Below are 281,636 nucleotides of genomic sequence, written 5' to 3'. Positions count from 1 at the left end.
ATATAACATAGCTGGTCTCACAACCATCTTGTAAACCTTCCCTTTAACTCTTGCTGGTACCCTTCTGTCGCAAATCACTCCTGACACTCTTCTCCACCCTGCCTGCACTCTCTTCTTCACCTCTCTCCTGCACTCCCCGTTACTTTGGACAGTTGACCCCAAGTATTTAAACTCATATGCCTTTGTCACCTCTACTCCTTTCATCCTCTTCTTTCCAGTGCATACCTCCACCTCTCCAGGCTCTCCTCAACCTGCACCCTACTCTCACTACAGATCACAATGTCATCCGCAAACATCATAGTCCATGGAGACTCCTGCCTGATCTCGTCTGTCAACCTGTCCATCACCATTGCAAACAAGAAAGGGCTCAGAGCCGATCCTTGATGTAATCCCACCTCCACCTTGAACCCATCTGTTATTCCATCTGCACACCTCACCATTGTCACACTTCCCTCATACATATCCTGCACCACTCCTACATACTTCTCTGCAACTCCTGACTTCCTCATACAATACCACACCTCCTCTCTCGGCACCCTGTCGTATGCTTTCTCTAAATGTACAACTCCTGTAACTCCTTCGGACCTTCTCTATACTTCTCCATCAACATTCTCAACGCAAATATCGCATCTGTGGTGCTCTTTCCTGGCTTGAAACCATACTGCTGCTCGCTAATCATCACCTCTCCTCTTAACCTAGCTTCTATTACTCTTTCCCAAATCTTCATGCTGTGGCTGATCAACTTTATACCTCTGTAGTTGCTACAGTTCTGCACATCGCCCTTGTTCTTGAAAATAGGTACCAGTATGCTGCTTCTCCACTCCTCAGGTATCCTCTCACTCTCCAAGATTGGATTAAACAATCTAGTTAAAAAACCCTCTGCCATCTCTCCTAAACAAATTGATGCCTCCACAGGTATATCATCAGGACCAACTGCCTTTCCACTCTTCATCCTCTTCATAGCTGCCCTCACTTCCTCCTTGCTAATCAACTGCATTTTCCGATTCACCATCCCCACATCATCCAACCTTCTCTCACTCTCAATTTCTTCATTCATCAGCCCCTCAAAGTACTCCCTCCACCTTCTCAGCACACTCTCCTCGCTTGTCAGCACATTTCCATCTCTATCCTTGATCACCCTAACTTGCTGGACATCCTTCCCATCTCAGCCCCTCTGTTTAGCCAATCGGTACAAGTCCTTTTCTCCTTCCTTAGTGTCTAACTTGTCATACAACTCACCATATGCCTTTTCCTTTGCCTTTGCCACCTCTCTCTTCGCTTTATGCTGTGTCTCCTTGTACTCCTGTCTACTTTCTTCATCTCTCTTACTATCCCACTTTTCTTTGCCAACCTCTTCCTCTGTATAATTTGCTGTACTTCCTCATTTCACCACCAAGTCTCCTTGTCTTCCTTCCTCTGTCCTGATGACACACCAAGCACCTTCCTAGTCCTCTGTCCTGATGACACAACAAGCACATTCCTATTTCTGCAGTGTTGCCCAGCCATCCAGCAACTCTTCACTTCCACCTAGTGCCTGTCTTAACTCCTCCCTGAACTCCACACAACAGTCTTCCTTCTTCAACTTCCACCATTTGATCTTCAACTCTGCCTTCACTTGCTTCCTCTTCTTTTTCTCCAAAGTCATCCTACAGACCACCATCCAATGCTGCCTAGCTACGTTCTCCCCTGTCACCACCTTGCAGTCTCCAATCCCTTTTAGATCACGCCTTCTACATAAGATATAGTCCACCTGTGTGTGCTTTCCTCCACTCTTGTACGTCACCCTGTGTTCCTCCCTCTTCTTGAAATATGTATTCACCACGGCCATTTCCATCCTTTTCGCAAAATCCACCACCATCTGTCCTTCCACGTTTCTCTCCTTGACACCAACCTTACTCATCCCCTCATCACCTCTGTTCCCTTCACCAACATGTCCATTGAAGTCCGCTCCAATCACCCCTCTCTTCTTCTTGGGTACACTCTCCACCACATCATCAAACTCACTCCAGAATTCTTCTTTCTCTTCCATCTCACACCCAAATCAAATCAAATCAAATCAAATCAATTTTATTTGTATAGCCCAATATCACAAATTACAAATTTGCCTCAGTGGGCTTAACAGCAACACAACATCCTGTCCTTAGACCCTCTCATCAGATAAGGAACAACTCCCTAAAAAAAACCTTTTACAGGGAGAAAAAATAGGAAGAAACCTCAAGGAGAGCAACAGAGGAAGGATCTCTCTCCCAAGACGAACAGCGTGCAATGGATGTTGTGTTCACGCAATTTACATAATACAACATTGAAAGAGGATAACAGAATTATAATGGACATACGATTTATGAAGAACATGATGCACAGGATGCCAAGCAGTGTCCACATGCCAACGGAGCAGTCCAGGACCCAAGCCATGCGACCAGCATCATCATGTAAAAAAAGAACAACTTATGTGAGGAGTGGAAGGGCAGGCAGCATCCAAATGGCGACCACCATCACCACGGAGACCTGGGAGAAGAACCGACTGCACATGCACGCAGGAGAGACTCACATAACACCGTTCAAACACAGAAAAAGAGAAAGGAGAAGACACCATTCAGAGAGAGAGAAAAGACATGTTAGAGAAGAGAACAGTTTGCAATAGTCATTAGCCATAATCAATTAAGTCATCAATTAGTCATAATCTATGCTCTGTAATCTATACTCGATAATCTCATTGGCAGAACAGTGGTTGGTAAATTCATTGAGACAGAAAACCAACCCGCCATCCAGTACAGGTTGTGAAGCACTCAACTTAAAGGCAACTAATTGTAAACTAAGGCAAAACGATGAGTTTTAAGATTGGATTTAAAGGACTCAACAGACTCTGATTGTCTGATGGCAGCAGGCAGGTTATTCCACAACAATGGAGCCCGATAGGAAAAGGCCCTGCCACCAGCTGACTTCTTTTTAACTTTGGGTACACACAGGAGCCCTGTATTTTGAGAACGAAGTGCTCGAGATGGCATGTTAGGTTTAAGGAGATCAGACAGGTAGGATGGGGCAAGCCCATTAAGAATTTTATAAGTCAGCAGAAGCACCTTGTATTCTGATCTAACGTGGATAGGAAGCTAATGAAGGGAGGCCAGAATTGGTGTAGTATGGTAAAATTTCCTAGTTTTAGTTAGGATTCTAGCAGCAGCATTCTGAACCATATGAAGACTTTTAGTACTAGAATGTGGCAGATCTGAAACAAAACATTACAGTAATCAAGTCTGGATGAAACAAATGCATGTATTAAAATCTCTGCGTCAGCCATGGAGAGAAAAGACTGAATTTCAGCTATGTTACGTAAGTGAAAAAAGGCAGTCTTGGTGATTTCTTTAATGTGCTTATCAAAGGAAATGCTGGGATCAAATGTAACACCAAGATTTTTGGCTGCCACACTTTGTGAAACCACAGAGTTGTCTATTGTTATCGTTACTTGATGAAATTGGTGTCTGTGTCTAGCAGGGCCAATGACTAGCATCTCATTTTTATCTGAATTTAAAAGCAGAAAGTTAAGTGACATCCAGTTTTTCACAGTAGCCAAGCAGGCCTCTAAGTTAGTGATTTGAATATGATCATCAGCCCTTATAGGCACATACAACTGAGTATCATCAGCATAGCAATGGAAATGTATTCCATAACTGTGTATAATTTGGCCAAGAGATGTAATGTAAAGAGAGAAAAGAAGAGGGCTAAGTACTGAGCCCTGAGGCAAACCATATTTAATGTCAGAAAATTTTGATATAATATTATTATAGCAGACACAATGTGTTCTTCCAGATAAGTAGGACTTAAGCCAAGAGAGAGCTAAGCCAGAGACACCAAAATTACAATTCAATCTATCTAAAAGTATACAGTGATCAATGCTGTCAAAGCCTGCACTGAGGTCCAGTAGTAGAAGCACAGAAGTGGAATCAGAGTCCATAGCCAGTAGAATATCATTTACCACTCTGGTCAGAGCAGTTTCAGTGGAGTGACAGGGCCTGAAAGCTGACTGAAAAGGTTCATATAGATCGTTTTCTTTTATATGGGTCAAAAGTTGTTGATACACAACTCTCTCTAGTACGTTAGAGAAGAATGGAAGATTAGAGACTGGCCGATAGTTATTAAGAGACCCTGGATCAAAGTTTTTTCAGTAGAGGTTTAACCACAGCTGTCTTAAAACTGCTGGGAACAATGCCAGTAGTAAGAGATAAATTAACGATGTCTAGCATTGTAGGTCCAAGAAAAGGCCAGAGGTCTTTAAAAAGTTTTGCTGGTAAGGGATGTTTATTAATATTGTAACGTGCATGGATAAGTAGACACGCTGGCCGCTGGCTTGCGGGTCTGACCCTTTAGTCGAGCGGTTAGCGATGCCTCCTGCGGTGCGGGCGATACGGGTTCGCTTCCCGGCCGCGGCAGTTCCTGTGGTTGCGTTGCCCCCCGAATTCGCTACATTGGTGTCAAAAGTGGGATGGAGCGACCGTAAGGCCATCGGAAGCGTATGCGCCCTGTGGCGTGAAGGAGCTGATATGTTTAAGCGCGGGGACGCGCTTCCCGGAGGAGGGGGGTAGTGTAACGTGGATGGATAAGTAGACACGCTGGCCGCTGGCTCGCGGGTCTGACCCTTTAGTCGTGCGGTTAGTGATGTCGCCTTGTGGTGCAGTACACGCCGTATCGAATCCCGCACCGGGCAAGAAAATAACCGGCTACATTGGTGGCAGCGGTGGGATCCGGAAGTGTGCAGATCCTCAGAAGTCTCTTCGGAGCGCGGGAATAACGCGCGAGGGCACGCTTCCGGGGAGGCTGACGACTGTAAACTACTAATAAGACACGTTAGTCCCTAGCTAACGGGTCTGACCCTTTAGTCGAGCGGTTAGCGATGCCTCCTGCGGTGCGGGCGATACGGGTTCTCCAAATTCTTCAAGAAATAACGAGTAACAGCCAGGAGACCGGTAGAGTATCACAATTTGGACTGATCCGAGTCTGTTCATGGCTGAGGGAGATGGACCAAGAATAAGAGACTCAAAAGACTGAATTTAGATTCTAGTCTAGAAGTCAGATTGAAAATAGATTTATATATTAAGGCAACATCCCCACCTTGTTTATTTGCCCAAGCTACATGGGCATAAGTATAGTCAGGTGGAGAAGCTTCGTTTAAGGGAAGAAAACCATTTGGTTTCAACCATGTTTCACATAACCCAATCATATCGAAACTATGTTCAGGAATCACATCATTTATTAGTAAGGCTTTGGTAGACAGTGATCTGATATTTATGGAACCAAATGTAAGCATCTTGTGGAAGTGATCAGTAGTAGGCAGAGCTTTAGAGCTACCAATAGGTGAAAGATTAATTGGAATTAGACACCTTGTTGAGAGTTTTGGCCACCAACGCTTTGGACGATATGTGGTCACATTCTTGATAACATTAGCTGTTTGGTTTTGTAGATTATTAGGTACTTTGTCGCACATCTCACCACTACCAGTGGTAGGAATAATTACTAGATTATTGTGATTCACACATTTAGGAGAGGAGCGCTTGGGAGCAATACAGCAGGGTAGGGAGACAGTCTCAATGTTATAGACCAAGCTATCAGGCTGATAATCTACATTATGAGAAATTCTCTGAATAACATTAATTAAACTACTTGACTCCACATCCGCACTAGATTTAAACCTAGCAGGCTCTCTAATCACCTGCAACCTGCTGAATGATAAGTCCCTAGTGTCAAACTAAACGTAAACAGCTATCTATATTGCTAGACAAAAGAGCGGCGCCGTCCCCAGTAGGGTGAATGCCGTCTGCTTTCAGCAGGTAAGGGCGGCCCCAGAAAGAAGGCCAGTTATCAACGAAGCCAAATCCCTGCTCATTACAGTAACGCACCAGCCAGTGGTTCATTGAGGTGAGTCTACTGTACATCTCATCATTACCCCTCACAGGTAAGGGACCAGAGACACCCAACTTCCGGGGCATATGTGCTGATAACATTGATCAACACACCTTCAATTTCCAGCTTCATACTCATCACTCTGTCTGACACTCTCTTCACCTCCAGGACACTCGACATACTCTTCCTTCAGAATTACCCCAACCCCAATTCTCCTCCCATTCTCACCATGGTAGAAGAGTTTGAACCCACCTCCGATACTCCTGGCCTTACTCCCCTTCCACCTGGTCTCTTGCACACACAGTATGCCTACCTTTCTTCTTTCCATCATGTCAGCCAGCTCTTTCCCTTTACCAGTCATAGTGCCAACATTCAAAGTTACGACTCTCACCTCCACATTCCTACCCTTCCTCCTCTCTCACTGCCTCTGGACATGCCTTCGCCTAACAGTAGCAGTTTCCACCGGCACCCTGCTGGTTAACATTACCGGTGGCAGTCGTTGGTAACCCGGGCCTCGACCGATCCATTATGGAAATCTGATTTATGATCTGCATATTTAATTTGGCAAAGATTTTACCCCGGATGCCCTTCCTGACGCAACCCTCCCCATTTATCCGGGCTTGGGACCGGCACCAAGAATGCACTGGCTTGTGCATCCTCAGTGGCTGTGTTTATAGATATCACGGACACTGATGCCTGTAAATTAAACTTTCATTTTCTATTATCAATTATTATCTACTATTAATGCATTATCAATCTCTTATCAATGCATCATGCATAGTATTCATCATCATGAATAGTATAAGGAGGTAGAACTAGAAAAGTTCTCAAATTCTTACCCCTTTTGAACATGATCGGTACCATTTGAATTGCTTGTTTGTCACTTATATATTGCCAATGATTTTGATTGTCTGTTTATTTGTTTTTATTGCTTATATGTTTTCTTTAACATGAACAATAAGAAAAAAATGATTTATTGAGAATGCTCCCACTGACCTGCAACTTGAGCTTATTGATTTTCAGTCTGATGCAGCGATTGGAGAACTATTTACAACAATGTCAGTGACGAGGTTCTATGCATCTCTTGATGAACAAAACTTTCCAATGATTAGGTGTCATACTCAGAAGATGTTTGTACTGTTTGGATCTGCCTATGTATGTGAACAGACATTTTCAGTGATGCAATATAACAAGGCCCTGTGATGGACTGACAGCCTGTCCAGGGTGTCTTCATGACTGCCGCCCAATGACTGCAGGGATAGGCTCCAGCATTCCCGCGACCCTGTTCAGGATAAGCGGTTTGGATAATGGATGGATGGAAATATAAAAAGTCAAGGCACAGATCATCTCTTACTGACTCACCTCTCAGCAATCCTGCACATAGTGACGTCAGTAACAATACCTGACTTCACTGCTTTAGTCAATGCCCGTAATAGACCTCACTCCTCACTCCGAATAGTTTAAATGTAATGTTGAGTTCTCACTTGTGTTTTTGTGCATACCAGTAAACAGGAGTTCTGCCCGTAGTGTTCAATGCACAGTGTACTTTTCCCTCCGTGTAGTTCATTGCATGTTAAATAATTAAAATAAAGGAGAAAATTGATGTTTTGTTTCTGTGCAGGTTAAAAAAGTAAAATAAGTAGCATATCTGGACGTGATTTACAGTAGATATATCTGTCAACACAGTCATACAGATGATGTATAATCCTGTAATATGATTCAGACCCACAATACCCCCCCAAAAAAAAAATATATATATATATATATATCCAGGCCAATTACCCCACTCTTCCGCGCTGTCCCGGTCGCTGCTCCACCCCCCCACACCCATCTGCCGATCCGAGGAGGGCTGCAGACCTGCTTCCTCCGATATAAGTGGAGTCACCAGCCACTTCTTTTCACCTGACAGTGAGGCGTTTCACCAGGGTCACGTAGCGCGTGGGAGGATCAAGCTATTGCCCCCCTCACCCCCGAACAGCCGCCCCGACCAACCAGAGGGGGCGCTAGTGCAGCGACCAGGACACATACCCACATCCGGCTTCCCACCTACAGACACAGCCAATTGTGTCTTTAGAGATACCCGACCAAGCTGGAGCAAACACGGGGATTGGAACCAGCGATCCCCATGTTGGAGGGCAACGGAATAGACCGCTATGCTACCTGGATGCTCTGCAAAAATATATTCTAATGTGGCCCTCCATAGAAAATAATTGTCCAGGCCTGCCTTAGGTGGCTGTATGAATGGATGGACTTTAAACCTACAGTCCTCAAGTGGAAGCACTCAAAAACATGCTGATACTCGAGCTGAAACACTAACGGTAAATTCATTTAAGATGGAAGGTTCCAGCAATGGAAATATGAGCATAAGGAACATGCATTTTTACTTACACTTTTTTTGATAAGAAAAAAAAACATGTTTTTTCACCTTGAATGAAGCATTTCTTCTCAGAGCAATTTCTTTTATTTGGATAAAATTCTTTCTCCTCTTACTATATCGCATACTGCTGCTGGTTTAACAATCATCTATTGTATCTTCGGTGAACAGTTTAAAACATCTCGGGCTGAGGTTGTGGTATCTGTTATTCTTTACACTGCTGCAGAGTTGGGCTGTGTAATCAAACACGTGTGGAGGTGCAGAGGAGGTTGCACGGATACCAAGTAACTGAGTCAGAAGTCTTGAGAGGAGCGTCCTTGATACACTTTGACCATTTGATTTTGACTTGTTAGTTTGACTGAATAAAGACCGATGTGCTCGTTTTATTTTGGAGATGGACGTGTATGCGTTTCTTTTTCCCCCCATGCTTTTCCTTGCGTAGTCTTTCAAACGTTCCCTCTCATGAGAGCCAATACATAACTGACATCGCTAAGAGGGTGTTGTCAGTCTGCATGGTCACTCTCGAGCATAACTGGTTTTGCTTTAGGGGTGATTTGTTTGGACGGTGTGAGGAAACCGGAGCACCCGGAGGAAACTCACACAGACATGGGGAGAACACATAAACTCCACACAGAGGTTGACCCGAGATGACTCCTAAGGTTGGAGAACCCCGGAGTTCGTACCCAGGATCTTCTTGCTGTGAGGTGACCATGCTCACCACTGCGCCCCCGTGCCACCCCAAAGTGCAAAGTGCAGTCCAAAGACATGTAGGTCAGGTAAATTGGCCACACTAAATTGTCCCTAGGTATGAATGTGTCGGCCCTTTGATGGACTGGCAGCCTGTCCAGGGTGTCTCCCCGCCTGCCGCCCACTGACTGCTGGGATAGGCTCCAGTGTCCCACAACCCCAATTGAGATAAGTGGCTTGGATAATGGATGGGTGGATGATTTGTTTGATTTCACTTGTTGCATCAAGGAAGCATAAGATGCAAATGAGGTGACCGTACTGTAGGCGCAATATATTCACCACCTAGGTCTGAAAAATATTATTATCGCAAATGCCAGTGGGCAACACAGAATCCCAATCAGTTTGGGGAACAGATGGACAACCAGTTTGCTAAGACCCAGGAATGTAGAGTTAAAATTTAAATGTAACCTCTGAAAAATAGGTTAAGTATAGGGAACTGACATTGGTAATGGTCATAATGTTTTCACTTATCCTGTTAGACATTTTCAGAAATTGAATGATTGCTTCAAATTCACAGGAGCCTGTAGTGGCTCCTTTGCATTGGAACAATTGCTCGTACAGTAGCATATCATCAAAAGTATGTGTGTGTGTGTGTGTGGGGGGGGGGGTAGAGATTAATATGGAGCTAAACTGTGTTAGAGAATCGAGAGATATTTGCAGTTATGTGCAGTTACAATTGTTGCTTCAGTTTCACATTATGCATCTTACAGGTATTTCTGTGATTCATATATCTCACATGCTCCTAAACCATCTTGCTGGGAGGCTACAAGGCTTCTTTGTTTACCTGTTGGTCACTTTAAACATTGAAAATGGCTTGGGGTGTGTGTGTGTCTGTGTCTGTGTTTATGGAAGGGCGTTAGTGTTGTGTTTTGTGTGGCGATATCAAAACTGCAGTATGCATAATTAAAAAGGTGCAAATCAGAAGCAAATGTGCTTAATAGTTCAGGAGTTTATCTGTCTTGCTTTGGCCTCGTTCATACCATTCACAACTCCAGTTTGCTTGTTATCATGATCGCACCCTCCTAAAATCCCAAATTATTCAACCTTAGCAACGATCTACAAAAAAAAAAAAATCTTGCATGCAGCATTATGTACAGGTGGAGTCTAGCATCAGAGTGCCATCTAGTGTTTCCTCGCCAGTTTTTTTTTCTTTAAAAGACTGAATGAGAAAATATCCTATTGCAGGAGTAGGGTGTACAACATTAGAACAAACACTCCCAATTCCTCACATTTTTTGAACCAGTTTAGAGACAGGCACACTTGTGGTTGTGCTCAGTTAAAGGCTTTCAATAATGCCCTACATTTGGCAGCGGGCAGAAATGGGAGAAAACAGGGCATCAGACCTTTGTGTTGCGTTTTTCCTTGCAAGAATAAAAACATGGCTTTAATGCAAGGTGAAACTGTTAAACTCAGAGAATGTGTTCATGTATTTTTTTCTTTTTTTTACCAACCGATGTACAGGTGGTATGTAAAGGTAGAGGGAGCACAAACTCCTATAAAATCAAGCCAGTTAATTTCGTTTTAACTTGTGGCCTTTTACAATATTTCCAAATGCAACCAATTACATTTTTGCAAAGGTCTACTTTTCTTATGATGGGTCACGCTGCAAAATAGAGGTACGATGAATCACTATGAAAAACAAAACTGTTAGAGACAGAACAGTTGTTGCAGCAAGACAAAGGTTATACTCCCCATTCGATGTTGGCGGCACAGTGGTTAGCGCGGTCGCCTCACAGCAAGAGGGTCCTGGGTTTGAGCCGGGGTAGTCCAACCTTGGGGGTCATCCTGTTTGTGGAGTTTGCATGTTCTCACCGTGTCTGCGTGGGTTTCCTCTGGGTGCTCCGGTTTCCTCCCACAGCCCAAAGACTCGGTGACTCGGCCATACTAAATTGTGTGTGTGTGTGTGTGTGTGTGTGTGTGTGTGTGTGTGTGTGTGTGTGTGTGTGTGTGTGTGTGTGTGTGTGTGTGTGTGTGTGTGTGTGTGTGTGTGGGCCCATCCTGTGCTGGACTGGCGGCCTGTATAGGGTGTTTACCCGCCTGCGCCCAATGACTCCTGGATAGGCTCCAGCATCCCCACGACCCCAACTGGGATAAGCAGCTTGGATAATGAATGGGTGGATGGATGGATTTATGATGTCTGATTTAACAAAGTAAAATTAACTTTGTAATTTAAAATGCCTCACGTGCATTCTCACAAAACGCAATTTTTCCTTGTAGACATTATATAAAATCCCAAATCAGCTCAAAAATTGTCCTTTTTTTCCCCTTTACATGTCTCTCTTCCCCAGCTCACCCCCCACCCTGGGTTATAATTACTGGCTGGGTACAGATAAATAGTAACTATGGTTCCTATGGAGGAACAAGCCACCATTCTTGTTAAAGTACAGGCAGATTACATTGGTTTGGCCAATACCCCTCACCAGGAAGAGCTCAGCGGGGCACTTTTATCAACCTGCAGGGTTCCTTATTATCCACCCCAGTCCACCCACCCACCCACACACCCACCCACACACACACACACACACACACACACAGTCTCACAACTGAGGTTACAGTGTCTGCCATGGTTTGAATTATAACTGCACATCAGGAGGGACTGTAGACAGTCATTATCCATGCTGCATGCTGGTTGATTAAGCATTGATCAGAAATTAATTAGAGGTTCATTCTATTTAGAAGAGGGATTTTTTATTTTATTTTTTTGCAAAAGGGTCATTGGACATGGATTTTGCATGATGTGTCTTTACAGGGAATACAAACTAAAGACAGACTAAGAGAATGCAGCTGCGTATAGCTGCAGTTAACACTGAATGCATTGTTTGGATGAGTCATCCTGCAGCCCATCTCACTAATGGAAAAATTATTCAATAAGCGAATCACTTATTCCACACTCTACATTAATCCAACGGAGAGTTCACCTTCCGCAACAAAATTATACCTAGACATATTTGTTTTAGTCTGATAAACCCCAGCTGTTATTGTGATGTTTCACATCCAAAGGGTTACATTCACACCAAGTCATTTTAAACTTGACAGACCCCCGGATTTGATTACAATTTCAAATCTGGTTACAGTACAAGAACATCTTCAAACTTGTCTGGTAGGTCTGCATGATTTATTTTCAAGTGGTTAATTTTCAGTGCAAGATTTGTCAATGTGAAAACTGGAGAATGTGAATATAGTATTGTAGAAAAGGTCTTTTTTTTTACATTTTGAGATACTTTATTAATCCCTGTGGGGAAATTCTTCTCTGCATTTAACCCATCCTAGCTGTGTCGTTAGGAGCAGTGGGCAGCCGCCGTGCAGTGTCCGGGGACCAACTCCAGTTCATTTTTCCATTGCTTTAGCCAGGGGCACAGACAGGAGTATTAACCCTAACATGCATGTCTTTCTGATGGTGGGAGGAAACCGGAGCCCCCGGAGAAAACCCACCGCAGACATGGGTGAACATGCAAACTTCACACAGAGGATGACCTGGGATGACCCCCAAGGTTGGACAACCCCGGAGTTCGAACCCAGGACCTTCTTGCTGTGAGGCGACAGCGCTAACCACTGGGCCACCATGCCATCATATTTCTTTTGCTGTTGTAAATTTGCCATACTACCTTTTGTCAACCTGAATGTTATTGACATTATGTGATATTTAGTTTGTGCTAATTATACATAGACTCACAACCCTGAAGTGGGTTAAGTGGTTGTAGATGATGGATGGATGGATGGATGGATCAGACAGAGAAATTTACAACTAAATATGTATTACTACCTTAGTTTCATATCCCGTGTTAGCATTTGTGTCTGCTAAAAGTCCCAAGTCAGCAACCCATCAAGCAAAATTCCTAGTATTCAAAAACATCCTTGACAAACAAAAAATTCTGATGCTGTGCTGTTTTGTTCTTCTGTTTTTTGTCGGGTTTTTTTGTCTTTTTTTTTTTTTGCTTTAGGGAATTGTCCTAAAAAGAATCTATCACAACCCTTAATATGCTGCCTGGTGTAAACAAACATAAAACACTGTCACGTTTATAAATTAGCTGCAAAACAAATCATTATGATCCTGCAGCAAGGAAAAAAACACACATCTGGGAAATGTGCAACTGCTGCCCAGTGGAAAGCTGTTTTAATCACACAGAAGCTGATGCAAAGTAAGACAGGAAGAGTTTTCTTCAACTAAATGTACTGCAGAGCTAGTTTCCTGCCAGACATTTCTGGGATGTGCATTTGCATGAGATTAGTATTATCAGTAGACTTTGCCAAAATCTTTTATCTGGATTGGACACACACAAAAAAATACTGCAGCTTTAAGCTTGTAACTCTCCCTGAGGGATATGAAAAGCTTGTTTGTAGAGAGAACATCATTTATCCTTTTGCTTTTACTGGTGAGGTATTTGGGGACAGTAATTATCCCAAACAGATACAGTATATTAGGGTTCGTTATCTGCCAAGTACAACAGTGGAAGGATCAGGGGGACTCGGCAGATTTTGCTTCCGCATTTTGTTTATTTGTATAAAAGAGTGGCCAAGTCAAGCGATATAACCGAACAGCATTTCCCTGGAATGAGGGAAGAGGAAGACGTAATCCAAAGTATTGGTTAGATTGATAAATGTGAATTAATTACCTGTCATCTGCTTCCCCCCTAATTATACATTATGAAATTATACGTTATGTAGCAACAGACAAATAGTTTATAAAATAATCGTCTTCTTTTTTAAACCCCCACCCCCCTTCTCCCCAATTGTACTTGGTCAATTCGCGTCTTAAGCTATGACGTAGGCACGTCCCTGTTGCGTAGGCGCGCGCGCGCGAATTTGCTTCCGGCTCCATCGACTTGTTGGCAATATGCCTCACTGCTGTGTCCCCCTTTGTTTAAATCGATCAGAGAGTAAAACTGAGACCAAACTGTCTTTCTATCGCTTTCCTCCGAAAGACAAAGATAAGAAGAGATGGCTGCAGTTAATACGGTAAGTTGCTATTGAAGAAATGCATTGAAAATCGAAGTTTGGCGCCGACTTTTGTGCTAAGTGCAGACTAGCTACTACCGGTAGCTACCCTCTTGTTACCGAAATCCACGTTACATACTAGACAGGTATTTAGATTTTTAGCTAATTCAACAAGCGAGGATCAATATATGTGCTTTTCCATATGTTTTTCTGCTCAATAAGGCTTTAATCAGAGTGTAGTGGAGGGTAAACAAGCATCGGTTAGCCACTTATGTTGTTACTACTACAACCCTGTCTGTGAAGACATACAGTTACTGTAAGCAAGCATTATGTCAGCTACACACTCGGAAAACTGCATTATTCTATGCATTGTTAGCCCATGATTATCTAAAACGAGATGATGCATCTCAAGGGGATTATCATTAAAGAGACTTGGAGTAAATGCATGAATAAGCAGGGGTACATAACGTTAGATAGTCCAGGTGAATGTGCTGTTTCTGCCTGTTTTGTTACAGTAGTTTCACTTCTGACTTTTCCCATATAAATCAAAAAATGAAACTTCATATCTACAAAAAATAATGTTTCTGTAGGGAGACTGGCATCTAATTCTAAAGCCTTACTATGTAACCTTTCCTTTATGAAAAGGCTATGAAAAGGCTATAATATTTGCCCCCCCCCCCCCAAAAAATCTGTATTGTATAGTATGTGAATACAATATAACTTGCCCAATCTGTATGGTAGACTGTTTGTATAATATCATTATACAATCTTTACAGTAGAGTATGTTAACACAATAGAAATTGTGTTTTAAATAATTGATGGTTAAAGTGGCATTCTTTAACTTTTTTTGATAAAAAAATAAAGTTGATTTTGGTCAAGATTTACCACTATCTTTCACTGAAGGAGGTAACACTACTAATTCAGCCTATTTCCCATTCACAAATCCTTCACCATCTGTTACAATGCCCATGTTTGTGACTGTGTCTAACCAGACACAGACACAAAAATGGGCATTGTAACAGATGGTGAAGGATTTGTGAATGGGAAATAGGCTGAATTAGTAGTGTTACCTCCTTCAGTGAAAGATAGTGGTAAATCTTGACCAAAATCAACTTTATTTTTTATCGAAAAAAGTTAAAGAATGCCACTTTAATTGTTCAAATCCAGGGCAGACGATAAGTTACAATGCAGCTTCAAGTTTTCATTGCCAATCATTTCTAAATCTCTCATTCTTTTTTTTTTTACAGGCGTGATGGCTTTACACCAAGCCCCTGCTCAAGGGTGTGCAGTTGGCATTTTCCAAATGGCAAAGCTGCTGGCCCATCACGTTTTGCTTGGAACGAGGGGAAGACTTTCCCAGGCCACCTCAGCCTTCCACACAAGAAGAGAAAAACAGTACCACTCCCTCCCAGTGGTGAAGAAGGGACAAATGAACTTGAATTACAAAATTCTGACATTGCAACCGCAGAGCCCCCTAGTACTTCAGACAACCCAACCGCAGACACTCCTAGTACTTCAGACAACCCAACCGCAGACACCCCTAATACTTCAGACAACCCAACCGCAGACACCCCTGGTACTTCAGACAACCCAACCGCAGACACCCCTAGTACTTCAGACAACCCAACCGCAGACACCCCTAATACTTCAGACAACCCAACCGCAGACACCCCTGGTACTTCAGACAACCCAACCGCAGACACCCCTAGTACTTCAGACAACCCAACCGCAGACACCCCTCGTACTTCAGACAACCCTTTTAACAGTGTTGCGCTGCTAGAGATAGAGGTTGACATGTTGAGAAGAGAGAATGAAAAATTGAAAAGAGAATTGGAGAAACAAAAACAGACCTTTTCCTTCAGCCAAATATCTTCCAATCGTGTCAAAGTAAAATATTTCACTGGCTTACCAGATGTTGCTACCGTCCTGGTTTTGGAAGCACTCTTATCTAAGTTTGAGCTACAATATCATTCGAATTGGACAGTCCAGTCTATGCCACTAGTCGATCAGTTGCTACTGACTTTGATGAAGCTCAAACTTAATTCTGGTCATGAAGACCTTGCAACCAGGTTTAATTGCAGTACAGCCACAGTTACCAACATTTTTATCACCATTGTCAGTGCCCTGTATGACATTTTATATGTTGGTATGCTTGAGAACAACATCCCCTCCATAGAGAAGAACCAGGCATCGTTGCCAGAGTGTTTCCGTCCGTTTCCTAACTGTAGGATTGTGCTCGATTGCACAGAGTTAGCAGTCTCCAGGACAGAGAGGCTTGACAAACAGAATCATTTATGGAGCCAGTACAAAAAACGGACCACACACAAAGCCTTAATAGGTGTGGCTCCTAATGGAGTGATAACATTTGTCAGTGACTATTATGGTGGAAGTGCCTCAGACAAGGCTATTACATTAGATTCTGGAGTTCTCAATCATCTACGCCCAGGAGACATGGTGATGGCAGATAAAGGCTTCACAATCCGGGACATCTTGCCAGAAGGGGTTTCACTCAACATCCCGTCTTTCCTTGTTAATGGACAGTTCACACAAGAAGAAGTTAAGAAAAACAAACTCATATCCAGTGCTAGGATCCATGTGGAGCGCTCCATTCAGAGGTTGAAATTGTTCAACATTTTGGACAATATCCCATATCAGTTCACTAAAAACATAAACAAAATACTGAAAGTGTGCGTGTGTCTTACCAACCTACAAACACCAATTCTTCGGGAAATAGCATGAAATGACTTGAATAAATGTAAGCAGAATCAGATTCATGTATTTATACTTTTAATAAAGTAATACTGAATTAAGAACACTGCTTGATTTTTTTAATCAAAACACATTTGTAACAAAATGCATAGTGCAAAAACTAATGTCACTGTAAAAAGTATAAAGTGCAAAACATCAACATTGGTAACAAAATGCATAGTGCAAAAACTACTGTCAACGTAAAATGTATAAAGTGCAAAACATCAACATTGGTAACAAAATGCATAGTGCAAAAACTACTTGTCAACGTAAAGAAGAGGATCACCATATGATGAATACAACATTTAAATATGCAAATTTGCATATTTAAATGATAATGATGTACCGTGCATGTTCACATCATGTATACTTTACATTACTTAACCACTTATCCAACCCATATGGTTGGACAGAGTCCTTCAGGGCTCTAACTAAGTGTCTTGTGTTTTATGTTATTATGTTATGCTCTCCTCGAACCATCACCTTAACGTGGTGGAGAGGTTTGAGTGACCCCATGAATCCCGAGAGCTATGTTGTCTGTAGCCTTGCGCTACTGTAGGGTCACACATGGCAAACTGGTCTAGGAGGGAACAGACTTAAGAATGGTTCAAGAGCTGTGAGGAGTTGTGCCCCACAGTCCTTAAATACGCACAAAGGTTTAAATTTGATTAATTAAATTTAATTAAAACCCTTGGCAAACTCGTCTGAGGATGACTAAATGAATGCTGGGGTTCATGTGGTTAAGACCATTCTTCTAATATTACATGTTTCCAAACATTTTGGACAAAATAGAACATTTTACATCAAGGTGCCCAGAGATTTCCTGGTGCCCAGCTGACCTGTATCCAAAGTGGCCTATAACGTTAATAAGAAACAGATCGAGCACACATGGTAGCCCTAAAATGGCTGTGATCTTACATGTAAGTCTATATTTCATTAATTCCTAATATGTATTTTAAATTCATTAAACCTTTACAGCGTTACAGTATGTACGATCATAGCCATTCTGGAGCTAGACACATGAAAAGCTAGCCTTGGATCCAAGAACGTCAGAGTTATTTTAACAAGTCAAACGTCGGAAAACAATTATCTACCGACAAAATAAAGCACTGGCAGTCTTTATCCAAGGCTTATGAATCGCCAGTAAACGTGGGATATAACATCAGAAGCCAGAATACCCAACATTACCAAGCTAACGCTAGCTAACCCTGTTAGCTCACTCACCTCAACCTGATAAACTTTCTGTTTCATGGAAGCCTGTACCTTGCCTTTTATAATGCCCCCTGAAACATTTACGTTCACAACTCTATCTGAATTGAAAGCATTGAGACCCTTTTTCACCCTGAGAGGTTCGTCTTTAAAAAAAGACGTTAATGTAAATATATTTACGGGTTCAGACATATTGTTTTGAGTGGAAAATAATGCAGTGAGATTCCCCAAGGCACCGGAAGTATAACTCCGCCCACACGTGACGTCGCGTCGTGACGTCGTGCTTAAGAGCCGAATTACCCGATCCATCCCGGTCGCTGCTCCACCCCCTCTGCCGGTACCACATGCCTCCTCCAATATACTATGTGGCGTCGCCAGCCGCTTCTTTTCACCTGACAGTGAGGACTTTCTCCAGGGGGACGTAGCGCGTGGGAGGATCACGCTATTCCCCCCAGTTCCCCATGCCCTCTGAACAGAGGAGGCGCTAGTGCAGCAACCAGGACGCGTTATTGTGAATCCCACGGCACTTCTAGGCAAGACACACCCCGCGCAGCATTCAAGCGCAAGGATTGGCCAGGCGTCCATGCGCGCGCGAGAGTTCCTTTTGACAGCCTGCCACAGCAGAATCACCGCAACGCCCGGCTGTGTCCACAGGTTCGCTTAGTGCGGTAACTGCGGTTGCTTACCGTGCGGTAGGCGGGGGAGGGTTATTGTGAATCGACGCCTGGCCAATCCTAGCGCTTGAATGCTACGCGGGGGCGTGTCTTGCCTAGAAGTGCCGTGGGATTCATAATAACGCGACCAGGACACATACCCACATTCGTCTTCCCACCCGCAGACACGGCCAATTGTGTCCGTAGGCACGCCCGACCAAGCCGGAGGTAACACGGGGATTCGAACCGGCGATCCCTGTGTTGGTAGGCAACGGATAGACCGTTACACTACCCAGACGCCTCCTAGTATGAAATAGTCTGCAAGGAGACCAACCTCCAACAGAACTGTAGTTTTTCTTGGATTTTTTTCCTATGCAATTAATCAAATATTAGATTTTATTTTTTATATGCCATTTTTCAGCAATTTTAAAGCGCTTTGAGTGGCTGTTGCAGTTGGAAAGCGCTATATAAAATGCAACTTAATTGATGATAACATAATCCCACTTCAGAGCGCCCCCCCCCCGAGTGCCCCCGCCCCCATGGTTCTTGTAAGTGTTCACACTGGCATATTTTCTTTCATTTACAGAGGATACACCTTTCCATTTTCTGTGTATCAACCCCCACCCCATTTTTATTTATATTGGGAGTTTGCCTGCTGTCCGAGGTCCAGAATGGCCCCAGATGTGTCCGTCTGTGACCTCCATATTAATTAAATGTGTTTTCTCTGTGTGGGATGGCTGGATAATGAGAGTGAGCACACTGGCTCTGTCCGTGTATGTCAATCTTATTTAGCTCTTGCTAACAAGGTGAGAGTTTGTCTAAGTGACTTTAGGCCATCTGTTGTTATTTTCATTTTATTCCTTATCAGTGAGACATGACTATCACTGGCGTCGATTAATTTGCAAAGCCCCACTGAGTAAACTTCCACCCTATATCTCAACCCTTTTAATTATCAGGCTCATAATGGCAAAGGACCCACAAAGCAGACTGACACAGGTAGTAAAAGTTCCAAAAAGGTTTAATCAGGAAAAAGGCAGAGCCACAAAAAAACAGGCAATGGGCAAAACGCTAACTGGGAAGACAAGAAAATAATGCTGGACTCAGGTGTAAGAGAGGTCTCTGAACACACTCACGACTACATCCTGTGTCAGTCCCAGCTAGGTTCAACAACTACTTTAGGGGTTGAACCATATCATCCATGTATTCAGACCTGAAACACCATTGAGGCAGCATCACTCTACAACTCGAAATGTTTAGAGCTCCTTGCAAAAAGCTTGATAATGATGATACAACACAGCAGCCTCAGAGGTCAACGCCAGTGATTCTTCACAACTCTCCAGCGCTACCATTCACAGCCTCACCTATTAAGACTATACCACAGCCACCGCTCAACAAAGACACCAATATAAGTGATGTCGCTAGGTACTTAGCACGCCGTGAGCTTGTTAATCAGGACTCACCAAGTTTGACGATTGTCCCGAGAACTATTGGGCGTGGAAGTAATCTTTCATAAATGCCATAGAAGGATTGCACCTATCAGCTAGTGATCAGCTAGACCTTCTGTCAAAATGGTTGAGAGAACAGTCCACGCATCATGTGAGGAGAATTCGAGCCGTGCATGTAGGTAATCCTTTACAGGCCTAAGAAAGGCTTGGGAGCACCTGGAAGCCTGCAATGGCTCCCCGGAGGTTGTTGAAAAGTATCTCTTCGACAGGATTGACAACTTTTCAAAGATCAGTAATAAAGACACTGTAAAACTTCGGGAGCTTGTAGATCTCCTACAGGAGGTGGAGTCTGCTAAATATGAAGGTTACTTACCTGGACTTACCTATCTTGACACTGCCCATGGTGTAGCACCCATTGTAGACAAGTTACCTCATAGTCTTCAAGAGGAGTGGATGGCTCAAGGTTCCCAGTACAAAGCTGTACATCATGTTGCCTTTCCTCCATTCTCATTCTTCTGTGACTTCGGCTGCAGAAAGGCACGGACATGCAATGATCCAAGCTTTGCTCTTTCATCGGGAAACCAAAGTTTGTTGAAACTGGAGCAGCCAGCAAAGAAGCAAGGGAAAAGCTCAGTCTACACCCACAAGGCAGAGGTCTTGCCAGATACTGTGAGTCAGACAAGCAGTTCAAGGAGCGATTTGGATGATGTTGACAATAAATGCCCACTTCATAAGAAGCCCCACCCCCTCAAACGCTGCAGGGGGTTTAGGAGCAAGGCTCTACAGGAGCGTAAGACTTTCTTAAAAGAAAATTTATGTGTGTATGTATGTGCTTCAGATGCTATGCTAAAACCACTCATCTGGCCAGGAACTGCAAGGCAACCATCAAATGTAAGGAATGTGACAGTGTTGTTCACATTGCAGCCCTTCATCCAGGGCCACCCCCTTTAACCTCAACTGCACATGGCGCAGAGAGAGAAGCAGAAACACCACAACCTGCCATTACTTCGAAGTGTACTGAAGTCTGTGGAGATCGTAGAAGTAAAAGGTCCTGTTCCAAGATCTGCCTAGCTAAGGTGTATCCAGAGAGCCAGCCAGAGAAGGCAATCAAGCTTTATGTAATCCTAGATGGTCAGACTAACAGATCGCTTGCCAGAACTGAGTTCTTTGACCTGTTGCATGCCAAGGGAGCAAACTCAGCATACACCCTATGCACCTGTGCAGGCGTGACAGAGACCACAGGGAGAAGGGCCACAGGTTTCGTTGTGGAGTGACAAAGGTGAAACTGCCAACTCTCATTGAATGCAACATATGCCAGATGACAGGGCTGAAATACCAACTCCTGAAGCAGCGCAGTGGCATACTCAACTAAGGCACATTGCTTATTGCATTTCAACACTGGATCCAGAAGCCCAGAGTCTTCTTCTCCTGGGTCGTGACATCCTTCCCAGGTCCACAAAGTAAAGGGCAATGGAATGGACCCAACAACACCCCCTCCGCACAGAGACTTGACCTGGGTTGGGTCGTGGTAGGAGAGGTCTGCCCAAGATCAGTGCACAAGCCTTCAGCTGTAAGTACTTACCGCACCCATGTTCTTGAAAATTGACGTCCTTCCTTTTTTCCTCCATGTCCCAACCAATTCTGCATCAAGGAGAAGTTCAGCGTCAAGCCTCCACCTGAAGTTTCTCTAGCATGTGACACCCTTATCTTTGACGACTGTGCCATAGGAAGCACCATCTTGGAAAGGTCAGAGAATGACGACAAAGTTGGGCTGTCTATCGAAGACGGACTCTTTTTGGAAATCGAATGACAGCAACAGTTGGGTTGCGCCGCTACCATTCAGAACACCATGTCAGCGGCTCCCCAACAATAGAGACCAGGCACTAACACACCTTACTTCTCTTCTACGTACACTGTAAAAGAAGCCTGAGATGAAGACTCACTTCGTCACCTACATGCCGAACATCTTTGATCGTGACCACGCTGAGGTAGCCTCTCCCCTGCAAGAAGGCCAGGAGTGTTGGTACTTACCTATCTTCAGGATGTACCACCCACAGAAGCAAGATCAGATCAGAATTGTCTTCGACTCCAGCGCGCAAAAGCAAGGCATCTCTCTCAGTGATGTTTTTCTTTCTGATCCAGACTCAAACAACAGTCTACTTGGAGTTTTATTACATTTCAGACGTGAACTAGTTGCTATGACTGCAGACATCGAGCAGATGTTCCACAGTTTCATTGTAAGAGAGGACAGTAGAGATTTCCTTCGTTCTCTCTGGTTCAAGGACAATGACGCCAGCAAAGAGATCATCGAATACCACATGAGGGTGCACGTGTTTGGGAACAGTCAGTCTCCTGCTGTAACCATTTATGGTCTCTGACGCACAGCTGCCCACGTTGAAGAGGAGTACGGTTCAGATGTCAAGCACTTTGTTGAGAGAGTGTTTTATGTTGATGACGGATCTGTCAATGCCCACAGCTGCTGGAGCTATCGACCTGTTAATACTGTAGCGAATTCGGGGGGCACTCTGGGAGACCGTCGCCATGGCCGGGACGTGAACCTGTGTCTCCCGCTCCGCAAGCGACAACGTTAACCAGTCGATTAAAGGGTCCGACCCGTTAGTCAAGGACCAACGTGTCTACTTATCCATGCACGTTACAATACGGACACAGGAGATGCTCGCCACCTCAAAGCTAAGACTTCATAAGTTTGCCTCTAACAGCAAGAAAGTAATGGAAACATTCTCCACCGAAGATCATGGGAAAGGACTCAAGGACCTTGACTTGGATCTTGATCCTATTCCTATCCAACGCAGCCTTGATGGGATCTGGAGAATGACATATTTACCTTCCATGTACCTGACACCGAGAAGCCTTTTACATGCAGAGGGATACTTGCTACTTTCAATAGTCTCTTTGACCCACTCGGGTTTGTCGCACCAATCACCATCCAGGCAAAGTTCCTGCTACGGGAATTATCAAGTGAGGCTCTTGACTGGGATTCCCCCCTTCCCATAGATAAGGAAGGAGAATGGAACACACATGTTGATTCTTGGTCGCCGGCTGCGCCACATCCTGTTTCGAGCCTTCCCTGCTGTCTGTAGCCTCTGTTCCTGCTGTCTGTAAATTCATTTGGCTTGATAAAACCTTTCTAGCCCAGTCTGTCTCTGAGTCGTGCGTTTGGGTCCTTAACTCCGTCTCCCGGCGTGACATGCAGACTACCACCGTGACTTGTAGCCTCCTCCGATACATGTGGAGTTGCCAGCCTCTTCTTTTCACCTGACAGTGAGGAGTTTGCCAGGGGGACATAGCACGTGGGAGGATCACGCTGCCCCCCCCCCAAACAGGTGCCCCCACTGACCAGAGGAGGCGCTAGTGCAGCGACCAGGACATATACCCACATCTGGCTTCCCACCTGCAGACACGGCCAATTGTGTCTGTAGGGATGCCCAACCAAGCCGAAGGTAACACAGGGATTTGAACCGACGATCCCCGTGTTGGTAGGCAACAAGATGAAGAGTCATTTTTGATTGGCGAATGAGAGGGGGGGAAAGTCACGTGTTAGGGGGAAAAGTTGTCATAATAAGGTTTCTGGTCTTTGCTCTTTCAGCTGCCAGCTTTCATTCCATCTTACTCACTTTAAACCATGTGTTCTACCTGCATCATAATAATATTAATGTATTGTCATTGTGACAGTAGCTTCTAGCTTCTTGGCTGATCAAATATGAACTATATAAAACATATTTCTTGTAGTTGCATTAACCCATTGTCTCAGAGAGAAAGACAGATGTGGACCGGGAAAACCAAAGGAATCTAACCAAACGGTCAAAAGCTCCTCTACTGCAGATCTACTACCAACTGGAATGACAGGGAAATATCACAGAAATTGTGGCGGCAATTATGATTATTATATAGTGCATTTCGAGGGAGTGGTTCATTTATAAAATGTATGACTCGGATAATAGTTTGTCTGCTGAAACCTGCACTTCCATCACTCTTACTTTGTGGTATTCATATGACATAACTCATGGATACAATGACCACTTTTGTGTGTCTTCCGGTGGTTAACTCATTGTCCATTCGCTGTTAATTCCCTTTGATTTCGCCTAAGATCTCGATGGTCATCTTTTTACATCGTGGCCTGTTGATCCACATTGTGTAACGCTTCAAAGTGCAACAACAAAAGAGGTGGGGAAAGGGATGGCAAAGAAAGCCTCGTAAAGTTTGCTGAATGGTCTCACGCAAAAAAAAACAAACAAAAAAAACAGTCCGGGTAGCGTAGAAGTCTATTCCATTGCATACCAACACGGGGATCGCCGGTGGTCAGGCAGCCAGATGTGGGTGTGTGTCCTGGTCGCTGCACTAGCGCCTCCTCTGTTCGTTTGGGGCGTCTGTTCAGGGGGGAGGTGGAACAGCGTGATCCTCCCACGCACTACGTCCCCATATTGAAACTCCTCACTGTCAGGTGAAAAGAAGCGGCTGGTGACTCCACATGTATTGGAAGAGACATGTGGTGGCCTGCAGCTCTCCCCGGATCGACAGAGGGGGTGGAGCAGCGACCGGGACGGCTCGGAGAGTGGGGTAATTGGCTAAATGCAATTGGGGAGGAAAAGGGGGGGGTAAAAAAAGCCCCCTCCTCTTCTACCATGGACGTTATCGTTTCTGTGACTGCAGTCTGTTTTAATATATCAAGAGGCTAAGCAATTCACAAAACTCACGCCTTGGTATATGAACATGTTTACAGTGTTATGGGAAGTGTTTGAAAATGCCTTTCATTATGAAAAACAACCCCAGTACACAAAGCCAGTACCGTGATTTTTTTTTTTTTTTTTGCGATTTCCTTTTTTGCACTTGTCTCCAACTCTCATGCCTCGTAGGATTACAGAGTGAGAGTTCTGCTCTGGGTGAGAAAAGTATTGATAATTGTATAAATTTGTAATCAGTAGCGTGGGTAAAGCTCTTTAGACTCCTCTCATAAGTCTGAATATGCCAAAAAAGAGCTCTTTTAGTGGAAGCTATTTAGCGTGCGCCATTGCCCTGAAGGATTACATTGCAGTTTGGTGCACAGCGGTCAGCTGTATTGAGCTTGCTCAATACTGAATCAGCTTAAAAGATTCCGCTATGCATCACTTGTGTTTCATTGCTAATGATTGGAAAATAGGGCTGGGGTTTAAAAATACCAGCGTTTTCCTTAAAATTCAGTCCACAGCGTCTCAAAAAGACAGAAAAAAATATTCAAACCAATTTCAAGCAGTTATATAGCATATAGAATATGCATATTACATATGCGAAATATTCATTCATTCATTCATTCATCTTCAACTGCTTCTCCGGAGTCGGGTCAAGGTGGCAGCAAGCTAAGTAGGGCACTCCAGACGTCCTTCTCTCCAGCAGCACCCTCCAGCTCCTCCTGGGGGATCCCAAGACGTTCCCAGGCCAGAATGGACATGTAGTCCTGCCAGCAGGGTCTGGGTCTACCTCCGGGGTTGAGGGTAGTGGATGCAAACAGGCTTAATAAACTGATCCGCAAGGCCGGTGACGTTGTGGGGGTGGAACTGGATTCTCTAGCGGTAGTTTCTGAGGAGGATGCTGTTGAATTTATGTGCCATCATGGACAATTTCTCCCACCCACTCCATGACGTGCTGGTCAGGCACAGGAGTACTTCTAGTAATAGACTTATTCTGCCAAAATGCACTACAGAGCGCCACAGGAGGTCAGTCCTGCCTGTGGCCATCAAACTTTACAACTCCTCCCTCAGAGTGTCAGACACTCGGAGTTAATGGTCATTGGACTGGCCCTTCGACTTGTTTTACCGTCAGGTTTTGTTTGTGCTGTTTGTTTTGTGCTGCGGTAGTGCAGTATAGATAAGGTGTTATGTGCAAATATGTTTATATATTTTGCTCTTATTTCTATTTCTTATTTTATCTTTTATTCTTATTTGTTTCTGTTTTTCTTGTTTCTACTTGTTTCTATTTTATTATTTTGTATCTTGTTAGTTTTTTTTCTGTACTATAGCGGAGTGTCTGTAATGGGACCCAATTTCCCCTTGGGGATAGATGGATGAATAAGGAATTCTGATTCTGATTCTGATAGTAGTAGTAGCATGCATATGCTATATATATATATATATATATATACTAGTATATAGCATGTAGCATATATGCTACATGCTATGCTTCACAGTAGATAACCTGTTGTATTGTTGTTTGCTCTGGATGGGGGGGGTTGTGTTTGGTCAGTAGAGAGGACTGCATGCACAGCTGGGGACAGCATTGAACTAAGTGAAGGGGAACACAGAAAATCAGTGCTTATTCTGACTTTTTAATGTTGCATTTGAATATGTTAACTAATTTTTTTTCTTGTGCAGAGTAGATGTAATGTACTCTAAGTTGTTATCCTTGTTGATAAAAATGTGCCTTGAATTTCATATCTACGTGATGGTTTCCCCATAAAAGAGCTGATTCCACCCTAACTTGGCCACTATCATATGACAAGTTTTTTTTTTTACTTGTTTATTTTGTACATATGGGGTATCTTCTGTTTGGCCTTTCAAACATCTGTGGAGAATGAAAACGTCTGCCTAGTTAAGGTAATTTAAAGGATTTAAGTGTGTGGGCTTTTCTCTTTTGTGTAGAGACTGTGCTAAAAATAACTTTTGGAATTAAGACCAAAAAGTTCTACCTTGGTTTCATCAGACTGCAGACATTTGCCACATGATTTGAGGAAACAGAGTGTGTCTGCTTGCATAATTAAAATGGGAATGACTGCTCTTTTTATTTGAGAAGTTCTTTTGCTCTCTCTGCACTGTTTTACCATCCAGATTTGGGGAGAACATCCAAAAGGATTGTTATATGCATGGAGTTGTCAAAGTACATCATGCAGCCCCTCTACTTTCTTATTGTCGGTGTTTTTGTGGACTGTTTTTTTTTCTCGTTCATATTAAAGAGTAACAAGAGTGGGAGTGACAAAGATGGACAGGATTATGAATGAGTATATTAGAAGGACAGATCAAGTTGGACGGTTTGGAGACAAAGCAAGAAAGGTGAGACTGAGACAGTTTGGGCATATGTGGAGGAGAGATGCTGGGTATATTGGGAGAAGGATGCTGAGATGGAGCTGCTGGGCAAAAGGAAAAGAAGAAGGCCAAAGAGGAGATTTATGGATGTGGTGAGGGAGGACATGCAGGTGGCTGGTATGATAGAGGAAGATGCAGAGGACAGGAAGAGATAGAAAAGGATGATCCGCTGTGGCGACCCCTAACAGGAGCAGCCGAAAGAAGAACAAGATTAAAGAGTAAAAAGGGTAACAGGTTAGAGAAATGGACAGAGCAAGCTCTGTCAATTGAGCACTTGCTGACTGCTGACCAAGTCAGCATCAGCCACATATTGGGCAGCTCGGTGGCCCAGTGGTTAGCGCTGTTGCCTCACAGTAAGAAGGACCTGGGTTCAAACCCCATGCCGTCCCAGGTCCTTTCTGTGTTGAGTTTGCATGTTCTCCCCATGTCTGCGTAGGTTTCCTGCGGGTGCTCCGGTTTCCTCCCACCATCAAAAAAGACATGCACGTTAGGGTTAATACTCCTGTCTGTGCCTCTGAGCAAGGCAATGGAAAGAACTGGAGTTGGTCCCCAGGTGCTGCAGCTGCCCGCTGCTCCTATACAATAGGATGGGTTAAATGCAGAGAAAAAATGAATTGTAAGAATAATATGTCGAAAAAAGTAGCTTCCATTTCATTCATATTCAACATATACCTATTACAATCACCCCTGGATAGGCTATTTAACTAGAGAAATACCCGTTTGTGTTGCTCTTTGATGCTTCTGATCTGCTCTGTCACTCCAACCGGTCTGAAACAGCAACAGTTTATTATCTATGGGAGGTTTAGATCAATATAATGCACTCTACTAGGTGTAGTCAGTAAACACAAGCATGCTGTCATTACAATGCAATAACATGTGTTTTTTTTATTGTTGTTGGTTTTATTTTTTGTTTTGTTTTTTCAAAACATGTGAGTTGGTCAAACAGAAAAGGAACGATAAGCAAAACATATCCTATGATGTATTTAAACCCACAACATTTCAGTTCAGCGTGAGTCAATTTGGTAGTTCACTAGGTAAGCTGTTGCCCATACATGCCTGTAACCAATTGCATAGACCACAGTATGCAACACAAAGAAATTCATTAAAATTTAGGTTTAATTGCTCTTATCAGGATAACTTCATTTCAGATAAAGACACATTATCTTTGATAATGATTTGAAATGTGACGAACACATTCACAACCACCTATTATAAAGGATGTGCACACTTAGTTGTACGATTAAGTTTTTTTGGTTGGTGTTTTTTTGCTTTTTGTTTTTTTGCAATGCAAACTCAGAAGTGGCTAACTTGTTTTGCTTTTAGCTTAATTGTGCTAGGTTTCATATCCAATATGAAAAGTTAGCGATTTATTTATTTCTTTATTGCCGGTTGATGAGCAATAAAAAAAGAATAATTTGAAAGGGTGACTGTCCCTGTAAAACATATTCCTTGGCAGGCTGACCCGTCCTTAATTTAATCATTATTACCATTTAGGATGGCAAGCTACACATACTCAGTAAATTTACTGCTTTATCAAAGCGCTGATAAAAAACGGTCATTGTTTGACATGCCATTTAGTAAGCGCTTGAACTATTATTAATCAATAACATAATCATATCTGGATGACATTTAAGAGGGAATGGGTGACTTTACAAAGGCACTTCCCATCATATTGTCTGTTAAAATGTTGATGGCTACAAGGCACTGTGCTGCTGTAATGAAAACAAGTAAGCCCTAACTGTGAGGAGCCTCTCCCTCCCTAGAATCCAATTACTCCCAATTAAAATGGAGTACCTGTAATTTCTCCCTGGTGGCTCTGAGCCTGTGATGCCTCAGAGAAAGTTGTTAACTTTGATATATTCCAATTTAGTTGATCGAGGCACCTCTGGGACTTCTTATCTTGGGAGGAAGAAGAGAAGAGAGGAGAAAATGGGAAATTGTATGTAAGAGAAAAGTGCAAGTGTGAGGACACCGCTGGCGTGTGAGAAGCACTTAACGGTATATTATATGCAGTCAGAAAAGAATGTTTATTTTGGGAGGGGGGGGGTATTTACGGAACACTTGATAAATATTCACTAATCCACCGCATGTTTTAATCATTGAGAGTTTAATATCTCACAAATATTACTGCAGGTCAAATTTAAGCCAAATAAAATTGCGATTTGATACAATTTGTGGAGCCCCCCCCCCCCGAAATTGACTTACCGGATCTATTGTTTTCCATCTGGGCACCAGCTTTAACATTAGCAGCCTTGGTCCCCTATGTTAAAGCTCGGAGTGACTGTTTTACTGCATACATCTAATATTGTGTATGCTAATCTTACCCCCCCTCCTTTTTTTTCATTACCCCACCCTTCCAAGCCGTCCCAGTCGCTGCTCCACCCCCTCTGCCGATCCAGGGAGGGCTGCAGACTACCACATGCCGCCTCCGATACATGTGGAGTCACCAGCTTCTTTTCACCTGACAGTGAGGAGTTTCACCAGGGGGACGTAGCGCATGGGAGGATCACGCTATTCCCCCCCAGTTCCCCCTTCCCCCCGAACAGGCGCCCCGACCGACCAGAGGAGGCGCTAGTATGGCGACCAGGACACACACCTACATTCGGCTTCCCACCCGCAGACACGGACAATTGTGTCTGTAGGGACGGCCGATCAAGCCAGGGGTAACACGGGGATTCGAACTGACGATCCCCGTGTTGGTAGACCATGGAATGGACGCCCCTATCGTGTATGCTAATCTTTAAAAAAACAAAAACAAAAAAAAAACAATTGCGGCTCCTTTAAAAGTTGGCCCACGTGCTTATAAAAGTAACTTAGTGGAAGTAATAGCACAGATTTGGGGAAAATGCCGTAAATAGGAGAATCCCAGTTGTCACAAATATCTTGGAAAGGCAATGCACTTTGAAAATTGTGTCAAGCTGCTGGTAAACCTGTTTAAAGTCAAAGTGACGAAATTATTTTTTCATAAAAATGATAACAACTCTTCGCCTATCCCAAATAACCCTCTGATACTGATATTTATTCATTCAGTCTCTATAGCTCAGGATCCAAGGGGAGCTGGAGTCTATCCTGGCAGGCACTGGGTGCAAGGAGGAAAGACGTCCTGGACAGAGTCCTGCTCAGAACGCTCTACCGTACTCTCAATCTAATTCATACTTATGAGTAATATCGGGTTTCTGCAAAACCTTTGGGGAAAGAAAGAAGAAAGCCACTTTATTTTGTCATTGTATTGTTTCAATGGATTTGTTATCTTGCAGATCCTGTCTTACCAAATTCATACCTATACAATGAGTCACTGGTAGTCTGTGTTATTACAGCTTTTGAGACTATCTCTCTTGATACTTTGACTAAGTTTGTGTCAGCTTTTAAACCAACTGCTTACCTACTTGACCGCTTACCAGCAAAACGTTTTAAAGACCTCTGGCCTTTTCTGGGACCTACAATGGTAGACATTGTTAATTCACCACTTAATACCGGCATTGTTCCCAGCAGTTTTAAGACAGCTGTGGTTAAACCTCTACTTAAAAAAAAAACACCTCAATCCAGAGTTTCTTAATAACTATCGACAAATCTCTAATCTTCCCTTCTTTTCTAAAGTACAAGGGAGAGAGTTGTGTATCAACAACTTTTGACCCATATAGAAGAAAACCATCTATATGAACCTTTTCAATCGGCTTTCGGGCCCTGTCACTCCACTGAAACTGCTCTGACCAGAGTGGTGAACGATCTTTTACTAGCTATGGACTCTGATTCCACTTCTGTGCTTCTACTACTGGACTTCAGTGAAGCCTTTGACACCACTTATCACTGTATACAATTAGACAGATTAAATTGTAATTTTGGTGTCTCTGGCTTAGCTCTCTCGGCTTAAGTCCTACTTATCTGGAAGAACACATTATGTCTGCTATAGTAATATTACATTAAAATTCTCTGACGTTAAATATTGTGTAACTCAGGGCTCGGTTCTTAGCCCTCTAATCTTCTGTCTTTATATTTCACCTCTTGACCAAATTATACGCAGTTATGGAATAAATGTCAATTGCTACGCTGATGATACTCAGCTGTATGCGCCTATAAAGGCTGATGATCATACTCAAATGATTAATTTAGAGCCCTGCTTGGCTGCTGTGAAAAATTTGATGTCACTTAAATTTTTGCTTTCAAATTTGGATAAAACCGAGATGCTGGTCATTGGCTCTGCTAGACACAGACACCAATTTGATAAAGTAATGATAACAATCAATAACTCTGTGATTTCACAAAGTGTGGCAGCCAAAAATCTTGGTGTTATGTTTGATCCCAGCCTTTCCTTTGATAAGCACATTAAAGAAATCGCCATGACTGCCTTTTTTCACTTACATAACATAGCTAAAATTCGGTCTTTTCTGTCCATGATTGACGTAGAGACTCAATACATGCATTTGTTTCATCCAGACTTGATTACTGTAATGTTCTATTTTCAGGTCTGTGACATTCTAGTACTAAATGTCTTCAGATGGTTCAGAATGCTGTTGCTAGAATCCTACCTAAATCTCGGAAATTTTACCATATTACACCAATTCTTGTGCCCCTTCGTTGGCTTCCTATCCATGTTAGATCAGAATACAAGGTGCTTCTGCTGACTTATAAAATCGTAAATGGGCTTGTCCCATCTTACCTGTCTGATCTTCTTAAACCATACATTCCATCTTGAGCTCTTCGCTCTCAAAATACAGGGCTCCTGTGTGTACCCAAAGTTAAAAAGAAGTCAGCTGGTGGCAGGGCCTTTTCCTATCGGGCCCCGTTCTTGTGGAATATCCCACCTGCTGCTGTCACACAATAAGAGTCTATTGAGTCCTTTAAATCCAAACTTAAAACTCACTCTTTTCCTTAGCTGACGATTAGTTCCCTTTAAGCTGAGTGCTTCGCAACATGTACTGCATGGTGAGACGGTTTCTGTCTCAATGAATTTACCAACCAATGTTCTGCCGATGAGATTATAGCATATAAATTATGACTAATTGATGACTTAATTGATTATGACTAATGACTACTGCAAACTGTTCTCTTCTCTCGTGTCTTCTCCCTCTCTCTGAAAGATGTCTTCTCCTTTCTCTTTTTCTGTGTGTGAATGGTGTCATGTGAGTCTCCCTTGTGTGCACATGCAGTCGATCCTCCTCCCAGGTCTCCGTGGTGACGGTGGTTGCCACCTGGATGCTGCTTGGCATTCCCCTCTTCACATTTCTTTTTATGTATCTTAGTATTTTTTTTTTTTTACATGGTGATGCTGGTCACGTGGCTTGGGTCCTGGTCTGTTCCAGTGGTGTCTGGACACTGCTTGGCATCCTGTGCATCGTATTCTTCATACATTTTATAATTCCATTATAATTCTGTTTTTCCTCTTTCACTGTTGTATTCTGTAAATTGTGTAAACACAACACCCATTGCACATTGTCCATCTTGGGAGAGAGACCCCTCCTCTGTTGGTCTCCCTGAGGTTTCTTCCTATTTTTTCTCTCTGTTAAAGGGTTTTTTTTTGGGGGGGGGGTTGTTCCTTATCCGATGAGAGGGTCTAAGGACAGGATGTTGTATTGCTGTTAAGCCCACTGAGGCAAATTTGTACTTTGTGATATTGGGCTATACAGATAAAATTGACTTGACTTGACTTCTCTGCATTTAACCCATCCTATTGTATAGGAGCAGTGGGCAGCTGCAGCACCCGGGGACCAACCCCAGTTCTTCTTTCCATTACCTTGGTCAGGGACACAGACAGGACTATTAACCCTAACCTGCATGTCTTTTTGATGGTGGGAGGAAACCGGAGCACCCAGAAGAAACCCACGCAGACACGGGGAGAACATGCAAACTCCACACAGAAAGGACCTGGGACGGCCTGGGGTTCGAACTCAGGACCTTCTTGCTGTGAGGCAACAGTGCTAACCATTGCCACTGTGCTGTCCAACTGCAGAACTGTTGAAAGAAATTGACGTAAACACACACACACACCCACACACACACACACACACGCACACACACACACAATAAATAATGAATTCCACATGGAAGGTGTGACAAGGCTCAAACACTTTAGAGGAACGACACTGTGGAAACCAGTTCTCCAATTTACAATTGTCACTTATTAACACGTTTAAAAAGCCCAGCACTTAATCAATATATGCTCCATTTAAAGAATAGTCTATGAATCATCCCCTTTTCATGCGTTATAAATTAGTATCCAACAATATTGTCATACCAGCCATCCAAATTGTCAACACACTATTCAAGTTCCCCCGCATTCCTCAGCTCAAAGTACACACAGATATACACCAAGTTTATTAAACTACAGGTGTATCTTGTGGCTCAGACGAGATGCTCCTAATCCCACCTCCCTCCAAACCGAGGCCTAAAACAAGCCTGGCTACAGCCTCGGATACCAGTCTAATCTCGCTGTTGTTCATAGTACTGCTGTCCACTGATGGGTTGCAGTTCATCGGACAATCACCACCAATTACTTTCTAATTAACGGTGGAGGTGAATAAACAACCCCAGTTATCCTATAGAGAAAATATATGTAGAGAACATGTTGACATGGAAGTTCAAGGCCGAGTTCACATACCCTCAGCAAAGATGTCCGCTTGGTGAGTTGTTTTACGGACAAAGAAGTGACACCCAATTTACCAGGGGTCTTCGATCGAAGAGACCGTCCCAGTGACATGGATACACCCGTACACTCCCGTCAGAAAGCCAAAATGATTGTTTTGAGGGAATGTAAACTGTGTGATTTCGTTTTATGCTGTCATCTTAAACAAGGAATTGAACTGATGGCCACCAACAGAGGTCAGATAGACAAGCACAGCTCATGTCCCCTTTATACTTTATATTTATGTTAATGGTGAAAATGTCTGTCAACACAGTAAATGGGACACCGAAACAATAAAGGTAAATCTCAGACATCCCCTACACCTCCTTTCCAAAGCCAGCTCATCGGGATAAGCTAGCAGTGACTCTGGGGGCACATGTGGGGCATGTAAAACAGTCGCTAAATTCTTTGGGGCATAGCGACATCTTCTGGTAACAAGAAGTAAAAGCATTAACTGACCAGGATTATTGACTCAAATTATTTTTACCTTTTGTGTGTGTGTGTGTGTGTGTGTGTGTGTGTGTGTGTGTGTGTGTGTGTGTGTGTGTGTGTGTGTGTGTGTGTGTGTGTGTGAGTGTGTTTTTAAATCCCAATATCATGCAAGCATGATGATACTGTAAAATATATTGTATATTCATTGTTGAAATAGTACCCATTACTATCAAATCTCCAGGTTTAGCTGGTATTATTTAATTTGATTTTTTAAAGAGTTATTTACTATTATTTAAGAGTTTTTTTTGGGGGGTGTTTCGTTTTGTTTTTTGCAGGAAATTAAATCCCTTGCGTCTCAAGTAGAATAAAACTTGTTTGACTGATGGAGACAGAAGAACAGCAGGACCAACAGTCATAATAGTTAATGCTGTGGGGGGGAAACAAAGTCTTTTTGTTGACAACTTGCTGTGTGGTAAAGAGACTGAACAGGGCTTTCCTGCGTGTCAGAATTAAGAAGAAAAAAAATCTATCCACATATTTTACTCACTGTATTGAAAGCAACGTGGGAAGTTAATCTCCAGACAAAGCAAATATCCCTTTAACTTTCTCACACACCTTATTCTTAAGATGGAGCAGAGATGGTCTTGTACGTTTGTGCTCGAAAATAATTTGGAGACGCGAGTAGATGACTGGTCTGATAGTGTCTCAGGCGAAACACATCTTTACCAACTTGTGACTCCTGCCACCCGCTTCTGCTTGTGGCTCCACTTTGCCACCTGTCTCCCTGCCTCAGGGCACCAAGATAACGTCGCAAAAAGGCTGACAGGCACAATTGTCCTTTTGATACTTAAACGTTGAAACAAGTCACAGCACGGCTGAAAGCCTGAGCCAGCCTTCATCTTCATCTTCATCTTCAGTATAAAAGTAGCTGTGCCCTGCAACACACGTGGAAAATAAAAACAAATTGTAAATGAATAGAAAGCTTTGATTCTAGCTCTGATTACATGAATGTCCTTATATATATATATATATATATATATATATATATATATATATATATATATATATATATATATATATATATATATATATATATATACACTACCGTTCAAAAGTTTGGGATCACCCAAACAATTTCGTGTTTTCCATGAAAAGTCACACTTATTCACCACCATATGTTGTGAAATGAATAGAAAATAGAGTCAAGACATTGACAAGGTTAGAAATAATGATTTGTATTTGAAATAAGATTTTTTTTACATCAAACTTTGCTTTCGTCAAAGAATCCTCCATTTGCAGCAATTACAGCATTGCAGACCTTTGGCATTCTAGCTGTTAATTTGTTGAGGTAATCTGGAGAAATTGCACCCCACGCTTCCAGAAGCAGCTCCCACAAGTTGGATTGGTTGGATGGGCACTTCTTTGAGCAGATTGAGTTTCTGGAGCATCACATTTGTGGGGTCAATTAAACGCTCAAAATGGCCAGAAAAAGAGAACTTTCATCTGAAACTCGACAGTCTATTCTTGTTCTTAGAAATGAAGGCTATTCCATGCGAGAAATTGCTAAGAAATTGAAGATTTCCTACACCGGTGTGTACTACTCCCTTCAGAGGACAGCACAAACAGGCTCTAACCAGAGTAGAAAAAGAAGTGGGAGGCCGCGTTGCACAACTGAGCAAGAAGATAAGTACATTAGAGTCTCTAGTTTGAGAAACAGACGCCTCACAGGTCCCCAACTGGCATCTTCATTAAATAGTACCTGTTAGAGCCTGTTTGTGCTGTCCTCTGAAGGGAGTAGTACACACCGGTGTAGGAAATCTTCAATTTCTTAGCAATTTCTCGCATGGAATAGCCTTCATTTCTAAGAACAAGAATAGACTGTCGAGTTTCAGATGAAAGTTCTCTTTTTCTGGCCATTTTGAGCGTTTAATTGACCCCACAAATGTGATGCTCCAGAAACTCAATCTGCTCAAAGAAGTGCCCATCCAACCAATCCAACTTGTGGGAGCTGCTTCTGGAAGCGTGGGGTGCAATTTCTCCAGATTACCTCAACAAATTAACAGCTAGAATGCCAAAGGTCTGCAATGCTGTAATTGCTGCAAATGGAGGATTCTTTGACGAAAGCAAAGTTTGATGTAAAAAAAATCTTATTTCAAATACAAATCATTATTTCTAACCTTGTCAATGTCTTGACTCTATTTTCTATTCATTTCACAACATATGGTGGTGAATAAGTGTGACTTTTCATGGAAAACACGAAATTGTTTGGGTGATCCCAAACTTTTGAACGGTAGTGTATATATATATATATATGCAATGTATTAGTTTTTTCCTACATCTATCTTAAAATATATGTATATGAGCTGTAGCTATTAAATGCTTTGTGGTATAGTCTCTTCATTCCTTCATAAACTATAACTGAATTTCAGGTTATTACTGTGAGAATTGACTTGATACTGCTCATATCACACCGGTCAACACAATTTTTCTTGCATGGGGTTTTTCGATGGATTCTAGCTAACTTTTGGGTGCTGAATCCAAATCTGGCATTAGTTTTTGCCTATCACATCAGGTTTTTGAACTATGAAAAATCATTATTTTTGAGAAAACAGCAATTTTACACTCAAAGTTAAAAAAAAACACTGTTGCATTAGAAGATTGATAGATGCAAAAATGATTACAATGAATAAATAAACACTCAGCCAAGCATGAAATTACTTAGGAAATGAATAGGGGTCATTTTTATCCCCACCAAGATTGCCAGACTAGATGGTCAACTTTTGTAAAATCCTGAATAAAGAGCATACAGATAGCACAAAAACTTGATGTGATAGAGCAAATCTGAGCTCAGATTTGGATTCAGCAGCCCAAAATTAGCCAAAAACAGTTTCCAAAAGTCCATGCAAGAAAAAAAACTATATTTTTGCAGACCAGTGTCATCATTGTGAAGGATAAATGGACTGCATTTATATAGGGCTTTTCGAGTCTACCTGCCACTCGATGCGCTTCACAGTGTATGCCTCATATTCCCCCATTCACACACATTCATACACTGATGGCGGAGGCTGCCATGCAAGGCGCCAACCTACTCATCAGGAGCAGTTAGGGTTTCAGTGTCTTGCTCAAGGACACTTCGACACGCTCTCTGGAGGAGCCTGGGATCGAACCAGCGACCTTCCGATTACGAGACGACCCGCTGTATCGCCTGAGTAATGCCGCCCCTAGTGCTTGAAAAGCATTACGCTTTAATACCTGCTTATTTCCATGACTTGTTCCTCTTGAGGCCAAATCTCATCAAACAAATTAGGTCGGGATGGGTTTACAATGTCACAATTAGAAACAGCAGATATGACATACATGGTGGTTAATGCACCTCGTGAGCTGGCTTGTTTTTAATGGTTCACACCCATTGCGTGTTTTTTTTTGGGGGGGGGGGGTATTGTGCCTGCCTTATAAAGCCACAGTCCCTGATAGAGACAGAATTTGGTAGCAGGTAGGTAATGGTGGTAATTTACGAGAGAGCAAATATTACTCAATTTGGCCTGAAGGTGGCACTGTAATTAGATGTTGGGTAATGGATGGATGGATGGAATTTACAAACATTGACTTCATACTCAAAAGTGAACAGGATTTGTTAATTCATTTGCTTTATATTTTAATGTCTTTTTACCAGGGAAAATAGCAATGACTCATTGTGCAGTATATCGTCTGAGAAGGGGGAAAAAAGAATCACAGATGTGTGGTCTTTTCTCCCAGTTTTTTTTTCCTTTTTGTGCAAAGTAAAATGTGATATGCAGGTGTGAGAGAGAGTAATGGCGTTCCCTTCCTAGAAAAGATACTGCTTAGTGGTGTTCGAGTTAGCCCTAATGAGAGCACACCACTCCACTGAATACAGACCCTGGAGTTATACACAGAGAATCACAGTCTTCGTTAGGACCCTTAATGGTAAATATGTAAATCAAGGGGAAGCATGGACAGCTCCACATCACAACGGATGATGCCACTGACCCATTCATACCAGGATTTTAGTTTGCCGTGACAGGCATGACAGCTTAATAGATGCCATTTACAAGAAGCAATAGACTCCAATGGAGCCACCCACGGCTGAAGCATCCAAAACAGAATGAACATGCTGGTTGCACTCACACACCAATAAAAACAAAAAAACAAACTTTGAATAGACACATAAGAAGCATTAGGTTTGAATCTTTGATATTGTGTGTGAAAGATGAACAGAGAGAGATAGATAACAGTGCACCAGCCTTTGTCAAGGGCATGAGTATGACCAGGAAGAGAGCATCACTATGGAAACACATGGCAACATTATGGGAAGGGAAGACGCTCCAGGTTTGCTCTTGCAGCAGCAGGGGCACAGACATTACAATGCATCTTTGAGAGAGAAGAGAAGCTGGACACCGAAGGAAGGAGAAGATCCTTGGGTAGAAACCTTGAGTGACATGACTTTAAGCTTCTGAAAGGAAGGAATTGGAATGGTTACATGATGGCACTGATAACACTGAAAAACGAATTGTTAAGTGAAAATAGCACTGTAGAAGCCTAAAGGGTCAGATGAGAATACATTAGATAAAATGGCAAATAACACTTCTGTATAACTATGAAGTAGAAAGATTTGGAGTCATAAGAAAAAGAAAAGACAGACGGTCCTGATTGTGAGTGTGACAAAAAAAAAACCTTTCAAATCCAATGCACAATGAATATGAAATGTGGTTCCCTTGCTTTATAACGTGTCTTCCACTGTTCTGCAGGGGCTCTCTAAATAGTACCTCTTTTATGGACGCATTCTTTAGCCTATCAAGGTTAAAGCAACATTGATGTTCTCCTTTGTGATATACTCCAGTGTCTCTGTGAGATATTTAGTATATAATAGTTTGTTTGTGTATGTATTATTTTGGCACCCGCATGTTTGACTGCACAAAATGTTATCTTAGATTGGCTCAAGATTTGATATATTCATCCCCCAGGACTGTCATAACTCAGTCAGCAGATATAGCACCCCCCCCAACCCCATGTCACTATGAGGAACAAAATATCATGCTTTTTTTTTTCATCTCGAGCTGAGAAAAAAAAAAATATTCAAATGGCCCAACTGATTCTGGCTTTGTATTCAAAATTCCTTGTTTAAACAAACATGCATTAAAGTTAAACAATATAGGACTAGTACCCACTCCCACACTTTTGAAAAAGAGACAAGTAGCTTTGACTGCTAGAGTCAAGACTCTCGTTAATAAAAATAGAGTAATAATAATAGTAACAACAACAAAAAAATTAATAGATAACATAATGAAGAAATAATTAAAAAGCAACATTCTTTATATTAAACATTTTGTTTCACCCATTTATTAACACTCGAGTCATGAGATAATGTGAAAAATTTACAGGTGATAATCTCATATTGCTGTACGACCAAAATGTCAAGAGAGGCTACTGATTGAGGTCATGTAATGTCTCTTTCTGTTATTCAAAGGAATTGAATCAAGTGCAACTGGACTTGGTTATATATCCATGAAGACGTTTCGCCTCTCATCCAAGAGGCTTCATCAGTTTGTGCCTTTCTGACTAGGCGTCATCAGAACTCTGCAACACAGAGCTGACAATGTGCCCAGCAGCACTCAGGCCCAACGGGAAGAACACAAACACCTGAGGGGAGCTTTAAAAACCTGCGGCTACCCCAGTTGGACCTTTGTGAAAACTGCAACACGTTCCAGAAAGACCAACCGGGTGAGCGATGAGGAGAAGAGGAACAGAAGGAATAGCACAGTCATCCCGTATGTTTCTGGGGTCTCTGAGAAACTCAGGAGAATTTTTAACAAACACCGCATCCCGGTATACTTCAAACCCAGCAACACACTCCGACAAAAACTGGTTCATCCCAAAGACCGTGTACCACACACCCAGGAAAGCAATCTGGTGTATGCTGTACAATGCAATGAGGATTGTACTGACCTGTACATAGGAGAAACCAAACAACCACTACACAAACGGATGGCCCAACACAGAAGGCCAAACTCCTCAGGACAAGACTCAACAGTCTATCTACACCTAAAGGAGAAGACACACTCCTTCGAGGACAGCAACGTACACATTTTGGACAGGGAAGATAGATGGTTTGAAAGAGGGGTGAAGGAAGCCATCTATGTGAAACTGGAAAAACCATCCCTCAACAGAGGAGGAGGTCTGCGACACCACCTATCTCCCACTTACAATGCCGTCCTTTCATCTCTACCCAGGAGACTCAAGAAGCCTAGCCTCCAATAACAACAGTCGGTCACTAACGGCTTCAACGACTCTCATGACCACTGAATGGAGTACTAACGAAGTCGAAACTAACAGCCCCAACGACCGTCGCTGCTTCACATCGGAACACAAAAGAGCCATTGACATCAATAGATCTGATAACGACTCCAAAGAGGCTAAATATCTGAGTCTCATCACCAGCCAGTCAGACTAGCTTGGTCTAGTCAGAAAGGCACGAACTGAGGAAGCCTCTTGGATGAGAGGTGAAACGTCTTCACAGATATATACCAAGTCCAGTTGCACTTGATTTTCAATCCCTTTGGATAACCATGACCTGGATGAATGAGAACATTCACAGACATCTTTCTGTTATTCTGTGGTTTATTTATCTATCTATTTATTAATTTTCATTGGATGACATCTGAAAATACAGAGGTAGCAGAGCCAAACAATTAGCTTAATCTGATAACAACTGATATATTATTAGAATGTATTATGTTATGAATGTACCTTATTGCACTGTAATGTGACGTATTCTTTCTTGAATACCAAAAAGAGGAGTCTTCCTTAGGAAGATGTGTTTTTATGAAAATATGCAAGTAAAATTACAAAATGTATAACAAAAAATACCTTAGTTGTTATGAAAAAACGGGTGATTAATATACACTCACCGGCCACTTTATTAGGCACACCTGTCCAACTGCTCGTTAATGCAAAAGTCTAATCAGCCAATCACATGGCAGCAACTCAATGCATTTAGGCATGTAGACATGGTCAAGACGATCTGCTGCAGTTCAAACCGAGCATCAGAATGGGGAAGAAAGGTGATTTAAGTGACTTTGAACGTGGCATGGTTGTTGGTGCCAGACGGGCTGGTCTGAGTAGTTCAGAAACTGCTGATCTACTGGGATTTTCACGCACAACCATCTCTAGGGTTTACAGAGAATGGTCCGAAAAAGAGAAAATATCCAGTGAGCGGCAGTTCTGTCGGCGAAAATGCCTTGTTGATGCCAGAGGTCAGAGGAGAATGGCCAGACTGGTTCGAGCTGACAGAAAGGCAACAGTAACTCAAATAACCACTCATTACAACCGAGGTATGCAGAAGAGCATATCTGAACGCACAACACGTCGAACCTTGAGGCAGATGGGCTACAGCAGCAGAAGGCCACACCGGGTGCCACTCCTGTCAGCTAAGAACAGGAAACTGAGGCTACAATTCGCACAGGCTCACCAAAATTGGACAATAGAAGATTGGAAAAACGTTGCCTGGTCTGATGAGTCTCGATTTCTGCTGCGACATTCGGATGGTAGGGTCAGAATTTGGCGTCAACAACATGAAAGCATGGATCCATCCTGCCTTGCATCAACGGTTCAGGCAGGTGGTGGTGGTGTAATGGTGTGGGTGATATTTTCTTGGCACACTTTGGGCCCCTTAGTACCAACTGAGCATCGTTTCAAGGCCACAGCCTACCTGAGTATTGTTGCTGACCATGTCCATCCCTTTATGACCACAGTGTTCCCATCTTCTGATGGCTACTTCCAGCAGGATAACGCGCCATGTCATAAAGCTCGAATCATCTCAGACTGGTTTCTTGAACATGACAATGAGTTCACTGTACTCAAATGGCCTCCACAGTCACCAGATCTCAATCCAATAGAGCACCTTTGGGATGTGGTGGACCGGGAGATTCGCATCATGGATGTGCAGCCGACAAATCTGCAGCAACTGCGTGATGCTATCATGTCAATATGGACCAAACTCTCTGAGGAATGTTTCCAGTACCTTGTTGAATCTATGCCACGAAGGATTAAGGCAGTTCTGAAGGCAAAAGGGGGGTCCAACCCGGTACTAGCAAGGTGTACCTAATAAAGTGGCCAGTGAGTGTATGTCGCACAATGGTCCCCGGTTTCGCGGCGGGGCTGTCAAACCGAGACGTCATGTGACCTTGGACCACTGACCAATCTCGGCGCTTGGGAGTTAGCATGGCGTATCTACTGACCAATAGGAGGGCTTCAAATTATATTGGCCAGATTTTGTCGAAAATGCCGGAATTCGGGATGAGCCGACAGTGGCCCCGCCCACGGAATTTTTAGGGAGACTGGAAGTGGAAATAGGGAATATAGTGGCGTAAAGACCACGAGTTGGCGTTTACGTACGAGTTTGTCGCCGTCGCATTGTCGCTTAGAGCGATGCAGATTCACTTTGACGCTCTTACGACCTGCTTTTTTGTGTGACAGGTGTGTGAAATTAACTGTTTTGAAAGAAGAAATAAGTGCAAACACGTACCGCTGGTCTACGATCTGCTTTCATCTTTCCCACAGGAGCGTCCCTTTGTTCGGTCTAACCAAGTGGGCTGAGTCAGACAGAGGCTAACAGCCTGACAAATCTATGCGACCGTGCTAACGACAAGATCGAGAGGAAAAATCTACAAAAAAAAGACATAAAGGGATCTACAATACTTAGCGAGTGAACGTCTTTTGAGACCCCCTAAAAACGAAAGTTTGTTTGAATGTTGCTGATGCTGCGCCTCCATTCGGAAGCGGCGTGGACCCGTCCGGCTTTGTCTCACCATACACTGACAATTGGCAAAAGTACGTGGTGTTTTCTTTGAACGCGGCGTCATCAGAATGAACCGTCAGGCAAACCGCTAAGCCATCTTTCGGTCAATCGCTGACAGTGTGCGGTTCGCATCATCCATCCATCCACACGCGCACACACACACAGCTCCGATCCACACTCTCCCTTTCTGTCTCGGCTCAGCATCCATATTTGCATCCCAGGGAGTGGCAGCCCTAACCCCTTTCCTCAAGGCAGGGGGAAAAAAATTGAAAGTTTGCCGGTTCCCGTGCGGCCTCTGACACTAATCTTATAAAAGGAAGGTGAGTATTATCCCGTGCCTTTTACCTCATTCCCTATGTGTTGTGAAAGGATTCGGGGCTTGACGTGAAGGGCAGTCTAGACCACGTTGCCGCAGTCGCTACAACAATAGATCAAACTGGCGTTGTGTTAATTTTTGTTGAGGTGCACATTTATCCCCACGAACCGTGCGTTTTGCTTCAGTGGGATTCGGTGCCAATTCGGAAATTAATTACTGTGCAATAAGACCGTGTTATTTGAAAACGGTAGCGGCCTATACTCCGTTTCCTGTTTTTTTTCTTTCCCCCCTCTGAGTTCGAGTTTAACGTGACTGACCAATTTCCGATAGATTTTTAAAGGACTGGTAGCTAGCTGTACGTGGAAGCCCCACGCCTCCAGTTATATCATGACCTAAATCTTGTTAGATTTGGAAAACGTCTGACCGATTCATACGAAGTGGAGCAGGATGCTGAGACTGCTGTCTGACAGAATTATTTGCTAAGGCTCTGTGCCTTGTCTAAAATCATCAAATCGGGCAATGGGTTTTGCACTGTGATGTGTCTTGCTTCTATAGCATTGAACAGACCTTATCGGCCTTTTGCTGTGATTGTAGGCCACACTTCACTTGGGTGTAGGCCTATGTTAGGTCTAAATTCTATTATCATGTCTTACATTTCTTAGTTTATAGGCATCATGTTCACTAAGAAAGCATGGGCCTATGTAAAGCAGTGGCCTTGCAGAAAAACTACACATGATCGAAATAACATGGTTTTCTCAAAACAGCGTTACAAACTGCAAATGGTCAACGCTAAATAATAGGTGGCTGAGTGGATAAGCCTGTGGAAAGGGTAGACATTGATTAAAACAGTGAGCTAACTAGCTTTGGGTGATGGCACTGGCTTTGCCAGCATTGGCCCATTCAATTTGGGCAGGGCTTTTCAAGGCTTAGGGCATGGCTGGCAAAAACACTGGTCATCTTTGAGCTGTAGTCGTTACAGACAGCGGGGACACTTTAGGACTGCCCGATTCCGTCACAGTGAGACTCCATGGAAGCAGTTGAGGGTTCAGTATCTTGCTCAGAGGAACTATCAGCAAAGCTGTTGAGCTAAAAGTTCCTCTCATTAACTTTATGTATTCCACGCAAATTCATCAACTTTATGTATTCCAGGCAAATTGCACACAAGCTTTCAGGCTATTGCGGTATTGAAAACAACCTTCAAAAATGTTCATATGTGTTATTTGTATATACATGTTTATTCAAAAAGTTATCTCTGTCACTGATGCAGCTGTGTCGTTGAGAACCACTTGTTTCAAGCAGGCATCGTTAAAATCAACCCTAATTCTTTAATGCCATAGCTTTAGAGTTCTCATTCTCTCCGATGGTTGTCTGTCTTTCATGCCATTCATATCAACAGCTAAACATGGAGAGAAAGAGCCACCATTTTCACATCTAGTGCCTGATCCACAAGCCTTTAACACCCCGGAACAAGTTGTCAGCTCCTGGCCACCTCTCTACAACTGTGGAATGAATATGCTGAAATCCAGCGGACTTAAAATCCCTGGCCGGGGGCCAAAACATTCCAGCCCAGTGGGAAGGACCTCAGCTGGGGGAACTTCCTGCCCTGTTGTCTCCAAAGACAGTAAGTATTTTCGCTCGCTCCTGATCTTTTGGGAATGAAAATGGCTTTCTGGGTCTCGTTTCCTCTCAACACTTTGACTGTTCATTTATAAATGACTAAAACACAGATTTGCCAGATTACTTCACAGAATTTTAAAGTTTACTTATTTTTAGCTTGTTTGCCTTGTCTTTCATTCCACTACCATTATTTGAGGCATTTTTATTGCTTTAGCATAGTTGTCACCCTGTTTTAATGTGGAGCTATTTTGCCGTGTAGCAATATTTGCAGGAAGTTGCATCATCCTTTACCTTGGAGTACAACATTACACAGATGCAGGGTAGGTTTAATAAGTTATCGATCCCAAAGATTCCAGTTGCTCTCTTTTTTTGGCATACGCTTCCCAGGAGTCATTTCAAAAAACTGTTAACTAGTTTTTCCACAACAACATGGAGTGTTTATTCAACCTATCCTCTGTGGTTGACCAACCACTGCTAGGTGACATAAAACACATTACATTATATTACATTACAGTCATTTAGCCGACGCTTTTATCCAAAGCGACTTACAATAAGTGCATTTAACGTAGGAAATCAGGAGAACTACAAGTCATTAGAGGTCATGAGTGCATCTTCTTTCTAAACAAGCATCTAAGAGCAAAACCAGTGTTAAAGTAAAAGCGCAGGAAAAAAAATTAACGAGTGAATACAATAAGTGCTAAGAGCAAGTAACAGGGTAGTAGTTCTTGAAGAGGTGAGAACACATCATTTCCTTTGTCATGCTTGGGATTTATGGTAGGGATTTCGCCACAGACACACATTTGTATTTGTCTGTATTAACACAAATGCTTTCACCAGTGGCCAATACGCTGAATTGTCATTGTGTCACCTTGTTCGGGGAAAGATAGTAACTTATGGGAGATTTATTTTAGTGAGAATCTTCAAGAATTTTACTTTAAAGTTATTAAAAAAAAGTTTTGACTAAAAGTAGACCTGATGAAATTAAACTGAAAAGACAAATAACTCAAATAAAAAAATGAATTGTTTGCCTCTTAATCTTGCAAAATGATGAAACATTATTTTGAAATTCTATTATTTTGGTTACTAAGCATATAAGATATCTTGTTTAGATATATTCTGTATATCTACTCAAATCCAACTACTAAAAATGCTATCTAAGAATTAAAACAACTATATAATATAAAAACCATGGCCTCAGACTGATATCTGATATCAGGGTACTAAATTTCACTTTACAAACGCAGTGTCAAAACTCAGCAAAGCGAACCGAAGACTTAATCCGAGTTTGAAAACTAAAAACAACAGCTGCTCTTGTGCTTTATCCTCAGGCACCCTGTTTTTCCTCCCCAGTTTTAGAGCAAATAACAAATCCATACTTCACGTATACTTGCTCATTACATACTTGTTATTACTACTGTTACACTCTTAACTGACCCTACAGAACTTTTGTGGGCCCTCTTTGAGCCACTCTTGTTATGACCATTAGTCTGTATGGGAGGTCTGCTATCAGAGGATGTTAAAGTAGAAGTGTGTCATGGTTCAACCTATCTGTGGAATTTTATGTTAAGGAACTGATGGAAAACCAAGATGGTCGTTATACAAGTGAACAGTTAGACTCTGGACACCCTTAGAGTAAATTTATTCTGTCTTACAGTTTTCTTGATTATCTTGGCATAAAGTACTGCCATACTATGTTTTTGACTATCCCAGGAACAAATTGAGGGGTTTAATCATGTAAAGCAGGAGGAGTCCACATTAGTCACCGCTCAGGTCATGTCACTACTTAGAGGGTGTTTAAGGATACTGCTTAGGTAGTTCAAATATTTACGATCATAATCGAAAGCAACTTAACCAGATTGAGACATGATTTTCCCATCCCTCACAGCAACAAAGTAGAAGTAAAATATGCATTATAACTGTGCTGCTACTCTCTATGACAGTATTAACAGCAGGTATTTTAGGAGAGTAATAATGAATTTGCACAAATAAAAACATAAAATAGTCTGCATTAAGATGGTCCCTGACTGTTTTTCTGAGAAATACACCTGCTGAGGGAGCTTACTGCAAATGATATGTAATTTGCATGCCTAAGAAGCATTTTTGAATAATTAACTTCCATCCATCCATTATCCAAACCACTTATCCTACTCTCAGGGTCACAGGGATGCTGTAGCCTATCCCAGCAGTCATTGGGCGGCAGGCAGGGAGACACCCTGGACAGGTCGCCAGGCCATCACAGGGCAGTAATTAACTTTTTGGGAGCAATTTGCATAGACCAAGAAAGTGCACAAGGTCAGTTAGACCCTAAACCCATCGTTCCCAATTCATGCCAGTGTTTGAGTCATATTCTCTGAATATGGAAAGAGAGAAGTCAAACTATACCTGAAAATCTTCTTGTCCTTCTCAAAAACTGGTCCAGTCCTGAATAAAAAAAAAAAACATTTAATGTTGCCATCTGGACTGCAGCCTGCTGTTATGAACCTGCTCCATTATGTTCACCTGGTCAGTGGCTAACTGGGAATATTATAACTTGAGTGTAGACTTTCTATATGCTCTCTTTGACACTCATATTGTTCACAGCGATATGTGCTTAGTGTGCCCCATTCTCCTCTATGTTAAGGGTTGTATGGAAATGTTTAAAAACTGCCTATATTATTATAGTAATTTGACGACTTTACTGTCACCACCTTGTCCTCTACTTTGAAAGTGGTCACAACCACTTTTGTCATAGACACAGTTCAGCTGTATACCACCTGTGTGTAGATCTGAGCTACATATCTCCACTATGTACAGTAGGTATGCTAGCATTGATTGCTATCTTATTGTGGAGGAAGAGAGGGCCTGACTATGGGCACTAAAGTGCATGAAATGCAATAAATTCTCACTCATGTTAAAACTCTAGTAGTCATTCAGTTATTTCATCAATACAATGAGAATTGAATGCAAACTGTTGAGCGTGCAAGCAAGATGTTGATAACAAAATAATTAGCCTATTTCTTTTGGGAAGGAAACTCTGAGTGAAGAGGGACATACCCCTCCAACCCTGTCCTGTTTATTTATCTGTTGGAAAATGTCCCATAATGCTTCCGTGATTGGTTGGGGGAATGTTTTTCCTGCTGTGGGAAGTTTTACTCTTACTGGGTCTCTAACTCCTCCCCTTTACCCTATATTTCACTAACAAGGACCACGCCACACACTGAGTTTATACGTTTAATGAGAAGAGGAAATATTGGACAATGGGGATGAATAATGGAAGTGAGCTTGAGGATAGATGTGGAAGTCATCTGATTAGGCTGGTCTGGGACATCTTGACATATGGTGGCTGCGGAGAAGGAGACTTGGGGTGGGGATTCTGTCTTAGGTGATGATTTTCCCGAGCCGACTATGGACCCCCAAAAAGTCAGATTACACAGAGCTGAGGTTAGCATGGACTTTACAGAGGTTGTTGAGATTATTGCAAGAATGATATGCCTGAGATGACCAGCAGCTGAGAACTTGAATTATTTGATCTGAGATGCCCAGTCTGGTTGCTGTGGAAGCTGCTCCAATGTGGACAGAGATGGATAGATTAGTGTTCTAGAGATATACCGGAGATGCAAAGAATTTGTCAGAAATGCTTGTTAAACCAGAATCTGGTGGCCATTTTCCCAGTTTCAGTAAGAAAGAGTAGGTCTTGAGGTGAGGCATTTGCACTTTACCTGCAACAGACATATTCAGATAATGGCTCATATGGGCTGAGGTAGGAGTCTAGACGGAAGAGCTAGATGGGAAATGAAGTTCCTAATTGGTCAGTTTTACTTCTTCGGAGTGTGAATATGGGAGTGTGAATAGTGATGTCTGACAGACTGGGATAACGAGATGGATTATAGGTAGAAGAAGTTGGAGTGAATTCAGAGCACTGTAGGAAGCCGAAAAAGGCCAGTAAGAACATGGGTTCTAAAGTTAGGTCGACTGAGGGAGATGAGTAACCTGAGCATAGCGAAAGGATGCAAAGGCTGAGAAGATCAAGCATTGCCTTCTCTGCAAGCATTTTGCAGAGAGGGCAGGTTCTTGTTTTCACAAGCCTTCGAGAAGCATGGACATGTGGGAATGGGAGATAAAGGGACAGTGGTTGCTGGTGGCAAGTTCGAAGAAAAAGTTGATTGCGGACAAGAAAGTCTGGATGGTGGAAGAGCAGATTTTTAGAGTGGAATGAACGTGTGTGATAAAGCTGCAGATAGACATGACATCTAGTGAGGGAAAGGGCAGTTGATAGGTAGCGAGATATGCCTTGAAATAGTTCCAGCCTGTTAGGTAGGTTGAGAGTGTGTGTGGGGCAAGGCTGTTACGGATGGCTTCTTGCAAAGCATTCGAAAGATTTGTTAACTGCGGAGCTAGTTGAATATGGTGGCTGAAAACGTTGGGACTGGTATGGGCTGGATGTCCAGTTCTGGGGCTAAGAGTCTGAATTTCTGAAAGGAGAAGCAAGACAATGAATCAGCAATGCAGTTGTGGTATCTGGGGACATGAGCTGCATGGAGAAGGAACTGGTGTCGGGCAGAGATTCAAGATTCAAGAGATTTATTGCAATTTGCACAGGAACACACCAGTACAGGTGCATTGGAATTCCTGTGCAAAACTCAAGAGTCAGTTTTTAAAAAGAAAAAAAGGCAAAGAAAGGTGATTAAAAGAGCAGCATCTTATATACACCCTATATAAAAATACACATTATGAATCAATACACACTGTACACACTATATAAAAATACACGGATTAATGTGGGTCTGCATAGGAACTGCTTAATTGCTCAAGAACAAGATCAACCTTTGTTTATGATCTCTGCTACTGCAGTGTTGTCTGAGTGGAGGAGCATAGACTACCTAGACTAGCGGTGGCTAACCATGTACCATGGAGAGCCATGTGTATGCAGATTTTCATTCCAACCAAACTCCACACCAGGTGATTTCACTGATACATTCTTCCTCTTTGGTTGAAGGGTTGCTAATCAGTGAAATCACCTGGTGTGGAGTCCGGCTGGAATGAAAACCTGCATACACGTGGCCTTCTATGGCACATGGTTAGCCACCCCTGACCTAGACCGTTCGTGCCCCAGAAGAATGGTGGCTATTATGATGGGGTACAGTTCATGGAGTGCAGATGAGGGGGAAACAGACTGTAGGTCAAGAGAACTGAGCTTTTGGGGCCACTTGGAAGCAAACCATCACCCGCTGTGGTAACCGCCGAAGCCTATGGAAGAAGCTGTATTCGTATAGAGTTGAATGTCTTCGGGTTGGGTGACAGTCATTGTAGAAAAAAGAAATGCCATTCCAGAAAGACAAGAATTGTTGCCAGAGAAGTATGTCCATTGTGTATGCATCATCTAGTATGACTGTCGTAGAGAGAGGGGATGGCTGCTGCTTTTATTAGAAGGTTGGAAAGGAAGGGTTTCCCTTAGGGGATTATGCATAGAGCATAATTGAGGTGGCCGAGAGGGGCTAACAGCTGCCACTTTGTGCATCTGTCCACTAGCAGATAGTTCGACAGAAGCAGTGTGATGCACTGTATTTTCTTGGGGGGCAGATATGTCTGGAAGGAGATAGTCCAGGATGATACCTAAAAATTCTATGGAGGTACAAGACCCTGAGGTTTTTTCTTTGGAAAGTGGGATGCCAAGTTCTGAGAAGGTTTTGGTAAGAGTAGAAAGCCCAAGGTATGGAGGTGAGGATAGAGGGGTGACTATCAGGAAATCATCGCAGATGGAGAACATAAGGGAGTCTGTGGTTCTTGGTGAGGATCCAGCATAAGGCTTCTGAAAGGGAGATGAACATTTTAGGGCTGCTTCTACAGTTGAATGTGAGGCATACAGCAAAGTAATGAGTTTTTTTTTCCCCAGAAAACTCCAAAGAAACACCAGAAGTCCAAATGAATGAGCAAGACTTTGAAAGCACTGGTAATATTTGCTTTGGAGAGCCAAGCACCATGGCCTGCCAAACAGATGAGGGTGATGGCATGGTCGATGGTTGCATGCTGCATGGAAAAGTCTGGTATGGAATGACGCTGGTGATGCTTGGAATGTGTGTGCCATGAGGAAAAGATGATAAGCCTCTTTTTTATTAGAATATTTCCGAGTGGCGATGCCTATAGGGCTGATACGGGTGACTGGGAAAGGTGGATTGGGAAATGGGCCTATCATGAATACTGCTTTGATGTCTTTAGCTAGTAAGGTGTCAATGGTGTCAGGTTTGGAGAGAGCGGACTGAAGGTTGCCGGAAGTGCAGGAGGTTTGGAGTTTGCTGGGGCTTGAGTGTTGGTGGATGCAAACTAAATTTGAAACAACCTAGTTTTATTGTCAGAGCGACTGAAGGGAATGCCTTTCCTCTTTAGGGCACTCGGAAGATGAGCCACGGTCCAGTCTCTGATGGTTGTTTCGAGACTTGGATGTGGAGACAGCCAATGCAATGGAGGCGCACCTCAAGTGCGCAGAGAAGGGCTGTCAGGAGTTAGTCATGAGGAAGGTCGCTGACGAGGAGAGCAATCAAGCCGGCTCCCACAAAAATTCCCAACCTGGCTCTCTCCATCTGGCCACCTAATCCTCCCCCTGTGTAATTCCCTCAGTGATTCTCTCCATCGCCACCTCAAGCTAATGTGTGGTGAGCATTCTGGCTTAAAGTGGCTTGCCATGCATCACCCAGGTGGGTGCTACACATCGGTGGTGGTTGAGGTGAGTTTCTCCCCATCACTGTGAAGTGCTTTGGGTGTCAAGATAAAGTGCTACTTAAATGTAATCCATTATGTCTTTCATGACCATGGGTCCTTGGCCTGGTGGATGGAGGAGAGAAATCCTGGGATCGAGTCAGAGTTGGAGAGATCTCATTAGGTGGGCTTTGATGGTGGTACCCACGAGGCTGAGGGATGTGTATTGTAGAGTGCAAGCGGCTTTGGTTAGAAGATTGAATTTGATGCGGGCAGCGACTGGGCGCTGTCCACATCAAATTCAAAACCCTGACACTGGCTTACAAAATGGCAACTAATACAACTTCCGCCTACCTGAACTACTTCATTCAGGTCTATGCTCTCTCCCACTCACTACACTCTGCCAATGAAAGGTAACTGGTTCTCCCACCACAACAGGGGCCCTAAGTTGCTAACTAGACTCTTCTCTTCTGTAGTTTTGTGGTAGTGGAACGAGTTACGAAACTGTTCGATCAGCAGAGTCCCTCTCAATTTTAAAGAAAAGGCTAAAGGCCCAACTCTTTCACGAACACCTCTGCCCTTGATGGACTAAAGAAAAAAAAATCCGCTTCTATGCACTCTATGCATTGCGGCTCTGCACTGCCTGTTGGCACCTATGTCTTATCGGACTCGAACTTAGCTTTATGGCACTTTATGGCACTTACTCGTGTTTGTCCTCACCTGCATAGATCCTTGCTTGTGTTGTATCAGCTCTCAGTTGTATATCACTTTGGAGAAAAGCGTCTGCTTAATGAAATTGTAAATTTTAATTGTGATTGTAAAATTGGCTATGGTCTGAGTGTTGTGGGAATAACATGACTGGAGAAAGATCGCTGTCGAGTCGACCGTCACCTGAATCAGGTGGATTGATTTGCAGTTCGGGATCCATGGTGATTTGGTTTTTGTTTTGTTATTTTCTGAGGTAGCGTTAGTCTGTTTTGAATTAATACGATTGAGTGCTGGCGTGATGCACAGTCCATCATCGACAGAATGGAGACAAACGGTGTTGGATGGGTTGACCAGGTATAAGTAGGCTTGCCAGGTGATTAGCAGAGTGGTTAAGGCGTGGCCCTGCTTCCTTTGTTTAAAACTACACTATTTAGGTTTTGCACAGTAGTGGCCCTTTTTTGCTGTGATCGATACTTCCTCAGTACTTTCCAATATACATCACAAGGCTACAGTGGCATACAGTAACAGAGGCTTGACATCAAAACATCTACCCTTTGTCTACCGCCATGTGTTGACGTATGGAAACTACTGAAGACACACTAGCGCTTGTCCTTCATTTGGTGCGGTTGCCCTTTTTTATGACAGTGTTGCATGACAAGACATATATGTGATATGTAAGAAGCTTGGTCGCACCAGGCCGTTGAGGCTTGAACAGCAAAAGTACTCTGTACATTGAATCACCAGTTGCACAATTTGTTCTGTATAAATTCACATATTAATTTAGGTGAATACATGGCGAAAGACAAAAAATAGACAATTTCAGCATTTCAGTGCTCTGCTAACAATCAACAAGCGCCGCTAGTGTGCCATACTCACATAGTGTAACATTAAGTGAGTTGGTAATTTGGGATAAAGGGCCAATACATCAGAAGCTGGCGCAATTGTTCATTACCCCCAGTGAAGTTAAAGTAGGGTTTCTATACCCAGGGACTAAGCGCGCATTTATCCTTTGAGATGGTTGTTTATGTCCTGTGTCCTCAGCATCACCTCCCTGGACAATTATATGTCAATCATAGAGATTGGGCAGTCTCCCAGTAGATTTATCCACTCTCTCCAACTGTTGGCTACTGTGTCACTCTGCTGCCAGTTCGGATTTGCTTGCTTAACATCAAAACCACAATGGTTTCCGTTAAGGCACAACTATATGAAGTTGCAATGGTGTATTTTAAATTTCTCCTAAATTTATCAGTGATTCGTGGGAGTATGTTATTATCAGGTCCTCATCCCACTATGAGAAAAGAATATGAGGTAGTTTCACCTGTTCTCTCTCTGCCATAGGTTAAAGGACCACTGTTCTACCATAGAGATGATACGCTACATCAAAAAGTTTGACCTACTATGTGAGCACCTGATCTGTTTTAAGCAAGACAAATTGTCTGCCCTGTCTCTCTCTGTCTGTCTGAAAATATAAAGTACATTGAAGCATAAAACAAACTCATTAAAAGTCAAAGATATTAATCCTTCAGTGTTGAGCTGCCTTCATCTGTAGTGAGTGAAATTACACGTGTCAGCCTCACACAGCTGCCAGTGCTAGTTACACACAACCCTGAAGAAGACAACAAACAACACAGCTTTGTCTGAACGAGCTCCTCTGTTCCATTTTTAATAAAATGGCCAAGTTAGACCAAAATAATAATAATAATGATATATCCACAACTGAGAATGAGATAAATGTAAATAGCCAGAGTTGGGAGATGATACAGATGAGGAAGAGGTGTGTGTAACTTAAGTACGACGAGCGTAAGAATTGGTAGAGAAAGGAAGGGAGGGATGACCCCCTCCACAGATCCTCGGAGCTGTAGAGCGACCATTGTGCACAGTCGATGAATGGGGGAATTCAGATGGTGGTGGGAGGTGACCAGGCACAATAGTGAAAGTGAGGACTGTGTTCTTGTTCCTCCTGCTTCTGCCAAGGATACTTTTACCGTCACTCCTCTGTTGCCTCAGCAACCCAGATCATGGGGTTAGCTCCAGTTTTAAACCGATACATTTGTTTTTCTGGCCAGGACCATAATTTTCGTGTATGTATCCATGTATGGCTTGGACTGAAAGTCTTTGAAGGCACAATCTGCTGACACAGCGTATAGATTCACAAACACTCATACCCCAAAACATGAACATGTGGATGTGCCCGTCAGAAAACAGTGAAAACAAAGATACATTTTGTGAGATTTTAAAAGAAGACATATTGGATCAAATTGGCAAAAAATATTAAATCAATAAACCCATTCAAAATAATAGCCCAAAATACTTGTCCTTCACGGATTTTACAAACATGTCACAGAGAATTGTTTGATTAATCTGAACCACAATTTCCATGTTATACAAGTGTTCAGTTTGTACCACAAAAATGTGTGTGTGTGTGTGTGTGTGTGTGTGTGTGCGTGTGCGCGCGCACATGCACACGCGCATTCGATATGTTTTACAATTAACTTGTGCCTGCTTGATTTGCAATGTTTTTCCACCTCCTCAAATAATATCTACACAGTTTCTGCTGGTTCTGTCTCTAGCATAATGCACATTCCCATAATTTAAGTTACATAATTACTGATTTTATTTTTCCTTTGGTATAATAAGCCGCCAAGTAGCATCTGTTTTAAGCACACCTGTATAAAGACTGTTATTGAAAACCTCTGCTATGCACAAGACTTCATATGTGTGATGTCAATGTCAAACGCTGTAAAATAACATGTAAGCTATGATTTAACGTACTTGTTTATTTCAAAGCTGATCATTTTGTATCCAGCAGCTTTCTGAGCCATAACTGTCTCAACCAATCACCCACTGAATGCAGCATGTTCCTAAAACCATACAAAAGGTGTCCAATTAACAAAACCTGCACACATGCATCACAACCGATGGGGAGAACTTAGACTTTAAACCTTATTGTCCCTAAGGAGAAAATTCCTTTCGACGGCACTGTACACATCAGACAACAGTACATACAACAACACACTGTAACAACATACAATGACAGACAACACTACACACTCAGGCCTGTTCAGCGACGCCTATTGGTGGCTATAGCCGCGAGGATCAGGTTCTTCCCAATGTGAGCCATTCTGCACCTGATTGTAGAATTTTGATTTAATTTTAAATTTTAATTAAAATTTTATCAAATTTAGTTTTTTTTTTAATTTTTAAAATTATAAATAAATATTTTTTTTAATTTCATTTTTTTGATAAATAAATAAAAATAAGAAAAATTACATTAAAAAATTGTGCAGGGCAGTAGGGTAAGGTGGTGATTGACTGGGTGTGTGATGTCCTGTTCTATTGAGACTGCAATGCGTGCAATGGCCTTATTGTTTAGCTCTGGGAGGTTGGGCGTTGAGAACCCAATTATCATGGCAGTGGTGCTGGTTATGCGTGTTAGTTTAGCCCGGTTAGTAACAGATAACGTGTTAAAGAAACAGGTGGAACAGTACAGTAGAGTGGACTTCATAATGGTCTGGCACAACAATAGCAGGCGATGGGGGGACAGCGTAGAACCGGGGAATAAATCATTACTGTGCCTTACTGCTACCTCAGGCCCACTCTAAATGTGTCAGGGCAATAGTTCTGGCACCAACCGGGCCTGCACTCACATACTTACATACACATGCATACGCGCACACACACAAGCTCTTTTACTGGCAGCACAGTGCCGTCGGCTGTATGCTAATGGTGTCTGGCTCAGTTTACAGGCTGCAGTGGAACACAAAATCCAGCTCGTCTATGTGTCAAAAGCAGCACTGTCAGGGATCTGCATCATAGGGTTAATCACATCAGAGATGCTATCTCTCTGACCCACTTTTCACCAGGAATTAGAGTAATGCCTAATCTTGCATGAACTACACTGGTGTGCAGGATGCTGCCGCGCAAACAGTTTTTCTGCCAGTGTGACACGGCCAAATCAGATGAACGTATACAGCTACAATTCTGCCAGAGTGAAAACCAGGATGTTTTAAACAGATCGAGTTCAAACAAATTGCTTTTATCCATGGGGTGTTTTAGCTGTGGGAATGTGATTGCAACCACAACAGAATTGATTTTATCTGAATGTATGTGCTTTATTTCCGTCGTAATGTTCAGGAGTGCATAAAACAAATGAAGCAGCTACATTTTTCTCCTGTTTCACCTTGTTTTTCCTTTTTGTGTGGATATTTGACAGACCACTATATTTGGCACACCACCATTGCAGACAGCTTATGATCAATAGGAAGTAAAATTTGTTATTTTTCCCCCCCATCTCTCCAGACCCCCCACACAAGCCTACCACACCAACTAAGCTCTCCGAAGTGGGTGACGAAGTTTTGGGAGATTATACAGTGGGCGAACAGGTCTGGGTCAATGGTGTCAAGCCAGGAGTCATTGCCTACCTAGGGGAAACCCAGTTTGCCCCAGGACAGTGGGCCGGGGTGGTACTAAACGACCCAGTTGGCAAAAACGACGGTTCCGTGGGTGGCGTACGCTACTTTGAGTGCCAGCCACTCCAGGGCATCTTCACACGGCCCTCAAAGCTCACCCGACAGTTGGTTGGAGAGGGAAGCGACAGCCACTCCACCGACTCACAGATGACCCAGAGCCAACCTCAGCACGGAAGCAGCAGTGCCCCCACTGGCCAGCGGGTAGTAGTGCCTCTCAGAGAGGGCCTGCTCAATAGCACAGTGAAAACAGGAAATGAATCTGGGTCCAACATGTCCGACAGCGGCTCAGTCAAGAAAGGCGGGGACAAGGATCTTCGAGTTGGAGATCGTGTCTTGGTGAGTCCTTCATGTCACTAGATTCCTCTCATGTAAGCAAGTGTTTTCAAAAAGTAAAGGTAATGTGCCTTGTTTCAAATGCTGATAAAATTGACTTGCAGAGCAGTCTTGCAGAGGCCATCATTTTTATAACCACTGTAAATAGTTTCAGTATTTTTTCAACAATTATGAATATTTACAGCGGGTAGATTTTACTATTCTGATAAACAAAATATGTAACAGTAACCCATTACAGTTATCATATTACAGTATTGAGTTCAAATGGATTGCTGATTGCAATTTTAAGTTGTTAAACATTTATCTGTAAATGTATTTTTATTGATCCCGGTAGAACATTTCTCTTTTTATATGCTTTACCTTTTGGATAGATGGAGCAAAGGCTTCAGGAGACTTCAGCCGGGCAAATGCTTGCTGACCTGAGTCAAAGAAAGTACTCTATACACTCTGCTTACTTTGCCTCAAATATCATGAATTTAAAAATAATCCCCACAATTGTAATTAGAGTAAACCAATGAGAAAGTAGAACTAGTAGACCTCCAAATAAGTGCATCATTTTGATGTTAAAGTGTGGTATTCCTGATCTGTATTTTGTATCTAACCTCTGTCCTGCTTTTCTGTGTTATTTTACCTTTTGATTTTCATCGAAGACCTTATCTTAGATGTAAATCAAGTTATCCTGAAATGTCTTATTTCAGAACTCTACTTTTAGCATATTTTCTCTCAGGCCGCATTATTATACAGTTTTCGTTAGCGATGGGTGCTGTTGCTCTCCATTTACTGTTGGGCACAAGGGATAGTTACATCAGATCCCATGTATTGGTTAATGGGAAGCCCCAGAAGCCTTCCCCCTGGTCAATATTGCAAATCACGCTGGATTACGTTCAGCACTTAAGGGAGGAGAGACCATCACTGACAGATTGATCAATGCAATCCATCTATTTCCAAAGGTTCTCCAGTGTCATCTGTCCCATGGCAGCATGGTGGCCGAGTGGTTAGCACTGTTGCCTCACAGCAAGAAGGTCCTGGGTTCGAACCCCAGGCAATCCCAGGTCCTTTCTGTGTGGAGTTTGCATGTTCTCCCGGTGTCTGCGTGGGTTTCCTCTGGATGCTGCGGTTTCCTCCTACCGTCAAAAAGACATGCATGTTAGGGTTAATACTCCTGTCTGTGCCCCTGAGCAAGGCAATGGAAAGAAGAACTGGAGTTGGTCCGCGGGTGCTGCAGCTACCCACTGCTCCTATACAGTAGGATGGATTAAATGCAGAGAGCAAATTTTGTTGTAACCTTACAATGACAAAATAAGATGGCTTTCTGGTTTCTTTCACTGCTACTGCTTGTTTGTGGAACTTTTTGTAATGGTCACAAGACCCACTTCTACCACTGCAAAAATGTTTTAGAATTTAATATGCTATTGCTATTGTCATTTAAAAGAATAACTTTTATGTGATATTCAACATTTTAGCAAGTTTTTACCTCATGGAGGATATTGCATTGTTTTTAGTTGCCAGCTGCTATAGTTTCTACAGCATCTGTTCATCTGAATTCATCATTAATGTTTTTTAAAGCAAATCGTGGCGTTCCAATTCCAAAACCTAGTAGCATTCAGAAATATAAAGTGATTTGATGCAAAAAGTGATAATCATATTGTACAGGATATTCCATAGTATTAAATCTTTGTAGGCCATATTATAATTTTGATGGGGGGAAAAAGTCATACTTGATGATGATGTGTGTTATGTGGGTGAGAAAGATATCCTCCAAATTCTCCCAACAAAGATGTTGGTCATACAGCATTTAAAGAACTGCATAAGTATTTCTCAAGTGGAGCCAACCTCTGTGGAAAAACATATGACTAATGTCCCAAAATTGCTTTTGAAGTTTCAGCACCCAAAGCCAGCGTTGCAGTGTCTCTTCTCATCTAGCTTTGATATTTAACCAGAGGGCACCTCTTTGGCTGCAGAGTTAGAGGAGAAACAAAAGAAAGGTTGTTTTTGATGTGTTGCATGTGACTAGAATTACGTTTTACGAGTGTATTTTGAATAGGTTGAAGGCGCTTTAGCAGTTGTTAGTCAGTGAAATGGTGCCCCACAATTGCTTCCAGCTCGTTAAGGTGACTCAGGCTGGAGGTGTTGAGCCAGCTGATTGTGTGTTACTAAGGTCACTTCAGAAACATTAAACTCTACTCTGAACCACAGCATAAGACAGTCTTGGAGTAATGTCTTAAGTAGGGACTCAGCTCCGCTAGTCCTGTTAGCTCTGTCTTTAATACCTTGCACGACACATAGATGAGATGAGATTAGCTAAAACGCTATGCTGTGCTGTCTTGCCGTCTTAGCTTTACTGGCACGTTGATGTGTAATCGCTGTGACACTATGCAGTCATGCTGACCGCCTGGAAACCAAGTGCCCACTTCACTGTAGCGTCTTGATTTAATAGGACTTCTTCCCGGTCCCTCTGTTTTAAGGCGCCAGCTCCTCAGCAAATGGACAGGACGTAGGAAGAGTGGCATTTTAATTTCAACTGTAATTAAACCCTAAATCCCAGTTGTTGTTTTTTTTAGCTGTTTAACATTTCAGCAAGCTTTCTACCTGATGAAACCTGTCAGCGCTGGATGTAATTTCATCAAAATTAACACCAAACAACTGGAAATTAGCTTCATCGTGCCAACCCTTTTTTAATGGGCCTTTTCACCCCGCTGATGTAGTGCCAAAAGTTTTGAGATCGTTTGGTAGTAATTGGCAGAAACTAACCCCCCCCCCACACACACACACACAAATGCACACAAAATCGACATTTCCCAAGAGTATGCATTTGTTTTTAGACAAGCTGAGACAGTATTTAAGGTTGGCCTGAATGCCATTTTTTACTTTTCAAATTTCCAAAGTGTTATTCTTATAATCCATCCATCCATCCATCCATCCATGCATTATCCAAACCGCTTATCCTGCTCTCAGGATTGTGGGGATGCTGGAGCCTATCCCAGCAGTCTTTGGGTAGCAGGTGGGGAGACACCTGGGACAGGCCGCCAGTCCATCACAGGGCCAACACACACACACACACACACTTTCACACCTAGGGACAATTTAGTAGAGCTGATTCACCTGACCTACATGTCTTTGGACTGTGGGAGGAAACCGGAGCATCTGGAGGAAACCCACGCAGACATGGGGAGAACATGCAAACTCCACGTAGAGGACAACCCGGGATGACCCCCAAGGTTGGACTACCCCAGGGCTCAAACCCAGGACCTTCTTGCTGTGAGGCAACAGCGCTAACCACTGCACCACTGTGCCACCGCTTATACTAATCTTGTATCTTTCTTAGGGGTCCTTCAAAACAATGTTAAGATATATACTATCAAACAGATGGGCATTCTGTATGCAAATTAAGTATGATCAGTGTAGCGAGGTTATCATTTTCAGCTATTTTAAATCACAAAGTATTAAAGTGAGATGGTTAAGTACATTTGTCCCAAATTCTCAGGACATCACATGCCAGTCTCAGATGGTATATTTACTGTTCAACCTTTTTTGGATTCTCAGTGGTCACACTGAAACGTTTTCACACTGCTGAGGTCTTTGACTTCTTGCTGCAACTTCATGCCAGGCTTTGGGCAACAATAAGACGCAGGGAAAACAGAAATGAGTCGTGTGAAAGGTTAGCAGTGCATATCTTTTATAGACTATCATCTGATAAACAACCAGGCTTTACAAAGATTATTTGATGTAGAAAAAAGATTTATATTGAAAAACATCAGGTAATATAGTTGGTTTTTTTGGACAAAAAAAATGAACGAATCTGAATTTCAGATCCAAATCTCAATCAAAAAAAAAATCTCAGCGCTCCAAAGCATTCAGCCTGTTCAGCCCTGTGTATGTTCCAATACTCATTCACAACTACTAGAGCAAGAAAGTTATGAACTGCATGTAATAGGTTATACAACATATATTTGAAAAGACTATGTATAATACATTAAGTATACACCACTTGTTGGAGGCACCTTGCCTTTTTTACATTTTCCAAGTAATGTTTTATTTTTTCAGTTACTTTTCACTCAAGCAATAAAAAAATACCAGCAAAGGTTTTCGGGGGTTTTTTTTGTTGCATTAAAAAACTGTTTACTAATAATTTGGGTGTATTCATGCAGCATTCAGCTTCATGTTTAGCAAAGTCACTTCCTTAGAATGAAAATTGCTGCAAGAGGTTGAAAGTAACATTACAACGGCTCTCGTGACAGCGCTTTAATACATTTGTCCTTGTAACAGTACTTTTTTTTAGTATAATGAAATCATAACTTTTACTTGGAGTTGATTTACAATAAAGCATTCTACTTTGCTATTTTTACTTTAATAACCAATACAGAGAAGAAAAAAAAGAGGCTGAATGAAGATTTTTTTTTTGGATTTGTGTTACTGATACTGGGTGTTTCTGGCGATTTATATTGCCAAAATAAACTTGGTTGGTTTGTCCAGGTTGTTTCCAATGCTATAGGTCATGTCAATTAGGGATATATCCATATTTTTAGAGCTACGGCTGAGTTTGTTTGTAGACATGACGAACAAAAGTAACACAAAGTAATTGCTCATGTGGTTTTTCAGTAAGAAACTCATTAACTCTTAAGTATTTTTTAACCAATCATTTTACTTATATTTGAGTAAATAATCAATAGAGTAGCAGTACTTTTACTTATGTAGTAATTTTCAGTACCCCTTCCTCCTCTGAGTATCGCCTAAATGATTATTTAAAAGTTTTCCCCTTCCCAAACTATTGTTAAAAAAGCACAAATTCACCAACATGGGGATTGCCAGTTGGAATTCCTGTGTTACCTCCGGCTTGGTCGGGCGTCCCTACAGACACAATTGGCCATGTCTGCAGGTGGGAAGCTGGTATGTGTCCTGGTCGCTGCACTAGCGCCTCCTCTGGTCGGTTGGGGCGCCTCTTCAGGGGGGAGGGGGAACTGGGGGGAATAGCGTGATCCTCCAATGCGCTACGTGCCCCTCCCTGGCGAAACTCCTCATTCTCGGGTGAAAAGAAACGGCTGGTGACTCCACATGTATCGGATGAGGCATGTGGTAGTCTGCAGCCCTCCCCGGATCAGCAGAGGGGGTGAAGCAGTGACCGGGACGACTTGGAAGAGTGGGGTAATTCGTTGGATACAACTGGGGAGAAAAAAAATGGGAAAAATTCCACAAAAGAAAATAAAAAAGAGGTGAAGGTCATTCTTATCGACAAATAAAATGAAAGATTTCTTATTAATGGGGCTGCGTTCAGAGAAACACCTGTTGTGTGCCACTGAGCTCTGCTGTCAGTTGAGGACAGGTCAAGTGGCTGGACAGTTTAGTTTCATGTGTTGGTCCTCTCGAGGGGTGGTGCATTTGGCCCTCCATTTATCTTCCTGTCTCTGTTGGAGCCAGTAGCCATGATCTGAAAGTGGTTGTAAACCTAAAACCTGTAAACCTGAAACCCTGAAAGCGGTTGTAAACCCTGTTTTAAAGAAATCTTCAGTTTCTTATCTATACTAAGCACAAAAAGTAAGGAAATTTGTGTTTGGTAGATTATTTCTTTGTTGTAACAATGCTTCTTGGCAATAAATCGTATACCGTTGGAAAGCCTGTTTATTTCCCTTTTAAATGGTGCCACATTTGTAAGGAACATGCATTTGTGGGATGAGCAGCAGAGCTGAGTATGTGGGTTGCGCCCATGAAAAATTTGCCAAATCTTCTCTGCCAATGCCAAACAGCTTATTTTGCTGTTGCTATTGACTCTTGATTTGAGTTTCTGGTACCCCAGGTGCTGACAATCAGGTGCCTGATATAAGATTTATTGCCAAGAAGCATCGTTACAACAAAGAAATTATCTACAAAATACATATTTCCTTACTTTTTGTGCTAAGTTTATTTGCAAAACTGCAAAACTGAAGAATCAACTGACAAAAGTACAAAATCTTCAGTATGCACTTTTAACAATAATATGGATAAAAGAAAACAATCATTTAGGCAAAGTCTACTCTTCATACCAGGGAAGACACTTTGAAGAAGATGAAGCATGAATGTTGGATAAATATACTCAAACTATGACTAAATAATAGCCATTTTATATTAACCAAACCTTTGCAGGCATTTTTAATTCTTACTTAATTGAAAAGTAACAAAGAAAATCAATTACTCGGGAAAATTCAAAGAAAAGGCAAGTTTTCTCCAAACTTAATAGGTTGTGTATTCTCAACAGAGGGGATTGCTCACTGGATCATGTTGAAAAGCTCTTTGGTAAAAATGATGTTTGTGTGCATTTTATTTAGATGTTGATTAGAATTTAACACTTTAGATCATGACTATTCAAATTGCAATCAGCAATAATTTATGTATTCATGTTTTGTCTGTTTAAGTTGATATAGTGTATTTCATAAAGAAAAGTAACTGAGCGGCTGAAGGTGATCAGAGTAAGGTGTTTTTTTGGGGTCATTCAGTACATTTAATAATGTAATTAAAACTAACAGACATTATATTTTGAAAGTAACCCAACTATTTTGACAGTGGCGCCTGCTAGCTAGATATGTATCTCTGTCTTTTTTCTTTTCTTTTTTTTTCTATAAATGTATGTTTGTCTTGGCTTAGTGGTGGGAAATTGTAACTTGCATTTGACCCTAATAACCGTTGAGGGAAATGGAATGTTACTGGCAGGCAGGATGTTTGTGTCTCATGTATGTGCTCACCATATGTGCTGAGGGGAGCAACCGTCAGCATGTCCGGTGATTCAGCAATCGCAGAGGAGTTTGTCTCACCAAAATCGCTTGAAAAGAGAAACCCTGATGAAGCCTTTCCATGACTGCATGAAAGTTCACATATGCTTCGCCTCGCAAAATGCACCCATTGTGTTTACCATTTCCTCAATAAACAAAATGTTAGTGGAAAAAAATCAAATGTCAAAGGCCACTGGGGCTGCGATATGTTGAGTCTGTTGCAATTTAGTCCATCATCTACCCCGTATTTATCTACTATCGTCTATACCTCATGTATATTTATGTCCAGTATTCTCAATACATTCTGTCAGTGAAATTATCATGGTACAATAATCTTAATATATACTTCATTTAATATATTCATTTAATATGGGTGACATGGTGGCACATTGGTTAGCGCTCTCTCCTCACAGTAAGAAGGTCCTGGGTTCGAACCCCAGGGTTGTCCAAACTTGGGGGTCATGTTCTCCCTGTGTCTGTGTGGGTTTCCTCCAGGTGATCCAGTTTCCCCCAACATCAAAAAGACATTCACGTTATGGTTTATACTCATGTCTGTGCCCCTGACAGAGGCATGGCAAGACGAACTGGAGTTGGCCCCGCAGCGCTGCACTCGCAGCTGCCTACTGCTCCTAGCTACACAGCTAGGATGGGTTAAATTCAGAGAAAGAATTGCCCCACGGGCATTAATAGAAAAGTAGTATAACTCTTTTGCTGTACATTATTGTGTCATCTGTACAAAATGGTGTGATGTTTACATAATTTGTTTCTAAATGTACAATAATCTTAATATATTACTATATCATCTGCATTGTGTATCATGCATTGCCTGTGTTGTATTACATATTGTCTAGTGTGATCTATATTTTCATCCAAACAGTCAAATCCCTTGTATGTGGAAATCAGATTCTGATTTTGAACTGAAGTCTGTCCAGTGACGCTGTGATGTGGCGTAATCTATTGAAATGTAAAATATTTTATCTGAATGAGATGACTGGAATTTGTCACTTTTTTTGTAAATGTTTTCTGATTCTCTTCATATTTATCATGAAGGCACTAGTGTTGCTCCTGTGTGTTGACAGGTAGGGGGCACTAAGATGGGAGTGGTGCGCTACATGGGTGAGACTGACTTTGCCAAGGGTGAGTGGTGTGGGGTGGAGCTGGATGAGCCTTTGGGGAAGAATGATGGTGCAGTAGCTGGCACAAGGTACGCATACACACACGCGCACACACACGCACACACACATAGATCTTCCCTCAAGTTTGTGCAGGAATGCACTTTTGACATCACCTGGCTTGTTGGAGAAATATTTCCTAACTGACCCTGATCCATCATCGCTATAAATTAGTTTTGCGTCAAGGCGAATGTCAGTGAGCTTATCCATTCATACTCGAGGTTGAACTTAAAAATGTCAGACAATCTTCAGTCTTAATCACCCCTGATTTAAAGTTCAACTACTTGGCTACTTGCCTCTTGCATGCTGGAAGCCTCCTGGGGTTTTTGCTATGCTCATGATGACACCAGTGGTGGGAATTTAATAAATACAGTCACAGACTGATTTATATATGATTGTTCAGAGCACAAGCTAAATCGTTCTTAAAATTAATGAAAATATGTTTAAAAAAAAACAAGGCTAATTTTTTAAACCCAGCTTCCCAGAAATCAGGGGATAAATAAAATTGTACATGCCATCTTCTGAAACATTTTAGTGGTGGAGTTTAAAATTAAGTAGCAGTGTATCTTCTAAAATCTTTAGTGTCACACCTGTTCCAAAGTTCTTACTTTATCGAAATGTATTGTGGGCCAGAGTATTGAAAAGTCCCAAGAAGAAAATTATATCTATTATAACGGTTAGCTCTTTAATTAACATATCCAAAAGCTGGGGAAGTTTGGGTTGTAAAATAAACTGGTTTCTAAATTTCAATTACATGTGTTTTCTTTTAACTATTTAGCATACTGAACATTTATAGCAACTAGTGATGGCCCTTTAAAAAAACACATATTACATGCTATCTTCATCACACATATCATTTAATCATAAAAGGGTTTAAAAAGATTTTTTTTCAAAATCGGAAAAATCCCATATTTTTTCCTTTGCTGGCTTCACATCAGTGAGACTTAGTGATTTTAATTGATCACCTTTTTTAAAGGATTGCCTCTGTGCCATTCTGGATGTCGGAAAACATATCTGAGCTAGACTTGGAAAATAGACAAAATATAATTTCTCGTTTCGGTCCCCAAAAACGTATTGAGAGACTTTCAAGAGCATCTTGGGCCCTGACTTCAAATGTAAAGTCTGCTTCCTAAAATTCAAATGTTGTCTTTGACCCACATTTGAAGTCTGAACACCACTCCATAACACTGGTTCAGAGGTTCTTGTTGTTGTTGTTTTTTTACAGTTGAGCAACATCATTTTATTGCAGTACCCTATTGATGCGTTTTAGCCAAACTGGAGTGGCCAGACTGCAATTAGCTCAAAATACTTGTTAATCAACACAGACCCAGCACAGATCACATTACGTCACTCCAGTTCTGGCCTCGCTGCATTGGCTACCAGTCAAGTTTAGGATCCACTTTAAAAACTTCATTTATCACATACAAAAAAGCTCCTCTAGCCCTAGTGTACATCTCTGAATTAATGAGTTCTTATAACCTTGGGAAAACCCTAAGGTCCACAAACCACGTGCTTCTAATGATCCCACATTTAAGGTTACATCTGGAGGGCGGTCAAGCCTTCTGTTTCTGCCCCTTAAACATAACACCTTAAAAGCCCATCCGTCTAAAGACTCACTTTTAACTATAGCGTTTGCTTGTTTTTTTTCTCCTCCATTTATTTCTTAACTTTGTGTTGTACTTGCTATTACCTTTTTTATGCCTTTTCTTTATTTATTGCACCTCACAGTACTTAATGTTTGTAATTGCTCTTTTATTTCTTATAAAGTACTTTGTAGCTTTTTGAAAAGTGCTACTTAAAGATGGATAGATAGATGGATGGATTGTGTTGTAGAGTGGGGTGGGGACCAGCTGTCCTGTTAAGGCTAATTAACTCAGGACAAATAAATTAGCTCCACACACCAGAGCCAAGGGAGAGGGCTGAGGGTGGCCCTGCAGAGCTCTCTCCACAGTGGAGAGAGACTTTAATGAATGTTTGTTTTTTAGTCTCTTTAAATGATTTTAACTCTGATGTTTTTAAGTCTTTGTTTTAATAAATGGGTTGCTGTGCCCTCATCAACCATCTGTGTCCATGGTTTTTTCCTTTCCTTTTTTCCGGCTCCCCGGCACAGAGATACAGACCCAGATGGTCAATAAGGGCACAGCAACCCATTTATTAAAACAAAGACTTAAAAACAGCAGAGGTAAAACCATTTAAAATTATTAAAAACAAACATTCATTAAAAGCCTCTATTTAGTGTGATGCACACTCTGTGAGGCTGTCCCCAGTTTTCAGCCTTCTCACTGGGTCGGGTATGTGGAGCCAATTTATCTGTCCTGAGTTAATTAGTTTAACTTAGGACAGCTGGTCCACACCCCACTCGTCCACAGATTGGTTGGTTGATAACTTGATTGATTTTTCCCTGCATGCCACCTTCTCTGTAGGTACTTTCAGTGCCTTCCCAAGTTTGGCCTGTTTGCCCCAATCCACAAGGTGATCCGCATCGGCTTCCCCTCCACCAGCCCGGCCAAAGCCAAGAAGAGTAAGCGGATGGCCATGGGGGTTTCCTCCCTGGCCCACAGCCCCAGCAGCTCCTCCATCAGCTCTGTCAGCTCTGTGGCCTCTTCTGTGGGTGGACGGCCCAGTCGTGCTGGATTGGTAAGATTTAACCTCCAGTTACATTGTATTGGAGACAAACAAGCTAGCAACACACACACACACACACACACACACACACATATATATATATATGACTTTATTTATATAGCATTTTTCTTAAGTGTTACAAAGTGCTTTACAAAAGAAATAAAACCAGACAAGGCAAAAAATAAGCATAAGACCAAAGGGCATGAGCATAGTGGCGGTAAAGACAATAAATGAATAAGATGAAATAAATAGTAATAAACATAAAAACTGTATAAATAAATAAAAACAAATATCAAACATTTCCAAAAGCTTTCACAAAAAGAAAAGTTTTAAGAAGAGATTTAAAAGAAGCTAGAGGCTTAGTGTCTGAGTTCAGTAGGCAGAGAGTTCCATAGTGCGGGGGCTCTAACAGCAAAAGCCCGATCACCCTTTGTAAAAAAAATGTGACCTGGAATCCATTTGTGGATCTTTGAGAGGGTGCATACCAGGTCAATAAATCAGAAATGTATTTAGGAGTATGACCATTTAAGGGCTTAAAAGTGAGCAATGAAATATTAAAATCAATTTGAAATCTAACGGGGAGCCAGTGTAGGGAGGCAAACACAGGGATTTGATCATGCCTCTTTGTCCCGGCAATGAGTTGAGCAGCACCATTTTGTACCAACTAGAGATGGTAGAGGGAGCCCTGGCTGATATCTGAGTAAAGTGCATTGCAATAATCAAACTGAGAATAGATAAAAGCTTGTAGCAATTGATAAAAATGACCTAATTCTAGAGATTATCTTAAACTGGAAGAAACATTTATGACTTGATTATCAAAACAGAGGTTAGCATCAAATATCACCCCTAGATTCCTAGCAGCCTGCTTAATACTATTTGACAGACCACCAAGATAAGATTTATTTTTTCCGCTTCTGCTGTGGGAAGATGGCTGCGTGAATTCACGTTTGCGGCGGCCTCACCCAGTACCATCCATACAGTGTCTTTGTCCATGTCTGCGTCTAAGTTTTGTCTTCGTTTGATGGCTGGGAGAGCTGGCGCTGGATCGGCTGAGAGAGCGAGGCAGGCTAAGCTAACTGCTAGCCCATGCAGACCGGCAGTTCCGATAGCACTGAGGGCGGTCTGGCAGCGGCCTCACCTGGCGTTGACTGGTGTTTTTGATGTCATTGTAAGGAGTGTGGGGAGGTGTGTCGAGGGTGTCTGGCTGGGGGAGCTGGCGCTGGATCGGCTGGGAGAGCTTGGTCTGCTTCGTCCGGTGGGCTCGGGGACCATGGCCCCTACCTGGAGCTGTGCCCAAGAAGGGAAACACTGAGGGTGGTCTGACAGGATGTGGAAGCGGGGCGGGCTAAGCTAATTGCTAATCCATGCAGACCGGCGGGTCCAACAGTCATCCTGGCTGATGTTCGTTCCCTTGGACAGTGATTTCTTTGTTTGTTTGTTTTTTTGTTTTGTTTTTTTTGTAATAGTTTGTGTATGTGTGTTCTTGTAGTTTTTGAGTGTGTTTTTGTCCTTGTGTTGTACTGCTGTGGGCTGGGGGAAATGGCATTTTGTTTCACTCCATGTACGCAAGTGCATAAAATGTTCCTGATTCCTGATCCTGATTCTTGATAACTACCAAAGGGCAGATGGAATTTGGGGGACTGAACAGAATGACCTCAAACTTATCATCATTGAATTTAAGAAAAAATTGGGACATCCACGATTTAATATCAGAGAGGCAAGTTGTGAGATTTGCTAGGCTGCTAGGATCTGTGGGTTTGATGGCATGTATAACTGAGTGTCGTCAACATAAAAATGGCAAAACACATCATGATTTTGAATAACCTGGCCAAGAGGCAGCATATATATAGAACCTAGCAGGGGGCCAAGAACTGAGCCTTGAGGGACACCACAACTGAACTGAGCCGTCGAGGAAGTAGTTACCCAGAAAAACAGAAAAAGTTCTGTTGGAGAGGTGTGAGCATAATAAACTAAGAGCCGAGCCCTTAATTGCATGCCCAAGTCTCCAAGTGATGTAAGAGGATACTGTGATCAAATGTGTCAAAAGCAGCACCTGAGTCTAAAAGAGCTAAAATTGAGCAGTCACCTCTGTCTTCAGTAGGTCATTAGTAATCATAACTAGGGCTGTCTTGGTAATATGTAGTGCTCTAAAACCAGATGAGAAACTGTTAAAAACACTATTAATATGCATAAATGATATTAGTTGAGTTGACATTACTTTCTCTGGAACCATCGATAAAAAAGAAAAATTGGAAATTGGTCTGTAGGTACTTAAGGACAGAGGATCCAAATTAGGTTAATTTAGCGGTGGGTGAACAATGGCATGCTTAAAACTGTCTGGAAAAGAACCAGAGGCTAAAGAATTATTAAAATTTTGCAGAATAACAGGGCTAACAGTGGAAAATGCCTCCTTGAGCAGCGTAGTGGGGATGATGTCTGAGATGCAGGAGGAGGAGTTCATATGGCAGACTGTACTCTCTAACACTGAAATTGTAATGGGTTGAAACTGGGTAAAAGGGAGAATTAACATGGGGAATGGAAAGAATACAAGGGTCAAGCTGGATTTGGGACCTGATATTCTCCACCTTATTTACAAAATGAGTGAGAAATTTTTCAGACAGCTCAACTTCAGGTTCAGAAAAAAGAAGTGGTGTGACCAACAATCAATTACCCTAAAGAGAACTTTAGGATTGTGGTTATTTCTAGATACCAATTCAGAGAAGTAAGCTGAACTTGCATCCTCAACTGCTTTCTGGTAAATTAACATTTAATTTCTAAGGGTATTATGTGCTATTTCGGACTTGACCTTTCATTGTTGTTCAGATTTTCGACAGTCTTTTAAGGGCTTGAGTGTGATCGTTCAGCCAGGGGAGGTGATTTGATTTTTGTTTCCTAGTTTTAAACGATGGTATTTGGTCAAGGATGGATAGGCACTAATGAATTTAACAGTGTATCAGGATTGAGAGGGTATATAGCGGAATTAAAGGATAATGAATTAAAAGCATCACAGAATTTAACTGCAGAACCAGCGCTGAGAATACGAGAGTGAGTGTGTTGTAGGTTAGAGACTGGGAATAGAGAGCTGTACTAGAATTTTATAAACAAAAGCTTTATCGTCAGTTACAAGCATATCCACCAGATTAAGACACTCGAGCGAGAAACCAGATGAGAGTACAAAGTCGTAAGATGTGACCTTTGGAATGTGTGACCCCTTTAACAGTTTGAACGAGGTTAAACGAGTCTATAAAAATCTAAAAATCTGAGGTAAGGGAATGGCAAGGACAACGTACATGAATATTGAAATTGGCAAGAATAAGCACCCTGTCATATTTAGGCATGACAATGGGGAGAAGCTCAGAAAATTCAGAAATAAAACTAACTGAATTAGGGGGCCTATAAATTAAGATGCAGGGTAAAGGGGGAGGGCCAGTGATTAAAAAACATAAAACCTCAAAGGAGATAAAATTACCAAAAGTAGCAGTATGGCACTTAAGACCCAATTTATAAAAAAGGGCTTGGCCATCCCCTCTTCCAGGGGGCCTGGGCATATGAAAATATGCAAAATTAAGGGGCCTAGCCTCAATCAGGGGAATTTTGTCCCCTGGGGACAGCCATGTCTCAGTAATCATAAAAAAGTCCAGGGCATTGGAAACATTAAAATCATTAATGGCAAAGGACTTATTACCAAGAGACCTCACATTCAAGAAATCAAAATTGTTTGGTGTCAAAGCAGAGGGATAAGAAATGGGTGTACGGCAAATAGGACATAAATTGCAGATATTTGCTCCAAATATTACGTTGTTATATATATATATATATATATAAATTCTTAAACCAAACAAGCAGTGTACCCAAACTGTAAATCACCATTTTCTGATAGTTTGTCCAGTCGGCATTATGGCTTTGATTTAAGTCTTTAGATGTGTTTTTCCTGACAATACCAAAACAAGAGTTTCGTTGTTGTGCTTCATAATGAAAAAAATATTTAATTTAATTGCATTTGGTTACAAAATTTATTTATGTCTCTTGTGAAAATAATGTGGTTCTTTTGATGAATTTTGTGTCATGAAATGTGGTTGAAAAGATTAACTGTTAGGTGCCAGTATATTGAAACACTTGCATGTCTATGCTTCCCTTCTTCATACGCCTCTCAACTGTCGCTATCTCATTGAATTAAAGAATATAATTGTTTTGCCGGCAGCACTTTAACTAAGGCATTCGATGTGTGTGTAATGGATCTTCCATGTTATTTTATCTTGAAAATACCCCCAGTCCTAGCCTCCAAGTACAGATTGTAATGCAAAGCATTTTTATTGGGCTTGTTGGCTGGTAACGTAATGCACAATTCACCGAGAATGCATTTTGTGGGCAAATCACAGTACTCCTCCCTCTTCAGTTGCAAATCAAGGGGTGCCACAGATATACCCACAACAAGTTTTATTGTTTTGTGAAAGCAAAGTCTTGCACGGATTACCTTCTCCCCCCTATGGCTTACTAGGTGGCACCAGTGCCTTCATCTGACAGCAGTGTGTGTGTGTGTGTGTGTGTGGGCCCTGTGATGGACTGGCGGCCTGTCCAGGGTGTCTCCCCTCCTGCTGCCCAATGGCTGCTGGGATAGGCTCCAGCATCCCTGCGACCCTGAGAGCAGGATAAGCTGTTCGGATAATGGGTGGATGGATGGATGCTGATCACACTGTACAAATAGCTTTACAACCCAGCTAAATCTCTCAACTTGATCGCATAAATGTTTAAGTTCAGTGAATGGCTTCTATGATGGCTTACATTCTGCGTTATCTGTGAGACTGCGGTATGTTGCGCCACTATCGCCAGACTTATTACCACCTTACAAAAGCTCTTATTATAGTGATTGGGGTGGTTAATTTTGCCAAGTGTCCCAATTTGTGCACTGATAGTTAACTAGTAGATTCTCATTTTGTGCAAAACATATTTAGGTTTACATAGCTGTAAGCAGCACAAACGCAATCTCACCAAATTGTAAACTGTAAGCCTTCCCATGGTAATTTCTCATCCCACAGTGATTGCTACCACCACTGATATTTTGCATGTTAACATTTTGATTTAGGCTTCCTGGCTGTTATTCTTTGTTTGGCATATACCCAACGTGTTCCTGTTTATGGGAGTGCCATTACCAATGTTATACAAAAAAATGTACTTGATCAAATGATTTGGTGTAGCCTGTTGTCCTCTCATATAGCACACTCTGGTGGTCAAAGGAAATGTTGCACCTTTCAAATTCCAGCAGCAAATTGAGGTTTTGTTGGACTTCCAGCAATCAGAGGTGGACAACCGGCTTCAGAAAGTAAAAGTCCTGCCACGTATTTGTTCCACCATGCACTACACCAGCTGAATTTAACTAGCACAACTCTTAAGCCTGTTTGTGACCTTGTTTAGTGAATGGCTAGAACAAATATGGTAGGACTTTTACTTTCTGAAGCCGGGGTATCCACCTCTGCCAGCAATCTTATCTTGCTCTAAATTTTTAAAGTTGATATTGTGGCAGGATGAGGAAAAACACAGGAGACGAAGGCGAGTTTGAACTTTATTCCTCAGCTCCAAAACCAAACTGAAACAGGAACAACCTTGTACCAGAGAGCCCGGGAACGTAAACCACGCCCCCAGCTCACAGCCCTGCTGGGTGAGAGGCATAGCCCCTAGTGTCCGCCACAATATAACCTTTACAGTGTAGTCAATTGCCTCATGCAATGTTTAAAAAAAAACTATTTTCCCCTATAGATACTTCTCTGACACACTTCTGTCCAAATGCCATCATTCTGTCTCTCTCCATTCATTCCGATCTTCTTAATCACCTCAACCTCACATTCTTTCCGTCTAACCTCACAACATCTGCACTGTTGCCTCTCCATAACATCTTACCCTTTCACTTGTCCTTTTTTGACCCCTTCCTTTGCCTCCTGAAGTTAACAGAGACATCGTCGCGCTACGCCCGCAAGATCTCAGGTACCACAGCCCTGCAGGAGGCGCTGAAGGAGAAGCAGCAGCACATCGAACAGCTGCTGGCAGAGAGGGACTTGGAGCGCGCTGAGGTGGCCAAGGCCACCAGCCACATCTGTGAGGTGGAGAAGGAGCTCAGCATTCTGAAGGCCCAGCACATGCAGGTATATCGTCTAAGCAGAAAACAAAAATAGTTGCCATCTGGGTGACAGTCTATTCATGACAGTCTATTCTGTTGCCTACCAACACAAGGATCGCTGGTTTGAATCCCCATGTTACCTTCGGCTTGGTCGAGCGTCCCTACAGACACAATTAGCGTGTCTGCGGGTGGGAAGCCGAATGTGGGTATGTGTCCTGGTCACTGCAATAGTGCTTCCTCTGGTTGGTCCAGGCGCCTGTTTGGGGGCGAGGGGAAACTGGGGGGGAATAGCGTAATTTTCCCATGCAATACGCCCCCCTGGTGAAACTCCTCACTGTCAGGTGAAAAGAAGGGGCTGGTGACTCCACATGTATCGGAGGAGACATGGTAGTCTGCAGCCCTCTCCGGATTGGCAGAGGGGGTGGAGCAGCGACTGGGACAGCTCGGAAGAGTTGTGTAATTGGCCAAGTACATTTAGGGAGGAAAAAAAGGGGGGGGGGTCCACAAAAAAAAAGAAAAAAGAAATGGTTAATGGAAGGCAGCTGGTTGTATTTAATACTCAACGCCTACTATGGCGAGGAAGAATGGCCAGTTATTTGTAACTGAAATTAAAGCACTTGACTCCAGGTCTGATTTTCCATGAATGCACTATTATCCCAGAAAACAGGAACGTCTTTCATGGTGATTGTGAATAAATGTCTTGCAACTTTTTTTTTTTTTGTCGAAAAACTGATAATGAGATGCAGCAATTAACTGTTGAGTACATGAAGTTATTCTGTACCTTCTTACCCAAACACCTTTCTCCTAAATGACCACAGTATGTGACAGAGAATGAGAGCACCCTTCAACAAGTCAAAACTCTGCTGGCCAGCACACAGAAAGACAAAGTGGAATTGGCCAATCAGCTTGAAGAAGAGAAAAGGTACTTTACTCCTAAAAGCAAAGCTACTCTGTTACTACCTTAAAGCCACTTTATTACTTACTAACATGTTGGTTCATTCTAAGTCAATGTGTTTTTATATCAAAATGTTACTGAAATCACAACCATAAGTTTTGTTTTAATATTTAAAAAAAATTAGTTAGATAATTCTGCCCTTGCATCCCAGCAGCAAAGTGATGATCCACATTATGAACAAAATGACACATCCCCACTGATAAGTCAAATATAAGCTTTTCTATCTGATGGCCCCATGAACCTTAGTTTCAGCCAAAAAAATTAAAAAAATTGCAAAAGTGCCTGCTGTTTAAAAGTCCAAAAAAAATCAGAGCCATTGTTTTGCACCAGTTTATAAGCTGTCTAGCATGGTAAGCCAGTGACCCAAAAGTGCAAGACATTTCAGTGTGATGTGGTCAGATTTAACTGTTCACAGACTAGCTGCGACATAGTGAATGTGTATTTGCGTAAACCCTAGTAATAAGCAGTCAGTAATTGTATATTTATAAAAGTTTTATTTGATTACATTGAATTCTTTGCTACTGAGATGGTATGTCAAACCTGTAAGAGTAGTCCCTACCTAATGATTTAAAAGGTGAATCAAATCCTGTTTTTATGGATAGAAATTACAAGTCATCTCTGTATAGAATTTATGATTTTTTTTATTATTATTATTTTTAAAGGAAAGTGGAGGACCTTCAGTTCCGAGTGGAGGAGGAGTCCATTACCAAAGGAGACCTGGAGGTATTTATTTGCAAAAGTCCATATTCTCCTTTTGATATTAATGATGAAAAATAAAGGCTGTTTGGGTGGGTTTACAAAAATGCCTTTCTGATGCTCGAACCATGATAAATCTGTCAGCCAATGCTACTCAGTACACACCTTAATATCGTTGACTCTGAGACTGTGCGACTGCTACACATTCAACAGTTCTGTGCATTGTACAAACAGGCAAGAGTGCCAAAGTAGCTCAAACCCCAAGAGAATCCAGAGTGGGACGTGAGTGTCGCAAAGATGCATACACCTTTATCTGTCCAAAATCAGGTTCCAAAAACAAACTTCAATTGAGAATGTGTGCACCCTTCTCACCGTGTGTGTGTGTGTGCGCGCGTGTGTGTGTGTGTGTTTTAAAAGGGATGGAAATGTGTCATGAACTTGTGGTTTAAATTCCTCTTGAAATTCATTATTTTATCATAAATTATCAGTCTTGTTTGTCTTGTTAAGTGATAGTCATTTAGCCAGTTGGCCATACATTTGTGTGTGTATGTGTGTTTATGTGTGTTTACTTCGTTAAATGAAGCACTCAACGGTAGGGAAAGTGCTCAACGAATAAGGAGCAAAATAATCCGGTGATTAAAGTAATTCTTTAATTGACAGTACGAGCCTGTTTCATGCCATAAGCAATCATCAGCTGTCAGTAGAGCTACACGGGCAAGAACATAACATATTAACTGCCTCGTCTTGCACATCACATGCACAGCGTCCAATGGGGAAGGGGGAAGTGCCTACATTCAAATGCATGTGATCGTTAACCGTCCAGTGGGGGGAGGGTTGCATACAAGGCTAATTATAAATAGATAATAGATAATAAATTATAATAGATAATATTAATTAGTATAGATGATAATTATAAATAGATAATATAATTATAACTACTAGATAATGCCAATATACAGATACCATTAACCTTGTATACCAGGGGTCCCCAACCACCGGGCCACAGACCGGAACCAGACCTCAAAACATTTGCTACTGGGCGTCCGCGGTGGTGTAGCGGTCTAAGCATCGGCTTTGTGTCATTGCAGTTGCCCACTGGGGACTGGGGTTCGCGCCCCGGTCTCGTCAGATCCGACTATGGCCGGACTCGATGAAGCAGCAATCATTGGCAACGCTGTCTTCGGGAGGGGGGCGGAGTTGACTTGTGTTCGTCACGTGAATGCGTCTCTGTGTGTGTCGGAAAACACAGTGGTTTGGCCTGGAGTCGCCTTGTCACGAAAGTGGGGAGGCAGTCTCCTTCGAGACTGCCGGCCGGAGAGATGCAGTTGGCGAACGCATGCAGTACGAGGGTGGGTGTTTGAATTAAAATAGGGATCGATCGGCCACTAAATTGGGAGAAAAAAAACATTTGCTACTGGGCCGCAAGGAAGCAATATGATATACAATATTCAAATAAAAGCCCGGTCCGTGTAACGCTAGAGGGCTTTTAACCTGAAACGGATACTTGAAGTGTGTACAATGATGTAATTTTATCACTCATTCACTTGGCATTCGGCAGACCAATGGTAACTAACTTCATAACTCAGAGACACACTCAGTCAGCTTGCTACTAGCAGCTAGTTAGCGACCATGAGTACAGGTAAAAAACAGACGTCGCTTGAGAGTTTCTTCGGAAGAGGTAGGGGAGATAAAAGGTCTAATGACAATAACGCAGAGACAGCAGAGGCCGAGACAACAAAAATTTTGACAAAAGTGGCTGGATGGCTAACTCAACCCATTAGCCAGGGATAAATAGAAGGTGGTCTCAATTTACCATCCTGCCTTACGATGAACTCCTTAAATCCCAAGTCTTCAGTAGAAAACTAGGAGTGTGGAGATTCCAAATGTTTTCTAATTTGATTATTTGAATTTCGATTTTGAGGGCACACCCAGTTTTATTCCATATACTGCACTCTAAATCTTGAAATTATAACAAAAAGCAGCATTTTTATTTATTTTTTTAACTGTTGGGGACCCCCCCCCCCTTTTTACTGGACAAATAGCGACCTAATGCATTTGAATAGGCACCTCCCCCTTCTCCATTGGATGTTGTGCACGTGATGTGCACGACAGGGCAGTTAATATGTTATGTTCTTTCCCATGTGGCTCTATTGACAGCTGATGATTGCTTATGGCGTGAAACAGGCTTGTACTGTCAATTACAGAATTACTTGAAGAACTGGATTATATATATACATAAAATGCCTATCCCAGCAGTCATTGGGCGGCAGGTGGGGAGCAACCCTGGACAGGTCTATAATATATATATATATATCTATATATATATATATATATATATATATATCTATATATATATGTATGTGTGTGTGTGTGTGTGTGTATACTAGAAGAACCCCGCTACAATGTAGCGGTTTGGTTATCCACCCGTCTAAATCTCCCTCCTCTTCATCCTGCTAGCTAACCGCCTGCCCCGAAATTAATGTTAACACGTCGAAACTGGACGCGTTACAGGTCTTTTGACAGGTTGTGGTGTCAAATGACACGCAACACGTCGAAAATTAACGTGTTAACACGTCGAAAATTAACGTTAACATGTCGAAAATTGATGCGTTGCGCGTCATTTGACAGGTTGTGGTGTCAAATGACGCGCAACACGTCGAAAATGGACGTGTTAACACGTCGAAAATTAACGTGTTAACACGTCACTCTGCTTTCCGACACTCCCTTTTCTGGGCCCTTACAGATTGAGTGTTTCTCCATTGCGCCTTTTGCTTACTGGTGATCGATTTAATCTCAGTAGGAGCAATGGCATCAAAATTTTAGAACTGAAAGTATTCAGTAGATCATCAACATGATTTGAAGCTGGAACGGTTTCACATTTGACGGCTTCCATAAAAAGAGTTCTGGTATTCTCATCAATGTAACTTTTTTTCAACAGTTTCAGGTCTAATGTTGCTTTTTGGTGTAATAGACAGATTAAAGAATACACAAAAATGATCTGATAAAGCAGCATCAAGTACAGTGACATTTGAAATGTTAACACCCTTAGTAATAACCAGATCTAGAGTGTGTCCCCTAGTATGGGTCGGCCCTTTCACATGTCGAGACAGATCAAACATATCAAGTATGGCTGAAAGTTCTATGGCATTTTTGTCACTAACATTATCTGTGTACATTTAAATCACCTGTGATCACTACACAGTCAAATTCAGTGCAGATAATTGAAAGCATCTCAGTAAAATCATTAAGGAAATGTGGAGAGTATTTTGGTGGCCTGTATAGTATGACTAGTATATATAGAATACACTAGAAGAACCCCACTACAATGTAGCGGTTTGGTTATCCACTCGTCTAAATCTCCCTCCTCTTCATCCTGCCAGCTAACCGCCTTCCCCCTGCCCCTAAACCCCCCCCCACTCCAACTCCCTCCCCCCAAATGCTCAGAATCATCGGAAATGCCGAGAAAAGTGGTTTTTAGCCATTTTTAGAAAATTCATATTTTGCATAATCATGCATAATTATTATAATTATATTTTAATTATCTGCTATTTTTCTGGTCCTCTCTGGAACAATACCTACCACCTCCCAAAAAAATTAGGATCATAAGTGCATTTTTGCAAAAATGCATATATTTTGCATAATGCCAAAACATTTAAGTCCCAGAAAAAAAATGTTATATAGGTGAAAAAAATCAAAGATGCTCAGAATCATCTGAAATGCCGAGAAAAGTGGTTTTTAGCCATTTTTAGAAAAATGCATATTTTGCATATTTATGCATAATTTTAGTTTTCTGGGATTTTTCCCTTACTCTCTGAGACAATACCTACCACCTCCAAAAAGAATTAGGATCATAAGTGCTTTAGTTTTCGGTCCCGCTATCTACACTAACACCACACACACACACATTACGAAAATATATGAGTAGATATATATATATACTTAGCACAAAAAGTAAGGAAATTTGTGTTTGGTAGGTTATTTCTTTGTTGTAACAGTGCTTCTTGGCAATAAATCTTATACCGTTGGAAAGCCTGTTTATTTCCCTTTTAAATGGTGCCACATTTGTAAGGAACATACATTTGTGGGATGAGCAGCAGAGCTGAGTATGTGGGTTGCGCCCATGAAAAATTTGCCAAATCTTCTCTGCCAATGCCAAACAGCTTATTTTGCTGTTGCTGTTGACTCTTGTTTTGAGTTTCTGGTACCCCAGGTGCTGACAATCAGGTGCCTGATATACACTCACTGGCCACTTTATTAGGTACACCTTGCTAGTACCGGGTTGGACCCCCTTTTGCCTTCAGAACTGCCTTAATCCTTCATGGCATAGATTCAACAAGGTACTGGAAACATTCCTCAGAGAGTTTGGTCCATATTGACATGATAGCATCACGCAGTTGCTGCAGATTTGTCGGCTGCACATCCATGATGCGAATCTCCCGGTCCACCACATCCCAAAGGTGCTCTATTGGATTGAGATCTGGTGACTGTGGAGGCCATTTGAGTACAGTGAACTCATTGTCATGTTCAAGAAACCAGTCTGAGATGATTCGACCTTTATGACATGGTGCGTTATCCTGCTGGAAGTAGCCATCAGAAGATGGGAACACTGTGGTCATAAAGGGATGGACATGGTCAGCAACAATACTCAGGTAGGCTGTGGCGTTGACACGATGCTCAATTGGTACTAAGGGGCCCAAAGTGTGCCAAGAAAATATCCCCCACACCATTACACCACCACCACCAGCCTGAACCGTTGATACAAGGCAGGATGGATCCATGCTGTCATGTTGTTGACGCCAAATTCTGACCCTACCATCCGAATGTCGCAGCAGAAATCGAGACTCATCAGACCAGGCAACGTTTTTCCAATCTTCTATTGTCCAATTTTGGTGAGCCTGTGCGAATTGTAGCCTCAGTTTCCTGTTCTTAGCTGACAGGAGTGGCACCTGGTGTGGTCTTCTGCTGCTGTAGCCCATCTGCCTCAAGGTTCAACGTGTTGTGCGTTCAGAGATGCTCTTCTGCATACCTTGGGTGTAATGAGTGGTTATTTGAGTTACTGTTGCCTTTCTATCAGCTCGAACCAGTCTGGCCATTCTCCTCTGACCTCTGGCATCAACAAGGCATTTTCGCCCACAGAACTGCCGCTCACTGGATATTTTCTCTTTTTCGGACCATTCTCTGTAAACCCTAGAGATGGTTGTGCGTGAAAATCCCAGCAGATCAGCAGTTTCTGAAATACTCAGACCAGCCCGTCTGGCACCAACAACCATGCCACGTTCAAAGTCACTTAAATCACCTTTCTTCCCCATTCTGATGCTCGGTTTGAACTGCAGCAGATCGTCTTGACCATGTCTACATGCCTAAATGCATTGAGTTGCTGCCATGTGATTGGCTGATTAGAAAATTTGTGTTAACGAGCAGTGGCCGGCTCACCGGCCAGTAAAGTGGCCGGTGAGTGTAAGATTTATTGCCAAGAAGCATTGTTAGAACAAAGAAATAATCTACCAAACACACATTTCCTTACTTTTTGTGCTAAGTTCATATATATATATATATATATATATATATTTATATATATATATATATATATAATCTTGTTAAAAGAAACACCCAGTCACTGTATGTCACTCACTGTCAATTACCCAAAATTGGTCTCTTTTTTCCCACTTTCCAAAGGGAGGTCAGGGTGCAGGTTCACCTTCAGAACAACTTCCCTGGAGCCCCCTGACAACATAAACTTCATTGTTTGGCTCAGGGACTTTTCTGCTTGGTTGTTGGTTTACCGCTATCGGTGCTTGAATCCCCAGTACTCAAGGCAGTTATTTCAGGGGCAAGAAACTTGGCTGTCAGTGTATCCTTTTTTTTTTCTTTTTTTTTTAAGGGCAACAGTGGCAGATAGAAAAATATGATGATTTGAATCTCATGAATAAATGAATGACTTCAAGTGAAATTATCAGATTATGCCTTGCCTTTTTGGCTATGTTCAAATTTTAAAGTCTTTTTAATATGGTACAATTTCTCTTTTCCCCATGTCCCTTCAGAAAGAATACGAGTGGTATGAAAATCTAATTTATTCACCTTTTTTCATATTCACACACAGTTACACACTGTTGAATTTGAAGATGCTCTTGGCTGGCCCTGGCACTCATACACCCGATTAGTTTAGCGCAGAAACAAATTTATGATTACACGGTGTGTAATACACCTGTGTTGGCTAAAGCCCTGCAACATGCAATTCTCTAAAATTCATATTACAACGTATAGGACCCATTTTTTCAAACATTCCATAAGCTTAACACATGCTGATTTTCAAGTTATTTAACACAATGACCACTTCACATCCTAATCTTTCTCTTCTTTGCACTGTGCAAGAAAAGTCTGACTTCATAGTGCACTTGCATAATGGTGCAACACTCCACTGAAGCCATACTGGTGCACCAAAGAGGATAACAGACAATAGTATTAATGTTTAAATTGGATAAGACATGCTCTGGGTGCAATTAAAAGCATATCTAATATGAAAGTCCACTTAGCTAAAGCTCATGCTAGTTTGTCACAGTGCTCAGGATACCCTGAGCTGTATTTGACACAGATGGATGCCACAGTCTTGCTTCTCCAAATATGGAAAACATGCATTATTATGATAACCATAATATACAGAAGAAATGAAAACTGTAATTACAACTATACATTTTGGTTAAAAGTACTGAAATTAGCGTCCGGGTGGCATGGTGGTTTATTCTGTTGCCTACCAACACGGGGCTCGCCGGATCGAGTCCCCGTGTTACCTCCGGCTTGGTCGGGCATCCCTACAGACACAACTGGCCTTACCTGCGGGTTGGAAGCTGGATGTGGGTATGTGTCCTAGTCGCTGCACTAGCGCCTCCTCTGGTCGGTCAGGGAGCCTGTTCGGGGGGATGGGTAACTGGGGGGAATAGCGTGATCCTCCCACGCGCTATGTCCCCCTGGCGAAAGTCCTCACGGTCAGGTGAAAAGAAGTCGTTGGTGACGCCACATGTTTTGGAGGAGACGTGGTCGTCTGCAGCCCTCCCCGGATCAGCAGAGGGGATGGAGCAGTGACTGGCACGGCTCGGAAGAGTGGTGTAATTGGCTGAATACAATTGGGGAGAAAAAGGAGGGGAAACCCCCCCCAAAAAAAGTACTGAAATTATAATTCGTAAAACTGTAAATATGTAGCTCTGTCTCTCTCTGTTCATGGATCTGTCTGTCTGAAAATATATTTCCTCAACAAGCCAAAGTTCGACTCAGAAAGCAACACTAGAAGATAAATGCTAGCATCGCTATATGATTGTCTGAGCTCACATCAGACGTCAATCCCCAATATCCATCTTCCAGTGGCTGGTGTTGGTGTGAACAGCTCACTGGTACTGGGAGTCAGTTGAGCATCAGAGATTTTAGTGCTGTTGTCTGCAAAAGCTGCCCTCTCTTTACGCTCCATGTAATTTCCCTCCAGGCTATTTAGGTCTTTTGCCCGTTGAGTTTTGTTTATATTTTCCTTCTGCTCTACCAGTTTGTGTCTCTCCCTCTTTCTCCCTTTCTCTCTTTCTGTAGACTCAAACGAAATTGGAACATGCCCATATTCGTCAGCTTGAGCAGAGTCTGCTCCTCGAAAAGTCGAGAGCAGAGACGCTTCAGAAAGAATTAGAGAAGAAGAGGGTAAACCGTGAGCCCTTTACCTGTAGCCACTTCCTTGTGTATTCCACCTTTTTTTTGTGTGGTGCGAGACAGCAGCATATCTGTCACATTTTGTCTTTGGTTTCCACACTCACATTTTCTGTTTGAAATACCCACTTACAAGACAGAGTTTTATGAAGTTGCAACAGAACAGGGTTTCATTCTTTCTTCTTTTTTTTTTCATTTGTTTTATCTTCCCGAAGGAAGATCAAACAAAATTCCACCGTAGCAAAGTTGCTGTACGGTATTTGGCTGCAGCAGATTTTTTTTTTTTTTTTTGTTAATGGAGGAGCTTTGATCGTAGCTTCTTTGCTTTTAAGTTTGCACTGGCTGTCAGGTATGTGTTTTATGATTCGGAGCATTCTGTCACTGGAAAATATGAACAAAGGGGAAAGAGATCGAGGACAAGCCTCAGAGACCAATTTAAAACCAGTGTCTTTCTCAATTGTCAAACCGAGTTTAAAATTATATCTCACTTGTGGTATAAAATTTTTTCTTAGTAGCACATCATCCTCCGTATGAGTTTATAAATACGCTGCTACGAAAAGCGATTATCTGCACACAATATGTTATGTTGACTATAGAATTAAATGCAGAATCAGTTTAATAACCTAAATATTGATAGGGCCTACGATCCATGACTCAACCAACATTGGTAGTTGACAGGATCGGAATAAAAAAAGGGGGAAATTGACTAATCAGTCCGGGTAGCATAGTGGTCTATTCCATTGCCTACCAACACGGGGATCGCCTGTTAAAATCCTCATGTTACCTCTGGCTTGGTCGGGTGTCCCTGCAGACACAATTGGCCATGTCTGCGGTTGGGAAACCAGATGTGGGTATGTCTCCTGGTGGCTGCACTAGCGCCTCCTCTGGTCGGTCAGGGCACCGGTTTGGGGGGGAGGGGGAGCTGGGGGGAATAGCGTGATCCTCCCACGTGCTATGTCCCCCAGGTGAAACTCCTCACTGTCAGGTGAAAAGAAGAGGCTACCGACTCCACATGTATTGGAGGAGGCATGTGGTAGTCTGCAGCCCTCCCCAGATCAGCAGAGAGGGTGGCGCAGCGACCGGAATGGCTCAGAAGAATGGGGTAATTGGCCGGATACAATTGGGGAGAACAAGGGGAAAATTTCAAAAAAAGAAAAAGGGGGGGGGATTGATTAATCAAAATAGAATACTTCTAAAAAGAAACAAACAAAAAAACTAAATGTACATATCCACTGTAGCTACTTGATACTCCTGCTCCACCATCACCCCTCATTGTAATACTGCTTTTTCACATTCGGCTCCAGGTCTCACCGTCAGTCCTAGCTTTTACTTCTGTGAGCTTTCTTACATGGTGATACCTGGTCTGATGTATTCATTTTTTCTTTTAATGATGAATTATTTTTATTCACAGCATGGCACATTTAAGTGCTAACAACAGTCAACGGATAACGGCACCAATAACCATGACATTCTTCCACGTTGGACCTAGAATCTATAGATGTTAAGCAAATCACCACAATACTCATAGTGATCCGTCTTTTTTTGTGTAGTATAAACCATCCCTAATTATTTGTTGCTGACCCTAATTAATTTTTCATTTGTTTATTTTTACATTACCTCCCAGTTCTTGGGCTGGTAATCCATGATGCATTATTGATCACTAAAAAGTTCATAATCACTCAGGGCTTCAACCTGAACGCACAAAGTGAGATGTTTGTATTCATAGTAGTAATGCCCAATTTTCCATCAATGTGTGACTGAAAAGGGACAAAAGTACTACAAAACTTAACCTCACCATTTGCAAATGGGGTACAGCAGTTTATAGAGGAAAGCCCTCCAACAATAAACCTTCACAACAAAATTGGGCCTTGAAACTGGTGTCTGGTGGTCCTGTGCTGACTTCTAAAATATATTTCAGATCAACATTAGACATAGGATTATCTTAGAATGATAGCTGCTCAGATACAATAAGGTCTGCTTTTACCAACAGGGAAGTGGCACACATGATGCAGGTTCCTTGAGGTTGGGTAAGAGAACCAAGGTGAAAACGATTTGACCTTTGACCTTTTGCTTTGATTCTCTGCTAAGCTTTCTCAATTCTTGACTTCAAATTGTGTCAAGAAGATTAACCTTGCATAGACAACCTTTTACTCTTGTGTGAGTCACAATTTGAATGCCATTTCATTTCCTTAATATCGATTTGGCTGTCAAGTCTGAGGTCTGATAGCTAGTCTGCTGGGACTGTTGAGAACATCTATGCACTGTGTGATGGGTCCTCTTGATCTCCTTCCAAATGTAATTGGATAAATGTTTTGCATTCAAGGTTTTTGCCGTTGCTTGTTTGAAGTGTCTCTATATCCTTCGATTTGCTGTTTCTTTTTCTTTTTTTATTTTATTTTGCTTGGCTGCTTGTAGACAGTCGGAGAATGGCTTTCCTGCCCTGTCATCTTCCACTTCTTTGCATATTCAGTGGGCGCCACAAGTATTTGGCAGCAACACATTGTTTACTTGTTTCTTTGGTGTCTCACTTTTAAGATGTTGATGCAAATTTATAATGAGCAATATACAATTGGAGTGCGGCTTTTGTCAGCTTTGTGATGGATTATTTTTATTCACATGTCAAAAAGTCAATGTGAATGCTCGTACACAGAGAATGCTTATTGGAAAACATCAGCAACACAATGCTTTACAAGGAGTCAACAAATGTGAACTCTAAACAGTACTTTTTTTTTAATTCATGGTACTAAATTTCACAGAGCCGAAGCGTTTGGATACAGTAAGATTTCATTTGTATAACTTCTATAGATTAACTTACTGTAGTCTACTATTTGCTACTGTAGTGTATGTCTAGCTGTATGAGATGGCTGTGTTTAAGTAGGTTCACCCCCCCCCCAATATTCTATTTCTAAGGATTTTGCTGTAATGATGCTTGACTCTACACTACCGTTCAAAAGTTTGGGATCACCCAAACAATTTCGTGTTTTCCATGAAAAGTCACACTTATTCACCACCATATGTTGTGAAATGAATAGAAAATAGAGTCAAGACATTGACAAGGTTAGAAATAATGATTTTTATTTGAAATAAGATTTTTTTTACATCAAACTTTGCTTTCGTTAAAGAATCCTCCATTTGCAGCAATTACAGCATTGCAGACCTTTGGCATTCTAGCTGTTAATTTGTTGAGGTAATCTGGAGAAATTGCACCCCACGCTTCCAGAAGCAGCTCCCACAAGTTGGATTGGTTGGATGGGCACTTCTTTGAGCAGATTGAGTTTCTGGAGCATCACATTTGTGGGGTCAATTAAACGCTCAAAATGGCCAGAAAAAGAGAACTTTCATCTGAAACTCGACAGTCTATTCTTGTTCTTAGAAATGAAGGCTATTCCATGCGAGAAATTGCTAAGAAATTGAAGATTTCCTACACCGGTGTGTACTACTCCCTTCAGAGGACAGCACAAACAGGCTCTAACAGGTACTATTTAATGAAGATGCCAGTTGGGGACCTGTGAGGCGTCTGTTTCTCAAACTAGAGACTCTAATGTACTTATCTTCTTGCTCAGCTGTGCAACGCGGACTCCCACTTCTTTTTCTACTCTGGTTAGAGCCTGTTTGTGCTGTCCTCTGAAGGGAGTAGTACACACCGGTGTAGGAAATCTTCAATTTCTTAGCAATTTCTCACATGGAATTGCCTTCATTTCTAAGAACAAGAATAGACTGTCGAGTTTCAGATGAAAGTTCTCTTTTTCTGGCCATTTTGAGCGTTTAATTGACCCCACAAATGTGATGCTCCAGAAACTCAATCTGCTCAAAGAAGTGCCCATCCAACCAATCCAACTTGTGGGAGCTGCTTCTGGAAGCGTGGGGTGCAATTTCTCCAGATTACCTCAACAAATTAACAGCTAGAATGCCAAAGGTCTGCAATGCTGTAATTGCTGCAAATGGAGGATTCTTTGACGAAAGCAAAGTTTGATGTAAAAAAAATCTTATTTCAAATACAAATCATTATTTCTAACCTTGTCAATGTCTTGACTCTATTTTCTATTCATTTCACAACATATGGTGGTGAATAAGTGTGACTTTTCATGGAAAACACAAAATTGTTTGGGTGATCCCAAACTTTTGAACGGTAGTGTATACTATCTTAACACATTATAAAATCCCTTGGTAGCTAAATGGATTTAAACAAGGTTCTGAGGTATCATTTGAGCCTTTAATCTTAGTGTTACTGGTATAGAGATAAAGGATCACTTGGAATAGTCAATGTTCCTTTCCATTAATCCCCCGACAGAAAAACCTATATCAAGGTATCACAGGAGCAAGTTGGTTGTCTTTTTTTGATAACTCCTCAGTTTTTTTCCCCTGAAATTTTCCAACACTATTGGGAACCCCATTTTCCATAGTGCCTCAGTGTATTTTGGAGCTATTCGCATTTACATAGGCTACATTAAAATGCAAATAAAAAAGCTGGAAGGAGAACCTAACAATAAGATGAGAAATATTAATGGGTTAAAGATTTTTTACAGATGTGAAATGTATAGATTTCTGATTACAAACTCGAAATAAAATCTCACTTCCAATATAATTGATAGAAACCTAATGCATATCATGCATCCTGGTACCATGAATAAAAAGGGCTGTAGCTGCACAACTGTTAATCTATCATGACAAAAAAAATTACCTCAAATTAAAGTTGTTAGTCTGCACATTAAACCGTATTGTATTATCTCATATCAAAACATAGACAATAAAGTAGGGGGCCGAAATGCTAAACAACGTGTTGCTGTCCAGACACATCTTGGTGTAGGTAGCACTGGAGCTTGTTGTTTCCGAGCCTCACCTTCTCCAGATTATGGGGATTCCTCTATGAATGCTTAATGGTTTAAGAACCGAGTTTCCGCTCTTCTTATTCTTTTGCTTCCTCGGGGCTGATCTCTATATATACACATTTCGGTCGTTCTGTGTGTGTGTGTTTGTGTGTCTGTGCGTGATGCTTTATGGATGTCTTCTTTTCTTTGGAATGACACCATTCTGTCACTGGAGATCTTTGCACCCCTTTTGGTAACAATCTCACTAGTTTTAGGGGTCTGATATTTTCCTTCTACGACAATCACGGGGAAATCTGCTAACGGCAGTGACACATCGTCTATCTTTTCAGCAAACCACGGTTGAGGAAAAGAGCCGTATCATGCAGCTGGAGGAGGAGCTAACCCTGAGGCGAGTAGAAATCGAGAACCTCCAAGCTCAGCTCAGAGGTACCCAGTCTGGCTCTCAGCAAACCAGCATCGATGACGGCACCGCTGAGCCAGGAACCCAGCAAGAGACCCTTCTCCTCCGGCAGCAGCTGCTATCGGCAGGGCGTGAGCACTACAAGGAGAGCAGTGAGCTGAAGGAGAAGTATGAAGATGCCTTGGCGGTGAGCCAGCAGCAGATTGACACGCTCAAGGCTGTGGTGGAGAAACAAAACCAAGAGATCAGTGAGCTGAAGCAGAAGGTCCAACAGGCCACCAAGGAAAACATGGAAATGATGGACAGCTGGAAGGTAGGCTACCCTTATGCTTGAACTGTTGGAATTTCAGAGAACTTTGACATTAGTGCTTTGTGAATATTTTTTGTTTTGTTTATTGTTGTTTTGTTTGGGGGCAGGGTAGGGTGTCAGTTTTTGGTTCAGTTATGGAAGGAAATGTTGATTTCATTTTTTTGCTTATTTATTTTGACTGTGACTGCTGAAGTTGTTTTTGGAAAAAATATCTACCATTCAGTTTAAGATTACATTTAAAATTCAAAATACCAATCAGTTTTATCCAATATTAACAGACATTATGAATGTAAAAAAAACGTTTCATGATTACCCCCCTCCCTCAACCATAACACTACCCCCTGCAGTTTTTCCCTTTCTGTTGTTAGTGCTTTGCAAAAACTGGAAAATGCAGACAGGTGCAGTGGATTGTGATTGTTGTTGTTGTTGCGACGCTGGACTGTGTTGAATATGTAGCTTTTGAATCTACAAATTCCAGCAGGCTAGATGCTGCAAGGCGTATTGCTGCCCTCTTGAGTCAATAGCATGTTATTTAAATTTTTTTAAAAAAGAAACAATGTTAACTGAGTTTTCCTACAGTTGAATCAGTCTAGTTCAATTAGTTTTTTAAAAGTCAAAACCTAAATGAAATTTCAGTTATAGTCTCAGCACTATTTGGAAAATGGTGGATTGCTCCCTGCGGGTTGGGATGAGTTGTTGCCTCAAGCGAAGGAGTTCAAGTATCTCGGGGTCTTGTTCATGAGTGAAGGTAGGATGGAGCGGGAGATTGACTGGCAGATTGGTAGTAGTAATGTGGATGTAGTACCGGACTGTTGTGGTGAAGAGGGAGCTGAGCTGGAAGGCAAAGCTCTCAATTTACCAGTCAATCTTCGTTCCAACCCTCACCTATGGTCATGAGCTTTGGGTAGTGACCAAAAGAGTGAGATCACAGATACAAGTGGCTGAAATGAGTTTCCTCCATAGGGTGTCTGGGCTCAGCCTTAGAGATGGGGTGAGGAGCTCGGACATCTGGAAGGAGCTTGGAGTAGAACCGCTGCTCCTTCGCGTTGAAAGGAGCCAGTTGAGATGGTTCGAGCATCTGATTAAGATGCCCCCTGGGTGCCTTCCTTTGGAGGTTTTCCAGGCATGTCTAACTGGGAGGAGACCCCGGGTAGACCCAGAATTTGCAAGAGGGACTACATGTGCGATCTGGCCTGGGAACACCTCGGAATCCCCCAGGAGGATCTGGAGGGCATTGCTGGGGAGAGGGGCGTCTGGAGTGCCCTACTTACGTAGCTTGCTGCCACAGTGACCTGACCCCAGAGAAGTGGCTGATGATGAGATGAGATGAAACTATTTGACATGACAGTGTATATATGAATGCGTACATGTTTTGAAATAAAATTCCTCTCTTTGGCAGGAAAAACTCGACTCACTAGTCACTGACCACCAGCGCTCATTGGAAGAGCTGAAAGCCTCATTGACAAGTGACCGTACTTCATCCTCAGGCCAGGAGAGGGATCCCCAGGAGCTTCGAAGTGCCCTGGAGAGCCTGAAACTGGAGCATCAGCTAGAGATTGAGAATCTCAAGGCCAAGCACAAGATCGAGGCAGCTGTTCTGACCAAGGAGCGAGAGGACCTCTGCACACGGCTCCAGGAAGCCAAGGACCAGCTCAACGACAGCAGTCATGCTTGGAGGAGCCAGGATGAGGCCAAAACCAATAACCAGCCACAGGAACTGAAGGAGGCCGTAGAAAAGCTGCAGAAGGCTGAACAGAGGCTGGCAGAGTCGGAGAAGCTTCAGAAGGAGCAGGACAGAGCCCGAGAGGAGCTAAGAGAGAGGCTGGAGCTGTCAGAAAAGAAGATGTCCGACTACCAGGCTTTACAGAAAGCCAATGCAGAGAGCAGAGAGGAGATCCAGAGCCTGGAGGAGAAACTGAGAGTGACAGCAAACCAGCTCCAGGCCATAGAGGCAGACCGCTACACATCCAATGATGCAAATGTGAGAAGCTGAATGAAGAGAAGGAGTTTGGGGAATATGACGCAGCTGTGTTATGTGTTTTCTTTAAGCATGCAATTAACTATTTACTGCCTATGATGATGTTGTACAAATTTGTGTTTTAATGTTTCCTTTCTTTGTTTAGGTGATAGAGGATAATGAAATCTCTGATGAAAAGATGTCACTGAAACAAAATATTGAAGGTAAGTAGATTTAGTGTCATTATTTATGTTTTTACAAAAATTTTACTTTTGGAGAGTACATGTACTGTATGAGCTTACTGTCATATTGTAGCAAAAAGGCTTTTTTGTTAATTGTTTGCTTGTTTTTGTCTTTTTTTCCACCCAGTTTTTTTTTTCAGATGTATTTTTGGCATGTTTAAATGTTTAACGTGACAGTGTTTCTATTAATATTTTCCACTTTATTAATAAGCTATAGACACCAAAAACATTTGTTATTGGTATTACCAAAAAAAAAAAAATCTGCAGGCTCAGACCTTTGTAAAAGACTTAGATATATGTAAAAAAAAATACATATTTTTCATTGTTTTTATTACATAGAGAAACTGATGATGGTCTGATTCTTTTGTCTTTTTAGATGCAGCAGTTCTGTTCTTGTATGGTTGTCATTTTGTTGATATGAACCACAATAAAAACTTCTCTTCTCAGAAACGATGGAGAAGCTAGTGAAAAGGGAAAAGGAGGTCTCCACTCTATCTTCACAAGTTGATGCGCTCAAATCACAAATTACTGGTAAATGTTCTTTTCAAAAGCATTTCAAGAGAAGTCAGTTGTGGGTGTCCAGGTGGCATGCAGTCTATTCCATTGACTACCAACACAGGGATCGCTGGTTCAAATCCCCATGTTACCTCCTGGCTTGGTCGAGCATCCCTACAGACCCAATTGGCCATGTCTGCGGGTGGGAAGCTGGATGTGTGTATGTGTCCTGGTTGCTGCACTAGTGCCTCCTCTGGTCAGTCAGGGCGCCTGTTTAAGGGGGGGGGGGATTAGCGTGATCCTCCCACACGCTACATTCTCCTGGTGAAACTCCTCACTGTCGGGTGAAAAGAAGTGGCTGGCGACTCCACATGTATCGGAGGAAGCATGTGGTAGTCTGCAGCCCTCCCCAGACCAGCGGAGCAACGACTGGGACAGCTCGGAAGATTAGGGTAATTGGCTGGATACAATTGGAGAGAAAGGGGGGGGTGTCAGTGAACACCCGTTCTTTTTCACTCTTCTTTTGTTTTTCATTGACTTTGATGAAAGGACCATAAGAACAATAACATATTGTGAATTACAGAGACCATCTCCAGCATCAAAACACTATTGCACAGTGATATTTTTTGTCTGCCAAGGTAGAAGAACAACTAATTTTCCCCTCAACATTTGAGACAAACTAACTGTAAATATGACCTTGGTAGGCTTCACGAGCCTCATTAGCAGTGTGATTTCCAGGACAAGAGCCAATGGTACATACATTGCACACCTTTCTCGTGTAACTCGTTGTTTTATGATAACCCTTCCTTGCCCACCTGACTTAACCTTTCAGGCTGCCAAGGCTGTGTCATTATCAGAAAACCTCAAAGCTTGCCAAAAATATTTGTAACATTGCTCAAGATTTTTTATTTTCCTGGAATGGTAAAAATGATGGACATGACAGATTCATATCAGGAAAAAAATTGGGTCTTCCTTGTGATTGCCAGACTTCTCCCTTTATCACATCGATTTTGAGTTAGGCTTACATAAACCATTGAGGTAATGTTAATGTTTTCTCAGTCATTTAAAGAACTTTTACATTATAGATTACTTTGGCAAAGCATGAATGAAAAAATATTTATTGCATTCTTCTCACACCAGCGTTGGAGGGCAAAGTTCGCTCAGGGGAAAAAAAAGCAGATATCCTCACCAAGGAGAAGATGCGTCTGGAGACAGACCTTGAGTCCATGACCAAAAAGTCCCATGATGCTTCTGGACAGCTGGTCATCATTAGCCAGGAGCTACTGAAAAAAGAGAGGTAACAGGAGATGTGTCTATTGGAGTGAGTCTATTGATTTTCTAATGTAGATCAACACTTTTTTTGTTGTTGTTGCATAAAATGAATAAAAGATGACACTGCCATATAATAATAATAATATAATTAATAATAAAAAATAATAATTTTGTCTATATAGCACTTTTCTAAAACAATGCTACAAAGTGCTTCACAAAAAAAGATAAAACCAGACAAGGCAAAAATAAGAGTAATATCAAATAGAGTAAAAATAAAAACAGTATAAATAAAAACAAATATCAAACATTTATAAAAGCTTTCAAAAAAAAGAAAAGGTTTGAGACGAGATTAAAAGAAGCTAGAGACTTAGTTTGACTTAGCTCAATAGGAAGAGAGTTCCATAGTGTGGGGACTCTAACAGCAAAAGCCTGATCACCATTTGTAACAAACTGAGACCTGGGAATAACTAGCAGGGCTCCATCTGCAGACCTTAATGGTCGAGGGGGGACATACCAAGTCAGTAAATCACAACTGTAGGAAGGAAAAAGACTATTTAAAACCTTAAAAGTGAGCAGTAAAATTTTAAAATCAATTTGAAATATAACAGGGAGCCAGTGTAGAGACACAAGCACAGGAGTGATATGATTATGCCTCCTTGTCCCGGTAATGAGCCGAGCAGCGGCATTTTGTACCAACTGCAGATGGTGGAGGGAGCCCTCACTGATACCAGAATAAAGTACATTGCAATAGTCAAGCCGAGAATAGATAAAAGCATGTTCAACTTTTTGCAGATCGGCAATTGATAAAAATGACCTAATTCTGGAGATTAGCTTGAGCTGGAAAAAGCATGACTGAACAACATGTTTGATTTGATTATCAAAACTTTGGTTAGCATCAAATATTATCACAAGATTCTTAACAGCCTGCTTAAGACTACCTGACAGATCACCAAGATTAGTAGCAAAAGGGCTGATGGGTTTTTTTTTGGGGGGGGGGTTCTCCCTTTTTCACCCCAGTTGTATCCGGCCAATTACCCCACTCTTCCAAGCTGTTTTGGTTGCTGCTCCACCCCCTCTGCCAATCCGGGGAGGGCTGCAGACTACCACATGTCTCCTCCGATACATGTGGAGTCACCAGCCGCTTCTTTTCACCTGACAGTGAGGAGTTTCACTAGGGCGACGTAGCACATGGGAGGATCACGCTATTCCCCCGAGCTCCCCCTCCCCCCCAAACAGGCGCCCCAACTAACCAGAGGAGGCACTATTGCAGCGATCAGGACACATACCCACGTCCGGCTTCCCACCCGCGGACACGGCCAATTGTTTCTGTAGGGACGCCTGACCAAGCTGGAGGTAACACAGGGATTCGAACTAGAGAACCCCATGTTGGTAGGCCATAGAATAGACTCCTACGATCATCATTAAATTTAAGAAAATTTTTGGACATCCAGAATTTAATGTCAGAGAGACAAGTTGTGAGATTTGCTAGGGTGCTATAATCTGTAGGTTTTAGTGGCATGTATAACTATGTCTTGTCAGCATAAAAATGGCAGAGCACAGCGTGACTTTTGAATGACCTGGCCAAGGGGCAGCATGTACACTACCGTTCAAAAGTTTGGGATCACCCAAACAATTTCGTGTTTTCCATGAAAAGTCACACTTATTCACCACCATATGTTGTGAAATGAATAGAAAATAGAGTCAAGACATTGACAAGGTTAGAAATAATGATTTGTATTTGAAATAAGATTTTTTTTACATCAAACTTTGCTTTCGTCAAAGAATCCTCCATTTGCAGCAATTACAGCATTGCAGACCTTTGGCATTCTAGCTGTTAATTTGTTGAGGTAATCTGGAGAAATTGCACCCCACGCTTCCAGAAGCAGCTCCCACAAGTTGGATTGGTTGGATGGGCACTTCATTGAGCAGATTGAGTTTCTGGAGCATCACATTTGTGGGGTCAATTAAACGCTCAAAATGGCCAGAAAAAGAGAACTTTCATCTGAAACTCGACAGTCTATTCTTGTTCTTAGAAATGAAGGCTATTCCATGCGAGAAATTGCTAAGAAATTGAAGATTTCCTACACCGGTGTGTACTACTCCCTTCAGAGGACAGCACAAACAGGCTCTAACAGGTACTATTTAATGAAGATGCCAGTTGGGGACCTGTGAGGCGTCTGTTTCTCAAACTAGAGACTCTAATGTACTTATCTTCTTGCTCAGTTGTGCAACGCGGCCTCCCACTTCTTTTTCTACTCTGGTTAGAGCCTGTTTGTGCTGTCCTCTGAAGGGAGTAGTACACACCGGTGTAGGAAATCTTCAATTTCTTAGCAATTTCTCACATGGAATTGCCTTCATTTCTAAGAACAAGAATAGACTGTCGAGTTTCAGATGAAAGTTCTCTTTTTCTGGCCATTTTGAGCGTTTAATTGACCCCACAAATGTGATGCTCCAGAAACTCAATCTGCTCAAAGAAGTGCCCATCCAACCAATCCAACTTGTGGGAGCTGCTTCTGGAAGCGTGGGGTGCAATTTCTCCAGATTACCTCAACAAATTAACAGCTAGAATGCCAAAGGTCTGCAATGCTGTAATTGCTGCAAATGGAGGATTCTTTGACGAAAGCAAAGTTTGATGTAAAAAAAATCTTATTTCAAATACAAATCATTATTTCTAACCTTGTCAATGTCTTGACTCTATTTTCTATTCATTTCACAACATATGGTGGTGAATAAGTGTGACTTTTCATGGAAAACACAAAATTGTTTGGGTGATCCCAAACTTTTGAACGGTAGTGTATATAGAAAAGAGAAGAGGGCCAAGAACTGAGCCTTGAGGGACACCACAACTCAACTGAGCCGCCAAGAAGTTAGTTACCCAGAACGACAGAAAAAGTTGTATTGAGGTAGGGGCATAATCAGCTAAGAGCTGAGCCCTTGATGCCAACCCAAGTCTCTAAGAGATAATAATAATAAATTAAACTTATATAGTGCTTTTCTAACACTCAAAGTTGCTTTACAATAAACGGCGGTGAAATAAGACAACAGATAAAAATAGCACGAACATACAGGGGTGGATGGGAAGGGGGTGCTACGAGACGGAGAAGCGGCAGCCACGCATGACGCCAGCAGTACTCTCCGACTTAAACAGATACAAAAGGGCAAGAAAGGCAAAAAAACAACAGCACTGTGGACGTTGATTTTCTCTAGGAGTTTACTCTCATAGTCTATTCCTCTCCCGAGGTATCCACTAGGCAGTGGCACTATTTAACCCATAGCTGGAGGGTGCTTCGTGGGCATCAGGGAATATCCACACTCCTCCGTGTCCCTTGTAGTTCAGCCAGGGTCCAAGGTATACCCAGTTACCGTGTGTCACCATGAGGAGGCATTACATAAGGCTTGCTGTTGGAGAGGCTATGTACTGGTAGGGAGAGACTTACATACTCGGCTCTCCTGTTCACATTTCTGAGAGCCAGTGGTGAAGGTTGAGAGTGACACGTGACAGGCACAGAACACTACACCAACACACTAGATGCATCACAACTACTCCACTTCTTACACACTGACACACTGACATTCTTGTGTAAGAGATGTAAGAGGATGTTGTGATCGGCCGTGTCAAAGGCAGCACTTGAGTCTAAAAGAACTAAAATCGAGCAGTCCCCTCTGTCTACATTCAGCAGGAGATCATTAGTGACCTTAACTAGAGCTGTCTCAGTACTATGAAGTGCTCTAAAATCGGACTGGAAACTATTAAAAGTAGTAGTACTGTTCATAAAAGAAATTAACTGAGAAGAAATTACTCTTAGAAGAAATACTCTTGGAAGAACTTACTTTTTTCTTTCTTTCTTTCTTTTTTTGGTCCATCAGTGATGTGTCAAATCTGCCTTGGTGTTTGTATGTTTTGTTTGTGTGAGAGTTTTATAGACACTGGCTGCAAACTAATTTCCCTGTAAGGGACAATAAAGATACTTTGACTTCTCTCCAAAACCTTAGATAAAAAAGACAATTTGGAGATTGGCTTGTAGTTACTTAGGGACAGGGGGTCTAAATTAGGTTTTTCAGCAATGGGTGAATGATGGCATGCTTAAAACTGTCTGGAAAAGAACCAGAGGCCAAATAATTATTAAGAATTTGCAGAATAATGGGGCTGATAGTAGAAAATACCTCCTTGAGCAGCTTAGTGGGAATGATGTCTAGGATGCAGGAGGAGGAGCTCATATTGGAGACTGTACTATCCAACACTGAAATTGTAATTGGTTGAAACTGGGTGAAAGAGCCAGAATTAACAAACAAAAACAGCCTGGCTGGATTTGGGACCTAATATTCTCCACCTTGTTTACAAAATGAGTGAGACATTTCAGACAACTCAACATCAGATTCGAAAAGAGAAGTGAAGGAACCATTAATAACAGAATCAATTACCCTCAAGAGAACTTTAGGATTGTGGTTATTTCTCAGTATTAATTCAGAGAAGTATGCTGATCTCGCATCCTTAATTGGCTTTTGTGGTGTTGTGGCGTTCAAAAGTAAGCTTTTGTTTTTGATATCTTTTTAGACAGGTATTATTGTGTGTGTGTGTGTGTGTGTGTGTGTGTGTGTGTGTGTGTGTGTGTGTGTGTGTGTGTGTGTGTGTGTGTGTGTGTGTGTGTGTGTGTGTGTGTGTGAGTGTGTTTTGTTTGACAATTTACCTCACTTGTGAGGACATACTTGGTTTTTGAGGATTTTTGTCTGGTCTTCACGTCTTCAAGGGGCCATTTTAGGATCAGGATTTTAGTTTAGGGTTAAGATTAGGATTAGGTTAGGGCGTCCAGGTTGCGTAGCGGTCTATTCCATTGCCTACCAACACAGGGATTGCCAGTTCGAATCCCCATGTTACTGCCAGCTTGGTCAGATGTCCCTACAGGCACAATTGGCCGTGTCTGCGGGTGGGAAGCCGGATGTGTCCTGGTCGATGCACTAGCACCTCCTCTGGTTGGTCGGGGCACCTGTTCAGGGGGAACCAGGGAAAATAGCGTGATCCTCCCACGCGCTACATCCCCCTGGTGAAACTCCTCACTGTCAGGTGAAAAGAAGTGGCTGGTGACTCCACATGTATCGGAGGAGGCATGTGGTAGTCTGCAGCCCTCCCCGGATCGGCAAGGGGGGTGGAGCAGTGACCAGGATAGCTCGGAAGAGTAGGGTAATTGGCCGGATACAATTGGGGAGAAAAAGGGGAAAAAATTATTAAAACAAAGAAGAAAGGATTAGGTTAAGGTTAGCGTGAGAGTTAATGTTAGGCATGTAATCATGATGGCCGAAGTTAGGGTTAGGGGATAAGAAATGTGTGTAGTAAAAGAGGGGTACTCGCATCTAGAAGCGTGTTTGTGCGTGCACGCACACGCACCTATAGCGTAAATGCTTGCGGGGTGGAGAAATTTTATTTATATTCATTATTTATGTATTAATTAATATTAATATCACAACTAAATAGAAAAAAACTAATGGCATATTAAGAATATAAAAGTCTGATACAACCACTTAAATGTAAAAACCTTAATAAATTTTGTAGTTGTTTAACTGACGGGTATCCTTTCTTAAATATTCTTACTTTTGTTTTGTTTTGTTTTGTTTTCTTTCTTCCCTTTGCTACTTTAGGAGTTTGAATGAGTTAAGGGTGTTACTTCTGGATTCACACCGCCACTCCCGAGAAATGGATAGGGAGCTTAGCCGAGAGGTGCACAAGGCTGAGTGGAAGATCAAGGAGCAGAAGCTGCAGGACGATATCAAGACCCTGCGTGAGAAACTCCTTCTACTGGTGAGAGAGCACATCTGCAGCTGTGGATCATTCATGATGTTCTCCATCAGCCGGTCTGGTTCAATCTCATACAGATTGTTAAAGAAAAAACTCATTCTGATTTTTCAAGTCTATCTCTGTTTCATACTCATAGCTCATCCAGCACAAATGTATGTTTCACTTTAACAATCATCCATCCTTCACTTCATCCTGCAGATCCAGCTTGCCATCTAGAGTTCGGTGGGGGACAAATTCACATCCTTGTTCAGTGGAAAGAAATATTCCACGGTTCAGCCAAAGTTAACATGATGCTACAGCAGTCTTTCATAAAGATTTACATAAGTTTTTATTGCTAAATTCCCTCTTAGTGTTTGCTTTGCTGTGCTGTGGCAGTGACTCCCACTGGTAATCATTTGAAGCCTGTGTTCTAGGAAGTAGCATCATGTGGCATCATGTTAGCTTTGGCTGAACTGTGGAGTTTTTTTGTTTTTTTTTCTGTACTGAACAAGGGTCGTGGATTTGGCCCCCATTAATTGCACTGAACTGCAGATGGCAAGCCGGAGCTGTATATCCAGTATGAACGAGGCTCCGCGTTTTTGGTTTTTACCGATTTTCCCCGAAAAATACCCAGATTTTTTAAAAGGAGCAGATCGGTTTAAACTGATTTTCACCCAGATTTTATATTTCCACGGATCCAAAATGTGTTCCTGTTCGTGTGAGATTATGTAACAGTGTCCTCTTGTGGTGAAATTTGGCATGCTGGATGGCTTTGAAAATAAAAACCAAAAACGCTGAGCCTTGAGTATGAATTAAAGGATTGATGACTGTGGAAATGAAACATACCTATGTATTGCATGAGCGGCGAGTATAAAATAGGGATAGACTTCAACAAATCTGAACTTTTCCTTTAAGTCTCTTGCGATGCATTCTACTGTTAATCTATATTTTTGGGATGAATATTAAAATATTTATGGTGTCATGGTTAAATTATGGGCAAATGAAGTAAAAAGTTGTACAGGAAAGGAGAAACTGGCTAAGTTTAAGAATCAAGCGCTACCCTTTATCTGTAAATGATTCATAACTGTTATTTTTGTATTTGACTTATCCTGTACGCAATCTCGTGTGTGACAGGGTCGTGAACGGTCCTCCCCGGACCACCGGCGGTACTCCATGCTGGATCCCTCAGCCCTAGACTCTGAGGTGAACCAACTGCGCCAGCGGCTGCTTAGCACCGAGGATGCCCTGCGGTCCGCCTTGGAACACAATCAGCAAGTTGACCAGCTGGTCCAGGCCATGCGCAGGCACCCAGACAAAAGCCCGGTAAAACTAAACTCCCAAGAACACAGGACATTACGATTTCTCTCTTGCTTGTGGTAAAGAGTAGTTGTTAACTTTTGTGTGCAGTAATTGAGATGCAAAGACATCATATTGACTTTGGGTTATAATGTTTTACAGATGCAGGGAGCAAATTCAGCCAATGGAATACACCAAGAAGATTCAGATGTAACTCAAGATGTTTGTATTCATTCATTGTAACAGCTCATCATTTTTATAGCTTTGGTAAACAAAATGATAATTGTTGATGCAGCTTGGCTCTGAGCTAAAAAAATTTTTTATTTCTTGTGGCAATTTAGGAACAACACTGATATGAGAAGAGGAGGGAAGCCTAAATGGGCGACACAAGAGTTGCATTTGAAAGAAAAAACCAGTATGACATTTAGCCTAAAGCTGCGGTGGACTCCTGAAGATTTTTTTTCTCAATTTAGTGTTAATACCAAAACAGCAACCCTCTATTTCAAGTGAATTTGTGTTGCATTACACATGTTAGCCAATCATGAAGACAGATCAAGGTACTATAAAGTATAGTCCAGGGATGGACTTGGAGTCAAAGAGATATTGATACAGTGTTGAGCACATACGGCAACTTTGTGTGCTTTATGACAGTTAGAGAGCTTAAATGTAAGAGTTGCTGGGACAATTTAGGATTTTGTCCCAGAAGGCAAACAAATGGTGGGCAGTGCTGTGGAGAACTAAAAAATTGTGTCTCTGATGCCCTGTTTATTTATTACTTTTACTTTGCTTTGTAATAATGTTCTGTAGATAAGCTGTTTTGGCCAGTGACAGCCACTGTCAAGCCACACTACATTGTCAGACTCTGCGGAGTAGTCTATGAAGACTAAAGATTTATATTAATGAAAGTGGGAAGCCTGCTGAATTCATTTCAGACTTAGGTCTGTGTCTATAGAATGAATTTATGAAAATTTTCCAGATTTGTGCATTCGCTAAAAACTCAGTCAGTCCATCTTTGTACTATTGCACCTCTTAGCTATCAGTAATAATCAATTCTTATTTTCTGTGCACTAGCATTATGTATTGTTACATCAGACTCCATACATATACGATTATTAACTAGGTATGCGGTATCAGATAAAAGCCCTGTGATGCTGAAACAGCTACAGCAAGATGTTATAGAATTATTTGGCCTTTTCTTGAGTCAGGCTACAAAAGGGCTATTAAAAGTTTGAAACCCAAAGCTTAGATGTTCAATTATTTGTTGCCACAGTTCGGCACAATCTGGACTTAATTATAAAAAAAAAACATGATCATAATACAGCATTTGTTCAGTAAGTCTTCCAAATAGTTACATTCCTTTTAAAAACTAATGTAGGAGATCCCAACTGTAGTCAGATGCTTGACTAGTCACAATTGACCGCACCATTGCTTCAGGAGAGAACATTGCACAGTGGTGAGTGGCAACGAATTAAAGTTGGAAGTGATAATTCCTGGACAAAAAAAAAAAGTGTAGGGCCAGTGGTCAGTGAAAATTAAATATTCCATTAGATAATGTACATGGCCTTTCCAGATGGAAGATTCATACCCTTGATTATTGCTGCAATGATTTCGGAGACTGAGTCATTAAATATTAACAAGGTGGTAAAGGGCTTGTGGTGTTTTATTTCACACACACTTTCTTGGGTCTGTGTTTCTGTGTTTGTTTGTGAGACAAAGCAACGATAGGTATGTTTTTACAAACCATATCAGTTGGACTGTCACACTTCTCCATCTCCCATGCTCAGGTAGGTGGATTTTATGTTTTTATTTCTTAGCAAGACTGCAAGAGAATCCCTTAAACCGCAATAACCTGGCCAATACAGACGCCCACACTCCACTGCTACACACACAAAAGCAAAAACACACAAATAGTGTAATCTGCCCTATAGCTACATACTAAACCAACCAGGCAAAGACATGTTACTGATTGCATGACCTGAAAATCTGCTAAATTCAGACTGCATGATGCAAAGGAAAAATCCCCAAAGTATCCCACCTTGTAAGGATTGCTGTATGTCTGCAGCAGACTGTGACATGAGAAACTGGTCTATTCTGCTAAATCCAGTGGAACCTACTCTATTAAATATGTTAAAATGTATTCAGCCTTTCATCTGCTTCCATAACCAGAAATGTCTTATTTCTTTTCCTTGATGGTCAATTTTCATATGTGATACAGCCATTACACTCTTCACATGATGGTGGTGGCAGTGATGGTGTTTGCCTGTTTACTAAGCAAACTGCCATTTAACACGCTTGATGAAACAGCATAAAATAAAACTTAAACTCGTTTGAAACAAATTTTTTTAGATATATATTCTACACAATATGCTTTTGCATTGTTGAAAATATTGTTTGAAAATTATTAGATTGCTACACTAACAGTTCACTCTATACTGTGTATATGAAGTTACAGTTCAGTTGTGTGATTTATGTAAGAGGTGAATGTGTAGAAATTCTTCCAAAAAGTACCAGAGTAATGTTATTTAGCTTGAAAGATCAAACAGATTGGGTACTGCAGCTGTAACTAATTACAGATTAAAAACATTACTCTATTCTTGCATTTTGAAAGTACATTCTACCTATCTATCTATCTATCTATCTATCTATCTATCTATCTATCTATCTATCTACAGTGGTGCTTGAAAGTTTGTGAACCCTTGAGCATTTCCTGTATTTCTGAATAAATATGACCTAAAACATCACCAGATTTTCACACAAGTTCTAAAAGTAAATAAAGAGAACCCAATTAAACAAATGAGACAAAAATATTACTCTTGGTAATTTATTTGAGGAAAATTATCCAATATTACATATCTGTGTGGCAAAGGTATGTGAACCTCTAGGATTAGCAGTTAATTTGAAGGTGAAATTAGAGTCAGTGTTTTCAATCAATGGGATGACAATCAGGTGTGAGTGGGCGCCCTGTTTTATTTAAAGAGCAGGGATCTATCAAAGCTTGATCTTCACAACACGTTTGTGGAAGTATATCATGGCAAGAACAAAAGAGATTTCTGAGGACCTCAGAAAAAGTGTTGTTGACGCTCATCAGGCTGGAAAAGGTTACAAAAACCATCTCTAAAGAGTTTGGACTCCACCAATCCACAGTCAGACAGTTGTGTACAAATGGAGGCAATTCAAGACCGTTGTTACCCTCCCCAGTAGTCGACCATCCAAGATCACTCTAAGAGCAAAGTGTGTAATAGTCGGCCAGGTCACAAAGGAACCCAGGGTAACTTCTAAGCAACTAAAGGCCTCTCTCACATTGGCTAATGTTCATGAGTCCACCATCAGGAGAACACTGAACAACAATGGTGTGCATGACAGGGTTGCAAGGAGAAAGCCACTGCTCTCCAAAAAGAACATTGTTGTCTGTCTGCAGTTTGCTAAAGATCATGTGGACAAGCCAGAAGGCTATGGGGGGGGGGGGGGGTTGTCGACGGGTGAGACCAAAATAGAACTTTTTGGTTTGAATGAGAAGCGTTATGTTTGGAGAAAGGAAAACACTGCATTCTAGCATGAGAACCTTAATCTCATAGGTGAAACATGGTGGTGGTAGTATCATGGTTTGGGCCTGTTTTACTGCATCTGGGCCAGGACGGCTTGCCATCATTTATGGAACAATGAATTCTGAATTATACCAGCGAATTTTCGAGGAAAATGTCAGGACATCTGTCCGTGAACTGAATCTCAAGAGAACGTGTCTATATTTCAGTATATTTCTGTATAAATATGGCCTAAAACATCAGATTTTCATGCAAGTCCTAAAAGTAGATAAAGAGAACCCTATTAAACAAATGATACACTAGATACTGAAAGCAAAGGTTTACGTACTTTTTCCACTCAGATATGTAATATTGGATAATTTTCCTCAATAAAAAGAAATTACCAAGTATATTTTTGTCTCATTTGTTTAACTGGGTTCTCTTTATCTACTTTTAGGACTTGTGTGAAAATCTGATGTTTTAAGTCATTTATGCAGAAATATAGAAAATTCTAAGGGGTTAACAAACTTTTAATCACCGCTGTATTTATCAAGGGAATAACATGTATGGTTACATAGATATGGGCCAACATGTCATCAACTATTAAACTCTCGTGTGTACATGCGCCGCGACAATTATGGCAGAGATCATGCAAATAAACGAAAATAGTTCACAAATCCGTTTAATACGGCGTCGAGATAATGTTCGAGATCTGCAGACACTTTCAACAGTAGTGAGAATACTGTGGATGTCTTGATGCGGAGATGGCCACGTTAAATTGCAAGTGTCACATGCACAGTTAAATCTCAGTTTGAAATGAATAGCGATCGTAATAATTGTTATTTGTATGTCTCATCACGTTGTCCGCTTGCTCCAGGTAAATGTCTCTCCTTGCTCTTCCAGAGGTTCCTTAATCCTATATGTAAATTGCAGCCAATAGATGCTGTTGTTGAGTTGGGCTGGGATTAGCAGAGGCGAATGAGTTTCAATTTTACTGGATTACAGAACAAAGAAAGGGGGAAAGGGGTATACTGGTCTGTTAAGGAAAAAGAGAAAGAAACAGAATTATACACAAATAGTAGACGACAACAAAACAGAAACCCGATATTAATGTTACGATGCTTCAGATTATAATGTTTGACGAGACGGCGCCGCTACATTGTGGATGGGAATTGTGAGTGTTTCTGATGGATTAAAAACGGGGAATAAACCTATTTCGGGATTGACAGTAGCAACAAGGATATTTAATCGCTAATTAAGGTAAGATTCCCTGTTTATTTTATATCGACGAACAGTCCAACAATGTGTCTACATAGCGCACGTGACTTTTTACGGCCGAACATTTTGAAATTACAGATTATAACCTAATTCTGGACTGGGGGAGGAGATGAAAGCGAAGTGCTAACGCAAGCTAACAATATAACCTAGCTAACGTAAATCAGCTAACCATTTCAGGCTAGCTAGTTAAACCAATGCCATTAAGACGCTGTTAATTAGCTAACGTCGGCTAAAACGTGTATTGTTAATCGTCGTAAAAGATTTGCAACTTTGCCCATGAGGGGCTCCTCCCTTTTAACCTTGCGGGTAAATTGCTAGGCTCTGTTTTTGTTTGGATAGATTCAGTGTTCGCTTTACCCCGGCAGCTAGCTAACTAGCTAATTTAGCCTTCCATTTGCAACACAAAGCCTAGCGTTAGCCGTGCAAACCCTCCAAGATAAAGAAACAAACCCGGCCAGCGTTTTAACTTCGACTGCTGAGTAACTTTAATCGGTTGCACCCAAGAGCAAAGTTGGAGGCAACAGTATTTTAAGTTCAACTAAACTTTTGTGTGTGAATATAAACAAATAGCTTTGCAAAAATATTGGCAACGCACCCTTTCAAACCTAATTATTTAGTTACTCCACCATTAACTGGCCGATAGAGTCGTAACTTAACTTTGGCATACTCTAAGCAAACAAACACAGCTGATGGTATCTCTGCAAATTGAAGAAAAGTTGTCTTATTTCAAATGAATGATGTCCTACAGCAGATTCTGAAGATGTTGCTGCTTAGCTGTCAGCTAGCAGTTAACTCATAGTGTTCATCGCAGACATGATATTCACACGAAAAGTTTCCCCAACAGCTGAGGAGAATCCAACTCTTTGGATTTACTTTAAACACATTTGCAGATTGTTCTGACGCCCAATCCAGAGTTTTGAAATGAACGCCTATACTCTGTGGGGTATATCGGCTCCTTTCCTGATGTAGGACTAATGTTCATTTATTGAATTCTAAATAGTATGTGCTGTGGTATATACACTCTTTCCCTGAGGCCCATCTTGTAGTAACACTCCTCTCTAACGATTCAGAGCTTTGCACTTGGGAAATAGCTTGCCTGTAAGGGGTGACCTCTGAAATGTCTCACAGCAAAAGTTCTTTAGCCTCACTGAAAACACAATTTGTCTACTCCGCATGTTATACTGGATGGTTGCTTGATGGACCACTGTGTCCATTTTGAGTACCAGTTCTGTTAGTAAATTGAGCTGTGTTCCAAGGTACTAGATTTAGATAATTTTTACAATAATTTTATTGGATGATGAAAGGTCACAGTGCCAAGGGCCACCTACTAGCTACTTATAATAGTGAAGGGCAGTTATGCGCCACTTATGGATCTGTGGGTCACTGTGGCAGGTTTTTATTTCAGCCAAATGCTACTGCAGCTGAATTTTCTGATAAGTACCCACTTTGTGGGTTAAAGAATTCTGATATGAGAGTCAGGTGGTCCGGTGGTTGGTTGTAATTGTTACTTATACACGTTGCTCCTATAGGCATGTGGTTTTAGACCACTGGCTGAAACCGCTGCCCTCTTTTTCTTTAACATTCATTAAAGTTCAGGTGGTCTTCACAGCTGGAAAATTGCCCCACCGCTAGAATCTAAGATTTACAATGTAAATTCTTAATTATGCCTTATTGCATTGTTCACTTCAAAATATGGATACTCTTAACGCATGATAATCGCAAACACAAATGTCCATAAACTAAGATCATATGTGTGTATATATATATATATATATATATATATATATATATATAACAAATGAGCCAAAACATTATGACCACTCACAGGTGAACCGAATAATGTTGATCATCTCCAAACAAGGGCCCATATCAAGGTCTGGGTAGATTAGATGGTAAGCGAACAATCAGTTCTCGTAGTCAACGTGTTGGATGCAGAAGAAATGGGCAGGAGTAAAGACCTGAGCAGCTTTGACAAGGGCCAGATTGTTATGGCCAGATGACTGGGTCAGAGCATCTCTGAAACAGCAAGGCTTGTGGGGTGCTCTCAGTCAGCAGTGGTGAGTGCCTACCAATAGTGGTCCGAGGAGGGACTAACCACAAACTGGTGATAGGGTGTTGGCACTCAAGGCTCATCGATGCGTGAGGGCAATGAAGGCTATCCCGTCTGGACCGAACAGACAGAAGAACTACGGTGGCATAGTCAAAGAAGGTTGAATCAGTTCATCGGATATGTTTATTGACATATACGTTTCATCACTCAACTAAGGGACCTCTTCAGTCTAAACAGGCTGCCGGTATCCCCCACCCCTTTATAAAAAATACAGTTGCATAATGAGCGAGATGTCTTGATGCATGCTCAATAATCCAGGTAAGAAAATCAAAGAAGGTTGAATCAGTTCATCTGGATACAACGTTTATTGACAGATATGTTCGCAATCACAGCATTGTAAAATCGTGACAGATTTACTCTTAGGTGCGCCCCCCCCCCCTCGGTTCAGGGATGGTCGCCATCTTACAATGCTGTAATTGCAAACATTCCCAAATCCTCTGTGAATAGTACACATGGACATTGAAACTCTAGTTAATGGTCACAGCCATATTTGTATATGAAACTGGTCATTGGTTTCAGTCATTATGCAACTGTATGGTTTATAAGGGGTGGGGATACCTGCAGTCAGTTTAGACTGAAGAGGTCACTTAGTTGAGTGATGAAACATATGTCAATAAACGTTGTATCCAGATGAACTGATTCAACCTTCTTTGATTTTCTTACCTGGATTATTGAGCATGCATCAAGATACTGTGGCACAAGTCACAGAAAATTTTAACAGTTGTTACGAGAGGAATGTGTCACAACACACAGTGCACCACACCCTGCTGTAAATTGGGCTGCATAGACGGAGACTGGTCAGAGTGCCCATGATAACCCCTGTCAACCGTCGAAAGCACCAACAATGGGCATGTGAGCATCAGAACTGGACCTTTGAGATGTGGGAGAAGGTCGCGTGGTCCGATGAGTCCCGTTTTCTTTTAGATGAAGTGGATGGCTGTGTATGTGTGAGCCATTTACCTGGGGAGTTGATGGCATCAGGATGCTCTGTGGAAAGACGACAAGCTGATGGAGTGTGATGCTCTCGACAATGTTCTGCTGGGAAATCCTAGGTCCGGCCATTCATGTGAATGTCAATTTGACATGTGTCACCTACCTAGATATTGTTGCAGACCAAGTACACCCCTTCATAGCAATGGTATTCCCTGATGACAGTGGCCTCTTTAAGCAGGACAATGCACCCTGCCACACTGCACACATTTTTGGGGAATGGTTTCAGGAACATGATGAAGTGTTCAAGGTATTGCCCTGGCCTCAAAATTCTCCAGATCTCAATCCAATTGAGCATCTGTGGGATGTGCTGGACCGACAAGTCCGATCTACGGTGGCTCCAACTACCAACTTACAGGACTTGAAGGATCTGCTGCTAATTTTTCAGGGCCAGACACCTTCAGAGGTCTTTTCGAGTCTATTTCTTGGTGGTTCGGTGCTGTTTTGGTGGCACATGGAGGACAAACGGGATATTAGGCAGATGGTCATAATGTTTTGGCTGATCAGTGGGTGTGTATATAGATTTTTTTTAAAGTTTATTTCAAAATCATCCCTACATCTTGAAAATTTGCTGGAAACACTGGGTGTGGGTCATTTTTAAGACTTAAAATGAGACTACATATGGATGGCCTTTCTGGCTATTAAATTTTTTGATTTACAGCTACAAATGATTCTCTTTCTCTAGTATCTATTAATGGAAGGTCTGACTAACAAATGGAACACAATGAAACCTACTTTATACAGATTATAAAATCGGATTCTCTTGCTATACAATCCTTACCTAACATATAGGACAGACTTTAGTAACTAGGCAATGGAGCAGTTTGCCCTTCAGTAGTTACGAGTCCACTTATGAGGCAGCTAGCCAATGTTACGCAGCCAAGTCCCATATGTGACCCAATTTCTTCATAACTTTGTTTCACCCTGGCAGGACTGCAGAGACCTTTGTGATCATGAGCATACCTTCATAAGGTGCTTTCGGGCTGGAGGAACTTTTCATAGGCCTAAGAACTGTTGGAGGAACTACCCCCTTCTTATTGTGTCCGCACTGCAGGAACTGGGAATAATCGTAGTTCTTAGAATGCAGTTTTGAGGGACTTTTTTAACTCCTACTTCAGGGTAGGTACTCTGCCAGCAAAAGAGGAACCTTGAGTGATGAGTTTACGGTAATTGGTCCAGACATAAGTGTACGTTTATTGGTCAAACACATGAGCCAATGCAGTGTCAGCAACGGCCATCTTTAAACCTGTGTAAAACATTGGCCGTTTACACAACAGCTTTTAACGTTAGCCTTTAAAAATGGGAGGGGCACAGACAAACGGACCGACAGTGAAGTCCAGGCTTTATTGAGCCTATATGCAACTGCATAGTCTAAATTTGCACATCTTCTTTCCAACTCCATTATTATCCTTATCTGGTGTGGGAAGATGGCATGTTTGCGGCAGCCTCATCCAGTACCGTTCCATGCAGTATCTTGTCCATGTCTGCGTCTAAGTTTGTGTCTTCGTTTGATGGCTTGAAGAGTTGGCGCTGGATCGGCTGGTGGGGCTTAGTCTGCTGTGTCCTGTGGGCCCAGGGACCACGGCCCTGCCCGGAGCTGTGCCTGAAGAGGTAACACCAAGGGCGTTCTGACAGGATGCGGTAGCAGGGCAGGCTAAGCAAACTGCTAGCCCATGCAGACCGGCAGTTCCGATACCACTGAGGGCGGTCTGGCGGCATCCTTGCCTAGCGTTGACTGTGTTTTAAGTGTCGTCGCGTGGAGTGCGGGGAGGTGTGTCCAAGGTGTCCGGCTGGGAGAGCTAGCGTTGGATTGGCTGAGGGAGCCTGGTCTGCTGCGACCGGTGGGCCCAAGGACCACGACCCTGTCCAGAGCTGCGTCCGAAGAGGAAACACCGAGGGCTGTCTGACAGGATGCGTAAGCGGGGCAGGCTAAGCTAACTGCTAGCCCATGCAGACCGACTCATCGGCTGGCATTCGTTCTCCTGGACAGTTTTTTTTTTAGTTTGGGTATATATGTGTTAGTTTGGATATGTGTTCTTGTGGTTTTTGGATATGTGTTTTTGTCTTTGTGTTGCACAGCTGTGGGCTGGGGGAAACGATATTTCGTTTCATTTCATGTACTTGACTTGCGTACATGAAATGAAATGAAATGACAAGTGTTCCTAAGTCCCAATTCCTGATCATGAAACCCACAACAAACACACATCTCCAATCCGATCACGGCATCCTCCATCTTGTTGTTTGGTGTTATTGTTGTACTGCGCGCAGAATGAGATAAATGTTTGTACTCATACACATTTGACGTTGGTATACTAACCGTGCAAAAAGGACGTTGATATTGTAGCGAATTAGGGGGGCAGCCCGGGAACCGCCGCCACGCGAACCCGTATTTCCCACTCCGCAAGCGACAAGGTTAACCAGTCGACTAAAGGGTCCGACCAGTTAGTCAAGGACCAACGTGTCTACTTATCCATGTACGTTACACTACCCCCTCCTTCGGGAAGCGCGCCCCCGCGCTTTAGCATATCAGCTCCTTCACGCCTCTGGGCGCACGCACTTCCGATGATCTCACGGTCTCACCACCCCACTTCTGACACCAATGTAGCGAATATAAGGGGGCAGCCCGGGACCGCCACAACCGGGACGCGAACCCGTGTCTCCCACACCGCAAGCTACAACGTTAACCAGTCGACTAAAGGGTCCGACCCGTTCGTCAAGGACCAACGTGTATACTTATCCATGGACGTGACAGTATACTAACTGCGCAAAAAACTGCCGGTTTACGCCACTTCAGCATTCCTGGCGGTGCGAGTGCAAACAGAAAAAAAAGCCCTTGAAGGTTTGTAGTTCTCGGGTAACCTCCCCAGTGGGTAGTTCCTCTCAAAAAAAAATCCCCATAAGTGTTTGGTCTGAAAGCGCCTTATAGATGCAGTGGCTGATTGAAAACAGGTTAAACACTGCCTTTTGATTTGTTCCTCTTATCTGCCTTTGGTAAACTTATGTGACCCCCATCTCAGAGTACGGTTACAATGCAGTGATCGGTGTTGCAAGTATTTGGCAATTAGTAAGGTGTGTATATATATATATATATATATACACGTATATAGCTAGCCAACTAGTTGATCAAGTCCTTGGCCCATCAGGCTACCATTGTTTTGGCCATTCTAATGAAATTGATCAGAAATCAGAAACAATTTATTGTCATCTCAGTCATGTACTTTCATGCACAAAAGAGATGAAATTTAGTTTCTCCCAGCCCACAGCAGGGCAACACAAAAGACAAAGAACACATCCAAAAGAAAACGACACCACCAAAAAAAACACAAAAACGGAGAGAGCAAAGCAAAAACAAAACACAGTCAACAATACAGTGCATTCAGTAAATACACAACAGTTAGTGTGATTTACATAACAGCGCTTTAAAAAAAAGTCTATTTCCAATTGCTGTATATGAATATAACAAAGACACTTAAAAAAAATGATTTGTTCACATGGCTCAATAAAATGGCCATGATTTAAACGTGACAGAAAACACAAGCACTCCCAAAAATCAATGTGCAGCTTTCTTGTAATAATCATGATGCCTCTTTGACTATAAGACCTGACCATTATTGTAAATAGATAACACAATTATTAGCATGCTTACACCATTATCTAACAGAAATCCATGTGTTACAGATTAAGCACCCATTCATTTTCCCCTATCGGCGCATAACTCCTAACATCACATGATTTTGCTGTCATTTTTCAGTGTATGGTTCTTCTAATCCAATATAAAAATGGGCACATTTAATTTCAAGACAAAGGCTTATTGAATTCTTTGCTTTTAGCCCTTACCTACTGAAGGATAAAAATTACACACATGCTTGTAATCATATATTGTAGGCTAATCACATTGTTATAGTGTGTGCCAGTAACTCTTAAAACACTTAGCTCATATATTCCAATCCTTCAGCTAAATTTACTGTGTGCACATGGGTTGTCTTCAAAAGCTTAAAAAATTAGGTGGGGATGCTCAGAATACAAGACTTGCTTCTTAGTCTTCCATAGTTTAACACTGCCCTAAGGCATGTATTGTAAGACATAAAACCAAGTACCTGTAAACATTTGCTAACCTTAACCATTGATCCAGGGGTTTTGTCAATCCCCTGGTATTGAACAGTGTATCTTTCTATGTCTCAAGTTAATTCAGACTCCAACATATGCTGTCCGATTTCTTTGATGTGAGAAGTCGCCTGTACATAGTTCTACCTGATTTGCTTTGCCTGTTGTGTTTAGGCTATGGCTTTAGCTGTAGCTGTTCTCACACATGGCAGTGTTTCCAATGAAGTTTGATTATCAGAAACAAATACTGATCCTATACTTTTCAAATGTAATAATCAGATGCTTCATCCTTGGGTTAATAAACCCACATATTTTACTACAGCTACTATACATTGGTTGACAGAATCCAATCATTCTCAAAGTATGAAAATTGAAATATTTTATGAAATAAATTTTAACTGGAGTTTGGGAATAATTTCTAACTGTAGGCCTAGCCAACATTTTCCACAAACTTGTATTTCAGATGTTGTCATGTTATATCATCAAAGGACATGAATTGATATATCATATTCTAAAACATACTTCCCCCACAAATGTTTGCCGCTTGTCCAAGCTTCCATCCATTCCTTTTGCAAGATACACAAGACTCTGCATGACTTGAAGTACTAACAAGAGTGACAAAAAATATTGTTGAGTAAAATAACATCCCAGCAGGGTGTTGCATTTGCAGTTTGCATACTTTTATGCTTTGGTTTTACAAAAGATGGCAACGAACAGCAGTTTGCAAGCATTTTGTACAGTCATAACTATTTCCAAGTGAAACAATGTTCTTTACCCACCTGTTAAAGCATCACTTGGAATAACTTGAGTAAATGACCAAGAAAACTGCAAGCACACTTTCAAATGTATTGTTTGCCTTTGACAAAGTTTGTCTGAGTTTCAAATCTTTTAGCCCAAGTTTTAAAAAGAACAAGCACTACTTATTTGGGTATTTAGTGACTGAAAGGCCTGCAGACTACTGAAGAAATGCACAGCACTACATCGTTTCCTTTTATTTTGAGGGGGAAGAAATGGAAGTAGACCTTGGAGCCAGTTTTATGTAGTTTTACAGGTTCACAAAAATCTTTGTTCTGTTTTCCTCTACCTCAACTCAGCTGGCAGAACTGGGTAAATTTTGAACATAGGCTCAGAAAACACTTTTTACTCAGCAGTCCATGGCTGTTGCAGCACCAAGTTTCCTTGGCTAAAACTACCCCTTAATTCACTTATTTATGACACTTATTTAACTACTTCAGTCTGACAATTCAAACTACAATTTATTCGAAATTATTGCTCGCAAAGTTTGTAGCTGTGCTCCTAAACAGCAAAATCACTTTTAATAGAATCTACTCTCTACCAACCAGAGAATAAATCCATGGTGTCACATGTCACCAAAACATACAATGTGTAGCTTCCACTTCTACCAGGAATCTGAGACTGAGTCTAGGGACTTGTGTGCATCTGTCTGATGTTTTACTGTTGTGGTCGAAGTTGCACTGAGGTGCTATCAAATACAAATAGAACAAAAGACCACACCCCTATTAGAACCAGAGAAGCTGCTCAGTCTGCAAAGGTTGTTTCTGGTCTGCTGTCAGTTGACAAGTTTCATTAATTGTATCTTGATAAGGCCAGTAAATTACTGGATCACCTTTTTTCAGCGTTGTTAATGTATTGTTCATGTTGAAATATCTACTGAGCTAGTAGCGGAATCCTCTTACAATACTCTGAGAAATTCATTTGAGATCTGTCTTAACAAAGAAATGACCTGGCATAGGGCTGGGCAATAATTTAATATTATCATTTATCATCTTGCGATGGTATTGCATCTGAATACATTTTGGATATTGTTATATCGTAAAAGGAGATTTTTTTAGTGTCTAAACTCAAAAATTTCTCACAAAATGAAGTCTGAAATATTCAAGGGAGTATTATTTGTAAACTAATTCAGATTTGATACTATATATTGCCAAACAGTTTAATATGATGAACTTCAGTTGGATTCCTAAACATGGTATTTTGCACATGAAAAAATATCATGCTAATGCTATATAGATATTGGCTTAAGTTCCCTATGATTTTCATGATGAAATATTTTCCATATTGTCCAGCACTAACCTGTTACAACTCTTGACCCATGCCTATTCCACCCTTCTTTCCTTGCTACTTCATTTGCTTTAGATATGCCAGCAAAAGAGGCCATCTATTTCAAGGCCATAAGAATTTGGGGGTGGTAGTGGTGGGGGGATAAAGGTGGTAATGTTTACTGTGGCCTCGGGAGAGGCTGATTTAGATAGGCAATAGGCTTGACATGTTTAAACTGCTGCAGCTGAGGCCATTTCCCTCCCGCTTGCTCTTTCTCATTCTCTCTGCTTCTCTCTCTCTACCTCTCTCCCCTCACAATTGAGTTTGTGGTTTGGGCTTGCCGGAGGCTAGTATAATGGCTCCCAGTGTCTGAAGAGATTAAAGGCCAAAGCTGCATTGTTCAAATGCCCTGAGATTAGTTTCCAAGGAGACGGATTTCAGTTGCTATGAGAACACAGTGCCTGGATTTAGGCTAACATTTTTTTTTCAACTGTTATCTCTTTCTCCCCATGCTTTTATTTACACTGGCCTTCTTGTTTAATGTTTCTAGTTAAGGCTGTTTGCCTTTGGTCACTGGTTTCTTTTAAAAGCCATGCTATTTGTCAACCAATCCATACCTATATATATATATGAGTAGCTCAGATTCATAGTTGTGGAAGTTCAAGCATATGGTCATTTTAAATCAATATCTATTTCATCCAAGCCAGTTCTTAAGAACTACCTGTACATTTTTTCTTTGCAACTTCCAGAGGAAAAAAGAAAAGGATAAAGGTACTTAAATTAATGATCTGAGTGAGCTTTAGCCCTAACTGACAGACAAAGGCATATTTTAAATTACAGCTCTGACATGTATGTGACAGATTTGGTTATTGGCATATTGGCACATGCTATTATCAACACTTTAATTGCTTCTCAGGTTAGAAAAAGCCTCTATTCTCTGCTGCCCCAATAATTGTTCTGGGCCTCAGAATCATACCAATGCTGGATTCTAATGCAGACTTACCATTGCTCCAAGTCAATCCAAACAACCGCCTGTTGTCTTACAGGCAATTAACACCAGTACAAAGAATTAACACTAGTTCTAAAATGCAGATCTTTGCTTTACGTGTACATCAAGCTATGCAAAAATAGACCACATGCAAACACAAACCATGAATCCTCTTTGATCGCTGAATCGTGTAATTTTGGTTCCCACAGAGGCATGGCTCAGATGAGGAAGTTGCCATGTGAAGTCATCAGGACCAACTCTCGGGCTGAGCATTCAGTTCCCCTGGTGTCAGCCAGACAGGAGATCCTCACCAGCCTGGTGTCAGCCCTAGACTCGGTGGTATGTCCTCACTTATTACTATATAGTGTATGTTGTACTGAAGAACCACTAAAGGGGAAATATAGGGGAAATTAGGGAGATGGGTGACTGCTTAGTCAGCTTTGTGATGACATGTTTGTCAACAGGATTGTTGACTTGAAGCTAATTAACTCATTTCCACATATCACAAAGGACTCGAGATTCAGTGACTGTAGTAAAAGGATTAATTTATTTAGTTGCCATTTCAGTTGCATATCTCTTTTTCACAGACCACTGTAGTAAGTGATGTTGAAGTAAATTGTGATTTTTTTTCTTTTTGCCTTGTTTTACAGTGCATGGCCATGTCAAAACTCAATGCTGAGGTGGCATGTGTCACTGTGCATGAGGACAGTGTAATTGCTGTGGGCACAGAAAAGGGACGAGTGTTTCTTAATTCAAGGAGGGAAATTCAAACGGACTTCTACAAGTTTTGCCGTAAGTTCTGCTCTGCTACATACACAGTTGAGCTGTTTGTCACCATTAACACCTGAGAAGGCATTGTTCATGGTGATCTTGGCTAAACTGGAGAATGAATGTTGTAGAATGCACTTGACAGATAATATTTTAGCATTTTTATACTGCTTTTCCAGGATTTTGCCATTTTGTAAATGAAAAATGCAAACTCAGCCTGCACCCACAGTACTTGCAACAGCCTTCATCTTTCTCTGTCACATTATTTTCATTTGATATGTGGAAGTTAGTGGGGGGGTTTTTTGGAGATCAAGAAGAGAATTGGGGATCAAGAAGAGGATTGGAGTGAAGGCAGAGCCAAGGATCAAGTGGTGGAAGTTCAAAAAGGAAGACTGTTGTGTGGAGGTCAGGGAGGAGCTAAGACAGGCACTGGGTGGTAGTGAAGAACTGGCAGATGGCTGGGCAACTACTGCAAAAAGGGTGTGGGAGACAGCTAGGAAGGTACTATGTGTGTCATCTGGACAGAGGAAGGAAGACAAGGAGAGTTGGTGGTGGAATGAGGAAGTAAAGGAAAGTGTATGGAGGAAGTGGTTGACAAAGAAGAAGTGGGATAGAGAGGTGAAGAAAGACAGGAGGAGTACAAGGAGATGTGGCGTAAGGCAAAGAGAGAGGTGGTGAAGGCAAAGGAAAAGGCATATGGTGAGTTGTATGAGAGGTTAGACACTAAGGAAGGAGAAAGGGCTTGCACCGATTGGCTAGACAGAGGGAGCGCGCTGGGAGGGATGTGCAGCAGTTAAGGGTGATGAAAGATAAAGATGGAAATGTGATGACAAGCAAGGAAAGTATGCTGAGAAGATGGATGTAGTACTTTAAGTAGCTGATGATTGAAGAAAATGAGAGAGAGAAGGTTGGATGATATGGGAATAGTGAATCAGTAAGTGTGGTGGATTAGCAAGGAGGAAGTGAGGGCAGCTATGAAGAGGATGAAGAGTGGAGAGGCGGTTGGTCCAGATGACATACCTGTGGAGGGATGGAGATGTTTGGATAGAGATTGTAGTGGAGTTTTTAATTAAATTGTTTAACACAATCTTGGAAAGTAAGACGATTCCTGAGGATTGGAGAAGAAGCACACTGGTATCGATTTTCAAGAGTAAAGATGATGTGCAGAGCTGTAGTAACTACAGAGGTATAAAGTTGATAAGCCACAGCGTAAAGTTATGGGAAAGAGTAGTGGAAGCTAGGTTAAGAGGACAGATGATGATTAGTGAGCAGCAGTATGGTTTCATGCCAGGAAAGAGCACTACAGATGCAATGTTTGCTTTGAGAATGTTGATTGGGAGTATAGAGAAGGTCAGAAGGAGTTACATTGTGTCTTTGTGGAATTAGAGAAAGCATATGACAGGGTGCCATGAGAGGAGGTTTGGTATTGTATGAGGAAGTGGGGAGTGGCAGAGAAGAAGGTAAGAGTGGTGCAGGGGCATCCGGGTAGCGTAGCGGTCTATTCCGTTGCCTGCCAACATGGGGATCGCCTGTTCAAATCCCCGTGTTACCTCCGGCGTGGACGGGCATCCCTACAGACACAATTGACTGTGTCTGCAGGGGGGAAGCCGTATGAGGGTATGTGTCCTGGTTGCTTCACTGGCACCTCCTCTGGTCTGTCAGGGCACCTGTTCGGGGGGGAGGGGGAACTGGGGGGAATAGCATGATCCTCCCTGTGCTACGTCCCCCTGGTGAAACTCCTCACTGTCAGGTGAAAAGAAGCAGCTGGTGACTCTACATGTATCGGAGGAGGCATGTGGTAGTCTGCAGCCCTCCCCGGATCGGCAGAGGGGTGGAGCAGTGACCGGGATGGCTTGGAAGAGTGGGGTAATTGGCCAGATACAATTGGGGAGAAAAAAAGGGGGAAATCCCCCCCCCCAAAAAAAGAAAAAAAAGAGTGGTGCAGGATATGTATCAGGGCAGTGAGACAGTGGTGAGGTATGCGGAAGGAATGACAGATGGATTCAAGGTGGAGATGGAATTACATTAAGTTTTGGCTCTGAGCCCTTTCTTGTTTGCAATGGTGATGGACAGGTTGACAGAGGAGATCAGGCAGGAGTCTCTGTGGACTATGATGTTTGTAGATGACATTGTGATCTGTAGTGAGAGTAGAGAGCAGGTGGAGGAGCACTGGAGAGGAGAGGAATGAAAGTCAGTCGGAGCAAGACGGAATACATATACACTATATGGAGAAAAGTATTGGGACACTTGGCTATTGCACCTACATGAGCTTTTATGACAGCCCATTCTAAATCCATAGGCACTAATATGGAGTTGCCCCTATACGCCCCCACTATACGCCTCAGCACTCGTTGACCCCGCTGTGTGACTTTACGTGGTCTGCCACTTCGTGGCTGAGTTGCTGTTGTTCCTAAATGCTTCAACTTTTCAATAATACCACTTACAGTTGACTGTGGAATATCTAGCAGGGAAGAAATTTCACGAACTGACTTCTTGCAAAGGTGGCATCTTATGACAGTACCACACTTGAATTCACTGAGCTCTTCAGAATGACCCATTCTTTCACAAATGTTTGTAAATGCGGACTGCATGGCTAGCTGCTTGATTTTAAACACCTGTGGCAATGGCTCTGAATGAAACACCTGAATTTAATGATTAAGAGGTGTGTCCCAATACTTTTGTCCATAACGCGTATGTGTGAATGAGAGGGAGGACAGCGGAATGGTGAGGATGCAAGGAGTAGGGGTGACGAAGGTAGCTGAGTTTAAATACTTGGAGTCAACTATTCAAAGTAACGGGGAGTGTGGAAGAGAGGTGAAGAAGAGAGTGCAGGCAGGGTAGAGTAGGTGGATAAGAGTGTCAGGAGTGATTTGCATCAGAAGGGTACCAGTAAGAGTGAAAGGGAATGTTTACAAGATGTTAGTGAGACCAGCTATGTTGTATGGTTTGGAGACAGTGGCATTGACCAAAAGACAGGAGACAGAGCTGGAGGTGATAGAGTTAAAGATGCTAAGATTTTCACTGGGAGGGATGAAGAAGGACAGGATTAGGAATGAGTATATTAGAGGGACAGCTCAGGTTGGACGGATTGGAGACAAAGCAAGAGAGACAAGATTGAGATGGCTTGGACATGTGCGGAGGAGAGATGCTGGTTATATTGGGAGAAGGATGCTGAAGATGAAGCTGCCAGGCAAGAGGAAAAGAGGAAGGCCAAAAAGAATGATTATGGATGTGGTGAGGGAGGACATGCAGGTAGTTGGTGTGACAGAGGAAGATGCAGAGGACAGGAAGAGATGTAAACATATGATCTGCTGTGGCAACCCCTAATGGGAGCAGCCGAAAAAAGATGTGAGAATTAACAAATGGCTGTCATTTTTTAAAACAATTCAAACTACATTAACTGTCTGATCAAGTCATATGTGACACCAGGGTGTCTCATTTATCAAAATAATTTTCAAATGTTTACTGTTGAAATAGGGGTGAATCGTCTTGCACACTGTGTAAGATGGAGGTAGAATACTTTGGCCTAACAGTCCATTTTTAATAAAGAAACTAAACAGTCCTGGAAATTAGTAAGAAGACATGCATCCACTGACCATTGTATAATTTAAACATGCATTTTTAAATACAAAGTTTTACACTACACTTAATATTGAGCCTTATTTCAGAATTTTGGTTGGCAGTTGGGTCATATTTTTTTAACTGGAGCACCAGGTCAGCAGTTGCCTGTTAGCCTACAATTGCTTGCTAATCCAATTTGAGGAGTGACCTCAACCTGGTGACATTTTTTAATGTTCTGTGTGAGAGGAAATTGTTAAACAGGGTAGGGCTCTGGCCTGCCATCAAGAATTGGCCCTTTGACGACAAGATGGAAAAGATTTCATGGCTGTAGTCATTGCTGGAGTCAATCCTGAATTTATTCAGTTTGTACAGTGATGACATATGTAGGACAGAATGAGAAAATAATTTTGATAGGCAACATTTTTTAGTTTGCTACACATTCATTACTTGTATGAAGCAGTCTCGTAATCATTAGTTTTTGCTAGTCACCTCAAACAAGACATAGACCCCCAAAAAAGAAGTGGAGGCCAGTTTTTCTCCCCTTAAAATTAGTCGTGCTCTATAATTGTTAACCCCAACTAGGTCCTTCTCTACAAAATATTGACATTCTTGTTATGCAAAGATGGCTGCTTAACTTTTTGGGTTCTTTGAAGATTTCATCCAGGTTCACACAGTTACCATCCAAGTATTAAGCCATTCAAAGCACATCTGAGATGTGCTGGTGTGTCTGCTCTCATTATTAATGGAGTCTGCATGATTTAATATTTGCTGGTTTGTTTCAGGTGTGCCCTGTTTGCAAACGGTGACTGCAGCAAATACCCATACCAAAGTCCAGGAAGGTGAGCTTAGCAAGCTGAAGGAGGGTGATCACGGGAAACAGAGGGCTCCATCAGATGTCCAGTCTAACATCTTTGTCCTGAGGAAGATGGTAGAGGAAGTATTCACAGTGCTTTACAGTAAGAAGTCCCCAAACAAACCTCGAAACCCAACTCAAAAAAAAAATCATGTTAATATGAAACTAAACTTTTTTTTAATTTTTGGGCTGAAACATTTTTGTATTTCATAGGATGGTAAAAGTGATTGTCCTAGTGATGAATTTAACAAAAAAAAAAAAAAACAAAAAAAACACCACATCACATGGCCACTTTAAGGGGGAAAATCTATGCTTTCTCTTTATTCTGGGATCAAACACAGATTATGATTATCCCTCCAAATTGCCTACATCATATGGGTGTGTCAAAGACATCAATACCCCATATTGCATAGCCGACACACACATGGGGTCGAGCGTGTTAGACTAACAAAACACAAGCCAAGCAGAAAGGCAACATGCCAGTATTGGCTCACTAAATTCTCTGGGTAGACTTCTGAGAAACTGGGCCATCGTGTTCTACTACAACATTGACGCCCTCACTCCCCATCCCTACCTTCACTTTCCTCTTGCTTCCCACCCTTTTTTCCACCTTTTTCAAAGTTTGAGTGGACAGAGACAGGCTTTAAACCCCGCTGTTATCATAGATTCCACAATTTTGAACCAGATATTAATTAATATTTCGCTACTCAATGTTACAAATAAAAAGAGCATAAAATGTAGTGGGGGTTTTTTTTCTGGTCATATAGTATAATCTATTGAGACTGCTGGGCTAGGCTCCAGCATCCCCGCGACCCTGAGAGCAGGATAAGCGGTTCAGATAATGGATGGAATGGATGGAGAAAAACAGATCAGCGGGCTATGAAGATGATGATGATGATGATGATGATGATTTATTTCGAATATGTAAATAAGCAGGATATAACATACAGATAAGCTATTGCCAATAATCTGAAGTGATCAACAAATCCACACTTCAAACTCAGCAAACAAATCTGTATGGATCAGATTATTTGTTACATGTTCGATAAGGAGTAGGATGACGTGTATGTTACATGTTCGAAAAGGAGAGGGAGGAAGTGTACACTTATTTTTTCCTACCCCTTCTCACCTACTCTTAAGTTAATTCAGCTACTATACATTACAAACTCAATTCCCACTGTACTGTATGGTTCAAATTCAATGCAAGTTGTTGCTGCACAATACAAACTCAACTACTGTGAACGGTAAGAGAAAAAAGAAAAATAAACACATGGGAGAAAGAAAAAGAAAAACACATCCTAATGTCATGTACCAAGAATAAACAGATCTCAGTGCTACGTACAACCCAAATATCCACTCGGTGTCATAGAAAGAAAAATGGAAAAAAAAAAGAAAAGTTTAGAGATAAATAACAATTAACACAACTCTTCAATATCCCTATATCTCTTCATAATCAGTCCTTTGTACTTCTTCTTGAACTATGTAATGTTTGTACATTGTTTGAGCTCCATGCTCAGAGTTTTCCACAGTTTTACCCCACAGATTGAAATGCCCATGCTCTTCAAAGTTGTACGGACACATAATCTCTTGAAGTTTAATTTCCCTCTCAAATTATATTCCCCTTCTCTAGCTGAGAATATTTTTTCTATATAACTCGGTAGTAGATTGTTTCTTGCTTTGAACATTATTTGTGCTGTGTTAAATTTTACTAAATCCCTGAACTTCAAGGCACTTGACTTTAAAAATAGCTTGTTGGTGTGTTCACGATATCCTACATTGTTAACTATCCTTATGGCTCTTTTTTGTAGTATACATAATGGTTGTAGGTTGGTTTTGTAGGTGTTACCCCATACATCCACACAGTACATCAGATATGGTAAAATAAATGAACAATACAGAGTGTTCAATGATTTATGATCCAAAATGTGTCTTGCTATGAGAATGATTTGGCTAATGTGTAGCTATAGGTATATATTCACACTGATGGGATAAACTATTCTTTTAAGTGTCCATCTAGCACTTAATATTTTTAGATCTATCTAACAAAGAACACAATGTCCCCGCTGCAAGCTGGTATCTGTTGTGCTGATATGCAGGTGAGGCTTTGGGAAAAAGCAGCCTGGTCCCTGTGCCTTATGAGTGGATCCAGAAGGACCCCAGCTGTGTAGTCGCCCACGGCTTGCCGGAGGGAGTCCCTTTGAAGAAGCCCTCAGAGTACGATACCAAGACACTGATGAAGATTCTCGAACAGAGCCACCGCATTCAGTTCACAGTAAAAAGGTTAGCCTGTTAATTAGAAAATACTTTTTTATATATATATATATTTTATTGTACAATGACGTGGAATATGACTCTTTTCTACAAAGAAAGGTAAAAATTTGACTGATGAGACTGAAAGAAATGGCAGAAGGCACTATGGTAAAAGTTTTAAAAATGTTAAGACTTCTGCAATCCCCTATTATGACTTTCCAGATCAGATTTTGAGCCTGCCAAGTCAGACAGCCTAAAGGCATGTATGATTTTTATTCTGTTGGGAATAGTTTTAATGTGACTATCTTGTGACTTTCCAGTACTATTTATGTTTACAGTTGCTATGTCTATATTTCACTGCAGCTTTAAGTACGGCTGTTGTGAGTGCTTCCAAGAATGTGCCTCAAGCCTGAGCACATTTGGCTTTCTTCAAACCAATACAATGTAAATCCTTTTTTAAATCTTAGGATCATCTTCTACTGAGTTATTTATCTTTGAAGTTGCAAAAAGAATCAAGACTCTCAGATTAATCCTGTGTATTTTACAACACCAGAGTTGTTAGTAGGTGCTCTGCCTAATCAAAAGTCTCTGTCACATGTCCTCGCATACAACCTATTTGAGGTTTCCCCGTCTCCCTCACTGGACAATGTCATTTATTATAAACTGTCTTAATGTGTGCATTCAGTCAACGTGGCTTGCGGGCGTCCGGGTAGTGTAGTGGTCTATTCCGTTTCCTACCAACACAGGGATCTTCGGTTCGAATCCCCAGGATTACCTCCGGCTTGGTCGGGTGTCTCTACAGACACAATTGGCCGTGTCTGCAGGAGGGAAGCCAGATGTGGTAAGTGTCCTGGTCACTGCAATAGCGCCTCCTCTGGTTGGTCAGGGCGCCTGTTCAGGGGGAGGGGGAACTGGGGGGAATAGCGTGATCCTCCCACGTGCTACGTTTCCCTGGTGAAACTCCTCACTGTCAGGTGAGAAGAAGTGGCTGGCGACTCCACATGTATCGGAGGAGACATGTTGTAGTCTGCAGCCCTCCCCGGATTGGCAGAGGGGGTGGAGAAGTGACCAGGACTGCTAGAAAGAGTGGGATAATTTGCCAGGTACAACTGGGGAGAAAAATGGGGGTGGGGGGAATAGTACAAATCAGAATAAAATTAGACTTGGTTTAAATTGGATCAGCTAATGTAAAGTAGATTACTGACATTTTTATTTAGCCTACAGTCCACCCTGTTCCTGTTATAATCACACCATGACAGCCATTAGCTCAGCTACACTCATTTAGAATCTAGTCCAATTTTTACTTAATACAGTGTATACTGTATTGAAATGCTGTTTTTAAATTAATTGATTTAATTCAGGTTTTGCATTTACAGACCAGATGTCACCACTCCAGAACAAAGACACAACAAAGTGTATAAAAAAGAAAAAGAACAAAAACCAAACTCCCATTCTCCCTGCCCCCACATAGTGTTAGTCAGGATAAAATGACAGACAGACTCCATAGGTTTATAATTAATCTAAGCAGGTACTGATGTACAACATTAATTTGCATTGTTATGCATATAAAAAAAATGGGAGTTGATGTCTTAGTTCACTGACAGATTCAGAGTTTTCAGGAAAGGGCCCAGGTGTCATGAAATTTTGCTGTTTAATTTTTGTTAGATGCAGTGATTGTTCCTTTGGTAGATGTTCTCTTAACAAACTGGGCCATTGTGATGTTATTTTGTGTCTGTATTTCCAGTTGAGCAATATTGTCTTTTTTGCTATATTCAAGGCGATAAAGTATGGTGTTGTGGTATTTGTGGAGGTGACTGATGGGTGTGAGGGCTCCTAAGAGGTAGAGGGAAGGGGAAAATGGAATGCTGTGACCAAAGACTTGGGAGATGGTAGTTATTATGGTATTCCAGAAATTTTGGATTGGTGTACAAAGACATACTGGGTGAAAGTAGTTGTCTGTGGTGTTGCAAGTGCACTGGGGACATATGTTGGTGTCTGTGAATCCCATTAAGTGCAACCTGTTTTGAGTTATATGTGTTCTGTGTATGGTCTTACATTGAATGAGCTGTTATCTGGGGTTGCTTGTCATCGAGAAGATGTTATTGTGAATTTGTTTCCAGAGGGTTGCATCAATATTAATCGATAAATTGTTTTCCCAGTCTGTGGTGGAGATGGTTATGGTGGAGTCTTGGTTGATGAGATAAGTCAGTATAATTTTGATAGTGGTTTCGTGGCTGGTGATATTGTAAAAAGGTTTTTTACTAATGGTGGTGGTTGCAAGTTATGTGTGATATTGATTTTTTTTTCCTGAGTCTATTCTTGAGTTGGAAATATTGTAAAATTTGTTCACTTTTGGATTAATTCATGGAGCTTTAATATGGTCTACTACTACTTTCAGCTGCTCCCATTAGGGGTTGTCACAGTGGATCATCCGTTTCCATCTTCTTCCTGTCCTCTGCATCTTCTTCTATCACACCAGTCACCTGCCTGTCCTCCCTCTCCACATCCATAGATACGTAGATAGATAGATAATTTTATTAGCCACACAACCAAGGCTGGTGGAATTTGTTTTTGGTACATTTTACACTCTGCAGCACAAAACATACATGGACAACAACAGACACTCCACATAGTATCACGAACAATACAGTTACACAATAACAGAAATAAACATATCAGGCATAACAGGTGAATGGTGGTATTTATGCCAATGGTGTGTGAGGAGGGGACTGTAGGGAGGAATTCAGAGTCCTTATGGCTAGGGGAAAAAAACTGTTTGCAACGCGTTTAGTCTTAGTTGACAGTGACCTGTAGCGCCTCCCTGAGGGAAGGAGCTGAAGAGGTGATGAGCAGGATGTGAGGGGCCAGAGGTGATCTTCTTTGCTCGCTTTACAGTCCGGTTAGTATGTAGAGATTCAACTGAGGGGAGTGGGTTGCCTATTATTTTGGATGCCTTGTTGACAATCCACTGCAGTTTTTTCCATGCTTGACTGTCTGTGCTGCCATACCATACTGTAATAATAATAATAATAGTAATAATAATAATAATAAATCAATCTTATATAGCGCTTTTCTAATACTCAAAGTTGCTTTACAATAAACGGGGTGAAACAAGATGACAGATAAACAAAACACAGACATACAGGGGAGGATGGGAAGGGGGGCTACGAGAGGGAGAAGCAGCAGCCACACACAACGCCAGCAGTACTCTCCGACTTGGACAGATACAAAAGGGAAAGAAAAACAAACATCATAAATCACATCAATAGAAGATGTTATGAAGGACTCGATAATAGCTGAGTAAAACAGAACGAGAAGTTGATGTTTGATCCGGTATTTTTTAAGCTGTCTAAGAAAGTAAAGTCGTTGTTGAGCTTTTGCAATGATGTGTTCAGTGTTAATTTTCCATTTCAGGTTATTGCTGATGTATGTTCCAAGGAATTTAAAAGAGTCGGTGGCGGTGATGGGGTCTCCGTTCATTTCTATGGGTGTTTTAGGATTCAGCATGCATCGTAAGTCAATAAAGAGTTCTTGGGTTTTGGCTGTATTAAGCAGAAGATTGTTGTTTGCGCACCAAGTGACAGCTTGGTCTGCTTCAGTACAGTACTGGATTTCATCATTGTTGGACATGAGGCCTCCAATGGTTGTGTCGTCTGCATATTTTATTATTTTCACAGAGCTATCCGTGGATGTGAGGTGGGTGGTGTAAAGTGAGAAGAGCCAGGGGGAGAGAACACAGCCCTGAGGAGCACCTGTACTGAGGGTAAGAGGGTGTGAGGTTAGGTTATTAACCTTCACCCTCTGTGCCCTGTTCCACAGGAAACTCTGAATCCAGTGGCATTTGGCTGGGTCAATGTTCATATCCAAGAGTATGGTAAATAGTTTGAGTAGGTTGACGGAGTTGAAGGCGGAACTAAAGTCTATGAACAGGATGCGTGCATAGGTGTTTGGTGATTCCAGGTGTTGCAGGGCATGGTGCAGGGCTATGCTAACTGCGTCCTCAACAGACCGGTTGGCTTGATAGGCAAATTGATATGGTCCATCATTGGGGAGGTGCAAGATTTCAAATGTGACAAAATGATGCACTCAACTGCTTTTATGGCCACAGGTGTTAGGGCAACTGGTCTGAAGTCATTGAGGCAGGTGATCTTTGAGATCTTTGGCACAGGAATGATGGTAGAGAGTTTGAAGCACTGTGGGACTGTACATTGACTTAGAGAGGTGTTAAATATGGTGGAAAATATTGAGGCCAATTGTGCTGCACAGTGGCTCAACAAAGCAGGACTGGTGCCATCTGGCCCTGCTGCTTTCCTAATGTTCAGCTTTTTGAATGTTGCTCTCACCTCATCCTCCTGGATGCAAAAGGGTGTCATTGGAGTAGGAGTAGGGGGGATGGCTGGTGGAATAGGTTTTTCAAACCTTGCATAAAACATATTTAATTTATTTGGGAGGTTATGGTCATTATCTGGAGGGGAGCAGGGGCCTTTTTTTGTTATCTGTCATTTCCTTAAGTTTTTTCCATATTGCTCTGGAGTTACTGGAAGAGAATTGTTTGAGTTTTGTTGCGTAGCTGGACTTTGCTTTTCTTATTGCAGCACACAACTTATACTTGGCTGCTCTGTACTGTTCCTGTTTCCATTTTTGTATGCCCAGTTCTTTTCTTTGTGTAGGAGGTGTAATTCTTTGGAGAAACAGGGTTTTTATTGCTGTAAAATGTCACGGTTTTGGTAGGGATGCCCATTTCCTCGCAGAACTTGATATATGACGTCACTGTCAGTGAGTTCACTGAGGGAGTTGCAAGCTGCACTAAATATATTCCAATTAGTGCATTCAAAATACCCTCGAAGCGTTTCAATGGCATCCATGGAACAGGACCTGACATATTTGGATGTTTCCGTGATGGATTTAAGCTTTTGTTTGTATTTTGGGATGAGGAGTGGTCGGACTTCCCCAGTGGAGCCCTCGGAAATGCACAGTAAGCATTTGAAATTGAGATGTAGCAGTTTTCCAATGTTTTGTTTTCTCTGCTATGGCAAGTGACTTGTTGCTCATAGTTAGGTAGTTCGAGGGAAAGATTTGTATGGTTGAAATCACCTAACAGGATGACAGACTTGTCAGGGTTGGAGTTTTCAACATGGGAAATGTGTTGCGAGAGTTCACTAATGGCTGTTTTAGCATTAGCTTGTGGTGGAATGTAAACACCAACTAATACAATTGATGCAAATTCTCTGGGAAGATAATATGGTCTGCATTTCAAACTGATTAATTCGATATCATAAGAGCAGTAGAGACGAAGGATTGTTGTGTTGTTACACCAGCGCTGATTAACCATGAGACAAATACCTCCGCCTTTTGACTTATGAGATAGTTTGACTGACCTGTCAACTCTGAAGATAGTGAGCGGGGGGGGAGGGGTTACCGCTTGATCAGGGACCAATTGATCCAGCCATGTCTCCATCCATAAACCTCCTCTTGGGCCATCCTCTTTTTTTGTTGCCTGGCAGCTCCATATTCAGCATCCTTCTCCCAATATACCCAGCATCTCTCCACTGCACATGTCCACACCATCTCAATCTTGCCTCTCTCGCTTTGTCTCCAAACCGTCCAACCTGAGCTGTCCCTCAAATATACTCATTATTAATCCTGTCTTTCTTCATCACTCCCAATGAAAATCTTAGCATCTTTAACTCTGCCACCTCCAGTTCTGCCTCCTGTTTCTTCATCAGTGCCACTGTCTCCAAATCATACAACATAGCTGGTCTCACTGCCATCTTGTAAACCTTCCCTTTAACTCTTGCTGGTACCCTTCTGTCCCAAGGCACTCCTGACACTCTTGTCCACCCTGCCTGCACTCTGTTCTTCACCTTTCTTAATATGGTATTGTTCTCAAAAGGTGTTCTAAGTGAGTGATTCCTTGGATTTTCCATGAATTAAAAGAAAAAGTGCGCTTGTTGATTAAAGTCTGGGTTGTTCCAAATATAGTGAATTTACATGGTGAGCCAATTGTGGCAATGACTGTGTTCCTGTAGCAGTTATGTTTTATTATTATTGAGAGAAATGGTAGATCATTGATGGACAGTTCCTTGTATTCTGATTGTTCAATTTCTAACTATTGGTCTTGGTGAACATTTGAGTGAATCCATTTCATGATGCATTTTAATCGATTGGCTAAGTAATAGTGGAGGAAATTTGAGGCATTAAAACCTCTGAGCTGTTTGCTTTTCTGTAGTGTTGTGAGTTTGTTTATTTTTTATCTCCACTAGGCGGTAGCCTGGAGGGGACATTGCGTTTGGTCGTGTGTGCATGCCCGCAGTTAATTTCGCATACTACCAGACCTATCAGCCTAATATTTTTTTGTGCACAGTTATGACTGTATGATAAAGACTCTTTTGTGGTTGCGGTGATTCAAAACCTTTTGTAAATATTTTTTTCTCACTACAGCTGCTCCCTCTCCATTCACACTCTAGCTCGCTCGACCAATGTTGCTCTCTCACTGCCTGATCTGAGTCAACTGTAGATGTGAGTCACACATATGCACAGTTGACTAAGATCGGGCAGCGATCTTGTATTAGTTTGTGCTCTACAACAAACATTCTGCTGTTTTTGTTTCTCTTTCAAGGCAGCTGTGGCTTTTGCTTAAAGTGTCCCATGAGATTCCTGGCAGCCGAAACTGTGCAACAATGTATTCTGTCCTGTTTTAGAGCTGTATTTATGCACAGCTGTAGCATGTGTCCTGAGCAGTAGACCCCTTGAACGCTGCCCCAGTTCTCTGATTCGGTCTTCAGCATCTCTGTGCACAACTTCATATTGCTAGCATTGTCATGAATGGCTACTAGCTTGTAATTTGGAATGGCGAAGTCTTCTGCTGCTTCTCCAAGCTGTTGTGCAATGTTGACTCCCATATGGCTCACCTCTATTGATTTGGTTTCCAATACGAAGGCACAGAGTTCCCACTCTTGAGTTATGAAGTGACAGTCATGTATACCTCAATACTCACCAAGGTCCAAATGTCCGTTGTGAAACTTACACAGTTCGGTTTTAAATGCGTTGAAATTGGGTCTTGCTCATTGCTGTACTTCAGAGACAGAGCATGTGACATACTGGAGTGTTTAGGTACAGTGTAATCCTGGCTCCATCTTCATTCATTTTCTGAAGTGTTTGCCTATGTTAATGGTCTCATCCATAACGATAAACGCTATGGCATCTGTTGTCTCTTTTCTCCGTTATTGGTTTTTGGAACTGTAGGGTGTGCTGTGTAGTTTTGGGTGTGGTTGAGAATGCAATGCACCTATGCATTGCATCCTCAACCACACCCAGTTGGCTTTTTTATACCAATAATTGTCTTAGCCCCAGCTCCCATATTACTCCTTATGTTTTGTTTTAACTATTTTCCAAGCAAAGTAAGTCTACATTTTTATCAAGTGTAATGCTACTGTTTAAACAGCAGATAAAAGCAGCTTGATAATGGTGACTGGAAAACAAACATGAGCTAAGCTAGCTAGTATAGTCTATGTCCCCCCTCGTATAAGCATCGCCTATTGCTTACTGTTAACTGGGGCTGCAAGGCTCAACCCAATATGATGACACATACTCAAGGCAAGGTTCAGTAAAGCAAGTATTTTAATGCCAGGCAAGACAAGGAGAAGACAGGGCACACTGGGTCAAGGGCAAGAGTGCCCAGGGGAGGGGGACCTTGACCAAACCGGGAAGAACGAAGACAACCGGGGTTCCGTGGAGACAGACCAACGACCAGAGGCAGGGGCTGGGCAGAGTAGGAAAACCTATTGGAAACACTGGGAGCAAGGTTTAGATTAGATAACAGCCAACATCTCACCGTAAAGGTTGGAAGCGTAGACTGAACTGAGCAGGCACGACGATCTGGCAAGGCTGGGTATACAGATGGAGTCATGGTGGAGGTTGGATTACATCAAGGATAGGCTCTGAGCTCTTTCTTGTTTTCAATGCCCATTGCCATTTCCTGTTTGTTTCCTATAATATAAGGCACGTATAACCAAATGAATTAAATGGAAACCCGTTTTTATTTGATTGTGTTGATGTTTTTTGTTTTTGTTTTTGTTTGTTTTTTTTGGGGGGGGGTTTCTGCCTTTTTCTCCCCAATTCTATCTGGCCAATTACCCCACTCTTACAAGCTGTCCCCGTCACTGCTCCACCCCCTCTGTCAATTCAGGGAGGGCTGCAGACTACCACATGTCTCCTCCTATATATGTGGAGTCGCCAGCCGCTTCTTTTCACCTGACAGTAAGGAGTTTCACCAGAGGGACGTAGCGCAGGGAGGATCATGCTATTCCCCCCAGTTCCCCCTCCCCCCTGAACAGGTGCCCTGACCAACCAGAGGAGGTGCTAGTGCAGCGACCAGCGACTGCGTGTGTGTGTGTGTGTCAGCCCTGTGATGGCCTGACAGCCTGTCCAGGGTGTCTCTCCACCTGCCGCCCAGTGACTGCTGGAATATGCTCTAGCATCCCCGCGACCCTGAGAGCAGGATAAGTGGTTTGAATAATGGCTGGATGGATATTTGATTTGCCAAAGGTTTTACGCTGGATGCCCTTCCTGATGCAACCCTCACCATTTATCCGGGCTTGGGACCGGCACTAAGAATGCACTGGCTTGTGCATCCTCAGTGGCTGGATTAATTGTTGTTTTTTTAATTTATTAATTAATATCATCAATAAAGTTCACTAGTTTATTAACGGGACTGAAATCACCAGAAGAAAGGGAAATGTAGAACTGTGTTCCATCTGCATATGAATGGTAGGATGTATTGTGTTTCTTTATGATAATATCTAGTGGGAGCATATATAAATTAAAGAGCAGTGGCCCAAGGACTGACCCTTGTGGAACGCCAAAGAATTTTTTTTTTATTTCAGCAGATTTAAAACTACCAATTAATACATAAAAGCTCCTGTCCTTTAGGTAGGATGAAAACCAGTTAAGAACAGGACCCGCTAGACCAACTGAATCATAAAGCCTTTGAATTAAAATTTCATGGTCAAGACAGTCAAAGGTAGCAGTGAGATCAAGCAATAATAATGTTACAGTTTCATTTAGCAGACACTTTTATACATCTGAGAGTTAATATAACATAAGCAAGGAAGGATCTAGTCAGGAGATAACAATGGAAGTAAGTGCAAAAAAACTAGGTTCAAGCCCGATAGGACATAGGTGCCAAAAGTTAGTGCACAAAGGCAATGCCGAGGGTCCATAGACGTGTTTTTTTTCTTTTTTTGTATATTTATTGATACCATCAGGTGTGGAGGTGTGCATGAAAGAGCAGGGTCTTTAGCTTCTTCTTGAAGATGAAGAGGGACTCAGTGGTTTGAATGGAGTTTGATAACTCGTTCCACCACCGGGGAGCTACAGAGGAGAAGAGTCTAGCTAGTGACTTAGGGCCCCATTGTGGCGGAAGTGCCTGGCACCTGTCATTGACAGAGCGTAGTGAGTGGAACTGAGTTTAGACCTGAATGAAGGAGTTCAGGTAGGCAGGAGTCGTTTTAGTTGCTGTTTTGTAAGTGAGCATGAAGGTTTTCAATTTGATGTGGGCAACTACTGGGAGTCAGTGGAGGGGTATGAACAGTGGAGTGACATGCTAATTTGGGTTGGTTGAAGACCAGACGCACTGCCATATTCTGGATCATTTGCAGAGGTTTTAAAGTGCATGCAGGGAAACCTGCCAGTAAGGAGTTGCAGTAGTCAATGCATGATATTACAAGAATCTGTACCAGGAGTTCTGCTGCATGTTCAGACAGATGGGTCTAATTTTCCTGATGTTGTACAGGGCAAATGGGCACAACTGAGCAATCAAGGCCACGTGAACCTTAAAGGTTAGTTGGTTATCAAACATGACACCCAGGTATCGGGTATCACCAAGGTAATAAAATTGAAATTCTCTGTGAGTCATTGTTCAACTTACGGTCATTGATTACTCTTATGAGAGCTGTTTCTGTGCTATGATTGGCTCTGAAACCCAATTGGTATATATTGTATATATTGTGAGTTGAAAGCTGTTCATCCAGTTGTTAGTATACTACTTTTTCAAGTATTTTGCCTGGAAAAGGAAGACTGGAAATTGGTCTGTAATTTTTAATTATAGATGGATCTAGGTTGTTTTTTTTTTCAAACAGAGGCGATATTACTACATGCTTGAGAAGTAGGGAAAATATCAGTCTGCAGGGAGATATTAATGATTTCTAAGTTATTTATAAAGCAATGGGCGACAGATTTGAATAGTTTAATAGTGATGGAGTCAAGAGAACAGGTGCAGGGCTTTAGGTGCTGAATTACTTCCTCCTGATCTCAAGTGTTAAGAGGTGAGAATGTAAACATTGGGCTTATGGCAGTACATTGATGTGAGGGTGAGATGGGTCTAGATGTATTGCTGCAAGACATTAATATATTATGACTAAGGTTGGGTGTTTGTCACGGAAAATATTGACTAAAGTCATGGAGCAATCACGGCAAAGTTGTAGACAATCACGGAAAACTGAAAAGAAAGAGGCAGAAATCACGGAGTGTTTTAAATAGCTTGAATGTATTCAATTAACCAAGAGATCTCATGCACAGTAGTAGTAAATTATTGAACTAACATGGGCAACTGTAGCAACAGTAGCAAGTGCTTGAATAACTTTTTTTTTTAAAAAACAGCGGGCAGTTGCCCGCAGTTTGCCTCGTCAGCAACAATGCTAATTCCGTCACAAACTTTGAGTTCGTCTTTGATCTCGTTCACATGTTTCACGAATATGCTAGGCAGGTAGGTGCGTCGGAGTTGACGGGCACTTGGAATTACTCCGATGTCATGGAGATTGCTTTCCAGATAGGACTTCAGGCCAACATTGTCCAGTGTGTGTAAGGGGATGTTGGCTGAAGTGAAAGCTTCTGTAAGTTTAATTACCTCACTCTGTCTATGCAATTGTTTGGTTGTTTTAGCTTGAAACAGCTCTGACACAGTTTTCTGCAGTTTTCGGCTCTTCTCGGTTTCAATGGCCCGATCTGCGGTTTTCTTTTTATGGACGTTTGTCTGCAAATGCTTGTCGCAACTTGCTTTTCGAGTGTAGTCCACCGGGATGTTACACACTGAGCAAAATAACAAACCACCACTGACATGAAAAGTTTTTTCTGGGTATTGTAGGGATTGTGCTTTAGCGGAGGTCTTTGCAGTTTTACTCATTTTGAAGTTTTTGATCGGACCGTGACTAACGTTAGCTGTTCATTCATTCGCACTTCTAACGTAACCATGGTAACGTAACATTACACTGTAAACTTCCGCTAATTGGGACAATCTATGGGTCGGAGTGTAGGTCAAAATGTACAATGCTAGGCTATATGCGGTTCAGAAGTGATGGTTAAAATGCTTAGTGCCTATACAGATCACACTGTAGGCTACGTTAAGATTGACAGTTAGGCTACCATTCAAAACTGTAGAAAAATCACGGAAAGCACTAAAAACGGGAAATCGCGGACATGGCAAAAAAATGGCGAGAATCACGGAATCCGTGACACTCGCGATTTCTGTGACAAACACCCAGCCTTAATTATGACTGATATGAGAAACTTTATCTTGAATAAAAAAAGCAAATTGATCACATTTGGTCATAGAGAGAAACTCGAGGGATGGACTTGGAGGGAATAATCAGTTTGTCAATTGAAGAGAATACGAATGAAACATTATTCCGATTATTGTTGATCAATTGAGAATTGTAGGACTTGTTAAGCAGCCCTGTGATGGCGTGGTGGCCTGTCCAGGGTGTCTCCCTACCTGCCGCCCAATGACTGCTGGAATTGGCTCCAGTGACCCTGAGAGCAGGATAAGCAGTTAAGACAATGGATGGATGGACTTGTTAAGGACATCAGCTTTCACCTTGGTTATTTGTACTATTTATAGAACCTCCAGCTGCCATTCGCCAAGATAAACAAATCACTGGAATCACCACCACCAATAAAACCCATAAGGTCAGGTTATATGCCAACGATGTATTATTATATATCCAAAAACCGTCAATATCCTTGCCTGCAGTGTTTAAACTCATAGAAATATTCTCCATCTCTGATTATTCTGTTAATTGGTCCAAAACCACCATCCTCCCACTAAATCAACACCAGTGGGAGGCTGCAACCCCCAAACTACCCTTAAACATCTCCACTGGTAACATTTGATATCTGGGCATTGATATTTCCTCCTATCTTCAGGATCATGTTTATTGGTCATGTAGGTTTGCACATACATGGAATTTGACTCCAGTTTCATGGCTCTGTCAGTATACTTAACATAGAATAACAACACTACAGCACAAGAATCTTCAGATATTATACACAAGGATTGACTTATACAGGTGAAATAAGAGGTGATAAAGTGCAGTGGTGCAGAGAATATATCAGAGATACTGAAACTAGATGTTAGCAGGTTACTTGCATACATGCCTGAGGTAGATGGACATGACAGAACGTACCAGTATACATACAATGTACGGTACAGTATATACAGTATATACAACCTGGTTGGATTTTTTTTTGACAGTGTTAAGTGTCCATTTGAATGACAGCCCGCAGAAAGAAACTGTTTTTATATCTGGTTGTAGCAGAGGGGAGGAGTTGGAACAGGTTGTGACCAGGGTGAGATGGGTCTGCAGCGATGTTGCCTGCCCATTTCCTGAGTCTGGAGGTGTATAAGTCAGGTTGGAACCAATAATTTTCTCTGCAGACCTAACTGTCTGTTGTAGTCTGTCTCTGTCTGTTTGGTGGCCGAACCAAACCAGACAGTGATGTATGTGCAGAGAACAGACTGGATTATTGCAGTGTAGAACTTAATCAACAGTTCCTGAGGCAGGTTGAATTTCTTGAGCTGGTGGAGAAAGTAAATCCTCTGCTGGGCCTTTTTTGATGAAGGTGTCTATGTTGGTTGCCCACCTTAGGTCCTGGGAGATTGTGGAACCCAGAAATCTGTAGGTTTTCACCGAAGACACTGTGCTATTTAGTATGGTGGGGGGGGGGCAGTGTTGGGGGACTCCTGAAGTCCACTGTCATCACCACTGTTTTGAGCGTGTTCAGCTCCAGGTTGATATGGCTGTACCAGAGGGCCAGCTGATCAACCTCCCATCTATATACAGACTCGTCACCATCCCGGATAAGGCCAGTGATGGTTATGTCATCCGCAAACTTGAGGCGTTTAACAGACGGGTCACCTGAGGTGCAGTCATTTGTATAGAGGGAGAAGAATAGAGGAGAGAGCACACATCCCTGGGGGCACCAGTACTGATTGTCCAGGTGCTGGATGTGATTTTCCCCAGCCTCACCAGCTGCCTGCTGTCTGTCAGGATGTTTTTAATCCACTGGCAGATGGGGGCTGGTACAGTGAGCCGGGTGAGTTTGGAGTGGAGGATATCTGGGACGACGGTGTTGAATGCTGAGCTTAAGTCCACAAACAGGACCCTTGAGTATGTCCCTGGGGAGTCTAGGTGTTGGAAGATGTAGTGCAATCCCATGTTGACTGCATCATCCACTGACCTGTTTGCTCGGTAGGCAAACTGCAGGGGGTCAAGAATGAGGCCTGTGATTTCCTTCAGGTGGGCCAACACCAGTCTCTCGAAGGATTTCATGACCACAGACGTAAGGGCAATGGGCCTGTAGTCATTTAATCCTGTGATACGGGGTTTCTTGGGGACTGGGATGATAGTGAAGCTCTTGAAGCAGGAGGGGACTTCACACAGCTTGTGATTTGTTGAAGATCAGTGTGAAAATGGGGGCCAGCTGGTCAGCACAGACTTTAAGACAGGAGGGTGACACACCATCTGGGCCCAGTGCCTCCCTGGTCTTCTGTCTCTGGAAGAGCTGTTGCACGTCTTCAATACAGATGCTGAGTGCGGGTGGGGGTTCGGTGGGGAGGGGGGAGTGGCTGGCAGGGAGTGCAGTTGGTTGTGTATTGTGAATGGAGAAGGGGAGGGGTGTGAAAGTTTGCTTTTCAAATCTGCAGTAAAACCCATTTAGATCATCAGCCAGTTGATGGTTCCCTGCAGTGGGGAGGGATGGTCTCCTGTAGTTGATAATGTCTTTCAAACCGCTCCAGACTGATGATTGGCCATTGGCAGAAAACCTGTTTTTCAACTTTTCAGAGTAGTACCTTTTTGCCACTCTGATCTCCTTTGTGAGTGTATTTCTGGCTTTGTTATACCGGATCCTATCTCCACTCCTATAGGTTTCCTTTGGCCTGACGAAGCTGCCGGAGTTTAGCTGAGAACCAGGGCTTATTGTTGTTAAAGGTAAAGAAGGACCTCGCCGGCTCGGCAGAGGGGGTGGAGCAGCAACTGGGACAACTCGGATAGTAGGGTAATTGGCCAAGTGCAGTTGGGGGGGGGGGGAAAGTGGGGGGATCCCAAAAAAAAGTACAGAAGGTTTTGGTGGGCACACAAATGTCCTCACAAAAGCTGATGTAAGATGTCACAGTGTCAGTAAGTTTGTCCAGGTCTGTAGATGCAGCCTCAAAAACATTCCAGTCAGTGTAGTCAAGGCAGGCCTGGAGCTCCAGTTTTGACTCATTGGTCCATTTCCTCACAGTTTTAACCACAGGCTTTGCAGATTTTAGTTTCTGCCTGTAGGTTGGGATAAGATGAATCAGACAATGATCAGACCTGCATGGGGGACAGAGCGATAGGTGTCCTTTAATATTGTGTAGCAATGATCCAGAGTGTTTTTGTCTCTGATGGGACATTTAACATGCTGTCTGTATTTTGGAAACTTTTGGTTGAGGTTTGCTCTGTTAAAATCTCCAAGGATAATGAGTAAAGAGTCTGGACATTTGTGCTCCAGGGAGGCACTCCATGCCAGACATGTGCTTCTTCAGCACATGTCTGGGGTGGGATATAGACACTGACCAGAATAAATGATGAGAATTCCCACGGTGAATAGAATGGTTTACAGTCAATGAGAAAGGTCTCTAAGTGAGGGCTGCATGGTTTCTTCAACACTGTCAAGTCAAGTCAATTTTATTTGTATAGCCCAATATCACAAATTACAAATTTGCCTCAGGGGGCTTTACAGCAACACAACATCCTGTCCTTAGATCCTCGCATCAGATAAGGAATAACCCCCCCCCCCAAAAAAAACGTTTTCTAACAGGGAGAAATGTGACATCCATACACTAACCTTCGTTTCTGTAGAAGCATATGCCCCCATCCCGTTTTGTTCCCCGATAGTTTCGTATCGCGGTCTGCCCCGAGGAGTTGGAACTGCAGCAGATGACGTGTGCTGTCCATGATATGCTCACTCAGCCAGGTTTCAGTGAGACACAGGGCGGCAGATATGGAAACGTCCGGGTTTTTTCCATTTAGAAGTAGCATTCATCCATTTTGTTAGCTAGAGAGCAGGCATTCACCAACTGGATTGATGGGAGCGTGGTTCTAAATCCCGGCTGTCACAGTTTAATGAGTGCTCCGGCTCGCTTACCCCTTCGGCGTCTTTGTCATAGTCTGCACAGGGGACTACTGATCAAGACCTCGGCAAGACTTTCATTAAAATGTTCAGTTAAAGTTGGTAAAAAGTCTGTTCAGTTTGTCCAGTGCAGTGGACAGTTGGAGACTTAAAAGTTCTTCCCTGCTGTATGTGATCAGTGGGTGGGCACTGAAAACTAAACAAATAAACAAAAACAGAAAAAGTACAAGAGCAGAACTGAGGCACTGTCCACGGTGCCCTCTTGATGACGTCATCAACTCCAGTAGATTGTATGAAAAAATGTACCAAGCTTTCAGTACTTGAACTATAATTATTTTGGTTGTCTTCATGTATTTTCAAATCTGCAGTTTCTTTGCTTTGTTCCTAACCAGGGGGCCAATTTGTTACATTGTAGTAGTTAGTCATGGATTGGATTTAATTTTACATGGCTATATATTAAACAATCCAGAATTTTCTTAACAAACACCATGTGTGAGCAAACTATTCCCTCATTGGTCAGATTTTTTGTATGGGAATTTGACTTTCTTCCAGGATAAATACAAGCAGCCTGTTTACAACAATTATCACCAATATTTCCGTTTTAACGGACTGAAGGCATAAAATCCAGCATCAGCACCAGATGTGTCAATAGATCAATGCCTTTGTTGTGATCCTTTGGTTTACATATCAGGGTTTCATATACAAACAATTTTGAGGCAAATCAAGGCAGAAAAAACATTGTTGTGCAGCTGTATTTCATTAGACAGAGACATGCTGTCTCCAGACTCCTCTGCAGGAGAAAGCATGCACTAATGAACGCCTGCGGATATATACCCTACCAATTCACAATAGGCTGATCCCAAAATGCATAGTGAGTTTATGAAATGAGTCAGATCGCTTTCTCACTGCAAAGGAACCGCTCCATAGTTTATTTGGAAGTGATTTTGACTTTGATTTGAGATACTTTATTGATCCCCATGGGGCAATTCTTTCTCTGCATTTAACCCATCCTAGCTGTGTAGCTAGGAGCAGCGGGCAGCTGCAGTGCAGCGCCCGGGGAAGTGTACTGAGACCACCTTCTTTAGGGTTGTTTGATTGTTTTGGTCTGCATTTGAGTGCAAGTTTTGTGTTCATAACATGCCTAAACAAACCAAACTTAGGAAGGAACTGCTCCATGGTTGGAAATAAATGCTCCATATAAACTAGTTGTTAAAAGGCCCTTAGATGTCTGTTCTATTAAGTGGGAAAGCTGGAGGGAGAATTCCAGTCTTGATATAATTTAACCTTGTACTTTAAGTTTATTAAAGGATAGGTTCACTTTTTTGAACACACACCTCATTAAAACATTGTTGGTCTTTGTTTAAAATTACACATATAAAAACTTAACTGATTGCTTCAGTATTGGGAAACCACTTTGCTGAGTTTTCTTGCTGGGCCTCAGCGCAGTTTAATGGGACAGTCGTTTAAGCCCTTAAAAACCATGATGTATCTCGCAAGAAATCACTATAGAAAATGGAAAGCTTGGTGAAAAGTCGCACATATGTTCATTTAGCTTGTGTTTATTCAGAATATGTTTTCAATAGGGGAAAAGTCTGTTTTGAATTAAAACTACTCTCTGTGGCTGACACAGTACAACCCAACAATTTGTGAACTTCTTCATTCTGAGAGCAGGACATCCTATAGCCAAGAAGTTCTGTAGAAGGAAGAAAAATCTAATTGCATCAAGGTAAAAAAAAAGTGAACCTATCCTTCTCAGTTTTAATTCTTATTTGGCTACACCGCCAACAATGGGTCTATAATTCTTTAATTTCCCTCAGGAGCAATAAAGTATCTATCTATATATATATATCTATATATATATATATATAAACTCTTCACAGCCGCAAACCTGTTAATTAGCTTTGTTTTTATCTACTGCTTAACTTCCATGATTTGTGTGCCTGCTAACTAGCTGCTCTCACTAACTTGAGACTGTGAGATTGAAACTGAAAGGTCCCATGAAACCTAAAAGGATTTTTTTTCTTATTGCCTCTTTCATCTGCACTTAATTTACATCCATTTAATACTATGTTCTAGCAATTCCAAAAAAAAAGAAAAGGTTTGTAAGTGATGTTCTCTACCTGAAAAATACAATAATTCTTCAGTTACATCAACCTGCACTTGCAGACAGACATACACTAAAACAATGTCCAATGATTGGGTGCAAGATTTAGAGACGATGAGTAATATTCTACCATCAAATTGAAACTAGCCAATAAGTACATTGATGTCAACATTCTTTTAAAAATGGCTGGGCGTTATTGTCTGCAGGTCAAATCAGTCTCTCTCCCCTCCCGAAATCCGACCCAACCCTGTTCCATTCAGATATTCACTGAGCAAAAACTTAAATGCAGCACTTTTATTTTTGCCCCCATTTTTCATGAGTTGAAATAAAATCTATGAGCTTAATTCCCAGATTTTGCATACAAATTTATATACATTTCATCTTATTTCATCATATTTCATCTCATGCCAACATAATCCACCTATCTGACAGGTGTGACATCAGCATTCTGATTAAACAGCATGAACATCACGCAGGTATGGCGACAGGCATGGGCGCAAGTCCATGAATACTGGGATGGCATCCAGCGCTTTACCTGTGCCCCCGTCCATAGGGTTAGTGGTTGTGTCAGGAAGGGCATCCGACATACAATTTTGCCAAATCAGTATGCGGATTCACAAGACCATACCAGATCGGTCGTGGCCCAGGTTAATGGCCACCATCGGTGCTTTGCCCTCACAGGGTACTGATGGAAACTGTAAAATCTTCTGTGGCGACCCCTGAGAAACAGGTAACAAGCCAAAAGAAGAAGAAGATCATCACACAGGTGTTCGTAATGATGGAGAGAATAAAATGACAAACTAAAATGTGCAGTTTTTGCTGCACAACATCAAGCCATAGATGCCACAAATTTTGAGATGGGGCAGCTGGCATGCTGATTGCAGGAATGTCCACTAGCGCTGTTAGAATATTCAGTGTCCATTTTCCTACCATAAGCTTCCTCCAGAGTCGTTTGAAAGGGTTTGACAGTACAGCCAACCGGCCTCTCAACTGTAGATCATATGACCACACCAGCCCAGGATTGCTATATCCAGCTTCTGCACCAGTAATGGATCGTCTGAGACCAGCCACAAAGACAGCTGATGAAACAGTTGGTTTGCACAAACTGCATCAAACTGCCAGAAACTGTTTCATGTTGTTCTGCATATTTGAAGTCCTTACCAGGGTCTAACCCAGAATGCTGAATGCAACTTTAACCATCCCAAATGGGCAAATATTCACCAGCGATGGCCCCATGCATGCTGGAAAAGGGTGCTCTTCAGAGATGAATACTGGTTTCAGTTGTATCGGGCAGATGGAAGACGGTAGTGATGCATGGGTCAAGGTTTTTTAATATCTGCACCCGCCCAACTCGTTACGAGCCAATCCGCCCCGCTAAAATATGCATTAATTAACCACCTGAACCTAACCCGACCCGCAAACCTCAAAATTTAGCCTAGGCTACAGCAAAGTGAGCAGTGTTGCACTATTTCGTTTTTGAGCTATTTGCCCAGCATAATACACTGATTGCAAGGCATAGCCTATTGTATATCAGAGTTGCCAACTTGGGTAATTTGGCCGAAGTGAGAGTTTGCGCCACACGTGTGCGCTTTCATTCGTTGGTTTCATTCTTCTCTGTCGTGCACTTAACGTTAGACAGCTTATGTAAGCTAGCTGGCTGTTTGTAGAGCATTTATTCAATATGGAGATAAGCATCGCACACCAATCATTAAGTAATTTAAGATGCCTCTCCATGGAAACACCCACATAAAAGACCCAGTTTTCGAATACTCACCGGTCTTCTGGAGTCAAAGTCGTTTTCTTGGTTTAGCCATTACTATACCAGAAAGACTTTGACACCATTACTATACCAGAAACACTTTTACGTCTGCCTGTTGATCTCTGTTGTTGTTGCAGTGTTTTGGCCTTGGTAATGTGAGACAGAACCTGAAAACGTGAGACTCACGCCAGATGCGTGAGAGATTGGCAACTCTGTGTATATTAGTCTAATAGCATCTGGGTCTAGACTACTAAATAAACAGACAAATTGTTCCAAACGGTGTTCTTTATTGTTGAATAGCAGCAAAACAAGTAACCCTTCATTAAAGACATGAACTCTTTCTCTCTCATTATCTCTCACACGCACACACACACTCATGCACGCATGCACACACACACACACACACACACACACACACACACACAAACAAGCCTCTTCTTTCTGACCAAATTAAAAAAAAAAGTATTTTGGCGGTGTAAACAAAAGAACTCGTAGGTGGGGGAGTCCGGGAAACATAGTGGTCTGTATCATTGCCTACCAACACGGGGATTGCCGGTTTGAATCCCTGTGTTACCTCTGGCTTGGTCGGGCATACCTACAGACACAATTGGCCATGTCTGTGGGTGGGAAGCCAGATGTGGGTATGTGTCCTGGTCGCTGCACTAGCGCCTCCTTTGGTCAGTAGGGGCACTGTTCAGGGGGGGAGGGGGAACTGGGGGGAATAGCGTGATCCTCCCACGCGCTTCGTCCCCCTGGTGAAACTCCTCACTTTCAGGTGAAAAGAAGCAGCTGGCAACGCCACATGAACTGCAGCCCTCCCCGGATCGACAGAGGGGGTGGAGCAGTGACTGGGATGGCTCGGAAGAGTGGGGTAATTGGACGGGTACATCCATTCATCCATCCATCCACCCATCCATCCATTATCCAAACCGCTCATCCAAATTCGGGTCGCGGCGATGCTGGAACCTATCCCTGCAGTCATTGGGCAGCAGGCGGGGAGACATCTTGGACAGGCCACCAGGCCATTACAGGGCCAACACACATTCACACCTAGGGACCATTTCATATGGCCGATTCACCTGACCTACATGTCTTTGAACTGTGGGAGGAAACCAGAGCACCCGGAGGAAACCCACGCCAACACGGGGAGAACATGCAAACTCCACACAGAGGACGACCTGGGACAACCCCCAAGGTTGGACTACCCCGGGGCTCAAACCCAGGATCTTCATGCTGTGAGGCAACCATGCTAACCACTGCGCCACTGTGCCGCCCTGGATGGATACAATTGGGGAGAAAAGGGGGGGGGATAGAACAACAACAACAACAACAAAACTCATAGGTTAAGCCTTAACACTCTAAAACACATGCATTGACCAAAATCACAATCGCAAATTGATGAAAAAGCTGCTTGCGTGCCTTAGTGTGTTTGAGAGACAGAGAGAGGGGAAGTGACAGTGGATTAGTAATGCACAGCCTAACCTATTGCACACAATGTTTCTGTAACTTACTCGGAGTGCTGCTTTGTCACTTTTTCACCCGCCCGCCTGAATCCGTGATATTCTAGTAAGCTTACCAGCACCCGCCTGACCCGCGGGTTGTGGGTCGACCCACGCATCACTAGAAGGCGGTCTGTATGGTGCTGTGAGGGTGAGCAGTTTGCTGATGCCAATGTTGTTGAAAGATTGGCCCATGGAGGTGGTAGGGTTTTGGTATGGGCAGATATATTGTCGGGACAAAGAACGTAGGTACAATTTGTCAGCAGCAATTTGAATGCACAGAGATACCAGAATGAGATCCCGAGACCCATTGTTGTGCCATTCATTCACCACCATCGTGTCTCACTCAGCATGATAATGTACGGCACGGCCACATGTTGCAAGGATCTGTACTGAATATTTGGCAGCTGAAAATACCCCAGTTCTTTCATGACCTGCATACTCACCAGACATGTGACCTATTGAGCATGCTTGGGATGTTCTGGACAGGCACATATAACTGTGTACCCGTTCCCGCCAATAACAAACTTGGCACAGCCATTGAAGATAATTGGGACAACATTCCACAAGCCACAATAAACAACCTGATCAACTCTATGTGAAGGAGATGTTTTGTGCTGTATGAGGCAAATGGTGGCCACACCAGATACTGACTCATAATTATGTTCCATGACCCCACTTTGTGTTTTGGGGGTATCTTTGAACAACTGAGGTATATTTATAGCCAAAATGATGTGAAATGGATAAAGTGCCTAATAAATCATTTTCAGCTGATGTATGTCCATTTAAGGACTTCAGTTTCATAAAGTCTTTGAACTGTTGTAATCGAGTGTTGCATTTACATTTTTTCTCAGTATATGTCAAACAATGTCAGTTGATGGTACTCTAAATGCCATTTCATGGGAACTTTAATAAGAAAAGATAGCTGGGTTTATATTATGCTTACTGCAAAAGGCCAAAATAACGTTGGTAATAAAGCAATTTGTAAAAGTTCACCATAGGAATTCAATTCAGCAATTGTGTTAAACTGCAATACACCTCAGTATTTATATCAAAATGTCTATCGACCAGGCACCAAGCATTTATAGGCATGCAAATGTATCTGTAAAATAACAGATTATTTGTGATTGTTGAGGAATCAACAAAAGGAGGCATTAAGCAAGCTGATAATCAGAAGAAAAAAGCCTCCTGTTACAAATGAAGGATCGTTCTCTCTCACTCCCCACCCCCCCATAAACACATTGATTGATTGAAACAGGCACTTGGATACCAAGAGTGTTGATGTTACATTCAAAATCATTGAAGGTTTTTAAGGAATTATTACAGTGCATTCGGAAAGTATTCACACCCCTTCACTTTCCCCACATTTTGTTATGTTACAGCCTTATTCCAAAATGGATTAAATTCCTTTTTTCTCATCAATCTACATACAATACCTCATAATGACAAAGTGAAAAAGGTTTTGTAGACATTTTTGCAAATTTATTAAAAATAGAAACAGAAATATTACATGTACATATAAGTACTCACACCCTTTACTCAGTACTTGGTTGAGGCACCCTTGGCAGCGATTACAGCCTCAAGTCTTCTTGGGTACGAAGGTACAAGCTTGGCACACCTATATTTGGGGTATTTCTCCCATTCTTCTCTGCAGATCCTCTCGAGCTCTGTAAAGTTAGATGGGGAGCGTCGCTGCACAGCTATTTTCAGGTCTTTCCAGAGATGTTCAATGGGGTTCAAGTCTGGGCTCTGGCTGGGCCACTCAAGGACATTCACAGACTTGTCCCGAAGCCACTCCTTCGTTGTCTTGGCTGTGTGCTTAGGGTTGTTGTCGTGTTGAAAGGTAAACCTTCGCCCCAGTCTGAGGTCCTGAGCACTCTGGAGCAGGTTTCCATCAAGGATTTCTCTTTACTTTGCTCCATTCATCTTTCCCTCGATCCTGACTAGTCTCCCAGTTCCTGCCACTGAAAAACATCCCCACCACATGATGCTACCACCACCATGCTTCACTGTAGGGATGGTATTAGCAAGGTGATGAGAGATGCCTGGTTTCCTCCAGACGTGACGTTTGGCATTCAGGTCAAAGAGTTCAATCTTGGTTTCATCAGACCAGAGAATCTTGTTTCTCATGGTCTGAGAGTCCTTTAGGTGCTTTCTGGCAAACTCCAAGCGGGCTGTCATGTGCCTTTTACTGAGCAGAGGCTTTCGTCTGTCCACTCTGCCATAAAGGCCTGATTGGTGGAGTGCTGCAGAGATGGTTGTCCTTCTGGAAGGTTCTCCCATCTCCACAGAGGAACGCTGGAGCTCTGTCAGAGTGACCATCGGGTTCTTGGTCACCTCCCTGACCAAGGCCCTTCTCCCCCGATTGCTCAGTTTGGCTGGGCGGCCAGCTCTAGGAAGAGTCCTGGTGGATCCAAACTTCTTCCATTTACGAATGATGGAGACCACTGTGCTCTTCGGGACCTTCAAAGCTGTAGAAATTTTTTTTGTACCCTTCCCCAGATCTGTGCCTCGATACAATCCTGTCTCGGAGGTCCACAGACAATTCCTTTGACTTCATGGCTTGGTTTCTGCTCTGACATGCACTGTCAAGAGTGGGACCTTATATAGACAGGTGTGTGCCTTTCCAAATCATGTCCGATCAATTGAATTTACTACAGGTGGACTCCAATCAAGATGTAGAAACATTTCAAGGATGATCAGTGGAAATAGGATGAACCTGAGCTCAATTTTGAGTGTCATAGCAAATTGTGTGAATACTTACGTACATGCAATGTTTCCGTTTTTTATTTTTAGTAAATTTGCAAAAATTTCTACAAAACCGTTTTCACTTTGTCATTATGTGGTATTGTGTGTAGATTGATGAGAAAAAAAAGGAATTTAATCCATTTTGGAATAAGGCTGTAACATAACAAAATGTGGGGAAAGTGAAGGGGTGTGAATACTTTCTGGATGCACTGTATATCTACCATTCTTTACTCCACATGATTTTGATATGCTGTAGATGTGTGTTCTTTATGGTATGACTGTTAATGTTCAGTCAGTCTGAGTAGAGTTAAAACCACCTCATTTTGATTTATGCTACTGCACAGATTGATGTCAAACCCTGATATATGTAATACCCCCCTCCCTCCCCAAATAAAAGATTACATGTATTGGGTAAAACTTTGTGCAAATCATACATATTTCTGTATGTGTTTATCAACTTGTTCTTCATTTTATTACTCCTTTGTGTACAGACCAACAGAAGATCTGTCAAGAGAGATCAAGTCCAGCACAGAAGTCAACCACAACTCTTCCTCCTCAGCAGTCATGACACCAAGCAGCCATGACCCTAGCAAAAACTCTGCCCAGGTAGCTGCATCTTCAAGTCCTGGCTCTTCCAATAACTCTGTGCTATCTAGCTTCCTATACGGCATGCCCATGTCCTCCAAGCCCCATCCAGATGGCAAGCTTGACCTTAAGCCTGTGTCCCTCCTTAACATGGGCAAGGACAGAGTAGGCACCTGGGCAGCAGGGACAGACAAGGGTATATCTACCAAGGACAGTTCCATCAATGGTAAGACACTGTATGTATGGCTATGTATATGCCTGTGTGTGTGTACTTTATGTGATATTTCCAAGGTTTTCAGACGAATCAGTTCTAACATATGTTAGTTCAGATGTTAGTTTTGGTCATGGGCATATTTTGCATTAACATCAGCAGTTTGCCTTGAACTATCATTACTCTTTAATTTTAATAAAACATTCAATTGTTTTGCACATTACTTTATAAGAATAAGTTGAATACCAACACCATCCCCTCTAACAACCCAGTAAACCTTTTTGTAGCTATTGATCTTGAGAGATGGGGCTAAAGCTAGAATTGCTGCAGTGAAAGTGAACCACCAAGGCAGCTGCTGTTGACTGCTTCTGCACTACTGTGTAGGTGTAAAGAATTAAAAATGAAAATGTTCCACCAAAGTGAAATGTCACTTCAGCTGTGTCAGATTATGATACACTTTGAAGGTAATTTTTAAGGGCTTTTCATTTAATCAGATGATACTGCAGGGCTGCATGGAGAGCTGGGCCAGAGACCCCCTGGTGTTCACATCTCCAAGAGGCTACTGTTTTCCATAGTGCATGAGAAATCAGGTAGGTTTGAATGTCATCTTAAGTGATTCAGCTGTTAAAAATACATGAAGTGAAATTATATTATATCGGATAACATTATCTGTGTGCAGGATTTTGATACATTTGTTAAAAAAAGCCAATAAATCACCCCATCCCCTTGATTTCTCCACATAAAAATCACTGAGCAAGCTTTCTAGAAGATGCTTAGCCTCAGTGGCCTCTGTTAATTTGAAAATGTTCAGGCTTTGAATGGTCTTAGTGCATTGTAAAGCATAGTTGTACTAGACTATGTTGGAATAAGATGATATATTGATGGTCATGGTCAAATAAGTTTCATTACTTTTGTTTCTATAGGTAACAACCTGTATTTGAGTTTCAGTCCTCGCATGTGAATCTGTGGTAGAATGTTATCATTGATGCGAATTACTTGTACTTACAAGTCTAGCGCCTCAATTTTATTCAGTGGTGTCAGTCAAAATGACTACATCCCAGGGGGTGTGTGCAGGATATTGGTAAATTTTTTCAAGCAAATTTGAGGTGCATTTAAACTTATAGTGACAGAAAAATGTGTGGTGTTTTCAGTGTGAGTCAAAATGAGGTCTTCAGACCACCAAATTGTAGACAGGGGTCAACAAATCCCAATAGGTCTCCAAGGTGGCACATTATTTTGATATCCAAGTATAGGATTGTGGATCTGTCCATTTTGTTATGTATTTCTTTATGTTTTGAGATAGATGCTGGTGGGCTTTGACATTACAGTATATGCTACAGTATATTTTTGCCCAAAATTAGCACTACAATGCATAAAGCTAACTTGATTGGTAAACTTCAAATATACGTTCTATCAGTATATCCAGCCATTCATTTCATAGTTTCACTGTCTGTAGAGTACATTCTAGTTTGGACTCACATTCTTCTTGCCTTGTAGAAAAATGGGATGCTTTCATTCGGGAAACGGAGGACATTAACACGTTGAGAGAATGTGTCCAGATCTTGTTCAATAGCAGATATGGTGAGGATACTCGCTATCTCTCTGTTTTCATTCTTTTGTTTTTATCTGTTGTTTTGTTTTGTTAATTCATGACATGTCTATGCTATGCAGTCTTTTCATTTAAATACTCTGTCTTAAATGTACTTCCAATCTAGTTTTGAGTCTTAACATATTTTCTTAAAAAAGGTGAAAAAGCAGTGCAAATTATCTTGTTTGTGACATAATGTAGACACCAACAGAGTAGTCTACTAACAGATGAAAAATTTATATAAGAAATTGATTGAATTCAAAATATCTTGTTTCCAGAAAATTCTAAACAGTTATTACTGCATTGTAAACAAGTTAATTAATCTTGTTACTCCTAGCTGTTTTTTTCCACTTATGTTATGATTTTATTATTTTATCTTGATTTACCTAAAGTTTTACCGCAAGTGTGTATTCCACTCGTGGCTGTGTTTTCCTGTGTAACTCCAAGATAAGAATGCTCAAAGCATAATATAAATGAGTGAAACGTCACTATACAGTGCTTCAGTGAATATCGTAATTGCTACCTTCATCAAGAGCATTGCTGTAAAATGCCCTCATCATTCTCTCCAGCTGAGGCCCTGGGTCTGGACCACATGGTGCCTGTGCCCTACCGTAAGATTGCGTGTGACCCGGGGGCAGTGGAGATCATCGGCATCCCTGATCAAATTCCCTTCAAGAGGCCCTGCACCTATGGAGTGCCCAAGCTCAAACGCATCTTGGATGAGCGCCACGGAATTCGCTTTATAGTCAAACGGTAGGCTACACTGTTAAGTAGGGAATTATAGATGGCAATAATGGGTTAAGGTGATGCTGGAGCAACAGCTGAGGTTATTTAGAGTATTGTTTGACACCACTTAGATTATCGTTGGCCTTTGCTTGGTTGTTGTCTGTGTAGCAGTGACAAGATTGTTAACTACACTCAATTTATGGTATTTCCTACTGCTGAACTATAGTTCCTATCATATGGCTTATGAAATATAGTACTTTGAATGGTTTAGGGAGGTACCAACCAGCTTAGCCTATACCATCTGACTTAAACCTGCTTTTTGCCTCCAGCTGGTTTTCCCTTGCTGAATGGTAAACTACTTACGCTTATATTCTCAATGGCATCCCTGTGACAGCATATTGTACTAATGTTATGCTGCTCTATTACCCATTTGTTTAAACAAATTTGAATGAGACGCTATACCTTACTTGATAATGCATCTTGTAACCAATTTCAAATGTAGCTCATCAATGTTAATACAATTAGGAGAGACTGAAAATGAGATTACTTTAAAATTACATAATTTTTCCATTGTGGCTGAGGGATGTTCCAGACACAAGTCAGGCTAATCTTTTTCCATTCAGGTACTTTGTTGACATCAGGTACTAGTTCTCTTTTAAATTTAGACATGAAAATATGACTTCATCACTTTGTACCCTGTCACTGAAATATTGATGAGTTTTGCAGACATTTAGTGAAGGCATATATTTTTGCTGAAAAATTCATCTTGGACAGTAAATTGATGGTCTTGGGTAGCAACTGTTGGAGCAGAATCCAGTCAGTTTTGAGAAGTAGTTGAAGTTCAAAAATTGAATGCATAGAGCTCTTGCTGGCTCATATGGCTTTATTTCTATTACTGACTTCTTGAAAATGCTTGTCAGAGTAGCCGTTAGATAGTCTCGTTAACACTTTTTAAATACATAGATGGAAAGATAGATGGATGGATAAAAATATGCAAGTCCAAAGATATATTCTTACTACAAGTGAACAACTTGATTGCCAAATTCTGTGGTGTAGCATAACATATGCATACTAAAAGGGTAGAGAAGAAATGCAGAAGTACGGTTCGTCAGTCTTATATAACTAGTGGACAATTGAATCACTAAGACTGTATAAAACACTTGCACACCAAAACGCCCTTTAATGCTTGACTTTACTGTTTTTGCCATTGCCAGTTTGCTTGTACCAAGATTTGTACCTTCACCTGAATTTGCATTGTTTTATGCCATGAGCCATGTTTTATGCCAAAGAGTCTATGAACTGTGACTAACTGCCCGTTTTCCTTTTCACATTCCAGAATGTTCGATGAGAGGATTTTCACTGGTAAGAATAGGATTTCATTTTGTTTACTTTGCAGACACATTTAATATTTATTTCCTGTGCATATGTGCTCTGCTTTGCCCTCATTAAAACGCATAATGCTAATCTATCCTCTTACACATTTCTGCTCCACTGCCTCAGTATTTTGCTTGAATATTTCATTCTTTATGTTATTGACAAGTTCCTGCTAGGACAATTTTATGACAGCTCAGTGCCAGTTATGATTTCAGTTTCTGTCAAATTGGGCATACCCTCCTCATATGCAGTGGATATAAAAAAAGCTTCATAGTTTTGTTGTCTAGTGTTCACTGCCTCGAGGCATAAAATAAAAAACCCCATAAATTAAGGCATTTTTCATTTTTTAGCATTATTTGGATATGCTGTGGTAGCCGGCAAAATAAAGCTAAAAACAATTGGCTGCTGTGTCTGACCTCTGACAATGATAGTATAAATTTAAAACACCTTGTGGGCAAATCCTTTGAATAATTGTTGAGTAAAGCACCTTTTGCTTTAATGACAGTAGTAACACCATTTGGATAAGTTTAAATAAATCTGTTACATCTGGATTTAGAAATTTCCTTCTTCCTTCATTCGTCTTTGCAGACGAGTAAGGGATCCTCCTTTGCACACTTCTTTAGGTCACTCCAAAGATCAACTATAGGATCAAGGTCTTGGCTCTACCTTGAAAAGATAACTGGTTTTCCTTTCTTCTTCCTTTGTGATTTGATTGATCTGTCCATATGCTTCAAATTGTTGGTGTGTTCCAAGATTAATGTAACAATTCCTTAGTCTTCCTGTGTAAATGACAGATGAGAACAGGTATCATGGTTAAGTCTGGCTTTTGTTTGACGTGTTAAGCATTCATGTAGCTGTCACCCATTGCAACTGAGAATTTGTTTCCAATTTTGGAGATGCATCCAACAGCAAATATAAAAGAACAAGTTACCTTTCGAGTCAACAGGCTAAGTTATTTGACATTTCTGGCAGGCTACTTCAGAGAGTCCTCTCTCCACACCTAATAAGAAACATACGCCTAGCGGGAAGAGGTTAAGCGGCTGCAGGTTTACCTCACTGCCTGGCTGGACTGTGCTGTCTTATGATCAACACAGCAGCGGGCCACAGACTTTCACCAAAACGTTTTGCTCTTATAGTTCACTGGCACTGTTTACTTAATTTATTGGCTTCACCAAAGCCCTATAATAAGGATAGCGCCGTGAGACAATGCTGTTGCAACAAGGCATAAAATTTTGTACTGTGTTATATGGGCTATACACCCTTTTTATTCCGTTCCATACTCATCCTTTGGAATTGAAACCCAAAGGTTCATCAGACTAAAGGCATTCTCCCACTTGGTTTTGAGTGACTGTGTCTTTTTGCATTATTACGACAGGCCTGGACTGGATGTTGTTGGGGTTTTTTTCTAGCAGAGTGGCTTCTTTCTCATCACCCTAACTCACAGACACATATGTAATGGACTCATGAAATGGTTCTTAATGCCTTGAATAGTAGGGCATTACCATATGGTCCATTGTTGTTTTCCATCCATCCATCATCCAAACTGCTTATCCTGCTCTCAGGATCGCGGGGCAGCAGGCAGGGAGACACCCGGGACAGGCCGCCAGGCCATCACACAGGGCCGACATACACACACACACACACACACACTTTTTTTTTAAAGTTTTTATTGAATTTCTTTAAGGAACATTAACACAAATGAGCAAGTACAAAAGACCAAAAAAATAAATAAAATAAAATAAACAAGAACTAAAACAGCAATGACTTAACAAAAGCACAGCATCATCTCTGCAGCATTCGTGACATTAATAATTCAAGAGTCCGTCAGCACATCATCAGTCCTTGAAGGAGTCACTTAGTGACCCATTCTACAGTTAGTTGTTTAAGGGTTGCTGTGAGGCTCTTGGGCACTTCCCATTGAGTTTGCATTTTGCAGTGCCATGTGTCTCTAAGCAGTGGTCTAATCTAGGCAAACTCCCACATTTGCATCACTTCTGCTCGTGTGCTGCCTTCCTGTGACCCATGCTTGTCTCTGCATACTGACATATGTTAAGCAAATAAGAAACTTTTAGTGAAGTCCTGGTTTGGTTGAATTAGAAAGAATTCGATTAGGGGTGAAGACACTTTAGCATTGTGCATGTTTTGTAATGTAATTAGATTAATCTTTACAAAAGTAGAAACATCTATTGAGAGGTGAGTGCACACTCAGGCTGCCAAGATTACTTATTTTGATACACTATCAGAAAACTCTTGTTTGTACCTTGATTTTGCTGGTAATTATATCCAAATCAAAGTAAAGAACGTGTAATTTCATGTCTTTATTTTCAGCTGTCGAGGCAGCAAAGAGTACAAACTTTAAAAGATTGTAGATTTTGGATATGCTGTGCATTATCTGCACCTGTACTACATTAAAGGAACACTTTAATATATGAAAACTGATTGTTTCAGGAAAACGCGTCCTTAGCATTTATTTAATCAGTTACTTTTTCTCCTCTGTAGTCACGTGGATTACAGCACAGTAGCTTGTGAGTCTCATTTGAGCACATGGCCTTGAACTTATTAGTTTAGAGCAACAAGCCAAAACTAAAGCTCCTTTTGCTTTATTAATACTCAAACCCACATGAACTCAAATCTAACTTTCATTTTCATGAAATCACATGGGCTTACTGTATGAATTGGCCAACTGTTGAATTCATACTCCAAAAAAATAAGAGGGAAGCATATTACCAGAAAGTTGGGATGAAATGCACAGTCCCTCCCAAAGGGACTTCACCCAAGAGGTTTCCTATGGGAATTTAGAATGGGAGGGAAAAAACGGCGCTTTTGCCACAAGGATTTCTAACTTGCCACTGCTCACGCAATTTTGCAGAAAATAATACATAAAAACTTAGAAAAACTTGCCAAACCATTCACAAAGAAAAAAATATCAGATCTTAAGTTTGTCGTTTTTGAGATATGAGCGTTCATTTGGCGGGTGCGTGTCCCATAGACTAACATTACACAACCGTAAATGGCGCACTCTAACCGAGACACTAAGGTCCCTTTCACACTTGAAAGTCCAAACCAAGGTCTGAACCAGAGTCTGGTTCTGGTGCTTTCACATCTGTTATTTTATAGTCATTAGGTTCAGGACTTTTGCTTTCATACCAGCGGACCTTGACTTGAACTTTTGGCTCGTTGTTGCCAGGTGCGCTCGTTGCCAGGCGCGCTCGCTGTTGCTAGGTGTTACTGTTTGTGTTTGTTTTACCACTTCCTATGATTGATCCGAAAGTCCGAACCTTTGATTTCACATTAGACCTTCATGAACCTTGGTCTGAACCGAGACTACCTCCTGAGCTTGGACCAAAGACCGAGTCTTTGATCCCTGTACCCTGGTCCAAGAGGTTTCACACCTGGCAATCTGGTTCGGACTTTTCTGGAAAGTCTGAAAGTCCGGACTAAACAACATAAGTGTGAAAGGGCCCTAAATCTCCCAAATTTCTGCCATTTTTACATTGCTGTAACGTTGTCAATTCTCACTCAATTCTTATTCTATTGGACACATGATACATCAAAATATTCGTCGACTGCTTGTGACACTTACCATGTGAAAATCTAAGCTGTGCGATACATAGTTTTTGGGATACAAACATTTTTTCGGAGGGTGCGCATCAGTACCCTCAGAGCAGCGCTACTTCCTCATTCTCTCATGGTGGACTGAGGGCAGGCAGACTGGACGCTACAGTGACGCACTATCGCTTCTTAAGGTACAAAGTGGTATTACGAGACAGGGCAGGCCAGGGCTAGCTGGTTAGCATGCTAATTTTAGTCGTATCTCAAGATGGGTCTGGCGGCGGACTGAGGGCACCTCCAACTCCTCCCAGCCTTCTCCAACACCTCTCAGTCCCACCGCCTCCAAACCTTCATACTCACCACCTGTACAGTAGGTGGCAATCATCTATAATCTATACCAGGGCTTCTCAAAGTCCGAACCATGGTCCGCATCCGGATCAAACAGCAAGTCAACCCGGACCCAGCCCATACCTCATGCTATGAATACAATATGTTATGAAGTGTAACATTTTCTATTTTGTGTGTTGTTGCTGCTGCCGAGTTCACGCATGAACATTACACTGGAAAATTTGCTTTGGGGGTGGTGCAAAGCTTTTATTGCACTTACAGTAACCTAACGAGTGTAGTTGTCGTCAACTCAAGTAATGGTATCTTCACTTCACTTGGTTCACTGTCTCTCCTCTGCTCCACTCTGTGTGTGTGTGTGTGTGTGTGTGTGTGTGGAGGGGCTGAGCGCCGCCCTCGTAAACACGGAGAGCAGAGGAAAGGAGAGAAACTAGTGTGGCTATAAATGACAGGAATGAGTACCCTACCAGTATGCGAGTTTTCGTTAGGGTTGGACTCAATCAGAGGCAGGGTAGGGCGGGTCTTCGCAGAACAGTCACTGTCTCTGGCTGGCAATCACACCTTTTGTACCTAGGTTCAAGCAACTGATTGCGGGCAAACAATGTCATTTCTCCCACTAGGCTCGAATGTATTTTGACCATCTTGACTGTCTTGAACTTCAATGTATGTTGCTTGAAGGTGAGTTGATGAAATGTTATCGCCAATCGTTCCGGACCTCTGACCTTGAATAAAAGTCAGATGCGGACCATTGAGTAATAAGTTTGAAAACCCCTGATCTACACTCTGTTGTTTCTATCCCTAACCCTAACATCTAACCCTCTAAACCTCTAACCTAACCTAACTTAACCTTTGGGAGGCGGTGGGAGGTGTTGGAGGAGGAGATGGGGAGGAGTTGGAGGTGTTCTCAGTCCACCGCCAGACTCTGTTGGATATCTGCAACACAAAACATAGACATCTGACATAATGTCAAAACTGTTATTTCCTCATAGTCTGTTGATAATTTTAGTTAATTTTTGAATGCTTAAACTAAATTAAATATAGCCCAAAATTGCATTTGTGCTTTGTGTGGAATTTTTACCAAAGGTTTTTTGTTAGAACAGAAACCCTGCTGTCACTTTCATATTTATACCGTCACTTTCATATTTCATATTTATTCACACCTCATGGACGTTACACAGTAATAGGATGCTATGCTTGTCTTATCCTCTCTGTCCTCTTGTTTGTTGAAGCTGCTGGTAAGATTGCCAAGGAGGAGGGCAAGCATGACATGAGCGCCACTCCTGAAGATTGTTTCCCTGACAATCTCAGTATCCCGCCATCTACAGTGGAGCTGATCAGCAATCCTCACAGCAGCCGGTCAGAATGAATGTCTTATAAGACGTTTAACTCACATAGCCCATGTGCTTAATAGATAAAGTGGAAAAGTGTTGTTTATTTTTCCCTTATTATATCATTTTTCTAACCAGTTATATTCAATGTCCATAGCCCGTTTCAGTGGTAGTCTTAACAGAACTATATAAAAACTATTTTCTTCCCTTTTCATCACATTTGGCATACCCAATTCCCTGTTTCTCTTAAGTTCCCGCAATTGCATGACCCGTACAGCACTTGAGGAGGGCCTAGATTTCCACATGCATCCTCCGATACACATGGAGCCAGCTGACATTTCTTTTCACCTGCCAGCTGCAGGTTGCAACAGGGGAACATAACTCGTGCCCAGGCTCCCGCCATATTCCCCTGATTCAGCCACAGCTGTACAGGCACCCCCACCATTTGTAAGAGTCACTGATTGCAATGGCAGGACATATTACCTACTGACTCCCCAACCAGGGGCAATAATACTCCCTGCAATGCCTGGCTGAGCCAGAGAAAAAACACCAACGTTCAAATTATGAACCTCAGCATTGAGACACAAGTTTATTTGTCTGCTGCACCAACCGAGTGACCCAAAAATGTATATATTAATATGTACCTATGAAACAAGTTTTGATGACACTTTTAGTTTGAGCGTAATGTGACTTAAACACAGTAAGTACGGTGTTAGTTTGTGATCTTTACCTTAATCCAATAAAGAAAGCAAAAATGTACTTGCAGCTCACTACTTACTGGAGGCTCTGTTATTTACCTTTGCTGGCTGCCGAAATGTAATCAACATATGGAAAACACTAATCCAGAATTAAAATCAGAATCACAGTATGTTTTCACATACTATTAATTTGAGTTAGTGGATTACTCATACTAATCTTATATAGAATTGGTAATATAAATATAGGTATACTCATGGGTTTTGGATTTGTTATACATAAGAAAATAAGAATTATATGTATATAAAATTATTGCAAATAGATGATTATTTGTGTCAATGAATCAACCAGTCTATTTGTGTATAACATGTAGTATGACAAATTTACCTTAGTAAATAACATGCTACATATATTTCAATGCAAATACATATTTATTTTATTTTACAATAGGAAGACATATTTCTTTACAATGCATTATTCACACTAAACAGTATTTGATGTCTACCCTTTATCACATCAGTTCACCTAATCAGGATACTTTTTTTTTTTAAATCCAATGCAGGTTATCTTAAAATATGTAGGACATTTTTTTTAATAAATTACTCTGGCTTCTATTGTTGATTAACTGTGTTTTTTGATATCGTGTCTGAACAAGACCACCAGTATGAGGCGCCACGTTCTATTTTGTGCCCCAGACCAATGTTTATAAAGCCATGCTTTATATCATAAAACAAAAGTATACCTAGGAAATGCTCTTCACCAATGTTAAATATTGTTTGTATTCTATTGGCTTGCTTTGAGTTTGGTGATTAAATTTGGATTTTCATTTCACAGATCAACAAGTGCATGTGTGAGTCCCTTAGCTGATTTTGAAGCAGGTAAGTACAAAGAATTGCAATAATTTAACCTTGACTTTCCACATTACAGGGGTAAATGCACCCTGTATGATATTCTCCTCCCATGAAATTTTCAAATACAATATTTGTCCCCCAGGGTTCCCTCTCTCAACACATTTTTGCAGTCTAGTCATTTGAAACATCTTCTATAACCCACCTAAAATATTAAACGCAGTCATAAAAGCCAGTGCCACACACTGACAGGAACCTTTGTAAAATGAACTGTTCTATCCCACCTTCCCCCCTTCTCTAACCCCCCAGGGCCTTCAGGAGATTGCATTCCTCTGAAAAGGATCAAAACAGAGCCTCCAGATGGGGAAATCATCCAAGTGACAGTGCCAGGTAAGTGAGTCCATGCATTCCAACTATAGCCTTTTTGAAAATTACTCAGTTGTATAACTACTGTGAATGGCATCTCCTACAAAACCACTGCACTCCATCATACGACCAGTTTCAGACTTAAGAGCCAGATGATAGTGGCTCCGTTGGCAGGACTGTTTCAGTGACTGAATACAGATAAATGTGGCTCTAACTATAGTTTGTTTATGCCTCATCTCACACCCTTTGCATACCTGCTATGACCTGATTATATTTATAGTTCTTCTGTTTTATAGTGATCTTCATCCATTATCCCTGTGAACACTATATAAATGTAGAGTGCGCTCAGTAGGCAAGGCAAGTGTATTTGTATAGCACCTTATCATCGCAAAGGTCATTACAAATGCTTTATTAGCAAAAAATAAGAAAAAAAGCTATATAAGTATAAAATAAAATAAATAAAAGTACAGAAACATTTTATGAGTACAGACGAGTTTAAAACCGAGTTAGTAAAATAAAAGTGCCATAAAAAAGATTAATTAAAAGTAACAACAATCTGAACAGAATATATAAAAATAGCAAAATATACAAAACACACACACACACACACACACACACCAAGAAATTAGCCATAGACTGTTTTAAAAAGTAAGGTTTTGGTGATGCACAGAGCTGGACATAGATTTTTCGTTTCCCCAATGAATTTAATCTAAGTTAATATTTTAGCATATTTTCTGCCAGTTAACTACTTTAAAAAGTGACGACGGTATTTATAATGTCTTTGGAAATCTTTTTCCACCACATCTGGATCGTCTAAGAGGAAAGACGATAAGAAGGGAGGAAAGTCCATTGCTAACGCCATGCTTGTTAGCCAAGATAAAGCACATGCTAACACCAATGATACAGCGCGAGACGCTAGCTTAGCTGATGGAGGAGGGATGAATGTGCAACGAGACGATTTGATAGTGGAGTGAGTGAACACTAACATCGCCAAGATGTTAAGACAGTAAGTAAGCTGTCATACTGAAGCTGGTCAGCGAGCTCGCTGAAATTTGACACTCTACTTGAGAGAATGGAGACTGTTGAACTGCAGGTCTCCGATCTAGAGGATACATCGACAGCCACCGCGCCACATTTGGACTCTGGAGACCAAACTTAAAAGGGCACTGCGTCGTCTTGACGTGCTTGAGAACCAAAGCCGGTGGCAGTATGTGAGAATCATTGGGCTGAAAGGGCAAGGAGCCGGTGGGTTTCTTTGAGAACTGGATTCCAGAAGTTCTTGGCATACAAGGAGACCGAATCAGGATAGAGAGAGTGCACTGCACCGGACCTCCACTGAGACTTGGTGGTAACGAAGCGCCAAGGGTTGTGTTAGTGAGGCTACACAAATATACTGACGAAAAACAGAGGATCTTGTTTTCAGCAAGACAAAAGACGTTTTTGAGTGGAGTGGCTCAAGTGAGCACTGACTTACACAGGGATGGCTTGAAGCAGGGGGGTGTGGGGGTCCTCCCCCAGGAAATTTTAAGCATCGAGCACTTCATTTCCTGCATTCTGGTGAATTTTTATGCACCAATGTGTGCCTTTTCTGCATCAATTTATGACCATTTTTGTCTCCACTACCCATATCTACTTTAATTACTAACATTACAGTTCCTGTGTTTAAAGATAAATAGACCTACCAATCACAACACAACATGAGTGGCACCATACAAATGTAATATACAGCTTCCATACTTTATTCTTTAAAGAAATTGTACCTCCAAAAGTAGGGTACATACAAAAGAAAACAATGCACATTAAAAGTATACAGTATAAAGTGCCAACAAAATTAAAATAAATAAGCCTGTGTAGAAAAAGTATTTACTTGACAAAATTGTGCAAAACTTCAAATGTGCTACAGTGTAGTTGGTTAGAAGAACAGACACTGTGGTAATCTTACCAACAGAGACCTGAACTCACACTAGCTTACTTGACAAAAAAAAAAGAAAAAGACTCACACCCCTCCTCACATTTCTCCTAACCAGCAAATCTTGCTTCAACACTGTAACATGCAGGCACTTCAGTTGTTTAAAAACTTAATTCAGGTTTGAGGCCAGTGATCTAAACATAACCTCAGACTGTACAGTTATGAGGAAAAAACAATTTTACCAGCTTATAAACACGATACTGTGTACAGTTAATGGAAAAACAACAATTCCTACACATAGGTCACATTGTGTGTTTCTACCACCATAATCAAAAATTTTGAGCTACAAACAGATGTCTTTGCCTTTGTCACATTGTTTAGATCACTCAGAAGATGTTGGTGAAATGTTATGTAAATGGTGTGGTTGGACCCAACAACAGGCAGCACTGAGGCCAATCACACTGTGATTACAATATCTTCATCGCAACTTGCCATCTCAGCATACTGTTTTGATAAATCAACGCTTCCAACACAAACGTCTATCTTGATATGTACTCTGTTTGCTACAAAAGATACTAGCTGCCTATTGCAACACAGCCCAGGAACATTTAAAACAGTTTAATTCGCCTGTTCTTGTGTTGGCTTGCAAACACTTTTATAAAGTCATCCATGTTCGATACCTTAGCTCTTCTTGACTCAATGCTTAGCACACCTAAATGGCTTAGCCTGCTATCTACCATGGTTGTCTGCAAATTAGTTTTAATTAGCTTGAAAGCTGAAAACTCTGCTCACAGGCAGCACTGCTGACTGAAAGGGCTACAGCTATTTTGCACAGCCTGAAGAGTTCATGAAACACCTCCTGATACGGTTTTAAAAACACAGTCAAGTCTAGAATGCTTGCCAACTGTGCTGCCCCCTCTAAGCCTTCCTTTGCAAAGTTCTCCTAGCCTGGTGAAACTCATGAGTAAGAGCTTCATGATTGCAACCATACATTTCACCCAAGCCAAATACCTGGTCGTCTTGAAGGAACATACTGCTTTTAGGGTTTAGGGCGTGTATACCTTTCATTATTAAACAGTTAGGTTTCAAGAACCTTCTTTCCATTTCACCAATTATGGAGTCAAGGATGGGGTAGAGTAGTCTCTGTCTGAATGTATCTTTGTCATTATTCTGCCACCCCTATACGCCCTGCATAAGCTGGCAGATAAGACCACTCCTCCTCCAATCACCACGCTGAAGAGGGTGCTTGGTTCCACTCCTTTTAATGGACTGGAAGTAGGGTAAAACTACAAGAGATACAACACAACAAATATACGAAGTTGGAACACATCAACAAAATGACTATGAAATCACATTTGAGTTTCAAGTGTGTTACTGCTGTGCAATTTCTAGCATACACTTCATTATTGACCAACTAAGGTGAGTGTTTTGGCTAAACTGATGACAAGGGATTATCACATCCAATTAATTCGCTAGCTTTAGCATTCGCTAATAACAGCGCATGTAGTACTATGAACTCATACAACAAAATACGAAATATTTACATCAACCCAAACTAATATGATTAACAAATGTGACTTAGACTTATGTTAAGAATACTAACATACCGACAGTGCATCCAAAAGCATGAAATGTATGTAGAGAATAGCAATATCGTGAACAAAACGTCTTTAGGCTTTATCAGGGTTTCTGTTGACAACTGCACTTCCTGTATTGTCAATGTGGCGCTGGTGACATCATCAGCAAACAGAATACTTTTAAAGAGACTGTACACATCAACTAATACTGACAGCACAGTCATCATTACCATTATCCTTGCGCAGGCGTATACTACATGTCACATAAGACGCACTAACTTTTTGTGATCTTTCTTCTCACCATTCTCAACTGCTATATTGCGCTGTTTGGCCATCTCTACTATGTCGTGCAGCAGTTGATCACTAAATGTATCAGTCCTGTACTCCTGAAATGTATTGTGAAGTGACTCCACCATGTCTACTGCCATAGCTAAATCAACTGAGGGTGACTGTAGCAGATCAGAAAGCAGCTTTGTGTTTCCTAACAGTTTTCAGAAGGTTGCAAGGAGGCCTATGAATATAAAGTCAATCTATGCAAGCAAACCTTGAGCATCAGTGGATCTGCCTCTTATGATTTTCTGTGCTTATATTTTGAAGAACACACAACACAGCTGGTAACCTATCCATCAAGTTCCACTGAACACGCCACTGAAGGGCAGGATAAAAGTGGAGGGCCAGGCTGTGTTTTTCTATCAGGATTTCTCTGCTGAGATAGTGAAAAGAAGGAAGGAGTCTGCAAATGCCTGCAAGCGGCTGCGTGAAGTTGGTGTTCCTTCATGTATCCTGCCGTGATCAAAATCTCTCATCCTAATGGAACGACTTTGTCACTCAAACATGAACGAAATTAATGACTATATTAAAAAAAACTACCAGGGCCACAATGATCTGGCTCAGCTTTGCTGACCGATCAGGTATAGGTATACTGTCACATACGACTAACTTGATATGGCTATGTTTGCTGAGTTAACGATGAAGGGTAAGAGTCCTTTTATTTGACTGACACTTGAAGGATGGAACACTTCTATCAGTTACTAATAATATTGAGTCGGTCCAGCCACATTAAGTTTGAGTAATGAATGCAAATCTCAGAACAAATTGCTATATATTATTATTATTAATACCTCTGTTTCATTGTGGTAAACCTAGCCGTAGATTGACTGGCACTTTACTGCTGCAATCCAGATGGGGAAGTTAGTTGTTTTTTTGTTTTTGTTTTTCTTTCGATTCCCTGTAGCTGTACTTTTGCAACACTAGAGTACACGGTTACACTCTTGCTTGTTTCTTCTTCTTTTGTTCTCATCTCACTTGGTTTTTTGTTTATTTATTTTATTTATTGTTCTAATTTTTCCCCATTTTGAATAGGGTTGTTAGGGATTCCAAGCTTTAGGTTCTGTTTTTGTTTGGAGTTATTTTTGTTGTTTTTTGGAATTCAGATAAGGTTCATAGTCATGGTTTGGTCCAGATCATATAAAACAGTAGTTGTTATAATGCATCACACACTATATCTTAATTAGTTGTGAATGAGATGAAATTATGACTTATTGATAGAAAAAAGTCACGGGTTGAAGCTTTAAGTCCATAGGCAGGCCAAGTTCTCCATGATTTTGTCTATTTAGGCTTTGAGAACAAAAGTCATTGACTTTAAGGGATGATTGCTGGGACACATTTGGCACGAGTTTCAGAAACACTGATCTGTTTATGTACCTTAAAGAACAGCAGTTCATCAGATGTTTTCATTTTCATGGTTTGGGCTAGCCCCCTTAGTTCCAGTGAAGGAAAAATCTTAATGCTACAGCATACAATGACATTCTAACAGCGACAGGCATGGGCGCAAATCCATGAATACTGGGATGGCATCCAGCACTTTACCTGTTCCCCCGTCCATAGAGTTAGTGGTTGAGTCAGGTAGGGCATCCAACGTAAAAGTTTGCCAAATCGTTATGTGGATTGGCCCTGTGATGGACTGGTGGCCTGTCCAGGGTGTCTCTCCGCCTGCCGCCTAATGACTGCTGGGATAGGCTCCAGCATCCCCACGACCCTGAGCAGGATAAGCGGTTTGGCTAATGGATGGATGGACGAGTATCAAGGTTTGTACATGAAACATCCGGGGCTCTAATAATGCTGTTAAAAGGAATCTGTCCTGAATTCTCTTAAAAAAGATAAAGTCCAAATAGCATTTTTACAGGAAACACATTTAAACAATGAGAAACACAAGCAGTATCTTAGGGCGTGGGTTGGTCAGGTTTACTTTTCATCTTATTCAACAAACAAGAGGGGCGTGATTGTATTAATACATAAAGATCTACCATTTACCTTTATAGCATCATACAAAGATACTGAAGGAAGAGTTGTTTTAGTTAAAGGGGTGCTGTATGGTGAAAATGTTTTGTTAGGAAATGTTTATTCTCCTAAATGTCGAAGATGAGGAATTCTTTGCTATACTCTTTAGTCAACTTGCTGAAATGGACTGCTCCAATATGATAATAGGAGGATATTCTAATTGTAGTTTATGTCCCATATTGGATAGGTTTCCCATATGATATGATTTTTTTAACTGAACTAAAGGCAAAAAGAATAGCGTTGTATAATCTGATAACAAGAAAAGTGGAAAAGATATTCTATTTGCTAAACGGAGACTGTTTGAATTCAGCAACAAACCAAATCATTTGCAAGGGATGCCCCCATAAAATCTTTTATTTCAGTTATACAAGATGAGAATAATCAACGCCAAATGAATAACTGTCAGATTAATGATAGATTTAAAATGTTTTATGCAAAATAGCTCAGAGACTGACTTAGATAGGCTCAGGAAAAGACACTTCTTAAACAATTTGAATATTCCACAACTATCAGAAGGCCCAATTTCTCTATTAGAGATTGATACATCTATATCCTCACTACAATCAGTGAAATCCCCAGGATTGGACGGATTTCTAGTGGAGTATTTTAAAGTATTGAAAACAAGATCAATAAATTAAGAGTTTTCAAAAAAAATCTATTGAGGATTCAAAACTCCCAGAATCAATGTATATGGCTAATATAACATTAATACTAAAGAAAAAGAAAAACCCAGAATTATTTTCTTCATATCGGCCAATCAGTCCTCTTGGAGTGGACATGAAAATATTATCCAAAATATTGGCTCCAAGGATAGAACATGTGATGACTTACATTGTGGACACAGATCAGACAGGATTTATAATGGGGCAAATTTCCTATTACAATAGAAGACGTCTATTTAACATTATTCATTATCTCGATCACTCTCAAGTCTCTGAAGCCATTGTATCTATGGACGCTGAAAAAGCATTTGATCGAATTGAATGGGAATATATGTTTGAAGTCCTGAAGAGATTTGGCTTTCAATCCAATTTTTTTAAGTTGGGTTAAACTTTTGTATAAGACACCTACAGCCTCTGTCTTGACAAATGCTCTTGTGTCAGCACCCTTTAAACTAGCAAGCGGTACGGCCCAAGGAAATCCGATGTCCCCACTCCTGTTTGCCCTGGCTATAGAGCCGTTAGCAATAGCTATTCGACAACATCAAAATATTAAAGGAACAATAATAGGGACAAAACAATACAAAATTCTATTATATGTGGATGATGTCCTCTTGACCTTAATAGACCCGACTAATTCAGTACCAGCGCTGATAGAATGTGTTAAAAATCAGAAATAATGCCTTTGGTGACCTGTGGACATGTTGAGCCTGATTTTGTAAAGCCATTTCGCTTAAGGCTGCTTAAGGCTGTTTATTATGTTGAGAATCTTTAAGGTTTTAGACAGAATAGGCTGTCCATATTAATGTGACATCATGTTCAAAGCTTAAGCCAGGAACACACCAGGCAACTTAAAGGCTGATTATAATTCCGATTTGGTCATGACAACTAATTTTCACGATTGTGGAATGTCTGCACCTTTCTGCGTAAATTCAGGCAGGTCACTTTGGACAGTCTGTACACGTTATCTTGTAGTGTGTGGGGGATTTAAGATTCAAATTGCTCACTTCCTAATCAAGCCTTCAACCAGTCAGCGCTGTCACGATTTGATCAAATGTTTGATTTTTATGACTGGAATTTGGACTATGACTGCTGTCTTAACCAGTATGCTTATCTATAACTGTAATCCACACAAGTCTGTTGGTAAACATGTGATGCAGTCAATCAGGACTGTTGGGTCTCGAGGCGTTTGAGTTATAATTTGGCTTGTAAATATTGTCATCTTTAACATCCTGATTTTTTTCTTGTTGCTCTTTATGAAATGCCATCCAGAATGTCTTTAAAAGCCTGTCCTTGTGGCCTATGTTTTCTTGGCCAGATGCTGGTATGATTGGGGAGGATCACAGTGACTCTAAGGCCGAGCCGGTAGCCACTGCAATGTGTTCAGCCACAGCCTCGCCCTCTGCTCCCCATCATCCCATGGAGAACCACGCAGGTAATCATAGTTTCGATGGCTTCCACCTCCCTTTAATCCACTTCCTTCTCGCCACAGCTCCTGGAATGCCCAGCCTCTGCCACAGCCCCAAGGTCGCTCTTGTGTTTCCCAGTGCCCGCCACCACCAACACAAGCACTGCTTCTTTTAGGGAGCCAAAAAAGCCACCACACGTATGAACCCCTTTTTTCTGAGATAACATTACTCCCTCTTCTGATGTGCAACTTCCTTTTCCCTAGCCACTAGTACATCCAGTCCCCAACTTTAGTATGTCTCACTATCCAATTCAAGACCGAACTCTTCTCATCTCCCAATCTTACAATACAAACAATGGCTCTTACTCTGGAAAAAGCAGGGTGTATTATCGGGAGTAATTTGACTTTCAAGTTGTTTTTCAACATAATCTATTTAGCATATAGTATATAAAGCAAATGTTTTATCTCTGGTGGTCTTCAAGGTTGACTTCGACATTGTGCACATTTCCAGATTTTGAGTAACATTATCCTCTGGTCCTGCTGCTCAGATGTGTGGTTAGAAATGGTTACTGTGTAAGTGTGACCAAGCTCCTCCCCTAAAAATCCTATCAACACCCTCTCACCCCCTACACACACCCCAGCTCCTAGCTCTTATCTAACCCAGTGTACTCAGTAGACCAAGACAGCTCTGTCCATAACCAGATTAGGGTCGCTAAGAACATTTGAGTAGACAGAATTCTCTTTCTTAGATACACCAAGCCTCATTTATCATGTAAGGTACAGCTGTGGTTGGAAAGCCAAATGAAAATTGTTTGAAACATAGAATGATTTTTGTATGGCTGGATTTTGGTGGGTATTTCAACAACAAACAGTGAATGACATGAAACTACATCCTTACTCATACATACACCATACTTTGCCATGATTTATGCACCATACATTACTTAGTAGGTGATATGTAACGAGGGGCTCTTATCATTAAGTGTCACATTAAAGGCAATTAAACAAGAGCCTTAAGACAAGCTAATTGCTAAAGACCTGTGGCCTATTAGTGTCCTGTCTAATAGACCCCCCCCCAAAAAAAATACAATCATTCAAATGTCTTGTAATAAGCACTTAATGAGCAGGAAAGTTCTAATTAGTCATAAAAAGACAAGCTTGTCACAGTTGGTTCTGGAGGTGGTCCTTCACCTTCTGTGAATGTCACTTTTGGGCCCAAGTTTTGAGAGCATTTGTATGACTGCAAATTTCTGGATTATGATGCCATTATGCTGACGGTACTATTTGCAAAGGTGTACTCAGACTTGTGAGCACGCATTTCAATTTGTAAATGGAAATGGAAATTTTTGTACATGTATCTCAATCTCTAAATGTATAAATGCATATTTGTAAATGCATACTCAGACATTTGAACATACACATTGCAATTTGTAAATGTATTCTCAAATTTGTACATGTACACTACCGTTCAAAAGTTTGGGATCACCCAAACAATTTTGTGTTTTCCATGAAAAGTCACACTTATTCACCACCATATGTTGTGAAATGAATAGAAGATAGAGTCAAGACATTGACAAGGTTAGAAATAATGATTTGTATTTGAAATAAGATTTTTTTTACATCAAACTTTGCTTTCGTCAAAGAATCCTCCATTTGCAGCAATTACAGCATTGCAGACCTTTGGCATTCTAGCTGTTAATTTGTTGAGGTAATCTGGAGAAATTGCACCCCACGCTTCCAGAAGCAGCTCCCACAAGTTGGATTGGTTGGATGGGCACTTCTTTGAGCAGATTGAGTTTCTGGAGCATCACATTTGTGGGGTCAATTAAACGCTCAAAATGGCCAGAAAAAGAGAACTTTCATCTGAAACTCGACAGTCTATTCTTGTTCTTAGAAATGAAGGCTATTCCATGCGAGAAATTGCTAAGAAATTGAAGATTTCCTCCACCGGTGTGTACTACTCCCTTCAGAGGACAGCACAAACAGGCTCTAACCAGAGTAGAAAAAGAAGTGGGAGGCCGCGTTGCACAACTGAGCAAGAAGATAAGTACATTAGAGTCTCTAGTTTGAGAAACAGACGCCTCACAGGTCCCCAACTGGCATCTTCATTAAATAGTACCTGTTAGAGCCTGTTTGTGCTGTCCTCTGAAGGGAGTAGTACACACCGGTGTAGGAAATCTTCAATTTCTTAGCAATTTCTCGCATGGAATAGCCTTCATTTCTAAGAACAAGAATAGACTGTCGAGTTTCAGATGAAAGTTCTCTTTTTCTGGCCATTTTGAGCGTTTAATTGACCCCACAAATGTGATGCTCCAGAAACTCAATCTGCTCAAAGAAGTGCCCATCCAACCAATCCAACTTGTGGGAGCTGCTTCTGGAAGCGTGGGGTGCAATTTCTCCAGATTACCTCAACAAATTAACAGCTAGAATGCCAAAGGTCTGCAATGCTGTAATTGCTGCAAATGGAGGATTCTTTGACGAAAGCAAAGTTTGATGTAAAAAAATCTTATTTCAAATACAAATCATTATTTCTAACCTTGTCAATGTCTTGACTCTATTTTCTATTCATTTCACAACATATGGTGGTGAATAAGTGTGACTTTTCATGGAAAACACGAAATTGTTTGGGTGATCCCAAACTTTTGAACGGTAGTGTATATCAATCTGTAAATGTGTACTCAGCTACAATACAGCTGTGATAGATAGATAGATAGATAGATAGATAGATAGATAGATAGATAGATAGATAGATAGATAGATAGATAGATAGATAGATAGATAGATAGATAGATAGATAGATAGATAGATGTACTTTTAGGCTGAAAAAGTTATTTCAAATAGAAAACTCAAATTGCACTTTGACAGTGGTCCCTAGGCTTAATGAACCATGGCTTTGACAGACATTGGAATGTGTTTATCTGTGGCTGTATCATAAACTCGAGTAATTAAGTCTTAATCGATCTTGTGAAAATTTGGCCCTCTCTAAAGTAACTCTATTACAAGAATATTTGATGCTGTCAGCATAGAGCAATTGATAATAAAAGGCGACTCCAGGCATCTGGGTAGTGTAGCGGTCTATTCTGTTGCCTACAAACATGGGCATTGCCGGTTCGAATCCCCATGTTACCTCTGGCTTGCTCGGGCATCCCGACAGACACAATTGCTGAATGTGGGTATGTGTCCTTGTCGCTGCACTAGCACCTCCTCTGGTCGGTCGAACCGCCTGTTCGAGGGGGGCGGGGGAACTGGGGGGGGATAGCGTGAGCCTCCCACGCCCTACGTCTCCCTGGCGAAATTCCTCACTGTCAGGGGAAAAGAAGCGGCTGGCGACTCCACATATATCGGAGGAGGCATGTGGTAGTCTGCAGACCTCCCCAGATTGGTAGAGGGGGTGGAGTAGTGACCAGGACGGCTCAGAAAATGTGGTAATTGTCGAGAAACAATTGGCGAGAAAAAGAGGGGAAAAAAGCCACACCAAAAAAAAGGGGCAGATCCATCTTCTGAATATGAATATTTACCTTAGCATTGTGATAACAGGTCAGATCTAGGAATCTAGCAGGAGTTGCTTGACAATTTAGTTTTATGATAGGCCTTATTATAAAATAATTTAAATCAAACATACCAATACTGTTGGTCCACTCTTGCTCATGGAAACAAAAAAATTAACACAATCAACTGCAATAAGGAAACTCCCTGTTACAATAGTGGCTCCATTCGTTAGTGGCATTGATGTCTCTCTGTTTAAATGGCTTGCGCTGTTGACATCAACCAGATTGACCCGCCTTCCATTCTGAAAAGTAACTAATGTTTTCAGATCACCACACAGATTTGCAGATCTTGTTCATGGCAGAAGACTGTCAAAACTCACATGAAAAAAAAAACAACCTATTAAGAAGCACACATGTATTGGAACTTCTCTTTCTTTCCATTGAAACCACACATTTATACTTTACAAAATATACAATTACAGATATGAGTACACATTTTGAAGTTTTTATACTCATGTACAGGGCAGCACGGTGGCACAGTGGTTAGCGCGGTTGCCTCACAGCAAGAAGGTCCTGGGTTCGAACCCCAGGGTTTTCCAACCTTGGGGCTCATCCCAGGTCGTTCTCTGTGTGGAGTTGGCATGTTCTCCCCATGTGTGCATGGGTTTCCTCCAGGTGCTCCGGTTTCTTCCCACAGTCCAAAAACATGCCAGGTCAGGTGAATCGGCCTTACTAAATTGTCCCTAAGTGTGAATGTGTCGGCCCTGAGATGGACTGGCGGCCTGTCCAGGATGTTTCCGCGCCTGCTGCCAAGTGACTGCTGGGATAGGCTCCAGCATCCTGCGACCCTAATTAGGGTAAGTGGCTTGGATAATGGATGGATGGGTGAATACTCATGTACAAATCTGAGTACACATTCACAGATTGAAGTGCATGTTCACAAGTCTGAGTACACGTTTGCAAATAGTGTTAAGATAATGGTCTCATACTGGACACTCTAAAAATGGTGGAAAATTTGAATTTAATTGTTCGTCCACTACTGTCAGTGGTAGTTAATGCCATGTACATTGCAGGACTTCCTGCGAACCTGTAGTCCAACAGTGATATTTTGTTATGTGCTTCCTCCATACAAACAAGTAAATGAGGCTGTTTTTAATGTTTTAAGGTTGTGCTTTCTTTTTTAGATGCAAGAAACATTACTTATTTCTCAAACAAATCTCTACTCAAGTGATCTTAGCCCCCACCTAGACTCAGGTAGCTTTTTGTTTTATTTTATTAATTTGATTGTGCTATTTAAGTTTTCTTTTCTTTCACAAACGACCACTACAGGAAAAAAAATGAAGGTAAGTGTAGTACACATGACTTTCACTGTATTTACTAATATTCACTAACAATGACCCAATGTGATTCTATGATAAAATGGCTCTCATGACTTATGGTTGGTTGATAAAGAGTTTATCCTTCTCTTTTTTTCTTTTATTTATTTTAAACTATTTTTAAGTTTCATGTTTCCCTTCCAATTTATATGAGAGTATGAAGGCTACATTGTGACTTAGTTTAGCCATGTGTTATCTTGCTGTTAAATTTTTTTTTTTAATGGAAAAATTGGGTCGAAAGCATTTTGCACAAATGGCAACCACCTTTTCTGGTATTTTGTGTAGAAGAAGAGCTAGATACAGTTAATGGCATGCTTCAGAGCGCTGCGCATCCTCAATTCAGCTCAAATACATGAAAGTTTATGTGTGTTGTCAGGCATTTGCTCATATAGCAGGAGTTTCAACTTGAACGGTCCTAAGTTGTTATCTTAGCCATTCGCCTGCTTGGAATTCCAGTCGTGACTCTACTTTGTGTTGACGGGATAGGCATTCCTGCTGGCAAGACGGGTACAAAATGGATTATTGCCAAATTAGCAAGGAAAGTTGCACTTTGACCCCCCTCTACGCATCCCCCGAATGCTCTATTCTGACAATAAGCCAGTTTAAGTGACAAAGTTTGTTATGCGGAATCTTTATTTCATCCATGCTCATACTGGCACACAGTGGTATTAAGTTGAAGAATGGTGTTAAGTCGAAGCAACTTTGTTTTGTGGTTGCTCATGCGTTGCACATTCACAGTTCTGCAGTAAGTCACTGCCTGACAAGTTGAAATGAACAAAGTACAACTTATTTGCCCTCCCACTAGCTGTGTAGTTGAAGAAGTGAACATAAATAGGAACTTCTGCTTTAGCAGACACATTTCCATAGGCAGAAATAGATATTGAAAGCCGCTTTTTCTTAGTCAGATATTCCGTTTTTCTTAGTCGGATATTCCTTGCTCCCATGTTTCATTCTTATCATATTTGGCATCAGAATACAAGTCTTCCACCCTCAATGTTGTTTTGGACACTTTTTTGCAGCACGGTGGCGCAGTGGTTAGCGCTGTCACCTCACAGCAAGAAGGTTCTGGGTTCGACCCTGAGGTTGTCCAACCTTGGGGATCATCTCAGGTTGTCTCATGTTCTCCCCGTGTCTGCGTGGGTTTCCTCCGGGTGCTCCGGCTTCCCCACCCATCAAAAAGACATGCATGTTAGGGTTAATACTCCTGTCTGTGTCCTTGACTGAGGCATGGCAAGAAGAACTGGAGTTGGTCCCGGTTGCTGCACGGCGGCTGCCCACTGCTCCTAGCTGCACAGCTAGGATGGGTTAAATGCAGAGAGGAATTTCCCTAGAGGGAACAATGAAGTATCTCAAAATAAAAATAAAAACATGTAGAAACTGTAAAACTGAAGAAACTATAAAGTTACAGAACTCTGAAACAAGACATTCTACCACCAATTTAAAAGCATTTACCCAATTATTGAAAATGTCACTGAACTTTTGCTGCAAGTGGATTGTAGTTGGTCAATCTACATTTAGATAATTACACTCTAACTCTGTCTATGTTGGTGTGCTGGGGACAAAAACATTTGCTCATTTTTATCTCTTTACTTAGCTTATTGTTTTCCACCAAATTGCCATTTCTATTCTAGGGAAGATTTTATAGTCTTTGAGATATTATCTTGTCAGAGACATTTGTGGTAATCATGTCACTCCAGTTATCACATGCATGGTGGTTAATAGGTTGAGATGACATTATCAGCCAAGCTTTAGATTAACTTGTCAGAATCAATAAAACATAATAAATATCATCTGACAAAATGGACAAAATGTACCTAAAAGTCATAATGATAAATGGGTCCTGAGCTTTGTTTCTCTGCAATCCTTTGGGAGCGCTTCAGGTTATATGACACAAGGAGAAATGTGCCATATGGTAAATTCTCATCTAAAACTAGCTGTTGTGCGATAAGGATACATTAAATGTTTTAGTTGATAAATCTAAGATATATCTTAGTAGGGGTGCAACGGATCACAAAACTCACGGTTCAGATCTTATCACGATTTTGAGTCACAGATCAGATAATTTTTCAAATTAGCAACAAAAAAAAAGTGCTTTCTGTTTATTCCGTAAAACACTTAAAGAAAGGCACTTTTGCTCATGGTCTTAAATGAAAACAACATTCAAGACGGCTTTCTCGTGGCACAATGCTTACACACCATCACAGTTTTGTCCACCACCCTTCTTCCATCAATGTATTTTACAGGAAAGCCAAAGTGCCCTTATACATATGACTCATCCACAAGCCATGACTGTCACTGCAGCGTGAGCATCCCTGATTGATTCGTTGGGATTCAACATACTCGCCTCACGTGAACACAACAGCTTTTTTTGCATAATCAACCAATCATTGCGCTTCAGAGTAAAACACAGCACCCATCTGTCTTATCTCTTTTTTCACTGCAACTCTGTATCAAGATTTAGGGAATTATTACTTTAAAAAGCGACAGCAGCGAGGGGTCTGGGTAGTCTAGCGGTCTATTCCATTGCCTGCCAACACGGGGATCGTCGGTTCGAATCCCTGTATTGCCTCCAGCTTGGTCGGGTGTCCCTACAGACACAATTGGCCGCATATCCGGGTGGGAAGCTGGATGTGGGTATGTGTCCAGGTCGCTGCACTAGTGCCTCCTCTGGTCGGTCGGGGTGCCTGTTCGGGGGGGAGAGGGAACTGGGGGGAATAGCGTGATCCTCCCATGCGCTACATCCCCCTGGCGAAATTCCTCACTGTCAGGTGAAAAGAAGCAGCTGGCAACTCCACATGTATCAGAGGAGACACGTGGTAGTCTTCAGCCCTCCCCGGATCGGCAGAGGGGGTGGAGCGGCGACCGGGACGACTTGGAAAAGTGGGGTAATTGGCTGTATACAATTGGGGAGGAAAAGGGAGGGGGTAAAAAAGCAACAACGACACTAAAACTGCATTTCACTACGATGCTAAAATTTTGCAATTAATCCGCGGTTCATGTGTGCCGAACCATGGGGGGTGAGCCATACAGATCACAGATCAACTACGTTCCATTACACCACTATACCTTAAAGACACTCTCCTTTTGTACAGTGACAAGTTGTGTTATATCTGACGACAAGTAACTCTTCCATTTTACCCGAATAATAAATCGCAGACTCTGAATTCTCTGTCTTGGAATTGTTTGAAAGCAGCAGTGTATATGGTTGCTCTGATAGGATCGTTCTTTTCTTTTCATCTTGCAGCTGAAGCTCTGTCACCCAAAACAGCCACCCAGGGCATTAGAAGATCCTCTGAAGGTACAGTAAAAAAAATGTCAAACTAATTTACATTTGTTAGTGCATTTTGTAACTTGTAGGTATGTCCCTCTGCAATCAAGTTTAAATCTGTTAACCTTTAGACGACTGCCTGTTGACGGGGTATTTCCATTTGTCTTACTGATTGTTTAAACAGGGAATCCTGTTGAGGATATTGGTGAAATGATTCTCCAGCTGCGGCGGCAAGTGGAAAGCTTGTTCAGCATTAAATATGGTAAACTGTTTACAGGTGCTGAGGCTACAGCTCACCACTCACCACACAGGGCAAGACACTATAGGGCATCTTTTGCAGCAAGGTCTTAACTTCCACACTTCTGTACTCAGTGTAGCGGTTAACACAAAATGTGGTGGTTACCTGTCAATTTTAATGTTTGCCTTTATCTAAGAACATAATACAGAAGTTGTCTTTATTCTATAAGCTGGCTGACATAAAACAACAACCTCTAGCCTGGCAAATAAACCAGGACCATGGGAGAAAGCTTACAATTGAAAAGCACATTCTGGTTCATTTCTGAAACAGAATTACAATATCACAAGTGTCATATGTGGGATTTATCCCTGAATATGTGAGTTTTTGGTCTTTTTGTGAGGTAAGATCACACAGAGCTGATGGAGTGTCAAGCCCGAGCTCGAAGCAAAGCACTGGTAGTGTTTGAAATTTTGAGACCTATTCATGCAGTCTAGCGGGTCACCGCACAGTAAGTGTGCAAAAAGACATTGACTAGATGTTGGCACGTCAGTATGGAGATAAAAGTGTAATGGACCAAACTATAAAAGAAGGCTTTCTGCAGATGCTAGATCTTAAGCTTCATCACACAGCATGACAACAGAATGAGCTGAAAGAGCTGACAAGCCTGATCTCAAGATCTGGGGCCTCATGTATCAATCGTTACTATAGGCAAATTTGTACATACACACCCATGGAATTTTTTTAGCCCTCAAGATTGTCTGACGGTCAGCAGCAAAGCATGATGGTTATTTGTAATTCCTTCCTCCTAACATCTATTGTCTACCTCTTGCAACGAGCAATCACCCAGGCCTGCAAAGACATCAGTGTCAGCCAATCGGTGTCTAAATTCAGGGGTTATCCAGGTTCTACACTGGTCTCTGAGACAAACTTCAGGGCTAAAAAAATCCCATGTGTGTACGCACAAATTTGCCCATAGTAACGATTGATACATGAGGCCCCTGGTCTTGGGTTCCTTCTTACAATTTGACAAAAAATAAAATCAAAAGAAGATAAGAGTCTTATGGTCTTCTGTTGTCTTTAGACACAACGTCAGACAGTGGAGTGCTAATGTCCTGCTTCCTTCCATTCTCCCCTTTCCCAGCTGAAGCTCTAGGCCTACCTGAGCCAGCCAAGGTACCCTACTCCAAGTTCCAGATGTACCCAGACGACCTGTATGTCACCGGGTTGCCGGAGGGAATCTCCCTCCGAAGACCAAACTGTTTTGGAGCTACAAAATTGCGCAAAATCCTGGCTGTTAGCAGCCAGATCCAGTTTTTCATCAAAAGGTGAGAGCAATTGGAAGGAAAATATACATTGATGAAATCCAATGGAGTACACACACACACACACATTATATATATTTATTATATATAGCGTTTTTTTTCCGAAACTGTCAATGGTGTTGTAAGTGCTCAACTAATGAGGAGCGGAATATCAACACGGATACAGGAAAAAAAGTTTTAATGCATATATATATATAGAAAGAGAGAGAGAGAGAGAGAGATGTAGGAAAAAAACGTTTAATACATAGCAGCTCTGTATTATATAACTGCTATGTATTAAAAGTTTTTTTTTCCTACATCTATTTTGATATTCCGCTCTTCATTAGTTGAGCACTTCTATCAACACCATTGATGGTTTCCGGAAAGAAAAAAACAAACGCTATATATATATTGTGGGAGTGCAGGAATGAGGAGACGGAGAGAGCAAGTCGAGTCAATTCCGTTAACTCGCCACACAAAACAACAGTGATACAGCTCAATCTCTCGTGGCAACCAGCTAACCGCTAGGCTGCTGAAAACATGGCTCCACTTCCTGGAAAACTCTAAGCAGTGCCTACATCAGCACTCTGAACATCTGCCTTAAAGGAGCAGCAGCCCCTGGTGAATCTGTCATCAATTGTGTATCACCACAATATATATATATATATAGCGGTAAGCACATTGGCAGGTGATGTGTACATGACGTTTGTACTGAAATGCATTAGTTTTTTACTACATCTATCTTTATATTTATATATATATATTTACTCGACTCATTGGATGATATATATATAAATATATCGTTTTTGTTTTTTCGGAAACTGTCAGTGGTGTTGATAAAAGTGCTCAACAAATGAGGAGCAGAATATTAACATAGATGTAGGAAAAAAAACTTGAATTCACAGCAGTACAAGCCTGTTTCGTGTGTGACGAAACAGGCTTGTACAGTTATGAATTAAAGTTTTTTCCCTACATCTATTTTTTATATATATATATATATATATATATATATATATATATATATATATATATATATATATATATATATATATATACACTACCGTTCAAAAGTTTGGGATCACCCAAACAATTTTGTGTTTTCCATGAAAAGTCACACTTATTCACCACCATATGTTGTGAAATGAATAGAAAATAGAGTCAAGACATTGACAAGGTTAGAAATAATGATTTGTATTTGAAATAAGATTTTTTTTACATCAAACTTTGCTTTCGTCAAAGAATCCTCCATTTGAAGCAATTACAGCATTGCAGACCTTTGGCATTCTAGCTGTTAATTTGTTGAGGTAATCTGGAGAAATTGCACCCCACGCTTCCAGAAGCAGCTCCCACAAGTTGGATTGGTTGGATGGGCACTTCTTTGAGCAGATTGAGTTTCTGGAGCATCACATTTGTGGGGTCAATTAAACGCTCAAAATGGCCAGAAAAAGAGAACTTTCATCTGAAACTCGACAGTCTATTCTTGTTCTTAGAAATGAAGGCTATTCCATGCGAGAAATTGCTAAGAAATTGAAGATTTCCTACACCGGTGTGTACTACTCCCTTCAGAGGACAGCACAAACAGGCTCTAACAGGTACTATTTAATGAAGATGCCAGTTGGGGACCTGTGAGGCATCTGTTTCTCAAACTAGAGACTCTAATGTACTTATCTTCTTGCTCAGTTGTGCAACGCGGCCTCCCACTTCTTTTTCTACTCTGGTTAGAGCCTGTTTGTGCTGTCCTCTGAAGGGAGTAGTACACACCGGTGTAGGAAATCTTCAATTTCTTAGCAATTTCTCGCATGGAATAGCCTTCATTTCTAAGAACAAGAATAGACTGTCGAGTTTCAGATGAAAGTTCTCTTTTTCTGGCCATTTTGAGCGTTTAATTGACCCCACAAATGTGATGCTCCAGAAACTCAATCTGCTCAAAGAAGTGCCCATCCAACCAATCCAACTTGTGGGAGCTGCTTCTGGAAGCGTGGGGTGCAATTTCTCCAGATTACCTCAACAAATTAACAGCTAGAATGCCAAAGGTCTGCAATGCTGTAATTGCTGCAAATGGAGGATTCTTTGACGAAAGCAAAGTTTGATGTAAAAAAAATCTTATTTCAAATACAAATCATTATTTCTAACCTTGTCAATGTCTTGACTCTATTTTCTATTCATTTCACAACATATGGTGGTGAATAAGTGTGACTTTTCGTGGAAAACACAAAATTGTTTGGGTGATCCCAAACTTTTGAACGGTAGTGTATATAAAACAAAGACACACCATTCACTAAGAACTGCCACTTTATACTGATTTACATTTTCTCATTTCGTTGAGGATTTTATTCAGAGCAACATACAGGAGAGTCAGTAAACATCAGATATTTCAGCCTTTCAACCAGCAGGCATCTTATAGCACTTAATAGTGATCATATCATATCATATCAGTGATCATAATAGTGCTCAAGAGTGCATGTCATGTCTAGTGCATTTAGTTTAAGTGTGTACTTGGTAGAGCACCAAAAGTGACATAAGTAATAGTATTAGGGGATTCAAATTACAAATTAGCTGGACATTGCCAGTCAGTATAACACTCATGTTTAGGGGCCATCTACGGATTGAGATAGGCCTGATAAAGGAAATAATTGAGGCCTTTTTGAATGAAGAAATCCACTCTGTAAATGGGAGTTAATTCCACCATTTTGATGCCAGGTGAGAGAAATGCTGGAGCTACTGTAGAAATTAGCCTTCCAGAGGTAGAATGAAGAGGGTAAGCAGGACTGTGCATGTTGATTATGAGTTTGCAAGTAAGTTATTGTAGTTCATTGAACTGCCCAGGAAGCAATTATTTAATACAGGTGTTTGCTTTGTTGAAGTCAGAGTTGTCTTGATTATTGTTTGTCCCCCTCCAGACCTGAGCTGTTAACTGAGCAAGTAAAGCAAGAGATGCCTTCCATCCCTGCCTGTGAATCAGGTACTCCTGTCCTGATGGAGATCTTTGGCATGAATCCATTATTACATATAGTAGATAGTGGAAGGTTACAGATTTCCTGCAGACATTTGTTACAAGCCTTAAGGACAGAAGGAGAGCTTGGATCAGCTGTCTTGTAAAGAAAATATATTCTGAAAGGACAAAAAGTTTAATCTGCTTATGTTTTCATAGAGCTGGAATCCACAGATAAAATGACAGTGGCCGAGGATACCTCAGCTGTATCCAAGAGACCTGGCTTCTCAGGTGTGCTTTTACTTTTCAGTCCCACACAGTCATGTTCAAAAAGGAATATCTATCAATTCCCTATTTGTTATACTGGTAACAGCTATCATTGGAAATACAGTAGGAATCAATATTTACTGCCAGAGTGCCTTTGAACAAGGCTGGCCAACTGCAGAAATCTCTCTTAAGATATATATTTTAAAGGAAAAGCTATGTGGAAAGATGTTCAATTATTTAGCATAGGATGGTAAATAAATCATTCTCTTATCTTTGTGAGACCAGACTGCCTGGAGGCCAAACTGTCCAGAGTGGACCTGGCTAACACGCTGCGAGAGCAGGTCCAGGACCTCTTCAATAGGAAGTACGGTGAGGCATTGGGCATCAAATATCCCGTCCAAGTGCCTTACAAAAGAATCAAGAGCAACCCGGGCTCAGTAATCATCGAGGGCCTTCCACCTGGCATCCCCTTCAGGAAGCCCTGCACCTTCGGCTCCCAGAACCTGGAGCGGATCCTAGCGGTGGCTGACAAGATCTGCTTCACCATCACAAGGTGGGAGCAGCAGCGCTGTGCGCCCTACTTAATTGCTTCGTATGTTAGGAAAGCTTCGCCAACTTCTTTTTAAGGCAGGAAAGATTAGGGGCGTTGTTTTTTGTTTTTTGGGGGGTTTTTTGTTTGTTTTTTTTTTTACTAAACTAGCGGTCTGTTCTGTCTACATTTTTTTAATATGTCAAAGATTTATCAGTGAAAGCTCGTTCATGTCACTTTGCTCTTTACAGACCTTTCCAAGGACTTATTCCAAAACCAGGTAAGAACAGATGGTGTATGGAATTCTGTTTGCTCATAGTAAACTGTGATTGATATGTTTCAGTGTGCGTCATCAGTAGTATTGCCATATATCATTCATCAAATATTTTTTCAGCACCAAGACGTATCACTTTGCTAAAGAAGGCCTACGCTTCAATAAACGGTGAGTAGCAAACCATTTAATAGCATCCAGTGTTTTTTTTTTGCAGTTAATCTACCAATCCTTTGTTCCATTATGAAGCACAAGTCACTGACTCATTGTCATTTGACAGATGATGATGATATCAGCCGTATGGGGGAAAAAGTGGTCCTTCGTGAGCAAGTGAAGGAGCTGTTTAACAAAAAATATGGTAAGTGATAAACTATGTTTTTCACGAAGCATTACATATACCCTTCTCCAAATGATGTATGCCGGACTTATTTAGTAAAACCGTAAAAACTTTGAAATGTTATGATGAAACAATCACTAATTTAATTTACTTATAGTTTTTATATATATATGTATACTTTTTTTTTCTTTCTCTCAGTAAGTCAGAATGAGCCGAGGTGTCACTTTTTTTGACAAGTTGTTGCTCCCTTTGTGAACAGAACATTTTACCTCCCTAACCTTAACAAGGACGCACAATGTCAGATACGAAGCATTACTCTTATTGAGTCCCAGTAAGGGCATGGTAAGGTTGCATTCAATAGACTTAAGCCATGTGTCCAATGGAAACCTATAAAAAGCTGTTGCCTGTATGTTATATTGTGTTCTATGGAAAGGTTGTGCTCGAGTGCTTTTGATCCGTTGCAAGGACCAGACCTCTTTTTAGAGCATTTCAGCTTTTGCTGAAGCGCACAGGTCATCAATGTGATTTCTAGTTTCACCACCAATAGCAATGATGGAAGTGTGGGACCAGAAAAGAAACAAAATCTAGATCATCTTGTGGCGTCCAGGTGGTGTGGCGGTCTATTCTGTTGCTTACCAACACGGGGATCGCCGGTTCGAATCCCCATGTTACCTTCAGCTCGGTGGGCCGTCCCTTCAGACACAATTGGCCGTATCTGCAGGTGAAAAGCCAGATATGGGTATGTGTCCTGGTTTCTGCACTAGCGCCTCTTCTGGTCGGTTGTGGCACCTGTTCGGGGGGAAGGGGGAACTGGGGGGAATAGTGTGATCCTCCCATGCGCTAGCTACATCCTCCTGGCAAAACTCCTCACTGTCAGGTGAAAAGAAGCGGCTGGCGACTCCACATGTATTGGAGGAGGCATGTGGTAGTCTGCAGCCCTCCCCGGATTGGCAGAGGGGGTGGAGCAGAAATCGGGACGGCTCGGAAGAGTGGGGGTAATTGGCCAGTACAGCTGGGGAGAAAAAGGGGGGGGGATCTAGGTCATCTTTATTAAAGCAGAGAAGAGAAACAAAAAAATGTTACGATAAGACGAACACCTTGATTATTTGACACTTATGTGTATTGCTACAATATGAATAAAAAGAAACCAGGAGGAAGATTTATTTGTCTTGAAACGTATCTTATTGTGTAGCAGTATGAAAGCATTCATCTCCAGCGCCAGATCTAGAGATGTTTCTTTGAAAGAGGACTGAGGTGAACACATGCCTTTATTCCACATATGTTTAACAGGCATGAGGCTTATTAAGGCATTTTAAATTAAAGAGTTTCAATCAGTTAATAATGGGAAGAAAAATGTATGCTTCATAACAAGTACTTGCAAGGCTGAACAATGAGTTCTACTTTAGGTACATGAAATCGGTAAATGTTTTAGGGTTTTTGTTTTTGCAGTTTCATTTTCCAGCCTCTCACACCTTGCTGGACACATTTTAGCTTCAGAGGCAAGGCAAGTTTATTCTTTAGCACATTTCATACACAAAGACGATTCAAAGTGCTTCACACATTTCAGAACCTAGCTATCACTTTTTTTTCTTTATCTGACATTTAAGTGCTACATTTGCAGAACCCCTATGTGTTATATTAGGCTAATGATACATGTTATTGGCAAGCTGAAGGACAAGCTAAAGGACAAAGTCACAGAAAGGATGAGTTCATCTGGACACAACATTTATAGGGAGAAATGTTTCAATCACCCATCTTCAGTCTCTTCAGCTTCAGACAGTTGAGAATGAAGGAGTCACTTAAGATGAGTGATGAAACGTTTCTCCCAATAAACATTGTGTCCAACTTTCTGTGACTTCCTTGCCTGGATTATTGAGTATGTATCAAGACACTAAAGGACAAAGATTTGGTGTTTATATTGTAACACCTGGAACTTAATTTTTGACCCAGCTCACAGATGGTTTGAGAGTAGCATGGTGGCCCAGTGGTTAGCCCTGTCGCCTCACAGCAAGGAAGTCCTGGGTTCGAACCCTGGGGTTGTCCAACCTTGGGGGTCATCCCAGTTTGTCCTCTGTATGGCGTTTGCATGTTCTCCGCATATCTGTGGTGGGTTTTCTCCAGGTGCTCTGGTTTCCTCCACCATCAAAAGAAACATGCATGTTAGGGTTTATACGTACTCCTGTCTGTGTCCCTGACCAAGGCAATGGGAAAAGAACTGGAGCTGGTCCCCGGGCGCAGCATGAAGGAAGCAGCCCACTGCCTCTAGCTACACAGATTACAGCTGGGTTAATTTGCAGTAAATGAATTTCCCTAAGTGGATTAATAAAGGAAACTTAAAATGATTTTTCATGGTTCCGACATCGATGTGTCACAAAATTTCCCTCTTGAATATTGGTAGCTGTTGGCAGCTGGTAGCTTTGCGACTGTTAGCTTGTCTACACGAGCAAGAATCTTGTATAAGGAAATTCTCAAAATATGCAATCCTCCATCCAAACCACTTATCCTGCTCTCAGGGTCGCAGGGATGCGGGAGCCTATCCCAGCAGTCATTGGGTGCCAGGCAAAACCTATACTGTTTTAATACCCAGTTCTGGCATTACTTTTTTTTTTCAGCATAAAACATCAGAACAACTAATTTTTTATTTGAACATGGAGCTAATGGATGAAACAAGCTAAAAGTTACTTGCATAACCATATGTATGCCATTGTGTGGCTAAAATACATATAGCACATTCATTTAGAGGAATGTTCAGATGGTCTTGCTGAGATATTGCAACCAACCCTCCATCCAAATAAGAAGATAGATGCTCATAGTGTCATAGGTATGAATATAGGTAGACCTTTGCACCATGAGAGAACAACAAAATTTAACAGCCTCAAATCCACAACTACTCTTTGCAGGAAGCCTTTAAAAACGTATATATCTACCAATTCCAACTGATATAAACTGTTAAAACTATTAAGTGTTTGATATTAACTGCATCAAATCATTTTTTTTATTAATGCCTTTGATCTGCTTAATGTTAAGGTGAAGCCCTGGGCTTAGACCGGTCTGTGGTGGTCCCATACAAACTAATACGTGGCAGTCCGGAGTCCGTAGAAGTAAGTGGCCTTCCAGATGATGTTCCCTTCCGAAACCCCAACACCTACGACCTTGTCTGCCTAGAGAAGATTCTCCAAGCCAGGGGTGAAATCACAATCAACATCAAAAGCCAGTTACAGTGAGTGCTCATGCTATGGGTATGCGATCGCTTAACAATTTTTTGCATCCACGTGACTCAACTTTTTTTTTTATTTCCATTCAAATTAAAAATTTGTCGAAATTTAGGGATAGAATTGTCCTTTGAAATATTCCATCACCGTGAGGCTCACCATGCAGGTAAACTTTGCAGGTGTACCTCCTGCTGATGAAGAATTAGTTTGCAGTTCATACAGTGGAAGTCAGTTTATTATGCACTTTCTAAACAGCAGGTCAAAATAATTAACTCTACTTAAGGAAATTAGATGCATTTTAGCACTTAAAACTGCACCAGGTAACTTTGGATTTCGGCTATATCTTTTATGTCAAATGTTGGAAAGATGACCTTTTTATTTTTTTATTTTTTTTTAATTTTTTATAGCGTTGCATCAAAATATATGCATTTATTTACAAGCCATAGTTCATAAGACTATCATGGAAGAAGGGGAGCGATGTTCACAAACGAGATAAAGGAAAATGTTTATACTTACTGTATATGTGTACCGTAAAGCACTCCCTATTATTTCCCGGGAGGTTTTGTCCCCAGTGGAAGACAAAATGTAAAGTGAAACAAGGCTTCTATGAAACTGATCTGAAGGTGACTGTTCATTCTCCCTTAATCATCACACTGTGCGACCAAAATGAATTTAATATGTTGAAGCAAAAAAAGTTACCTGGTGCAGCTTTAAACAATAAATGAATAGGTGTAATAAGTTGTTTATTTTACTTGTTCACACTTGCATATGCTTACAACTTGCTTTTGCTGTGGAAAAAATAGTTCTCTTTCAAACAGACTAAAAATTCTGACCGGTACTATTTTGAAAACCATTAGCATAGGATATTTGGTTTTATGTCTGGGCGGAACCAACTCAGTTCGATGTTGCAAGAGTCTGTTTTTTATCAAATCTAACTTTGGGCATGACCAGGTCAACCTCAGATATATACTTTTTGTTTTCAGTCTCTAATGAAATGAGTCCTGTCTGTGAGAGTAGTTGTTAATAGCTGCTGCAGCCCTATGAGGTGAACACCAGAGTTATTAGTCATTTCTTTCTCTCACACAGGCCTTTTGCAGAAATATGCACCCAGGCTTGTAACACAGGTATGTCTGTTACTTGTTGTAGTCATTGGGAACTATTGTGCAGAGGCGCAATAGCACAGTATTTGAAATTCAGAGATGTTTGTTTTATATCTTCAGAGGGGAAAGAGGCCTCCACCAGTCGACGCAAGCGCAAGGGAGTCCAGGAGAGTGATCGGGGGCCCGTGTCCCCTGACTTGGGGGTATCAACCAATCAGATTCCAGTGATGGTAGGTTAAAAAAAAGGAATAGAGAAATTATTTCCCTTACGCAACACGCATGGGCATGTCTCAGGAGGTAGAGCGGGTCATCAAGTAATAGGAAGGTTCCTGGTTTGATCCCCAGCTCCTCCAGAGAGCAAGTGCCCTTGAGCAAGACACTGAACCCCCTAGCTGCTCCTGATGAGCAGGTCGGTGCCTTGCATGGCAGCCTCCGCCATCAGTGTGTGAATGGGTGAATGTGAGGCATACACTGTAAAGCAGTTTGAGGGGTCAGTAGACTAGAAAAGCGCTGTATCAAAGCAGTCAGTTTACCATTTACAACAAGCAGAAGAAATAGATAGAAATCCACAGGTCAACAAAATGAATATCTGTGGTACATATTCAAAACATGCAACAAAAATTTTAGCAAGCGGAAGTACAAAACCACTTGGTGTTTCATCCTTGGCTACTGATGCTAGTCGAGAATGTAATGTCATACTTAAAGCCCAGACATAAACATAGCCCTACATATTCGCTTTTGAAAGCAAAGATCCACCTAGATACATGACTGGTGTTTTGTAACAGGTTTATTTTTTTTAACATGCCCAAAACACGGCAACATTTAGGTTTAAGTATTCGTGGTTCTAAGGAAAAAATCTCTGATTTTACTCTTTGTTTGTTGTGTTTTCTCTTTCTAGCAATGGCCCATGTACATGGTGGACTATAGCGGTGTTAACGTGCAAGTCCCGGGGAAAGTGAAATACTGAAAGGCAAGATCTCTCACTACAAAGGGATTGAAATTAGGAGTTTGTCCAATTGATTTTTATTATTGCTCCATATCAGACTTAACACTTTGCCTGAGTGCTATGTATCGTTAGAAAACTCCGCAGACTGAACTTGTAGAGGCCTGTAAGTTTGGTTTTGTGAATGACGGTCCAGGTGGTGAGGAATGGCAGAATGTATGTGCATTGGAATGTTACAGGGCAGGCACTTGGATCGTTTTCTGTCCTCCAACTCGCCTGCACAGTGCTGGCAAGACAGCTATCAAATGTTTTTCTATGAAAAGCTGGAAAGTTATTACGATATCAGTTTTCGAAATTTCCTAAATAATGTATTTGCCCTCGCAGTTTTTCATAAGTGTCCATCCATCAAGGTCATGTTGGATTCAACATGGAAACATTTGGTCACAATATGTTACTGACTACAGGCTTTGATAACCTCGTTCCACAATATTCAGATCTTTGTACTTTTTATTTATTATATTTATTGAAATATCACATTATGTGCAGGGATGTAAAATACATTATTCTGTGATAGAGGTCCTCAAGGAACCATGAAAACACTAACAAAGATGCTACTAGTATATGTAACTCAGTCAGTACAAGTAACCGCCAAAATAGTCAACACCAACATCAAGTGTCTTAATTGGTTGTTGGGCCGACACAAGCCATCAGGAAGTCAAGGAGACAAAATGGACTTGAAAGTTTGCCTTTCAGCAGTATAAATTCCACTATCCCAATGGTAGGAATTACCTGCAGTAATAACAGCACTAGAGTTGAGACATTTGGTTATACTCTTTGCTCTTTTTATGTTAGTAGCACATTAACAATATGTAAGATATCTCATATAAGTCAAACTGAATGTAACATGTAAAAGAAAGAATGGTATGTGTATTTCTGCAATGACTGTCTCTGGACTAATGATATTTAATATGCTGTACCTTAACGCCAATTAGGCCTTTGAAATAAAATGTGTTGCCTTGCACTTTTATTTGCTTGAGTTGTTTTGTCTGCGATTTTGTTTTTCCTTGTGATCCAGGAAGCCTTAATGACAAGCGGTACTCTTGTGTAAGAGGCGAAACGTTCGTTGCAGTTTGACAGTGCAGTGAAAGGGCCCTTTGTATGGGTGGGGCCAAGATCCAGACAGCGTCCCTCACAAAGGGTTTCCATTTCCTCAGGGGCTCATCACAGTCAAAGGGAGACATAGCCCAGAGACATTAGCCCAATAGCCAACCACAACTCTCTGCTCAGTTCTGCATCACCGCTAACAGACAACTACATCTCTGAGTCCTTTCTGAATTCCAGTCGAATACATCCCACATAGCTAAATTGCTCTACAATGGCTGCACACACCCCTGAATTGGGAAATTCCTTCCTCGAAGTGATAATAACTGACTGAGACTGTATTAAGAAAAAAAAGGAAGAAAAAAAAAAGGTCAGGTTAGTGGAGGAGAGCCGATGCGCCCATTTGTCTATCAGACCGCCTTGCTTCAAGGGGACACTGATGCTTCACAGTGCATTAGAAATCAGTTTGTGACCTTCCCTTAACCAAGTGAGAGAGACAAACAGGGTTAAAGGAATGAAAACTTTGAGGCGAATTGGATTATTTGTAACTAGTTTAGACTAACCACTGCACCAGGTCACTGAATTCACTACAGATTTTGTTCAAGCAAAACTGGGCAACCTCTCCATAATCTACAACTGACGTTTTACAAAAACTGGTAGGAGCACATGTAGATGTTAGAGCACATGTAGCTAAAGTGTAATATCGACATCGACTGCATACCAGGTAACTGAGCTTTAAAGGCCGACTGGATGATGTCTGTTATTCATAACACAGAAGACACAATCTGAAGAGTCGCTGGTCATCAACAATTATAAGGGACGATGTTTTGTCCTGACAAGAGGCAGACGTGACTCCTTTATATATTACGGGTTCTTTATTGCAGAGACCTTTTTTCAGTTATGCTTGCATACATTGTAAGACTCAGTTTAACAAACTGTACTGCAATATCACAGGCAGAGTAACATGGTTTAACATTTCCAAGCTGTGTCTCGTTTAATCAAGACGAGCCTTGTGGGCGACGTTTTTATGAATCTGATTGTCACACTGTAAAATTTACTAAACCAGCAGCTCTGCCTGTTCGATTTTTCCACAATATCCCATTTGATCCACTGGAAAGAAAGGTTGAAGTAGTCAAGCTGTAATCTAAATAACCTTATCTGTCGTCATTTAAAATGGCAACACAAACCAAGGTTATGAATGGCAAAAATAATGACCCTAGAATTTCTAACCAACCACTTACTACAGCATGAATAAATCACCATGTGATTGCATTGAACATCTGACTTATCAAATTAGCGAATTAAATCAAAACATATGGTCATTACGAGCATTCATTAAAAACACAGGTATCACTGACATACATTTGAATGCATGTTCCTGAACTGGCATTTGTGAACACATGACTCATTTTTACAGTGTTTTATTCCTAGGTGTTTTTTTTATATATATTTACAAAGTATTGCCTTTTCCCATCAATTAGGTATATGCAACACATACTCACCTTGCTACTTTTATAGAATTTTCAGTGTGTCCGTGTAAAAACGATGCTTTAACACATACTCATTGCATAATTTCCCAATTAGAAAACAAATCAACCACCCTTGACATTGGAGATCACAAATCCTGCTATTTGAATGCACTGTAAGACCTAAAGTGCTCCATGATATTTTTATTCCTCGTGTAAGCTGCCATTTTCATGGTGCCAGATAAAGGGATGCGAGTGTGGCTCTCCGTGGAAGAGAAGCAGCACAAACTACAATTTGGGGCGATACCAGAGTCACGCTCAAGAGTCTAACGGAGCCCCGTTTGTCGTCTGTGCTCACAGTTTCAGTGTGCTGTAATATATAACATGCACAAATGATGGGGAACATAATCTCAGGTCGCCACACTGCACGGTGCCCTTTTTCTGTAGAACATTAACTCGAGGAGGCTGTTGGACTTCTATTGAGCTCACTTTTACCCTTCCCTTATTTAGCATCCATAGTGGTAAAGAGGTGTTTTTTTTGTTTTTGTTTTTGTTTTTTTTTTGTGGCATTTTCCACCTTTATTGAATAGAGAGAGAGAGAGAGAGGAAAGGCAGGAGAGAGAGAGGGGACGACATGCAGCAAAGGGCCCAGGCCAGATTCGAACCCAGGCCACTGCGGCAAGGACTCAGCCACATATGTGGTACAGACTCAACCAGGCGAGCCACCGGGGCGCCCCCATGGTAAAGAGATTTGATGTGACACTGACGTTAAATATAATAAAAATAAAAACAAACCAGAACGTGTGGGTTTTGACAGTTGAATCATTTCATTTTCCCTCTCTGGGAGAGAGGCGGTAGTGGTCAGTGAATAGTGAGGTGGGACAGTCCGAAAGGCTCGGGTGCCTCCTCCTAGCTACTGCTTGGCAGTTGGAGGCAGTCGTCTGTCACGCCCTGAGAGGCCAGCTCAGAGAGGACATTGTCCAGGTAGTTGGGGTCAGGGTAGCCGTGGCCGGACAGGTTGGACATCATCTCCGTCTTGTGGTGAATCTCATTCCACACCACCGTGTCCGGCTCGCCAGTGGTGCTGGACGTCCCCACAGTGAAGATGAGACGCCGCATCCACGCCACCTTCAACAATTCCAGCACCTGATCGGAAAATGGAGCACAGGGATGACTATCAAGGATCTGGTCAAATTTATGATAAAGTTTGATTATTAATTTAAAAGTACACTTGTTTAACATGTTTGAAAAACGTGATGAAGTGGTGTAGATGTAGAGGACAGTGATGATGGCGTGGGATAGACTGAAGGCAGCAGTGCTATAGTAAAACATCTCGTCGCAGCTTCTCACAATTATACCCAGAAAGTTTAGTTGGCGTCATTTTATAATGTCTAACGCAATGGACCCCATGTGTGTCATCTACACAGTATGAGGTACTGGTGTCTTTTATGCCCCCATATTATGCAGGCAAATCGGATGGGAGGGGTGGTGAAGTTGAGTCCATCATCATATGCTTTTTAACTATTCATGAGGAAACTGGCAACATAGATTTTCTCTCTCGTGTTTAATTTATCACCAGGGCAATCAGTTTTATCATCTGAGAGACATACCAACACGCTTAGTTTTCAGCTCAAAATAATGGGGGGGAAAATTACCACCACTTTAAACATACACACTGATCTGTTGGACTTTTTGGTTTAAGACAATGATGCTCATGCATGTACCACATATATATTGACACCAGCTGATTTCACCAATTAACACAACTTCAGTCAAACTAAAACACCAACATAGTTTTGGTTTGGTGGTTTGATTTGGGGAAATTTAACCCCATTGTGTCTATGTTGTATAGAACAGGATACATCAGACCTGGGGTTCTGATGGTGGAGTCTGGTTTGAGGTAGTACAAATGGGAGGGTAGAGGGACTGGACTAACAGAATTACAGGGAAATTGGAACGGATTAATCTGATTTTCCAATATCAAATCTTATCAACAAAGGCTATTTATGGAAACAAAAAGTGAAGGGCAAACATCTCCAGATATTAAATGAGTTAAAAAATTGTCATAGAAACAACAGAAATGTGTAAAAACCACCATAAAATAAAAATAAAAAGGACGCAGCATTTTTCCAATGTTACTTTGATAACAATATGTTTAAAGTCTGCTGGAAAGTGATACCAAGAAACCTGAGCATCCAGGTCAGGTGTAAATGTAAATGACCTTGAGGTGACAGCTATACATGGCCCAAATTCAGTTAGGCAAACTTAACACACATCTACCCATGCTTTTGGCCATGTCAGGAGTGTAAAAAAAGAAAAGTGATAACAATCAGAATTATTAACTTAGAATTAAAGTTCAGGGATAGATTTTTATTTACAATTTGACAATTTGTCTTGCTGTGTTTAAGATCCCAACTTAATTGAGTCAGTGAACAATCCAATTGCGATAGCAAAATCCATTCTGCACGTGTGTGTGTGTGTGTGTGTGTGTGTGTGTGTGTGTGTGTGTGTGTGTGTGTGTGTGTGTGTGTGAGCCGTCTCCTTAGCTGCCCCCTTCAACTCCCTCCCCAAATACATCAAAGACTGTACCGATTTGTCCACGTTCAAATCATTAATCAAAAATCACCTTGTTAGAATTGCTTTTAATGTATGGTCATTGTTGTGTGTTACGTGTTTTTGGTGTGTTGCTTTTATGTTTATTTTAACATGTAAAGTGTCGAGTATTTTGAAAAGTGCTGTACAAAAATATAAAAACCTCCCCTCTCACCCTTTTTGGGATGGTGTGTATCTTCCTCAAGCTCGGGTCCTCTATCAGAGGCCTGGGAGTTTGAGGGGTCTGGGCAGTATCTTAGCTCTTCCTAGGACCGCATTCTTCTGGACAGAGACCTCAGATGTTGTTCCTGGAATCTGCTGGAGCCACTCTTCCCAGTTTGGGGATCACAGCCCCTAGTGCACCTATTACCACTTGGACTACTGTGGATTTCACCTTCCACATCCGATCTAATTCTTCCCTCTGCCCTTGGTATTTCTCTAGCTTCTCATGCTCTTTCTTCTTGATGTTGCTGTTGCTCAGGATTGCTACATCGACCTCTACTGCTGTCTTCTGTTCCTTGTCGACGACCAAAATGTCTGGTTGGTTAGCCAGCACCTGCTTGTCAGTCTAGAACTTAAAGTCCCACAGGATCTTAGTTTTTCCATTCTCAACCACCTTTGGCAGTGTCTCCCATTTGGACTTGGGGATTTACAGATTCAGTACAGATGTCCCTGTACACTATCCCAGCCACTTAATTATGCCATGTACATTTTACCAGCTGGCATTTTACTGCTACGAAGTGCTGGATAGTCTCAGGGGCACCTTTGCACAGCCTGCATCTTGGGTCTTGTCTGATGTGGTAGACCCCTGCCTCAACCGATCTGGTGCTCAGTGTCCTCTTGTGCTGCTATGATAGGAGTCTCTGTACTGTCCTTCAGTCCAGCCTTTTCTAGCCACTGGTAGGATTTCTTAATATCAGCTACATCTTCTATCATCCCATGGAGGGGCTTGGTCTTCCACGATACCGCCTCTTCTTCTTCCTCCCCACTCACTGTCTTCTGCTGCCTGATGTACTCATTCAGCAGTTCGTCCTGGGGGGCCCTCTTTCTGATGTACTCATGGATGTTCCTTGTTTCATCCTGGATAGTGGCTCTGACACTCACTAATCCTCGGCTATCACAACGTGAGATATATATCAATTTGGAAATGATGTAACACTCTACTTCTTAAAAAACTACCCCATAAAGGAAAAAAATTAATTGCCAATATTGGAAGTACTGTGCCCTCCAATCAAAGACTTCAGATACGAGTCATGTAATTAATCAGATTCACCTAGTAGAATGACACATGGTTCACTCATATATATATATATATATATATATATATATATATATAAATATAAAAAACATCCTTGAAGGGTTTGGGTGTTCAGTAGAATAAGTAAGAGCTCGTTCCTGCTCCAACCAGCACCTGACAAGGCCTCTGCTATACACGGGGTATCCATCACCATGTTAATGACCAGTGAGCATAGTATAAGCTTAATTCCTGGGCACACACTTGTCTATCGTTTTGAATGGCGCACCTGCAAACTTAATCTCTCTATTAAAATAGCTGCAGGGTCATGAATGAGCTTCTTAAGTTGAGATGGAGAAAAAGCAAAACCACAAGAGAGAGAGATATTTTACCTTCCTGCCCTTCTCATTGTCTGGGAGGAAGCAGAAGCGGGGGAAGCCTCTGCAGGTGTATGGCTGCCCTGGGTTGGGGTGCTCAGGACCCTGAAGGAGAAGAAGAAGAAGAGAAAGAGAGAGAATGACTGAAAAACAGGGGGGAAATGGAAGTACAGTAGGAAACTTTAAAAGCTTTGAACTGTTTTAGCAGCTGAGCAACTTCAAATTTTCAAGGAATGTGACTATGTAAAATGCTCACAGAAAAAGACAGAGAAACCCATCACTCAAAATAAGACATTTTGAAAGTATCCAAGATTAGCTAGAAAACTATAAAGAATCTAAGAATATCCAATTACAGATTCTTTGTAGTCCTCATGGAGGAAATTATTTTCCATAGCAGCTGCAAGTCACACACAAGACACAGCAAATATTAAAACACAATACACTCAAAAAGTAAAGCAAAAGACATACGTGGATGTTGATAAACCCACATGATAAGACACCACAACATTAAAAAATATTCAAATAAGCATTCAAAAACAGATATGCCTGCAACAGGCCTTGCAACATAAGGCAAAAACTAAGGCTGCATGGGGGAGTTTAATCAGTGCCCCTGTAATGGGACGTACAGCGCCTTTACTGAAAAGAGTTATTTTACACCCAAGGGACCTGAATGTACAGCCGGACGGAGAGCTTCAATGTGAGGGTGGAGCGGGTGAAACAAGTCAAAGGCTAAATACGGTGCTTGCTGTGTCATGGCTGTGCTGAAGAAGTCTAGTAAATTGGGAGTTGGGAAGCTGATAATTCTTGAGATTGTGTGCATTCATTTGAGCAGTTTGTATGTTTGTATTGAAGAATGCCTGAATAGAGCTAGAATGGTAAGAGAGTAAGAAATTGGGGAGGCATTCTTCTATGAAGACTGCAATAACTATCAATTTAAAAAACAGGGAAAATCTGCCAATAGAGCTCCACGTCTACTTAGTTCTAACACTCATTAGATATATGTGGCTTAACAAAAGTAATCTGGTTAACGTGCATTTTAAAGCAGAAGAAATGTTGAGAGTGAAAGCACATTGAAGAGTTACCTGTATACCAGGGGGGATGCTGTAGATGATTTGGATGGTGCCACAGTCGGGATGGCCAGGCAGTGATTGGGCGATGCTGTAAATCTCCATCTTGCCTTTGGGCTGGGTGCCAGTTTTTTCTCCATAGATGGTCTTACACGAAGGGCACTGGAGGCTGCCATCCTAGGGAAGAACACGGAGAGCCGGCAACACTTAAACCAAATCATAAATATTGTTGTAAACATTCACTGATGTGCTGTGGGTTTGCGTGGTGATTTTTTATTTTGCCTTTTTTTGACAAATACTGATGTCTAAAAAGTCTTTATCAACTGGCGGTTGTCAAACTAAATCTTCCAAGACAGACATGATGAACTGAAAATTTTGAGTATCAAAAGATCTAATGACATAATTGGGCACTGGCAGTACTGCAACATTTTGTCAGTCAAGCCAAATAAAAATGGCTTTGGGTTTCAGACAGCACTATTGAAATTCCAACTGTAGAAAACATGATTATATAGTGTGAGCGTGCCTTCCATAGACTTAAGTACCTTTGTTCCATTGTTGTACATGGCCAGCATGCAGAGCATGTGCAGGGTGTGTCCACATTTTATGAACCTGCCCACTGTGTCTGGCAGGATGCTTTGGGCTCCATCCTCTGATGACACCATCTCATAGCCAGAAGGATTGGACAGAGGATCCATGCAGATGATGCAATCCTACAGGGAATATGGGATGTGAGCTAAAATTATCACCCTACTATGTTGAGTTAACAATGCACCACTCATTTAGAGGCAACTTCTAGGGAGAGAAACTTCTTTCTCCTATATTCACTTATCAAATTTCAGTGCAAAACACTTAAGAAAATAATTTTCTACAATAATGTCCTTTATTATGCTGTGTAAATACTCCCGAATTAGTTCTTTAAACTTGAATGCACTAGAGAATGTGTGAAATTTAGTTTTTTTCCCCCTTCTTTGGATTACCGACATTGGTAGTTGAAAAAAAAAAACAATAAAAATGCATTACACCAATTTATCTACCTCATCTGGCACCACAGCAACATGTTCCATGTAGCGCTGAATCACCTCCTCAGGTCTCTGAGCCGAGGCTAAGAGAGCGAAAGAGGAGAAAATGCAGTGAGCAATGATGGAATAGGAGCGGAGTTGAGCTTAGAAAACCTTTGAGCGGGGATGACACAAATGCATGACAAGGACAGGTAAGATTCTGATGAAATGAGATGAGATGAGATGGAACTCGCTTCACAAAAATAAAGTTTGCAATGTTCCCTTTGATTTTCATCCAAAACACAGGCTATTATCTTGACATGTATTTTGCCCTCTCTGATAACTGAGCATCTTAAGAGAGAGGAACAGCTGAGGTCAATTTTGTGTACGGATATAAAAAAAAGAGGCAGTAATGCTGTCATTTCACAGCAGCTGGGAACAGACTAAAACGTGGATCAAGTTAAAAGCACAGTTTACCTCCTGTTGATAGAATTAATCAAACGTTGTTAATGTGTTACAGCTGTGGTTCGAGGAAAAGATGATCACTGACACTTACTGCTAATCACATATCACTGCCAGTGTCAGCCTCCCTTTCTCACAAACAAGCTAACAAACAAGCAGACACACAAATACATTCATCTTGTCAAGTCTGTTAAGGAACAAGATGCAAGATAAGGAAAATTTCATCTTTTAATCCTCCCTTTTAGTTCGTTAGGATTAATTCTGGATCTTCTCCGCTAGGGAGGTTTGCGTCTGACTTGTGACTAATGCAGTGATACAGTTCCAAGCATTTGTTTTTGATAGCTGCCGATTCCCCTGCAATTAAAATGAAGTTATTCAAGTTAGGAAGTAGCAGACTACAAGACTGGAAGAAGACCACCCTCACATCGTGATAACACAAACATGGAAAATTATTCAAACAGAAATTAAGAAGCAGCGATGAAATTAATCACAACACCCAAATGAACATTAAAACGTAGAGGGCTGTTCAAGTTTCAAAGTTCTCCCAAAATGCACATTTTTTTTGATGAGGGGACTTAAAACTGTCCAAGTACCAATGATTTAACTACAAGCACAAGTTAAAGTGCTCTGACTGTGAACATAAAACTCAGAGCTCTTCCCCTGGCTATGGTGGATACACTTGATGCATTACTATGCGATGAAATCATTAGCAACCACATCGCTGTGCTATCATTTGAACTGACTTGACTGCTAGTTGTAGTGCCAATACTGATGCAAGGTTCGATGGAGAAGATGAAAAACTTCTATGGGACCGTTCGCTGATGGGTCACATCAAGTGAAAATTCAGATGCAGCCAGCTTTTCTGTGATGAAGAACAAAGAAAATGAATGGACTTCCAACGACTGGATTTTTCAAGATGGTGACCGTGTGAGCGCATGTTTAGTCACACGCACATAAAATAAATGAATAAATAAATAAATAAAAACCCTTACAAATGATGGAATTAAAAAGGTAAACACTCCATAGCTAGTGTCATGTTCCCTAAGAGCAAGGCATGAAGATAGATGACAGTGAGTGGATGACAGATGAGATGGTCCTCATGAGTGGAGTGTGTAGCAGGTTGTTGTGGTTAGTCCAGAAGATGACAGGAACACGTGGCTGAAGAAGGGTATGGTGGCGTAGTAGCTACCTCTCCTGTGCTGCCTCTTTGCCCTCCTAACTGAACTGCTGCTGGTGCTGCTGTGGGCTTTGCTGGGCCTGTTGCCGGGGCCCAGGAGAGGAGGAGGAGGAGGAAGAGAGAGAGGAGCAGGCTGCTGCTGCTGCTGCTGAGGGAGGGGAGCACTGGTGAAGTGCACGCCGAGTCCCACTGCTGACATCAAAATGGAAGCCATGCCTGGAGCAGGGTGGGGTGGAGTGGAGTGGGGTGGGGTGGAGCGAGGCGGGGCGGGTTGGGGTGGGGTGGGGCAGGGTGGAGTGGAAAGTAGAGGTGGAGAGCCAGTGAAGGTAATGCAGGAGAGGGGAAGAGTGGGGGAGGGGAATAAATTAAAAGCATGACAAAATGGAGGACAAAGCAGTCACTTGCTTCTACTGCCACCATGGTTCATCCACACACTTAGGGGCATTGGATTCCTTTATTTGGTCTAGCACTGCATAATTTAAACCATTTCATTGACACCTTCCATTTCTTTCTTCCCAAAAACTGAGAAACCACATATAAGAATTTCCCCTTATCCTAGTATGACCTTAACGTGAATAGTTTTCATAACAGAGTGCACTGCTAACAATACATGAAGGTGTAACCTTTACAGTAACCATTATGAATGGCCCTAAAATAGGGAAGAGAAAGACAGAGACAAGATACTGCTCTAGCTCCTGTCAGTTGCACTAATGACAATCCAGCCTGCAACACTTCATAAATGCCATTTTCCCTTGATATCACATGGAGCTTTCAGTGACAAGCCAGAGCAACAACACCTGATAAACTGGTGCCATGTAACGGGTGTCAAAAATATCAAATGTACAAAACAGTTTCAAATATAATAAAAAGTTAAAATTCAATATAGAAATATACGCACAAATCCGGTATGAATGAAGTGCTGATACTATACTGTAGGTATTCTTTTAGCCTGTTATGCTTTGTGCTCTCTTAAATGAATCCTGCACTAAAAAGAAATAAAATAAGCCATAGTGTTTGAGTTTACTGTACAGTAGACAGGCTACTCATGTACCAAACAGTGGAGGGAAGGACATACTCATTGATGTTTTAGCACAGAACAAAACATCAGGACGTCAAAACATTTTTCACAATAATGTCACTGTGGGAGCTTATTCATTCTGATCAATTCACAGAGCTGAGTTGGCTTTTCTGAATTTGCAGGCCCACAAGGAAGGCCAACACCGTTAGTCACTTCTAAACTGACTGGAATGGGTTCAGCCCTTTATAAATTAATTCAAATGTTTATACATGGCTCAATAGGAGCTTAGTGAAATGATATATCTAAAAAAAAACAATAATGTATTCTACAACTTTGAGTGAGAGCAGCCTGGAATGAATCAGAAAAAAAAGATGAAATATATTTCACATCATCTTACTTGCAAAAATAACAGATTTTAACATGTTACTTTTCTACACACAAACAGTTTTTGCACATAACCATCCTAGATCTCCTGACATCTACAGGCTTACTGGCGGAGTCCAACTGTTCAAGTATGTCCCAAGTTTCACATTTGAGTGCAAAGGACCTGTAAGAAATCTTCTTAGAAATTATCTTGACCTCGTTGGATAATCAGTCTGCTGACACAGACGCGCGGACATTTTTAAGTGGCAATATCATGACTTCTTAAAGGATTCCTTCATTCATTCATTCATTCATCTTCAGACGCTTCTCCGGGGTCAGGTGCTGGTGGCAGCAAGTTAAGTAGGGCACTCCAGACGTCCCTCTCCCCAGAAACACCCTCCAGATCCTCCTGGGGGATCCCAAGCCGTTCCCATGCCAGACTGGACATGTAGTCCCTCCAGCGAGTTCTGGGTCTACCCCGGGATCTCCTCCAAGTTGGCCATGCCCAGTAAACCTCCAAAGGAAGGCGCCCACAAGAGGCATCCTAATCAGATGCCCGAACCACCTCATCTGGCTCCCTTCGACGCGAAGGAGCAGTGGCTCTACTCCAAGCTCCCTCCGGATGTCCGCGCTCCTCACCCTATCTCTAAGGCTGTGCCCAGACACCCTACGGAGGAAACTCATTTCAGCCGTTTGTTTCTGCGATCTCGCCCTTTCGGTCACTACCCAAAGCTCATGACCATAGGTAAGGGTTGGAACAAAAACTGACTGGTAAATTGAGAGCTTTGCTTTCTGGCTCAGCTCCTTCTTCACCATAACAGTCCAGTACAACGTCCTTATTACTGCTGATGCTGCACCAATCCGGCTGTCAATCTCCCGCTCCATCCTACCCTCACTCGTGAACAAGACCTCGAGATACTCAAACTCCTTCGCTTAATAATAATAATAATAATGATAATAATAATAATAAATTAAACTTATATAGCGCTTTTCTAACCCTCAAAGTCACTTTACAATAAAGAGGGTGAAACAAGACAACAGATAGACGTAACACAGACATACAGGGGTGGATGGGAAGGGGGGTTACGAGAGGGAGAAGCGGCAGCCACCCGGAGGGAGCAATCCACCATTTTCTGATAGAGAACCATGGCCTCAGACTTGCAGGTGCTGACTCTCATCCCAGCCATTTCACACTCGGATGCAAATTGCCCCAGTGTGCGCTGGAGGTTGTGTTCTGATGAAGCCAACAAAACCACATCTACGAAGAGCAGAGATGCAATTCTGAGGTTCCCAAAATGGACACACTCCTCACCTTGGCTGCGTCTTGAGATCCTGTCCATGAATATCACAAACAGAATCAGAGACAAGGGATAACCTTGGCGGAGTCCGACACCTACCAAAAACTGTTTGACTTTGTGCCAAGAATGCGAACACAGCTCTCACTTTGGTTATACAAGGACCGGATGGCTTGTAGCAACTGCCCCAGTACCCCATACTCCCGCAGTACCCTCCACAGAGTGCCCCGGGGTACACGGTCATAAGCCTTCTCCAAGTCCACAAAACACATGTAGACTGGCTGGTCAAACTCCCATGCCCCCCTCAGCACTTCAGCAAGGGTAAAGAGTTGGTCCGTTGTTCCATGGCCAGGACACAATTTGCATTGTTCCTCCTGGATCCGAGGTTCGACCATCGGTCGGAGCCTCCTTTCCAGCACTCTTGAGTAGACTTTCCCAGGGAAGCTGAGCAATGAGATGCCCCAATAATTGAGGCACACCCTCCGGTCCCCCTTTGTAAATATGGGAGCTACCACCCCAGTCTGCCACTCCACAGGTACTGTCCCCAACCTCCACGCGACACTGAAGAGGCATGTCAACCACGACGGCCCAACAATGTCCGGAAGGATGTTATAACGAACTGTTTCAGTGGTCAGTTCGTTTGTTTATTCATTTTACCATGATTTTAAATTGAGCGAGTTGTTCTTAGTCCCATCTGATGTTAAATTTTTTGGAAGAACATAATGTTAGCATGATTTTCATTTAATTTACATTCATGATGCTTCAATTTAAGAGTTGAGAGATTATAAAAAGTTAAACTACTCTGCACTTCAGTTTGCAGCAAAATACAAAAAATTATGAGTAAGCATCCAGCTAATCTAACTAAAATAGAAGGATTCTCTGTCTGTCCTGTGATTTTCTCGACAACCGTTCATCTGATCGACTTCACACTTGGCGGCTGTATTGCTGGGGGCCCAAGGAAGTGCAGTGTCCAGTATGAACGTGTTGGGATGAGCAGTTCTCGAAAAGCTGCAAGCAGCAATACCAGTGGCCAAGCAATCAGCCCATTCCGAACAGGCATGTTTTGAACAGGCACTGCACAAGTCTTATAAAAACTAAGGATACTCCAACAACCTCCCCCAAGTCATCAGAGGCTCCGATATTCCTTCCTGTATTATTTTAATTATCAGTTGAACAAATAATGTCTTTCTACCCCCCTTGCATTTTTATTTGTGTTAGAGAAATGCCAAATTCCTGAATAGGACATAGGAACCTCTATTATCACATTCGGAAAATTTAGTTTTGAATATGCTACACTACAACACAGTGAATATGATGACAATTTTTGATTGTCATCTAATAATCTGTTTTATGTAGCATTTTATTCCTAAACCAACTGACATTCACAAGGGTATAAAATTGTTAACCAATGTTCCACTGACATAAAAATCTCACAGAACAAATCCTGACACTAATCCATAGAAGTGACACAAAATACACCTAGTAGCAATGTTTAGTTAACACTCAGGATGGATGGTTGGTGACCTGTTTACCTGCCAGGGCAGAGCTCACGCTGGTTGATCCATTCAGGTGGACAGAGATGGCAGGAACGCTGTGGGAAGGGAAAAGAGAAAGTCAGTAAAAAAGCATCAACTGAGGCCAGGAGGTACCAAACAAAAATCTTACACAGTTTAAAAATTACGACTGACTCACATTATTCATGTACCCTGCATCATCTCTCAAAGCTAACACTGGCATGTCTGTACTTTCAAGCTAAATGCCAATGTCATCCCATGGTAGAAGGGGAAAAAAACATTTATGACACAAACACAATTTACATGTGCCGTCTTGTGTCTGCCCTCTGTTCTTGTCCATGTTATCCCTAAAAATCAACTTGAAGAGACACACTGCTTGTAGTCAAGTGCAGCTACTTCAATAAGGGGCAGAAAATGGTTCTATCCACCACTACATGTTGATAGGTGTTAGTTGCATGTAGGTTCATTGTGCAGACTTTTAGCCAACGGAAAATAAAGAGTGATGATTTATTTTTAGCCCTTGTTTGACAATAATTTGGTATAGATGCTTGGACTATACTTGCTTTTTGCAGTTGAAACCATGTTTAGTTTGCTTGAGATCAAACAAGCGGGTCCCACAAAATGTGGTGATATCTGGTAGTCACAATAGTATGTTTACATACAGCTATTTCCAGAGTTATATTCAAAATACATGTGACCCTGAATGTGCAGAAAGTGTATGAATCAATTTTTGATGGTCACAGAACTTGGTGTAATACCTGCATGGTTTGCTTAGCTATGCAATGTAGCAGGAGTGCAATGATAATCCAGTAGTAGAGTGACTATTTTGGAACAAGAAGACTGATCAACAATGTCATTTGATAATAATAGTGAGCAACATATCAAGCCATATCAAACATTAAACATAATGTTGGGTAATGTTTACTTATGGATTTTAGTGCCTGTTGTTTGCTGCTTTTTTTTTCTTTTTCTTTTTTTTTTCCGCGACAGACTCAACAAATTACCTGTGCATGTGCCATTACATTTGAATACTTGGTGGGAATGGCAGACTCCACCAGCACTAATGGAAAACAGCATATAGAGGATCAATTACAAAACCCCAATACAAAAATGCCAACTGAATAAAATATCAAATGTGACATTTTCAATATTAAATAAATTATGGATTCCATCTTTAAAATTGTCACAAATCACACAAAAGTATTGTGTGCTCATTATCCTTGTTTTTTTGGGGGGTTTTTTATTCCAACTTGCAGCCTAAAAACTAGCTGCACATTCCAACACAATAGCCGGAAATGTATAACTGATGTAATGAGGCTTTCATGACATAAGCTAACTTACTGACCAACGGAAGCTTTGGGCCACAAAACAGACTTCCTGAAGCACTACAAGTATATAATTGTCATTCCATAGTATCAGGATGCTCACCACGGAGTAGAAAAAGTTAGCACCAGTACTATTGTTACAACTGTCTGGTTTATTTCTAAACTGTTTTGTGCAGGTGACCGTTATCTCTCACATATAGAATATAAATGTACTGTGTATGAAATGTGCAAAACAATTACAATCCATCATATTGGACAATGCAATGGCCAACGTCTAAGTCCTTAAAGTCATTAAAAGTACCTATTTTCAAAATAGCATCACAAACTTTGAGAAGTGAAATGTACCACTAAAAATGTACCACTGAAAAAACGAGCAAAGAATACATAAACCAAGGATTACTTTATAATACTAGTGTAATGTGTCCTATGAAGACCATTTTATGTGACTAACTGCTCTTTATATTTTTTGTGGCTGTGAGTAAATAAAATTAATCTTGAGGCAACAAGCAATGTTTGATGTTCACAATGCCAACAAAACTCTGTTTCTGCAAGTTGTTTTTTGCCATTTAAAATATTCAGATACAGTGCCTGTTTAGTGAAAATTCACCAGTGTTTTCTTTTAGTGCTGACAAACCTCAGTGAAGGGTGAAAAGAAACATGTATCTAGTGCTCTTGATAAATCTGACCTGCGCCTGTTCCACTGCTCTGATAAATCTGACCTGCGCCTGTTTCACTGTGGCAACTTAGAATCTGGTGTAGAAATAAAGGAGGAGTTCCAAAAAAGCCAACATATACCTACCTCAGTCCATTAGTGCTAGCAGAGCTGGCTGTCGGAGCCCCAGACAGTTGACTGCTAGAGGGCGGTGGGGGCCAAGGGCTGCCCCAAGACATGCCACCAACCGAGAGGGGCCTCCTGGGATAGGGTGAGTAGACCGAGGTGGGGTGAGCCGTAGCGGCCCTCCCTGTCCCCTGAAGGCTGGGCCGAATCAGCTGCCCTGATGAGAAGGAGTGACGAGAGCGGCTAGGCATGGGCCCTGTGCTGCTATGGCTCAGACACTGCTGACAGGAGCAGGCAGGGCCTGAGGGGATGGCCGGAGGGCCAGAAGAGGATAGTGGATATGGCAGATTCCGCTGCCGTCGCACCTGCCTTCTGAAACCTGTAGTTTTGTTAACTTGGGCTAAAGATTGAAGATCCACTATGTAATTATATCCATGTGGGCTCAAATCTGCTGTGCCTTGGCCAGCTTGGTAGCTGTGCTCCAATAGGATGGAGGTGCGAGTCTCGTATGGCGTCCACCCTCCCTCATCGTTGGCCCATTCCCAGAAGACACCGCTGCCAAGGCCTGAGGACTGGGCAAACAGCGATCGACGTACTGCTCGCGTCTTTCCTGAGGGAAACAAGGATTTTCCTTGAAGATGATGTTTTAGATACATACTTTTATTAACAACACTTTAAGGATGAAGTGCTTGTGGACCTTTACAGTGTTGTGAATGACACGTTAACTCAAAAAGGCAAAATCTCAGAAAAACAACTTTATGATTGAAAACTGAATACAATTGAATATGATTTAACTTACTTTCTTGAATTATCTATTATCAAACTTTCTCTACCCTTAAAGCTGCATTAAGCAATATTGGACATAACAGTGAATGAGGAAGATGAGGATGACTCCCTGTAATGAGAATGGATTGTACAGTCTATGGTTTTCTATATGAGCTCATTGTTTGATTTTGCTGGTCTGGCAAAGCCCTAGCTATCTGGCTGAGTCCCTCCCTCAATGACCTGGCCCCCCAGCTGTTAACAGTTTTGTTGAGTAAAATATGTCCTCACTAAACATGTCATACTTGGTTCTTCCCCTCTCCACGAGCACTATATTGCTGAAAAAAATGGATAGCATGCAATCGCTGTTTGTTACAGTTTGGTTGCCGTAGGTGGACTTAACTTCTTGGAAGAGATGAGGGGTGAGGAGCGGGTTAAGTCATTTTGGAATTCCTGTAGCCCTATCGACTGCCCTCTAGCGGTCAGAAATCACTTAATGCAGCTTTAATATTACAACATGAACACCCTTGAGTGAAAATTTCTACAAAGGTTAGTCTTCAGATAGATTTTGCTTATTTTAGAGATGGTACATCATGATGTCCCACACTTACAATCAGATGGACATGAGCCGTAACTTAGAACTATCCTGCAAGATCAGCAGCATCTAATCACAACATTGTCAAAAATCTAAATATGGATATTTAATGGTATGCACCATCCTGATATATATTAAAAACTCACTTTGAACAACACACATTTCCATATAGAGGACACTAGAGATGGGTCTACATAGTGCCGCCAGTGTTAACTATATACTAAAATGGAACCATGAAAAACAGTGCAAAGCATAGTTATTTTTGTTATTTACAATCTCTGTTAAACCCTATTCAAACTCTGGCTGTTAATTTTTCTTTCTTTTTTTTTTTGCAACAAGACAGAATAAAAACACATGGCTACACACTATGTAATGTGTAATGCAGCAAACATGCAACAAAATAATGGACTGGACTGCATTTGTAAAAGCACTTTTCTACCTTATGGAGCACTCAAGACACTTAACAATTCATCCATTTACATTACATTCACATGGCACATTGACAGTGGAGACTGCCATACTCAAGGACACTTTGACAAGAGGTGAGGAGGGGCTGGGATGAACCAGGAATCTTCCGATTGCTGAACAACCACTCTACCTCCTGAGCCACTGCCGCCCCACAGAAACATACATCCCTAAAATAATTCTCTAAAAGACAACTTTTGTTTTTTTTTATTTTTAAAGGACAGAGATTTATGTTGTCTACGGGCCCCTGAGCATGCAATATCCTTTCATGTTGTAGTATGTACAGCATAACTTGAATACATGCAATCTTCTTGTTAGCTGTCAACTGATTCATCGGTTTGGTCAAATAATTGGCACCGATTTTTAGAAACTGTCAGTATTGTTGTAAATTTGCCAATAGTGGCGGATGGCCATGCTCCTTCTGGTGTTGTCACCCAGGAACTTTATCATCATTTGCACAGAGGCTCCACTAAGCCAAGGCAAGTTATACATATGAGATGTAAATAGCTTAAGAAAGCACTGTTATGAAATTATTAGCACAAACAGAGTTACACTAGACCACTAATAGTGCTTTAGTGTGGCTACACTGCAGACAGATATGCTGAAATATCCCAAAATTATGCTCTCTCTGTAGTTTTGCTAACATTAGCAAGCAAGGTTGTTAAATTAGCTATTAAATTTGGAGTTTCAAAATCAAGATAAAAGCATAGTATTTAATATATTTAATATTTAATATTGTTTCACTACCCGTCAGAACGTCAAGGTCAAGGTTTCTTTGTTTGTACCCAAGGGTAAATGTGATTTGCAGACAGGAGATGCACCATTGATATATCCTAAAATAGATGAAAGTAATGTTTAACAAAAGAGGAAAAAAAACATACCCATACCAACAATGAACTAAAAGTGTTTACTGAAGCTTATCAATAGTTTCCCATGCCATCTTTGTTCTGCAGTGTAATAGTTTTTGATAAAAAAGTATTTCTGTATCGCTTAGTTTTGCACCCAGGGCCTGAAACCACTGGCCAGAGGGAAGAAGCTGGAATTCGCTGTGTATGGGGTGGGATTGGTTCCGAAGAAATGAGCTGGCCTTATGTGGCATGCGGAAAGCCTACTGGCCATATTTATCTAAATCACTGCTATACTAGAATGAAAACAGTTTGTGGGTTAATCAACACAACACAAACTTATGCATATGATGATCGTGCATAAGAATCTGCTGAAAAAGCTAACCAAACAACACTTACAACAATATTGACTGAAACCATAAGACACATCAGACTAAGATAGCAGTGCTACTTTAGACACGTGCAGCCATACAAAAAATAAATAAATAAATCAAACTGGGGAAATGTGCAACAGGGCAATCAAATGAAATTAAAAACATTAGTCAAAATTCGCTGAAGATATTTTTCTTCTCAAAAAGCTGATATAGCCCCTCATTAAACAGTAGGCTTAACTTTTGTGATCCCCTGGTGATCAGAACAGCCAATTTTACAATGAAACCATGAAAAATATGATTCACCCCCCCCCCCAAAACAATTCATCTAAATTATTACTGTTAAACTATCAGCTACTCCTTAACACCTGTTACTTTACTTGCTAATGCAGGTCTCTTATCCACACAGTCAAAACATAATTACCCATTTGTGATATGAGATGACACACTGAAGATCCCTTTAACCCCAGTAGTATTTAAGGGCAAAAAAAATATATATATATAAGAGGATGCAAAAAAACAGGCCAGGCATGAGCCAAAGAAAAAAGCATCAGCCATTCAAAACAACGTATCATTCCCACAATGTAATCCATGGAGTCACACTTGATTATCTTTTTACCCATGATGAAATCCTGAATTACAAAACAGTGTGTTTTCATTGATAAAAGTGTATTAAAAGTGATGCTATCACATCAGTAGAGTGTATGTAAAACACAAGATCACTAAACTCTACAATCACTTAACCTGTCTTCCATCAAATGCAGTTGCATGCGCCAAGAGTTGGTCATTTTGGCCACTTTAGCTCAACAGATACATCAGAAAATTATACACGGGGAAAGTTTTCTGCGTTTATACATTTCATTTCATGACTCTTGTCAAGATGAAAATAGGGGGAATATATATATTATATTGGATTTATTTTCAGCAGTTGAGACGTAAAGTTCATGCCACTATCTATTGAAATACTGGAATTATTTAACTTATTAGATTTCAACTTAGTAGGCTTTTTTGTTACTTTGAGATTGATGTTCAATTTACTTGTTATCCGGTTTGTAACATATTCAAATGTTTTGTTTCATCCAGTGTCATCAATGTAAGTCAGTGGGGGGAAAATTGGACGATTAATCGGCTATTGACTTTTTCCGCTGATGAATATCATTACTGACTGCATCGGCCTTTAAAAATCTACTTTAGGCCGATCACTACTTTTTATACCATTCCTTTTTCTTTTAATTGTGTTCTTACATGCCGCTTTGCGTGTATATTTTGTAATGTCAACGTTTTTCTTCTATTTAATTCAAATTTGAAAATGTTACTGTGGCCAACGGCATAACAAGCCGTACCTGTATCTAAATAGTTGAAGTTGACATAAGTCCTTAGCCTAGACAAGACAGCAAGCTAATGTTAGCTCCTGGCGACGTAAACAAAACAACTCTGGGCTAGGGAGCACTCCACCCCGTCCACAGCCAGGTGGCTAAACACGACGGAGTGGTATATCAACTATAGTTAGACTGTATTTATACGTAGAAGAAAACGAAGATGAATGCAGAATGCGATGCGTATTACACGTGCACAAACAAAAAGGTAATGACCGATTAAGAGAACAAGACAAAACGAAAACATCAACCCAGGCTGTCTCTCTCATTTGGGTTTATTGCCCCTGACGCCTCTGGGACAATGCAGTTCTGTTTAGGCGGAACTCGAACCCCTAACATTACGCTTGTGAACGGCATTATTATCAATATTTTTAATTATTATTTCATTTGGAGCTATGTAAAACCACCGCCGTGTTACCTAGACTCACCTGTATCCTGCCGAAACTGTTTCAAGCTCGGGATGTCTATGAGATAAGGTGACAGACTGGGGTCCGACTGACCGAGGCTGATGCTCGTGGATCCGGGACCCCCTCCTCTCTGGCCCCGGGGAGACAGGCACCGCTCGATATAGCTGCTGACTTGGCCGCTGTACGGCCGCCAGTAGCCAACATCATCTTGCCATTCCCATACGACTACCATGGGCTGAGATTGCCCGACTGCTCCTGAAGGTGTGGCTGGAACAGACGGCCCGTTTCTGGACCCGTTTAGCCTAACACAAGAGCCGGAAACAACCGCCATGTTCGTCAGGCTAACTAAACTTAGCTAAAAACAGCTCGCTCGGGTGTAGCGTTAGCTTAGCTAGCGTAGCGCTAACTGATTTTGGCTAAGAATTAGAGAGATTAACTAGCCAGGCTAGCTTGGCTCGTTAAAGTGGTCCATCTTAAATCAGTTAACAAGCCTTTGGGAGATGTCAGGATCTGAATCACACCGTAAACGTGCAGAGTAAGCGCCAAAGACCATGATGATAAAACTGTGATGTTTAGCAAAGCAACAGAGTGGAATACTAGTTTTCTTGCATTCGAACTATAGTACCGACACAACTGGGTTGACAGAGTTCCTGTTTTGTCCTTTCTTCTTTTTGCTTGTTTCCTTCTTTTCTTCTTCTCCTTCTCTCCTTCTGCTTCTTCGTCTTCTTCTTCGGCTTCGTCTTCTTCTTCTTCTGCTGCTTTTTTATTTTTCTTGTCGAGCCCTACTGCGCCGCTGTTCTTCCTCTTCTAATAAGATTCAGTGCAGACAAAACCAATGCCGAGCTTATTGCTGCCCTCAATTGGAATTGAAGCGGTACAACGTTAGCCATTTTTCACAGGGGGGTTTACGTTAATGCCAAGAGTACAGCCAACGGGTGTCTCTAACGCTACATCTTCTTTCGGCTGCTCCCGTTAGGGGTCGCCACAGCGGATCATCCGTTTCCATCTCTTCCTGCCCTGTGTGTCTTCCTCAGGCGCCTCTGACGCCATCCATCTGCATGTCCTCCCTCACCACATCTACATCTTTGGCCTTCCTCTTGCCTGGCAGCTTCATCTTCAGCATCCTTCTCAATATACCCAGCATCTCTCCTCTGCACATGTCCAAACCTTCTCAATATTGCCTCTCTTGCTTTGTCTCCAACCTGAGCTGTCCCTCTAATATACTCATTCCTAATCCTGTCCTTCTTTGTCACTCCCAATGAAAATCATAGCATCTTTAGTTTAGTTTTAGTTTATTCAGTTTATTTCGAACGTTAATAAAATAAAATGAAAATGTATAATTAAAAAAACGAGAAAAAATCAAAACAAGCAAACGATACCGTCATCAAACATTTGTTTCAAATATCGGCAGTTCGAAAAGGAGTAGGCAGAAGTTAAAACTTTTCTAGTCCTACCCCGTTTTTCTATTTTAATATTTCAACAGTGAACTGTGTGATTTAAATAAAAACTCAATCGTCTACCACCAGTGACCATAATGTATAGTAAATCAAACAAAGATAATTCATTCGATAGAACAAGAACAAAGCAGTCAAGGAAAGTGCGCAAACATTTAAACAACTCAAGAACAACTCAAACAAGATGTCACAGCTCCATCCCATATCTCTTCAAAGTATTATTTTTAAAGAGCCTTTTAAATTTGATTATTGTTTCACGTGTTTTCATTTCATCACTGCAATTGTTCCAAATCTTGAATCCTTTGGTTGTGACACAATGATATTTTGCATTTGTCCTTACTAGGTTTTGTTTAAACGTACATATTCCTCTCAGGTCATAATTACTTTCCCTCAACTGGAACAACCCCCGGATACTGTTGGGTACTTTATGATTTAACATTTTGTACATGATTTGAGCATGTTTAAAGTCCACCAGATCATTGAATTTTAGTGTTTTTAGTTTGATAAAGAGTTGGTGTGTTGGTTTTCTGTAGTTGGCTTTGTTTACTATCCTTATGGCTCTTTTTCTGAATAATAAAGATTTAATCAGTGTTGGTTTTTATATGTGTTCCCCCACACGTCCACGCAGTAGGTGATGTATGGAAGTATGAGGGAACAGTACAAGGTGTAAAGTGAAGCTTGATTTAGAAGATCTATGACTTTGAATAGTATTACGATTGATTTGGATACTTTAGCCTTGGTATAATTCCGATATAATTTATTCGCCAGTATTACCCCAAGAAATTTGATTTCAGTCACTCTTTCTATGTCTACATTGTTAATCATGAGTTTCTTGTTTGAGTTAATTTTACGGTTACCAAAGATTATAAATTTTGTTTTACTTAAATAATGTTAGTTGGTTTGCATCAAACCACATCTTTAACAGTTCTTTTTCCACTATATCCACGAGTTGATCCAGATTATCCCCACAGCAAAATAAATTTGTGTCATCAGCAAATAAAATGGCTTTCAGAGATTCAGACACTTCACAAATATTGTTTATATTATTTATATCTTTAACTGTGCCACCTCCAGCTCCGCCTCCTTTCCTTTCGTCAGTGTCACTGTCTCCAAACCATACAACATAGCTGGTCTCTCTACCATCTTGTAAACCTTCCCTTTAACTGTTGCTGGTATCCTTCAGTCACAAATCACTCCTGACACTCTTTCCACCCTGCCTGCACTTTTTTCTTCACCTCTCTCCCACACTCCCCGTTACTTTGAACAGGACAGGATGTTGTGTTGCTGTTAAGCCCACTGAGGCAAATTTGTAATTTGTGATATTGGGCTATATAAATAAAATTGATTTGATCAGTTGACCCCAAGTATTTAAACTAATTCACCTTCATCACCTCTACTCCTTGCATCTTCACCATGCCACTGTCTTTAACACTACTGCAAAACAAACATTTATGTGAATCTTAGTTAGAGCCCTGTGGCAACAAGCATCTTTCCATGACTAACACACTGAATCCCCTTGTAGAGATTTGGCATTTTAAGCTCCCAATGTAGGGAAATCCATAAAAATAGAAAGAAAAAAAAGTCAAAGTTCCTGCACAGCAAAGACCCAATTACCTTTGATAGTTTTTTCTAGACTGGAATCACCAAAAACTTGCCTTGGCTAAAGATTTCCATTAAAGCACCAGCAAACTTAACTTAAGATGAAAGAAAAACCATAAAAGAGCATTGCAATATAAGCTAAAAAATTTAAAAAAATCAAAATAGTTATTTACTTTACAATCACAGCACACTACTTGATGTGTCAACATACTGTAGTTGTTGCAATAATGCTGTGGCCTGCAAACAAGAATCAGTATTGGCACAAAAACAATAGCTACAAACTCCACATCATGTAGCCTTTCCATCTGTTTATTTGACAAAGTTAAAAGTAGCAACACACCGCTGCATGCTCTCAATATATTTGGGCAATAGTTCACGACAAGTCGTGGCAGCTGTGATATAATCACACTATATCACACCCTGGTCTGAGCTATTGCTTTTATAAAACGTTTACCAAGTATCGCATTATGAAAGGCCGATTTTATTAACATGTTAATAAAGCCTTCATATAGTATTTTTCTTACAAAGAAAAAGGCCCTCCTGGTTGCCTGTACATAGTGCAAGGAGGCCGCTACAGCATGCGGTACGATACTGAATTGTGTAAAGGAATTAGACGTCATCGCTGTTGTATACGGTTATTTTACCACAACTAACAACCAATCAGATTGCTTGATTTGAGCTATCCATTTCATAATTCTGCATATACATACATTGTCACCCAGTATTATCTGTACATATTTCTCCTTCTACCCTTGCTCCTGTGCATATTTGTATGTGATAAATTTCATCAATGCACATTCACATAGTATCTAGGTCCACATGTGTATAGATGTTACCTACCCATGAGTCTTCAACAGGTGATACCAACAATGCACATCAGCATGTTCTGCAAATATTTATGCTACCATATTTCAAATCTACATTGCCGCAATGCATATATGAAAGTGAGAATTTATTGCTATTCATTTTTCATACTTTTTATGTGAAGAGTTATGATGCATGTTTGCCAATTTCTGTATGTTTATTCTCCTTACCTTTAACCTGGAAATCTAAAAATGAAGATGCATTGTTATTAATGTCTTACTTGTTGTAATGGTATCAAAAGTTTTGATTTTTGCAAGTTCTTGTTTGCATAATTTCTTCATTGCTCTCCATTTGTCTTATTCATATTGTAACGTGCATGAATAAGTAGACACGCTGGCCACTGGCAGGCGGGTCTGACCCATTAGTCGAGCGGTTAAAGATGTCTCCTGCGGTGCGGGCGATATGGGTTCGCTTCCCGGCCGCGGCAGTTCCTGTGGTTGCGTTGTCCCCCAAATTCGCTACAATATGTATAATTTATTTCCCTACTAGTGCACATTTGCGATGACCAAATTACTGTTAACGTTTTCCTGTGACCTTATCTAAAGTGAGAAGCCTGAAAACATTCTCCTCACCATGTTGTCAGCTGTGTCCAGGTGGAAATAAGACCTCTGGAGTAGATAAACGATTGCCTCATCAACTCAACTTCAATAAAAACAGCAGAGGGTCTGTAAATCTTTCATTTAGGTCTCCACAATGTGTTTTGTGGTGCAACCGATCTGTAGTCACAAAGGAAAGAGGCGCCCAAACTAAAAAGTGCTGAGACTATACAAGGATGCTCTCCATACATGGCACAAACTTGGTGACAAGAATAATAGGTGCAGAGAACACTACTAACATAATAATAATAATAATAATAATAATAATATTTATATAGTACTTTTTTAGACACCCAAAGCGCTTCATATAGAAGGGGGTAGCACCCACCTGGGTGATGCACAGCAGCCATTTTGCGCCAGAACGCTCACCACACATCAGCTTGAGGTGGAGAGGGAGGAATCATTGAGCCAATTACATGGGGGGGGGGTTATAATGTTTATGGTTCATAATGCATGTGATTATGAACCATGAAAATTATGAACCATGAAATTATGAACCATGAAAAAAGAATGCTTCTCGTGTTGTGATTTGATGTTGTTTTATTTTATTCATTGAGGGGCGCTCTTGGTTCGTTTTGTTGTAAGTGGTTGTGGGTTGAAAGAAAGAAGAAGAAAAACCCGGAAATGTAGAATCGTTTTAGATAATTACGATTGCCAAGCATGGAAACGGAACAAGTTAATAAAGGAATTTAAACATTACATTGCTGCCTTGGAATTAGATTTAATAACTTCACAGTGTTGATTTAGGTGGCCGGATGGAGAGAGCCAGGTTGGGAATTTTACCAGGGCACCAGGGAACCCCCTACTCTTTGCGATAAGTACCATGGGATCTCTAATCGCCGCAGTAAATCAGGACCTCGGTTTAACGTCTCATCCTAAGGACGGCATCTCTACAGCGCAATGTCCCCGTCGCCAATTTTTTTTTTCCTGTGATGAATCCAAAAAGTTCCCGCCCTCAGACGCTATGGTTGGCATTTATATTTGTTGTTTTTATTAGGACCAGAGAGAGGACTGCCCCCTACTGGATCGCTTACGCAACTTCCGGTAGCAACAACGTTTTTCTGGGGGGGAGGGGTCTCCCATCCAAGTTCTAGCCAAGCCCATACCTGCTTAGTCTTCCGTCATTTGATAGACCCAGAATACATGTTGGGAAGGCCGCCGGCTAAATAATCGTGTGTTGGATTGTTCTTTCCCCACCAGAATTCTGGAAATCAAGACGCAAACTAGAGTGAGAACCAAAAATAAGGGTTTGTTTTTTTGTTTTTGTTTTTTTTACAGTAGTGAAGGTGTCATGATTCAGAATGCATCATGACTGTGTGTAGTTAAAAAGATAAACACTGTCTAATCTTGCAGAGTTGCTAAAACGATTTGCTGTGTTGCTGAAGGGTGGAACCGTTGATGTAAGTAGACTGGTGTGGGGAAACTGTGCCTATCTAGATATGCTATGTGTGAAGGGGCTGTTACAAGGAGCTCACTTCTACTTGGAGTTGATTTGATTTTCTGGCAAAGTCTTTCTATGAGAAAAGCAAGGTTCCATAAAATGCAGTTTTTTTTACAGATACCCCTTGCTCCCTACCCACATCCCAAAATACTGAAAACATTATAAATAAATCAACCCTCGGCATTTTCACCAACAACTTTCCCCCATCTTCACTGAATATCTGAAATTCTCTAATCAGGACTAGAGCAAAGTAACGACAACAACAACAATAATGTGTGGTAGTAATAATGCTACTATTTCTTACAGTACATTGGCCCAGTGGTTAGCATTGTTGCCTCATAGCAAGAAGGTCCTGGGTTCGAACCCCGGGGTTGTCCAACCTTGGGGGTCATCCCAGGTCCTTTCTGTGTGGAGTTTGCATGTTCTCCCCGTGTCTGCGGTGGGTTTTCTCTGGGTGCTCCGGTTCCCCCCACCATCAAAAAGACATGCATGTTAGGGTTTATACTCCTGTCTGTGCCCCTGACAGAGGCATGGCAAGACGACCTGGAGTTGATCCCCGGGTGCTGTACGGCGGCTGCCCACTACTCCTAGCCACACAGCTAGGATGGGTTAAATGCAAAGAAAGAATTGCCCCACGGGGATTAATAAAGTATTAAAAAAAATTATTATACCAACCCAGATGAGGACCCCTCTCTGTCAGAGGTAGATGGGCAGCAGAGCGGTCATGTATCATGCATAAAGGTATGTGTCCATCTCAGAGAGTCACAAACCTGTTTCCTGACACAGTGATTCTCAAGGTGAAGTCCAAATTCCCCATGTTGTTATTGATTTTCATCAAAGGCACTTTGATCAAATCTTTTGTTCTCCCTACTGATAGTTCCCCACCTCTGAACAGTTTGAGATTCTCACTAATTTTTCTTATATTGTTTGAACCCTTGGCGGCACGGTGGTGCAGTGGTTAGCGTGGTCGCCTCATAAGCAGGAAGGTCCTGGGTTTGAGCCCCAGGGTAGTGCAACCTTGGGGGTGGTCCCGGGCAGTCCCCTGTGTGGAGTTTGCATGTTCTCCCCATGTCTGCATGGGTTTCCTCTTGGTGCTCTGGTTTCCTCCAACAGTCCAAAGACATGTAAGTCAGGTGAATTGGTCATACTAAATTGTCCCTAGGTATGAGTATGTGTGTGTGTCAGCCCTGTGATGGCCTGGTGGCCTGTCCAGGGTGTCTCCTTGCCTGCCACCCAATGACTGCTGGAATAGGCTTTAGCATCCCCGCGATCCAGAGCGCAGGATAAGCGGTTCAGATAATGGATGGATGAATTATAATTATAATAATATCCATATCTATAGCCATAACCATATCATTGCACCACCAATAATGCTGGCCATGTTGATGCATTAACCTATGTCACCATCATCTGTACCATTAGTAAAACTGTATATACATCATAAGTCAAACTAAAAATAGGTGAAAACACATGAAGGTGGGCTGTTGCATCTTTAAACCGAGACCGGTGGGTTTTATGAGTTAGTATTAATCAGACAGTATCATCTATAACTTGCGGAAATAAGTTAAAAAGGGTTACAGTTTTGTAAGACATCTTTCAGCAGAGCCTCTGTGTCTGAGGGAATATTTCATCTCTCCAAGTTTCATGAAAAAACATCAAATGTTTGAACCACGGAGGGAAAGAAGGAGGCAAAGAACATTTCTATGAAAGAAAGATTTTGCTACGTGCTTTAAGGGATGTGACCGCTACAGCATCTGTTTTCAGCTTTGACAGGGACGGGGGTTTTTGGGTTGGTTTTTTTTTTTTTACAACCCAAAGCAGATGGTAACAGACAAGGATAACGTTTGACCTCAAGATTATCTGAGAATATTTTAAAGAAGCGATCCTGATCATTTGAAGCCACATGCAAAATGATAAATGTGCCTAAAATGAAATGTTTTGTCAGAGTTTCTCTAAATTTTGATGTCATCCCCCTCCCCTTCCCCCTTTTCATAACGGGGACGTTTTGAAGGTTCTCTTTACATCCCCCCTGGTCTTTTTTGGTCTGAAAATTTTTTTAAAAGAAGTAACTTCAGTTATAGTGTCTTCCTGAAGGAGAACACACAAGTAAAAAAATAGACAAGGGCCTTCCGCATTAATGTCATATACTCTCCATCCATCCATTATCCAAGCCGATTATCCTAATCAGGGTTGCGGGGATGCTGGAGCCTGTCCCAGCAGTCATTGGGCAGCAGGCGGGGAAACACCCTGGACAGGCTGCCAGTCCATCACAGGGCCGAGACACAAACACACACACACACACACACACGCACACTCACACATACATTCACACCTAGGGACAATTTAGTATGGCGGATTCACCTGACCTACATGTCTTTGGACTGTGGGAGGAAACCGGAGCACCTGGAGGAAACCCACACAGACACGGGAGAACATGCAAACTCCACACAGAGGATGCCCCAGGGCAACCCCCAAGGTTGGGCTACCCTGGGACTTGAACCCAGGACCTTCTTTGGACTACCCCGGGACTCAAACCCATGACCTTCTTTCTGTGAGGTGGCCGCACTAACTGCACCACTGTGCCGCCTGTCATATACTCCCAACTCATGTATTTCCAAGAATTCTCAAGCATTGATTGGTACAATATCAAAATGATGGACAGATCTTTTCTGAATACATTTTCACAATTATTAAGTAATACTATATATATATATATATATATATATATACCAGTTTGCTGTGCAAGAACATGAGTATCACTGATTTCATCTGTAGATTTTCACAAAGTGAATAATTAATCAGCCTGCAGCACAAGAACCACAGCAGGTTCACAAACTGTGAAGATAAAAAAGAACTAGTCAATGATGTTTAATTTGTGTAAATCCCATCCCTGGTCCTGCATTCCTTTCACTGATCCTGCGTTCCTTTCACTGACAAAGATGGGCTTGCATTGTGCTGTAGGTTTCCATGGATTCAAGGATACAAAGATTTAATTTGTCACATTCTTCATGTACAAGTTTAATAGGCAGCAACAAAGATGAACAACAATAATAATAAAATGAGGGGAAAAAGGAAAAAACACAATAAAAAAAACAATTTAAGAGTTAAAAATATCCAGAGAGTATGTCCCCAAAAATACATTTATGCACTATGCAGTTGCTCTATACAATGCAAGTACAACTGATTACAAGTTCAAGTGCAAGTGTGCAAAAAGACTGAATGAGTAAAGTGTAAATTGTCTGTGGAATGTGTCTGTGGCAGAGTGGTAAATTGGTAACAGTGAAAATGTGGTTAAAGTAGCAGTAGTATTGCAAATGTAATTGTCATTGTTAAGATCAGTTTAGTGTTATTATGGCCTGGGGGAAGAAACTCCTTCTAAGTGTCTCACTGTTGGCCTTGTGGCTCCGGAGGTGTCTGCCTGACCACAGCGGCTGAAACAGTCCATTATTGGGATGATTGGGACCCATAATGATCCTTTTAGCCCTGGTCCCGCACCACCTGGTGTATAAGTCCTGTAAGGGCGGGGGGGGGGGTGGACCCAGTGGTACACTCAGCCAACTGTACCACGGTTGGTTAATATACAGTTAATTACTTTAAATATTATATTAATAAAGTTATTAAATATACTGTACCTGCAGGGCTTTTTGGTCTTGAGAGGTACAGTTCCCATACCAGGCAGTTATGCACCCTGCCAGGATGCTCTCAATGGCACCAGAATAAAAGGTTTTCTAGATCTGGGGGGAGACACTGAACTTCTTCAGTTGCCTGAAGTGATAGACATTGCCTCACCTTTTTCAGGAAATCAGGAACAATGTATTTGTTATTTCATCTTATGTACTACGTACACAAAAGAAATTAAATTCTGTTTCCCCGGCCCACAGCAGTGCAACACAAAAGAGAAAAACACATATTCAGAAACCTCCGAAAACAACACCACCAAAAACATACAAAAACAGAGAGAACAAAGCAAAAAGAACAAGGCAAAGAAAAACCGCAAACAGCAAACAACACAGTCCACCCAGTGCAACACAGTCCAAAAATTCCACTATCCAGAGAACGAACGCCAGCCAGGATAACTGTCGGAACAGCCGGTCTGCATGGGCTAGCAGTTAGCTTAGCCTGCCCCCCTCGGTATTTCCTCTTCAGGCGCAGCTCCAGGCAGGGCCGTGGTCCCTGGGCCCAGCAGATGCAGCAGACCAGGCCTCCTCAGCCGATCCAATGTCAGCTGTCCAACCAGACACCTTCGACACGCCTCCCCCGCACTCCACACGATGACACAAATGCAAACGCAGACAAAAACACTGCAGTTGATGCTAAGTGAGGCCGGCGCCAGACTGCTTCGGTGTTTCTTCTCGGGCAGAGCACCTACTGATTCTACATCTGTACAACCAAATCCAAATCTGATGGTTTGGCCTTCAGCAACCATACTGTCAAGGAATGGAACAGATTGCCAATTGACTAGGATGCTCCCTGGCTTAAAACTCTTTTAAAGGAAAACTTCAAACTTTTTTATTTAGTCATGCCTATATGGGTTTTCATGGGGGGGGGGGGGGGATCAGATTCAGCTTCAGACAACTTTATTTATCCCAGAAGGGCAATTCAGTTTGCACCGGTTTGTGTGTAATTGGGTTGTACTTGCTTAAATCATTAATTATTTGTTTTATATTATGAAAGCACCCCAAGATGCCTTTGGTATAAAATGGGCTAGTCCAACACTAAAGCTCCACTGTCCTGAATGATAACAGACAAATACTAAAGGCCCATAATGAAAGAAGATGATGGGCAAGTACGAGGCATATTGTACCCAGTGAGAATGAATCATCAATAAAAATATGAATCCAATGCGTCTTTTGGCCAAGAAGCCTCAAAAATTACAATTAACTAAGAACTATCCCTGAGTTCCAGAAAGCTCATATGATTTTCCAACTTGCTAACACAGTCTGAGGTAAACAGCTCTGTATCTCATACACGTTCAGTAGGTTGGTCTATTTTTTAACAAGACCCTTTTATACGTGGACAGCAAACTATGTCTGGGCTGTCTAAAATGTTGATCCCAGAGGGAATTTGAGGTGTCAGTTTTATTGCAATGATTCTTATGTGTCAAAATTCAACTGAAACCAGCCAATTTGCTGACCTGACCCTGTCCAGTTGAGCAAAGGAGATTTGGCCCAGCTGCAGCTCGTAGCAGTCTGTTCAAAATCTATTCAGTATGTACTCTGTCAAGCTGTTTTCCAAGCCCATTAGACATATTCATAGACATGAAAATGCAGGATGAGGTGAAAGCTACACCGGGCTGAAAACCCCCCCCCAAAAAACTTGATCAACAGAAATCTGAAGAAGAGACTGCTGAGCCAGTGGACACAGTTGTATAACACAAATATAATGAAGCGAAACCTGGATAATCCCTTACACGGGATGGCTGCAACAGTAATTAAACCCTAAAAAGTAGATGCGATGGAAATGCTTGGGGAAGTGAAAGTGTGAGTGATTAAAATACATGGGAATAACAAAATGAGAATTCGTCGTGCGCAATTAGGTTGCTGCTTGCATTACTTTCCCATTATGCACTTTTCCTTTTCCTTTGTTTTGTTTTGATTTAAAATATTTCTAAATCGTCTCCCGTATTGTCTTCCTTGCCCACGTGGTACAAATTTAACTCCTATCTGTCCTGGAAACGGATCCCTCCACTGGTGCCCCCCCCCCCGAACAGTGCTTTTCTTCATCCAAATATAGCAACCAAGGATATAGGGTGTCGTCCGTTGTCGTCTACTTTATCTACTTTTTTTTTTTGTCGTGTGTGAATATAAAATCCTCTCGGACGATAACTGTCATTTACTGCAAAACACATGAACTCGACTCGACCAGTGACTCGATAAATTTGAAAGACGATTTGGTTGAAATGGTCCAGATTTGAATAAAAAGGGGGGAAAATCCCATTTCTCTCTTTGAGAACCTCTTACTACACTCCATCATTTCAACTGTGTAACTGCCATCCATCATTCAAGAAGAACTCTCGAAGGGATGGAAGTGATAAAACTTATGCAACGAGTGTAGAGATGACAAAAAAGAATGAGAAATGAAAACTGACAATTGTGTTCTCGATTGAAAACGAATTTGTTTGGGAAAATTGAGCAATGACTGTACACAAATTCATTATGTGGGAGAGCTTTATAGCAGGTCGCTTATGAGAGACACAAGAGGACACAATGTCCTCATTTAAGGGATAAATTGCTGACCGGAAAAAAAAATGTCCCACTTGGCAAGAGTGGTGAGAAAGACTCAAACCAATGTTGCAAACTAAAACTGTGATAGTTGTGAAGTGAATCTGACAAATGTGCTCTCTGTCAATGCCCTTCTTGGGTTTAAAAACTCAGCGGAAAGTCGTGAAAGGAATTCTGTCAGAATGTTCAAGTCCCTTGCGACATTAACATTACTGGGGTTCAGCATGATAGTGAATCCTAACAGGCCTCTTTCGTTTTGCTTTAGTGGAGTCGATATCAGTAGACACAAACCACATTCAGAATCAGTCGTTGGTCACCGGAGGTAACACGGGGATCACCAGTTCGAATCCCCGTGTTACCTCCAGCTTGGTTGGGCGTCCCCACAGACACAATTGGCCATGTCTGCAGGTGGGAAGCCAGATGTGGGTATGTGTCCTGGTCGCTGCACTAGCGCCTCCTCCGGCCGGTTGGGGCACCTGTTCTGGTGGGGAGGGGGAATTGGGGGGGGGGGGGAATAGCGTGATCCTCCTACGCGCTACGTCCCCCTGGCGAAACTCCCCACTGTCAGGTGAAAAGAAGCGGCTGGCGACTCCACATGTATCGGAGGAGGCATGTGGTAGTCTGTAGCAGAGGGGGTGGAGCAGTGACCGGGAATTGGGGAGAAAAAGGGGGGGAAATCCACAACAAACAAAAAAAAGAAGAAATCGGTCATTTCAAACGTGAGCATCCCAAAGCTTGATAATTATCTTGACATCTGTCTAAACAGAGAGCTCCGTCCTAGCCGCTGGTCCTCGGAGAGCTGGCTGGGAGACACCAGCTGGCCTACTGAATAAACTCACTCAGCCAAAGAGGGAAATAATGGCATTGTAAACGTAACGCTGGTCAGTTCCACATTCACACTCTTACATATATATTTGACTTAGAGAACACCGCTAGCCTTTAAAACAATGAAAACTCTGTCCTGTCGTGAGTACCAGTCAGGCTGCTCCCCAGCATAACTGGGAAACCATGATACTGGTCAGACTGGTGCACACCATAATCTACTGTCTAGTGTTGTTTGCACAGAAGATACATTTCGTATGTGTGACTAGATCTTATTTCTACAACTGTTCCCTCATTATGTGAAGGGGGGAAATGTTTGGGCTGGTAAAAATGTGTTAAATATCACAATGGTATTGTCATTGTGGAAGTGATCAAAGGCTAAAGCTATTGCTCAAGCCTCCGACTCGAGGTTTATGCTGCACAACAAACCAAACGCAACACTGGCATCAGCACCCTTGTGTTACCTGCCACTGACAGTCAAGTCAGATCCGATCTAATCTCATAATCCTTTATGGGAATTGGGTCGTCGCAGTAGTTGCATAATGATCAACACACACACACACACAAGTAGAAAAAGTACTGAGGGTGACAGGACAAAAGTTAATATCACAGCAATGAAAACAGAGACACAGACTCACAAAAAAATAAAATAAAGGCACAACTTCGAAAAGGATGTATGGTTTTGCAAAACGTTGTAAGGTTAAAATAGATGTGGTGGTGGGTATGGCCAGCGGTTCTGCTGGGAGAGCAGTTCTTCATGAACACATGCTAGTCATGCTCAGGCCTGTGCTTTTGCAAAGGAGTGAGTTGGAAAACTGAAAACGTTTTGCAATGTCAAATTCCCATACGTGGAGATATGTTAATTAAATGTATACTTTTCATGCATATTTCACCTGAAGACATTGCCGGTAGGAGATGCGTGCAGATATGTACAACAGATATGGAAAGTAGTGCAAACATGCTCAGTACTGTAAAGAAATGTCTTTTGGACATGTCAGAGACAATGAGAATCTCATTAAGATGTGTGACTAATTTTTTATTTATTTATTTATTTTCTGACAGGGTGATGCTGGTTGTCTGGCTCAGGTCCTGGGCTGTACCTGTGGCATCTGGACACTGCTTGGCATCATCCTCACCATATTCTTCATATATTTTATAATTCCATTATAATTCTGTTATTGTCTTTCAATGCTGTATTCTGTAAATTGTGTTAACACAACATCCATTGCACGTCTGTCCATCTTGGGAGAGAGATCCCTCCTCTGTTGCTCTCCCTGAGGTTTCTTCCTATTTTTTCTCCCTGTTAAAGGGTTTTTAGGGAGTTGTTCCTTATCCAATGTGAGGGTCTAAGAACAGGATGCTCTGCTGCTGTAAAGCCCCCTGAGGCAAATTTGTAATTTGTGATATTGGGCTATACAAATAAAATTGACTTGACTTGACAATGTGTGCCTGCATTGGGTGGCAAGGAAAACAAGCACTATCACTTCAATCATCATATTTTTGTATAGAACTTTTCAAAACAGAATGCACAAAGTGCTTCACAGGTAAAAGAAAAAGCCCTGTAACAAAAGTGAGGAACATTACAGCAATGGACAATACACTTAGTATCTAAAGGAAGGAAGATAAAAGGGCTAACAGATTAAAAAAAAAACAACAACAACAATGAGAAAGACTGAAAATGCAATTAGAATTATTGATACAGACCTTTGCAGTGGTTAGCGCAGTCGCCTCACAGCAAGAAGGTTCTGGGTTTGAGCCACAGGGTAGTCCAACCTTGGTAGGTCATCGCGGGTCGTCCTCTGTCTGGCGTTTACATGTTATCCCCGTGTCTGCGTCGGTTTCCTCCAGTTGCTCCGGTTTCCTCCCACAGTCCCAAGACATGTGAATCAGGTGAATCCACCGTACTAAATTGCCCCTTGGTATGAATGTGTGTGTGTGTGTGTGTGTGTGTGTGTGTGTGTGTGTGTGTGTGTGTGTGTGGGTGTGGGTGTGTGTGTGTGTGTGGGTGTGTGGGTGTGTGTGTCGGCCCTGTGATGGCCTGGCGGCCTGTCCAGGGTGTCTCCCCGCCTGCCGCCCAATGACTGCTGGGATAGGCTCCAGCATCCCCGCGACCCTGAGAGCAGGATAAGCGGTTCAGATAATGGATGGATGGATACAAATCATGCAAAATAACCAATTACTATAACAATGAGTTCTAGGGAGTAAATCAGAAGTATTCATAATAAAGAGGGTTGTGTGAGCTCTTCAGGTAGGCCAGTGCAGAGCCAAGTGGTCCAGTAAGCCCCCGTTTTAAGCCTGTCTCTGCCTACTCACATTTTAAAATAGCGTGAAAAAGGGATGTAGATGAAGAAGACAGTGATGGTGCTGTGGGTTAGACTGAAGGTGGCAGTGTTGTTGTTGAACACCTCGCCACAGCTTCTCACAAGTCGACCCAGATAGTTTAGTTGGATTTCTACTCGCCTCACATTTTATTGGTCCAATGCGCTGTACCCTATATATGTCACCTATGTCAGATGGGTCTCTGTCTCTATAAGTAGGAGATTAAGAGGAGGTTCGTCGTAATGTGTGATTTCCCCCAGGAGAAAGAAAAAACAGATTTTCTCCATCAAAGCTGTCATGGGATGCATCTCAAATATTGCTGAATTGAACATGCAATCCATTCTGCCATCTTAGGCCCATTGCGGCACCAGGTAACTTTTTGGATTTCGCAAAGGACACTAAGGCATTATTTTTTCATCTTCATAGTGTAGCAACAACTTGCATGCATTTATTCATTAGCCATGGTTCACAAGACCTCTTAGCAGAAGAAGAGGAGCTATGTTCACAGATGAAAAGTTAAATTTCTATAGTCATATTTGTGTTGTGAAGCAATCCCTGTATTTCTCGGGAGGTTTCATGTCAGTCGGCGGACAAAATGCGTAGCAAAAGCAAGGCTTCTCAGGAACTTAACTGAATGGTGACTGTGTCTTTCTCCCATAGACATCACACTGTGCAACCAAAAGGAATTCAAAATGATATGTTGAAGCAAAAAACTTACCTTGTTCTGATTAAAGCTCAAAATTGTAAAAGAAAAAAGAGTTTACTATCCATGTAACAGCAGAGGTCCTTCTTCACCTTTTTTGGGGGGGGGATTTTCTCCCCCCTTTTTCTCCCCAATTGTATGTACTTGGCCAATTACCCCACTCTTCTGAGCCAGCCTGGTTATTGCTCTAGCCCCTCTGCCAATTTGGGGAGGGCTGCAGACTACACATGCCTCCTCCGATACACGTGGAGTCGCCAGCCGCTTCTGTTCACCTGACAGTGAGGAGTTTCGCCAGGGGGACGTAACACATGAATCACGCTATTCCCCCCAGTTCCACGTCCCCCCTGAACAGGTTTTCCCCCGTCCGACCAGCGGAGGCGCTAGTGCGGCGACCAGAACACACACCCACATCCGGCTTCCCACCCACAGACATGGCTAATTGTGTCTGTAGGGACACCTGACCAAGCTGGGGGTAACACGGGGATTCGAATCGATGATCCCCATGTTGGTAGGCAACGGAATAGACCACCACGCCACCCGGACGCCCAAAGGCCCTTCAGCTTTTATCCTCAGGCTGGACTTTGGGACAATGAGTGACCCTCATTGCTGAGGACCTCAGACTTTGCCTGGGCTCATAAAAGACCAAAAGATCTGTAATTCACATGCAAGCCAGACCATGATGTTCTTCAAAAGCGATTAATAAAATCTTAGAATCAATACTAAAACCACGAGAGTAAAACCTCCCAATGCAGGGGAGTTGAAATAGGGACAAAATGTTCCCTTTTCTTTTGTTCCATTAAGTATGTGAGGTGCTGCATTTTGAATAAACTGCAGAGGGCCTCTAAACATTGCAGCAATCAAGCATGCAAGGCTAGAGACAAGGGCATATTAAAGTTTTTCTGCATCAGGCGATGAGATTAACGATCTGACCGGCAATTTTTCCGAGTTGATAAAAGTCCTTGTTGAGCTTTAAAAAGCAGATTGAAATTAATGTCACAATTAACGATCGCCAGAAAGGGAAGAATGTCTGCACACTGAATGTCAAGCCCCCTGGAAGATTTAGTGCAATGTTTTGACCAACATGTTCTTCGGGTAATCAAAGACGAATTAAAGATCACCTTTGGTATTCTTGCCTGCTGTTTGGACCATATGCTTACTGGACCTAATCTTGTGTTGGGTTCAGTAATTTGTTTCTTTTAGAGCCAAACACATTCATTTAGATGTATGCACATTAAACATCACTAAGTCATTTGCCAGTCAGGTGCGTATCTGACAAACAGCTTATAAAGGAATTAGTAACGGAGAGCTCATTAGGGTTTCCGAAAGAAACTATGAAGTCTGTGTGCATGAGGTTGGATTTAAACCATGCTCAAATGGTACCTGCTAACCCCACTCACCTTGTGAAACAGTCAAGTAATATGTGTAAAAAGTATAGTCAGCTGTGTCAAAGGCAAACGAGGTCCTGCAATGCTGGAGTAGAGCAACCATCAGCATCTAAGTTCAGAAAGTTCACCATGAGAGGCCTTAATTATTGTAGTTTCAGGGGAATAATGAGACTGGAAATCTGACTGAAACTTTTCACAGAGTGTTTGGTGGGGGAAAAAAAAGCTGCTGAATATAGACGGCTTGATAAATTGGATTTTTAAAGAGCTAGAGACCACAGCTTGCTTAAAGGGCAAGGGAGCGGGTCCTTTAAGCGCAAGGAAGTCATGTGATAAAGCACATTTTTTAATTCCAAGAGTGTGGTGCACTCCACAACTCTAAGCAGGGCATCCAGGGAAATATAGGCACAGAGGACCGGAAAACGAGAGTAGTCCCAATGTCTGTGAGGTGACGCTATGGACTGTGAAATAAACCTTTGCTAACAAACAAAAAAATTAGATTTGTTCAAACTGTTTTTGGCAAGGAATTAGCTTGGCAGTTCAAATAACATTTCTTATTACTTTTTTTTTTCATTTTTCTTTCTGACTCCGAGTGGGGGGGCGGCATGGTGGCACAGTGGTTAGTGTAGTCGCTTCACAGCAAGAACGTCCTGGGTTCGAACCCCGGGGTTGTCCAACCTTGGGGGTCATCCCAGATCGTCCTCTGTGTGGAGTTTGCATGTTCTCCCTGTGTCTGCGCGGGTTTCCTCCGGGTGCTCTGGTTTCCTCTCACAGTCCAAAGACATGCAGGTCAGGTGATCGGCCGTACTAAATTGTCCTTAGGTGTGAATGTGTTGACGCTGTGATGGCCTGGCAGCCTGTCCAGAGTGTCTCCATGCCTGCCGCCCTGTGACTGCTGGGATAGGCTCCAGCACCCCACGACCCTACTCAGGATAAGCAGCTTGGATAATGGATGGATGGACTCCGAGTGGATATTGTACGTAGCATTGAGATCTCTCTATTGTTGGTACATGAAATTAAGATGTTTTTCTTTTCTTTTTCTTTTTCTCTTTCCCGTGTTTTGATGTGTGTTTTTTTTCCGGTCTTATTGTTCACAGTAGTTGAGTTTGTATTGTGCAGCACAACTTGCATTGAATTTTAACTATACAGTACAGTGGGAATTGAGTTCGAAATGTATAATAGGTGAATTAACTTAACAGCAGGTGATACAGGGTAGAAAAAATAAGTGTATGCATCATCCTACTCTTTTTCCAAAATGTAACAAATAATCTGATGCATAGGGAGATTCATTTGCTGAGTTTGATGTGTGGATTTGTTAATCACTTCAGATTATTGGCAATGGCTTATCTGTATGTTATATCCTGCTTATTTACATGTTCGAAATCATTCATTCATTCATAAATAAAACAGGATTACCTGGACGTCCAGGTGGCATAGCGGTCTATTCCATTGCCTACCAACACAGGGATTGCTGGTTCGAATCCTCGTGTTACCTCCAGCTTGGTCGGGCACCCCTACAGACACCATTGGCCGTGTCTGCGGGTGGGAAGCCGGATGTGGATATGTGTCCTGGTCACTGCACTAGCGCCTCCTCTGGTCGGTTGGGGCACCTGTTCAGGGTGGAGGGGGAACTGGGGGGAATAGCGTGATCCTCCCACGCGCTACGCCCCCCTGGCAAAACTCCTCACTTTCAGGTGAAAAGAAGTAGCTGGCGAATCCACATGTATCGGAAGAGGCATGTGGTAGTCTGCAGCCCTCCCCAGGTCAGCAGAGGGGGTGGAGCAGCGATTGAGACAGCTCGGAAGAGTGGGGTAATTGGCCGGATAAAATTGGGGAGAAAAAAAAAGGGGAGGGGGGGACAGGCTTACTTGGATTTTCTGAGATGAGACAGTTATTTCCCTCACTTGTCTTTAAGTACCTCGGCATCATCCTGGACACTAAACTGAGTTAGATCACCACATCACAGACATCCATAAACACTGCCAACAAAACATCTCTGCCATACGCCAACTTAGGGGCCCTCTCAGTCAAACCCCACTTTCTGCTCCTTCTATACCAAAGTATTACCAAACCCTCCTCCTGTACTGCGCCACCTGCTAGTTCACCATGCTCACCCTCACTGATAGAAATATAAGCTCCTGAGAATCACTAACATATCTGCTAAAATAATTGGTCTTTCCTCTCCCAGCCTGCCAGCCCTCGTTGACACTGGCACCACTTGCAGAGCACTGACCAGAGCACAGGACTCCTGCCCCCCCCATCGACCCCCTCCCCCCTCTGGCCGCAGATACAGACAACTACTATGCAAGAAAACATGCTTTGGCAGGAGTTTTTTGCCCTCAGCTATCATTGCCTGTAACAGACCGGTGTTGTTGTGCTGTTCTTGTTTGTTTACACCCTGTTTTGAATGTAACTTGTGTACAGACTGTGAAAGCAAAGAATAAATCTGAATTTGAATCTGAATCTTTAACTGCTTGTGAAAAGTCTTTCACAGGTCTGCCCAACTGCTCAAAGATCTGGGAATAGCCACCTCTGTAGCCAAATGGTTGAAGTGCGTACCACCTGGTCGCAACTGTCGCCGGTTTGAATCCAGCAGGGGACTTTTGTTGCATATCATGCCCCCCCATTCCCTGCCTGCCTACACTGTGACTATCTAATAAAAATGTAAAAAAGAAAAAAGAAAGAAAGATGTCTCTATGCATGCTCAATAATCCAGGTGAAAAAAATCAAAGACAGTTGAGTCAGTTCATCTGGACACAAGGTTTATTATTGACAGAGAAACTTTTCATCACTCATCTAAGTGACCCCATCAGTCTCAACTGACTGCAGGTATCCCCACCCTTAAATACAATACAGTGACATATAACCGAAACCAACGATCAGTTTCATATCTAGATATGGGCGTGGCCATTAACTAGAGTTACAATGGCCATGTGTACTATTCACAGAGGATTGGGGAATAGTTGTAATCACAGCATTGTAAGATGGTGACAGCTGTACTCTTGCCCCCCCGGTGTTCAGGGATGGTAATTCCCTCTCCACATAGATGGCCTCTTTGACTGCCTGTTAAAATCAGCGTTCCTCCCTATCAAGGATGTGCACATCCTTATCCTTGAAAGAGTGGCCACTCGCCTGTAGATGGGTGTAGACTGCGGAGTCCTGGCCTGACATGTTAGCTCTTCTGTGTTGTGCCATCCTCTTGGCCAGTAAAAAAAGGGATCTGGGAATAACTCTACCAGATTACATCCTGTCAAATTTATTCTCAACACAAAGCAAAACAGTTATTTTACACAATGTTGCATTAGACAGAAGAACAAAATTGCATACAGTTTGCCCCCCTTTGTGACATTGGGGTTTGATTTGTGTTGTGAGTGAGAGCTCGAGGGCCTGGAGGAAGATCTGCCAGCCATGTAAACTCAGCAGTTGTGAGATGAGCTTACAAGAAAATACACATATTTCCAAGAGTGTGGCGCATTCTACCATCTTATCTGTGAAGGCTATGGCTGTCTGGGTACTCTTACTTGTCATTGGGACTATAAATTGATGACAGCGCAAGCACAAAAGCAAGTGCAAAACCTTGAACAGAGCTATAGTGACTGACAATTTACTGTACATCTCAAATTAAGAAGCTGGAGTTGTCCATCATTTAGGAGTTTAAGGATAAACAGCTGAGCAGGCAAAAAATGCTAAACCTGATGTCTGCTTTTACTACATTTTTGCCAAATTTTTATACTGTAAGTGACTGAGTGGTGTGTCACACTCTCAACTAAAGATGACCATAAATGAATAAAGTACTCTTTGTATATATCCATCCATCCATTATCCAAACCACTTATCCTGCTCTCAGGATCACAGGGATACTGGAGACTATCCCAGCAGTTATTGGGCGGCAGGCGGGGAGAAACTTTGGATAGGCTGCCAGGCCATCACAGGGTTTTTGTATATGTATATATATATATTCCACTTTTTTTTTATCAAGGGAGGTTCTGCAACATCTATTTTTGCTGTATGAATATGTTTCTGCTGACTTATAAAATCCTAAATGGGCTTGCCCCATCATATCTGTCTGATCTTGTTAAACAGTTCAGTCCATCTTGATCTCTTCACTCTCAAAATACAGGGCCCCTGTGTGTACCCAAAGTTTTATAAGAAATCAGCTGGTGACAGGGCCTTTTCTTATCGGGCCCTGTTCTTGTGGAATAACCTGTCTGCTGCCATCAGCCAATCACAGTCTGTTGAGTCCTTTAAATCCAAACTTAAAACTCATCTTTTTGCCTTCACCTAGAATTAGTTGCCTTTAAATTGAGTGCTTCACAACCTGTACTGCATGATGGGTCAGTTTCTGTCTCAATTAATTTACCAAGCACTGTTTTGCCGACGAGATTGTAGAGAATAGATGATTAACTATTGCAAACTGTTCTCTTCTGTCACATGTCTTTTCCCTCTCTCTGAGTGTCTTCTCCTTTCTCTCCTTCTGGTATGCTGGTATGCGAATGGTATGCTGTGAGTCTCCCTTGCGTACCATGTACTCTGTCCTCTTCCCAGGTCTCCATGGTAATGGTGGTCGCCACCTCGATGGTGCTTGGCATCCCCCTCATTACATTTTCTTTTTTATATATCTATAAATCCATATCCTGTTTCAATGCTATGTCTTTCTCTCACTCTGATGTGCGACTAATGTCTCTCTTGTCTCTTCTGCCGTGTATGTGAATGGTGTGATGTGAGTCTCCCCTGTGTGCATGTGTAGTCTGTCCTCCTGTCTGGTATACATGGTGATGGTGGTCATGTGGCACGGGTCCTGAGCTGTTCCGGTGGCATCTGGGCACTGCTTGGCATCCTCCTCATCGTATTCTTCATATATCTTATAATTTCATTATAATTCCGTTATCCTCTTTCAATGTTGTGTAACCCATATGACATATAGGGCTACTAATAGTCATTGATTTAGAGGTGTAGTGACATGCCACTCCTTAAGGAGCGCACTATGCAACTTGCTAGGGTAGAGACTGCTATACGCAGTCGCCATTTTCTTTTCTTTTTGTGAACATCCTGGAAATTATGCTCTTGAACCGACGACTGAATTTTATTATACATAGCTTCAGAAAGTTAGAGTATTGACATTTTTTGATTCTGAAAAGTGTTATGTATAACCAGAATCTCATCTGTGAGCTTACGAAACGAAGGTCTGTCGAGTTTTAAGTATTTGGAACTCCGGTGAGTAAAGCACGTTTTTGTGCTAGCTTATTGCTAACCACTGAAGGGAAAAGATAACGCTGGATCAGATAGCTGTTAAGATGTCTAATGTTTGAATAGCCCGTACTTTGGAACGTGTTGTATCATTGTGTCAAGTTGAATGTTTTAGAAGATGGCTCACGCCAATAGTTAGCTAGTGCTAGCTAAGTCAGTGAAGCATTGGGGAATTGTGTAGCATTAAAGATGCGTGGGACCTATCCTGTGACGTTAAAGCCGTTCAGTTTAAGTGGTTAGCGCACTTAAATGGTTTGTATTGAGGCTAGACTGTGATTGCACTGATTTTGTGTAACAGAATTATATATATACAGTGCATCCGGAAAGTATTCACACCCCTTCACTTTCCCCACATTTTGTTATGTTACAGCCTTATTCCAAAAGGGATTACATTCCTTTTTTTCTCATCAATCTACATACAATACTCCATAATGACAAAGCGAAAAAGGTTTTGTAGAATTTTTTGCGAATTTATTAAAAATAAAAAAAATGAAATATTGCATGTACATAAGTATTCACACCCTTTACTCAGTACTTGGTTGAGGCACCCTTGGCAGCGATTACAGCCTCAAGTCTTCTTGTTATGAAGCTACAAGCTTGGCACACCTATATTTGGGGTATTTCTCCCATTCTTCTCTCCAGATCCTCTCGAGCTCTGTAAGGTTAGATGGGGAGCGTCGCTGCACAGCTATTTTCAGGTCTTTCCAGAGATGTTCAATGGGGTTCAAGTCTGGGCTCTGGCTGGGCCACTCAAGGACATTCACAGACTTGTCCCGAAGCCACTCCTTCGTTGTCTTGGCTGTGTGCTTAGGGTCGTTGTCGTGTTGAAAGGTAAACCTTCGCCCCAGTCTGAGGTCCTGAGCGCTCTGGAGCAGGTTTTCATCAACGATCTCTCTGTACTTTGCTCCATTCATCTTTCCCTCGATCCTGACTAGTCTCCCAGTTCCTGCCGCTGAAAAATATCCCCACAGCTTGATACTGCCACCACCATGCTTCACTGTAGGGATGGTATTAGCAAGGGGATGAGCGGTGCCTGGTTTCCTCCGGACGTGACGTTTGGCATTCAGGCCAAAAAGTTCAATCTTGGTTTCACCAGACCAGAGAATCTTGTTTCTCATGGTCTGAGAGTCCTTTAGGTCAGCGGTCCCCAACCTTTTTTGCGCCACGGACCGGTTTAATGTCAGACAATATTTTCACGGACCGGCCTTTAAGGTGTGGCGGATAAATACACAAAATAAAATGATACGACCGGCATAAAAACTGTGGTATTTTCTAAATATAATAATAAACGTGAATCCACTGGTCATGACAGACCTAGTAGGCTACAGGGCGCCCCTAGCGGCATCTGTGAGATACGTGTCAATGAACACGTATAAGTGACTTGCAGAAGCGTGTCCATAGACACGTAAAGAGGAGGCGACCGGTCTGGTTTCTCTGCAACGAGACGGTCCCATCTAGAGGTAATGGGAGACAGTGACGCCCGAAGTGTGTTGCCTATGTCCAGTCTACTCCGTAATTTTGTTTTGGTTGCTGTCACTGCAGAAAATCCCGCTTCACACAAATAGGATGTCGGAAATGGCCACAGGGTTTTCAGTGCTGTTGTGGCGATCCAGAACACCGGCAGAGTTGTTGTCTCGAACATACTTTTAAGGCCGCCGTCATTTGCGATCTCCAGCAGTTGATCTTCTTCTTGCATAGACATGCTGGATTCACCTGCTTTGTTGACAAATGGGTCGCGGATCCATTCCTTGGCAGTTCGTGGGTCTTTTGTGGTTGGGAAGTAGCGCTCAAACTCTTTTAAAAGCAAAGACAGGTGATCGTGCACCAGCTTGGAGAATGAAGGCTCGGTCTCAGTCTCTTCCAAAATCCCGCCAATGTTTGAAACATGTCAAATATACCTCTGTTCACGCGCCGTCCCCACAAATCCAGTTTGGCTTAAATGCAGCTACTTTATCTGCCAACTTGAAGACAGTTGTCATTTCCCCCTGAAGTGACCGATTGAGTTCATTGAGCAGGTTGAATATGTCTCACAAGTAAGCAAGTTTTGCGACCCATTCCTCGTCACTGAAATGTGCTGCCAGCGGTGACTTTTTTTCTGAGAGAAATCTCTCGTAATTCAAACACTCTGGCCAGCGACCTCCCTCGGGATAACCATCTTATTTCTGTGTATAAGAGAAGGTGTCTGTACTCCGCGTCCATCTCCTCACAAAGCTGCTCGAACAGGCGCGAGTTAAGGGCGTGTGCTCTGATGTGGTTAATAACTTTAACGACGTCATTCAATACGCTGTTAAGTTCCGGTGGTATTTTTCGGCTAGCCAGCATTTCCCTGTGAATGACACAATGCGTAGACTCACATTCAGGTGCAACCTCCTTAATCCGAGTAGTTAAACCAGACAGCCGTACGGTCATGGCAGCAGCTCCGTCTGTGCATATGCCGACACAATAGGACCATTTCAGTTTTCCTGATATATAATCATCCAGCGACTTGAATAGTTCTGCGACTGTGGTTTTGGTTGGCAACGATAGTGCACATAACATATCCTCATGCACATCCTCCTGATAAAGATATCGCACATAAACAAGTAGTATTGCCTTGTTGTCAATATCTGTAGACTCGTGTGGTGTATTGATAAATGTTCTATCATTCACTGTGGATACGGAACTACTTATTGTTTACATGTTGTTGACCGGATGTAACCCCGCCCAGAAAGGATATAAATATTAGGTGCAAACGCGCCAAAACCCAGAACTGCGCTCTCCAATGCCTTGACAGTCAGGTGGACATGTACAGCCAAGAGATCTGAATAAAAGCTCCTTTACATAAAGTCATCGCCGGGTACTTTGTCCATAAGAACACAACACTGGCGACGAGGGGGATTCGTTTGTTTTTTCCACGAAAACTTTTTCTTCTGAGATGGAGAAAAAGTTGTGAGAGAAGAGAGAGCTAACCGGAGCAACTAGCAACGTCAGTCACGAAATGGCTGTGTTTAGCAGTGAGTCGGGTTTGTGCTGCAATGAGGCTAATGAAAGCTTCAGCACGTACGAGGATCGTTTTGCACAGTTTATCGAAGCCAACGGGATTGAGGAGGGGAAGCAACGGGCTGTGTTCCTATCCGTGGTGGGTGCAAAGATTTTCACTTTACTGACTGACTTGGTAGCGTCAAAGAAGCCGTCGGAAACGCCATTAGCTGATATTTTTAAAGCATTGAGGGACTTTTATGTGCCAAAGAAGAATGTCCTGAGCGAACGTTATAGCTTCCGTGCCCGCAAGCAACAAAGTGGTGAGTCTCTAGCCGAGTATGTTGCCGCGCTGAAAGGGTTAGCAGCCTCTTGTGCATTTGGCGCGACGCTAGAAGAACAACTGAGAGATCAGCTAGTATATGGTATCAGTAGTAAAGAGCGGAGAACTAAGCTGTTGAGTGCTGCTTATGGACAAGAGCTAAACTGGGCTAAAGTGATGGACACGGTGAACAATTTTGAGTGCACATCCACGAGTCTCAGAGCGTTCCAGCAAGCTCCGCTGAGAACAGACATTGTGAGAGCCAGCAGCTACAAAGGGAGCGCCAGTGCGCGCGGAAACGCGGCACACGACATAAAAAAGGGCACCAGGGACACGGCGTGCTACCGGTGCCTCGGAGAGGGACATCAAGCAGCGACATGCAGGTACAAAGAGTTCCAGTGCAGAGCCTGCAACCGGAAGGGCCATCTGGAGAGGGTTTGCAGGTCCACTGCATCATCGGAGTCGGAGACGGCCAACCACGGCGGCAGCTCCAGACGGGGACCTAGGACGAGCAGGAGGGCCACTCCTGCAGAGAGGCAGACTCGCTACATCACCAGGGAGGAGTCTCCCCACGAGCAGCAAAGTGCATCGGAGGAAGAGACTGATTATGAGGACTACAGGGCCTCCAACAAAACCCACAAGCTGACCATCATCGAGGTAACAGGGACTGAAAAAGACTTGGGGTTGTTTTCCGTTACCGGTAGGCCTAAAAATGATAATGAATATGTCAGACCATTTATGGTCATAGTGAGATGTAATGGTGTAAAGATCAAAATGGAGGTAGATACAGGCGCAGCCATGAGTATCATAAATGAGAAACTGAACAGACAGGTTTAGCAAGCGTCAACTAATGCCATGTGATGTAAGTTTAAACATTTATTCTTCAGAGCCGATTCCATTGTTGGGTAAATTCCAAGTGAAAGTACAGTGTGGGGAGCAAACAGAACAGCTATCTTCGTTAGTGTGTAAGGGACATGGACCAACACTGATGGGTAGAAACTGGATCCAGTTCTTAAAGTTAGACTGGTCTAGAGTGAACCATGTACCGGTGGTAGTAGATCCACTGACTGAGATGTATCAGAAATACTTCCAGGTGTTTGAGAGAGACAGGGGGGTCATTTCAGGAGTAAAAGCAAGGTTACAGGTGGTTAGCGACGCCACGCCCAAGTTTTGCAAAGCAAGATCAGTACCTTATGCACTGACTACAGCAGTAGAACAGCAGCTAGACAGACTGCAAGAAAAAGGAGTATGGACCCCGGTAGAATATAGTGAATGGGCTACTCCCATAGTATGTATCCCCAAAACAAATGGAGAAGTCAGAATATGCGGGGATTATAAAGTGACAATAAACCCATGGCTAGAGGTAGACAAATATCCTCTGCCAAAGACACAAGACCTGTTTGCTAAACTAGCAGGTGGCCGGCATTTCACCAAGTTAGACCTCACACAAGCATATCAGCAAGTGGAGCTGGATGATGAATCCAAGCAGTACCTAACTATAAACACGCCTAAGGGGCTGTATCGTCTAAACAGGTTGCCATATGGAGTAGCAAGCTCCCCAGCAATATTCCAACGCATCATGGATCAGGTATTACAGGGGCTGCCAAGGGTGGTGTGCTATTTAGATGATATACTCTTCACAGGGACAACAAAAGCCGAACACTGGGAAAATGTAGAACGAGTGCTGGAGCGGTTACAAGACAGAGGTGTAAGGGTGAACAAAGACAAGTGTGCCTTCTGCCAGCCAAGTGTTACATATTTAGGGTACAAAATAGACAAGGAAGGGTTACACCCTATAGAAGAGAAGGTAACAGCCATAGCAAATGCTCCCACCCCAAAGAATGTCACAGAACTGAGAGCATTCTTAGCCCTACTGACATATTATGGGAAGTTTATGGACAACTTATCCACTATCATAAAGCCTATGACTGAGTTGTTACAGAAAGACAAGCCATGGGTATGGTCTACTAAGTGCCAGGAAGCCTTTGAGAAGGCCAAGAGCCAGTTAACATCAGACACAGTGCTGACTCACTTTGACCCCCAGCTACCACTATTACTAGCGTGTGATGCAAGTGCCTATGGGTTAGGAGCAGTGATAGCACATAGAATGGCAGATGTTAGTGAACGTCCAATCGCATATGCCTCACGCACGCTTAGCAAGACTGAGATCAACTACTCTCAAATTGAGAAAGAAGCACTAGGCATCATTTTTGGGATACAAAAATTTAGGGACTGCTTATATGGAAGGAAATTCATATTAGTGATGGATCATAAGCCTTTAGTAAAGATTCTAGGGCCAACAACAGGGGTGCCAGCGTTAGCCGCTGTCTGTCTGCAGAGATGGGCATTACTCCTCTCTGCCTATCAGTATGACATATTCTACAAACCCTCCTTACAGCATGCAAATGCAGATGGTCTGTCCAGGCTCCTAGTACAGGGAGAAGCACCAACGAGTAACCCAGAGTACAGAGTGTCTTGGTTAGAAGCAATGCCAGTCTCAGCCAAAGATATTAAAATCCAAACAGATAAAGACAGGGTGCTCACAAAAGTTAGGCATTTTATACAGACAGGATGGCCTAAACATGTAGCAGATGAAGAATTAAAGCCATACTGGAACAGACGTGACGAGCTCACAGTGGAAGCCGACTGTGTTATGGGGTTTACGGGTAATCATACCCATGACACTGAGACCTACACTCTTGAAAGAGTTGCATGCAGAGCATTTGGGCATTGTGAAGACAAAAGCAGTAGCCAGAAGCCATTTTTGGTGGCCACGCTTAGATCAGGAAATAGAAAATATGGTAAACAATTGTATTTTATGCCAAGCAAACAGACACCTGCCCACCAAAGCGCCCGTACACCCATGGAAATGGCCAGAGCAGCCATGGGAACGAATCCACATCGATTTTGCAGAAAAAGGGAAACAGCAGTTTCTTTTGGTCAGTGATGCATACTCGCGCTGGCCAGAGGTCAAGCTTATGACCAGGACTACGGCTACAGCCCTAGTAGATGCAATGAGGGGCCTCTTTGCAGCGTGGGGGCTCCCCCAAATGGTCGTTTCAGATAATGGCCCACAGCTAGTGTCAAGGGAGTTTGAAACCTTCTTAGAACAAAATGGTGTCAAACACATCAAGTCCGCTCCTTACAATCCAGCTTCCAATGGACAGGCAGAAAGGTTGGTCCAGACTTTTAAACAGTCTTTAGAAAAGCAGAAGGGATATGGGTATCCAGTGCAATGGTGCATTGATAGTTTTTTGTTTAGTTATAGGAACACTCCATCAACAACCACAGGGAAAACCCCAGCTGAGCTCTTTCTGAAAAGACAGGTTCGAACCAGGTTGTCGCTGATAAAGCCAAAATTCTCAGCACAGATGCAAGAGAAACACACAAAGGTTACAGGCAGTCCTAGAACCCTCCAGCCCAATCAGAAGGTGGAGGTTAGGGATTTTCGGGGAGGGGATGGGAAGAAATGGAAACCAGGGGTGATAGAGCAAGCTCTAGGGCCAGTGACTTACTTAGTCAAGGTAGAGGGGCAAACCCTCAAGAAACACATTGACCAGTTGATCACAGATAAGACCACAGACAACACAGGAGACCCAGAATTTGACATTGCAGAACATGTGTTTGTCAGGGCTCCAGAAACAGAGGTGGTACCCAGTGGTGAGCTGGAAAGAGATGAAGCATCTGCCGCTACGGAAGCACCATGCACCAGACCACAGCGAAACAGACGAGCGCCTGATAGGTTAACTTTATAATCTGCTTAGGAGAAACATTGATTGTAAACAACTGTTCATTGAGTGTTGACTGTAATAGGAAAAAGAATGTCACTGCTGTGGGTGGAAAACGGGTTTTATTTTTTTTGTTGTTGTTCAGATGAAAATATGAGAGGTTTAAAGTTTCTGGGGAGGAATGTGGTGTATTGATAAATGTTCTATCATTCACTGTGGATACGGAACTACTTATTGTTTACATGTTGTTGACCGGATGTAACCCCGCCCAGAAAGGATATAGATATTAGGTGCAAAAGCACCAAAACCCAGAACTGCGCTCTCCAATGCCTTGACAGTCAGGTGGACATGTATAGCCGAGAGATATGAATAAAAGTTCCTTTACATAAAGTCATCTCCGGGTACTTTGTCCATAAGAACACAACAACTCGTCAACCTGGAGTGCGTACCACGGTGATGTATTAATCCTCTCCAACAATTGTGTCTCAATGTCCTCTGCTATTTCCTCAATGCGCCGAGTGACGGTGCTAACTGAAAGAGGCACCTGTGCTATCTTTTTAACAGCAGCCTCTCCTAGAAGTTCACGGCATATGTCTTTAGTGGCGGGCAGGATCAATTCTTCACCAATGGTGAATGGCTTCTTAGCCTTAGCAATACGATTAGCCACCAAGTATGATGCTCTCAGTGCACTCGCATTTGTTGATGTGGTGGCCCTCAGTAATTACTTCTGTCCTTCTTGTTCATGCTTTTTTCTTTCGAAATACTCCGAAGGGTTGTCTTTTAATGCAGGGTGCTTGGTCTCCAAGTGGCGAAGCAGTTTTGAAGGCTTCATTGCCTCATTAAAGAGCCAGTCGCTGCATATTATGCAGAGCGGGCTTGGTGCGCGGGAATCACCTGTCGCGATAAACCCATATTTTAAGTAGGACTCCTGGTATTGTCTGTTAAATGCAGCTTTCTTTTTCTTGGAAGTCGTAGGCTCTTCTTCTGTCTCCTCGCTGGGCCTTTTCCCCTTCGCAAAGAAACTTTCCAAAGACGTTTGTTTTTTACTCATTTTGCTAGCTTGTGGGTTTAATTTTAGCGGCAACGTATCACGTGACCGAGACAAGCGTCAAGAGTGAGTCATAGACGGATGTAACAGAGGGAATCCGGTCATTTTTCAAAATAAAACATCGTTCAGACTCAGATAATAAATAAAACGGAAATAATGTAAGTTATTTATTTTTTCTCTGCGGCCCGGTACCAAATGACCGGTCCGCAGCCCGGGGGTGGGGGACCGCTGCTTTAGGTGATTTCTGGCAAACTCCAAGCGGGCTGTCATGTGCCTTTTACTGAGCAGAGGCTTCCGTCCGACCACTCTACCATAAAGGCCTGATTGGTGGAGAGCTGCAGAGATGGTTATCCTTCTGGAAGGTTCTCCCACTTCCACAGAGGAACACTGGAGCTCTGTCAGAGTGACCATCGGGTTCTTGGTCACCTCCCTGACCAAGGCCCTTCTCCCCTGATTGCTCAGTTTGGCTGGGCGGCCAGCTCTAGGAAGAGTCCTGGTGGATCCAAACTTCTTCCATTTACGAATGATGGAGACCACTGTGCTCTTTGGGACCTTCAAAGCTGTAGAAATTTTTTTGGACCCTTCCCCAGATCTGTGCCTCGATACAATCCTGTCTCGGAGGTCAACAGACAATTCCTTTGACTTCATGGCTTGGTTTCTGCTCTGACATGCACTGTCAACAGTGGGACCTTATATAGACAGGTGTGTGCCTTTCCAAAACATGTCCAATCACTTGAATTTACTACAGGTGGACTCTAATCAAGATGTAGAAACCTCTCAAGGATGATCAGTAGAAACAGGATGAACCTGAGCTCAATTTTGAGTGTCATAGCAAAGGGTGTGAATACTTATTTACATGCAATATTTCAGTTTTTTATTTTTAATAAATTTGCAAAAATTTCTACAAAACCTTTTTCACTTTGTCATTATGGGGTATTGTGTGTAGATTGATGAGGGAAAAAAGGAATTTAATCCATTTTGGAATAAGGCTGTAACATAATGAAATGTAGGGAAAGTGAAGGGGTGTGAATACTTTCCGGATGCACTGTATGTAGTGATTAAGTAATGATATTGCAATTCATATACATGTTAATGGAAAGCATATTGTAAGGTGTTCTGAATGAAAAGAAGTTAATGAGATCTCATGTTAGAAACAGATGTAGAATGAAATACTTACTATTCTGCACTATTTGTGTAGATTGTTTTTTTTAACTACCAGATAGAATTTGGAAGATTGTGATGGCGAGCCCACCCCAGTGAGACTGTGGACGATCATAGAAGCGGTGGCCTACCGTAGGATCTGCCCCAGGAAACGTCTGACAAGCCTGAATCATTCATCCAGACACCAGATAAGAACACATACACACTAGCCTATTTCCTCTACCAGGGTAGAAATAGTCATCGTTGAAGTATATTCAATACACTCACGGATCAGGAACTGAACTCTTGGACCAACACATACACTCAAGGACAAGGAACTGAATTTTTCTTTCATCTCAAACTGCTAACACTCATTGAGGGTTGTGATTTGAACGAGGTTTTCTTTGGTTTATTATTTTATTTACTTTAAAGAGCTCTATTTTGTTTTAGTTCAATTCTTTTATGTAAAAGTCAGCGTTGTGTATATTTTGCTGTTGTGAGGCAATAAAATTGTCAAATGTTCAACTACACATCAACTCCTCTCGTGAGTTAGTTAAGGCAAACCCCTCACCGAACCTAGTTAGATGTTAGCGCCTTTACTGCTACCCCTAGTTTGCACTGGAGGCGCTACAGCTGTATTTTATAAATTGTGTTTTATTCTGTACACACAACATTCATTGCACATTGTTTGTCTTGGGAGAGAGATCCCTCCTCTGTTGCTCTCCCTGACGTTTCTTCCTGTTTTTTCTCCATGTTAAGGGTATTTTTAGGGAGTTGTTTCTTATCCGATGCAAGGGTCTAAGGACAGAATGTTGTATTGCTGTAAAGCCCCCTGAGGCAAATTTGTAATTTTTGATATTAGATTAGATTAGATTGTTTTATTAGCCACACGACCAAGGCCGGTGGAATTTGTTTTTGGTACACAAACTCTGCAGCACAATACATACATGGACAACAACAGACACTCCAGATATTACCACAAATAATACAGTTGCACAATAACAGAAATAAACATATCATGCATACAATTAGGTGAATGGTGATATTTATGCCAATGGTGTGTGAGGAGGGGACTATAGGGGGGAATTCAGAGTCCTGATGGCTAGGGGAAAAAAACTTTGTGAAGCGTTTAGTCTTAGTGGACAGTGACCTGTAGTGTCTCCCTGAGGGAAAGAGCTGGAAGAGGTGATGAGCAGGATGTGAGGGGTCGGAGATGATCTTCTTTGCTCGCTTGGGCTATACAAATAAAATTGACTTGATTTGACTTGACCTTGATTCAAAAAGTGGTAAAAACATCCGAAGCAGCAACAGCTGCAGTGACGTCCTGTAGAGACTGATGTGTTTGTCAGCATTACTATTGACTAATTTTAGTGAACTTTTCAAACAGAACTACTTCAGCCCAGTGGTGTTTGTTGTTGTTGAATAAAGACAACCCAAAAAAGGAAAAAATGTAGGTCTAGAATTTGACAACACCATAGTCCTTCAACCATTCTGCAAGGTTTCCAAAGGGAGCTGATATCTAAGTCATGCATTTATTGATTCAGTAAACTATCATTTTACTGTAAAACTGTCATCACCATATTTGATCATTGATATAATTTATTCTTCAAAGAAATGCAGTGTTTGATCGTTGGGATGTGATTATTGATCAAAATTTGGACTCTCAGTCACACTAATATACTTCCTGAAAGCTCGCAAACCACTCAAATAGCTGGAGATTGGCATTTTTCACTGGAATGGGTCTTTAAAGTAAGAACTCAAAATCAAACGGACTCTTTAGGTTATTCTTACAGCTTCTCTAAACTCAATCTGAAATCTTAAAGTGTTATGGTTTTACATGACCAGAAGACTCGACTTAGCTGATGAATGTACAGAGACTGCACTTTGACTGCATGAGATGACTTTATTAACGAAAACCTGTGCTGCATACACATATACTGAACGCATGGCCGGACGAATCCCAAACAGAGTTACTCCACCTCCACATCATCAACTTCCGTATTAGTATCAGTGTGTGGCACTATGTACTACATCCTCCTTTCTCAACATGAAAGTTACATATTTTAACATTTTAAATCACATTTCCTTCTTGAATTTTTTTTTTTTAATGAGCATAGTTGGAGCGCTACTCTCCAACTATGCTCGCAACCCTGCCTCAGTGGCTGCTGACAGCCACTGAGAATGCGCAAGCCAGTGCATTCTTAGTGCCGGTCCCAAGCCCGGATGTATGGGGAGGGTTGCATCAGAAAGGGCATCCGGCGTAAAATCTTTGCCAAATCAAATATGCGGATCATAAATAAGATTTACATACCGGATCGGTCGAGGCCCGGGTTACCAACGACTACTATTAACCAGCAGGGTGCCGGTGGAAACTCTGCTACTGTTGGGCGAAGGAGAAGGAGAGGGGGAATGCCTGTCCAGAGGTAGCGAGAGAGGAAGAAGGGTAGGAGTGTGGAGGTGAGAGTCTGAACTTGGACAGTTGGCACTATGACTGGTAAAGGGAGAGTGCTGGCTGATATGATGGAAAGAAGAAAGGTAGGCATACTGTGTGTGCAAGAGACCAAATGGGAGGGGAGTAAGGCCAAGAGTATCGGAGGTGGGTTCAAACTCTTCTACCATGGTGCGAATGGGAGGAGAAATGGGGTAGGGGTAATTCAGAAGGGAGAGTATGTCAAAAGTGTGCTGGAGGTGAACAGAGTGTCAGACAGAGTGATGAGTATGAAGCTGGAAATCGAAGGTGTATTGCTGAATGGTATGAGGACATATGCCCCGCAAGTTGGGTGTGAGATGGAAGAGAAAGAAGAATTCAGGAGTGAGTTGGATGATGAGGTGGAGAGTGTACCCAAGGAGGAGAGAGTGGTGATTGGAGCGGACTTCAATGGACATGTTGGTGAAGGGAACAGAGGTGATGAGGAGGTGATGGGTAGGTACGGTGTCAAGGAGAGAAATGTGGAAGGACAGATGGATGTGGATTTTGTGAAAAGGATGAAAATGGCTGTGGTGAATATATATTTCAAGAAGAGGGAGGAACACAGGGTGACGTACAAGAGTGGAGGAAAGTGCACACAGGTGGACTTTATCTTATGTAGAAGGCGCGATCTAAAAGGGATTGGAGACTGCAAGGTGGTGACAGGGGGGAACGTAGCTAGGCAGCATCAGATGGTGGTCTGTAGCATGACTTTGGAGACCAAGAAGAGCACGTGAGTTAAGGCAGAGCCGAAGATCAAATGGTGGAAGTTGAAGAAGGAAGACTGTTGTGTGGAGTTCAGGGAGGAGTTAAGACAGGAACGGGGTGGTAGTGAAGAGCTGCCATATGGCTGGGCAGGCACTGCAGAAATAGTGAGGGAGACAGCTAGGAAGGTACTTGGTGTGTCATCAGGACAGAGGAAGGAAGACAAGGAGACTTGGTGGTGGAATGCGGAAGTACAGCAAAGTATACAGAGGAAGAGGTTGGCAAAGAAGAAGTGGGATAGTCAGAGAGATGAAGAAAGTAGACAGGAGTACAAGGAGATGCAGCATAAAGCGAAGAGAGAGGTGGCAAAGGCAAAGGAAAGGCATATGGTGAGTTGTATGACAGGTTAGACACTAAGGAAGGAAAAAAGGACTTGTACCGATTGGCTAGACAGAGGGACCGAGCTGGGAGGAATGTGCAGCAAGTTAGGGCGATCAAGGATAGAGATGGAAATGTGCTGACAAGTGAGGAGAGTTTGCTGAGAAGGTGGAAGGAGTACTTGGAGGGGCTGATGAATGAAGAAAATGAGAGAGAGAAGGTTGGATGATGCGAGTATAGTGAATCAGGAAGTGCAGTGGATTAGCAAGGAGGAAGTGAGGGCAGCTATGAAGAGGATGAAGAGTGGAAAGGCAGTTGGTCCTGATGACATACCTGTGGAGGCATGGAGGTGTTTAGGAGAGATGGCATTGGGGTTTTTAACTAGATTGTTTAACACAATCTTGGAAAGCAAGAGGATACTTGAGGAGTGGAGAAGAAGCATACTGGTACCGATTTTCAAGAACAAGGGTGATGTGCAGAACTGTAGCAACTACAGAGGTATAAAATTGATCAGCCACAGCATGAAGATATGGGAAAGAGTAATAGAAGCTAGGTTAAGAGGAGAGATGAAGATTAGTGAGCAGCAGTATAGTTTCATGCCACGAAAGAGCACGACAGATGCAATTTTTGCTTTGAGAATGTTGACTGGGAAGTATAGAGAAGGCCAGAAGGAGTTACATTGTGTCTTTGTAGATTTAGAGAAAGCATACAACAGGGTGCCGAGAGAGGAGGTGTGGTATTGTGTGAGGAAGTCAGGGGTTGCAGAGAAGTATGTAGGAGTGGTGCAGGGTATGTATGAGGGAAGTGTGACAATGGTGAGGTGTGCGGTTGGAATGACATATGGGTTCAAGGTGGAGGTGGGATTACATCAAGGATCGACTCTGAGCCCTTTCTTGTTTGCAATGGTGATGGACAGGTTGACGGATGAGATTAGGTAGGGGTCTCTGTGGATGATGATGTTTGCGAATGACATTGTGATCTGTAGCAAGAGTAGGGTGCAGGTTGAGGTGAACCTGGAGAGGTGGAGGTATGCACTGGAGAGAAGAGGAATGAAAGTTAGTAGGAGCAAGATGGAATACTTATGTGTGAATGAGAGGGAGGACAGCAGAATGGTGAGGATGCAAGGAGTAGAGGTGTCGAAGGCATATGAGTTTAAATACTTGGGGTCAACTGTCCAAAGTAATAGGGAGTGCAGGAGAGAGGTGAGGAAGAGAGTGCAGGCAGGGTGGAGTGGGTGGAGAAAAGTGTCAGGAGTGATTTGCGACAGAGGGGTACCAGCAAGAGTTAAAGGGAAGGTTTACAAGATGGTTGTGAGACCAGCTATGTTAGATGGTTTGGAGACAGTGGCACTGATGAAAAGACAGGAGGCAGAGCTGGAGGTGGCAGAGTTGAAAATGCTAAGATTTTAATTGGGAGTGATGAAGAAGGACATGATTAGGAATTATATATTAGAGGAACCGCTCAAGTTGGACGGTTTGGAGACAAAGCAAGCGAGGCAAGATTGAGATGGCTTGGACATGTGTGGAGGAGAGACGCTGGGTATATTGGGAGAAGGATGCTGAATATGGAGCTGCCAGGGAACAGGAAAAGAGGAGGGCCAAAGAGGAGGTTTATGGATGTGGTGAGGGAGGACATGCAGTTGGCTGGTGTGACAGAGGAAGATGCAGAAGACAGGAAGAAATTGAAACGGATGATCTGCTGTGGCGACCCCTAACGGGAGCAGCCAAAAGAAGTAGTAGTAGTAATAGTAGTAGTAGTAGTAGTAGTGGTAGTAGTAGTAGTAGTTGGAGCGCGACTCTCACTGCCGGCTCATAAGAAAGTCTTTGTACCTCTCAGGTGGTCGAATAACTTGACCACTCCTGGTTTGAGCTGGCCTTGACGAGGATGAGAGCTCAATGTCAACACTCTCTTGCTGTACCTGCATCTGGTGTGTTGGTTTGCCCCTCATCTGTTAAATCTGTTGCTGAGTTCATCTGAGAGCTGGGTAGTGTTTTCCTCAAATGGCGTCTGTTGCACCTGTAGTGCTGTCCTGAAGATGTCACTATGTCACAGGACCATGGTTCACCTCTCTGTACTGTGACCACAGCTGGGCACCAACCTTGTGCTTTCTCCATGTGAACAATACTACCTGGGTGCAGTTCTGGAAGTCGCTTTTCTCCTCTGTTGTAGTATTGCTGCTGTCTTTTCTGAAGACTTTGGAGAGTTGAGCATACATCTTTGGGCACTGCTGGACGGAGAACTGCGCTAGAGCTTGGTAGAGTGCTTCTGAGGACTCTGTCCATGAGCATTTGTGCTGGGGAGTACTCCATGCCTGTTACAGGTATGTTCCTCAGGGTGAGAAGTGCGAGATGGGGGTCTGTGTTTGTTTGTCATGCTTTTTTAGCACGAGTTTCACAGTTTTCACTGTTCTCTCAGCTAGTCCATTTGACTGTGCATAACCCAGACTGGAGTGAATGAGTTGTATGCCCCATGACATTGCAAAGTTTCTCATTTCCTGACTTGCAAATGGAACGTGGTCATACACTATCCCTTTTGGTATTCCTGTTCTAGAGAAGATCGATTTCATCTTGCTGATCACAGTGCGTGATGTCTTGTCCTTAATGTTCAGTACCTCAGGGTATTTTAATAGGTAGTCTACTATCAAGAGAAATGATTGACCTTCTATTTCAAAGATGTCAGCCCCAACTTTGAGCCAAGGAAGCTCAGGGATGTCATGTGAGATCAGTGGCTCCTTCTGGTTTCTGGGCTGGAATTGCTGTCACGTCCCACTAGTCTCAACAATTTTCTATGTCTCTTGTCATTCCTGGCCAGTACCAGTACTTTCTGGTCAGTCCTTTAGTCTGCTGCATCCCTTGATGAGCTATATGTAATTTTTGTAGCATTTCTGTTCTCATTGTGCTTGGGAGGAATTATCCTGTCTCCAGTGAATATTATTCCTTCTCTCACAGCCACTGTGTGTCTTATAGGCCAGTATAGTATCAGTCTTGAATCTGCCTGCTCCCTGTGTTGGGGCCAACCATCTCTGTGTATGACTTGCAACAGCTGCAGTGTTTCATCTTTCTTTGTTTCACCCTTGAGCTGCTCTAGAGTCTCTGTAATCAAGGCATCTGTGGGCTCAAAAGCATAGACAACTTTTTCGTCCATGATGTCATTTGCTGATGTGTGCTTTTCTTGTATTACAGCTCGTGAGAGTGTGTCTGCGATCAGCAGACCTTTACTCGGTGTGCGGGTGACACTTATGTCATTTCGCTGGAGCTGAAGCAGCATTCTCTGCAGTCTGGAAGGAGCTGTTCCAAGTGGCTTTCTCAGGATGTTTTCCAATGGTTTGTGGTCTGACTGAAAATTCACCCTCACCCCATACACATAGTGGTGGAATTTTTTGCCAGAGAAGACAATTGCTAAGAGTTCTTTCTCAATTTGTGCATAGTTCTTTTTGGTCTCAGCCAGTGCCCTTGATGCAAAGGCTATTGGGTGGCCCTCTTGTAAGAGACACGCCCCTAGGGCGTCTTTAGATGCGTCAGCCTGTATTATGAGCAGGTTCTTCGGAAGAACCTGAGCACAGGAGCATTTGTGAGGGCATGTTTCAGTTTGTTGACTGCATCATCATGTTCATGTTGCCACTGCCGCACAATGTCCTTCCGTAGCAGCTGTCTTAGTGGTGCTGTTATGGTGGCCTCACCAGGGATATACTGTGCTAGGTATTTTATCATGCCAAGCATTCGCTGTCATTCTGTTTTGTCAGTAGGTGGCGGCATCTCAGCAAAGGCCTTAACTTTTGCTTCATCTGCCTTAACACCCTCTGCAGTGACAATGTGGTCCATGTAGTTCACACTGCTCACATTATATTTTCTCTTTGTTGAATTTCATGTTGGCCTCTTTCGCTCTGGCCATCACCTTCTGTATTATCTCATCATGTTCTTTCTCTGTAGATGCAGCTATGATCATGTCATCAGCTGTGATGTGAAGTCCTTGGATGTCTCCAAATGTTTCACAGTTGCATTGCTGGAAGACTTCACTCGTTGACTTTATTCCAAATGGTAGGTGTTTGAACCGATATCTCCCACATGGTGTGTTAAATGTGCAGAGTAGTGATGACTCCTTGTCTAGCTTTACTTGCCAGTAGCCATCCTTTTTGCTGAGCACTGTGAATATTTTCTTACCAGCAAGTTTGCTCAAAACGTCGTCAGTTGTAGGAATTGAGTAATGCTGTCTTAGTATTGTTTTATTCAAATTACTGGGGTCCAAGCAAACCCGTAACTTCTTTTTGTCCTTTTCAGTGACTACAAGGCTATTTACCCATGGTGTTGGTTCAGTTACCTGTGTAATCACATCAGGTTGTAACAGATTGTCGAGAGTGACTTAGAGTCTGTCCATTACTGCCAGTGGTATTTTTCTGCAGCCATGTATGACTGGTGTAGCCTTGGGGTCCGTGTGGATGTGATACTCTCCAGAGAACTCCCCCAGACCTTCAAAGACAGTTGGGTGCTGAGCTATCAGCTACTCTTTTGTTGTTGGGTGTTTCTCGTCCTGTGTGTCAATGTCCACCCTTTTTACTAGGTGCAAATCTTCACATGCCTCCCTCCCTAGGATGGGTATGGAGGAGTGCTTGGATACACAAAATGGTAGACTTGCTTGAGACTTCGGTGTGGAGCACTTGAGAGTGTTTCCCTTCTGGCCACAGTCTCATCCCTCCATATGCCACCAGCACTGTTCTTGTGGGCTGTAGTAGTAGGTGTGCTCTCCATTCATGCCTAGCCTTCCTTTTCATGGACCTAAGCATCCTCAGTGGCAGAACATTGGCCTCTGCTCCCGTATCCAGCTTGAACTTGACAGACATATTGCCTACATCTACCTCAGAGTACCACAGTTTGTCAGCTTTAAGTTCTTGCTGGTTAATGTTCACTGTTTCAATAAACAGGGCATCTATTTCAGGATTCACTTCATGTACCGTATTTCCATGCTGTGCCTTGCCTGACATGCACATCTTTGCATAGTAGGTTCTACTTTCCACACTTGCAGCAGGATGCACCATATGCTGGACATTGCCTTGGCTTGTGTGATTTTCCACATTTCCTGCATGTGCTCCCTTGTCCCTTGTTCTGTGTGTATTGAACTGTCTGTTTTTTTATCCTTTATTCCATGGTTGACTGTCCTTTAGTTTTCTGTTTTTATGCACTGCATGTACAGCTCTCTCCTGGGATGCTGCACCCATTGCTTGTATTTGTGCTTTAGCAGTCTCAGCAGCATGAAATGTGTCTATGGCCTTTTCTAATGTAAGATTTGGTTCTCTTAGAAGTCTCTCTTTCAGGCGCTGGTCATTCATACTGAATACAATCTTGTCTCTGATCATGTAATTTTCCGAGACGCCAAGTTCACAGTCTTTACTCTTTTGCCTGAGCTCTGTCACACATGTAAGGACCTCTAAAATCTATTGTACATACGTTGTGGTACTTCATTTACCAGCATGCTTTGTGTCTTGGATATTTCCTATGTTCGTGTGGGTTCTAAACATGTGGACCAATGGAATGTATTTGTTCTTTGTATTTTTATTTGAATTTTGTTATTAGCCAATGATGTGGTGTGGAGTTGTTATGCCCAAGAAATCGCGAGGTTCGCAACGGTTGATCTCCTCACGGAAAGGGAGGAGTTTGGGATTCCAAGCAAGACTCCGAGGAGAGACGTACCCGTTTCGCGGAGACTTTATACACAGCCGTGTACTAGGCCCGCATTTGAGGACAGGAGTGTTGCGATTGGCCCGCGGACGTATGCTTGCTGGTGGGGTTTGTTTTAGTCTGATTATTTTGTTTATGCCCCATAGCCAGTGTCGCCGCTAGCTAGCTAAGTGGATTTAGCATCCAGTGCTAGTGTGTTAGCCAACTAGAGTTGTGGAGGCTAGCCAGAAGTCATCGGGCTGCGCTGGACAGTGATCTAACTAGGAGCCGCTCTGCTCCATTCCTGGGACCTGTCTGCTGTTCAAAGAGGCTTCATCTGCTCTCCGGCGCTGGGCCCACCGAAGGACCACTATCTTCGCCAGAGTTGTTTGAACGTTGCAACCTGTGGCCATCTTGCGGATGGAGGCCGCTACCGGGGAGCCGACACCTGCCAGCGGTCGAGGGTTGTGAGTAACCCGAAAATTTCATTTATACTGACACACACACACACTTTTATCTCATCGCCTGGGCATCGTTGCGGTGGCTGCCTTGCCCTCCGCTCAGAGAACTGCTTTAATGTGCACCAATGGGCCCCAACGGAAAGCACTGGGTATTTTTGTGTTCTTTTGTTACTTTTCTTCCTGTTTATTGTGACCGGTTGTCACACCCTGTGTAATTTCAATTAATGTTTATTTAATCAACAATACTACACTCGTGTGGTATTCTCTCTCTCTCTCTCTCTCTCTCTCTCTCTCTCTCTCTCTCTCTCTCTCTCTCTCTCTCTCTCTCTCTCTCTCTCTCTCTCTCTCTCTCTCTCTCTCTCTCATTATTATCAAATAAATCCTATTATTATTAATTATATTTCTGGTGTATTGGCAGCTCATTTTCCGCATATGCAAAGCCTAGGTTACTTATAGAGTGCTGGCAATAAGCTTGTACAGTAATTCAGTACACAGCAGGGTTATAAGATCTGCATTAACCACATGTTTGTTTAATTCTGGGAAGATACACCATTCACTAGCGTTAGGTAAGTGTAGTATTTTCACAGTGGAGGCACCGTGCTACTAAATTTATTATTATCTTGGTTAATTATTTCTATTATCATTTATCACTAATATTGTCATTAGTGGCACTAGCCTACTAGTACATAGGAGGTTCAGCCAGCTCACCATTCCACCGCTGAGAACTCAGGATCCGGTTGCGCTATTGATTTGTATTGTAACACTTAAGTAACTGGTAGCATTAGGCTTTTGTCTTGTTTAAATGTGCTTGGCGTTGCCCGCCAGTGAGAAAGGGGTTACACATATTTCTCTATCGTGATAGATTCTGACATAGGGTGCACCCAAAACTGATGTCTTTCAAACACTGTTTTTCTAAGGCAGAAAATGGACTCTGAAAGCTGCTAGAATTTCTTCTAGTCTCTTCTTCATCATAGTCAATATCAAGTGTGTTATACACTTCTACAGCTTCCTCGGCTAGTGCGTGCAGTATCATGTATATTTGGAAGCGCTGTTCCCATCGTCTCAGTTTTTCTCCCAAGTGGCCTGTCAGCACTAGCGGCGACGGTAACGTAAACTGGTCCATCTTCAGACAGTGGCTCACCTTTCATTGTCTGTACGCCGTACATGCTAGCTTAGCTTTTAGCTAGTACAAAACTCCGTTCTCTTGATTCAGCTGCGGCAAAATGACAAACTGGATCGACTTCTGACACCATGTTATGGTTTTACATGACCGGAAGACTCAACTTAGCTGATGAATATACAGAGACTTGACTTTGACTGCATGAGATGACTTTATTAACGACAACCCGTGCTGCATACACATATACTGAACGCATGGCCAGACGAATCACTCACAGAGTTACTCCACCTAGGGCGTCCGGGTAGTGTAGCGGTCTATTCCGTTGCCTACCAACACGGGATCGCCGGGTCGAATCCCCGTGTTACCTCCGGCTTGGTCGGGCGTCCCTACAGATGCAATTGGCCGTGTCTGCGGGTGGGAAATTGGATGTGGGTATTTGTCCTGGTCACTGCACTAGCGCCTCCTCTGGTCGGTCGGGGCACCCCCCGGATCGGCAGAGAGGAGGTGGAGCAGCGACCGGGACGGCTCAAAAAGAGCGGGGTAATTGGCCAGATACAACTGGGGAGAAAAAGGGGGACATTTTTTTTTTTAAAAAAGTTACTCCACCTCCACATCATCAACTACCGTATTAGTATCAGTGCGAAACACTTTATACTACATAAAGTATCATTTATTAAGACAAAAAAAAGACCACCTAAAAAATACATACTTACTTTTCTAGAAATCACTATGTGATAGATCTTACCATCATATGAAATATTATGACTGTAACTAACGTTTATTTTCATTATTGATTAATCCATATATGATGACATTTTTCGATTGATCAATTAATTATTTAGTCTATAGTATGTCAAAACGTGCAACAAATGCCCATCCCAAGGTCTCGGAGCACAAAGCTATGCCTTAAAATTGTTTGCTCGGTCTGCCTAGCAGACCAAAAAAATTAAAAAAGAAGAAAACAAAAACAAAACCTGAAGCATCAATTTTATAAGAGTATTGCAGCAAATTCGGGGGGCAGTCCGGAAACCTTCACAGCCAGGACGCGAACCCGGATCTCCCGCACTACAGGCGACTGCGTTAACCAGTCGACCAAGGGCTAGCAAGTCTATTTATCCGTGCATGTTACACAACCCCCCCAGCCTCCCCTCCTTTGGGAAGCACGTCCCCGCCCTTCAGCATATCAACTCCGTCATGCCTCTTGGCGCACGTGCCTCCGATGGCCTCACAGTCTCACCATCCCACTTCTGACACCAATGTAGCGAATTTGGGGGGGGGCGGCCCGGGTACCACCACAGCCAGGACGCGAACCCGGATCTCCCGCACGTAGTTGTCTATGGTGCCGGAGATCTGGGACCTTTAGTCGACTGGTTAATGTAGTCGCCCGTGGTGCGGGAGATCCGGGTTCGCGTCCCGGCTGTGACGGTTCCTGGACTGCTCCCCCCCCCCCCGAATTCGCTACAATATGAATCAGAGGATGGCATGTCAGTCTTAGCATTTGTGAAGCTGTAGCCAGCAAATGTTTGTTTTTTTACTCGATAAATGTCTAAAGCAATTAACTTATTACCAAAATTATGATCGATTTTTTTTTTTAATCAATCAACTAATTTCAGCTCTAAAAAGTCTTTCTATAATGTGGAAGTCAGAGAAATGGGCTTGTAACCATTCAGGATCACACTGGTTATAGAGCTCAGATCAAGGGCGTGAATTTGTCAAACTTACGAATATGTCACAGGATCTTTCAGAAAAGGAGAATACGTGCTTGAAGTTTCCCTGGTGGTAGTGGGTTTTGAGGTATCAGGGTCAAACTGTGTGTTTGTGTATACGTTTTTAAATATGTGTTAAAAATGTGTGTGCATTAGAAGGAGTTCAACCCTGAGGTGCTTGGGGTATTTGGGAAATGCAGGGAACTGTAAAAAGAATTGGAAGCCACAGTCAACAGCACAACTGATTCAAGTTAATGTTTATCACTTGGAGTCATGGTGTATAAGTCAGTGAAAAAAAAAACAAACAAATTAATCCCATGTCTAGGCTATGGAAACATGATTGCCTCCAGGACCAAATCTAGACATCGCCAATTAATTTAGGGCTTATAAGTGTCATCACTACCACCCCTGTAGCTGACGCTAAGACCGGCGTATACGTGTTGCCATAACAACACCGGAAGTCAATATGCGTGATGTTTTATGATTTGTTTTTTCATGCAAATATCTTACATCTTGTTTACTGTAATTTCGGGTACTTTGTGAGTTCAACTCATTATTGTGTTGCCTTTTGTTGTATTCATGATGATGAAGAAGTTTTGTTTTTTTTGTTGTAAGTCACATGACCACATGACCCGGACGTTTTAGAAAAAGTTCAGAAAAAGTGAGGGAAATGCCGGATGAAAGCAGTGAACTTTTTATGCTCCCGTCTGTTATACTACTGCTGGTCTACCAGGCAAACACGGTAATAATTAAGTTACCTTATTAAGTATTATCATAATATACATGTGGCGGTGTGCACCTTAAGTTGTTTGCCATCTGCCAGTATCCGAGAGAAGAAGAATGATTATACATTGCTTTATAGGAAAATAAGGGACAGATTATTCATGTCATTGTTGTTTTTGAATTTTGTGCTTGAAATTATTTCATTTGCCCTCTAGTTTTCACAGTGTTCCATGATAGTTCAGGGAATAATAAATGTGAATGTGGACATCAGTAAGAAGCGTCGACTCTTTTATCACCAGTGTAGTTTTAGTGAAAACGTGGCCTAATTCCATCCTACCGATGTGCTTCATCTCCTGTGATGAACTTCAGGTTTCAGTGTTCAGTTCTGCTTCATCGCCTGTGGTGAACTACCGGTTTAAGCATGCAGTTCTGCTTCATCTCCTGTGGTGAACTACAGGTTTCAGTGTGCAGCTGTGCTTCATATCCTGTGGTGAACTACAGGTTTCAGCATGCAGCTCTGCTTCATATCCTTTGGTGAATTACAGGTTTCAGCGTGGAGTTCTGCTTCATCTCCTGCGGTGAACTACAGGTTTCAGCGTGCATCAGGTCAGACTGTGCAATACTAGAATTCCACCTCTGGTAATTGATGGACAGTTCCACAACAAAGTTATTAATATCATTGCAAAACAATAAGATAAAGGTGCCCAGGACTGTAGAGAAGAGTGTGATGAAAAATTAACTGTCCTGATAGTAACGGCTACTCTTATTTAGGCAATTGCTATAAAGTTAATGACGTTTTTAAACCTCAAATTGTCGGTACAATTTGAGCTTTATCATTCAAATAACAAATTTCAGAGTGGCAAGGTTATTGGCTATAAGAGGTGTATTGTAAATTAACTTAAGCAAAGTTCTTCATTGTCAGTTACTGCAATTCATGTGCTTGCAAGTCACATTGTCTTCTCCTTAAAGTGTTTATTCCTGAAAGGTTACAAAATATCAGTTCAGAGTCATTTTTTTGGCTCAGTGTGATGCGTTAGTTGGGCAGAGTGGTTCTCTGTCAGAAGCACAAGGAGTCTTAAACTCTGAGACTGATGCAGCAGAGAAGGAGAAGATAGGGAGTGTCGTAAATGATCATCCTGCTATAACTGAGAAATCTGAAACAATGTGTAAGGATTGTTTCAGATCTTCTATCTTTGATACACTTCAGCTGTATCAAAGATAGATGAAATAAGAAAATCCTCCTGTGAGAGATGTTTAACACCTAAGATGCAAGAGCTGAAAGAGCAAGAATCAGCTAAAAGAGGAAGGAAGCTTAAGTCAGCATATGAGAAATGGAAAACCCAAGTTAAGGATGTTTGTATAAATGTAAAGCATGAGTGCTCTGAGAGTGACTTGTATGACATGATGGGTGTGGTTGAGAAGCTTGAGTCTGAATTGAAAGAGTTACATGAAAACATACAACTCCAGACAGCACCAAGCCAAGAAATTCGGAGAAAATTTGATGAATGCTCAGCTGTAACTGCAGATTTAATGGGACTAATGAGTCTGACTGAAGAAGAACAGTTTGATGCTGAGGTGGAAAAATCAAGGTTACGCGTGCTGCTTGACAGCAAATATACCAGGTCCATATATGGATCCACAGTTTCCAGAGCCATCGTACTCAGCCACTGCTCCAACCATCTCTCAGAGTCACCAAGTATTTCGGCTAAGAGAGCAGAGACAGCTGCACAGTTAGCTGCAAAAAGAGCTGAAATTGACATGAAAGCTGTCATTGACACACATCAGCAACTGAAAAGGCTTGACAAAGAGACGAAGTCACTGAAACAAAGCTGAAAGTGTATATTGAGGAGGAGTCAGAAGAAAAGAGGGACAGATATAGTCCTACTTGCAGTGAAGGGAAAGATCATAGTCCTCTAGTTCTTTACAGAGGATGTCAGGAAGGGCAAGTTACAAAAAATAAAGCACCATTAGTGCAGACATTACAGGAGTCGATGGCCCTCACTCGACTTCCAGTTCCAGAACCTTCTGTATTCTCTGGTGACCCACTGAAGTTCATAGAATGGAGCTCAATCTTCAAGGCTCTTATAAAGAGACTATGCTCAAATCCCACAGATAGATTGTTCTATTTACAAAAGTACATTGGTGGGGAAGCAGAGTCTGCTCTGGAAGGTAGCTTCTACAGAAAGTACAAAGAGGCCTACTAACAAGCATGGGAGAAGCTGAATGTCAGATATAGTCACTTCTTTGTAATGCAACTGGCCTTTAGAGAGAAGGCCAGTTGCACTGGCTTTCTCTCAATGTTTGCATCCTACCTGACGGGTCGCTCCTACCAGGTGACATGGAAGAGATCTGTGTCGGAGCCATGCAGACTGACAATAGGCGTTCCGCAAGGTTCGGTTCTGGGTCCTCTCCTCTTCTCCCTGTACACGACATCCCTGGGTTCTGTTATTCGCTCGCATGACTTCTCTTACCATTGTTATGCCGATGACACCCAGCTGATCTTGTCCTTTCCTCCCTCTGACACACAAGTAGAGACACGTATTGTTGCGTGCTTGACTGACATCTCAGAGTGGATGGAGACTCACTACCTGAAGCTCAATCTGGACAAGACAGGGCTGATGTTCCTCGCGGGGAAAGGTTGCCCGCACCGAGACCTGGCTATCACCATTGACAACACCATGGCGATGCCAACTCGGACTGCGAGGAATCTGGGTGTGATCCTGGACAACCAACTGTCGGTTGCTCGCTCCTGTAGGTTTCGTCTCTATAACATCAGGAGGATTCGCCCATTCCTCACCGATGAGATGGCACAGGTGCTCAACCAGGCTCTGGTCATCTCCCATCTGGACTACGGCAACTCCATCCTTGCTGGTGCCCCAGCGTCGGCCATCAGACCTCTGGAGATTGTTCAGAAAGCTGCAGCTCGTCTGGCGTTCAACAACTCCCCTTCTCATGTCCCTACACTGGCTCTGAGTAGCTGCTCGCAACCAGTTTAAGACTCTGGTGCTAGCCTACAGGGCAGTGAAAAGAACAGCTCCTTCCTATCTCCAGGCCATGGTCAACCCCTACACCCCCGCCCGACCACTTCGCTCTGCTGCCTTGGGATGCCTGGTTGCCCCATTGTTCAGAGGCCCCTGCTGCCGATCAACCCGGTCACGGCTCTTTTCTGTCCTGGCCCCACAGTGGTGGAATGAACTCCCCACTGATGTCAGGACAGCAGAGTCGCTGCCCATCCTTCGGCACAGGTTGAAAACTCGCCTCTTCAAGAACTACTACCCTGTTACTTGCTCTTAGCACCTATTGTATTCACTCATTTAAAAAAAATCCCTTTCTTGCACTTTTACTTTAGCACTGGTTTTGCTCTTAGATGCTTGTTTAGAGAGAAGATGTATTTATGACCTCTGATGACTAGTAGTTCTCCTGATTTCCTACATTAAATGCATTGATTGTAAGTTGCTTTGGATAAAAATGTAGGCTAAATAACTGTAATGTAATGTAATGTAATGTAATGTAATAAAAAGCTTAACAGGTGGCCAAGGATTGGTGCAAAAGATTATGTCAGGCTAGGAGAATTCAGTGATTTCCTGCAAACATGTAGCAACACCATGCCTCATATCAAGGGTCTTCAGGTACTTAATGACTGTGAAGAGAATCAGAAGATGTTAGGCAAACTCCCTGATTGGGTAACATCCAGGTAGAATCGCTATGTCACAGAACAACTAGATCAAGCCAAAGAGTACTCCAGCTTTAGAGAGTGTGCTTCCTTCATCTCAAAGGAGGTACGTTGTAGCATGCAATCCAGTCTCGTCATTGTATGCACTGAAGCCCTCTGAAGAAAAGCCAGTAAGAGAGACAGTGTCCAAAGGCAAACACATTTGCCACTAATGTAAAAGACTCAGACATGTCAGACACTGTAGCCGAATCCCATGATGTTGATGAAACCAAGTCAAAAGATCCCAACAGACCCGAGAGAGAGAGAACGCAACTGCACATAACTCAGGCCCAATCACAAGTATGTTATGTGGAGAAAATCATCATTCCATAGGTCGATGCCAGAAACTATTGGCAACATCTGTGGAGGAAAAAAGAAAGTACATTCAAGACAACATGCTGTGTTGTGTATGCCTGAGGAAAGAACACAACTCCAGAGACTGTAGGAACAAAGCCATATTTGGCATATGCAAAAGGAACCATCCCACTCCATTACACAAAGATCGTCCCTTTTTGGACAAATCTCCTTCACAAGGTGCCCAGCACGTTGGAGGAAATGCATCCTCACTATCATGCTGTGTGAATGGAGGTGGAAATGGGAGCATGTCAGTGATTGTTCCAGTATGGATCTCATTATCTAACACCACTGGACCAGAGACCCTAGCTTACGCTTTATTGGATACTCAGAGTAGTAAAACATTTGTCGGCCAGGAGGTGTGTGAGAAGTTGCAAGCAGCAGGAGAGCCAGTAAAACTCAAGCTCTCCACCATGATGGAAGGGACTCAATTGTGGAAAGTCAAAGAGTCAGTGGACTTAGAGTCAGAGGGTTTTTCTCAGCTAGCCCTATTGCCTTACCTCCTGCCTAGAGATTTCATTCCACTTGAACATGCACACATTCCCACCTGTGCAACTGCTAATGAGTGGAATCACTTTGCAGACATAGCTCATGAAATGCCCCCACTGGTGAATTGTGGGGTGGGACTTCTGATTGGCTATGACTGTTCCAGAGCATTGACGCTGAGTCAGGTCATTACAGGAGGTGACTATGAGCCTTATGCCATAAAGTCTGACCCAGGTTGGAATATTGTTTAAAACGGGTCCCAGTGCATGAACTCTAAGGATGTGACTGGTCTGTGCCATCGCATATCGGTCAAGGAGCTGCCACACGTGACACCAGCTGTTGTTATTAGAGCATTCGAGTCTGATTTTGCTGACACTAGCCCAGGAGAATAGCACATATCTCAGGAAGAGGTCCAATTTCTGCAGGTCTTAAAGGGAACGATCCGGAAGAATGAGTGTGATCACTTTGAGATGTCCCTGCCCTTCAAAGCACGTCCGCACCTCCCAGACAATAAGAAGCTCACCTTAGTCCAGTTGAAGCACCTCAAAAGGAAACTAGAAAGAGATCATAACTTTAAGAACGACTACGTGGACTTTAGGGAAGATATCTTCAAAGATGGTGATAGGGAGAGAGCTGACAACAAACCAGAGTCAGGAAGTGTGTGGTATACCACACCAGGGGGTCTGTCACCCCAGAAAGCCTGATAAGATCAGAGTAGTTTTCAATCGCTCTACTAAGTATGAAGGTACTGCTTTGAATGACCATCTACTAACAGGACCTGATCTCACAAATGGTTTGACTGGAGTGCTACACAGATTCCGTAAATACCCAATTGCTGTAATGTGCGACATTGGAAAAAAAATGTTCCACAGGTTCCATGTTAGCAAAGAAGACGGAGACTATTTGCAGTTCATGTGGTGGGAAAATGGAGATATAGGTTCAGAACCTAGAGAATATCGTACGAAGGTTCACCTCTTAGGAGCATCATCATCTCCAGGCTGTACCAATTATGGCATGAAGCATCTTGCCAGCCAAAATGAGAAAGAGCACCCTTCAGCAGCTAGCTTCATCAGAAAATATTTCTATGTAGATGATGGCTTCATAAGCCTGGACTCTGTCAAAGTGGCAACTGAGCTGGTGAAAGAAGCCCAAGCTGTGTGTGCTAAAGGAAAGTTAAGCCTTCGCAAACTCATTTCCAACAGTTGAGAGGTATTGGAGCCTATCTGTGTCACTGAACGTGCTGTTGAGGTGAAGAATGTGGACCTCAACTATGACGATCTTCCGGTACAAAGAGTGTTGTTAGGAGTAAGGTGGAATGTAGAAAGTGATGCCTTCACCTTCAAGGCCTCGCTTAATGAGAAACCAGCTACACAATGTGGAATTCTCTCAATCGTGGCTTCTGTGTATGATCCATTAGGATTCTTAGCCCCGTTCATCTTAACAGGAAAGAGGGTGCTACAAGAGATGTGTCAGAAGGGCGTTGGTTGGGATGAACCACTACCCAGTGAGTTGAAGCCAAGGTGGGAGAGTTGGGTGAATGATTTAAGAAACCTTGAAAAGATTCAGATCCCAAGATGTCTCACACCTAAAAACTTTGGAAAGGTCCTGAGAGTTGAACTGCATCACTTTTCAAATGCTAGCAGTCAAGGTTATGGTCAGTGCTCATACATCAGATTGGTGAGTGAAGATAAGGTGCACTGTACCTTGATCATGGGCAAAGCGAGAGTTGTACCTACCAAAATAGTAACCAAACCAAGACTTGAGCTAACTGCAGCAGTGATCTCTGCTAATGTGAGCAATATGCTAAAGGAGGAGCTAGAGCTTAGAGTTGACAGAGAGTACTTTTGCACAGATACACAAGTAGTCCTAGGTTATATCAGTAATGAAGCTCGAATGTTTTATATTTGTCACAAACCATGTCCAGAGAATTCGAGAAACCACTAACCCAGGACAGTGGTACTACGTCAACACAGGGGAGAACCCTGCTGATCATGCCTCAAGGGGCCTCAAGGTAGAAGATCTGGTAAAGTCAGACTGGCTCACAGGACTCAAATTTCTATGGACGAGGGAAATGGTTACAAACCAAGGAACTTCAAAGCTACAATACAGATAAGCGATTGGAAGTTAAAAAAAAGGGGGTGAACGTCTCAGCAAGTCATCCATTGTTGAATTACCCATTCAGAAATTTGTTATTCTAGTAGAAAGCAGCTAAAGAAAAAATAAAAATTCTGCCTTCCAACTTTGGTCCAGTCAGTCACTGATCACTTATCCTCCTTTTCTAGGTTAGTATAGGAAGGTTGTTATTGAATCTATGTGTTGAGAGCAGTGTTCTCAATTGAAATTGAAACATTCAACTGTGTTGAGGTATACTTAAAATGTCAAATTTCTTTAAAAGTTTTATAAATTGTTAATCAGTTTTCACATGTTCCTTGAGTGACCTTAACAAAATGCTTGGAAATTACCATTGGCTTATTTGATGTATTAAACAGCACTGTTGTAAATTTGGTTATTTATTAATCAAAGGTAATTTGGTGGGAGTGGAGCTGACGCTAAGACCGGTGTATACGTGTTGCCATAAAAACACCGGAAGTCAATATTCGTGATATTTTATGATTTCTTATTTTTCATGCAAATTTCTTACATCTTATTTACTGTAATTTCGGGTAGTTTGTGAGTTCAACTCATTATTATAACCGGTTATTTTCTTGCCCGGTGCAGGATTCGATACGGGGTGTACTGCACCACAAGGCGACATCACTAACCGCTCGGCAAAAGGGTCAGACCCATTAGCTAGGGACTAACGTGTCTTATTAGTAGTTTACATTATGTTGCCGTTTGTTTTATTCATGATGATGAACAAAGTTTTTTTTTATTGTAAGTCACATGACCACATGACCTGGAAGTTTTAGATAAAGTTCAGAAAAGGCGGATGAAAGCAGCGAACTTTTATGCTCCCGTCTGTTATTCGACTGCTAGTCTACCAGGCAAACACGGCAATAATTAAGTTACCTTATTAAGTATTATTATACTTTGTTTTATAGGAACATAAGAGACAGATTATTTGTTTCTTTGTTGTTTTTTAATTTTGTGTTTGAACTTATTTCAGTTGTCTTCTAGTTTTCAAATCAAATCAATTTTATTTGTATAGCCCAATATCACAAATTACAAATTTGCCTCAGTGGGCTTAACAGCAACACAACATCCTGTCCTTAGACCCTCTCATCCGATAAGGAACAACTCCCTAAAAAAAAAACTTTAACAGGGAGAAAAAATTGGAAGAAACCTCAGGTAGAGCAACAGAGGAGGGATCTCTCTCCCAAGACGGACAGCGTGCAATAGATGTTGTGTTTACGCAATTTACATAATACAACATTGAAAGAGGATAGCAGAATTATAATGGACTTATAAAATTTATGAAGAATATGATGCACAGGATGCCAAGCAGTGTCCAGACGCTAACGAAACAGTCCAGGACCCAAGCCATGCGACCAGCATCATCATGTAAAAAAAAAAATGTGAGGAGAGGAATGGCAGACAGCGTCCAAGTGGCAACCACCATCGCCATGGAGACCTGGGAAGAGAACCGACTGCAAGTGCACAGAAGGGAGACTCGCATGACACCATTCAAACACAGAAAAAGAGAAAGGAGAAGACATCATTCAGAGAGAGAGAAAAGACATGTTAGAGAAGAGAACAGTTTGCTATAGTCATTAGTCATAATCAATTAAGTCATCAACTAGTCATAATCTATACTCTATAATCTCGTCGACAGAACAGTGGTTGGTAAATTCATTGAGACAGAAAACCGACCCGCTATGCCGTACAGGTTGTGAAGCACTCAACTTAAAGGCAACTAATTGTAAACTAAGGCAAAAATATGAGTTTTAAGTTTGGATTCAAAGGACTCAACAGACTCTTATTGTCTGATGGCAGCAGGCAGGTTAAGGTTATTCCACAAGAACGGGGCCCGATAGGAAAAGGCCCTGCCACCAGCTGACTTCTTTTTAACTTTGGGTACACACAGGAGCCCTGTATTTTGGGAACGAAGAGCTCAAGATGGAATGTACGGTTTAAGGAGATAAGTCAGGTAAGATGGGGCAAGCCCATTTAGGTTTTTATAAGTCAGCAGAAGCACCTTGTATTCTGATCTAACATGGATAGGAAGCCAATGAAGGGAGGCAAGAATTGGTGTAAAATGGTCAAATTTCCTAGATTTAGTTAGGATTCTAGCAGCAGCATTCTGAACCATCTGAAGAATTTTAGTACTAGCATGTGGCAGACCTGAAAACAGAATGTTACAGTAATCAAGTCTGGATGAAACAAATGCAATGTGTTAGAGTCTCTGCGTCAGCCATGGAGAGAAAAGACCGAGTTTTAGCTACGTTACGTAAGTGAAAAAAGGCAGTCTTGGTGATTTTCACCGGTGTTCCATGATACTTCAGGGAAAAATAAATGTGAATGTGGACATCAGTAAGAAGCATGGACTCTTTTATGATCAGTGTAGTTTTATATGGACAGTCCAGGATGACAATACCTTTTGGATATTGTCATCCTGGTACGTAACGCCTAGAGAAGTGTTGCCCTCCCGATGAAATGTGTACATGTGTGGACAACACATATGTTCAAGGTATTGGTTTATTGGTAGTTGTCTGTGTGTGTATGAGTGTGTGTAAGTATGTGTGCGAGACAGTGTGTGGGAGAGAGGCAGGGGAAAATTGACAGGTATACGAGGACATCTTCAACTCCCCTGCTGGCACACCTGGCTCCTCCACTTGTCTCCAGGCCTGACAATTAACGCCATTCTGCCATGGTTGTATGAAAATAATAACTAGAAAATAAGTGATGAAGTAGCAGGCAAATAATGTACTAAGTTTAAAACCTGAATATCTGCAACGTTCAACCAACACGGGGATCGTCAGTTCGAGTCCCCGTGTTACCTCCGGCTTGGTCGGGCGTCCCTGCAGACACAATTGGCCGTGTCTGCGGATGGGAAGCCGGATGTAGGTATGTGTCCTGGTCACTGCACTAGCGCTTCCTCTGGTCTGTCGGGGTGCTTGTTCAGGGGGGAGGGGGAACTGGGGGGAATAGCGTGATCCTCTCGCGCGTTACGTCCCCCTGGCAAAACTCACTGTCAGGTGAAAAGAAGCGGCTGGCGACTCCACATGTATCGGAAGAGGCATGTGGTAGTTAGTCTGCAGCCCTCCCCGGATCGGCAGAGGGGGTGGAGCAGCAACCGGGACGGCTCGGAAGAGTGGGGTAAATGGCGGGATGCACCCCGGGAGAAAAAGGGGGGGGGGAATCCAAAAAAGCACTACAAAATGACTTTTTTTTGTCATTGTTGGGCCAGATAATGGCATGTAGGTGACGATTAGTGCAAGACATACAGTGCATCCGCAAAGTATTCACACCCCTTCACTTTCCCCACATTTTGTTATTTTACAGCCTTATTCCAAAATGGATTAAATTCCTTTTTTTTCTCATCAATCTACATACAATACAACATAATGACAAAGCGAAAAACGTTTTGTAGAAATTTTTGCAAATTTATTAAAAATAAAAAACTGAAATATTGCATGTACATAAGTATTCACACCCTTTACTCAGTACTTGGTTGAGGCACCCTTGGCAGCGATTACAGCCTCAAGTCTTCTTGGGTATGAAGCTACAAGCTTGTCACACCTATATTTGGGGTATTTCTCCCATTCTTCTCTGCAGATCCTCTTGAGCTCTGTAAGGTTAGATGGGGAGCGTCGCTGCACAGCTATTTTCAGGTCTTTCCAGAGATGTTCAATGGGGTTCAAGTCCGGGCTCTGGCTGGGCCACTCAAGAACATTCACAGACTTGTCCCAAAGCCACTCCTTCGTTGTCTTGGCTGTGTGCTTAGGGTCATTGTCGTGTTGAAAGGTAAACCGTCACCCCAGTCTGAGGTCCTGAGCGCTCTGGAGCAGGTTTTCATCAAGGATCTCTCTCTGTACTTTGCTCCATTCATCTTTCCCTCGATCCTGACTAGTCTCCCAGTTCGTGCCGCTAAAGAACATCCCCACAGCATGATGCTGCCACCACCATGCTTCACTGTAGGGATGGTATTAGCAAGGTGATGAGAGGTGCCTGGTTTCTTCAAGATGTGACATTTGGCATTCAGGCCAAAGAGTTCAATCTTGGTTTCATCAGACCAGAGAATCTTGTTTCTCATGGTCTGAGAGTCCTTTAGGTGCTTTCTGGCAAACTCCAAGCAGGCTGTGATGTGCCTTTTGCTGAGCAGAGGCTTTGGTCTGGCCACTCTACCATAAAGGCCTGATTGGTGGAGTGCTGCAGAGATGGTTGTCCTTCTGGAAGGTTCTCTCATCTCCACAGAGGAACACTAGAGCTCTGTCAGAGTGATCATCGGGTTCTTGGTCATCTCCCTGACCAAGGCCCTTCTCCCCCGATTGCTCAGTTTGGCTGGGCGGCCAGCTCTAGGAAAAGTCCTGGTGGATCCAAACTTCTTCCATTTATGAATGATGGAGACCACTGTGCTCTTTGGGACCTTCAAAGCTGAAGAATTTTTTTTGTACCCTTCCCCATATCTGTGCCTCGATACAATCCTGTCTCGGAGGTCCACAGACAATTCCTTTGACTTCATGGCTTGGTTTCTGCTCTGACATGCACTGTCAACAATGGGACCTTATATAGACAGGTGTGTGCCTTTCCAAATCATGTCCAATCAATTGAATTTACTACAGGTGGACTCCAATCAAGATGTAGAAACATCTCAAGGATGATCAGAGGAAACAGGATGAACCTGAGCTCAATTTTGAGTGTCATAGCAAAGGGTGTGAATACTTATTTACATGCAATATTCCAGTTTTTTATGTTTAATAAATTTGCAAAAATTTCTACAAAACCTTTTTCACTTTGTCATTATGGGGTATTGTGTGTAGATTGATGAGAAAAAAAAGGAATTTAATCCATTTTGGAATAAGTCTGTAACATAACAAAATGTAGGGAAAGTGAAGGGGTGTGAATACTTTACGGGATGCACTGTATGTGATAAAAAAAAAGAAAAAAACTTAAAACATCTATTTTGATTTCATGGGAATTCAAGCTACCTCAGTAGCTTTACATGTGCACCTTGTTTTATTTATTGTATGTAGTATCTTTAAATGTATAGTATTGTGTCTGTGTTTTAATGTATTGTTCACTGTGTGTTGATAGTGTTTTTATGCCGTATTCACTGTACCTGCCCTTGAGCAATAGCTAGTTGAAAATTAGCCATTTTGGCTATATCAAACATGCGTTGTCCATGTAAAACTAAAATGAAGTGGATAAACTAAACTTTTGTTGCTGGCTAAGTTCTCCTAATGTACGCTTACCGTTGCAGGTCTCCATTCAACTTTCAAATACTTCTTCTTTGTTCGCCATTTTTCAGGGGTCACCACAGCGGATTGTACAGTTTTCATCAGTACCCTGTGAGAGCACAGCACTAATGGCAGCCGTTGTTAACCCGGGCCTCAGCCAATCCCATATGGAGCCTCGACTGATCCGGTATGGTCTTGTCAATCCGTATACAACTCAACTTACAATACAATACAATTCCATCCATCCATTATCATAACTGCTTATCCTGCTGTCAGGGTTGCGGGGATGCTGGAGCCTATCCCAGTGCTCAACTTTCAAATACAGTACAAGGAAAAAAAACCCAGTTAGTCCATCAGGGGCTGGTTTCACCAGCTGGATGCAAAAAAAGTTGGGTAAGGCCTACACTGGGTTTACGCCCAGCCTTGTGATGAATATTTACACCTGTTGCACCATCTAAAAATATGACTAGGCACAACTACAGCTAGCATGCACATCCATGTCCACAAGATGCGCGTCCACGCTGACATTCAACCGCAGTGATAGTTGCTATGGTTACAAACTTGCATATGCTGGCATTAATGAATAGATTAAAAATGACTGCTGTGTCGTAGAAACGAAAATTAAATTACTCAGATTGTTAAACAAGAAAAATCATTGAACTGTACAGTAAGTATATGCATATTTTAGTATGCAAACAAAACAATGCCGTAACTAATAATAAAAAAAAACGTCTAGCAGAGGATAGCAGCGGCAGTCAGTGAAACGGGGTGGATGAGGAAGTCGGATAGTAGACAAAGTGAAGAAAAAATGGAAAGACCTTCAATGTACCATTCCTATCCATTACATGTGATAACTGTGGTGATAATTGGTCAATTACTTCGAACAATTACGCCCTGCTTAAATGAAATCTCTCTTGTTATGTGGTTTGGAGACAGTGGCACTGACGAAAAGACAGGAGGCGGAGCTGGAGGTGGCAGAGTTGAAGATGCTAAGATTTTCACTGGGAGTAACGAAGAAGGACAGGATTAGGAACGATTATATTAGAGGGACCGCTCAGGTTGGACGGTTTGGAGACAAAGCAAGAGAGGCAAGACTGAGATGGCTTGGACATGTGTGGAGGAGAGATGCTGAGTATATTGGGAGAAGGATGCTGAATATGGAGCTGCCAGGGAAGAGGAGAAGAGGAAGGCCAAAGAGGAGGTTTATGGATGTGGTGAGGGAAGACATGCAGGTGGCTGGTGTGACAGAGGAAGACGCAGAAGATAGGAAGAAATGGAAACGGATGATCCGCTGTGGCGACCCCTAACGGGAGCAGCCAAAAGTAGTAGTAGTAGTAGTAGTAGTTAAATGAAATCTCTCAACAGGCCCAAGCAGCTCTCTTTTGCATGGATGCACGATGTGCAATGCTGCTTCTGCTCAGCTTTCGGGGTCACACAGCAGTAACACAACACCAAAAAGGTAAGACATAAATGAAAGTCCCAGTAGCCCCTTGATTTGAGAACCACTGGTGAATCGAATTGGCTGTACTAAATTGTCCCGAGGTGTGACTGTCTGCCCTGTGATGGCCTGATGGCCTGTCCAGGGTATCTCCTGGCTGCCCAATGACTGCTGGGATAGGCTCCAGCATCCCCGCAACCCTGAGAGCAGGATAAGCGGTTTGGATAATGGATGGATGGATGGTTTATTGACAGATGTAACTAAGCAGTTGGACATATCCCTTAAATTCTTAAATGCAGCACAACAGTTTACGAGACTTTTGTGAAAATGAAAAACGTTATGGGAACCATGTTTAAGGTAATACTTGATTTTGTCATGTAGGCAGATGACATGAGTTAAAAGGGTACAGGATACTTGGGGAGTTGGTAACACAATTTGAGGGAAAATGAGATGGTCAAAACACCTGATATTCCCTAAATGGTTGCACAAATAAGTGTTTCACTTCAGTCTACTGTCATCAGGCTGCTGGTTTATTTTATTTGTACAACACAAAGTGCCACAGTCAAACAAAAATGTAAAAAAAAAGAATAAAAAAAGTAAAGTAGCGACTAAACATAGGTTTGAAAATTCTCAGCTGCCCTGCAGGTGTCAGTTTTGTCCAGAGCAATTGTTTTAACATTATCAGTAAAATATACATGTCAAATGAAATATGATGTTTGCAGTAGTCATGCAGTGCAGTCTTATTAAATGAAATGTAGGCGGTAGTGTTCCAGGCAGAACAGCAGGGACCACCCAAACCCCCAAATGGTCTGGGCTTAGCCCCAGAACTTGTCAACTCATAGAAATGCCCCTGTCACAGCCTTTTTGACAAATGTGATAAATACCTGCATTATTATTACAATGCTTTTCATATTAAATACTTTTATTTCCTCGCCCTTCCACATACGCGTTAAGATGGGGGGAAAAACCGCTGATCACGTGATGAAATCATTTGCATTTCACTTTATTTGGCTTGTCACATTTCTTTTTTAATCGAAAAAAAAGATCCGGTTATTTCCTCTTCCATTGAACCTGTTAAGCGACAAAAAAAATGCCAGAAAAAAGTATACACATATATTTGTAGTATATAGTTTTTATAAATATACATATTGATAGATGGACGGAAACGCGGTTAGCGTCCAAAAACGACGCACCGGTCAGGCCTGTCACGTGACACGTGTGGCCGGTGATGCCCACTTTGTCCGCTGTGCGGGGAAACGTGGAAAGCGTGATTGTTGAACCTCCCACACCGGGACACCGTGTCTCGGTCGACGCAGAGTTGTAACTGAGCCAATGTTACATTTGTTAAAAAAAGTATTAAAGTTAATCTGCGCCTTCGTCAAAAAACTAGAATACCGTTGATCTCGGGTTAGTTGGCTGTGTGCTCCCCAAAACGCCGTTGCTCCGAGAGCTGTGAGCGAGGGGGGGTTTTTTCTTTCTTTTTTTGGTTTGCGTTTAAAGCTTACATTGTCAGTGAAATGGATTAAGAAAAAACTCTGGATTCGCTGGCTGTGTTTTTCTCCCCCCGCTCGATTCTTCCCATCGTGGATGTCAACCGAATCGACCGAAATCTGCATGATAATCAAGTGAGTGACTGTCGCAAGACGCTGCTGCTGCTGCGGTGGGAACTATTGGAAACAGCGAAAAGCGCACTCAGGAGGAGAAGGGGCGAGTGGTTTTGTTTGATCGCTCACATTCTGGTTTGTCTATCGGTTAACCTGAGTATTTTCTCCGCGGCGGCACTGCTTACAACGGAGCTTTGACATCTTTATCAATGGACCATAGACTAACCAATTGGCAAAGGTAAGCTATCTGCCGTTGAACCAAAAAGCGTAGTCATCTGAACAGCGGAGCAGCGGAGCCTCCTCCTCATCAAAGCCAATTGTTTCAAAGGGGGTTTCTTCCAAATTGGCGCTGTAGCACGACAAAGCCATGCGAATAAATTGACTCGACTGGTCGCCCAAGCTCCTCGTTTCTTTTTTGAGTCGCTTAACCTCTCAGTACCAGAATCTCCCGTTTTATCTGGACGCTCCTCATCAAGTCGTTGATGCCGGATTGTTTTTGTGCAGTTTTCCGATTTCGCGGAAAGAAGCATGGACTCTGCTTCGTTTTAGGAACACCGGGTCTTTTGACCCCCCCTTCCCTCCCCTCCGGAGTGACAATGTGGGAGAATTGAGCTGGATACCTCTTAACTTTTCTTCCTCCATCCGGAAACTCGCTCTTTGTGGCGGAGAACACGATCTGGTGTGCCTCAAGGTTTGCCCGTTCCGAAGACGCCACACTGTAATTGGACATTATTAAGAGGACGCGAGACCACTTTCGCCCATTCGCATACACCAGTGCCGCGCACGCAATATCCATACATTGCGCATTATCAAAACTTGAGAGCGTCGAAGGACAAGTCGTAGCATCGCTTGGAAGCTATATGTGAAGAGATCTAACCTACCACTGGATTACGCACATCTGGGATTTCTGCGATGTCAGGTGCACGGTATTGCAGAGGAACTCTCCTGTTCTGTCTGGCGTCTCTCTCTCACGGTGAGTGCTCCTTATTTTCCGACGTCTGAAACGCAAATTGTTGGTCGTCGACCGTTGGCTGTAATAATAGTTTTGAATGGAAAGCAAAGGTGGCAAATTTCCGTAGCAAGGAGTGCAACTGCAGTGGTAGCTTCATATTCCCATTGGCCATTTCGAAGATGGACACACACGCATACACGTGCACACGCATGCATCCAGTCTTAATCTTGCAGAAACGTAGATGATACTTAATGTCATTCCGTCGTTCAGAGATATTACCTTGATGTGTTTTTTTCTTCTTCTCAAAGATCTCTTCACATGGTGGGAGAAAGGAGAAATTGCCCCACATAGGTGACTTTAGACCCAAGTCTGCAAAATCCCAGTCACACACCCAAATGATGAAACTCAATATCTAATGCCTTAATTAATGCAGGACCAATACAGCACTTTGCACCAGTATGCTAATCTGGTCTAACACCACCTTACTGCGTTACTTATATGTGATTTAGTGCAATGCACAGGCGAAGACAAGCTGAGTGGAAGCACCTTGCTTCCACGGCTTGTTAAGTAATATTTCTCACGTATAAATATAATGTTGCTTAATGTCGTGACACCCACCTTGATGTACAACGAAGGCACAGCTGTCAAAAGCAATTTCCCTAACACACTGGCACATGGCCTGGTGCCTCCGAGGTGTGTTTGAGAGGTTCCTGTAGAGAGACCTCTAGTCCCACACAAGCGTGCACTCATCCTTGCAGCTTTAACCATGCTTCCCCTGCCACTATTCAGTGGAAAATGAACAATTTGCCTGAATATCTCAAGAGGAATCAGTAAACTTGATAGATGAGCGGTTAAGCAGACAATCCCAGACAGAGAATGTAATGTCGTTATTTGAAGAGATTTGCTCTGGGGAAGTGGGGGTATTGTAATGCATCTGTTATGATTTTCCGTTCTTCACGTGTATTTTTATTATTTTCTTGGCCGGGTATTTCTTATTTTCTTGGCTCACGTCTCAGCCTGTACACCGGGATTTGGAAAAAAAGAATGAGCTCGTTGAATAAAAAAAAACATTCATGTTGAAACACCATTTTAGGAGCACCCACATCCCACTATGTCTGATGTCAGTCAAATTAGATTAACCATTCTGGACGTTATAAAGCATCAACTCCTATGTGTTTTTTTCTCTCTCCATTCTGTCCCACCATGTTTGTTCACACTAGCCTTTTTTGCCTAAAACTGACATGTAGCCTCATCTTACATAAGAACACATAATTCTTTTGAGAACTTGCCAGTTTTTATCATCAGTCACTTACCGTATCAAGGTAATCATTGCTGCTACCTTTTTATGTTTGCACATTTTTCCAAAAATAAAAGAAATCCTTTCCCAATAGCCTTGTAAGCAATGTGAGGCAGATAGCTAATTGAGTTTACATGGGGAGAAAAACATTACAGTCCACTTGGATAACTGCGTCCATATGGATTTTAACTAATGGCTTTACATTGAACAAGGTGTGGCAAATGTGTTTAAGCAGAACTGATTGTTTAGGGCTGCTTCTGCAGTCAGCTGCATAACATGGCTTGGGGAGAAGTGTTTGCCCAGTCATGGTTTGTATGTACTTGGCAGACACCCAAGCACAAGCCTATCTAACAGAGTAGACTCTGGGCAGAGAACAGACAAAGCGGCAGTGTCACAGACCACTTCTCATGTTCTATGCTAATTGATTAACATTCAGTTCAATTAACCCATGCCCTCCTGATGTTTTTAAGTGTTTTTTCTACTTTTAAGATTAATTTACAAAATGAATATCCTCCATTGATTTTGATCTCTCTCTCTCTCTTCACACACACACACACACATATATATAATATATAAAGCAATTTTTTTTCCGGAAACCATCAATGGTGTAGATGAGAGTGCTCAACAAATGAGGAGCAGAATATTAAGATAGATGTAAGGAAAAAAGTTTTTTTCCTATATCTATCTATCTATCTCTATCTATCTATCTATCTATCTATCTATCTATCTATCTATCTATCTATCTATCTATCTATCTATCTATCTATCTATCTATCTATCTATCTATCTATCTATCTATCTATCTATCTATATGTGTGTGTATATATATATTATCGTATGTGTGTGACTTCAAATGAGTAAATGCTACTCGAAGTAATGAAATAATTACTCCATTTTCAGAAACAAGTGTTTTCATCATATATTCTTTTTAAGCCTTCAGTTTTGTTGTCTCAGAATTAGCACGCTTTCCCCCTCAAGCATCTGAGCAGATGCTTGAGGGGAAAGACTTGCTCCGTGGCCCCTGCTGTTTAGCAGTAGATTGTTTTAAACCCATTGGAAGTGCGGCACCCTTTTGCAAAAGACCGTGTCAAAAAAAAAAAAAAATTTGTGTCAATGGCAGATGTGCTGAGGACTAAAAAAAAAGTCTTTCCACTTAGTGCTGATAAAAACATTGCAGCACTCTTTTGGCAATAAGATAACTAAGTTCGTAACTGAAAGACTTCTTGTCAGAAAGGTTCTTGTCAGACATGCAGGGTCCATGTCTGACAATCATACAGTAATCCTTATCCAGGTGGGGTTTATATATAAATGTATATATTATACACACACATGTATTTTATGATCAAGTTGCTCATTTTTACTCAGCTCATGAGTCCTCTTTTCTCGGACCTATGGCTTTTAGCTGAACACTGTAATGCACAAGCACTTGCTTGTTACATATTGTGGCTGGGCAGTGACCAAAATAGTGATTTCTAAGGTTGTTGTCCTTCATCAATGGTGAAAGGAATCTTTTGTAAAACACTGGTTTCCTTCAGTTGAGGCGTGATGAGGAAGAAGACCTTTACCAAGGGCTTGAGGGCTAAGTGGCCTTCTTTTCTGAATGGAATGATGTGGCAGACCCTGTCATGGGTGGCTTTAGATCCTATGTATGTCGGTGGGTGGGGGTGGGGTGATTGTCTTGATGGTAAATAACCTTATGAAGAACGCCCTTGCTTCCTGCTGAATATGCTGCAAAGTTACAATTGTTTTTCCAAGTTAATGTTATTAAAGTGCTCTTGTAAGGTAGGATCATTTATGGGTTTGAGAGTTCTTTTCGACAGGAGAAGTAGAGAACGGTTACGCCAAGCTATTAATCTCTCAAACGTCTGAGAAGAGCCATCATCATCTCAGATAAAACTTGGTCTCTCTCCCAGTGAGCTAATGCAGGGCTTCTAGTATAATACTCCTAAAACGCATTATGCGGAGGCTATGCTCCGTGATAGTCTGATCTTCATCTTCAAAAACTGTATCATGTGCAATCCTGTTTTTTTCCAGGCAGATGGAGATCCTTCTTTGTTTTATGGTTCTTTCTGAATAAGGAGAACCTTTAAAGCAGGGGTGGCTAACCATGTGCCATGGAGAGCCATGTGTCTGCAGGTTTTCATTCCAGCCGGACTCCACACCAGGTGATTTCACTGATTAGCAGCCCTTCAACCAAAAGAGGAAGAATGTATCAGTGAAATCCCCTGGTGTGGAGTCGGGTTGGAATGAAAACCTGCATACACATGGCTCTCCATGGCACATGGTTAGCCACCACTGATTTAAAGGATAGTGAACCTTTTTATGGCATTTTTTTTCAAACTGAAATATGTTGGTATGGGTCTAGGACGGTAGAACTGAATACCCTTATGATAAATCCGAGAAAAAAAAAGTGATGCATCACGTAGCTGCTTTGAGGGAGAAAATCTATACTTTTTCACTTGTTCAGGAGAAAATGCAAATTACACTCAACCCGCTGTGAGTTCCCCACTTAAAATGGGAGCATCAAAGACGCCGATACCCATGTGACATAGGCGACGGAAATGGCGTCGAGTGCCTTAGACAAATGAAATATGATGCAAGTAGAAAGGCGACATGCCGGCGTTAGCCAAATGAACTCTCTATGTAGACTGGTTAAAAGCTAGGACGAAATGTTGTATGACAACACTGCCACCTTCAGTCTTAACTCACACCCCTTTTTTTATCCTTTTTTATAATGTTAGTGGGCGGAGATGGGCTAAAAAGAATTGCTTACTTACTCTTTAAGGAGCTTCTCGCTGTCTAACAAATGCACCACATGCTTATGCAAAAGGCTTGTACATGGATAAAAATTATCCTAAGTATGGGCCTCCAGGTAGCGTAGCAGCCTATTCCGTTGCCTACCAACACAGGGATCGCCGGTTCGAATCCCTTGTTTCCTCCAGCTTGGCGTCCCTACAAACACAATTTTCCGTGTCTGTGGGTGGGAAGCTGGATGTGGGTATGTGTCCTGGTCGCTGCATTAAAGCCTCCTCTGGTCAGTCAGGGTGCCTGTTCGGGGGGGGGGGTAGGGGGAACTGAGCAGAATAGCATGATCCTCCGATGTGTTAAGTCCCCCCTGGCAAAAGTCCTTACTGTCAGGTGAAAAGAAGCAGCTGGCGACACCACATGTATCGGAGGAAGCACTTAGCCGTCTGGAGCCCTCCCCGGATCGGCAGAGGGTGTGTAGCGGCGACCGGGACGGCTCAAAAGAGTGGGGTAATTGGTCAGGCGCAATTGGGGAGAAAAAGGGGGGAAAAATCCTAATGTCCCCAATAGGTATATTCATTGATTGTAGAGCATGCAGTTGGAGGGTTCTTAATTTTAACTCGTGGCACACAGATATGAACGTATACATTTTTCACATTCAAAAAAACATTTTGATGATTTTACTTCAGTGTACAGCATGGGATAAATATGCGTTAAGGTGTTTGGTCGTGCTTGCGTGTGTGTGTCTGTCTGCAGCTAATCTCACAAGCAACTGGACCTATCAGCCTAAATTTTTTTGTACACAGTTATGACTGTATGATGAAGAACTTCTCATGGTTGCGGTGATTACAAACCTTTGAAAAACGTTTGTTCTTGCTATCGCCTCTCCCTCTCTTCATTCACTCTCTAGCTCGCTCAACCAATGCTTCTCTGTTGCTGCCCGATCTGAGTCGACTGTGCATATATGCACGATTTCAACCGTTGATTCGGATTGGGCAGCGACATGATAAAAAACTATTGAAAGAATTTGTCGCTGCCCGATCTGAGTCAACCGTAGATGTGAGTCACACATGCGCGAGCGCAAATGGTTTACCCGGCTTTATTATATTATGAAAATAAAGACAGGACCAAAAGACCAGACCAAAATGTTTACATAGCAAACCTTTTGTTTTTGGAAAGTGCAAGTTCATATTAGATTTGGTCGCATGCGTGCAAGAGTCCACCTATGAGGCTGTGCATCCACGGACTGACAAAATATTCTTATTAGGTAGATTTTTTTTTTTTAGCTTGAGCGCTACATGTTAAAACCTTTTTTTTCCATATTTCTCATTCAATTGACTTTGGTGCTGCCCAAAAGTCTCATAATGGCAGAACAAACAGTTTTCTATCCTTGTGTTCATGTATCTGTCTGCTGCTAATCTCGCATACTACTGGGCCTGTCAGCCTAATAATGTTTGTGCGCAGTTATTACTGTATGATCAACAACCTCAACACCTTTGAAAAACCTGTTTTGCACTGCAACTGTGTGCTGACTTCTCAGCTGGTTCACAGAAAATTGAATCAGTTCATCTGGACACAACATTTATTGAGAGAAACGTTTCATCATGCATCTAAGTGACCTCTTCAGTCTCAACTGACTGCAGGTATCCCCACCCTTATAAACAATACAGTGGCATAACGACCGAAAACAACGATTGGTTTCTTAAGCATTGTTTTTGGATGTTACACCACTGTATTGTTTATAAGGGTGGGGATACCTGCAGTCAGTTGAGACGGTCACGTAGACGAGTGATGGAATGTTTCTCTTAATAAACATTGTGTCCAGAGGAACTAATTCAACTTTGTGTGATTTCCTTACCTGAGTTATTGAGCATGCATAAAGACATTCTCAGCTGGTTTTTCACCCAAGTGTGAGCACCAGAGAAGTGGCGATACACAAGCAGTGCCTTCATATTTTCCCTTCTCCTGGTAAGGGGGAAAAAAGGGTAGTTTATCACTATACTAAGGCTGAACACTGGAGAAGGGGAGTTGCGCCTGGCAGCGATCTGCACTCTATCGAGTGCACTCTTCTAGTTTGCAACGTAATGCCCATTCTATGAAAATTGCTATCTTATTGATAAAATTCCTGAAGGTTTAAGACCAAAGCGATTTTGATGTTATCTTTTTATCTTTCAAGTCAGGGAAATTTACTCATCTTTTCTAAAATATGTTTATCATAAAAATGGTGTTTGCCGACAATTTTTTTTTTTTGGCTTTTCCCCCCTTTTTCTCCCCAATTGTACCCGGCCAATTACCCCACTTTTCCAAGCTGTCCCGGTTGTTGCTCCACCCCCTCTGCTGATCCGGGGAGGGCTGCAGACTATCACATGCCTCCTGTGATACATGTGGAGTTTCCAGCCGCTTCTTTTCACCTGACAGTGAGGAGTTTTGCCAGGGGGACTTGGTGCGTGGGAGGATAATGCTATTTGCTATTCCCCCCAGTTCCCACTCCCCCCTGAGCAGGCACCCCGACTGACCAGAGGAGGCGCTAGTGCAGCGACCAGGACATACACCCCCACATCCAGCTTCCCACCCACAGACACGGCCAACTGTGTCTGTAGGGACACCCGACCAAGCTGGAGGTAACACGGGGATTCGAACCGGTGATCCCCATGTTGGTAGGCAATGGAATAGACCACTACGTTACCCGGATGCCCCGATAATTTCTTCATACTAAAATTGCAGTAGTCCACAAAAAAATTGATACACTAAGGGTCAGATTTTATAAAACATCTGTCCATCTTTTCTTTTTGTAGATTGGGAAGAATTTACCGTGACTGATAATGTGCAACTTGTTGTTTTTTTTTATATATAGTTTTCATTGATTTTCAACATTCAAAAACACAAAGACAAACAACATGACAAGTTAACGACATTAATAAAATAAATTCATCTCATCTCATCTCATCTCATCATCAACCGCTTCCCTGGGGTTAGGTCGTGGTGAAAATAAATTATTGAATAAAAAATAACTGACAAAACATTACTGAAGTACAAAAATACAATAATGACATGCACGGGGCGCCTCGGTGCTCACCTGGTAGAGCGTGTACCACATAAGGCTGAATCCTTACCGCAGCGGCCTGGGTTCGAATCTGGCCCGGGCCCTTTGCTCTGCATGTAATCCCCTCTCTCCTGCTTTTCTTGGCTGAAAATGCAAAAAAAAAAAAAAAAAACAATCTAATAAAATAAAATAATGAAATGCACATGACAGAAGGTATACAGCAGAAAAATAAAGTGAATAAATAAGAAATTAAGTAAAATATACTTTTCTTCCCGGTTGATAGCCAGCCATTCATCACTCAAACATTGCCCCTTTCCTCAGCCTCTGGTAATGCTTCAGATATATCTTCATTTTTCATAAAGTTAATGAAAGGTTCCCAAATAGAATCAAAAGCCCCCCTTTATACCTTTAAATATATCTGATTTTCTCCATTGAGAGGCAGGAAGACATCTCCCCGAGCTACTGGCCAAAGCACGGTCTCCTTATATTTTTCCATGATAAAGCTATGAGAGGCTTAGCATGGAGGAAGCATATGTTAATTAAAGCGTTCTTTCTTTTTGGGATAATAGGATTAGTTGACTAAATTTCTAGTATAAACAACTTGGGGAATAGAGGTAAATTTATGCCTTTCATCCTACATACTGCATGTGATACCTCACACCAAAACTCTCTTATCCCCCCACATTCCCAAAGGCAGTGAAACAGTATCCCCTTCTCTTGTCCACACTTAATACATGTGTCTAAAATATTACTGTTAAATTTATGTTTTTTGGCTGGAGTTATATATGTATGCATTAGCCAGTTAAACTGTAATAGCTATAATCTTGTGTTGGCTGCTTAAGTATGGGTTTTCAGACATATACTGCTGCTCTCCTCCAAGGAGATATCTTCCTGTATTATCATCCTTCCAAGCATTCAGTCAGTCAATAGAGGATTCAGTGGAGCCAGAGGCCAGTAAGTTGTACAATAAAGAGATTTGCCCACTACCATGGAAACAACTGGAGTAGACAAAAGGAGAACAGTTTTTGATTTTGGGCTATAGCAATGGAACTCCTCGCTTGCAAAAATTTGAAAATGTTTCTTGGGAATATCAAATTTGGCTTGAAGGTCTTCCAACTTCATCATAACTTCACCATTATAAAAATCCTCAATGTTGCTTAACCCGTTATTTGCCCATAAGTGAAATCATGGATCAGCTCTCCCAGCACTTAAATAGTCATTTGCTCAGATAGAAATAATGTGGGATAAAGAGTGTTTTTCTTCTAGCACTTCCCTTACCTTATACCGTAAACTACTCATATTTAAAACAAATGGATTGCTTGTTTGTGTCCTAAGAATATTCTGTTATTTGTGGAGTACATATATAGATTAAGTGGTAATTTAGATGTAGTTGAGAGTGATTCAATATCCAACCATGCAGGTGAGGGTTCTGAGGAGAAATAAAACATTATAGTATGTAATTGAGCAGCCCAATAGTACCACTGAAAATTTCAAGCCTCAAGTCCTCCCGTCGTAAGGCGGATACAGTAGAGTTATACGAAGTCTGTGGCATCTGTTATTCCAAATGAAGTTTGTACAAATGTTCTTTAACTTCATAAATAGTGATGAGGTGGAGGCAAGGATATGTTTTGAATTCAAGTAATGTTGGAAGGACGTTAATTTTCAATGTGAAGATTTGACCAATTGTGGAAATAGGTAAATTCAAACATCTGTCTATCAAAATGGTAATTGACTGTAGAATGGGATCATAGTTGGCTGCACCAATTTTATCAAACTCTGGTACGATACAAATGCCAAGGAATGTGAAGCATCTGATGCATTGAAGGAAGAGACAAGGTCCATAGGTTTGAGCCTTTCATTTTTATTTAACAGCATTATTGAAGATTTGGAATTATTTATTTTTATATCCTGAGACACTCCCAAAGGTTTTGATAAGATTCAGAAGAGCTGGGATGGTTGTTATTAAGTCTGTTAGAAAAAGGATTACGGCATCAGCGTATAGCACTATTCAATTGATGTTATTGTGTGACCATATGGCTATGGCAAATGGTTCCATGACTAATACGAATTGAAGTGGTGACAGAGGGCAGCCTTGAGCTTCTTGTAGAATACTGAAGGATTTGGAGACAATGTTGTTGGTGAGGATTTCAGCGGTGGGTTGTGTATAAAGAAGCTATTGATTTACAGGAAAATATCCTCACATCCAAACAGAGTCCGAACTGCAAATGGGCATGGCCACTCCATTATGTCAAACGTCTTCTCAGCATCTAATGACAGAATGGCAGAGAGTCCCTTTTTTCATGTAGGACTCCCCTTATGTCATGAAATCCCTGCCATTCTTTTATGTATCCATTTTGGTCTGGTGCTATTATTATTATTGTTATTTGTTTTTTTGTTTGACCCCCCCCCCCTTTTCTCCCCAATTGTATCTGGCCAACTACCCCACTCTTCCAAGCCATCGCAGTTGCTGCGCCACCCCCTCTGCCAGTCCGGGGAGGGCTGCAGACTACCACATGCCTCCTCCGATATATGTGGAGTCGCCAGCCGCTTCTTGTCACCTAACAGTGAGGACTTTCACCAGGGGGACGTAGCACATGAGAGGATCACACTATTCCCCCCAGTTCCCCCTCCCCTCCCTGAACAGGTGCCTCGGCCGATCAGAGGAAGCGCTAGTGCAGCGACCAGGACACATACCCACATCTCGCTTCCCACCCGCAGACACAGCCAATTGTGTCTTTAGGGACACCCGACCAAGCCGGAGGTAACACGGGGATTCGAACCAGCGATCCCTGTGTTGGTAGGCAACGGAATAGACTGCCATGCCACCCGGACATGGTCTGGGGCTATTATAAGTGGGAGGAGATCCTCCAATCAGCAAGCAAGTGCCTTGCATAAGAGTTTAGTATCGGAGTTCAAGAGGGAAATGGGGCGATATGATTGACATTTATGGTTCACCCGGTTTTAAGATTAGAGTGATCAGGGCCACTTTTGGTGTTGGGGGTAGCAAACCATGTTCAGATGATTCCATAAACATTTCTAAAATTGGAGCTTGTAGTTTGTATTTGAACTTTTTATAAAGATCAGTAGGTATCCCATCTGGCCCAGCTGTTTTGCCAGCCTTCAAATCATCAATTGCCACTGAAATTTCATTTAATGTCAATCAGGCATCAAGTTTCATCTTAGAGTCTTCTGAAATATGAGGAAACTCCAGGTGGTCAAGAAAACAAGCTTGGGTATCATTATTATTGGGAATTATGAGCTATACAGGGTTTTGTAAAACTGAAAGTCAAGTCAAGTCAATTTTATTTGTATAGCCCAGTATCACAAATTACAAATTTGCCTCAGTGGACTTCACAGCAACACAACATACTGTCCTTAGACCCTCTCATCAGATAAGGAACAACTCCCTAAAAAAAAACCTTTAACGGGGAGAAAAAATATGAAGAAAGGTGTCATTTATCATCAAGGCATCTATTGTCATGTCAATATTAGCATCTTAAACAGAGTTAATAGCGCTTTCTGACTAAATTTGTGTGATGCACCAAGCTAGAAGCCTGCCAGGTTTTTCGTCGTGGTTGTAACATTTTTGTTTGCGTTTGATCAAATTATCCGTAGCTCTTCCGGCAGTTAATTTGTTGTACTGGGCTCTAAGCAGGAGTAGTTCCTGATGTGAATTATTTGATTTATTGCGAAAAACGTCTCTCTCGGGCCTTAATTTTTGAATAGAGCAATTTCATTTTTTGTTGTGAATATTTTGATCTGGTGCTAGTAAAGTTCATAATCCGTCCCCTTAAGAAAGCCTAAGAGGCCTCCCATCTTGTGCATGCTGAGGTCTGAGAGGAGTTGATATCAAAGAATAGATCAATTTCATCACTAATAAAAGCTTTAAATGCAGGGTGCTGAAGCCATCTCGACTGGAACCGCCACCTAAGTGGGCTAATGACTAGCTTTGTATCAAAATAAGTTATTGACACTGGAGCGTGGCCCGAAATTAAATAAGTGCTGACAAAACTAAGAAATAACCTATATTGTAGCGAAGAGGCTACCCCGTTAGAATTGTGCCCTCCTGTTTTACCCATCAGACACTGCGTTCAGATTGTCAGTTGTTATTAAATGTTTTGTAAGTGTTTTATGTGGTTTTATGCATTTATGTCATTACTTCTTGGTGTGGTGTAATTGTAGTTGTCATTCTGTTGTGTTGTGTAACTTTGGTACTGAAACCCTGATCCTCTCGGCAGCGGTCACTGCCTCCGAGCTGCCAGACCGCGCAGAATGTAACGATCATGGATGAATAGGCTCGGTAGCCTTTGGCTAACGGGTCGGACCCTTTAGTCAACTGGTTAACGTTGTCGCTTGCGGAGTGGGAGACACGGGTTCGTGTCCCGGCTGTGGCGATGGTCTCCCAGACTGCCCCCCGAATTCGCTACATTGGTGTCAGAAGTGGGATATGTGCGGATGTGCTTTCCTGAAGGAGGGGGGTAGTGTAACGTGCATGGATAAATAGACATGTTGGTGCTTGACTAACGGGTCAGACCCTTTTGTCGACTGGTTAATGTTGTCGTTTGTGGAGTGGGAGACACCGGTTCGCGTCCCGGCAGTGGCGATTCCCGTGGCTGCCCCCCAAATTCGCTACAGGGTGTGGCCATGGTGACACAGCGCAATGTGGTGTAAGGAAATAAATGACACGCGGGGTGTTGGTCAAAGAGAGAAGTTGTTCGTCTCTGTTTTCTCCCAACTTCCACACAGTAATAATAATATATTGTAACGTACACGAATAAGTAAACATGTTAGCCTTGGCTAACTGGTCGGACCCTTTAGTCGACTGGTTAGCGTTGTTGCACGTGGTGCGGGAGAGCCGGATTCGTGTCCCGACTGTGGCGGTTCCCGCACTGCCCCCCGAATTCGCTACAATATCTAACTACAGTACAGTATTTATAATTGAGTGAGGTGTGTATAGGTATAAAAAACTTCCAAGAAACATTTCTTACATTTCAAATTCCGCACCTGCGACTGTCCGAGGAGCAGGTCACCACCGGCGGAGGTCGGCCATTTGATAACAGAAACGAGAGCCCACTCGGGGAGCACCCCCCGCCTCACCCAATGAGCGTTTCAGCTCATACCTGATGGATTACAGAGCAATGCCTCATTCTACGACTGGAGTATTCCCTTCAGAACTGTTCCATGGTTGACGAATGAGAACAAAGCTACAGGTGTAGAGATGCCTGTACCCCCAAAAGATGGACATGCTGTGCATGAAAGAGTGAAGCAAAAACTAGTGAAGACGAAAGAATACACAGATGCTCACAGACACGCTAAATCAACCGACTTCCAGTCCGGTAACAAAGTACGGATTAGGAAGCCATGGAAAGTAAAGAAAGGAGAACTGAAGTTCACAAAACCAAGGATTGTTTTGACAAAGAAACGACCAAACACTTACTTGCTGGATGATGGAAGGATCTGGAACGCCTCATGCTTATCTGCACTGCCAGAGTTGATCCCGGATACTGACTCTGACAGAGCAATGGACTGTACTAAAGCAGAGATTGATAAACCACCTGACTCTAACTTTGATAACCAGCTCAGGTTTACCAGGATTTGAAATTCACCTAGGTGGACGAAAGACTTTGTCATGGGAAAGTTGAAAAAAAAATACTGCTGACTAATGTGGGGAGTGAAAAGGAAATGTGAAAAGTGAATGATGTTATTGGATTACATACATTATTCAGAGTGTAATACTGTCAGTTCTAATCTAGGGTACTAGAAGTATTCTTTGTTCAGAAGGGGAAAATGTTGTGTCCATGTACATACATAGTGATGCATTGTGTTCTGTTAATGCTATTTACGTTGGATACCGCTAGGTGGCACTACTATGGTTAATATGTTCCAGGTACCGTGTACACATGTGTAGAAGGAGAAGAAGAAGTAAAATGGGTCGATGGAGAAAAGAAAGTGCTAAGTAAAGTACACGCTCCCCTGTTCCTCTGCTTCGTGTGTTGATGTCTGATACTGAACCAACTACACAACAACCTCAAATGGATTTTCAAACATATGTGAGTTCTCCATGGGGGACCCTCAGACAGGCTGGAAACACAGTCCCATAGCGGACCCGCATAGATCGAAGTTTCTGCTCGATTCTGTCATATTGCTGTTGTTGTTTGTGAACCTCTGCGGAAAAGTCGTGGGGAAACACCACCCATTTGTTTTTGTACAGGACTTTTCCTCCTTGCAGCTTCTTGGACGAGCACTTTGTCTTTATAATTGAGAAACTTCATTATGACTGCCCCTGGTAAGGTGTCGCTGTTTCTGTCGCGCTTTTATGGGCCAGGCAGCCGACGACATGAGAACAGAGCGTCCCATGCCCCAGTGTTTCAGGAAGCCAATCTTTCCATGAAAGCGCATAGATTGTTGTCCTCTGCACCCTCTGGGAGATTTATCTGCCTGATGTTGGATCTGCGACTTCTGTTTTGTCTTGGATTGCCTACAGCACGCCATCACCGTTGATTGCTTTCAGAATATCTCCCTGGCTGACTGTGTTACGCTGGTGTTGTTAGCTTTATGCATAGTTCTTTCGTCTGCTTCGTTGGTGCCTTTGTTCGTTGTTTCCATCACTTAGGAACACATTTTCCTATTTTTTGGCATTGGTGAGGTCTGGTGATCAAAAATAAGGAGCTTGTTGATTTGAATTCATATTTCACTTATTTAAGACCCAGGCTACAACATACAAGCAAATGACAATATTGCGCATCGGAATGAGGTAGTAGCCATGAAATGTGGGATGAGAGGAATTTGATTGCAAAATGGATCATATTGCGGTTTCTTTATGTGTACTTTAGGTCACGTTTTTCTTTGAATAATTTGAAAATTTTGTGACCAATTACACTGGAGGTGTTTATTTTTTCTCAGTTGTGTTTTCTCAGCATGTGATACTTGGGTTCGAAACACCTTCTCCGTTTGCTGAAATATTTTACCATGCTGATGATGTCCCTTTCTAAGAAAGTCATAAGTAGGAGCGCCGCCGTAGCCAAATGGTTACAGCGTGTGCCAAGTGGTCGCAACTGTCGCCGGTTCGATTCCAGCCGGTGACCTTTGTTGCATGTCATACCTCTCTCTTTCTCTCCCACATTTCCTGTCTGCCTTTTCACTATTGTTATTTAATAAAGGTAAAAAATGGGGGGGGGGGATCATAAGCCGTAACGGCCGTTTGACTCTCTGAAACTAAGTTAATACCTGCTTTTTTCAGTAGTGGTGTCGAGCAGTTGAGTAGCAGTAGTAGAGTGCAATTACCTGTGCTACAATAGGCCACCTGCTGTGTTAAAAACCTTTAGTGGAATATGTGCATAAATCTCCGCACCCCCCCATATTTTTGTAGTCCTAAGATGGAATGCCCAGCCATATATATATTACATAAGTGAAATGAGCACATTTCAACTATGAGCACATTTCCTCTAATGATAATGTCAGCCCCATGTGACCGCATCTCTTCATAAGCTGTTACTCTGAGATTTGGTCATACAAGTTAGCCATAGGTAGCTATTAAGAATAAATCAAACGGCTATTTTTTTTACCTGTTTTCAATCAGCGATAGCACTTCTTAAAGTGTGCTCATGATCC

The 281,636-nt window shown here is 42.0% G+C and overlaps 3 protein-coding genes across 9 annotated transcripts; 2 read left to right on the top strand and 1 right to left on the bottom strand.

Moving 5' to 3' along the window:
* Positions 1-42,524: 42,524 nt before the first annotated feature.
* On the top strand, positions 42,525-101,247 carry clip2 (CAP-GLY domain containing linker protein 2). Of its 5 annotated transcripts, none has more exons than XM_056284502.1 (18): positions 42,525-43,262; positions 44,655-44,879; positions 56,555-57,060; positions 64,877-65,001; positions 67,393-67,606; positions 73,534-73,731; positions 74,525-74,628; positions 75,324-75,384; positions 85,031-85,081; positions 88,199-88,582; positions 89,979-90,560; positions 90,703-90,760; positions 91,226-91,309; positions 92,414-92,570; positions 98,180-98,339; positions 99,450-99,638; positions 99,774-99,821; positions 99,953-101,247. In XM_056284502.1, the coding sequence occupies exons 2-18, from the start codon at positions 44,765-44,767 to the stop codon at positions 99,962-99,964; spliced, it is 3,048 nt and encodes a 1,015-aa protein (XP_056140477.1). In that variant the 5' UTR covers positions 42,525-43,262; positions 44,655-44,764; the 3' UTR covers positions 99,965-101,247. The 5 variants fall into 5 exon arrangements, with proteins under 5 accessions (XP_056140477.1, XP_056140476.1, XP_056140475.1 ...); XM_056284501.1 differs by having other exon boundaries at positions 99,774-99,833; XM_056284500.1 differs by lacking the exon at positions 99,953-101,247 and having other exon boundaries at positions 99,774-99,871.
* Positions 101,248-104,157: 2,910 nt separating this feature from the next.
* On the top strand, positions 104,158-185,428 carry gtf2ird1 (GTF2I repeat domain containing 1). Of its 2 annotated transcripts, XM_056284587.1 has the most exons (27): positions 104,158-104,392; positions 114,873-115,002; positions 115,314-115,455; positions 119,775-119,948; positions 121,942-122,125; positions 146,132-146,451; positions 146,931-147,026; positions 147,934-148,017; positions 148,594-148,777; positions 150,087-150,112; positions 155,251-155,377; positions 156,880-156,923; positions 157,203-157,283; positions 165,063-165,179; positions 173,261-173,314; positions 173,469-173,546; positions 174,664-174,847; positions 177,724-177,785; positions 177,975-178,046; positions 178,308-178,575; positions 178,803-178,831; positions 178,946-178,993; positions 179,103-179,180; positions 182,187-182,379; positions 183,458-183,495; positions 183,592-183,701; positions 184,370-185,428. In XM_056284587.1, the coding sequence occupies exons 2-27, from the start codon at positions 114,877-114,879 to the stop codon at positions 184,436-184,438; spliced, it is 2,988 nt and encodes a 995-aa protein (XP_056140562.1). In that variant the 5' UTR covers positions 104,158-104,392; positions 114,873-114,876; the 3' UTR covers positions 184,439-185,428. The 2 variants fall into 2 exon arrangements, with proteins under 2 accessions (XP_056140562.1, XP_056140563.1); XM_056284588.1 differs by lacking the exon at positions 177,975-178,046.
* Positions 185,429-186,376: 948 nt separating this feature from the next.
* dtx2 (deltex 2, E3 ubiquitin ligase) lies at positions 186,377-206,722 on the bottom strand. Of its 2 annotated transcripts, XM_056284885.1 has the most exons (9): positions 206,024-206,722; positions 201,203-201,791; positions 199,097-199,155; positions 194,901-195,104; positions 193,286-193,353; positions 192,794-192,961; positions 192,267-192,428; positions 191,200-191,289; positions 186,377-188,127 (listed from the first exon to the last, which is right to left on the bottom strand). In XM_056284885.1, exons 1-9 carry the CDS (start codon positions 206,331-206,333, stop codon positions 187,891-187,893), a joined length of 1,887 nt encoding a protein of 628 aa, XP_056140860.1. In that variant the 5' UTR covers positions 206,334-206,722; the 3' UTR covers positions 186,377-187,890. The 2 variants fall into 2 exon arrangements, with proteins under 2 accessions (XP_056140860.1, XP_056140861.1); XM_056284886.1 differs by lacking the exon at positions 194,901-195,104.
* Positions 206,723-281,636: the final 74,914 nt, after the last annotated feature.

Source organism: Lampris incognitus, chromosome 8, assembly GCF_029633865.1.
Source record: "Lampris incognitus isolate fLamInc1 chromosome 8, fLamInc1.hap2, whole genome shotgun sequence".
In the NCBI taxonomy this organism is placed as follows: domain Eukaryota; kingdom Metazoa; phylum Chordata; class Actinopteri; order Lampriformes; family Lampridae; genus Lampris; species Lampris incognitus.
This window is presented reverse-complemented; position numbering and strand designations above follow the sequence as displayed.

Coding starts and splice junctions, on each gene's coding strand:
- clip2 (XM_056284500.1), top strand. CDS start 44,765: ATGAATATGCTGAAATCCAGCGGACTTAAAATCCCTGGCCGGGGGCCA. Junction 44,880..56,554: donor CCCTGTTGTCTCCAAAGACA/GTAAGTATTTTC, acceptor CCATCTCTCCAG/ACCCCCCACACAAGCCTACC. Junction 90,561..90,702: donor ACACATCCAATGATGCAAAT/GTGAGAAGCTGA, acceptor TTCTTTGTTTAG/GTGATAGAGGATAATGAAAT.
- gtf2ird1 (XM_056284587.1), top strand. CDS start 114,877: ATGGCTCAGATGAGGAAGTTGCCATGTGAAGTCATCAGGACCAACTCT. Junction 155,378..156,879: donor AGCAATCCTCACAGCAGCCG/GTCAGAATGAAT, acceptor TTCATTTCACAG/ATCAACAAGTGCATGTGTGA. Junction 178,047..178,307: donor CAAGAGACCTGGCTTCTCAG/GTGTGCTTTTAC, acceptor TTGTGAGACCAG/ACTGCCTGGAGGCCAAACTG.
- dtx2 (XM_056284885.1), bottom strand. CDS start 206,333: ATGGCGGTTGTTTCCGGCTCTTGTGTTAGGCTAAACGGGTCCAGAAAC. Junction 193,354..194,900: donor AAAGAGGCAGCACAGGAGAG/GTAGCTACTACG, acceptor TCGCTCTCTTAG/CCTCGGCTCAGAGACCTGAG. Junction 192,962..193,285: donor TTGCTGTGGTGCCAGATGAG/GTAGATAAATTG, acceptor TATTCCCTGTAG/GATTGCATCATCTGCATGGA.